Here is a 278,542-nt window from a genome sequence, read left to right on the forward strand (position 1 = left end):
CCCAATCTTCTGCTACTAAAAACTGTGGTATAGGATCTTTGTATCCTTGTGATCTATGGGATAAAATCCCAGACGTATAACTGCTGTGTCAGTCTTTTGTCATTCCATTACTTTTGTCGTAAGCTTCTAATGAGTATGAACTCCTTTCTGAATACACGATAGTGAATATTTTTTGGCTAACTCTTCAAATTCATTCCCTTTCTTCCCTCTTCCTAGTCATTCTAAGGTTTTCCTTTGGGAAAACCTCTCCTGTCCCACTGCATAGCCGTCATGCAATTCAGGTGGGATTAACTACCACCAGCTTATATCTGGTGCAACCAGGTCATATCAGGTCTGACCCAAGACCGACAGGTCATGGTGGAGAGTTCTAACAAAACGTGGTCCACTGGAGAAGCAAATGGGAAACCACTTCAGTATTCTTGCCTTGAGGATCCCATGAACAGTATGAAAAGGCAAAAAGATAGGACAGTGAAAGATGAACTCTCCAGGTCAGTAGGTGCGCAATATGCTACTGGATATCAGTGTAGAACTAACTCCAGAAAGAATGAAGAGATGGAACCAAAGCAAAAATAACACCCAGTTGTGGATGTGACTGGTAATGGAAGTATAGACCGATGCTGTAAAGAGCAATATTGCATAGGAACCTGGAATGTTAGGCCCATGAATCAAGGCAAACTGGAAGTGGTCAAACAGGAGATGGCAACAGTGAACATTGACATGTTAGGAATCAGCGAACTAAAATGGACTGGAGTGTGTGAATTTAACTCAGATGACTATTATATCTACTACTGTGGGCAAAAATCCCTTAGAATAAATGGAGTAGCCATTATAGTCAACAAAAGAGTCTGAAATGCAGTACTTGGATGCAATCTCAAAAACGACAGAATGATCTCTGTTCATTCCCAAGGCAAACCATTCAATATCACAGTAATCCAAGTCTATGCCCCGACCAGTAATGCTGAAGAAGCTGAAGTTGAACGGTTCTATGAAGACCTACAAGACCTTCTAGAACTAACACCCAAAAAAGATGTCCTTTTCATTATGGGGGACTGGGATGCAAAAGTCAGAAGTCAAGAAATACCTGGAGTAACAGGCAAATTTGGCCTTGGAGTACAGAATGAAGCAGGGCAAAGGCTAATAGAGTTTTGTGAAGAGAATGCACTGGTCATAGCAAACACCCTCTTCCAACAACACAAGAGAAGACTCTACACATGGACATCACCAGATGTTCAATACCAAAATCAGATTGACTATATTCTTTGAAGCCAAAGATGGAGAAGCTCTAAACAGTAAGCAAAAACAAGACTGGGAGCTGACTGTGGCTAGATCATGAACTCCTTATTGCCAAATTCAGACTTAAATTGAAGAAAGTGGGAAAAACCACTAGACCATTCAGGTATGACCTAAATCAGATCCTTTAGGGTTATACAGTGGGACTGACAACTAGATTCAAGGGATTCGATCTGGTAGACAGAGTGCCTGAAGAACTATAGATGGAGGTTGGTGACACTGTACAGGAGGCAGTGATCAAGACTAAGAAAAAGAAATGCAAAAACGCAGAATTGTTGTCTGAGGAGCCCTTACAAATAGCGGAGAATTGGAGAAGGAAATGGCAACCCATTCCAGTATTCTTTCCTGGAAAAGTCCATGGACAGAGGAGCCTGGCGGGCTGCAGTCCATGGGGTTACATGACTGAGCATGTGTGCACGAGGGTGGAGGGAGATGGGTTGGTAGCAATAAAGTGGTAGAACTAAAAAAAGAAAAAAAAAATAGCGGAGAAAAGAAAAGAAGCTAAAGGCAAAGGAGAAAAGGAAAGATATACTTATTTGAATGGAGAGTTCCAAAGAATAGCAAGGAGAGATTAGAAAGTCTTCCTCAGCGATAAATGCAAAGAAACAGAGGAAAACAATAGAATGGGAAAGACTAGATATCTCTTCAGGAAAGTTAGAGATACCAAGGGAACATTTCATGCAAAGATGGGTACAATAAAGGACAGAAATGGTATGGACCTAACAGAAGCAAAAGATATTAAGAAGAGGTGGCAAGAATACACAGAAGAATTGTACAAAAAGATCTTCACAACCCAGTTAATCACGATGGTGTGATCATTCACCTAGAGCCAGACATCCTGGAATGCAAAGTCAAGTGGGCCTTAGGAAGCATCCCTATGAAGAAAGCCAGTGGAGGTGATGGAATTCCAGCTGAGCTATTTCAAATTCTAAAAGAGGATGCTGTGAAAGTGGTGCACTCAATATGCCAGCAAATTTGGAAAACTCAGCAGTGGCCACAGGACTGGAAAAAGTCATTTTTCATTCCAATCCCAAAGAAAGGCAAGTCCAAAGAATGCCCAAACTACCGCACAGTTGCACTAATCTCACATGCTTTCAAAGTTCTCCAAGCTGAAAATTCTCCAAGCCAGGCTTCAGCAATACCTGAACCGTGAACTTCCAGATGTTCAAGCTGGTTTTAGAAAAGGCAGAGGAACCAGAGATCAAATTGCCAACATCTGCTGGATCATCAACAAAGCAAGAGAGTTCCAGAAAAACATCTACTTCTGCTTTATTGACTATACCAAAGCCTTTGACTGTGTGGACCACAACAAACTGTGGAAAATTCTTCAATAGATGGGAACACCAGACCACCTGACCTGTCTCCTGACAAACCTGTATGCAGGTCAGGAAGCAACAGTTAGAACTGGACATGGAACAACAGACTAGTTCCAAACCAGGAAGCAGTACGTCAAGGCTGTGTATTGTCACCCTGCTTATTTAACTTATATGCAGAGTACATCATGAGAAACGCTGGGCTGGATGAAGCACAAACTGGAATCAAGATTGCCAGGAGAAGTATCAATAACCTCAGATATGCAGATGACACCACCCTTATGGCAGAAAGTGAAGAACTAAAGAGTCTCTTGATGAAAGTGAAAGAGGAGAGTGAAAAAGTTTGCTTAAAACTCAACATTCAGAAAACTAAGATCATGGCATCGGGTCCCATCACTTCATGGCAAATAGATGGGGAAACAGTGGAAACCGTGACAAACTTTATTTTTTTGGCCTCCAAAATCATTGCAGATGGTGACTACAGCCATGAAATTAAAGACACTTGCTCCTTGGAAGAAAAGTTCTGACCAACCTAAATAGCATATTACAAAGCAGAAACATTACTTTGCCAACAAAGGTCCATCTAGTCAAAGCTATAGTTTTTCCAGTAATCACGTATGGACGTGAGAATTGGATTATAAAGAAAGCTGAGCGCTGAAGAATTGATGCTTTTGAACTGTGGTGTTGGAGAAGACTCTTGAGAGTCCCTTGGACTGCAAGGAGATCCAAGCAGTTCATCCTAAAGGCAATCAGTCCTGAATGTTCATTGGAAGGACTGATGCTGAAGCTGAAACTCCAATACTTTGGCCACCTGATGCGAAGAACTGACTCATTTTAAAAGACCCTGGTGCTAGGAAAGATTGAAGGCAGGAGAAGAAGGGGCGACAGAGGATGAGATGGTTGGATGGTTACCGACTCAATGGACACGAGTTTGAGTAAATTCTGGGATTTGGTGATGGACAAGGAAGCCTGGCGTGCTGCAGTCCATGGGGTCGCAAATAGTCGGACAGGACTGAGTGACTGAACTGAACTTATATTCTTTCCCGGCTTGTTGAGTTTCGGTCTGAGATTTTTTTCGTAAGAATTATTCAGCAAGTTTTTTGGTTCCGCGGAGAAGCGCTTCGGCAGATTTCAGGCAGCACCGAGGGATGGCCGGGCCGAACCCCTGACAGCTGGTCTATTCACTGGGTCTGCAGGTGGGGTGGCGGCTGCTCGGCGTAGGCAGGTCAAGGAACGATTGTTTCGCAGACTGCGGGTCACACCTTAGCCAGGACGCTGCTTATCGCAGACTGCACGTTACACTTACAAGCCCTCCCGGTCCTTCCTAGCTCGGGCCCGGCTGTGCAGTTCTGCGCAGGCGCGGCAGCCGTGCGACATCCGCCACTTACGGCGGAAGCGGTTTGTGCTGGGAGTTCGTGGCGCGGTGCAGGGCTCTTAGGAACGAGCGGCTTGGGCGCGGGTAATCAGCTCCCTTTCCCCTTCCCCCCACCTCTTCTAGGTTCTGGGGAGTACCGCGGAGCTACCGGACCTGATGCGGGCGCCCGGTCGTGGACTGTCCCATCCTGCTCCTCTGCAGCTCGTGGTGCTCCCGCGCCCAGGTGGGGGTGAGGGGCGGGGTCGGGACTGGGTTGGGCTCCATCCTGGCGTCTTCATTCTTCAAATCTCCCGGGTAACTCACGGTTTTTCTTGTTTTCCAAGACTGGTATCCGGGGAGTGTGACTTGCAGGGTCCGCCATGGAGCCAGAGCAGATGCTGGAGGGACAGACGCAGGTACTAGGAGGCCCTGGATTTAGGGTGGCAGTGTGCAGCAAGGAAGAGTGGGTGATGCCTCTGTGACTTGTGTTTTGTTTTCTAGGTCGCAGAAAATCCCCACTCTGAATATGGTCTCACAGACAACGTCGAGGTAACTTGCCCAGTTCCTATGCCATATCCTTTCGTCTCTTAAGAGCTGCAGAAACTTGGGATCCATTTTTGCTGGGTTGCTTTGCACAAGGGAAAACTTTTATCATCATGAACCAAGTAGTGTCACATTATGGGCAGCTAATTTTATTAGCAGCACTAATGCTTCGTGGTATGTAGACGTACATATTAGCTGAGTCCAGAGGTTGAACTTTGAAAATGATATAGAGAAAGAAACATATATTGCTAACGGAGATTGTCAGAATCGTTTTGCTTGGTGGCTGTTTATGTTCTGCTGGAATATTGCAGTGGAAAAACTGCACATTACAGTTAGGAAACCCATTGTTGTTGTAGCGGATAGTGTGCTGGTGAAGTCAACATTTAGTCAAGGTTGATATCTTTGCAGAGTTCATTAGCAGGAGACATTGGAAGCTATAACACAGGTGGTAGACACTGTTTTTGCCTTACATGGTTATCTGAATTCAGACAGTACATGTGCAAAACCATATACAAAAGGAGGTATGCTTTTATAAAGCTTTTCCTGCAGGTATTAAGAGGTTACTCTCTAAAAGAAGAGGTTACTTTGTAAGTGAAAGAATAAATGCTAGAACAGTTGAATTAACCAGAGCTAGGTGGGATTGGTTAGGAATATAGAGAAGGTGTGTGTGTTTTATGGGGGAAAGAAAAACATCAGTAATAAAGTTTGGATAAATGAGGGCAGGAGCATTTCCAAGTACAATAATAATAGTAATGGCTACTAGTATTAGCGCTAAGTAACTTTTGTGTATTTTCTGTCTTGCAAGGCTCAGAGAAGTTGACTTAACTTGTCTAAGTTCACCAGGAAGAAAGTGAACTGTGTTTTAAACCTAGGCAGGCTGACATTTTTGAGGTGGGATTAAATTATATTGCTGATCTTGAGCAACTCCAGAATTCCCTGTCATGTGGAGTGACTTCTCTGTGCCTGTAAATTGCCAGGATTATTTATTGGTTTGATATCAGGGTTAAGAGAATTTGGATCTTCATGATGCAGTTTTTAATTGAACTGCTACGCTGAATCAGATGAAGATACTCTATGCCACTTAGTGTTTTAGTCATTTAAGAGGATTGTTTTTAGGCATCAGTGCAGTCTTTTCCTGTTGGTGCTTGTATTTGGAGGTAGAGCCATGATACAGTGATACCAAATACATTTTTTCAAACCTTCAGACCAATTTCCATAGTACAGTGAGAAAAAAGGAAAGTGGAGTGAATGAATGATGATGCTACATTCTTTGGTGATTGGTTTTCTTGCTTCCATAATTTTAAAATGCCTGTTCTTTTATGAGTTAATGGTGATAGTAAAATAATAATTATGTTTGTTTATGAGGTTTTACTTGGTAAAATAGAGTTAACAACCTTATGTTAGTACCTTCTTTCAATATGTTATTGTTAATTTACTTGTTTGTGATATCTCAAAGTCTGGAAATCACTGTTCTACAGCTGCTGCTTTTCTTTCTAGAATTCCATTTTATTTCCATTATTAGCATATAATTTTTTTGGTGGTTGCTTTAGGACTTGTTTAACTTCCCACAGTTTACCTCCAAGTGGTATCTTTTCTTGGATGGTATAAGGACCTTACAACAGTATCCTTCTATTTTCTCTCTCCAGGCCTTTATACTATTGTTATCACATATTATATTTCTGCATATGTTATAAATCCTGCAATTGATTGTTTTTATTTTTTCTTTAAAAAATCAATTATCTTTTTCATTTTAAATTTTTTAAATTGTTTACTTAACATTATAGTTACTTTATTGCTCTAGAAAATTTAATTTTTAAAACCATCAGATTACATAATGATAATGAGTCTCTGCCCCCTCCACAGTCAACTGTATATTAATGGGCTTCTCTAACTTAGTAGATAAATATTTCAAAATTACAAAAATAGCTGGTTACAGTTGAGCTATCAAGTAACTATCATATTTCTGTGGATCAAAAAGTTGAATAAAAAGAAAACTGATGTTACTGATAAGTCACTGAGTGTATTTGAGAAATCCAGGTCACATACACAGAAGAAAACTGGTTACAAAAACCATTACATTACTCAGTATTAGCATTTTGCTATGGTTTAAGCAGTTCCGATCATGCAGCAGTAATAAAGATCAGAATGAATTTTATAAAGGAGTTGATGGAAGCTCAACAAATGTATTAAACATACAACTCAATTCACAGTTGGATTATACATCCAATTCCCCCAAACTTGTCTCTGCATTGCAGAATAGAAATCTATACTGTTTACCCCTTAATTCCTCCTCTGGCCCCATTCCCAATCAATAACCTTACATATAAACCTTTCTATTAAATCTTTTAAATCAGATTTGATGGGTGAGTATACATAATCTTCATTATTATTTTAAAACAGATACCAAGTTTAGTCATATGCTAAATCTTCAGTTGCATTCCTTTCAAAAGGCGTCTGCACTGCTGTAATTGTGAAAATTTAGGCCTAGGAAACTGAGAAAACTGTCAGTCAAGAATCTGATCTAAGTAATTCTGTAAACTACTAAAACCTGTGTGTGCACATTTCTAAAAAAAAGGAGGATTTCGTATTTGAGAAATGTTAACTCAATGGTCTCTGAAAGGAAAACTGTCTTGACTACTGCTCTCTAATGTAAAATGCTAGGTGACCACAGATATTTACCCAGTTGGCTAACAGACAAGCTTACAGTGGGACCTTTAAAAAAAAAATTCGAAGCCATAGAAGTAATTATGAAAATAAAAATTTGGAGGATCATAGCATAAGATACATATAGAATTCCTATTTTAATGATATATCCAAAATAAATCTGTCCTAACCAAGGAGCACTTGGTTGGTTCAGAAAAAATTTGAAATTAAACACAGTGGGAAGTGTTCTTAAAAATCACCTAAAATTACTGAATGGCAAAAGACTACTGTCTTAAAATATGCTGAATTTACACGTTAATATTACCGTAATCAACTCATGCCAGATACAAATTAAGGTTACCAATTAGATGAAAACAAATTTTATAGCTATTTTTACAAGAGAAATAGGTGTACTTCATGATTAAGGCACACCAGTCTAAAGAACTTTTGATGCATTTGTCACAAGATTTAAACTTACTTAACCGTTAACAACACAGTACAGTAAAGTTCCTCAGTATTTAAAAGTTTGATTTAGCATTCTGGGAAAAGGATTATTTTTCTTTTGAGATGCATTTCTGTAAATTGCATTGAGGTCAGTTTTACACCTGGAATTAACCATCTCTAACAGAAGTACCAGCTGCTAATAATACTCATTTAGATTACATATAACTTAGGTGGATGTTAAACTATGCAACTGTTCTTGCTAATCTGCTCATCAAGGCAATGCTCTGAAGACAGAGTCTTCTCACAAACCCTGGGCAAGCAGGTTTCATTATTAGATACTCAACAACAGCCCTCAATTCTTTGAGAGCGGTATTGAGGAGTCTATAGTATATAAAAAGCTGGAGCAAACTTTCTTGGTTACTAAAAAAGCGTAAAAACTGTAGCAGGCATCAAGATTATTTAATGACAAGCAATGAATTTCAGAATATTCTGTTGATTAGTGCTTAATTTATGGAAGAGAGGTCTCAGTAGAGAGAAACTATTTGAACCCTTTGCACTAAGTGCCTTTTTCCAGTACGTGGCAGCTTGAAGCCAAGAGAATAACAAGACGGGGAGCATATTCATTGTCACGGGAGGAATTGACAAAGATGAGTGAATACAACAGGTAGCGCCAGCAGTCCCCTAACAAAGCTCGGGCCAGGAATGCTCTGCGTAACTGGAAGCGAAGTCGTCTTTGGTGCAGCCTCAGAGCCCTGGTCAGAGCACTTGCCAGCAAAGCACGTTGGTAACAGCTTGCCGCTTCACGCAACCCAGCAAGAGGCAGAACAAGCAAACAGGACAGTAAACTGGACAAGCCAGAAAGCCACATTGTTGTCTTCAGTTCATTGGCCGTCAAGAATTGCACTGTGCCTGCCCCTTGGGGGCCGTTTGGGGAATTTATGCACTATTGGAGTCCCTCACACACGTCTGGGATGCTGTCTGGCACCAGCAAGATTTCCAGAAAGACCTAAGGCGGAACTGCAGAAAGAGGCCCAGCAGGGTCAACCTAACGCCACCTGCTCCAGGTGATTGTGGAGCCCAGAAGTGCTCCCTTCACTTCTGTCTAATTATCTCTTTTTAAAAGAGATTTAAACATTAAGAGGAAGGAGTCATGTTTATCCTTATAGTTATCGTTTCTGGGTTCTCCAGCCTTTTGTGTAGATCCAGCTTCCCATCTGGCATCATTTCCCATCCTCCTGAAGGGTTTTCTTGAACGTTTCTTGTAGTGGAGGTCTGCTGGGAAGGAATTCTTTAAGGTTCTGAATGTCTAAAAAGGTATAATTATTTTGCCTTTGTTTTGAGGTATATTTGCTGAGTGTAGATAGGCTTCACTGTCTTCTGGCTGATGTTGTTTCTGATGAAAAGTGTTCTATCACTCCTCTCTTTGCTCCTCCATATTTAAATGTCTTCTCTTTGTGCTTTTAAGATTTTATTTATTACTAGTTTTAGATACTTGATTTTGATGTGTCTTGGCATAATTTTTTGTTTTAATGTTTCTTGTGCTTAGGATTGAGTTTCTTGGATCTTTGCATTTAGAGTTTTAATGATATTTGAAAATTCAGACATTTCTTCAAATATTTTCAAGTATTTTGTTAGCTTGATTTACTCATTCTTTCCTCTTGTCTTCTTAAACATATGGAATATATTATAATAACTAACTTAATGGCATTGCCAATGCTATCTGTATCATTCCTGAGTCTGTTTCTGTGAATTGGTTTTTCTCTTCATCATGGGTAGTTTTTTCCTGCTTCTTTGTCTGTCTGGCAATTTTGACTGAAGGCTTTGCACTATGCACTTTGCTGGGTGCTGGTGCATTTTTTTTGCATTTCTTCAAACCTTCTTGAGCTTTGTTCTGGGACATGGTCAAGTTATTTGGAAACATTTTGATCCTTTTGAAGTTTGCCTTTAAGCTTTTTTAGATGGGACCAGATTAGCCTTTGGCAACCCACTCCAGTTTTCTTGCCTGGAGAATTCCATGAACAGAGGAGCCTACACTCCATGGGGTCACAAAGAGTCAGACAGGACTGAGTGGCTAACCGACTAGCCTTTAGTTCATGCTTAATTTCTCCCTTGTGTATTCTGCCCAATGCTTCATGTGTCATGAGGTTTTCATTCTGGGTCATGGGATGCTGAACTACTCCTGGCCTGTGTGAGCTCCGGGGATTGTGCCATGTGCTTCTTCCAAGTGGTTTTCTTCCGGCCTTGGGTAGTTCTCTCACACTCATGCTCTGACTAGTACTCACCTGAAGACTGGGAGACAGTCTCTTCCTCTCTTTCTGATCAACCCCCTTCTGTGAAATTGTCCTCTTAGCACTCTGCTCTGCGATTTCTAGTTCCCTTGGTCTCTCTAATTATTCAACTCTGTCTTCTCAGCTTGGGGAGACTGCAGGGCTCTGCTTGGTTCCTTCTTCTTGGGTATCATTGTAAGTTCTCCAGGCAGGATGCAGTAATCCTGGCAATCATAGGATTCACCTGACTTTTTCCCATTTTTGTGGTCACTGTTCTACACTCTTAAAAGCTTCATCTCTTATGAGTGTGTGTGTTAGTCTGGATATATGTTTGACCCACAGGTTTGAACTGCGTGGGTCTACTTAAATGTGGATTTTTTCCAATAGTAAATACTGTAGTACTGCATGATTTCCAGTTGGTTGAACCCAAGGATGTAGAACTGTAGATATAGAACTGCAGATATGGAGGAGCCAACTGTAAGTTATAGGTGGGTTTTTGGCTGGGCAGAACGGGTTGGTGCCCCAAACCTTCATGTTGTTCAGGGGTCAGCTGTAAATTTTTTTAGATTAATTTAGGATTTTTGACTTTACTAAAATTAAGCATTACAGTACATAATAAGTATTTAGTGAATGCTTAAATGATATAAATGAGAGAACTTGTCAAGGACCTTATTATAGGATCTATTAGAGTTGCTTAGGTATTGCTGTTTTTTGTTAAGGTATTGGGATGTCATGTAAATGACTAGTTTTTATCATATATTTGTTGCAATTTACTGATGAACAAGAAAGTTTCTTAATTCATGGGCAAATAAAATAGCTATTCCATTCATTAGTGTATATAATTATTTTTATTATGTCCAAAAATTAGACTGAAAAATCATAAGCAAAATTAGACAAGTTATCCAATAGTTCTGGCAAATGTTTTGAAAAGCACGGTATGTATGTTATATGCTTAAAGTTTTTTCTCAGTTTTTACAAAATAAAATTTTCTTTAAAAAAATTAAGTACAAAAAAAAAAATAAAAAAAAATAAAAAAAAATAAAAAAATTAAGTACAGAAAAATTGTTTTTATAATTATTGACTCATTTATATCCAGTTCTAGTATGATTGGAACAAAAGTTCTTTAAATAAAAGTGCTCTTAATAGTGTTTCGTCTTTTGAGATAGCCACTTATTTCTAAATTTCTGAAATGGTAGATTTTCAGAAGGCACAGCTTTTAATAAAGCCATTTTTGATACTCTGGATATCAGATGAATCTATATGAAAGACTCAAGTTTTCACATGGGGATTCTTAGGTGAAGGAAGTATAAGTCATCATTTTCTAAACATTATTTAAATATCACAGTAATGATCTTTCCCATATTAGTCATGTCTTCTGTTTTTTGGCTATTTTTACTTAATATTTTTCCTTAAATTTACTTAAAAAAAATCAGATGCATTTATTTTAAAAAGAAACATAAATGGAAAAGCATTCTCATTGTGGTAGAGGTAACTATAAAAATGAAAACAGGAAATACAAAACAGAGACTACAAAACAGGTAATAAATTTTAGCTAGACTCTGTTGCCTGTTGAAGCCTCTGAGCCTTAAACCTGTTCCCTGTCTTAAGAAGGGAGGTTAGCAAGTGTTACAGAAGTGTTAGAGACATGTTAGTATCAAACTGAGACTTTGTCCTTGATATTATCTGTGATGAAAAAATTGAAACAGGACTAGTTTTCTCACTGTGATTCTGTGCTACTTAGTGTCATGTCCAGATTTTTTTTGAAGCACACTGTAAGAAGGTATTCTCAAAGAAAAAGTACTTATTTTTGCTCCTAAAAAAGGCAAAGAGAGAAAGTAAGTGTAGGATATGGAGATACGATGTTAAAAGGATGAGATATAATGGTGCCTTCAGAAAATTCTTGAGTGACATTTAGAAATGGGTCTGATTTTATTTTGGCAGAGAGATTTGCAGTTTTAATATTTATGCATGTTTTTTTGAATTCTCTAGAGGATAGTAGAAAATGAGAAAATTAACGCAGAAAAGTCATCAAAACAGAAAGTGGATCTCCAGTCTTTGCCAACTCGTGCCTATCTGGATCAGACAGTTGTGCCTATCTTATTACAAGGACTTGCTGTACTTGCAAAGGAAAGGTAAGATAATAGTGTCTGTCTGCAAATGGGCTTACCAGAGAAAGCAAAATAAAAACTTCCCTGGTTGAAATATCATTAGTTATGTGTAGTTATTTCTTTTACTGTATAAGAAACTTCTAGATACTAAAGATTCTTTAAAAAGAAGTCAGACATAACCTCAGTTCAGACATTGTATTTTTCTACTAGTCTTAGATCATGTGCATATTTGTAATCATGGTATACGTGTAATTTTATATCTCGTTTTTGAACATTTAGGTCCAATTTCCTTTATTACTGCTTTCATTTCTTTTTGTTTTTGTTTCATTACTTCCTTATGATAAACACCCAAGAGTTGGTTTACTATTTCAAATGAGATGACTATTTTTATGGTGTTTGACCCATAATAATATATTTCCATTGAAAAGTTTATCCTTGAGATTCTTCCAGTGTCATCATAGCCTTAACTACATGTGTGTTATGAAGTTTTTTTATGAAGTTGTTTTAATTTACATTTTTTTTGTTAGCAAGATTACAATTTTTTCTCTGTTACGTACATGTTTTTTTCCCTGGTAATTCTACCTAAATTATTTTTGTATAAGTAAATCAATAAGAAAGTTTTTTTGTAAGTTACATTAGTCAATATTTATTGGGTGTAACTGGCTTCCAGGTGGTGTAGTGGTAAAGAACCTTCCCTCCAATGCAGGAGAAATGGGAGATGTGGGTTCAGTCTCTGGGTGGGGAAGATCCCCTGGAGAAGGAAATGGCAACCCACTCCATTATTCTTGCCTGGATATTTTTCTCAACAGACTAATAATGAACACTGTAAAATTTCCAGTATATTGGAAATTCTAAATATTACTTTAAATTCTAGAAGCCTAAAATTTGAAAAAGTTTTAAAGTAATATTCTATTAATAAATGCAAGTTTTTGCATTTATTGTAAGGCATTTTAGCAAAATAATCCATCAAATTATTATGTAACAAGTATTGTCTCTGTCTAGTTAGCTCAAAAGGCTGTTTAAAGTGCTAAGAGAATGTTTAGAGATTGTTGTAAATCAGTTCTAAATATGCTTTTTTATAATGGAGTTTAAAATATATGGTCCCCCAACTTTTCATCTTTGGACCTGTTTTATCAGCAAAAAGTACATATGTAAAGGTGATAAATGTGAAATAACATTTTATTAAAATTTTTTTTGTTTTATTGAGAAAAATATACATCACTGTTTAAAGTATACAGCATGATGGTTTACCGCATAGGTTTAGTTAACATCCATTATCTCATACATAGATACAATGGAAAAAAAAGAAAACATCTTTTTGTTATGAGAGCTCTTAGGATCTACTCTTCTAACAACTTTCTTGTATATCATATAGCAGTGTCAGCTATGATCATGTTGTACATTACATCCTTTGTACTTACAATTGGAATTCTGTACCTTTTGACCGCATTCTTCCAGCTCCGCCTCCTACCCACTGCTTCATTTTAAAATATGTTTAAGGGACTTCCTGGCAATCCAGTGGGTTAAGACTCTGTGCTTCCAGTGCAGGGGGCACAGATTCAATGCCTAGTCCAGGAACTAAGATCTCATATCCCATATGGCGCAGCCAAAAGAAAAGAGATTTTATGGAACAATACATTTAACGCATCTAGAATGTAAATTTCTAAAATTTGGATTTCTTTTCCCTTACAGACCACCAAATCCCATTGAATTTCTAGCATCATATCTTTTAAAAAACAAGGCACAGTTTGAAGATCGAAACTGACTTATTGGGAAGAACAGAAAAATTTGGTTTCTACTGTAGATTTACATGATTAAGAGGCAGCTTTAATTGCCATGATTCCCCCCACCCCACCCCACCCCACCCTTTTTGGAAAAATAAGAACCTTCAGGACAACAGAACTTACTTCGGAGTTGCAGAAGAAGACATCATTTCCCTTATTGATTTAATCACAAACTTATTTAATGAGTGTGTTCCGTGCAATTTTTTTTTCAGAGTGTCTTTAACTTTGTTTTTAAAATGACCTTCAAAATAAACTGTTAAAACATCATTATTTTATAGTAGTTTTTGTTCTTATGGCAAATATTTTATGCGGTTCAATTGTTTTCATGTGTCTTGCTCCCATGTGTCTTAACATGCTGCAGAGTTTTACAACAGTGTGAAAATACACCAAAGTCAATTAGAATATAAAAAACTCTCAGCCAGTTTTTCTAGTGTTGTTCCTGGATCTCTCAGAGAATAGGATTTGGGCATCTTCAGTTTTTAAAAAATGTCATTGGTGATTCTAACGCACAATAAATTTGGAGTGCTGTTATAAGTACTGCAGAGGGTGTACAATATCCTTCAGTGCTATCAACCTTTATGGTATTAATATAATAGTAGATATCATTTATTATAGTTCTACTATGTGTTAGGCACAGAGCTATTTTATTTAAATTATCTCTAATGTAGCAACTCTGCAAAGTAGTAGATCTTGCTATTCCGATTTTGCAGATGAAACTGATTGGGAGAGGTTAAGTGACTTGCTCAAGGCTACACAGCTGGTAAGTGTTTGAATGGGCATTGAGACCCAGTTCTACCAATGTGTTGCTGATAGCTAAGTGAGAAGTTCTTGGACTAGTTAGCATACTGCTGCTTTTTGCAATTAAAAAGCTAGTCCTTTTTTTTCTTTCAGGTCTGCTCACTTTGTCCTGTATGAAGAAATTGAGATAATGCGCTAGCTCAGTAAAGAGAAAATTGTCTGCAGAGAGCCAGGCAGGAAGAACATTCACTAGAGCACTGGTTTCTTAACTGGGAGTGATTTCATACCTGTCTCCCCTCCTTTCCCAAGGGACACTAGGGGATGTCCAGAAACATTTTGGTGTCATAACTAGAGTAAGGTGAGATTCTACTGGCATCTAGTGGATAATTGCCAGGCACACTGCTAAATATCTTAATGCACAGACAACCTGGGTGTCCCACGCATCCCCCCCAAATCATCCAGCTCAAAATGTCAGTAGTGCTAAAGTTGAGAAATCCTGCTTTGGAAGCATGTTAGAGACATGCCTCCAAGCTAAACATGTGAAGGCAGAGTTAGAAGTGTAATGCTGCCATGGTATGTTTTCTAGTTCTCTTTATACAGCAAAAACTTATTAAAGTTCTCTTTAATATAGCAAAAAAGGAGTGACGCTTGGGGAGGTGATATGGTTTTGATGTATCTATGTGGGTTGATAGGTCTGAATGGGATAAACCTGGAAATACTGGACTCATACACTACTTATAGTTTTTGCAAGTGTTAATTTCACTAAATTTATTTTGGTGACTTGACTAATGTTAATCTGCCTTTTTTTTAAGTGCTATTTTCGTATTTGAGTAAGTACTAATTGGGTAGTCTTATTAAAATATAGTTTTAACAGTCCATCAGCGATTCACATCAGAGCCACTTGTGAAACTTTTCATATATAAATATATACATAAATATATTAAAAGTGTAAATAGAAATTAGATCTGTTATATATCTCTATGCATTCCTGGACCCTGGAGAGCCTGATGCAACTGGGATAGAGCCTGGGCTTCTCAATTTGAGAAAAACTCTATGGCATTCTCATAGCACCTTTGGTTAGCGACTGCTGCTGCTGCTGCTAAGTCGCTTCAGTCGTGTCCGACTCTGTGCGACCCCATGGACGGCAGCCCACCAGGCTCCGCCGTCCCTGGGATTCTCCAGGCAAGAACACGAGTGGGTTGCCATTTCCTTCTCCAATGCGTGAAAGTGAAAAGTAAAAGTGAAGTCGCTTAGTCCTGTCCGACTACTTAGAAGTAATTCAGTACTCCCCCTAGCACTGCATTACTTTTAGTGTTCTATTGAGTTATCTTCAAGATAGGGCTTAAATTATTCAATCTTAAAATTGATACCTTTTTCAGTAAGGGCTGAGAATAGGGGTGTCTTTTGCTGGCATTGCACATCCTGCTTATCACGTACCGTATGCCAAGCACCATTCTAAATGCATGAATTGTCATTTAATCCTCAAAACACTATGATGGAGGTTTAATAACTCACTTTTAGATGAGAAAAGTGAGATTGAATTAACTTGCTTAAAGTTACAGGGGAAGTAAGTTCAGGGCAGAGATTCAAACCGAGCTTAATGCTGTATTGGCTCCCTCCCCTTAATGCTGTATTGCCCTCAGGTGTGCTTAAAATTTTTCCTTGGGAAAAAAATCAGTTTGTCTTTATGTGTGTACAATAGAAGCCCTCTTATCTGGTTGGTAGATTAAAAGGGATCATAATAAGGAATCATAAAAGACACTGGATAGTTTTTTTTTTTTTAAATCTTAATCTATTATTGGTAATATTTTTGATTTCAGCCATTGCTCTGGGTATGGGTTCTTTGATTGGAATTCTGTATTTCTTCCACACACCACTCCTATAATATATGCAGTTTCAGATTTTTTGAAAGTAGAGTAAGATCTTAGACATAAGATCTTAACACCTTAAGGCATTAAGTGTATAATGATCCTTTCTTCATGAGTTTTTTCTCCTGCCTTTGGTCATCTTATCTGCCTCTTATTTGACAGTTGTTTTTATTGAGTCCAAAGCATTTCACCTAATTTTTGTACTAATACCTTTTGCATTATGTATTTCTATTTCATTGGCTTATGTAATATTTTATTAAATTATGTAATGGCAGTACCTTGTACATCTGGTATAAATAGGTTGGAGAACGTGATTAAGCCTTGTTAGTGATGCGCACACACCTGGGAGAAGAGTTGTAACACTCTGAATTTCCTAAGTGTAATCTACCAGTTTTAAGAATTCAGCTTGTGGTGGACATGGTTCAGTGTATTTTCTATGGAGATGGAGAACATCGCTTTACTCAAGTAAGCTGGTTAAATAGGAATCACTTAAGCAAGCTTCTGTTATACTTTGAGGAGGTATTTCATGTGTAGCTGACAATTTTACTATAGAAACAATTCCTACCCTTTGATTAGGAAGATAATGTTTAGGAAACATTTTACAATAATAGAGTAAAAGTACTATATCCTATAGAGTGAACTTCTTAAAAAAGGTGGATAAGTGAGAGGACCAGTATAGTAAATCAGGAATAGACTCCTGGAGGATACAGAGGCCTTAAATTGGAAAAACAGGGACTTCCCTGTTGGTCTAGTGGTTAGGACTCCATGCTTTCACTGCCGAGGGCACAGGTTTAATCCCGGTCAGGGAATTAAAGATTCCCACGTGCTGGGACCAAAAAAAATAAAAGTTTTAATAGAAGGAAACTAAACTGTCTTCCTAATTCTGATGAGCCTATGGGGAGAATATTGAACCTTTGTTTAAATAAATCTCATTTAGGAAAAGGTATAGGAGATTTTGGGCTTTCCAGGTGGCTCAGTGGGTCAAGAAGCCAACTGTAATGCAGGGGACACAGGTGACGCAGATTCAATCCCTGGGTCAGGAAGATCCCCTAGAGTAGGAATTGGCAACCCACTTCAGTATTCTTGCCTGGGAAATCCCATGGACAGAGGAGCCTGGTGGGCTACAGTCCAAGGGGTCACAAAGACTCAGACACAACTGAGCGCACACATACACCATAGGAGATTTTAAGATTGATAACCTCCCATTAGCAACATGATAGAATGGTTGTAGGGACTGCATTAAATATTGTAGCCAGGTATGTTCCTGGACTGGATTCCAAAAAGGTATTAACAAATAGGCCTGATACATATGTCTAACTATAACAACAAGGGGAAAAAGATGGATGGTGTAAATGACTACTTCTGAGAATCCGCTTGCTTAAAATCTCTGGATTTAAAGTAGGTGATCTAGGGAAATAGATCACCGAAGCTAAAGGAGGCAGTCAGTAATGAATAAGAATTTTCTTCATAAGAAAACTCGTCAGCCTTTAGACACTTTAAATCTTTTGACTCAGTTTCTCTGTTTGTTAATCCTAAATAACAGATTTGTAGAAAGCTCGATGTACAAAATTTACTCCAAAAAATTGGAAATGAACAAGTTTTCATCTTGTGGGAATCATTTAATATGTAAAGATTTAGCCTAGTGTCAGGTACATAGTAAGGGTTTAGTAAATATTCCTTATGAAGAATGGTTTCTAAAGAAGAAAAGGGCTAAGTCAACTGATACTAGGTTATAGTGTTAACTGAAATCAAAAGAGCATCCTTATGCTAAACTCTTCTCTCAAACTTCATTTTTTCAAAACCCTGTGGGATTCTAGAGTATTTTTCTGGTAAAGAACTTCAGTAATTAGAGGGCCCCTCAATCTAGCAGTTGTGTACAAAGTGAAAGTGAAAGTTGCTCAGTCCTGTCTGACTCTTTGCAACTCCATGGACTATACAGTTCATGGAATTCTCTAGGTCAGAATACTGGAATGGGTAGCTTTTCTCTTCTCCAGGGGATCTTCCCAACCCAGGGATCAAACCCGGGTCTCCTGCATTGCAGGTGGATTCTTTACCAGCTGAGCCACAAGGGAAGCCCAGTTGTGTATAAGATTTAAAAATGGTCAGTTTAATACTGCCATATGAGCTCCAAAAATCAAGCCTAATAAATTCCTTATTTTGGGGTATAGGTAGTATACATATATGGCACAAAGTTCAAAAGATACACAAAGATGTACACTGACTGTTAGCAGTTTGTTGTATCCTTCTAGAGGTATCCCACGTATATGCAAGTGTGTGAGAAGTATTTGGTTTTACACAAATGATATCATAACCTTACACATTGTTCTGCAATTTGCTTTTTGCATTTCTTTTTGGCACTCTTTCCATACCAGTATATGAGAGCACCTTATTGTTTTTAAAGGGTGCATACATATGGATATATCCTAAATTAACAAGTATCATTGACAGATACTGTGTTTGTTTCTACTTGTTAGTACAGACTGATGCAGTGACTCTCTGACATGCTATTTCAGAAGATAGTTATTGATGTTGGGCTCTAGGTGTCATATTTGTTGAAGTCTGTGCTTCATGAAGACTATTAACGAAGATTTCCTCCTTGCCCTTTACTTTGGATGATGTTTATGGAGTGTCAAACCCAAATCCTTGGTGGATATAATGGAATTGTTAATATGAAGTGTACAGTATTGCCAAACAGGCTTCTAGGATATCAAGTAGTTTCCATTTTATGGATCTTCCTTAATTTAGAGGCTGGGGCTAAGTGAGCAGTTTCAACATCTCTTTCAAGAGTTTATCCTTGAATAAAGTAGCCAGAATAAGATGGACAAGAGGAGTAATAATGGGATATATTGAGCATTCTAGAGATAATAGAAGATCCTCTAACATTTGACTTCACTTGGCATTGTGGTCTTTCCTGAGTTTGATCAGTAAGAAAAATCCTTTGAGGAAAGAAGCCTCCAACTGAGCATTTTAATAGGGAGGATGCTTAATTTTGGATTAGATTACTAGTTTGGAATGAGACCTAGGATTGTTATTAGGAGCAGAGGATAATGAGAACACAAACATTTACAAAGAACAGTTTATAAGTTGTTTTCAGGTGCCTTACTTAGTGATTCTCACAGGCAGTTAAATATGACTGCTGTTTGCATTTCACAGATAACAGGGTTGAAAAGGTTAAATTACTAGATATCCATAATCACACAGCTGATGAGTGACAGAGCAATCAATGTTCTCACACCATAGAAACCATATCAACTATTTCCTTTTCTTGGAATTTACAATGAAGTGTTTACAATTTCATCAGTTATCACCGCGTTTTGTCACTTCAGAAAGAGTACCAGGGAATCGGCTTCAGCCCTCCTTTTTCTGTTATCCCTAGATTGACTACTTGTTATGTGTACCCCCACCCTCCAATATTTAAGCAGGTTAGCGGTGAAGTGAGAGGGTTAAAAATTGAATACAGAACTATATAGAGTGGAGGTTTTTTTCTTTTTCTTTTTTCCAGCTTAAAAAGTGTATAAAAAGGTGTGAAAGTCAGAGATGTTCCAGTAATTGACCAGGACTGGGATCTCAAGCAAGATCCATGGAACTTAAAGTCAAAAAGGTGAGAATAGAAAGTGTAGTACCTGGAAAAAAAAATTCTATTACTATGACACTAGGAAAACTTGAAAATTAAGCACAGTCGTTTGCTTTGGCCTCTACCACGGATCTGTTTAGTGTGAATTTCAGATATAACAATGTTATAGTTTTAATTCCAAGTCTATCATTGAAGGCATGCGATTTGCTCTTACTCTCTTCCTAGTTTTGGAATGGTCTACTCCATAACATTTTCTTGGAGGTCCAAGATATTCTACTTTACTGTGATTATTATATAATTTTAATGTAATTCTTTCTGACACTTGCGGTGGGATTTAAAAGATAATTGAGGGTTAGAAATAATGTTTGGGGGGTTAGTCGCTAAGTCGTGTCTGACTCTTGCAACCCCATGGGCTGTAGCTGGCCTGCCAGGCTCCTCTGTCCATGGGATTCTCCAGTCAAGATTACTGGAGTGGGGGGCCATTTCCTTCTCCAGGGGATCCTCCCAACCCAGGAATCAAACCCGGGTCTCCTGCACTGCAGGCAAAGTCTTTACCAACTGAGTTATAAGGGAAGGCCATCTATTAGGCTCTTTATATTTATTAACTCATAACCCTAGGGACACACCTCGAGTATTGTTATGCCCATTTTATAGATGAGAATAACTGAGGCTAGCTATGTCACATTGTAGCCCAGGTACAGAGTTAAGATATGCACTTCCATAAACATAAATCGAAACAAGACAAATACCACGATTAGGTGGTAAGGGTGGCCCGGTGAAGCAACAGCACCGTTTGCCGCACCGCAGGCACACCTGCTTCTACAAATGAATTTCCCAACGTGGCCACAGACTTGCGTGCCTAGGAGTGAAACCTTGGAGGGTGAGCACCCACTAAGGGTTCCTGCGTGTGGCGGGGAAGACAGGGGACTTTCCTCGTGGAAAGCTGCACCGTAGAGCCCTCGGTGCTCCCGGTTTAAGGAAGTTGGTTGGGGGAGGGGGCTTGCCCTGCGGCTGCGTCCTGCTCCCCGCGCCCTCCCCCTCCCCCTCCCCGCCTCTGCTGCCGCTAAACCCCGGAGAGCGGAGCGCGCACGGTGAGATTCCTCGGCGGGCCTGGCAGCGGCTGCTGGGCATGCTCAGTGGGCAGGACCCGTTAGAGTGGCGAGTAAGGAAGCGTTGGCTCTGCTCGAGGCTGCCTTCCCCGGTTCAGGCCCCGGCCCTGGGCTTTTGTGTGCGCAGAGCCGCAGCCGCCGCCGCTTCCTCGCGGGGCCGCCCGACCCCAGATGCCGTCTGGCCTGTCCGGTGTCCGCCGTTAACCTCGCCGCGCGGCCGGAGGAGGAGCGGGGCGGGGCGGGGCCGGCGGGCCGGCAGCCGGGCGGGCAGGAGGGCCCGGCCGGGGGTGGGGGTGGGTGCGGGGAGTCCCGCTGGGGGTGGGGGGAGGGGGCGGGCGTGGAGTCACGGGGGTGGGGTCACCGGCGGTGGCTCGGGGAGGCCGACCGGGAAGGGAGGGGGCCGTGGGGGCGGCTCGGCGGAACCAGCCCCGGCTGGGGAGCAGCGGCGACTCCGGGGGCCGGGGCCACGGCTCTCCGAGCTTCGGCGTGAGGCCGCCGCGGGCCCCGTCTTCCGGCGGCCGCCCGAGTTTGTGGTGATTGTTGCCGCCGCCGCCGCCACCGCCCCGGCTGCCATCTCCTCCTCCTCCTCCGGGGCCGCCGCCTCCTCCTCTTCCTCCTCCTCCTGGGCCGGGCCGATCCCCTCCCCGCTGCCGCCTCCTCCTGGGCTGGGCCCGCGGTGTCTCGTCCCCTCGCGGAGCCGCTCCTGCCGCCGCCGCCGCCGCCGCCTCCTCATTCATCCTCGTGCACCATAGGCGGCACAGGCACCAAGATGTCCAACCGAGTGGTCTGCCGGGAAGCCAGTCACGCCGGGAGCTGGTACACAGCCTCAGGTAGGGCCCCAGGCCGGCCGGCCCGCCCGCCGCTGCCGCCGCCTGGCCCGGCGCCCGGCCGGCCGAGGTCGGCGGCCCGGCCCCGCGCGGCGGCGGGAGGGACGAGGGCGCGGACGGCCGCCGGCCGCGGACCGCGTGGGGAGGGAGCGGGCCGGAGGCCGGCCTCGCCGCCTCCCCCACCCGGGCGGCATCCTGCCGGGCAGCCCGGGGCCGGCCACCCTCACGCTCTGCCGGGAGTTGGGCGAGAGGGAGAGTTGCCTCCTCGGCAGCCTGCGCCCTCCCTTGGGACCCGGCTTGGGCAAAGAATGTGCTACCCGACCGAGCCTCCTCGTCGCCTCCTCCGGCTCCAGGGAAGCGGGTGGCCGGCCGCAGCCACCATGGGGAGGACTGCTCACCCGGCGCCCGAGCCCCGCTTCCTCCGCGCGACCCTCCGGCCGCGGGAGGGACGCGCCTTCCTCCTCTCCTCTCCCCTCCTCTCCCCTCCCCTCCCCTCCCCTCCCGTCTCCTCTCCTCTCCTCCCCGAACGGCGCCCGCGCGACCCGGGGAGTTCTCAGCCTCCGGGGTGCACCCGGGCTCTGCCCGCCCGCCTCCTGCCAGGCAGCCTTCGCCCTCTCCACCCCTCCTCCCCCGACAGTTGAGAACGGGAGGCCGCATTTCCCCGCACCTCTTCAGGTGCTTTGCCGTCTCGAGAGGAGTGAAGGGTAGTACTTTTTCACTTGCCAGACTGGAGGCAAGGTCTGGGCTTGGGAGATCTGGGAGAGGAGGCCCTTTTCTGGGATTTGCAGCTCAGCCCGTTGGGGGTAGGGTAGGAGTACTGGTAAGCAGGGGCTTGGGGTGGCCTCCCAGCTCTTTTGTCAGTGTTTTCATTGTTACTGTCATTCACGAAAGGGGCAGCTGGAGGTGGCATCAGCGCTTTTCCTGAGCAGCCTCTCAAGCCTCAACACCGAGCAGGTGCTGGAAATAACGAACGCGGTCGGTCAGGTTTTGAGTGAATTTAATCTTCTGTCGACTCTGTCCAAAAACATTTTAGAGCTCTTTATGTAAGAGAGTGTAAGGACTTTCCCTTTAGTAAAGCTCTGCTTGGAACGACTGTTTTGGGGGATTACTTTCTGGAGTGACATTTCTGTTAAGTTGACAAAGTTCCATTGTGATTCCTGAATTTTCAGTCATTTGGTATTGGCTTATCAATAAGGAGACCCAACTCTAACGTGAGGCAGATCATGTTTTCCTTTGCAAATAGTTGGGTTGGACAGTGACATGGTTTGTGAGAAGACAAAGATTTGCAAGATAATTCATTTCTCTGAGGTTGTTAAGCTCTCTCGTTAAATGCATGCACTTTACTGACTCACTGAAAATTTCCTGTGTTAAGAAGACACAAAGGATTTGCAGGCCTAACAGGTAGCTGTAGTTTTGCGTTAAGCAGATGACTTTTCATGGTTACAGTGGCTTCCCTCATGGTCCCAAAGTACTTCATAAATATTTCATCAGGTCTCACAACCTAGAATGTCAGCTAAGCTTTTCTTGTTCAGTTTATGCAGATGTGCCCATGATTCTGTACAGACCAGTGGCAGGACAGGAATGGGAGTCGCTGGCTCCTGGGTTTGCCATCCAATCACTGCACTATTACTATTACATTTATCAATGAATAATAGTCTTTTCAGGGTTGTAAGTCACTGAACGTTTTTTCTTCAGTGTATTCTGAAGCGCTACAGAGTCTCAGTTTTCACTTTCATGACCATCTTTTGGTTAATTTGTCTTCTGTACCTTTCAAAAGTGTTTTAAACTTCTTTTGTAGTTTGCATTGAAATGTGGGCAAATGATTCCAGAGCAATTTTTATAGGTTCTTGAACATTCTTTTCATAGTAAAATAAGGCATAGTTCACACTGCAGACTTGAAAAGACTACTTCAATAATCTTCTTAATGTAAGAATTCTTTAATCTAGCTCAAGACATTGTGTTCTTAAAACTATCAATAGTGAACTAAAATGGACAACTTAAAATGTTTTTTTAAACTATATTCTTATTTCTCTAAATCCTGAATGAAATCAATGTCATTTTGGTAATGTGAGTTGTCATGGAGAAGTTTATTGTTAAAAAAAATTCAGACCATGTGTCGCTTGTGTGTGTGTGACTTAAGTAATAATTAAGGGTGAATTTAAAGCAATTTAGTTTTAAAAGCTGATTTCATGTTTTAACAATGATTAAAAATATAAGTAAATTTTGACTTAATCTAGTGATCCCTAGACCCCAGTGTACCTAGATTGGTAACACTGACCATTGGAAAAATTTTACTTGTGTTATTGTTGTTCCCTTAAACTAGCCCTAAAAGCATATAATAGGAGACATGTGCTTTTGGATTGTCATTCTGTAGTTCCTACAGCATTCAAATGATTGTGTCTGTAGAATTAAAGTGTTCAATTATTGATAAAAGAGATAAATAAAATTTGCTTCATTTATATAGCTAGTTCAGAAAGAAAAGTGTGTACATACATATATGTGTTTTGTATATATAACACACATCTTCATTTTAATTTACACCTTGCTATATGCTAGATCCACTGATAGACGTATCAAGTATTCCCTGCCCTCCAGGAAGATCATTTGAAGTAAGTAGTAACTCAAGACAGCAAGTAAATATCAGATAAATTGAAGCAGTGCTTCTAGGAGCTAGGAGGAGGGTGGAATCACTTCAAAGGATTTGAATTATGCTTGGAAGGGAAGGGTGTTTGGGTAGCTTTGGAAAGGGGAAAGTACGTTGGGGAACACCACAAAGATACAGAGGCAGGTGAGTATAAGTAGGTCAGTTTAATAAGAATGGACGCTTCTCACAGGGGTGTGGTTCAGGGACCTGGTTGAAGCTAGGGTGTAGGTGCCTGTGCATTCATAGGAATTTCACTTACGCAATGGGCAGTCAGGACCAGTGCAGAAGTTTCTGAGTGGGGGACTGATACACAAGAAACATTTTAGGAAAATTAATCTCATAGGACGGTTAATCCTCACTTCTTTACTGATGTACAGCAGGGATCAGCAAACTCACAGTGCCTGCTGTCCAAATCCAGCCTGTGACCTTTTTTTTTTTTTTTGGTAAAGTCCACTGGTGAAGTATGGTTTTTAATTTTTAGAGGGTTTAAAAAAACAAAACCAAGAAGTGCAGTAGAGACTGTATGTGGCTTGTAAAGCCTAAAGTTTTTACTATTTATTGGCCTACAGAAAAAAAATCGTTGACACATAGTGTATGTTAGTGGTTCTCAATGTGACCTCTTGATCAGCAGCATGATGACTGTACTCTGTATTTGTTTCTGGGTGTGTTGTATCTTTCATTTGATTGTTTCAGGCCCTCCCTTATCTTCTGTCTGGACAGTTGTAACTCTCTCCTAACTGCCGTTCTTTCTGCCAGCTTGATTCCCCTTAAGTCTGTGTTCTGCATTGCTCCCTGGATAATCTCTCTGACCACATAATTTCTTTGCATAAACCTTACTGGCCCATCTTGCCTGTTGGATAAGGTCTAAGTCCTTTCATGACTTGGCATCTTTCTATCTCTTGCCACTTCCCCCAATCCCATCCTAGTTATCCCTTTTACTACTCTTAAGCAATGTCTAACAGCTGTTCATTGTTTCTTTAAATACACTATGCTGTTTCTTATCACTGTGTTTTTATTCAAGCTGTTTCCTCTGTTGGAATGCACTTCACCAGGATAACTTCTAATGTTTTAAGGACTCAGATGTTAGCATCTCTTAGCCTACCCTGATGCCTTTCCTCCCGCTGTCTGTTTTTGGTGTTCCTTTGCGTTGCTCTGTTTATCTCTGTACTTTTACCTTGTTATCTGTGTGTGTGGTCTTTTGTAAGATGATGAACTAGAAGCCAGGGATCACTTTCTACTAATTTTTTAATACCCTAAGTTCTCAGCTCTGGTTTTGTACAACTTAGTAGATATTCAGTAAGTATCTGAACAAGTGAACGTTAAAGAACTTGTCATATAGGAGACTTGGACAAAGATATTGATGTCTGAATCTCTAGGAGCATTGGGGGTGATATAGGACCATTGCTAGTTAAGTCTTTGAGCATGGTGTAGGTGAAGAATCTTGGTAGAAAAGGATTAGAAATCTTGATTCACTAGCTGGGGGGACTGTATTTAATATAAGATTTTTAAAGAACTATGACATACATAGACGTGTACAGCTAGTTAAAGTTTCACAAAATAGGCATATCATTGTAAGTAGCAGCCAGCTCAGCAAATGTCAGTATTGGAATTCTCAACCTGCACTGTGTTCCTTGTATTCTAACACCATAGGGAAGTTTTGTCTGTTTTTGAACTCTGTGTTAAAGGAATCATGTAATATATCTTGTTTGAGCTTCTTTTGTTCAACATTATGTTTATGAGATTAATTCATGTTTTACTGTGGTTTGTTTATTCTATTCTATGAGTAAACCACAGTTTTTCCATTCTACTGTTGATGGACATTTACATACAGTTTTGCTGCTTTGAAAATTTTTGTACTCTTATTTCCTGATGAACACATATATGCATTTTTGTTGGGTATATACCTTAAGTGGAATTATTAGGTCATAGTTATGGCTATGATATATTCATTTTTAGTAGATTTTGCTGAAGTTCTGCCAAGTGGTTTCATAAACTTACACTCCCCTCAGCAGTGTGTGAGAGAGTTCCAGTTGTTCTACATCTTTGCCAACACTTGGTATTTTTATTTTTAGTTATGTCTGGAAGGGTGTGTAGTGACATTGATTGTAGTTTTTATTTTCCTGATGACTGTTGAAATTGAGCATCTTTTTTTTATTAGGGACCCCATGTTTATTAGCCATTTGAACTTCTGCTTTTGTGAAGTGTCTGTTAAGTCTTTTGCCCCTTTTCTACTAGGGTATTTACTTTTTCCATACTGATGTAGTTCTTTATGTATATTGGATATAGTCTTTTTAGATAGGAGTATTGCAGATATCTTCTATTCTGTAGCTTTTTCAGAATCTTACTGTCTTTGTGACCCTAAAGTTCTTCATTGTAAAGAAGTCTGGTTAACAATTGGTTAGTGTTCTTTTGTTTCCGTTTATGAAATCTCTACCTACCTTAGTGTCATGAAATTAACTTTCCTATGTTTTCTTTTAAAAGCTTTCTTTTCACCTTTCTTAGTAAGATCAGTAATTCATCTGCTTGATAGCTGTATCTGTATGGTTTTGGTAGGTTACAGAGATTTATTTTGAAATGTACATATAGAAAAAGTATTAAAAAAATAAAGTATAAATGAGTGTGCAAAATGGGGGTATACTTTGATGAATAGCCAGAAATATCCAGAAATATAACATACTCTGTAACTATCCCCTAGCTCAAGGAATAGAACATTTTCAACATCTCTGAGGGATATATTACATTTTAATGTTTTCTGAAATTGGTATATTTTATATCTTAAGTGTATATATAATGTGGGAGTATTTCCCCCCTGGAAATTGGTTGTTATAGCTTATAATCACTAGTGTCATAGAAGTAAGGAAATATAATGATTTCATAAAGCATTCTTGAAAAGTTTGTTTGCTATATCTTAATAGCAGTTTGCTTTTTTAAGTTGTTTTAATTCTTTCTGTCGTATTTCAGGAATATATTTAATAGAATTATATCAGGGTTCTATTGTTGGAGAACCACAACCTTTTTTTATTGCTTGTATCTTGAGTTCTAGAGTGTCAAAATATATCTTGGTGTGTGAGAAACAAATACATTCTCCTTTGAAGAGAAAATACTATATAGTATTTAGTTTTGAAATGAGCTTTTTTAGATTATTAATATGGTTTTTCTGTATGATGGTCTTTCTTTCTTCTTCATCCTGTTATTTTATCTTGGAGAAGGGCAAGAAAGAGAACAAATTTCTTAGGTAAACTTGAGATTATTGCTTAACTACCTCTCACTTTCTCCATTGTCCTTTCACGTGCAGGTTCCAAGTCAAAAATCTCCCTACCTCCATAGTGTAGTTTATATTATCTACTTTTGGGTTTTTGTCCATTTTAAAGAAAATCAAGACACCAAGTAAAGATGTCATTTATTAAATGTATTCTGTAGTTGCATTTACATATATGTATATGTAACCTCTAATCTTCAAAAGGCTGCTACAAGTTTGGTATTATCTGCATTTATGGATGTGGAAACCATGACTCAGAGAGTGTGAGAAACTCGTTTAAGTTGTTTAAGGTATAGAAAGTAAGTGGAAGAGCCAGTCTGACCCCAAAGCTAGGAGCGAGGAGGTATGCTTTCCCAAACACTGAGCTTTTCTGTTGCAGTCAGGTTTTTCTTATACTACAATATTTGCATTTAACTGGCACTTATATATCATTTATGGTTTGTAAAGCATTGTCTCATACATTTTTTATGTTCACAATAATCTTATAATTAGATGTAGGACAGGTAGGGTGGGCGGGTCTTTGATCCACCCCCACTTTGCTATTTTATTCATGAGAAACTAAGACTTGAAGGAAACTAAATTGCCTGAGTCATCTACTGTTAAGTGGTAGAGCTAGAATTTGAACCTAGGACTTCTCGCTGAAGCCTAGTATTCTTTCTAATTATAGTAATGCTAGAGTAAGTAAGAAGTTGAGCTATTTGGAATCAGTAAGCACCTCTATAATTGTCAGGTAAATATAAAAGCATGAGTAAAAACAGGAATATTGAATATTATTGATATGGTATAAAAACTGACAAAAGAATTGGTAGAATTTAATTAACCTAGGATTAATCAAATCTAGGATTTGAATTTGGACCTAACAAAACTTGACACTTCTGTAGAGGCTTTATTTAACATATTTGTCAGTATTGGACAAACTCAGTTCTGTCTGAAAGGTACTCTAGGGACTAGGTGCATAGTGGAAAATGAAACAGACAGAATCTCTCTAGAGTTTATATTCTAGTTGGAGACAGGTTATAAATAAGGTAAGTAAAACATAAAGTATGTTAGATAGAGGAAAGTGCTTTGGAGAATTACAAAGCAAATAAAGCAGAGCTGACGCATGAGGAATGTTAAGGAATGGGAGAAATTTTAAATGGCAAGGAAAGGGTTGACTTCACTGGACCTACGTTTGAGTGAAGATGAAGTAGGTGAAAGAACAAGCCTTGCATTCTATATAATTTCAGGTCAGAGGTACAGCAGGTTCTAAGGTACTGTGGCTGGAGCAGGCCTGGAGTATTTGAGGAATGCAGGAAGGTCATTGCAACTAGAATGAAGTGACGGGGTGGTTTGATATGAGGTGAAGAGAGGAATAAGATAGCTGGAGTAGAGGCACAAAGGTGTTGTGGTCAGATGGCATTGGGTCTGGAGGGCCAGGGTGAGGACTGGAGTGAGAGGGCCACTGGAGAGTTTTGAGCAGTTGGTGACGGGGTCTAATTTAGGCTCACTCGAGCTGCTTGACTGCCGTGTTAAGAGTAGACTCGAGTTGGGGCGCGGTGAAAACAGTGGCACGGGCTGCACCAGCACTTAAGAGGGAAGCAGCCTCCATCTCACAGATGGTGATGGATTGAGTAATAGCTTGAAGGTGAATAGGAAGCGGTTGATGACTGGATATATTTTTTTTTTGTTTGTTTGATTACTGGATATATTTTGACGGTAGAGTCCAAAGGATTTGCTGACATACTCAAAGTGAGAGAAGAGAGGCAGAGGAGTCATGGATAGCTCTAAGGTTTATCCCTGAGATTGCAATAATGGAGTTGCTGTTATCTGAGATGAGGAAGAGAAACAGGTTTGGAGGGGGAAGGTTAGAAGCTTAATTTTGGTCTGTTAAGTTTGAGATGTTTATAGTTAAGTGAATATGTGAGTCTGGAGTGTAGGGGAGACGCCTAGTGTGGAGATATAAGATAGGGAATTATCATCACGTTAAATGGCTCAGCAGTCAAGAATTCGCCTAGTAATGCAGGAGATGGCGGGAGCATGGGTTCAGTCCCTGGGTTGAGAAGATTCAGTAGAGGAGGAAATGGCAACTCACTCTAGTATTCTTGCCTGGAAAGTTCCAGGGACAGAGGAGCCTGACCGGCTACAGTCGATGGGGTTGCAAAGAGTTGAACACGACTGAGCGTGTGAGCATGCATGCAGATAATATTTGAAGCCAAGTGTTTGGATGAGATTACTGTAGGAATCAAGGTGGTCAGAAAAAAAGAGGTTTGTGAGTGAGCCTTAGAACAATCGTCACTTGAAGAGGTTGAGAAGGTGAGGGTTATCATGGGAAGATAGATGGAGCTTCTGGTGAGGAGGAGGTGTCCTGGGAGCCAAATAGGGAAAATGCTTTAAGGCATCTCAACACAATTTATATAGTTTTTTTCTTAGACAAGCACATTTAATCTGGTTTAAGCGACTCTGGTCTTAGCCATCTCTTACCCTGCTCCCAGAGCTTCCTAACTGGTTGCCTAGTTCCCATTCTATTCTTCACACAACAGCCTGAGAGATCGTTTTAAAAATGTAAATAAGATAATATTCTTTTCTAAAAATCCTATCATATTAATATTTAAAATCATACTTAAAAATCCTTGCCAAGACTTAGAAGGTTTTACATGCTTTGACCTCTGCTCAACTTTCTCATTTTATCTTGCATTGCTTGTTGTTTACCTTATGCTGGTCCAGCCATTCAGGCCCCCTTCCTGTTTCCCAAATATGTCAAGCTTACACCTGCCTTAGGACCTTTGCATGTACTTCATGATGTACTCCGTGTATGGGTGTGAAAGCTGGGCAGTAAGAAAGGCTGAGCACCGAAGAATTGATGCCTTCAAACTGTGGTGCTGGAGAAGATTCTTGAGAGTCCCTTGGACTGCAAGGAGATCAAATCAGTCAGTCCTAAAGGAAATCAACCCTGAGTATTCATTGGAAGGACTGATGCTGAAACTCCAGTACTCTGGCCACCTGATGGGAAGAGCCGACTCATTGGAAAAGACCCTGCTGCTGGGAAAGATTGAAGGCAGGAGGAGAAGGGGACGACAGAGGAGGAGATGGTTGGATGGCATCACCGACTCCATGGACATGAGTTTGAGCAAGCTCCGGGAAATAGTGAGGGACAGGGAGGCCTGGCGAGCAGCAGTCCATGGGGTCGCAAAGAGTCGGACAGGACCGAGCAACTGAACAACAAAGTTGTTAACTAACAAAGTGGTTAGCAACAAAGTGTTAACTAATCCTGGCTTGGTAGTCAAGGAAAGTATGTTATTTATTGACTCTCTTATTAGTCACAGTTAGGAGGAGACTTAGGGGGAGACATTGAAAATGAATGGGCTAGGTTTTCCTAAAGTGTTCTGAGAAACAATAGTCCTTGGAGATGCCTTTGCAGAAAGGGTTTATGGTCAGATAAGTTTAGGAAATGATGCATCTGTTTTTCTCCCTTGGGCTCAGACATCTAACAATGGACTTGTTTTATGGCTCATTACATGGTCTGTCTTGGTGAGTGTTCTGTGTTTGTTTGAAAATAATGTATGTTTTCTGTAGTTGTGGGGTAGAATGCGCTCTAAATATTAATTAGGTTAAGTTAGGTTGTTGTATTTAAATCTTCTCACATTCCTATTGATTTTCCTTTTTTGTCTGTCCATTCCTGAGAGGAGTATTAAAATTCCAACTATTTTTTTCTTTTAGTTTTGTTGATTTGTTGTTTCAAGTTTTTTGAATCTCTGTTTTCTGATATACCTGTTAGGAGTTAGACTTTCTTGGTGAATTGAGCAGCACAGTATATGTTCCTCTTCTGTCTGGTAATATTTCTCACTTTGAAGTGTTCCTTGTTTTGTGTTAATGAAGCCGGTCCAGCTTCCTGTGGTTAATACATGTTATATGCTTTCCATGTGTGTCAAGGGTCACCAGGACCACCTTCAGGTTTGATGACTTGTTAGAAGCGTCAAAGCTGTTATACTTCAGAGAAAGAACACAGGTTAAAGTGAGGAAGAGTACATCCGGCGGAGTCCAGGAGAACCCAGGCATGAGTGTCCAGTTGTCCTCTCAGTGTTGCGTGACAGCAAGCGTGAAATACTGCCAACCAGGGAAGCTCAGCCGGCCTTGGTACCCAGGTTTTTATTGAGGGTCAGTCTGTAGGCATGGGGCACTTTTGTGACTAGCTACTCAGTCTCCAGCCCTCCTGTCTCCTGCAGAGGTCATACTGATACAATGTGGCCCAGGTTAGCAGGAGAACAAAAATAGGAGTTCACAGTAAGTCACATTGTTGGCATAAACTATCTGGCAAGGCCCCAGGTATACAAAGACACTTAAAAAAATTGTGGTAGAATATATGTAACAAAATAATTTCTAAGTGTATACTTTTCTGAAATCAGTACATTTGTGTTATTTACAACCATCTCCAGCATCCATTTCTAGAATGTCTTCATCTTTCCCAACTGGAAGTTTGTACGGATTAAGCAGTTAACTCCCTGTTGACTCCTTCCTTCAGCCTTGGCAACCACTCTTTTTTCTTTATCTATGATTTTGCCTTGGTGCATAACCTTGGTGCATTTAAGTGAATTCATACAGTATTTGTCCTTTTATGTCTGATTTATTTAACTTGGCATGTTTTCAGAGTTCATTTATGTTGTAGCATGTTATCAGAATTCGTTTTTAAAGCTGAGTACTATCCGTTGTATGATATACCATAGTTTACTTATTCATTTATCTGTTGACAGATATTTCGGTTATTTCTACCGGTTGACTTTTGTGAATGACACTGCTGTGAATGTTGGTGTACAAGTATCTGCTTGAGTCTTGCTGTTAGTTATTTTTTATATCTATCTAGAAGTAGAATTGCTGGGTCATGTAGTTTGATCCCTGGGTTGGGAAGATCCCCTGGAGAAGGAAATGGCAACCCACTCCAGTACTCATGGAAAATCCCATATGACAGAGGAGCCTTGTAGGCTACAGTCCATAGGGTCGCAAAGAGTCAGACATGACTGAGCAACTTCACTTTATAGTAATGCCGTGTTTAACTTTTTGAGAAAACACCAAACTGATTTCCACAGCAGTTGCACCATTTTACATTTCTACCAGCAGTGGGTGGGGGTTCCATTTTTTTCCACAACCTTGACAACACTTGTTATTTTCCTTTTTTTTTTTTTTTTTGGTAATGACCATCCTAAAGACTGAGTTTGTATCATTATGGTTTTGATTTGTATTTTTCTAATGACTAATTATGTTAAACACCTTTTCATGTGCTTATTGGCCATCTGTAATCATCTTTGGAGAAGTATCTTTTCAGGTCCTTTGCCCATTTTTGAATTGGGTTGTTTGCTTTTTTGTTGTTGTTGATCTGTAAGAGTTTGTAATATCTGTAATATTCTGGAAAGAAATCCTTTATCAGATATATGATTTGCTGGAATTTTCTCCCATCCTACAGATTGTCTTTTTAGTTTCTTGAAAATATTCTTTCACGTATAGTTTTTAATTTTGCAAAATTTAGTATTGTCTTTTTTTTTTGTTTGTTTGTTACTGATGCTTTGATATTATATCTAGAAAACCATTGGCAAATCCAAGGTTGTGAAGATTTGTCTCTGTATTCTGAGAGTTTTAGTTTTAACATTTAGGTTGTTGATCCATTTTGATATAAGTTTTATAAATGGAGTGGGTTACAATCAATTTCATTCTTTTGCTTGTGGATAGTCTAGCTGTCTCAACACTGTTTGTTGAAGAGATTATTCTTTACCTATTGAAAATTCAAATCAATAGTTCATAGATTTTTAGGTTTATTTCTGGATTCTTAGTTCTGTGCCATTGGTCTTTCTGTCTGTCCTATGTCACTACCGTAATCTTCTATTTTATTTATTTGTGTGTTTTTTTTTTTTTTTTTTACTGTCTCACGACTTGCAGGATGTTAGTTTTCCAACCAGGGATCGAATCTGCACCCTTGGCAGTGAAAGTGTGGGTTTCTAACCAGTGGACCACGAGGGAATATGCACAACCATACTGTTTTGATTTCTGTAGCTTTTTTTTTTTGTAATATTTATTGGGCTGTGGGGGGTCTTAGTTCTGGCATGTGGAATCTAATTCTCTGACCAGGGATTGAACCTGGGCCCCCTGCATTGGGAGCACAGAATCTTAGCTGCTGGACCACCAGGGAAGTCCCTGATTTCTGTAGCTTTTTTTTACTCTGTTTTTGAAAATTAGTTTGGTAGGTATTGAATTATGTTGATATTACTTCTTTTAGCATTTTATAAATGTTCTGTTGTATTTTGGCTTGCACAGATTCTGAGAATTCTGTGATTTTTAAATATTTGTTCCTCTGAATACAGGGTGTCTTTTTTTCATCTGGTTACTTTAAGATTTTAAAAGTTATTACCATTTTCCTGCTAGTCTGTTATCATGTGCCTTTGAATAATTTTCTTTGAATTTAGTCCTGTTTCGGATTTGTCAGGTTTCTCAAGATGTGTGGGCTGTAGTTTGCAGCAAATTTGGAAAAACAGTCATCATTATCATCTCAGATGTTTTTCTTTTTCACTTCCTTTGTTTTCTAGACTCCAAACAAAAGTATGTTAGATAGCTTAATATTGAACCACAGTTCACTGAGAATTCTTTTTTTTCTCTCTGCTTACTTTTGGATAAGTTCTTTTGCTTTATCTTCCAAGTTCACTGATTTTTTTTTTTCTTGTACAATATCTAATTTTGCTTTTAATTCTATCAGTGACATCTTTGAAGTATATAAGAATTAAAATAACTGCTGATTTCATGGTTTCACCTGAATATTTCTCTTTCTTTCTTCCTTTCTTTTCCACACTGTGCGACTTGTGGAATCTCAGTTCCCTGGCCAGGGTTTGAAGTGGAACCAAGGCAGTGAAAAGTCCTGAATCCTAACCACTAGATCACCAGGGAACTCCCAGTATTTTCTTAATAATTACTTTATTCTTTACTGTTTCTTTTAGGTGATGGATTAATTTATAGGTTTAAAAAATTCCCTTTTCATTCGAGAAATCAGATACTTATTCTTCTGGCATAAGTATTTATTAATAGTTGCTAGTGATGCTGTTTTGCTTCAGAGAGGTGGGAAAAAAGGTTAAATTTTTTTGTTTTCTGAGCAACCTAGAAATTGAAAAGGCATTTGAATTATGGCTTAATACTGGCTTTAGGATTATGTTCTTTAAATTAGACTATAAATTAAAAGTTTTAAAATACATTTTGTGTGTTTTAAAGATTAAAGATAATTCATTGAGAAGTCTCATTCTGGTGCCTTTTTGTGTACCCCATATTCAGCTTCCCTTTATCGGATTCTTGAGTTCCCAGTGTTCATGCATATACAGGCACATATGGACATGCAATCATTTTCTCCCCCTTTTCAGCGACTGGAAGCTAAAGTGTAAAATGCCAGTCTCTCATATTTTTGTCTTTACCTTTTTGTACTTACACTTTTAATAGTTGAAGATCTTTTTAGTGACCCAGACAGTAAAGAATCTGCCTGCAGTGCTGGAGATTCGGGTTCTATCCTTGGGTTGGGAAGATGCCCTGGAGAAGGAAATGGCAACCCCCTCCAGTATCCTCGCTGGAAAAATCCCCTGGACAGGGACTTCCCTGGTGGTTCAGTGGCTAAGATTCTGTGCTCCCAATGCAGGGGCTCCAGGTTTGACCCCTGGTCAGGGAACTAGATCCCACATGCCACAACTAAGACCCAGTGCAGCCAAATAAATAAAAATATTTAAAAGAAAATCCCATGGACTGAGCAGCCTGGTGAGCTACAGTCCACGAGGTCGCAAAGAGTTGGACATGACTGAGTGGCTAACACTTTCAGTACTTTCATATTACAACAGATATTTTTTTCAAAATTATTGATAACCTCACAGAACTTGTTTTTTTTGTGGATTATGTCTATTAATACCTATCACATTAGAAATTGAAACTGAGGAACTTATAGAAATATTTATTCATTTAAAATAACAACAATAAGTCCATTCCATGTTAACATAAGTAGCATTTTTAAGAAAATTTTATTGGAGCATAGTTGATTTACAGTGTTGTGTTAGTTTCAGGTATAAGGAGATTGACATTTATTAACATTTTTGCAAATATATTTAATGTCTAGCTTAATAGAAAACAGCTATATTCTCATATCTGTTACTGCATTCACTAATGTTATTTTACTTGAAGCACATGAGGAAATTCTGGTCTCCTACAGACATATAGTTAGAAAAGAACAGAGTATTTTAATAGACTGTTCAGATAATTGTGGCTATTCTTTGATGCTATACAAAAACTCAAGTGGTAGTTTATTACTTTTTAAACTTTTACAGACACATAGTTCACATACAATCAGTTACACATTTTTAACATACCTGTAAAACTGTCAGCAAAATCAAAACGGTGTGCTCCTTGATGGTGAACTCTAGTTTCAGAAAGATTTTATTGCAGTGTGAAATTTGAAATCATGGCAGTGAAATGATGTTTTCAAGATCAGTTGGTCTGTCCTCCACTTTGAATGTTTCCATCCACGCAGGATTTTTTAACCCCTTGCATTAATCATTTGGAAAATATTTGTTCCTTGGGTTATGCAGTTCTTACGAGTGTTTACACATTTCATTGTTAAAGAATCACGTTTGTTAATTTCATGTACTCATCAGAAAAGTGATAAAGTAGGAAGCTTTTAAATCTACAGTGGCAGAAACAAGTTTGCAAAATTCTGCTTTTCTCAAAGCTCGAATTTTGTAGTTAGCAATAGATATTGACAGTTGTTTTCCTTGATGTTATTTCAAGGAAATATCTGCTAAATACCCAAGATTAAGTAACCATTTGTCTATGAATTGTTCTTTCAAGAAAAATAATTTTCTATAAAAACATGGCTTGCAGTGCAGTTGTGTAAGTGCCCTGGGACAACCATTCAACACAGAGTATTGAAGTGTGTAGTCAAGGCTAGAGATTTTATAAAACGTGTATGTTTGTAGCTACGGTTCGATCAAAGGTTTTTTTGTTTTTTTATTAGTTGGAGGCTAATTACTTCACAACATTTCAGTGGGTTTTGTCATACATTGACATGAATCAGCCATAGAGTTACACGTATTCCCCATCCCGATCCCCCCTCCCACCTCCCTCTCCACCCGATTCCTCTGGGTCTTCCCAGTGCACCAGGCCCGAGCACTTGTCTCATGCATCCCACCTGGCCTGGTGATCTGTTTCACCATAGATAATATACATGCTGTTCTTTTGAAACATCCCACCCTCACCTTCTCCCACAGAGTTCAAAAGTCTGTTCTGTACCTCTGTGTCTCTTTTTCTGTTTTGCATATAGGGTTATCGTTACCATCTTTCTAAATTCCATATATATGTGTTAGTATGCTGTAATGTTCTTTATCTGTCTGGCTTACTTCACTCTATAATGGGCTCCAGTTTCGTCCATCTCATTAGAACTGATTCAAATGAATTCTTTTTAATGGCTGAGTAATATTCCATGGTGTATATGTACCACAGCTTCCTTATCCATTCATCTGCTGATGGGCATCTAAGTTGCTTCCATGTCCTGGCTATTATAAACAGTGCTGCGATGAACATTGGGGTTCACGTGTCTCTTTCAGATCTGGTTTCCTCAGTGTGTATGCCCAGAAGTGGGATTGCTGGGTCATATGGCAGTTCTATTTCCAGTTTCTTAAGAAATCTCCACACTGTTTTCCATAGTGGCTGTACTAGTTTGCATTCCCACCAACAGTGTAAGAGGGTTCCCTTTTCTCCAGACCCTCTCCAGCATTTATTGCTTGTAGACTTTTGGATAGCAGCCATCCTGACTGGCGTGTAATGGTACCTCATTGTGGTTTTGATTTGCATTTCTCTAATAATGAGTGATGTTGAGCATCTTTTCATGTGTTTGTTAGCCATCTGTATGTCTTCTTTGGAGAAATGTCTGTTTAGTTCTTTGGCCCATTTTTTGATTGGGTCATTTATTTTTCTGGAATTGAGTTTCAGGAGTTGCTTGTATATTTTTGAGATTAATCCTTTGTCTGTTTCTTCATTTGCTATTATTTTCTCCCAATCTGAGGGCTGTCTTTTCACCTTACTTATAGTTTCCTTTGTAGTGCAAAAGCTTTTAAGTTTCATTAGGTCCCATTTGTTTAGTTTTGCTTTTATTTCCAATATTCTGGGAGGTGGGTCATAGAGGATCTTGCTGTGATTTATGTCGGAGAGTGTTTTGCCTATGTTCTCCTCTAGGAGTTTTATAGTTTCTGGTCTTACATTTAGATCTTTAATCCATTTTGAGTTTATTTTTGTGTATGGTGTTAGAAAGTGTTCTAGTTTCATTCTTTTACAAGTGGTTGACCAGTTTTCCCAGCACCACTTGTTAAAGAGGTTGTCTTTTTTCCATTGTATATCCTTGCCTCCTTTGTCAAAAGATAAGGTGTCCATAGGTTCGTGGATTTATCTCTGGACTTTCTATTCTGTTCCATTGATCTATATTTCTGTCTTTGTGCCAGTACCATACTGTCTTGATGACTGTGGCTTTGTAGTAGAGTCTGAAGTCAGACAGGTTGATTCCTCCAGTTCCATTCTTCTTTCTCAAGATTGCTTTGGCTATTAGAGGTTTTTTGTATTTCCATACAAATTGTGAAATTATTTGTTCTAGTTCTGTGAAAAATACCATTGGTAGCTTGATAGGGATTGCATTGAATCTATAGATTGCTTTGGGTAGAATAGCCATTTTGACAATATTGATTCTTCCAATCCGTGAACACAGTATGTTTCTCCATCTGTTTGTGTCCTCTTTGATTTCTTTCATCAGTGTTTTATAGTTTTCTATGTATAGGTCTTTTGTTTCTTTAGGTAGATATACTCCTAAGGATTTTATTCTTTTTGTTGCAATGGTGAATGGTATTGTTTCCTTAATTTCTCTTTCTGTTTTTTCATTGTTAGTATATAGGAATGCAAGGGATTTCTGTGTGTTAATTTTATATCCTGCAACTTTACTATATTCATTGATTAGCTCTAGTAATTTTCTGGAAGAGTCTTTAGGGTTTTCTATGTAGAGGATCATGTCATCTGCAAACAGCGAGAGTTTCACTTCTTCTTTTCCTATCTGGACTCCTTTTACTTCTTTTTCTGCTCTGATTGCTGTGGCCAAAACTTCCAACACTATGTTGAACAGTAGTGGTGAGAGTGGGCACCCTTGTCTTGTTCCTGATTTTAGGGGAAATGCTTTCAATTTTTCACCATTGAGGGTGATGCTTGCTGTGGGTTTGTCATATATAGCTTTAATTATGTTGAGGTACATTCCTTCTATTCCTGCTTTCTGGAGAGTTTTAATCATAAATGAGTGTTGAATTTTGTCAAAGGCTTTCTCTGCATCTATTGAGATAATCATATGGTTTTTATCTTTCAATTTGCTAATGTGGTGTATTACATTGATTGATTTGCGGATATTAAAGAATCCTTGCATTCCTGGGATAAAGCCCACTTGGTCATGGTGTATGATTTTTTTAATATGTTGTTGGATTCTGTTTGCTAGAATTTTGTTAAGGATTTTTGCATCTATGTTCATCAGTGATATTGGCCTGTAGTTTTCTTTTTTTGTGGCATCTTTGTCTGGTTTTGGAATTAGGGTGATGGTGGCCTCATAGAATGAGTTTGGAAGTTTATCTTCATCTGCGATCAAAGGTATTTTTGAATGAAACTTTTTTTGAATAGTGGTTAGTGTGGGGTGGTGAAGAATGTAATGACTACTGGTATTCAGTTCAGTTCAGGTCAGTCGCTCAGTCGTGTCTGACTCTTTGCGACCCCATGAATCGCAGCACGCCAGGCCTCCCTGTCCATCACCAGCTCCCGGAGTTTACTCAAACTCGTGCCCATCGCGTCGGTGATGCCATCCAGCCATCTCAGCCTCTGTCTGATGCTAATGCTAAGGCGTCTACCGTTACTTTTGAACCATCGGTCATTGCCAGTAAGTGAACCCCAGTGAGTGCCAATACAGTGAAACAAACAAACAATGTTTTTAGTATTTTGAAATGGTTTTGACTTGATGGACCTTTTGAAAGGGTCTTGGACTTTGAGAATTGCTGGTTTGCAGAAATTCTTACTTCTTCCTTGGCAATTATGATTAAACCTCCCAACACACACACACACACACCCACACACACCCACCCACCCACCACACCCTATTACTATTACACCTTCTACTAGTCGCACACACACACACCCCAGCACACCCAATGCCATCTTACATACTCCTTCTACTAATTATAATGGCTCAAGGAAAATGGGGAGATGTAATTTATAGATTACATGTAATTTTGATAAACTTCCTCACTTCTGTTTTTCAAAGTGTGGTGAGGGATTACCATAAAACTTTTGAGTTAGATTTGCTGATATGTGGGACCCAGATGTTTGCTTTTTTTTTCTTCCTTGATGTCGGCATTTTTACCACACACCAGAGTTGGTTCTAATACAAGAAAACTGGGTTGCTCAAAGTAGAGGATGACATCACCATTATTAGTTTTGTATTTACTGCTCAGAGTGGAAGATGACATCACCACTATCATGTTTGTATTTCTAGCACCCAGAGAAGTGTCTGGCACAGAGCAGGAACTCGCTAAATGCTTTATGAGTGAGTGAATGACTAATCTGACTAGATTATTACTCTCATTTGTCTGACACCAACTTGCTAAATGTTAAATATATGATGACAGAGTTAGCCTTAAATTATGTCTTTCATTATATTTTGTAGTGTACTTAGTTAAGTATTTAGAACTTAAGAATATTTAAGTCAGATGATATGGCTGTACTGCTTAATGATTGCTGCTTTGGGGATTTCCTCTTGTTTCTAAGCTTCTGATTTTAGATAACCTGCATGATGTGGCTTATGCCTGGCTGTCCTCCTTATCTTTTGTCATTCTCTCCTTTGTTCACTATATTTTAGGATTCATGAAACCGATCCTTTTTCCTCCTGGTTCCTAACCTCAGGGCCTTTGTGCTTGTTGTTCGTTCTTCCTGGAAGTCTCTTCCTCCAGCTCTTTTCTTGCTGCTTTTCTTCTTCTTCTTCATTCAGGTTGCAATTCAGTTGTCACATGCTTGGGGTGCCTTTCCTGTCATTTTTACTTATCCTTCCTTTACTGCACATAAAGTGGCAATGAAATAGTCTGTTTCTTTCATAGCATTCCTCACAGTTTGAAGTTACTGTATTTGTTTACTTGTTTACTGTTTGCTTCCCTTCTCTAGAATATATGCTCCATGAGAACATAGACCCACCTGTCTTGTTTATTGTTGTCTTTACAGCACTAATACCAGAAATAGTATGGCATAGAGTAGACATTTTATAAGATTTATCAAACAAATAGGTGAATGAATGAATGAAAAGAATATATGGAAGAAAAGTATCTGATCATACAAGAAATGACTTTAACTTAATAAATAAAAGTAATGGTTATATTAATAAATTAAGGACTTTATGTGAATAACTTTGTTCTACTAGTTTTTAAGTTAAATATCACAGATTACGGTTTCTGGTTTATAAAATTGCCTGTGGATTAGACATTTCTCTTCATAAATGTGATTTAAACAGTTGTTAAAACTAATATAAGAGGGAACAACAGTGTTTTCTGATTTAAAATAAAGTGAAAGTGAAGTCGCTTAGTTGTGTCTGACTCTTTGTAACCCCGTGGACTGTAGACTACCAGGCTCCTCTGTCCATGGGATTTTCCAGGCAAGAGTACTGGAGTTGGGCACCATTTCCTTCTCCAGGAGATCTTCCCGACCCAGAGTTTGAACCTGGGTCTCCCGCATTGTAGGCAGATGCTTTACCATCTGAGCCACCAGGGAAATCGCTAATTTAAAATACATATGTAAATAAAAGAAAGCTTTTGCTCTTTATAACCATCCAATAAGTCATTTTAGATAATGTGGTGACCCAAGGACGAAAGAGCAGATAAAACCAAGGAGGGTCTTGGAATGCAGGAATGAAAAACCAGACCCTTATCATCCTTCCCTCCCCCATGTTGTAACTATTAATGGAACAGTATAACCTATCTCCCCTCCTACCCCATAGGGAGAAGGTATTTGCCCTACTCTTCCTCCTCCCCAGTATACATGCCTCATCCAGTCAACAAATGACCTGTGAGACCCCTGCCCCGTTCCTTACCCCCAGGGTATAAAAATGAATCACTGTCTTTCACTGTCGGCTCTCCCTGACTATCTGGAACCCGCCTTGCTGTGCTGGCAGTGACTCTCCCCTACCCACTCTAATAAACTTTATTCTTCTTTCATTCTGCCTCGTGTCTGGAAACTCTTTTCCAACCCGTGCTCGGACCACGACAGACACATTATGACTTTCAGCATTATAGCTTTTTTTTTTTAGGGTTTGGAAATAGAAAAGTACATGACATAGTTCCTTTTTTTCCTCCATCTTTATTGAATCATAATTGACATATAACATTGTGTAAGTTTAAGATGTACAACATGATGGTTTGATGCTCTTGTATGTTGTGAAATAATTTCCACAGAAGGGTAACACTCTGTCATCTCACATAATTACCACATCCTTTTTTGGTAAGAACATTTAAGATCTACTCTTTCAGCAATTTTCAAGTATACAATATAGTATTGTTAACTATAGCTGTATATTAGATCCCCAGAACTTATTTATAACTGATGGCCATTTTGACAGATGGGAGGTGATACCTCATTGTAGTTTTGATTTGCATTTCTCTGAGAATTAGCAGTGTTGAGCATCTTTTCATGTGCCTCTTGGTAATCTGTGTATCTTCATTAGAGAAATGTCTATTTAGGTCATCTGCCCATTTCATGATTTTTTTTTTCTTCTTGATATTGAGTTATATGAGCTGTTTGAATATTTTGGAAATTAAGCCCTTGTTGGGCCCTTCATTTCCAAATACTGTTTCTCATTTCATAGGTTGTCTTAATGTTTTGTTGATGTTTCCTTTGCTGTGCAAAAGCTTTTAAGTTTGATGAAGTTTTATTTGTTTATTTTTGCTTTTATTTCTTTTGCCTTGAGAGACTGATCTAATAAAGTGTTGCTGTGATTTATATCCAAGAATGTTTTGCCTATGATGTCTTCTAAGAGTTTTATGGTGTTAACTATAATTCAGAAAGATACATGCACCCTGGTGTTTATAGCAGCGCTAGTTATGGTGATTAAGATATGGAAACAACCCAAATGGCTGTGTGCAAAATGGAATATTACTTGGCCATGAAAAAGAATGAAACATTACTATTTGAGGCAACACTGTTGAACCTAAAAAATGTTATTCTTAAGTAAGTCATACAGAAAAAGACAAATTTATATGACATCACTTATATGTGCAATCTAAAAAGTAATACAAATAAATCTATATACAAAGCAAGCAGACTCACAGACATAGAAAACAAGCTTACTGTTAGCAAAGGAGAAGGGAGGGGGAGTGATAAATGAGGAGTATGGGATTGACAGATACAGATGACTGACTGTATGTAAAATAGAGAAGCAGCAAGAATTTACTGTAAAACACAGGGAACAATATTCAGTATCGTAGTAATCTATAATGGAAAATAACCTGAAAAAAAAAAAAAGACCTGAATCACTTTGCCGTATACCTGAAACTAACACAATATTGTAAATCAACTGTACCTCAGTTCTAAATAAATAAGCTGTAAGAGGTAGAAGGCACGGAGCTGACTGTTCAGTGACGTAGTCTCCATCTCCGCTTTGTGTAGAATTCTTTGTCTCCTGAGGCTGCTTTATCAGCTGTTGGCCAGCCTAAGAATGGCCTCTTGTTGGCTCTAGACGCCCATTCCTGTTCTGGTCAATTGTGACCAGATTGGAAAGGTTACTTGGCATTATGCCATTTGTAGCCATACTTGTTACTGTTTGTCTCTGCACTGGACTGTAGTGAAGAGGTACTGACGAAGTGAGTAGACGTGAAATAGCTACGCATGGGGATTAGAAGAGGTCTTTCTGCAGAGGTAAATAAGTTGAAATGTTGAATGCTGTGAAGTTCCTGAGGGGAGAGATTTCTAGTTAGACTATATATGGCTGAAATACAGTGAAGAGGGTCGGAGAGGGAGAGTAGGACCACATCATGTAGAGTCTTAGAGGGCTGGTAAATTGGTTTGCGTTTTATCCTAATTATAATGGGAATCCATGTGAAGGCAGATAGAACTCAAAAAATTTTGATCAAGCATTAAAATGTTTATAATAAAACAAATATTGAATGAAGAGCCATGATTTAAAAATAAAAAAAAGTCCTTAAAATATTTCAAGATTTCACTGGTAATTTACATTGGCATTGGAATGTTAATCTCAGTATAGTTTAATCACCAGCTTTCAATTTTCTTTAAATTTTAAAGTGCTGTTTTTAAGTAATTGGAGCTTCTCTGTTGTCCCAGGTGGTAAAGAATCTGCCTGTAATGCATTAGACCTGGGTTCGAAAGACCCCCTGGAGAAGGGAATGGCTATCAACTCTAGGACTCTTGCCTGGAGAATTCCATGGACAAAGGAACCTGGCAGGCTTTCGTCCATGGGGTCGTAAAAAGTCAGACACGACTGAGCAACTAACACTTTAAGTAACTGAGTTAAGGTATTTTGGGTTATGGACTTAGATACAGTCTGTCTACCAGTTTGCCCATCATCTAATATAGTAACAGTTGGGTTCTATATACCAGTTAATAAGGAAGTATTTATGAAATACATCGTAGCTTTATACTAAGAATTTTGGGGAATAGAAAATAAGTGCAAATGAACCCTCACCGAAGTTCAAATGAGCCAGCCTCTAATAAAAGTAGGGCTTCTGGATTTGGCTTAATGACTATTAATCAACATTTATTGAGTCCTTACTATATGTCAGGCATTTGCACTTGCACTTCTCTTTTAATATGACAAGCACATGAAGAAGCTGAGTGTTAGGTTCTTTGAGATTATGAAGTTTGTGATTGTGTTCTGACCCGTTAGCTCCACAGTTGGAGCTCTTATCCGCTGTTCCATATTGCTTCCTATACAAGGTTTTTTATAAATGAATATTCTAGATTATTAAACATATATTCATTTGAAAATAAAATATTAGGAAGTAATTACCTTTTAAAACAAGTTTTATTTTGTGGAGTTTCAGAGTGTAATATCAATAAAGATAAAAATAATCATTAAAAACTTCCAAATGTGTAAAGTGTTAGCCATGCATGGTGCATAAATTGTACAGTGACCATGGGTGACTCAGTGGTAAAGAATCTGCCTGCCAGTGCAGAAGATGCAGGAGACGCGTGTTTTATCCTTGGGTAGAGAAGATCCCCTGGAAAAGGAAAGGGCTGCCCACTCCAGTATTCTTGCCTGGAAAATTCCATGGACAGAGGAGCCTGGCAGGCTGCAGTTCATGGTGTCTCAGAGTTGGACACAACTGAGCACCCACACATGTACACATGTTTTGATATGTAGCTCTTTTAATTAAAACATATCTTTAAGCAGGAGAACTTTCAGTAGCTACCCATTTTCTGTCTATCTGGATAACAAGCTAACTCCTTTATGTAGGCCTTAAGGGGTCACCCATTCTAGCTCTCCCCTTTTCAACTGTGCAGGCTTTTGTTTGAAGCAGCTGGAATTGCCGTTTTCACTTCTGTGATTTTGTTCATAGTTTCCTTCTGCTTGGAGATACCCTGCTGTCTTCTCCTGTGGTTCTACGTTAACACTTAAGTCCATTTTCTTCCCAGCATTTTTTCTTCTTCAGAACTTTTTAATCCCTCCCTAGGCATTGTGTATATCCTACCTTGTTTGGTTTAGCTGTTTCCCCAACTAGATAAGCCATTTGATGGAAGTGGCTGTGACCGATACATTTATGTAGTTAGTGTTTTATACACATAAGAAGCTCAATAATTGTTTGCCTACTGAAAAAGAGGATAAAAAGTTATACATGGCAGTATTAGTAATGTTTTTTAATAAACATTTTCATTTTGTTTATCTTATCTCATTATATAGCTTAAGTTTATAATCTGAAATTTTATATTCTTTTGGATGATTTTGGTGTTTAATTTCATCAAGAAATGAGAGGTTGAAACTCTGAAAGAAAAACCAAATGTATTTTGTGTTGGTGTGTATAAATAGCAAGAATATGCTTATAGTAATTAATATTGTGAGTAGTTAGAATTGGGTATTCCCTTGACATTTGATATATTTAGTTATTGATATTTCAAAGCAGTTTTCTTGAATAACTTACATTGGTTTTAAAAATATAGTCTTTATAGCTTTGACTTATACTTTCTAAATTTGGAATATACATGAGGGAACTTTTGACTTCTTTAGTGTTTTTCTACTTTGAAGTATTTAAAATTTTTAAACTGAGAATTTGCTTCCTCAGTTGCCACTTTATCTTTCTCCTATAAAGTGTTCAATTGAGGAGCACTAATTTTAGGAGAAATATTTGTTAAAAGTAGTTGAAATTAGCTATATTATAGTCTAGATGGAGGGGGTTCCCTGACGGTCCAGTGGTTGGAACTCTGTACTTTTCACTGCTGTGGCCTCAGATTCAATCCTTGGTCAGGGAACTAAGATTAAGATGTATGGTGCAGCCAAAAAAAAAAAAAAAAAAAGTCCAGATGGACGTTAAACTTAACCCTCTTTTCATTTTATGGGCCATTTAAAGAGAAAGTGGTTTGCATGTATAATCCAACTTTTTGGACACTGGGTTGTTTTCTTCAGTTGTCTTTTCATAATCTTAGTATGTGAATATATATGTTTAGTAAGTTTTAGAAATGTGACCACTAATGCTAGGTTGTTACAGTGTGTATTTTTTTACATTATTTTCAGCATTTTTTATTTCTACCATATTTAAACATGTTTTGGAGTCTAGACTCCTTTCTCAGCTCATCATTGCAGTGTACTTGCTTCTTTTCCTTCTCCAGAGACAGTTTGTTTCTAGGCAAAACCAGTTTGTTTTTTTAGCACGCAGCCCACATAGGGGGTGGGGAAGAAATGGAACTAGGTCACTACTGCCCTTTTCTGGATAACCACTAAAGGATGTGTAAGCTAAGTGTTCTTTAAATATGGGTGGCATCTCCTCCATGGGTTTAGGTGTTTAGGCTTTCGCCTAACTGGCCTCAGTAAGACCCTGTCGTATATGCGTTGCCTGCTGACTCCTCTCTCTGTCACTCGGATCTGAAGTTGAGGATTTTCCTCAAATCCCAACTTGATCTGGTTAAAGGGAGTGTTGTCCCACGAGAATGCATAATTTAGTAGTCATTAAACTCACCAAATGTGCTGGTGTTTGTTTTTTACATTAGTTTTACTTTCCTGCTGCTGACTGTCTAAATGGGCAAAACTTTATTAAAATTTTTTTTTTTAGTGGTGTTCTTGTTCTGGTTTAAGAAAACTCAGTGTACCTCTTAGAACTTTTAATTTTTCACTATCCATTTCTATCACTCATGACCATTGTTTTGTTTTTCGTGGTGACATGTGGTTATGAACACAAGATTGAGTTAACTTAGATTTTGGTATTCTACATCTGTCCATAAATTTTTTTATCAGTTTATTGGTATTTTGTACTTTGAAATGCTGAATTTATAGAGATGTTGAAGCCATGAGAAAACAAATGTGTTCATATATTTTAATTTTTACTTAGAAGCCAATTTGAGTCATTAAAAAGGTGCATAATGGATTTGTAAGTATCTGTTACATAAATCATCTTGTTAGGTATATGTAATTTTTTAAAAGTTATGTCTTGAATATGAAAACAAAATATAGTTTTCCAACCAGTATCATGTTAATTGAAACTAATTTTCACATATTTAAATTGTTAGCTGCAAACGACGTGATATACTGACCTTGCTTCTTTGTTGAGTACCAGGCAAAAACGTAGTGAGTTGGAACTTCCCTGGTGGTCTAGGGGTTAAGACTCCGAACTTCCACTACAGGGAGCACAGATCCATCCTTGGTTAGGTAACAAAGATCCTGCATGCTGTGCGGTGCGGCAAAAACAAAAACCAAAAACAAAAAACTGCCTAAATGTAAAAAGTGCCCTTATTTAGTATTGCAGAGCAAGGTGTATATTTTATGGATGTCTGTGGCATTGAAAGTGAAAGTCACTCAGTCATGTCTGACTCTGCGACCCCGTGTACTATAGACTCCATGGAATTCTTCAGACCAGAATGCTGGAGTGGGTAGCCTTTCCCTTCTCCAGGGGATCTTCCCAACCCAGGGATCGAACCCAGATCTCCCTCATTGCAGCTGGATTCTTTCCTAACTGAGCCACTAGGGAATCCCAAGAATAATGGAGTGGGTAGCCTGTGCCTTCACCAGCAGGTCTTCCCAACCCAGGAGTTGAACCGGGATCTTCTGCATTGCGGGAGGATTCTTTACCAGCTGAGCTAGGAGGGAAGCCCTCTGTGACATTAAGCAGGTACAAAACATTGGAGTTAGAGGAGGAGGGGGAATCATTAGCACTTTCAGATCTACTGGCTTCATTTTTATCAGACTGTGAATGAAGATTTGTCTAAATTATCTTTGTTTTATTGAGGTAAATTTTATATAACATAAAATTAGCCGTTTTAAACTGTCACAAATTTTACAGTTTCATGTACATGAAATATCCCAATGAGGTGAACCCGCAGAGACAGAAAGCAGATTGGTGGCTGACAGTAGGTGGGGATGAGGAGTCATTGCTTAGTAGGTACAGGGTTTTCTTTGGGGATTCTGAGGATGTTCAGGAACTTGGTACAGGTGGTGGTTTCACAGAACTTTCTGCTGAAATATTGGGTATTGGGAATCCTCCCAGGAAGCTTCCTATGTAATTAATACAGTCTTAAATGGCTAACTGGATCTAATAACTAGCTTTTCCTATGTAAAAGGTAGATGGTATTGAATTATTTATAACATTTATCTAAAGTAGACATTATTAATAAATATTAGTGAAAATATGCATATAAGATCAAGTCAAATTGGTATTTTACATTTTTTAGTAGTTTACAAACCCATATTTTTCCAATTTTTTTTTAGTTTAAAATTTAAAATTTTATTATTATGAATATACTGTAAATTGAACCAGGACTCTCAGTTTTTCTAGATGATGAAAAAACGTTAAAAACCTGGAATAGAAATGTCCTGTTTAGAGAGAGAATGTATTTACTATCTAAAATTCTACTATGGACATTGACAGTAAAATTAGGATGAAAACAAAAAACACAAATAGAGATTAAATTGTGAAACAAAAGAGTTTGTCAAGAATTCTGGGGGAAGCATAGAGTTTGGAATGTAAGAATATGAAGTTGAAGGAAGTTTTGTAATCAATGAGATAAAAAGTGAAAGAGGAGGAGAAGGCCTCCTTTGTAATTAATCTGAGGCACTTGGAGGATTTATCACACTGCAGTTTGGTCTCTTAACAAAGCAGAGCCAAATAAATGGAAGGTTTGCTACCAGGAGAAGGCCATTACACCCCACTCCAGTATTCTTGCCTGGAGAATCCCATGGACGGAGGAGCCTTGCAGGTTACAGTCCATGGGGTCACAAAGAGTCAGACACCAGTGAGTGACTTCACTTTCACTTTCTTTGCTACCAGGAGATGGAAATCTGCCAATACTAATAGGGTAGCAGGCAGTGCAGTATTCAGACTTGCAGGTCAGGAGATCAGTAAGAGAGAGTTCTGAGCAGAATCAGTGGAACCAGGGTAGACGCTGTCTGCAGTCTGCCCTGCTGGGGTGTGGGTAGCCCTGGGCCCCCTGGTGTTAATGGAAGCCAGGAGAGCTCAGGTCTGCAGATGCACCCTGTGGCCAAGTGAGACAGAATCAGATACTCAAAAGGTGAGAGACCTAGAGCTGTTTGAATGAGGTAAGGTCGTTTCACGAGTTGGCCAGGGGAAAGATATTTAAGGATAATAGGAAGAAATAGAATAATCTGCAATGAAGTGCTTTCATCTGCTAGGTTTAGGCTTGATATTTTCCTATATACTCTGATTTAGTCTTTTTGAGTTAGGCTTTGGTGGGGGCGGGCGGTGTCTGAATTTTTATTAATTACATCAGCAGTTCTCTTGAATATGGCTCTTGGACCAGGGATTGAGACATAGAGGCAGGACCCTTGATACTTGGTTAGCATTCCTGAATTTGATTCCTATTAGCTAGTCCTCCTCGGCAGCCCCTCACTGTTCTGAGGCCTCAAGTGGCTCTCCAAGATAATATTTGAGAACAGAGGTCAGAGAGTGATTTCACAATAACTCTTTTCAGAACATACATAAACAACAAAGCAAAAATTTTATAACTCTGCTAAACACCAACACATTAAAAAAACCATAAAGTTTTACTTAGGAATTATGTTTTTATTAGAAGTAGTTACTGTTGATTACCAAATGATTGGGACCTGTTAACATTTCTACATGGCAGTTTCATTTAATGAAATTGGGCCGATAACTACAAAACAATTTAGTATTCATTATTTTTCATCTTCCTTTATAGAATGAAGTCCTGCATTATCCTGTATTTATACAAAGCTTATTGCCCATGAAGAGATGGTATTGTTAGAAAAGAGGAGCTAACTGCATGTGGAATTTGGAGATTTTTTTTTTCTCACTTTTTAAATGAGATTGGACCAGTTGAGCTAATGTTTGTTTAATACTTTAGGAAAGAAAGGGTTAAGAGAGTTGGCTTTAAGGAAACACATGTTTTTGTATATGTTATTCCATCTAATGTTAAACCACCTCTGGAAGGGCAAGTGTTTTATCCTCATCTCTATAGAAAAGGAAAGTCAGAAAGTTCAGGTCACATAAGTTCAGGTCTTTCTGGCTTTGTCTCCTTTTCTTTCACTCATGTTTATGGTGCTCTGATTTCTAAAGTTCTTTCTAGCTCTAAAAATCTTTGATTTTAATGAAGTGAACAATATAATGAATTTTCATTTACCTACAGCTCAGACAGTAAAGAATCTGCCCACAATGCAGGAGATATGGGTTCGATCCCTGGGTCAGGAAGATTCCCTGGAGGAGGAAATGGCAACCCACTCCAGTATTCTTGCCTGGAGAATTCCATGGACAGAGGACTGGCGGGCTACAGTCTATGGGGTCACAAAGAGTCAGACTTGACTGAATGATTAACAACACACAACATGGAACTACAAATTTATTAGCCCATTGCCTGTGTGTTTCATCCCCCATTTCTTTAACACACATCCCAGCATATCATTTCATCTGTAGACATTTCAGTATACATCTCTAAAAGACAGAAAGCTATTTTTAAAAAATTTAAAACATACCCGTACTAATACTATCACTGTTAGAAAGCCCTAATTCCGTCATGCCCAGTTTCTGCTCACATTGTCCTGTCCTCATTTCTTTTTAGTCTCTGTCTTGTTTGGGGAGGCTGTGGTGGTCTTCGTCGCTGTGCAGGCTTCTGCCCGGTTGCAGTGAGGGGCGCTGTCCGCTGTGGTGTGTGCTGCGCGGCGGCTTCTCTGCAGGGGCACGGGCTTGAGCGCGAGGGCTGCCGTGGGTGCAGCCCCGGGCTCTCGTGCGCGGCCTCCGTCGTCGTGATGCCTGGGCTTAGGTGCCCTGTGGCGTGTGGGATTTCCCTGGGTCAGGGACCAAATCCATGTCTCCTGCATTGGTAGGTGAATTGTTTACCGCTGAGCCACCAGGGAAGCCCCCATAATTTCTTTTATTTTAATTTTTTTTCCTTTATTTTTATTAGTTGGAGGCTAATTACTTTACAATATTGTGGTGGTTTTTGCCATACACTGACATGAATCAGCCATGGATTTACGTGTGTTCCCCATCCTGAGCCCCGCTCCCACCTCCCTCCCCATCCCATCCCTCTGGGTCATCCCAGTGCATCAGCCCCGAGCGCTTGTCTCATGCATCCAACCTGGGCTGGCGATCTGTTTCACACTTGATAATATACATGTTTCAATGCTATTCTTTCAGATCATCCCACCCTCGCCTTCTCCCATAGAATCCAAAAGTCTGTTCTATACATCTGTGTCTCTTTTTCTGTCTTGCATATAGGGTTATCGTTACCATCTTTCTAAATTCCAATTATATGTGTTAGTATACTGTATTGATGTTTACCTTTCTGGCTTACTTCACTCTGTATAATGGGCTCCAGTTTCATCCACCTCATTAGAACGGATTCAAATGTATTCTTTTTAATGGCTGAGTAATATTCCATTGTGTATATGTACCACAGCTTTCTTATTCATTCGTCTGCTCATGAGCATCTAGGTTGCTTCCATGTCCTGGCTGTTATAAACAGTGCTGCGATGAACATTGGGGTACACCTGTCTCTTTCAGATCTGGTTTCCTTGGTGTTTATGCCCAGGGGTGGGATTGCTCATAATTTCTTTTAAAACTGTTTTTAAGTTTGGATTTAAATAAGGGCCATACATTTCAATTAGCTGATATGTCTCTTATGTATTAAACATTTATTTTACTGTTTTCTTTAAAAATAGGGTTTGTTTTCAACACTTTTAGGTTCATAGCAAAATTGAACAGAAGGAACAGAGATTTACCGTATAACCCCTGGTTGTCCAGTTGTTCCACCACCATTTGTTAAAAATTCAGATTATCTTTTCTCTGTTGTATTGCCTCTGTTCCTTTGTCAAAGATCAGGTGACAGTATGCATGAGGGTCCTTTTCTGGGTTCTCCATTCTATTCCATTACTCAGTTTCTTCTTTGATCAATACTACACTGTTTTGATTATTGTGTCTATGTGTTAAGTCTTGGAATTGGGTAGTGTCAATCCTTAGCCCTCCAACTTTGTTCTTCTCCTTCAGTATCATGTTCCCTGAGTTCTTGTTTTGTCAGGAAGTAAGAAATGTCTGGTTGTCTTCTTTTTGGTGATTTTGGTAGTCATCTGTGATCATCGTTTAGATTTATTAATGTGTTAGGACTTGTAAAGTGGTGATATTTTTATCATTCTACCTTCATTTATTATCTCTAATACTTTAAAGGAATACTTTCTATCCTTGATTTTTTTGGCTATCCAAAGGAACAGTTCATATAGAAGTAGGATGAAAAATGCTTGATTATTTTTCTTTATTTACCAGTTATCAAAATAATGAATTGGTTCCCTAGCAATATCCAAAGGTAACTGGCAAATTTCTTCATGTGTCATTGGAAACGCACAGATTTAAAAGATACTCAGGTTGTCTCATCTTTAGCCAGTGGGAGCCTCTAGTTCTTGAATCCTTTTGACATGGCCTTAATAGTCTTTGATGACTTTCCTGCTTTCTGGTGTATTAGTCTGTATTCTTCAGAGAAACACAACCAATAGAATATATCAGGATATATCTCTATCTTTATCTCTATATCTGTAGAAAGAGACTTCTTATAATGAACTTGATCACACAGCTTTGGAGACTGACAAATCCCACGATCTACAGTAGGCAAGCTGGAGACCTAGGAAGGGTGATGGGTGTAGTTCCAGTTGAGAGTTCAGTAAACTCAAGACCCAGGGGGAGCCAGACCTGAAGGCTTGATGTAGAATTCCCTCTTCCTTTGGAAGGGTCAGCCTTCAACTGATTGGATGGGACTCACCCATAATTAGGCACGGTAATCTGCTTTACTCAGTCTGCAGATTCAGATGTTAATCTCTTCTAGAAACACCATCACAGATGTACCCAGAATAATGTTTGACCAAAGGTCTGGCACCCCATGATTCAGTCTAGGTGACATACTAAATTAACCATTACATCTGGTGTGAGATGTTCCAGGCTTAATTTTACATTTCCTGTCCCAGGTGTGAAATACACCGTTTTCCCAAGGAGCCCAGATCTTCTCCTAAACAAAATTGAAGTAAAGTAGCAAAGTCTTCTAAATAATGTTATCAATTAATAAGTGCCATCTGATGATTCTTTTAATGATGAAAATACATTGAGATTCATACTTCGCAAAGCTTTACTTTGAGAGGCTTTGTAGGGAATTCCTTGGCAGTTGAGTGGTTAGGTGCTTTCACTGTAGTCGCTTGGGTTCAATCCCTGGTTGGGGAACTAAAGCAGTTATCCTCCAATTAAAAATAAATAAAAAAAGAAAGGTATAATTTCTTAAGAGTAATTAAATTTTCTTCGGTGTTACTTAATTGTCTTCATTTTCTCACTTTTGGGAAAGAGTTGCTCGATGTCTGTCTGTCCTGTCATTCCTACCTTGATCTTCCTTAGTTTCTGATATAACATTTGAGGAAAGTACGGAATGAAAGCTGATGGCATGTAGTTATACCTAGTAAAATGCATACATAGAAATAATTGATAATTATCTTCCGTAAGCATCAACCTAAGTATCTACCTCTTAGTATATTTCAGTAACCTGGAACTACAGACATAATTGAGTTTACCCTTTTCATTTTACAGAAGAGGAAATTGAGGCTTAGCTCTGTAGGAAAGCTAGGGCTCACCTGGATCACTTGCATTCAGATTTGGCAGTATGCGGCGGCGTTCAGAGACAGACCAGTATGACTCAAAGTTCTTGACGTTGCCATTTATTAGCTGTATTAACTTGAGCAAACATATTTTTTTGATCATGCCATGTGGCACCTTGGATCTTAGTTCCCCAACCAGGGATTGAACCCATGCCCCTTGCAGTGGAAGCACAGAGTCTTAACCACTGGACTACCCAGAAAGTCCCAGGGAAACTTTGTTTTTTAAATTTACTTGTAAGCTAGAGATAATAACTATGTGATATGATTACTATGACAGTTAACCAAGAATAACATTCTAAGGAACCCAGTACTGTGCCTGTCACATTGTGGTGTTCAGTAGCTAAGTCGTGTCTGACTCTCTGGGACCACGTGGACTGCAGCATGCCAGGCTTCCCTGTCCTTCACTACCTTCTTGGAGTTTGCTCAGACTCATGTCCATTGAGTCGATGATGCCATCCAGCCATCTCTTCCTCTGTTGCTCCCTTCTTCTGCCCTCAATCTTTTCCAGCATCAGAGTCTTTTCCCATTGATGCCCTTCGCATCAGGTGGCCAAATTATTGGAGTTTCAGCTTCAGCATCAGTCCTTCCAATGAATATTCAGAGTTGATTTCCTTTAGGATTGACTGGTTTGATCTCTTTGTAGTCCAAGGGATTCTCAAGAGTCTTCTCCAGCACCACAGTTTAAAAGCATCAGTTCTTCGGTGCTCAGCCTTCTTTATGGTCCAACTCCCACATCTGTACGTAACTCCTGGAAAAACCATAGCTTTGACTATACAGACATTTGTTGACAAAGTGATGTCTTTACTTTTTAATACACTGTCTAGGTTTGTCATAGCATTTCTTCAAAGGAGCAAGTGTCTTTTAATTTTATGGCTGCAGTCACCATCTGCAGTGATTTTGGAGCCCAAGAACATGAAATCTGTCACTGTTTCTACTTTTACCCCGTCTGTTTGCCATGAGGTGATGGGACCAGATGCCGTAATCTTAGTTTTTTGAATGTTGAGTTTTAAGCCAGCTGTTTCATTCTTCTCTTTCGCCTTCATCAAGGGGCTTTTTATTAGAGTGGTATCATCCGCATGTCTGAGGTTGTTGATATTTCTCCCAGCAGTCTTGACTCCAGCTTGTGATTCATCCAGGCTGGCCTTTCGCATGATGTGCTCTGCGTATAAAATAAGCGGGGTGACAGTATACAGCCTTGACATACTCCTTTCTCAATTTGGAACCAGTCTGTTGTTCCATGTCCAGTTCTACCTGCTGCTTCCTGACTTGCATACAGGTTTCTCAGGAGATAGGTTAAGATGGTCTGGTGTTTCCATCTCTTTAAGAATGATCCATAGTGTGTTGTGATCCACACAGTCAAAGGCTTTAGTGTAGTCAGTGAAGCGGAGGTAGATGTTTTTCTGAAATTCCCTTGCTTTTTCTATCATCCAACAGATGTTGGCAATTTGATCTCTGGTTCCTCTGCCTTTTCTAAACCCAGTTTGTACATCTGGAAGTTCTTGGTTCACATACTGCTAAAGCCTAGCTTGAAGGATTTTAAGTATAACCTTACTATCATATGAAATGAGTGCAGTTGTATGGTAGCTTGAACATTCTTTGGCATTGGAAAGAAAACTGACCTTTTCCAGTCCTGTGGCCACTGCTGAATTTTCCAAATTTTCCGACACATTGAACGCAGCACTTTAACAGCTACTTAGGCTTTTAAATCGCTCAGCTGGAATTCCATCACCTCCACTAGCTTCTTTTGTAGTCATGCTTCCTAAGGCCCACTTGACTTCACACTCCAGGATGTCTGGCTATAGATGAGTGACCACACCACTGTGGTTATCTGGGTCATTAAGATGGTAACGATGACCCTATATTTGAGACAGCAGAAGAGACACAGATGTAAAGAACAGACTTTTGGACTCTGGGAGAAGGCGAGGGTGGGATGATTTGAGAGAATAGCATTGAAACATGTATATTATCACATGTGAAACAGATCGCCAGTCCAGGTTCGATGCATGAGACAGGGTGCTCAGGGCTGGTGCACTGGGATGACCCTGAGGGATGGGATGGGGAGGGAGGTGTGAAGGAGGGTCAGGATGGGGAACACATGTACACCCATGGCTGATTCATGTCAATGTATGGCAAAAACCACTACAATATTGTAAAGTAATTAGCCTCCAATTAAAATAATATAAAAAAAGACCTTTTTTGTATAGCTCTTCTGTGTATTCTGGCCACCTCTTCTTAATCTCTTATGCTTCTGTTAGGTCCTTACTGTTCCTGTCCTTTATCATGCCTATTTTGCATGAAATCCACTTGATATCTCCGGTACACTATAAGCTCTGGTTTTTCCTGTACTCCTCCTTTTTTAATCTTTAAAAAATATTCCTTTATTTATTTGGCTCTTCCAGGTCTTAGTTGAGGCATGTGGGGATCAGCTCCTAGACTAAGGATGGAACCCAGGTCCCCTGCTTTGGGAGTGCAAAGTCTGTCGGTCACTGGAGCACCAGGGAACTCCCTGTTTTTCCTGTCCTCCTCGTTTGCAGTTCTTTTCTTGTCTCTTTTTGAAGTGAACATCGAGTGTATCTAAAGTAAATGAAATTAATCCTTTGTCTGTTGCTTCGTTTGCTATTATTTTCTCCCAATCTGAGGGCTGTCTTTTCACCTTGCTTATAGTTTTCCTTTGTTGTGCAAAAGTTTTTAAGTTTCATTAGGTCCCATTTGTTTATTTTTGCTTTTATTTCCATTATTCTGGGAGGTGGGTCATAGAGGATCCTGCTGTGATTTATGTCGGAGAGTGTTTTGCCTATGTTCTCCTGTAGGAGTTTTATAGTTTCTGGTCTTACATTTAGATCTTTAATCCATTTTGAGTTTATTTTTGTGTATGGTGTTAGAAAGTGTTCTAGTTTCATTCTTTTACAAGTGGCTGATTCATGTCAATGTATGACAAAAACCACCACAATATTGTAAAGTAATTAGCCTCCAACTAATAAAAATAAATGAAAAAAAAAAAGTAAATGAAAACAGTATACTTTTGTTGCATTTGTTACCTTGTTCATGGTGTTTACTTAACAAATGTTTTCCTTTTTTTTTTTAAAAAGCCTTTTTTATTTATTTCTTTTGACTGCATGGGATCTTTGTTGCTTTGCTTGGGCTTTCTCCAGTTGCAGTAAGCAGGGGCTCCTTTTGGTTGCAGTGTGTGGGCTTCTGATTGTGGTGGCTTCTCGTCGCAGAGCACAGGCTCTAGGCACGCGAAGCTCTAGGCATGCGCGGGCTTCAGTAGTTGTGGTTCCCAGGCTCAGTAGTTGTGGTTTGCAGGCATGATTTACGTGGGCTTCATACTTGTGGCGCAAGGGCTTAGTTGCTCTGTGGCAACTTGATCCTCCCGGACCAAGGATCAAACCCATGTCTCCTACATTGGCAGGCAGATTTTGGTCTGGTCCTTTTCTTAACTTTCTGAATGACAGTTACTAAAGTTCACATTCAGAAGATTTACTTTTAGTCTGAAGTATTTTATCCAGAATAACTTCGGTTGTTATATTCCTATTTATTGTCATTATTGAATATTAATCACAAATGTTTTAAACTATTTTATGTGTCATTAGGGTAGATTTTAAACATGTTGATGCTTGTATGCTCCTGGAGCATGCAGGATTGTGTGGTCAGCATTAATGGATGTTTAAACGTTGCTTTTATGTTCTTAGATGAAAGCTATGTTACCTATATTAAATGTTAGTAATTTTAATTATCACTCTCCTTTTTAATATGAAATGTTGGCTTGAATTTCTATAGAACTAGCTACAGGATTGTAAACCTGTAATTCATGTTTAAATGTGAATATGTAGAAAAAAGTCTTAGAACTGTTTATCTTCCAAAAATTTTTGCTATCTATTTTGGATAATATTCCAAAAGCATACTCAAATGTTGACTTTCCCATGACATTAATAGATGGCTTTGTTTATTGAGACGTATAAAAATATGATTGCTAATGCCTATAGGTTAAGGTTATATTTCATAAAGTGGGTAAATTGATGTATTTGAAGTGTTGGAGACTTCAAATTAGGAGACCTAGAAGTGATGAAAAAGAAGGCAATGATAGTTGCTTTCAGATCTTCTTGGAGTGTTTTCATTTGATGACTCCATTTTCTTGTAATTCATCTTGTCTGTAACTACTTGTATATGCAGGTTTTACTCCCAAGCACTGGAAACTAATTGTTCTGAGATCACTGATTTCTCAGAGTCACCAAATATGTTGCTTGGCATTTTTTGGTTCCCATCATGCTTGTTCATTACAGACTATTGGATTAGATTCTGCTAGTCGTCCTGAAGGTTTGCTTTCTGCGTACTTTGTCTCCCCCAGTCTTGTGTTGATCTCCTTGCCCACCTTTGCTGGCTCAGCTGCGTACTCATGCCTCTGTCCTAAGACTCAGTTTTTTAACGTTTGTGTTGTCAGCATTGATATGTACACGTTCATACTTCACCACCGTAATGAGATGACTCCAAAATCTGTTCCTGTCCTTTTTTTCTGCAGTTAAGACTCTTATTCTTTACCAGTTGGATGTTTTTATCTGTTGCCTTATTGTCTCCAAAAACTCAGTGTGTCTGAGTCAAAGTCTTCATCTTGGAACAAACTTCATGGTCTTAATTCTGTCACTGATAGTGGTACTGTCGTTCATCTACCTCCCAAGTTTAGTCATGATCGATTCTTTCACTCACCCTTTCCAATTTATTTAGGCACAAAGGTCTGTATTCTAATTTTTCTGACAAAATTTGGGAAATGTTGGTTTATAGAATTGATTGGTTGAGTAGTTATCTGTATGTCTTTCAAATTGGCTAAGTGTAGAGGGGTTTGAAAGAGCGTTTTTTATTTCTTTAATAGAGTTTTTGTAGTGGCTATAATTTAAAAGAAAGTGCCAGGGACATTATCTAAGGCCTCTTAAAGGAGCTAATGCCTGAGCATGGCTGTGAGGCTCTCAGAACTTTTCTGGTTTGATCTGGGAATGGGAGAGGTTCCACTTTGGTTTAAACCAGGTATTCTTCAATATGGGTAGCTTTTAGATTAACAGGTTTGTTTCAGTATTAGGCAGTTAGATGAAAACAGTTCAAATGATATGGAAAGTGTTTGGCAGAGTGGATGCACACATGTACCTTAACTTTCTTGCTCAACCATGTCCATTCGTTTCCAAACTTAGTTTTAACCTAAATCATCAGTCTCAGAACTCCTTAGAAAGCCTTTTATTTTGATGGCTTTTCTGACCAATTATCTTTTTCTTTTCTTCTTATCTGATACGTGGCATGCCCATCTCTGTTCACATTAGGCATGTTTTCTTGGCTAGTTATCAAGGAAAAACTTACTGAGATTCTTTTTGTTTGCATCTTATGGTTGCAAAATAAGAAACAGTCTTTAGATTGATGAGCTGGCACATGCAGTACCAACAATTGTGAAAAAAGGAAAGAGGCCTCAAACATGTCACAGCAAAAGTACAAAAACAAAAATTGTGGTAGATTATCAATAATTACTTCAAAAAGTAATAATGACAAAAAAAAGTAATAATGACTTATCTAGATTGTCTGGTACATGATTGCTGAAGAAGTCAGAGTGGACAATAACTCAAGTACCTGATAGACAAAAAAAAGAAAAAAAGAAAAAACAAACTGTTGAAGGTGTTGCATTTTCAGGGAGAAAAATTATAAAAACAAAGATACTAAAATCAACTGTACTTCAATAAAAAACTGAAAAAAATACTACTAAAGTGCTTAATGTTCTCTTTTCTGGACCATTCTTTTCTAGATTGTTTCTCTATTCTTTGATTCTATCTACCAGAAATTTGATAATAGATATCAAGTCTAGGAAGACTTCCCTGGTGGCTCAGTGGTAAAGAATCCACTTGCCAATGCAGGAGACACAGGTTTGATCCCTGGGTCAGAAGATCCCCTGGAGAAGGAAATGGCAACCCACTCTAGTATTCTTGCCTGGGAAATCCCATGGACAGAGGCACCTGGCAGACTACAATCCGTGGGGTCACAAAAGATTCAAATATGATCTAGTGACTAAACAGCAACAGTCAAACGTAGGGAAGTAAAGTAAAAGGGGGAAATCCCTTCTTGGTAACAGGGAAGTATTGTCAGATTGGTCCACATATATGTATCCCAACCCTCTGATACATATTTTATTGGTCAAATAGCAGTTCTCAACAATTTGGGTTTATTTATTCTAACGTAGATTAGTAATGTAGATATTGTTTTAGGTTTAACAATGATTTGTTTGGTTTAGTGTTTATAAGCTTTTTTACATGTCGTTTTCATTTGGAATATGAAAACAGATCCGAGAACGTGGTGTATCTCATTGTCTGTATGCGTCATCTTTGATCTGTTTCATCACTGTCTTATACTGATAGTTTTCTGAGGACAGGTGTTTTGCCTCCTTGGGAACGTTTATTCCTAGGTATTTTATTCTCTTTGTTGCAATGGTAAATAAATGGGATTATTTCCTTAATTTCTCTTTCTGACCTTTCATTGCTAGTCTATAGGAGTGGAAAAGATTTCTGTGCATTAATTTTGTATCCTGCAACTTTACCAAATTCACTGATTAGCACCAGTAGTTTTCTAGTGGCATCTTTAAGATTTTCTTGGCGTGAATATCATGTCATCTGCAGACGGTGACAGTTTTAGTTTCTCTTTTCCATTTTGGATTCCTTTTATTTCTTTTTTTCCCTTGATTGGCATAGCTAGGACTTCCAAACTATGTTGAATAATAGTGATGAGAGTGGGCATCCTTGTCTTATTCCTGACCTTAGAGCAAATGCTTTTAGTTTTTCACCACTGAGAATGATGTTTGCTGTGGATTTTCTGTATATGGTACTTACTGTATTGGGGTAGGTTCATCAGAGAAAGTATCTGCATAAAACTCACAAAAATATTCTTCACTCAGAATTTTGTGATTTATCAGTTTTGAAAATTTTACAGTAATAAACTTGCGTTTATAGTGTACAAAAGGTTGGAACCAAAACCTAAGGGAATGAACAGAATGTGAATGATAATAACAATCACAAGTTGTATAATGAACTTTTGGTCAGTTTTAAGCTCTAATAGCTTGGCATGGTGATGTTAATTGTATCAATCACTAAAAATGTATTGATAACGTCTCTGGTCAATAACATTCGGGTAACAAAAGATGTATTAATGTGTCTCTGGTCAAGAATATGTTAATATGGAGTGTCATATTGATTGATTTGTGTATATTGAAGAATCCTTGTGTTCCTGTGATAAATTCCTCTTGATCATGGTATATGATCCTTTTTAATATGTTCTGGAATTCAATTTGTTAATATTTTGTTGAGAATTTTTCTGTGTTCATCAGTGATATTGGTCTGTAATTTTCTTTTTTTGTGATATCTTTTTCTGCTTTTGGTATTAGGGTAATGGTGGCCTTGTCCAATGAGTTTGGGAGTGTTCCTTCCTCTGCAATTTGTTTTAGAAGAGTTTGAGATGGATGGTGTTATTAGTTTTTCTCTAAATGTTTGATAGAATTTACCTGTGAAGCCATCTAGTCCAGGACTTTTGTTTATTGGAAGATTTAAAAAATTGTTTTATTTCTTTGTTTTACTTTTGACTGTGCTGGGTCTTTGTTGCTGCGAATGGTCTTTCCGTAGTTTTGGCGAGCAGGGCCCCTCTTCATTGTGGTGCACAGGCCTCATTGAGGAGGCTTCTCTTGTTGTGGGGCACAGGCTCTCGGCATGTGTGCTTGCGCACACGTAGTAGTTGCAGCATGCAGGCTCGGGAGCTCACGGGCTTCAGTAGTTGTCGTGTTTGGGCTCAGTAGTTGTGATGTATGGGTTCCATTTCTCCGAAGAATGTGGGATCTTCCTGGACTACGGATTAAACCTGTGTCCCTTGCATTGGCAGATAGATTCTTAATCGCTGAAACACCAGGGAAGTCCCTCTAGGTATTTTTTGATTTCCTCTTTGATTTCTTCAGTGATCTCTTGGGTATTTAGCAGCATGTTGTTCAGCCTGCTCGTTTTTGTGTTCTTACAGTTTTTTTTTTCCCCTATAATTTCCAATCTCATAGAATTGTGATTGGAAGAGGTATTTAATACTGTTTCAGTTTTCTCAAATTTACCAAGGCTTGATTTGTGACTGAAGATGTGATCTCCTGAAGAATGTTCCATGTGCACTTGAGAAGAAAGTATATTCTGCAGCTTTCAAATGGAATGTCCTATATATATTAATTATGTTTATCTGGTCTAATGTGTCACTTAAAGCTTATATTTTCTGATTAATTTTCTGTCTGGATGATCTGTCCTTTGGTATAAATGAGGGTGTTAAAGTTCCCTACTATTACTGTGTTACTGTTGATTTCCTCTTTTTGACTGTTAGCATTTGCCTTATGTATTGAAGTGCTCCTATGTTGGGTGCATAAATGTTTATAATTGTTACACCTTCTCCTTAGATTGATCCCTTGATCATTATGTAGTGTCGTTCCTTGCCTCTTGCATTACTAACGGTCTTTATTTTAAAGTTTTTTTGTCTGATTTGAGTGTTGCTACTCCAGCTTTCTTTTGACTTCCATTTGCATGGAATATATTTTTTCCACCCACTCACATTTAGTCTGTGTATGTCCCTAAATCTGAAGTGGGTGTCTTGTAGACATCACATAATGGGTCTTGTTTTTGTATCCATTCAGCCAGTCTGTGTTTTTTGTTTGAAGTATTTAATCCATTCACATTTAAGATAATTACCTATATGTATATTCTTATTACCATTTTCTTAATTGTTTTGGGTTTGTTTTTATAGGTCTTTTTTCTTCTCTTGTGTTTCCCACCCAGAGAAGTTCCTTTAGCATTTGCTGTAAAGCTGGTTTGGTGGCACTAAATTATTTTAACTTTTGCGTATCTGTAAAGTTTTTAGTTTCTTCATTGAATCTGAATGTTATCCTTGCTGGGTAGAGTAATCTTGATTGTAAGTTTTTCCCTTTCATCACTTTAAATATATCTTGCCAGTTCTTTCTGGCCTTTCTGATATCCTTTCCCATATTAAGAAAGTTTTCCCACCTATAATCTCTTCAAATATTTCCTCAGACTCTCTTTTTCTTCTGGAACCTGTATAATTCAAAGATTGGTGCATTTAATGTTGTCCCAGACGTCTCTGAGACTGTCCTCATTTCTTTTCATTGTTTTTTCTTTACTCTGCTCTTTGGCAGTTATTTCCACCATCCTGTCTTCCAGCTTACTTATTCGTTCTCCTGCCTCAGTTATTCTGCTGTTGATTCCTTCTAGTGTATTTTTCATTTTGGTTAGTGTTTTCATCACCATTTGTTTGTTCTTTATTCTTCTAGGCCCTTGTAAACATTTCTTATATTTTCTCAATCTGTACCTCCATATTCTATTTCTGAGTTTATGGATCATCTTTGTTAATATTACTCTGAATTCTTTTTCAGGTAGATTGCCTAGTCCTCTTCATTTATTTGTTCTTATAGGTTTTTAGCTTGCTCCTTCATTGGTAACATATTTCTCTGTCATCTCATTTTGGTTGGTGGGTGGGGCTGTGTTCCTGTCTTATTGATTGCTTGGCCTGAGGTGTCTAGCACTGGAGTTTGGAAGCAGTTGGTAGAACTGGGTCTTGGTGCTGAGATGGGGACCTTTGGAAGAGCTCACATGGATTCATATTTCTTAGGGTTGAAGTACTCTGTAAGTTCAGCAGCTTGGACTTGGTGCTCCTACCACAGGGGCTTGGACCGTAAAGGAGGCTGAGCACCAAAGAACAGATGCTTTTGAACTGTGGTGTTGGAGAAGACTCTTGAGAAACCCTTGGACAGCAAGGAGATCAAACCAGTCAGTCCTAAAGGAAATCAGTTCTGAATATTCATTGGGAGGACTGATGCTGAAGCTAAAGCTCAGATACTTTGACCTACCTGATGCAAAGAGCCAACTCATTAGAAAGGCCCTGATGCTGGGAAAGATTGATGGGAGGAGGAGAAGGGGACGACAGAAGACAAGATGGTTGGATGGCATCACTGACTCAATGGACATGAGTTTGAGCAAGCCCTGGGAGATGGTGAAGGACAGGGAAGCCTGGTGTGCTGCAGTCCATGGGGTGGCAGAGTCGGACATGACTGAGTGTGCAATAACCACCACCACCAGAGGGGCTTAGGCTCAAGCCCTGACCTGTTAGGAGATGAGAACTTCATGTCTTCCTATTTTGTTATCTTGACCATTGGTATCAGAAACTTATTTTGAGCAGTTACCTGAAAATTGTTTCCTTGTGTGGAAAGTCTTATCCTATTTCTGATTCTTTCCACTCAGACAGACTTGTTTTATTTTCCCATAAATTGTGTGTTTGCATTTGGTATCAAATTATCCAGATTGGGTAGTAGCAACTGGTTGGTTGTAACCCAAAGAAACATTTAAAAAAAATGTTAGTTGCAGTTGGGAGGAAATAACAAGTCCTGGTTAGATATGCATCAAAGAAGTATTGTGGACTCAACTTTAAGCATTTGTACCACTTTAGCTTCTTGCTTTTTATGATTCTGATTCATGTTTCCTAATTAGAGTACTGACCCTGGTGTTAGAGGGTAAATGTGGTGTATCTTCTTAGGGCCTCCATTTAAATCACAGGTATGAGCATGGGAGTTTGAAATTACTATGTATATTGTATTATCACTTAGTTTATTACATTCACATAAATTTTTGGACTAAGAAGATGTAAAAGAGTTTGTTTATCATCCAGTTTCTATGAATCTTGAGTTTATTTTCCTTTGTCATGAGGGTTGTTTGACTGGAAAAGCTGGTGAGGCATTGATTGAAGTGAAAGGTTAGAAACACTATTAAAAATAAACTTATGCATATTTTAAGGAATAGTGGATCACTTATGGATTCAAGTAGTTTAGAGACAAAAATTCATGCATTTTTATATTGTTAATTTATAGATTATGTGATTTATTTATGTAATGAAAACAGTTTATAACCAAGAGTCTGTTATGTTAGCTGTGTTCATTCATATACTCATTCATATAGCATGTTCTTGTGCACATGAATGCCTTTATGGCAGTGGCCCCCACATTTTAGTGTGTATCACAGTTACCTGAGAGTTTGTTAAAAGTTTGTTAAAAGCTGTAGGTACCATCCCCAGAGATTGTGGTGACATAGTGATCTCTTTTTTTAAAATAAACACATTGATATTCTGGTCTGTAGACCACTTTTTGACTATTATAGGAGAAGGAATTATTTTTACTAAAAGGTTAAAAAAACCCCATTATTTAAAAAGATTTAATGGTAGGAGAATATGAAAGTATTTATGATTGTGAGTGACTTAAAGTTTTAGCATAATACAACATAATAGGCCGGAGAAGGCAATGGCACCCCACTCCAGTACTCTCGCCTGGAAAATCCCATGGACGGAGGAGCCTGGTAGGCTGCAGTCCATGGGGTCGCGAAGAGTCAGACACGACTGAGCGACTTCACTTTCACTTTTCACCTTCATGCACTGGAGAAGGAAATGGCAACCCACTCCAGTGTTCCTGCCTGGAGAATCCCAGGCACGGTGGAGCCTGGTGGGCTGCCGTCTATGGGGTCTCACAGAATTGGACACGACTGAAGTGACTTCGCAGCAGCAGCAGCAGCAACATAATAGGCTTGGTTTTGAATTTGACCTGTCTCCTGTAAGGGCCAGTAGATGGTAGCTGTTTGCTAAACTTCAGTAATGGATAACTTGTGACTGGTATAATGGATAACTTGGACACAATAAAGGGTAAAAATGGTGGAGGCCTAGTATATGCTGAAGAGATCAAGAAGAGATAGAATGAATACATGGAAGAATTGTGTAAAAAAGATCTTAATGAACTGGATTACTATGATAGTGTGGTTAGTCACTCAGAGCTAGACATTCTGGAGTGCGAAGTCAGGTGGGCCTTAAGAAGCACTGCTGTTAATAAAGCTAGTGGGTGTGATGAAATTCCAGCAGAACTACTCAAATCCCTAAAGATGATGCCATCAAGGTTTTGCATTCATTATGTCAGCAAATCTGGAAACTTAGGAGTGGCCACAGAACTGGAAAAGGTCAATCCTTATCCCAATTCCCAAGAAGGGTAGTTACAAAGAATGTGCTAACCATCGGACAGTTGCACTCATCTCCCACGCTAGTAAATCTTGCATGCTAGGCTATTCATCATTACGTGAACCAAGAGCTTCCAGATGTCCAGATGGGTTTAGAGAAGGAAGAACAGCTAGAGATCAAATTGCCCACATTCCCTGAGTTAAAGAGAAAGCAGGGGAATTTCAGAAAAACATCTATCTCTGTTTCATCAACTTCGCTAAAGCCTTTGACTGTGTGGATCATGACAAACTGTGGAAAGCTGTTAGAGAGATGGGAATACAGACCATCTTACCTGTCTTCTGAGAAGCCTGTATGCGGGTCAAAAAACAACAGTTAGCACCCTGTGTGGAACAACTTATTGGTTCAAGATCAAGAAAGGAGTATGACAGGGCTGTCTGCTGTCACCCTGTTTGTTTAACCTATATGCTGAACATATCATTAGAAATGCCGGGCTGAATGAATTACAAGCCGGAATCAAGATAGGCAGGAGAAACATCAACAATCTAAGATATGCGGATTGTATTGCTGAAAGCAGAGGAGCTGAAGAGCCTCTTGATAAGGGTGAAGGAGCAGAGCGAAAGAGCTGGCTTAAGACTAAGTATTAAAAAAACTAAGATCCTGTCATCCAGCCCTGTTACTGGATGGCAGATGGAAGGGGAAAAGGTGGAAGTAGTGACAAATTTCCTCTTCCTGGGCTCTAAAATCTCTCTGGATGGTGACTGCAGCCTTGAAAACAGAAGATGATTGCTTCTTGGCAGGAAAGCAATGACAAACCCTAGACGGTATTTTTTTTGTTTTTTAAGAAGTTGAATATTTTATTATTAAATTGTTTATTCTCCTGCAAGGCTGTTGCTTCACTGTATAAAAATAGCACCAGCAAACACAGTATATTGCAAAATTAAGACAGTAATATTCTTCACTGGACACTATACAACTAACAAACTTTTCTCCACTGGCTGTTATTTCTAGTGGGAAGATCATTTTGACCCAAATCCAAGGATAGCTGTAAGCAAGTTACAATGCAAACCTAGACAGTATTTTGAAAAGCAGAGACATTACTTTGCTGACCAAGGTCCATATAGTCAAGGGTATGGTCTTCCCAGTAGTCCCGTACGGTTGTGAGAGCTGGACCATAAAGAAGGCGGAGCACAGAAGAATTGATGCCTTCGAGCTGTGGTGCTGGAGAAGATTCCTGAAAGTCCCTCGAACAGCAAGGAGATCAAACCAGTCGATCTTAAGGGAGAATCAACCCTGAATATTTACTGGAATGACTGATGCTGAAGCTGAAGCTGCAGTATTTTGGTCATCTGATGTGCACAGACAAATAATTGGAAAATTCCCTGATGCTGGGAAAGATCAAGGGCAAAAGGAGAAGAGGGCGTCAGAGGTTGAGATGGCTGGACGGCATCACCGATGCAGTGAACATGAACTTGGTCAAACTTTGGGAGATGGTGAGGGACAGGAAGGCCTGGCATGCTGCAGTCCGTGGGGTTGCAAAGAGTCGGACTCAACTGGGTGACTGAACAGCAGCAATGACTGTAAAGGCCAGCAGATAGTAATTGTTTGCTAAACCGCAAGTACTCCTGCCAGTCACAAGTTATCCGTTATTAACAATCATGTTGCTATTCCATGGTCTAAGTAGAAAATACATGTCTTAAGAGTCAGTATATATATATTTTAGTCATTTTAATTGCTTTGAAGAAATAGAATGATTTATTTTGAAATGCCAAATATAATTGAGGTCAGGCATTAAATTTTAATTTTTATCAGATGAGAGAAATGAGGTGAGGGTATGGTAAAACAGGTGTTGTTCATGCATGGTGCATAATTATGAAGGGATGCAATTTTGGATAACATTTTTAATACATGTTTTGAAATCTTAAAAAGATTCACATTAATTTACATAGTAATTCCATTCTGAGAATCTCCAAAGGAGATAATTTAAAATATGAAAATAGAGATTTGTGTTACAGAATTATTTATAACTGCACAAAAACTTGGAAAAAAATCTAAACATATTAGAGTAATATTTAAGGAAACCAGTGATCCATTTACTTATTTAACTATAAAATGTTTAAGTGTCTGTAATATAGGAAAATACCTATGTACTGTTATTTAAATAGAAGCAGTTTACAGAATTGTCTATCATTTTAAAGACTAGCAGAAAAGTTGGAAAATATTAATTTTGGTGTTTTTTATAATTATAGGATTATTGTTTTACCCTTGTCTTTATATGTGTTCCCCATATTTTTTTTTTATAATGAAGAAATAGCAGACATAAATCAAGATGTTGATGTTTAACAAGAGTTGAGGTGAGATACTATAACCATGCACTCTCAAGGAATTCAGTGGCAACATTTGATAGGGATAGGAAATTTGTTTATAAATAGATTCAGAATAGTGATTCCAAGTTAAGAGACTCTTAAAGGAATCAGTGCTGAACCCATTATTCAGATTATGGTTTTGTAAATCACCTCAAGAGAGGAGTACACTGTGATCCTTCAAATTTTGAATCCCTTTTAGGTATGAAATCCAGCAGAATTGGTATTAACTATATGAAAATTTTTGGAAGACTGTATGAGTGGGCAGGAATGTGATTGGCTAGATGTGAGTTGGATGGTATGCACTGAAGATTGTTCACTGGATAGTTATTTGCCCTGATGAATTGTATTCTGAACTACAGAATTTAGCAAAAATTATCAACAAATTCTTATGTTTGTAATTTTAGTGGGTAATAAAGAATCCAAGATATTTGGATTTGGTCTGACCCTTTGAGGTTTGTATAAAGGAGAAGATGTTTCTGTGTTTATGGTTTGCTATAGTACTGCTCTGGATGGGCTTGGGGTCAGATTCCCTGAGACAGTTCTTCTGTTCCTAAGGGCATGTTATTTTCTGTGTGAGGAGTCTTGTCGTAGATACATAAAAACAAATAGCACCCCTTGAGATGTATCTAAAAATAAGATACTTAGTTTTGTAAAAAGTATAGCAATAAATTCTAAGTATATGATCAAGGTAAGACAACAGTAGGGAGGGAAAGGATTTGGGGAGAACTGCTGAAATGTTACTTTTTAAATTAAATGAGATGATTATATTCAGTAAGCCTTTTGAGAAACAGTTTTGGTTACAGTGAGAAGCATTCCCAGATGCTAGTCTTAGATGATTTTTTTCACTGTTCTCCATTGAAATAAAAATACCAGAACATTGTGGAGAGTGTGGTTTTCACAGTGCTACTATATTTCACTGATTTAAAGATGTAGATTTCCCCAGATTTTAATATTTCTGAAATTGAAATGTGTTTTGCAATCAGTGGCATCTTTAAATCATTGTCAGTTGTGAAATGGTTATCACTGCCTACATATACCCAAACTCAATAATTAATCCTGTTGGTATGACTAGATAATGCAACCCATTGGTGTTTCAGGTAACATATCTTTTAAGGAAGAGATGAACATGCCTGTGTTGTCTTCCGAAACCTGTTAGTTGCACTTTCTGGTGATACCTTTTGGTTTGGTAACATCAGGAAAGGTGTAGCATCACAACTTGAACAATGTGTTTCAGTTGCTTGAAGGAGAATTCTGAGGCAGTAGAGGAGCATTTTAAAAAGAAATATCACATCACTACTTCCTTAAATGGTACAGAGGATGATATGGAAAAACAGGGTCATTGATGACTGAGTTAAAAAGAAATTTAGAAATCAGATTGTGAATATGAAAAAAATTTTAAGAATATTTTGAATTCATTTTGCTTTTGTTTTTACATAAACACGAGTGCTATGAAAATTCATATCTAAATTTAAGAACTTTTTCAATAAGTATAAAAATTCTGAGAAAGGAAACAATTTTATTTTTGACAAGTAGTAAGCTTGAATATGATGTACATCACCAGCTGTCTGCTAAGAGATTGCAAAGACCTAAAGAACACTTATCCTTTTATATAGTTAAGCAGGTAAAATCCATTACATGCATATTCTTAGGATAAATAATAAGTAGTGCTCAAGAAAGAGGACTTGACAGCAACTATTTGTCACACATAGTTCATTCTAAATTTGCTTGGTAATCAGGGTGACCATAATGGATTAGCTAGTTGCTTTATCCAAAGGAAAAATAAACTTATGTATTTTTATGATAGAAAGTAATTTAGCAACTTGGGGCTAGGTGACCCTCTGAAGTTAGGCTCCTATCCTTGATGATCACATTTCAAAGAGATGGCTACTGGGTCCTTGAGAAAGATGGTCCTGAGTTGCTGGTTAGAGGCTTGTTTAGTGTTTCTTTTTTCTTAATTAAAAAAATTTAAATTTGCATGCCGATTATAATGTTCTCATACAAAGGGACAAGTTAGGGCGGGAGAAAAGGATAGTTGGAAGAGCAGAGTCTTTGAATAAGGAAGACAAATTGGGACCCAGTGCAGAAGTAGTTTGTTTTTCTTTTGTTAGGAGCAGGAAAAGAGGAAGAGTAGTTCTCTTCTGAGTTTAGGGTAACTAGACATTCAGGTTTGCCTGGGACTTAGAGAGTTCCCAGGACACCAGACTTCCAATGCTAAAACTGGCGAAGTCCTGAGCAAACCGGGATGGTTGGGTATTCTGCTGCTGCTTGTTTTTCTTTAACAAAGTGAAAAGGTTGATCATCTGCTGGGAATGGGGAGGGGATGACAGTTTAAGATAAAAGGAAAAGCTATATGAAGTAATTCTTTATCTTAAAGATGGAGGAGCAAATTCACTAGGTTATTGTGGTATGATTTCTGAGCTTTGTCTCCTAAGGGTCTACTGAAATTTATGAAGATAATTTCAAAGTTCTTATGGTTGTATTTCTTTGCAGTCTTATTCAGCTATTCAGGTGGAGATGCCATGTTAGGTGGAATGCTGGTTTTAATTATGATTTGACTATGATGGAGGAAGAGGGGAACAAAGGAGGAGGCCGCAGGCAAGGAAATGATTATAGTGATGGATCATCAAATCTCAGGATAGGTATAAGAAGTGGAGAAGAGAGGATGAAGGACTGTTGGCAAAATGACTCCAACAGACTTTTAGAGTAAACTGGAATGATAGGAAGTAAAGAGAGTGGGATGCCTGAACCTGAGATTTTTGAGGTGGTATAGTTCCTGGTTATTGATATGATATGGGAATAGGGGCTGGCGTGGATGGCAGAAACAGTCATTGAGTATTGTAATGATCACACTATGGATGTGATTTTAGTGATTAAGGCAGGTTTTGGTGCTCCAGAAATATTCAGTTATTTTCTTTTCATATACTGTTGTTTTCTGTTTGTTGTTTTATTTTGTTTGATCAGTACCTTGGATTGAGGAAGAGGTGTTGTTCTCGAACGAAGATGGTTGTAAATAAATAAGTTGATGGATTAAAGCAAATTTTGTTTAATCAGTACTTGTCTTTGTCATATGGCTTGCTCCTGGAAACTTTATAATTGGTTAAGTTTCAGACATTAACATCTAAAATGATGATCCACTGCCCATTAAGCTGTTTTAGTCCCAGATAAGTTCAGTGAGGACTTTGTGTCCTGCATGGTTATTGGTGCTGTGTTGCTTTACTCACTGCAGTTTCCCTCTTTCTCTTTTTATAGGACCGCAGCTGAATGCCCAGCTAGAAGGTTGGCTTTCACAAGTACAGTCTACAAAAAGGCCTGCTAGAGCCATTATTGCACCGTAAGTTTTAAGGGTCTTTACCCAGAATCTTTCATGTGTTGATTATTAATAAAGGATGAATATCTATGGATTGAATTAAAAATTAAAAATCAAATGCTGTGTTGAAACGAAGACGTTATAGTCACTAAATTTCATGATTGCTGTGGCTTTCACTTTAACTCAAGGATAAAGGAATTGACTATTTTCTCAGATGCAGAAGTTTCAAATTTTATTTTTGGTAATAAAACTGGCTTTTAAAACAGTTAAACATTAGTTGAAACAGTTTAAACATTAGGTAAGCTTGGTGATTGCAATAGTATTTGGTACAAATGAGTAAGTTCTATTTTAAACATTAAGAAGATCTACTTTAATCACATAATTTTAAACTTACAAATAAAAGTGTATTAAACATAATGTTTAATGCAATATGGAATAGCAGCCAGGATTTTAGAGGATGGGTAGATTTTTTTTAAATGAAGGCAGTCTATTGCCTATTAGAAGGCAATCTATTGTCTTTGTTAGAGGACTTTTTGAGAATTACAAGCTAACAAACACAGTTAACTGTTTATATGGTATGAATTCAATTAATTTTGATTTGGTAAATGTTGGAGTTTCTGCTATTTCTCTCATAGCAGCATCTTTTATGTGGCTTCTCAAGTTCAGGTTGGTAACTTGATAAATAATAAATAGTGAAAATAATAATAGTAACCACTTATTAAACACTATGAGAATTAACAAGTAAATACACATACAGAACTTACATTAATGTTAGGCACATAATAAGTATTACATAAATGTTACGTATTTTGTGTGCCAAACATTTAGTTAAATGAGATCTAACTTGATCTCATTTAAAAGATTCAGAAGTTGACTACACTACTTACCAACTGTGTGACATACAAGTTATTTAATCTCTTGTGCCTTTGTCTTATTGGTAAAGTTAGAATCATGATATTACCTTCATATAGTTTTTCTAACGATTAAATGAGCTAATCTTTATAAAACTTTTAGCGTAGTGACTTGCTATTACTCATTTTGTCATTCAGCAGATGTTTATCAGGCTAAATGCTAGATGCTCTTCTTTGTGCTGCTCTTTGAATAAATTGAAATCACTACTCATAGTGCTTGCCTTTTAGTATTTGGGGAATGCAGACAGTAAATAATAATTCTGTGTCAAGTGCTGTTGGGCGCTAAGAAAAATAAAGCAGATAAGAGGATTGAGAGTGACTGCATGGGTTGGGAGTTGCTAGTTTATATAGAATAATAAGAAAAACTCTCCCTGTTAAGTAGCAATTGAGCCTAAATGATGTGAGAGAGGAGTTATGCAGATACCCAGGAAAGAGTTTAGGTTGAGAAGCAGCAAGGACAGAGGCTCTGGGACAGAATATGCTTAGTGTGTTTGAGGAAAAGCAAGGCCAGTGTAGCTGGAGAGGCATATGTGTGGGGAAGAGTAGTGGCTGAGATCGGCAGTGGGGGTTTGATTGTGAGGAGGCTTCGTGGGAGATCATAAAAGCTTTGGTTTTCATTCCAAGTTATATGGCAAGTAAGGAGAAGCTTTGAGCAGAAAAGTAATACCATCTGACTTAGGTTTGCAGAGGATTATTCTTGCTGTGGTCTGGACTTTTTGTTTTGTGGAGGAAAGGAATCTGTTTAGGAGGCTTATTACTCTAGTACCAAAAAGAGATGACATAATGGCTTTGGCTGGGAGCTAGTGGTGGAGGTGATGAGAAGCAGTATATTCTGGGTATTTTTGAAGGTAGGGCCAATAAAATAGAAGAAAAAGTCATGGATGACTTAAGTTTTGGCTTGTGAAATTGAAAGGATGGAATTGTGTTTGTATTAATTAAAGGAAAAAACAAGGGTGGAGGTGGGGAGTGGAATTTTAAGTGTTTGTATAGAATCTATCATTTTATTCTCCCTGTGTTAATGTTGAGATGCCTGCTAGGTATCCAGGTGGGGATTTCAAATGGGCAGCTAAATGTGTGAATCTGGAGTACAGGGAAGAAGGGCTAGGCTGTGTTGGTATATCACACTTAACACAGTTAAGTGTGTAACTTATTGCACTTAAAGTCTAATTGAACTTAGTTGCCTAGGGAGTAAAATAGGAGAAGTTCAAAGACTAAGCCCTTAGGCAAGCCAACTTTATTTAGAGGTGAGGATGAAGATGAATATTTGCAAAGGAGATTTTGAAGGAGGACCAGGGAAGAAGGAGGAAAACCAAGAGTGAGTGATGTTTCTGGGAAGTAAAAGGATGAAAATGTGTCAGGGAGGAGAAGATGATCAGGTGTGTCAAATTCTGCCAGTAGGTCAAATAAGATGCAGACTGATAATTGATAATTGGATACTGTGGAGATGGCTGGTTATTTTAGTAAGAACAATTTCTGTGGAGTGTTAGGGATGAAAGCACAGTTGGAGTGGGTTCAAGAAAGAATCAAGGAGGGAAATAAAGACAGTGAATATAGACAGTTTTTTTGGGAGAAATTTTGCTATAAATCAAGGAAATAGGGCAATGGGAATATGGTGCAGTTTAAAGTGAGAATTATTAAAGTGTTTATAATGTTGATGACACAGTCCAGTAGAGAAAAATTGATGCAAGGATAAGTTGGGAAGTTTGTATAAATGAGATCCTTGGTTGGGTGAGAAACGATGGATTAGTAATCATCTTTTTATATAGTATCTCATAATATATGTCCTATTGTCATTCCCATTTCTATGCTGATATTTGACTATTATGGTATACTAACTTCCTAGATAAAACCTGTTGTAAATGTGGGAACTGAACTGAGTCAACATAAAATTAGAGGTTAGTTATTCATGAAAAACTAGCTATGCTTGTTTCCTTCTTGTAGTTAGTTTTAAGTTGAAATCTTTGGAAGTGGCCTGGAAAATGAGATATTTGGGCCTGAGTTACAAATACTTTGATTTGTAAAAGATTTCTAAGTTACCTGAGGTTTCAAAATGAATGTTGAAAATAGTTTTGGCTTTGGTGTGCATGTTTCTGCCACATGGTGACTTTGTAGTTAATGCTTATATATAAATAATTTCTACTTTGTTAGTATATGAAAACTTTAAATATAGTTAAGTTCATCTTATTATATGGTTTCCAGAGGTAACCTTTCCAGAGTTACCTTTTTTTTTTTCAAGGTAGAAAAGCAATAACAAATATTTTATTGTTAAATAGGCACAAAGGGCTTTTCAGGTGGCTCAATTGCAAAGAATCTGCCTGCCAATGCAGGAGACACAGGAGACTTGGGTTTGATCCCTGGGTTGGGAAGATCCCCTGGAGGAGTAAATGGCAACCTGCTTCAGTATTCTTGCTGAAAAAAATCTCACGGATAGAAGAGCGTGGCTGTGGCTAAAGTCTATGGGGTCAGAGTCGGACATGACACAGGCACAAAAAGGTCTTTGTAAGAACATACTTATATAGTAGTTAGACAACTTAAAATTTTAAGATTTCTGTATTTATTTAAAATAAAAAACATATTTTTAAAATTTTAGAAATTCTAGCTCTCTGGGACCACCTTTTCTTAGACTGTGCCTTTATAAGAATAAATCATACAAGGGGAACCTTAAAAAAGCAAACCCAGAACCTAAGTAGCACACTTTCAAAAATGCCTTAACGTTTGGTCCTTTTTATATTGATGTAGATTAAATAGAATAATGTCATTTATTATTGACATTATTAGAAGAATATTGACATGTAAACTAACTGTTGATCAGTCTTAAAGAATTCTAATCTATGTGACATATAAGCAGGCACATTTGGGAGAAGGATTCAAAAGAATTTGACTAAAAAATATCCTTATCCTTTGATTGAAACAGAACTACAGGTTACTTAAGGCACAGGAGACAGTATGTGGCCCAGGGATATATATTGAAATGATCTCATGAACTAGGAGTTCCAAAAGCCTTCCTGCCATGACTGCCAGATACTTTGATGCCAGAATTGTTTATCTTGCAGTATTCTTGAATAACTCAGCAACCCTTAAAATGGAGCTGTACAGGTATGCATCACTTAAGAAACCTCTTACTGAATATAAAAATAAAAGCCGATGATTGTGGAAGGGGCTTAATTTACATGATGAAGCTGTATTTTGCTGTAAAGCATAGACCCTGCCTCCAGTGCAGGAGACATAAGAGACTCGGGTTCAATCCCTGAGTCGGAAAGATCCCCTGGAGGAGGGAATGGCAACCCACTCCAGTATTCTCTCCTGGGGAATCCCATGGACAGAGAGCCTGGTGGACTACAGTCCATAGCGTTGCAAAGAGTCTGGCACTACTGAAGTGACTTAGCATGCATGCACAGACAGTGGCTATTGAAGGCTCCCACCAGACATTTACAATAGAGTTGATTTTTTTTTTTTTTTTTAATTTTTTGGCTACACAACATGGCATATTCTACATTGACAGCATAGAGTCTTACCCACTAGACCACCAGAAAAGTCTGTTAGAGTTTGATTTCTTAGTGGCTAATCTAGTAGGAATAGTATGGAATAAAGGATACTTTTACTTTTCATTCTGTACCTTTTTTCATTGTTTGACTTTTTCTTTTTTCTTTTTTTTTTTCACTATGGACATGTATTACCTTTAGTGTAAAAACCAGTTTGAAAAATTTGAAAGCCAAGAAACATTTATATAGAAGACCAGGTTGTATATAGTGAAGCATACCTATATAGCGCTTTACCAGTGTATATCATGAGACAGTGAATCTTAATAAATTATCTAGTTAATTTAATTTCCTAGAGATATGCAGTCCTTGGTAATATTAAGTGGTAGACTATTCATGGCAGTGTCTCAAATCATATATACTCTAGCAGTAAAAGAAACTCAATATGCAACATTGTGGTTAGTTTATTCTTACTTGACTTTTTAGCTCTTAACACTGTTTACTTAATATTTGTGAAGTTCCAATTGTAAAAATAAAATATCCTGAATAGTGGCTGTTTTACCTGGATATTTTTTGGGTATAACAATCTACTGATATTTTTTATTGAAGCAGGACTCTTTAGGGCCATGGAGCCGTGCCTATGAAAGAAAAGAATACAAAGTTAGGTGCAGCAGAATAAAATTGAGAGGGCAGTATGGGGGTTGCTGCTTCTGTGAACTGTTTGGGGCTAGTTGTCCCTCAGCTTGATCCTGTATGCTCACCGGTGTTGGTTTTTTTTGTTTTGTTTTTTCAAATTTTTGTTGGCGTGTAGTTAATTTACAATGTTGTGTTAGTTTCGGGTGCACAGTAAAGTGAATCAGTTATGTATATACATATTCACTCTTTTTTATTAAAGATTCTTTTCCCATGAAGGTCATTATAGAGTATTGTGTAGAGTTCCCTGTGCTCTGCAACAGGTTGTTATTAGCTGTCTCTTTTATATATAGTAGTGTGTATGTTCACAGGGGTTTTTAACTTTAGATTCTAGGTTTGTAGATCATAACTTAAGGTTGCAAACTTTTCTTAAATCTCTTAAAAAGGAGGTCTCATTTTATCTGGTCCAGTCTTCTCATTTCATCTAGTGCGGTCTTTATTTTGCATTTTTTGCTGCTGTTGAGTAGAACTAGGACTACTAGATTCTGACTTTGTTGAAGTCAAATAAGTGTTCTTTTATGATTCCCTATATCCTCTTTGAATATTTGTAGATTTGAATATTCTATCCTCTCATAGAATACTTGTAGACTCTTGGCATTCATGGTTGATACAAGTGAAAGTCCATGTAGTGATTGGTAATTTTCCTGATGTAGGAATTTAAGTTATATCACACTGCAAGGTCGCTGTATGGAAAACTGTCACTTAACCAGTGAATGATCATGGACAGTGATGTTGCATCCTCATTTAATAGCAGCTCTGTAAGGGGCACAAATTCTGGTAGGTTAGGAACTGGACTCGCTGATAATAAAGGGTCTACTATGTAGGCGTAAAGGGAGAAACAGAAGTACTCTGCATTAAAAGAAGAATCAGTTTTTAGAGGCATAGCTTTAGCCTAATGACAGATCATAGATATTAGAGTATAATTCTGTATTTGTTTTCATGAGAGGTTACATTAAGAATCAGAGTGACCTGTAACTGCTAGCAGGATGTCTTTGTATTAAGGATTTTAAAAACTTTAAAAAGACTGACTTGGACACACTTTTATGATGCATAGTCAAATATCTGTAGAGTGTAAATTTTCATTACTTTTCTGGCTGTCATGCACAAAAGAAAATAGTCATTCCCTTAGCAAAGTCTTCTTTATTGTGTGTGTGATCTCTTAATGGAACCTCTTTCTACATACATGTAGAATTAGATTCTATTAGCAAGAGAAGGGTCTAGGGACAGAGAATCACTGGTGAGAATTGATGATAATTACTATGACTTTATTCTTTACCATATATCTGGGCCAGGATAAAGGAAAGTAATAGATATTCTCTTCTTTGACTGTGATCTTAGTCCTTTCATATAAGTAGAGTTCCTTACTATGGGGGATAAGAGGGATGGTATACTGCATGATTTTTAAAAAAAAGATACACTGCAATGTGTTCTTTATCCAGGTTAAGACTTCTCTTTCTTTGCCACTATTTTGTCTTTCAGTTCAAGCATAATTTCAAGCCTTCAGCTTCAGAAAGGACTAAAACCGTGAATTCTGAGTTCTTATTATGAAACAAGTTTACCTTAGTTAATCATGTTATCAAAGCTGTGATCTTTCCCTGTAGTCTTAAAGGATATATGATTCTGGAAGTATTCTTCAGTTGTTAGGACATTTACTTTTACGACTCCACGGACTCTTCCCCTTTTTCCTTCAAATATGTGAAGGTCTCCTTTGGTGGTTAAGAATGGGTTCTGGCGCTCTACTGCCTGGCTTTGAATTCTGGAGTACCACTTACTATCTGTATGACCTTGAGCAAGTTTCTTAACCTTTCTGCTTTAGTTTCTTCACCTATAGAAAGAGAAGAATAGTAACTCCTATCTCAGAAGTTGTTAGGATTAAAAGAAATGCTTTGACATAGAAGATTGCCTGACATGTGGTAAGCACTTAGTAGATGTTAGTTATCACCGTTAATCATAACTGTCCTCTTTTTCCTCCTCCTACTTGGTCCCTAAGACATGTCAGTTTTTCTTTTTAGACTCTAGTGCATTGATTTCTCATTTCCTACTGACACTGACACCATTCTAGACCATGACATTACTACCTCAAACCACAGTTTCCAAGAGAGCTTCATGTAACACTTCTGTCCCTAATGTCCTTTGTGGTTGTGTTTTTCAGTACACGATAACAGTTTCACATGGTCACTTCCCTGCTCAAGAGCATACATCAGTTTTTCAGAAACTTGTTTTATTAAGTCCAGACTTGATAATGAGTCAGAGTCTCATTCTGTCTTAGTACTACTCTCTTATTGCATAACACACAAAGGGATTCCCATAAGGATAACAGCTGACCTATCAATAGAAACCCTCCAGGCCAGAAGGGAATGGCAGGACGTCCTGAAAGTAATGAAAGAGAATAACCTACAACCTAGATTACTGTATCCAGCAAGGATCTCATTCAGATATGAAGGAGAACTCAAAAGCTTTACAGATAAGCAAAAGCTGAGAGAATTCAGCACCACCAAACCAGCTCTTCAACAAATGCTAAAGGATCTTCTCTAGACAGGAAATGCAGAAAGGTTGTATAAACGTGAACCCAAAACAACAAAGTAAATGGCAACGGGACCACACCTATCAATAATTACCTTAAATGTAAATGGGTTGAATGCCCCAACCAAAAGACAAAGATTGGCTGAATGGATACAAAAACAAGACCCCCATATATGCTGTCTACAAGAGACCCACCTCAAAACAAGAGACACATACAGACTAAAAGTGAAGGGCTGGAAAAAAATATTTCATGCAAATGGAGACCAAAAGAAAGCAGGAGTCGCAATACTCATATCAGATAAAATAGACTTTCAAATAAAAGCTGTGAAAAGAGACAAAGAAGGACACTACATAATGATCAAAGGATCAATCCAAGAAGAAGATATAACAATTATAAATATATATGCACCCAACATAGGAGCACCGCAATATGTACGGCAAACACTAACGAGTATGAAAGAGGAAATTAATAGTAACACAATAATAGTGGGAGACTTTAATACCCCACTCACAACTATGGATAGATCAACTAAACAGAAAATTAACAAGGAAACACAAACTTTAAATGACACAATGGACCAGCTAGACCTAATTGATATCTATAGGTCATTTCACCCCAAAACAAGCAACTTCACCTTTTTCTCAAGTGCACATGGAACCTTCTCCAGAATAGATCACATCCTGGGCCATAAATCTAGTCTTGGAAAATTCAAAAAAATTGAAATCATTCCAGTCATCTTTTCTGACCACAGTGCAGTAAGATTAGATCTCAATTACAGGAAAAAAATTGTTAAAAATTCAAACACATGGAGGCTAAATAACACGCTTCTTAATAACCAACAAATCATAGAAGAAATCAAAAAAGAAATCAGGCCAATTTCATGTTTTCTCATTTACATCATACATTCGGACATTTGCTCATGTTTTGCCTTCAGCCTTTATTCCCTTCCTGCATGCCCTTACACGTCTTCTCTTACTATTTCTGTCCTACCTGTTCTTCAAGAATCTAGTGTTTCTAAGAAGTCTGGCATTTAAAAACCCACACACTTAAAGCGAATTAACATATGACAAAGGAGGCAAGATTATACAATGGAGTAAAGACAAGCCTTTTTAATAAATAGTGCTGGGAAAACTGGACAGCTACATGTAAAAAAGTGAAACTATTCTTTAACTCTGTACATAAAAATAAGCTCAAAATGGATTAAAGGCCTAAATGTGAGACCAGACACTATAAAACTCCTAGAGGAAAACATAGACAGAATACTCTCTGACATAAATTGCAGCAATCTCTCTTTCAATCTATCTCCCACAATAATGGAAATAAAAGAAATAAATAAACAAATGGGACCTATTTAAATTCAAAAGCTTTTGCACCGCAAAGGAGACCATAAACAGTACGAAAAGACAGCCCACAGAATAGGAGAAAATATTTGCAAATGATTTGACTGACAAGGGATTAGTCTCCAAAATCTACAAGTAGTTTATGCGCCTCAATATCATCAAAACACACAGCCTAATCAAAAAAAGGGCAGAAGACCTAAATAGACATTTCTCCAAAGAATACATACAGATGGCCAAGAGGTACATGAAAAGATGTTCAGTTGGGAGAAGGGATAGTTAGGGAGTTTGGGATTAATATATACACACTGCTATATTTAAAATGGATAGCCAACAAGGACCTACTGTATAGCACATGCGATTCTGCTCAGTGTTATGTGGCAGCTTGGATAGGAGGGGAGTTTGGGGAAGAATGGGTACATGTATATGTATGGCTGAGTCATTTTCCTATGCATCTGAAACATCACAACATTGTTAATCGGCTATGTTGTTTAATCGCTGAGTTGTGATAAAAAGTTAAAATACATATATTTTAAAAAAAGAACTAAGCTTGAGTAGTAACAGCATTGGTAAAACTGGGAGAGACTCAGAAAGACAGGTTGATTTAGAGATTGGAGCATAGATTGGGGTTCAGGGCCTTTAAATTCACGAAGAGCAGGTAGTAACTTAAGGTCTGAAAAGCAGATCTAAGAAGAAAAGACCAGTTTAAGATATAAGAATTGAGAGGTGGAGGAATGTTAAGTGAGTGACAACTAAGAGCAAAGCAGTGTTGAAAATCTGAATGTCATTCACGTTTGAGACGGACCAGGACAGGTCCGGATGGATCAGATGAATTTTAAGGTCCACATGGCAGGGCAAGACAGTGTATTTCTGAATTGATTGGAAGGAACCAGTAGTGTTAAGATGAGGAACAGGTGTTAAGAATCTGAAGCAGTTGGTATTGGTGTCTTGGGCATTGAAAGATGGGGGTTATAATTGGATCAAATAGAGCCCCTGGTTAGTCTAGAGTGTCAAGATTAGTACAGGATGACAGCAAAACTGAGTTTGCTGAGCCGCAGGACAATTTATATTACCTTCTGGCTAAGATTAGAACTGGGTTGTGAGAATATTGGTATATGGAGGCAGCTTGATAGGCTCCCTTGACAGAGATGTGAGAATGGAGTGACCACCATTAATCTGATTAGTAAAGCCTTCAGTGAGTACAGCGTGCTTAGCATGTGTCCCATGTTACTTTAGTCCTAATTAAGCAAGCACATTGCTATCTTGTATGACTGTGACTGACTTATGTGACTCTCTTTTTCTGTGTTTAGTTAAGATGAGTACCATTTTTAAAACAGCTCTATTGGAGTATGATTAACATTCAGCTGCATATAAAGTGTATAGTTTTATATATAAGTTTGAAATATGTATATACCTGTGAAATCGTTACCACAATTAAGACAGTGAACATACTCCTCATCTTCAGAAGTTTCCTTGTGCCTTCTTTACCTCTCTGCCCCGTCCCCACCCTCCTACATCCACTAATTTCCTTTCTGTCACTGTAGTTTTTATTTTTTAGAATTATTTATTTTTATTTTTTAATTTCAGTATAGCTGATTTACAGTATTGTGTCAGTCTCTGCTCTACAGCAGAGTGACTCAGTTTTACACACACATATATGTGTATATTTTTTCAAAATTAAACATTTTTAATTATAGAATTATTTAAATGGAATGATATAGTATGAAGCTTTTGTCTGTCTTCTCTCACACAGCATATTTATTTTTCTTTATTTTGCCATTCCTTTTTTTAAGCATAATTATTTTGAGTGTGTTAATAGTTTGTTCCTTTTTACTGCTGAAAAGTTACTTTGTTGTATGGATATTTTTAAATTTGTTTATCAGTTCACCTTTTGAGGGATGGTTGACTGTTTCTGTTTTTGGCTATTGCAAATAAAAATGGGGTGCATATTGGAGTATAAATCTTTGTGTGCACATAATTTTTTTTTTTTTTTTTTTTTTAGGAGTGGAATAGCTGGCAGGAGTTATATGGCAGAAGTATGCTTAGCTGTTTTTGTTTTTTTTTAAAAGAAATTGCCAAACCATTTTTTCCAGAGTAGTTGTACCATTTTGCATTTCCACAAGTACAGACTGAGTTTCAGTTCTGCATCCTTGCCTCACTTGGTATGGTCACTCATTTTATTTTAGCTTATTCTAGTGGGTGTATAGTGGTAGCTCATTGTTTTAATTTGCCTCTCCTTAATGACTAACTGATGTAGAGCCTTCTCTTGTATGCTTTTTTGCCATCCCATGTGTTCTTTTTGAAATTATCTGTTCAGATATTTTTCTACTTAAAAATTAAAAAAAATCATAATAAAATATACGTAACATAAAATTTACCATTGTAAGGATTTTTAACCATTTGTATAGTAGTTTTAAGTGCATTCACATTATTGTGCAACCAGTCTTCAGAATTCTTTTTGTCTTGTAAAATAGTTACCTGTGTCTTTTTAAAGCATTATGTTATTTTGAAATTTCTTTGTATACCAGATACAAATCTTTTATCAGATATTTGCTTTTTCTTTATATATTTAGATATAAATCCATTATCAGATTTATGCTTTACAAATATTTTCTCCCAGTCTTGTGTTTTGTCTTTTCAGTTTACTGTGCATCTTGAAATTGGCCATGATGGGAATGATTTTTACTCCACATTAATAGGCAGATTGCTACAAATCAGGACTTTATTTTTTGTTGATTATATGTCTATACTCAAGAAATGGGGAAAGGTTAATAATGCAGGTTAAACTTTAAATTATGTTATGTCTATAAGCTTTACAATTGTGACTAGCACAAAGAAATGAGGAAGGAAATATGCTTTCCAGTATTTAAAAAACTACTGTCTAATAAACAAAGACATTTTTCAAGTTGTTGAATGAGTGAAATTCAGACATATGTCTTCATTGTTTCACTCTTGTCATTTGCAGTCATTATTTGGCTAATGATTAAAGAGGTCAGCTAAAATCAGGGAAAGCATTCTGGGACAGTCAATTGCCTGTGCGGAATTTGCAGTAAAGGATATTACATATTTTTTCATTGCTTGTAAATTGTGTGATATATATCTTTTTATTTCAATAAAATTTAGCTTCTGTACATATGTATACATTTTTTTTTCCCTGTAAGGCCATTTGTTAAACATTTACTGGCCACACACTAGAAGCATTAAAGAAAATATTTCTAGACTCACATAACTTGAGTCAAGAAAGAAAATTGAAGTTCTGAAACGAAGTCATTGTATGGGTGATCAGAGAACCAATGTAAAGCTAAGACCAGAGGGTGAGAAGGATAGAATGCGTAATAGTGAGAGAAAATGAAAAGGCATAATACATAAAAGGCCAGGTCAGTTCTCTTACCTCTACATATGCAGAGGGACATGAGCTGTTTCTTATAGGGTATTTGTTTTGCTCTGATTTGACTTGCTTTTGATCTTACTGTTTTTGTGTATGTAATAGTCTGTTGATGGTATTGAACAGGAATGTTAAAAACTCATGTATTATTATTAGTGTTACATTGCGTGTTAAGTCGCTTCAGTTGTGTCCAACTTTTTGTGACCTTGTGGACTATAGCCTGCCAGGCTCCTCTCTCGCTGGGATTCCCCAGGCAAGAATACTGGAGTGGGTTGCAGTGCCCTTCTCCAGGGGATCCCAACCCACGCATCGGACCTGAGTCTCTCTCATCTCCTGCGTTAGCAGTCGGATTCTTTACCACTGACCCCACCTGGGAAGCCCCTTAGTGTTACATTAGCAATTTCAGATAAGCCTAGAAAATTTCAAATCTAATTCTCCTTCAGATCAGAAAAAAAAAATTACAAAATACTTTTTAACATTTAAAATTGGAACACAGAACAATGATGTGTTCCCTGTGCTATTCTAGAAGTTGCATCATTCCCTACATTGCTTTTTAATCTATACACATAATTCTGTTATGTTTACCATAATTACTATATTTCTTTCAGAAGTTATTTTTCTCCCAGAATGATTTGCTTTTGAATCTGATCATTAAGTTAAACATTTTTTTGTTTTGTAGCCATGCAGGGTATACGTACTGTGGGTCTTGTGCTGCTCATGCTTACAAACAAGTGGATCCATCTATTACGTAAGTAATATAGCTAGATTCCATTTTGATTAGGTGATTGGAGATTATATCATACTTGCTTTGTCACTGAAGTAATTTGTTTTACATGTTTATTATATATTTGATTTCATTAAGAATTTGACTTTATCAATTTGATTATAACATATATAGGTTATAAAAAGCTTTAATACTGTTTTTCATTATCTGAACATTTGGTTATTACCTTCCCTTTGATGGTAAAATATTTAGTTCTGGAAATGTTAGATGGTTAGTACACTATTGTGATTTTGTAAGAAATATATATTTGGTCATTTAGATGATCAAAATATATTTCACATATGTATTTAGTCTTCTTCTATAGTTCTCCAAACCGTTGGACTTTCCTAAGTGGTGACATTGACAAAAAAGGTTTCTTGTATGTTAATGAAGTGACTTTTGGACCCCATCTAAGAATGGGGACTGGTTGCCAGAGTATTCAACCTGTGTTTAGAAGGTTGGAATTTTCTTTCCCACTTCCTGACCTCCTCTGGGGAGGGGAGAGAGCCTGGAGGTTGAATCAATCACTATCTTGATTAAACCCCCAAAGGTTAGGCTTTGGAGAGCTTCTGGCTTGGTGAACTTGTGGAGATTTAGGGAGAATGACCTGCCTGGAGAGGGCATGGAAATTCCTGGCTCTTTCCCCTTACCTTGCCCTTTGCATCTCTTCCATCTGGCTGTTACTGAGTTACATCTTTCTATAATAAACCAATGATCTAGTAAGTGAAATGTTTTTCTGAGTTTTGTAAGCCGCTCTGGCAAATAAATTGAACCCAAGGAGGGGGTCATGGGAACCTTTGACTTGTTATCAGTCTGTCAGAAGTACAGGTAATAACCTGGACTTAGGATTGGCATCTGAATTGAAATTCAGGGAGGTGGTTGTTGGAATCGCTAATCTGTAAAGCCTTAGTGACAGCCTGGGCTCGAGACTGGCATCTGAGGTAGGGGATGGCTGTGGGGACATTCTTGTCGGACTGAACCCTTAACCTGTGGAATCTGATGTTGTCTCAAGGTAGATACTGTCAGAACTGAGTGTGCCCCTCTGCTGCCCCCATGAATGCACTCAGTGGAAGTGGGTCCAGGAACATTACCAGTTAAATAGTTTGCTTTTTAAAATTTTCTTTGAAAACCTGAACACTTTTTAAAGAAAAATCCAAAGCCCTTTGTTCTGTTTTAATCACTTTATAATTGAAAATTTTTTATTGTACTTGTTAAATTCTGGTTAATGAATGAAGAATAATTTCTCATTGACAGGAAAAGGTACCTGAATTATTTTAGAATCTGACAGTGAATTTAATATGGTGTTTGAAGTATACTATCTCATAATAATTTAATGACAGCTCTGAAATTAGCTTAAAAAAATCTTCCTGGCAAATTGAGACTGAGTCATATAGTACTCTATAAAATGAAAAACTTGTGAACTTTAAAAAGCTTAGTATACCACTCTCTAAAATAAGAAACTTGTGAAATTTCAAAAATTTCTGCTGGAAACTTTTAATTCTGTCAGATGTTGATTGATTGGTTAGACCTGTACTAGCATAGATGAAGTATAATCACTTGTGGTGAGATGTAGAAGTAACTCACAGTAGCCATGAGTTTAAAAAGAGAATCTTGCCCTCGGCCTACTTCTTTGCCTTTGAGTAGTTTGTTCAAATTATTAAAAAAGCTGCTCTCTTTGGTTTTTATGTAGTATGTTTGTCCTGCACATTTTATCAGGCCTTTATTGAAAGTTATTTTTAGTAAATTTTTAATAATAAATAGACTATAATATTGCCAGGTGATTTGAGGAGCATCTTTAACAGATATTTCATAATACATATTTAATGTATAATTTTAACTTGTTTCATGAATAAGAGTGAAGTAGAAATTAGATTGTAAAGCTTTTTAGAAACATCCTTTATTTGACCCTGGTTTGTGAACCATTTATAATCAAGGCGAGTTCATATAACAGCTTTTTCCAAAACTTTTTCTGTTTGGCAGAATTTTTTTGATGATGTACCCTGGAATTTATTTGACCTAGGAGTACATAGAGAGTGTATATTGATATAAGTGGAAATTGTGTGTTAAATAAGTTGACAGTAAGAATGGAAGGGAAAAAATGGTAAAAGGGAAAGAGAGTCAAGGACTGAGAAGGTGATAATAAAGGCGATCAGTAAAAAGAAAGACAAATGATGGATGATGTGAGCGATCACCTTATTCTTGTAGTTAGTATATTGGAATTGAATTCTGAATAAATAAATTTGAAGGTCTGAGTGTTATAATCATTGACAGTTACAGTTGTATTCTCTTGAAAGTGGCCCTCCCTGAGATTTGCAGTGTCTTCAGAGTCCTTTGAGAAAGTAGAGAACACATGCTTTTGGGAATAATAAGTATAGAGAAAAAATAACAGTCCAAGAGAGAAGGTTGAACTTGATACCACTAGCTTCGATTCTTACTTTCCCATTCTCTACATGTCAACCAGGATCATCTTTTGTGTGTAGGATTTGAAGGCATGGTTTTTAGATATCTTACATGACGTTTAGAAAATAACTTGTTCATTGAGTTAGGCAGGTCTTTCAAAGGTTGACATTTCATCATACAATGTAAAAAAAAAATCACATTTGTTAATATCACCATCAATTTCATTAGAAATATTTTTAATTATTGGGAAGCTGTCAGTCTCACAGTGATATAAGTTTTGCAAAAGTCCTAACTTTCACCTAAAAGTTTTAGTTTTATCATTGGCAACAAATAAGTCAAATGTTTTCTATGAAGTGTCAGGCTCATTTTGTTTGTTTTCTAGAAAATTTCTGCCAGTTAGCTAAGTTGGAATAACCACAAAACTAAAAATTGTGTTCCATGGGGAAAGTGTCTACTTCAGCTCATAACTCAAAAGCACACAAATGCTCTTTCCTTGAGACATGCTTCTGTATGTTGTAGAGGTGCTGTGTGCATTTATCACCACAAGTTGAATGCATTTTGTCATACAGCATATTTTAATAAAACTGTATTCAGAGTTCAGCGTTTGATGAAATTAAATGAAACAGGCTTTAAAAAAAACATCATGGGTGAAGGTGAAGAATACATAACTACTAGTACATTTTGATTCCATTTTCTTTATTGTAGCCCGCAGTTTACACAGTCCCACTTTTGTACCACAAGTGCAAATATTAACACATTGCAAAGGCAGATAACTTCTTTGTATTATTATGAAAATAGTTGTGATTTTGTGAACTCTTTGAAAGGGTATTGAGGAATCCACAGTTCACACTTTGAGAACTGCTATAATTCAAGGTGATTGGATTTATATTGTGGATAAGGTATTAGAGACAGCATCTCTGGGGAGATGATCTTTAAGCCAGCAAAAAGCCAGCCATGTGAAAAAGCTTTGAAATAGGCAAAGGTATCCTTGTCATCAGGGCACTGCAAAGAAGACCAGTGTGCATAAAGTACTGTGATCTAAGTGGGGGAGAATCACACTGAAGGGACCGGTTCATTTGAGACTTTAGAACCTGTTTTAAGGATTTTGGGTTTTATCCTCTGACCATGAAAAACCTTTGAAAGATGTTTTAAGCAGGAGAGTGATATGATCTGATTCATGTTTTAGAAAGAGTACTCTGGCTGTTTAAGGAATTTTTAAAGTGATACATTAAGTTCTTTCCCATATTTATAGTTGCAAAGTTTTTTCCTATTAGTAAAACTTTTAAAAACTGAAACTCAGAATGTTACTTAGATAGTGATTTTGATTAGTATCTTTCAGAACACCTTGCAGGACAGAAAAAGAGAGCCAAAAGGAATCTTCTTTGGGGCCACATGACATTTTATTCTTCAGTTAAAATATCTCCACTTACTATGAAAAATTAAAAAAATTACTTGCGTTCCATTATTTAGTATAAATAGTTGACTGTGAGAACAGGCACTTAGGTAACTCTTGTGTTGAGTGCACAGACTACTCTACTCTCTTGGTAACTCCACAAATGTTGATTCTCTGGAGGTGTTATTATATGTAAACTACATTATTTCTGAAAGAATGCCTACTGATTTTTTCCTATTTTTTCCTATTAAAGATTTCCTTTATATGTATGGTAACAGTGATTGATTATATGCGGATATTTTAAAAGTAACCCCTTTACAACAAAGCACCATGTAATTAATTAAAGGGAGAGAAAGTGGCATTACTTCCAATGCCTGTATTATCCATTTCTCTCCAAAATATGTGTATGGCTTAGGTGTTTTATGGGCCTAGCAATCTAGGGGGGAAGAAAGAGAAAAGATGTTGTTTTTTACTTATGCTACTAATTGTCTTTTAGCATATAGGTAACACAGAAATTCAGTCTGAGGTTAGTGCTCATTGAGTGTGTACTTTGTTTTTCCTTCTTTTCAACAATACCTAGCCTTTTTTGGTTTGTTTTTTGGTATATCACTTTTAAGGGTTTTGTATTGATGGGACTTAAATCTCTTTTTTCTCCTGGTATCTCTCTTAACTAAATGTAGAACTTCATTCACTATGTTGCTTTTGGGTGAGTTTCAACCCTTGGGGTACCCAGCTGGATAATTCAGACTGATGGGAGCTCTTTTCCGCCCTAGGCTTTATCTTTTCATCTCGGTTGGGTCTGATGGAAACCCAAGCAAGGTGAATAGCCATGTATTAGATTAGAGGAAGCAGTTAGACTTTCTGACCTCGGGTCTTTATTTCTGAAATAATACTCAAATTTTAGTCTCTGTCAGAAGAACCTTGTTACACTTACCTATGAAATATATTTGTGCCTCAATTGATATTATAAAAGTCATTTCATGTTTTAATTATCCTGAATTTCCAGGAGTGCTCTGATTTTAAGTATTCTAGTCCTCTTTTCTTAGAAATACATTCCTCAATCATAAACATGCTTTTCTTTTCTTACTTAATTCTTAATTCATACTGGGTTGGCCAAAAAGTTTGTTAGAGTTTTCTGCTTACGTCCTGTGGAAAAACCCAAATGAATTTTTTTGCCACCCCAATATAGTACCTATCCTTAAGCAAGTTTCCTAAACACTCAGATATACCATTATTTATGTCCCACATTAGACTTTAATTTTAAAAAGTGTGGTGTTATTTATATGCCATTAAGGTATGAGAACATAGTGATATCTTTTTGTTCATTTAGGAATCTGTGGATATGATTTTTTTTTCCCTTAAATGTTACTGATTTGATCATAGAGATGATGACAGGAAGTGAGTATTAGCAGGGGAGGTGAGAAAAGGGATTATGTTTCTGACTAGAAATGCCTTGTGGTCTTAACATGTCTGCTGTGAGTGACATTTTGAGGATTGCAGTTTCTTGAGGAGATTTTGGGACTAAATTGAATCACCTTTTCCTTACCCACATCTTTCCTATCTCCCTCAACCCTCCCAACACCTCAGATAGCAAGTAAGACACACCCAACCATAGGTTAATTTTTTTTACCTGTAATAGAATTTTATAAAAATAAAGACTTTGCAATATAGCACACATTCCTTGTCCTGCAAGTTTTTGATGTGAAGCAGATAGAGCTCTGGTGTCTCAGTCTTTGAGTGTTTGTCCCTTAATTGAGCAATGAGTAGCTCTTAATTTTCTAGGTATATAGCTTACATATATATATTCTTTTTTCTTACAGTTTCCTGTCTGTGAGTGTGTGTGTGGTGGGGAAAGTTTTGTTCATATAAATCTGGGAGAATAGAGAAAATGGAGAGTTTTGGAATTCAGATCGTAGAGATGTTTGAGATAAAATGAGAATTCGTCCATTTTAATCTTGATGTTTAAGATAAAGGGATTGTAAAGATTTAGGCTACAAGTTAGCTCCATTCTTTTCTTTAGCCTATAGTGCAAAGAACACATAATTATGTTTCTTTGTTTTTGAGAATGACTTCTACTTGAATAGGAACAGAGAAAGCTTATTACACTGAATTCTTCTCAACAAGATGCCTTTCTTCTCTGACATGGAAGAAATATGGAAATAGCTTTATCTGAGTAATTCTTTGTAGTGATACCTTGGATTTTCAGACTTTATACTGTTATGTAGTTTTATTAAAGTTGTAAGTAAGTTTAGGATGTGTTATAGGTTTGAGATTTTATTTAATAGCTGGAATATTTAGAATGTAATTAATGTAGCTATTGAAAACCTGTGTTCTAGCCATTGTGAATACAGAGGCGATTTTAAGCATAGTCAGTTGGTTTACTGTGGATAATTAGTAACTGGTATTTCCAGGTATTGAACATGGTTCTTTTAAAGCCCTGTCAACAGAAAGACAGAGATAAGGAATTGAACTTAATTAATTGAGAAGCAAATCATCAGGTACACTAGTTTGCTAGTGCTGCCATAAAAAAACACCATAAACTAGGTGATTAGAACAACAGAAATTTATTTTCTCTTCGTTCTGGATGATGGAAGAGTCCAAGATGAAGGTGTTGACAGGGTTGGCTTCTTAGGCGGCCCCTTCCTTGGCTTGCAGATGGCTGTCTTCCTGACGTCTCTTCGTGTGGTCAGTCACCGTTTTACATGTGTGCGCCCTTGGTGTCTCTTCCTCTTCTTGTCAGGACACCAGTCATGTTGAATTCAGGCCTCACCGTAATGACTTTAAGTTACGCACCTCTTCAGAGACCTTATCTCCAAATAGATTCCATTTTAAGGTACAGGGGGGTGGACTTTATGTATGATATCAAGGGAACACAGTTTAACATGTAACAGTAGGTGATGAAATCAAGAAGGAAAACAGTATTACACGTAATTTTTAAAAATCACTATTTTTCTTTTTATTTAATAAAGTTTGTGTAGAAGTGCAATTGTCCTGTGTTTTTTGTTGTATATCTCCTAGCCGGAGAATTTTCATCCTTGGGCCTTCTCATCATGTGCCCCTTTCTCGATGTGCACTTTCCAGTGTGGATATATATAGAACACCTCTGTATGACCTTCGTATTGACCAAAAGAGTAAGTATATAGAACTCTTAAAGCTTGTAAACAAAGTTTTAAAAAATAGGAATTATGAATTTATTTTAAATTAAAAGTATTACTTTTGTAATATTTGAATTTTAAAAAGAAAATTTGTTGTAACTAATCTGCAAAAAACAAAAACTAAGAAAATCTTCCATATGCCTAAAAGACAACTGCAGTTTTTCTGCCAGCCACAAAAATCTGTAGATTCATTAGTCTCTGAACTGTAGTGGTTATATTTATAATCAGGGAAGTACCATGTACTCATTGTACCATCAGAAAATAAATTGGTACCCACAACAACTTGTTGAAAGATTTTGGGCATGTTAGTCTTCCTCTCTGTGTAACAATTCCCTCACTGTAAATGGATAATGAGGATAATGATTTTATTTCCTTGTTTATGGTTTTTATGGGGAAAAATGAGACTGTAGTTGTGAAACGCAGCAAGAAAAGTGCTACATAAATCTTAAGTGTATTTTATTTATAAAACATACCTGTTATTTTGATTTTTAAAATAAGATTCCAGGCACCACATTTTTTATTTAGTTGTGTCTCATTTTGTACATTGAATGTGTAAAGCAAAACTTTTTCTGACTTTTAATAGTATTTTTGGAGGAATGGGTAAACATAATTTTTAAAATGCCAAACAATATGGAAACTTCTATAACAAACACTCATGTACTTATCATTCACACTTGACTCAGACTTTCCTCTCAACTGAACTCACTTTACATTCCCACATTCCCAAAAGTAACCACATTCATGAACTTGGTGTATATCCTTCCAGTTCATCAAATTATATTTTAATTATGTTGAGTGTTTATTGTTTTAAGAAATTTTTCAGCAAATTCTTTTGTGGAATGAAAGAAGTTGTTTGCAAAGGAAATGGGCATCTCTTCTTAAACTTTAGGCTTAAATTTTGTTGTTAGGATATAGCTTATTAACAAAACTGGAATATTTCTAACCTTACTCCCTGGAATGGCTTTAGGGTATGTAACTTAAATTTTTAAAATGCTTTTAAAATTTTTATTTTTTTTTCCAGTTTTATTGAGATATAATTGACATACGGCACAATAAATTTTAAAGTATGATGCAGTAATTTGACTTCATATATCATGAAATGATAAGTTTAGTGAATGTCATCTCATATAGATACAAAATTAAAGAAACAAAAAAATATTTCTGCCTTGTGATGAGAACTCTTAGGATTTACTCTCAACAGCTTTAAGGTATAACATTCGGCAGTGTTCATTATATTTGTCATGTTGTACATAACATCCCCAGTACTTATTGATTTTATTACTGGAAGTTTGTACCTTTTTACTACCTTCATCCACCCTCTGGGTCACACTTAATGTGTAAAACCTTGTTAGAGCATTCAGAAAATTTTGGTTTTGGGTAGCCTAACAATGAGAATTTTTAATCAGATACAGTTTCATAGAAGAAAAGTCATACAGTTATTTGTTTCTTTCTTTGATATTGGTAAACCCATTTAAGGATGTAGTTTTAAAAATGCTGGTTCTGTTCAATGATAAAATAAAAATACTCTTGTGTCTTTTTTAACATATTAAATTTCATTATTTTCTTGCTATATAATATCTGGTTTTAAGTATAATCCATCAGAAGGGTCTGAATTGCTAAACCATTTTAAAAATTTAAGATTAAGGCATGGTACTGTGGTAAATTTATATTCCAGTCTACCTGACAAGTTTAATTCTTAATGTTGAGGACAATAGCATTTTCAATAGGAATTTTCTGTTCTTGGTATAACAAAACGTGAGGTGTAAAACAATAATCCTATACATTTTATTTAAAAATAAAACAGAACTCAAAAACTGTATTATTAAACCTCATGAGGAAGTAGACTGGGGGATTTTTCCATATTTCAGTAGGAGTTTTGATCAACCGTTCTTGTTATTATCTACTGGTTGATTAAGGTCAAGGAAAACCTTAAACTTAGAGGTGATTTTAGATATAATGAAAGGACCTGATGAAAATTTAAATTATTATTTTTTATGTAACTGTGTAACATACGAAAATCATTACGTGTCTGACTGTTTTGTCTTATATAAGAAGCTAGTTGTTTTTTCCTTTTTTTAAAACTAAAACCAAAGGAAAATATTACGTGGTACTTTTGTCTCTCGCCAAAGCATGTAGTTTTGTGTTACTGGGTAGTCTTACAGCTTAAGGATATACATTAATACATTTGTTTTACTATATTTTGAAACCTCTAGTTTACGGAGAACTATGGAAGACAGGAATGTTTGAACGCATGTCTCTGCAGACAGATGAAGATGAACACAGTATTGAAATGCATTTGCCTTATACAGCTAAAGCCATGGAAAGGTATACTAATTAATATAAGAAATCCCAGAGAAATCATGGATATTAATTTCTTTGGAATTATTTTAACTAGGGTAAGATGATCACTAGGATAAAGAGATTTAAAAATTCTTGTTACAGTGAAATAAAGAATTTGAGATTAGATTTTTCTGAATGTGGATTGAAGTTGGTTTTGAGTAGTTTGCCTATGAAGGTTAAATGTATGAAGTGGCATGGTTGTTTTATTAGGTAGAAATATTAAAAAGAAAACACATGTGTCTATCTGTGTGTTTGTATGTATTGGTTTGCCTGTTATCTTATTCATTATATATCTATTTATCTCAGAATAACAATTACATTCTTTCATGGTATAGTGCTCCAAGTAAGTAATCATAAAATTTTAGATTTGGGAGTAACTTTGGAGGTAATTTATTTCAGCCTTTATGAAGGTATGTGAATCTCTATTATAAAAGCAATTATTATATAGTAATATATAGTGAGATAATCTATATATAACATACATCTCTTATAAAAGAGATCTCTGTTATAAAAAATGCTGACATTACTACTTGGTACCTGCTAAAAGGTCTTTGAGGACAGCATGCTCACTAGACTGTCAGTCAAGTGAAGACAGGGGCATTCTGTTTTCCACTTACACCCCAGTACCTAGCACAGTGCCTGTCACATAGTAGTCATTATTTTGATAAAATGAAAGAATTGTTTTAAGAGCTTTCTTCTTTAGGGCAGTATTCAAATTAGAACATTTTTCTTTTGAAGGTCACATATCTGTAAGTTTTTCAGCCATTTCCGTCATATGGACTTAATACTACATATGTTTTTAGTTTGATTAGTTCTAAATATGGTGAGATTATTCCTTCTCTGGTCCTCATTACTGTATTCTCCTAGGAAAATAAGTGGTACGTCTTAGGTTTGCAGTAAATATTTGTTAATTAAATGTGTTAATGAAATATGAGATTAACAATTTTTATGCTGATATGGCTTACTTACCATTGTCTGATATATTTGCGGTCAGCTGAAACCCCAAGGATTTTTTACACTGTTAAACTAGATTATTTTCTCCTCTTGTACTTCAGTGGTTGATTTCTTTTTAACCCTAAAAAGTGAATGTCTCTTCAATTAATTTTAATTTTTTCATGTTGGTCTTATTCCATTATTGCAGTGTTGGGAGTCATTTCTGTTCTTAATTCTGTTATCAAAGTATTATTTATTTCTCTCAGTCTCATGTTGTCTGCATCTTTTCACAAAAATAGCTATAAGGGATTACATAAGCTGAAGAAGTTTTTAAAAATAGAGTGATATTAAATTATAAGCAGTGTAATTTTAGGTTGTGAAAGTGAAAGTCGCTCAGTCGTGTCCGACTCTTTGCGACCCCATATAATTCTCCAGGAATTCTCCAGGCCAGAGTGTTGAAGTGGGTAGCCATTTTCTTCTCCAGGGGATCTTCCCAACCCAGGGATTGAACACAGGTCTCTAGCATTGCAGGCGGATACTTTACCAGCTGAGCCACAAGGGAAGCCCAAGAATACTGGAGTGGGTAGCCTTTCCCTTCTTCAGCGGATCTTCCCCACCCAGGAATTGAACCGGGGTCTCCTGCATTGCAGGTGGATTCTTTACCAATTTTAGGTTAATTGTGTTTTAATACATTCTAATTATTCAGAAAATTTTAAAGGTGTATAGCCTGTTTACTTTTTGAAATGCTAGTGTCATCAGAGCATCCCATTCTTCAACTGCAACAGGACAGTAAAAGACGTTTGTTCCTGGCTAAAATGTTATTTCAAAAGTAAAGCAGGTGTAATGTGGAAGTGTAGGAAAATAGAAATTTGAAACCAGTGAACAAAATTTACGTTAGTAATTTCCTCCCTATTAAATAACATTAAATTACCACTTATAAGTATATCACTTCTCAGGAAAACCTTCCGTATCTCTCAGATTACATTAGGATCCCTCATACTGACTCTTTCAAAAGTACCTAGTACTTTTCCCTTGTAACCTTTGCTGCAGGCACTGCTTGTGTCACTTAGCCTACCATTACCTGTATCAGTTATCCTTGACTGAATAACAAATTGCCTCAAAACTTATGACTTAAAATCATAACTCTTTTATTGCTCACAATTTTGGGGTCAGGAATTTGAGTAGGGAACACCTTGCTGTGGTCCACAAGACACTGACTGAGATGATTGGAATAGGCCTTGAGGATTTAAGATGACTTTAGTGCTGACTGTTACTTGAGATACCTCACTTGTTCTCTATTGCCTGTTTCTTTCTTTTTTTTTTTTTTTTTTTATCAGCCAGGGCTTTTCTATCTTTTTGGCCTGTCTCTAGAAGGATGGTCTGGATTTCTTTACATCGTGATTCTGGGTAATACAACAAAACCAGAAATTTCTTGGCTTATTAAGGACTAGGCCTAAAACTGCATATCATCATTTCCACTGCATTTTGTTTCCCAAAGGAGAAATAGATACCACCTCTTGATGGGAGGAGTAGCATATGTATACAGGATTAGGAGGAAGTGTTGGCAGGCTTCTTTGTTGATGGACTACCACAGTTCTTTCTGTGGTGGACAATTCATGTTTCTCCAACATGGAGGACATCTCCTAAGATGCCCAGAAATCTCATCCAGTTATGACATCAGGTTCAGAGTTCATTATTTTATCATCTGAATTTGGTTAGATTGTGGATGAGGCTCCTTGGGTACAGCTCTTTTTGATTTGGATACCCCATTGTCCACCCCTCCCCCCCAGTATACTTAGTATACAGTTTTTGTTTTTTTTTTTTACCCCCTCTGTGACTTTATTTTTTTTTTTTTTGGCCACAAATTTTTTTTTTTTTTGTCATACATTGATATGAATCAGCCATAGATTTACACGTATTCCCCATCCCGATCCCCCCTCCCACCTCCCTCTCCACCCGATTCCTCCGGAACTTCCCAGTGCACCAGGCCCGAGCACTTGTCTCATGCATCCCACCTGGGCTGGTGATCTGTTTCACCATAGATAGTATACATGCTGTTCTTTTGAAATATCCCACCCTCACATTCTCCCACAGAGTTCAAAAGTCTGTTCTATATTTCTGTGTCTCTTTTTCTGTTTTGCATATAGGGTTATCGTTACCATCTTTCTAAATTCCATATATATGTGTTAGTATGCTGTAATGTTCTTTATCTTTCTGGCTTACTTTACTCTGTATAATGGGCTCCAGTTTCATCCATCTCATTAGGACTGATTCAAATGAATTCTTTTTAACGGCTGAGTAATATTCCATGGTGTATATGTACCACAGCTTCCTTATCCATTCATCTGCTGATGGGCATCTAGGTTGCTTCCATGTCCTGGCTATTATAAACAGTGCTGCGATGAACATTGGGGTGCACGTGTCTCTTTCAGATCTGGTTTCCTCAGTGTGTATGCCCAGAAGTGGGATTGCTGGGTCATATGGCAGTTCTATTTCCAGTTTTTTAAGAAATCTCCACACTGTTTTCCATAGCGGCTGTACTAGTTTGCATTCCCACCAACAGTGTAAGAGGGTTCCCTTTTCTCCACACCCTCTCCAGCATTTATTGCTTGTAGACTTTTGGATAGCAGCCATCCTGACTGGCGTGTAATGGTACCTCATTGTGATTTTGATTTGCATTTCTCTAATAATGAGTGATGTTGAGCATCTTTTAGTATACAGTTTTGAGACAAAGACAGTTAATCACATTCAGTTCAGTTCAGTCGCTCATTCATGTCTAACTCTTTGCGACCCAGTGCACCGCAGCATGCCAGGCCTCCCTGTCCATCACCAACTCCCAGAGTTTACCCAAACTCATGTCCATTGAGTCGGTGATGTCATCTAGCTATCTCATCCTCTGTCGTCCCCTTTTCCTCCTGCCCTCAATCTTTCCTAACATCAGGGGCTTTTCAGATGAGTCAGCTATTCGCATCAGGTGGCCAAAGTATTGGAGTTTCAGCTTCAACATCAGTCCTTCCAATGAACACCCAGGACTGATCTCCTTTAGGATGGGCTGGTTGTATTTCCTTGCAGTCCAAGGGACTCTCAAGAGTCTTCTCCAACACCACAGTTCAAAAGCATCAATTCTTCTGCACTCAGCTTTCTTTATAGTCCAACTGTCACATCCGTAAATGACTACTGGAAAAACCATAGCCTTGACTAGACGGACCTTTGTTGACAAAGGAATGTCTCTGCTTTTTAATATGCTATCTAGGTTGGTCATAACTTTCCTTCCAAGGAGTAAGCGTCTTTTAATTTCATGGCTGCAATCACCATCTGCAGTGATTTTGGAGCTCAGAAAGATAAAGTCTGACACTGTTTCCCCATCTATATGCCGTGAAGTGATGGAAGCAGATGCCATGATGTTAGTTTTCTGAATGTTGAGCTTTAAGCCAACTTTTTCACTCTCCTCTTTCACTTTCATCAAGAGGCTCTTTAGTTCTTCACTTTCTGCCATAAGGGTGGTGTCATCTGCATATCTGAGGTTATCGATACTTCTCCCAGCAATCTTGATTCTAGCTTGTGCTTCCTCCAGCCCAGCGTTTCTCATGATGTACACTGCAAATAAGTTAAATAAGTAGGGTGACAATATACAGCTTTGACAGCTTTGACATACTCCTTTTCCTATTTGGAACCAGTCTGTTGTTCCATATCCAGTTCTAACTGTTGCTTCCTGACCTGCATATAGGTTTCTCAAGAGGCAGATCAGGTGGTTGGGTATTCCCATCTCTTTCAGAATTTTCCACAGTTTATTGTGATCCACACAGTCAAAGGCGTTGGCATAGTCAACAAAGCAGAAATAGATGTTTTTCTGGAACTCTGTTGCTTTTTTGATGATACAGCGGATGTTGGCAATTTGATCTCTGGTTCCTCGGCCTTTTCTAAAACCAGCTTGAATGTCTGGAAGTTCACAGTTCACGTATTGCTGAAGACTGGCTTGGAGAATTTTGAGCATTACTTTACTAGCGTGTGAGATGAGTGCAATTGTGTGGTAGTTTGAGCATTCTTTGGCATTGCCTTTCTTAGGGATTGGAATGAAAATGAACCTTTTCCAGTCCTGTGGCCACTGCTGAGTTTTCCAAATTTGCTGTCATATTGAGTGCAGCCCTTTCACAGCATCATCTTTTAGAATTTGAAATAGCTCAACTGGAATTCCATCACATCCACTAGCTTTGTTCATAGTGATGCTTTCTAAGGCCCACTGGATTTCACATTCTAGGATGTCTGGCTCTAGGTGAGTGATCACACCATTGTGATGATCTGGGTCGTGAAGATCTTTTTTGTACAGTTCTTCTGTGTATTCTTGCCACCTCTTCTTAATATCTTCTGATTCTGTTAGGTCCATACTATTTCTGTCCTTTATTGAGCCCCTCTTTGCATGAAATGCTCCCTTGGTATCTCTCATTTTCTTGAAGAGATCTCTTGGAGGGTGGAAAAATGAAAAGCGTGTAGTGGTCTCTGTTCTAAAGCAGTTCTGAAATCTAACCAGGAAACAGAAAATGTCCTTGATTATGGCTTGGTTCTATCTTCTGATAGTGGTTTCGTAATTCATTACAGATGGTTCCAAATTTATGCTGGCTCCACTTTGGATTTTTTGGCTTTTTGATTGTGTGAAAGTGATACATATTAAGTAGAAACTGTACTTTGAATTTTGATCTTTTCCCAGGCTAGCAATATGTATGATACTCTCTCATGTTTCCAGGCAGTGGCAGGGAGTCGCAGCTCCCAGTCAGCCATGTGATCATGAGGATGAACACCCAATACACTTAAACATCCTTTTGTACTCAGACAACAATTCTGTTTTTCATTTTCAGTACAGTATTCAATAATTTGGGCTTCCTGGGTAGCTCAGCTGGTAAAGAATCCTCCTACAGTGCAGGAGACCTGAGTTTGATCCTTGGGTTGGGAAGATCTCCTGGAGGAGGGCATGGCAACCCTCTCCAGTATTCTTGCCTGGAGAATCCCATGGACGGAGAAGCCTGGTGGGCTGTAGTCCATGGGGTCGCAAAGAGTCAGACATGACTGATCGACTAAGTATAGCACATTCAATGAATTACATGAGAGATTCAGCACTTTATTATAAAATACACTTTGTTTTAGATAATTTTGCCCATTTGCAGGTTATTGAAAATGTTGTAAGCACACTTAAGGTAGGCTAGGCTAAGCTATGGTATTTAGTAGGTTAGGTGTAGTAAATATATTTTCAACTTATAATCGATTTATTTAGACTTAACCCCATTGTAAGTTGAGGAAGATCTGTATTATTCTTAGCTCTTGGCTGGGTCCTTCTGGCTCTTGGCTCTATTCTCTGAGTCCTTTTTACTTTTCCATAAGAAGTGAGCTTTGTTTGCATCTGAGTAGTAGTTTTATTCTGCATTATGTGACAGTTTAAAAACCTAAAGGCCTCTTTTCATTTGAGATAGTGTTTTGTTTTAGTACAAACTGATAGAACTCCATTAACCACTTTGTGGGTTTTCTATATATAAGATTAGAAGTGCATTCCATTAGACAAAAGTTACATCCACAGTTCTTAACTGAGACACGATTCTCTCCACTTTCTTACTGAGATAGGATTCTCTCCACCTTGGAGCCCACTAACGTGGGTTGTGTAATTTCTCAGAAGCCCTTTTACCTCTTTGAGAGAATATGCAAGCATGGTCTGAAGTCTTCCTGCGGTCCTAACACAGGCTTTTACAGGTGCGGTTTTGATTTGATGATTCTGAGCCCATGTTCTTGGTAGTACTCTGTATTTGGTCTTTGTCCTTAGGCTGTTTGCTTGACAGTGTTTGGCTGTCTATAGGAGCTAGTGATGAGAAATAGTTATTTTTTAACCAAGAAACTGCTAGTTAGAAACATTTCTTTTAAATTGTGCTTATAGTTCTTTGGCTCATGTTTTTCTTCTTACATCTCCTCATATTTGGCTGTGAAGAAGCCATTGGCACTGAGTATTTTGTTGGGTAATGTTAGTTAGAGTTATAGATTCTCTCATCTTCTAAGTCATGTCATGTGACAGTTACGTGCTAATTGTTTTCCGCCAGGAAGCAACACGGATAACCCTTCTAGCAGTGTCCTTCCTGCTCGTTTGCTTTTCAGGCTCCTTGTTGCCCTTTCACCTTCTACCTATCTCTTGTCCCCAAAGCCAATATTATCTTTTCTAGGTGTCTCTTTTAGTAATACACTTTTCCAGGCACCCATTTTTGGTCTCAGTTATCAGTTGTAGCATGGCATATCACCTTAAAGTACCTTTTTTTGTATTCCTTATGATTCTTTGGGCTAGAAATTTGTGGTCAGGGATGAGTGGTGACCAGTCATCTCTATTTCATTTGCTGTCAGTTAAGATAGGTTGACTTAGGCTAGAGGTTCCAGGGTGCTCTCACTTTCTGTCTGGGGCTGTAATGTAGGTTGTCTACTAGGCACCTTAGTTCTCATCTTGGTCCTATCTCCACTTGTTGTTACTTTTCTTCAGGGCCTTTCTTTACAATTGGTTTCCGTTTCCTGCTCATCTATCCTGAAGTACATGGCAAGTCAGGGTAGCAAGAAAGTAAGTAGAAGTTTTAGGCCCCTTAATCTTTAGGCTTGGGAGTGGCACAGTATCTGTCACTTGTGCCGTATTTTACTTGGCAACGCAAATTGGAAGACTGGATTCAAGGGGAGGAAGAATTGACTCTGTACCTGATGGGAGGAGTGGCATGAGCATTCGGAGGTGGGAGTAATCCTGTTGATTATGTTTGTAGGTAGCCCACCACGGTAGCCCTGCAGTTAAATAGCTCTTCGGGAGATTATTTGTATGTGTATATATGTCTGTTTCCCTTCTCTAGTACTTCCCTAACCCATTCCCTACTCTAGGGCAACTGGTCTACTCTATCTTCTGTACCCATCTCAGTACCTGGCAAACAACAGGCTCTCAGTAATTAATTGTTGAATAAATTAATAGCAATCTATCCGTAATACTTTCATTAAATATTTCCCAAAAATGAGATCAGATTTTTTTAATTAGCTGCTTTTTATGTCATGAACCTATTTACATGTTTTTTTTTTTAACTCCTTTTAATTGGGTATACATAGGACTTTACAGTATATGACTATGTAGTACTTCAGTTGACTAATTTTAAAACTTTTCCCTCATTTTTCACTATTATGAAAATTATTATGGGCTAAAAAAAATCTTAAGTGTATTGTTTATAATTCTCTTATATTAAGCAGATTTAGAAGTGATATTCATTAGAGCTTTCTTAAAAAAAAAACAATGAGTAATATAGAAGAGAAAATAAAATGACCCATAATGTCCTTGCTCAGTTAAATTTGTTGACTTTTAAAAAATGGGTGTACCTGATTTAAAAGCGTACACAATGAGCACTGAAAGCCTCTTTTATTCTCCTCAGCAGTGTTTACTGACAGTGAAGATTATTATGGAAATGCTAACATATATGTATGCATATATAAGTTTTTTTTTTGTGTGTGTGTGTGTATATATATATATATGACTTATACATACACATTTTTGTGTAATTAAAATGTAAACAGGAGGTCATATCTTAAGCATTTTATTCTGATCCTTTTTTCCATATATTATCTTTACTATTGAAGTTCATAATTTTTAATATTATATATAATTGCATTTGAGAGATATTGTTAAGTTGGGATATGTAGAAATCATCTCTCTTGAAAAAGCTATTTACTCCTAAAATTTGGAGAAGTAAATGGCAACCCACTCCGGTATTCTTGTCTGGAAAATCTCGTGGATGGAGGAGCCTGGTAGGCAACAGTGCATTGGGTCGCAAAAAGTTGGACATGACTGAGCGACTAACACACACTCCTAAAATTAACAACATGATCCCACTTCTTTTTCTTTGCATTTTACGCTGTTATCTTTCCCTCCTTTTATTCCTTTCTCTGTATTATTCCCATTTATTCTTTGTTTATAGTTAAAAATTTTAATTGATTTTTGGGTCACTGTAAGATGTATTCTTTATAACATAGAAAGCTATGAATATTGATAAATGTAGATTTCTAAATATCCAACACCGTCAAGATATAGAACAATTCCTTTGCTTCAGTTTTAATAATTTTTTGTTCAGAAAAATGTGCAAAGTAAGTAGTAGAATTCTTTAGTAACTTTTGAAGTGTTTGAGAAACACGGCTCTGTAAAAATACTTATGTTCGCTGTAAAAACATGATTATATTTTTAGCCATATGATACTTTTTGTTAACTGCTAATATTTTTGTAACGTGGATGGCTTAAAAGCACAGTACAGTGTATTTAAATCTTTCATCTTAGGTTTTAGGTTCAAGTCAATCTTAGAAATTCACTGTGGTTAAGATTTGACAACTTCAGTACTTATACCATTAAATATATTTTAAAAAATATTGATTTTGTATAGTTTATCCAGATTGTTAAGCCTAACTCTTGTAATTTCTTGTGTTTATTCTTATTAATTATATTTTTGAGTTCCCTGAGTGAGAAAGCTACTATCAAATGCCTTTTATGGTATTAATTACTAATAACTGAACAGTTTTTCCTGTACTTAATATCTTATATTAGTATAATACATTTGTTAAAATTGAGGAACCAATATTGATAGGTGATTATTAAATAAAGTTCATAGTTTAATTAAGATTCACTCTTTGTGTTAGTATAGTCTATGGCTTTGCCAAATGCTTCATTTCATGTCTGTCTACCTTTAATAGTCCCATGTAAAGTAGTTTTACTGTCCTAAAAATCCCCTGTGCTCTACCTATTTATCTTCTTTCTTCACTCCACATCCATCTAACCCCTGGTAACTACTGATCTTTTTATTGTTTTCATAGCCGTATAGTTTCTGGAATATCGTGTAGTTGGAATCATGTAGTATATAGCCTTTTCAGGTTGATTTCTTGAACTTAGTAATATATTATCAAAATTCCTCCAAGTCTTTTTATGGCTTGGTAACTTATTTTTCTTTGTTGTTTAATAATAGCCCATTTTATGGCTGTGTCAGTCTTTCCACTCACCTATTAAAAGATTATTGATATCGTTGGATTCAGTTCAGTTCAGTGGCTCGGTGATGTCCAACTCTTTGCAACCCCATGAACCGCAGCACGCCAGGCCTCCCTGTCCATCACCAACTCCCAGAGGTTACCCAAACTCATGTCCATTGAGTCGGCGATGCCATCTAGCCATCTCATCCTCTGTCATCCCCTTCTCCTCCTGCCCTCAGTCTTTCCTAACATCAGGGTCTTTTCAAATGAGTCAGCTTTTCATCAGGTGACCAAAATATTGGAGTTTCAGCTTCAACATCAGTCCTTCCAATGAACACCCAGGACTGATCTCCTTTAGGATGGGCTGGTTGGATCTCCTTGCAGTCCAAGGGATTCTCAAGAGTCTTCTCCAACACCACAGTTCAAAAGCATCAATTCTCCTGCACTCAGCTTTCTTTATAGTCTAACTCTCACATCCATACATGACTACTGGAAAAACCATAGCCTTGACTAGACGGACCTTTGTTGACAAAGGAATGTCTCTGCTTTTTAATATGCTATCTAGGTTGGTCATAACTTTCCTTCCAAGGAGTAAGCACCTTTTAATTTCATGGCTGCAGTCACCATCTGCAGTGATTTTGGGACCCCAAAAAATAAAGTCAGCCACTGTTTCCACTGTTTGCTCATCTATTTGCCATAAAGTGATGGGACCGGATGCCATGATGTTAGTTTTCTGAATGTTGAGCTTTAAGCCAACTTTTTCACTCTCCTCTTTCACTTTCATCAAGAGGCTCTTTAGTTCTTCACTTTCTGCAATAAGGGTGGTGTCATCTGCATATCTGAGGTTATTGATATTTCTCCCAGCAGTCTTGATTCCAGCTTGTGCTTCCTCCAGCCCAGCGTTTCTCATGATGTACTCTGCATATAAGTTAAATAAGCAGGGTGATAATACACAGCCTTGATGTACTCCTTTTCCTATTTGGTACTAGTCTGTTGTTCTATGTCCAGTTCTAACTGTTGCTTCCTGACCTGCAGACAGGTTTCTCAAGAGGCAGGTCAGGTGGTCTGTTATGTCCATCTCTTTCAGAATTTTCCAGCGTTTTATTGAGATCCACACAGTCAAAGGCTTTGGCATAGTCAACAGAGCAGAAATAGATGTCTTTCTGGAATTCTCTTGCTTTTTTGATGATCCAGCGGATGTTGGCAATTTGATCTCGGGTTCCTCTGCCTTTTCTAAATCCAGTTTGAACATCTGGAAGTTCACGGTTCATGTATTGCTGAAGCCTGACTTGGAGAATTTTGACCATTACTTACTAGCGGGTGAGATGAGTGCAATTGTGCGGTAGTTTGAGCGTTCTTTGGCATTGCCTTTCTTAGGGATTGAAATGAAAGCTTACCTTTCCACTCACCTATTAACAGATTATCGATATCGTTGGATTAATATCTGTTATATTTTTTACCATTTTCTATTCAGTGCTCTTGTTCTTTCTTGTCTTACTCTCTTTTTCTTTTTCCTCTGATTTTAATTGAACATTTAATATGAGTTCATTTTCTTTCCTCTCAGCATAGGTTACACTTCTTTTTACCTTTTTTAGTTGTTGCTGTAAAGTTTGCAACATACATTTGCAACTGATGCAAGTATACTTTCAAGTAACACTGTACTGATTCATGCAATGCAGGTGTGTTACAGTATTCACAATTTTTTTTCTTATCCCTTATAACATTGTTATCATTCATAGACTATAATTTTCATCACATTATTGCTGTAATTATTTTAAACAAATCATTATGTTAGATCAATTAAGAATAAGAAAAATAAAATGAAATAAACCAAAGATGATATTTTATATTCTTTTATTCCTTTCTAATGTGCTTCTTTTCTTTTGTGTCGATATAAGCTTATGAACTATGTCGTTTTCCTTCTCTCTGAAAGACTTTTTACCAGTTCATGGCTCTGATTTTATTATTTAAAACTTGTTATTTTGGGTTAGAGAAAGGATTTCTTTTATCTTTGCCACCTCCTCAAGAACACACAAGAGATGTTTCCTTTTCCAGTGTTTCTGTTAATCACAAATTAATAATAATGTATTTTATTATAGGGAGTAATTAAGTAGGCTGGTAAACAAAACTCATTTTGGCTCCATTGTGGTAATTCCTTCCTATCCAGTTTTACTAGTTATTGATGTAAAGATCTGATTGCTTTTAAGATATTTACCTTTATTTTTTTGGGCTCCAAAATCACTGCAAATGGTGATTGCAGCCATGAAATTAAAAGATCCTTACTCCTTAGAAGAAAAGTTATGACCAACCTAGACAGCATATTAAAAAGCAGAGAGATTCCTTTGTCAACAAAGGTCCATCTAGTCAAGGTTATGGTTTTTCCAGTAGTCATGTATGGATGTGAGAGTTGGACTATAAAGAAGGCTGAGTGCTGAAGAATTGATGCTTTTGAACTGTGGTGTTGGAGAAGACTCTTGAGAGTCCCTTGGACTGCAAGGAGATCCAACCAGTCCATCCTATAGGAAATCAGTCCTGGGTGTTCATTGGAAGGACTGATGTTGAAGCTGAAACTCCAGTACTTTGGCTGCCTGATGAAAAAGCTGACTCATTGTAAAAAACCCTGATGCTAGGAAAGATTGAAGGCAGGAAGAGAAGGGGACGACAGAGGGTGAATGGTTGGATGGCATCACTGACTCAGTGAATATGGGTTTGGGTAGACTTCGGCAGTTGGTGATAGATAGGGAGGCCTGGCATGCTGCAGTTCATGGGGTTGCAAAGAGTCAGACATGACTGAGTGACTGAACTGAATTTAACCTTCAAAATTAAAAAATTTGGTTAATCTGAATTTTTCAGATATGAGTAGAGTTGCTTAATTGTGCATGGAATAATGAGTGATGCACAAACAAGTAAATATTGTGTGTTTCCTCAGCATATAGTCCAGTGGGAGAGATAAGAACTGTATATTAATAAATGTAATTTAATTCAAAATGTAATAAATACAACTGAAGAGTTTATAGAAACAGAAAAAAGGGATGAAGGTGATTGCTGAATTAGGGGATTATGAAGAAGATGATGTTTGAGTGGACTTTGAGGATGGCTATAATTTTCACAGAATGAGGCAGATTTTTTTGTTGAAAACAGAGTACTGTAAATATAAAATGCATAAGTCAGAAAACCCAGGGCTAATTTTAAGAGCGGGAACCTATTTGACTTAGCTTGTGGAAATTACAGAAGTCTGGTTTAGTAACTGAGGTCTGTCTCTAGATGACTTTTGTTTGACCTTCATAGGTAGAAAAACTTTTTCACAGATATGAATGTTGTTAGTTTGATATTGATTCTGCCACTTGTTATCATATACCTTACCTGACCTTTCACACATATATGGTACCACCATGTGGCTGGAGACATTGAATAGGTAACCTTGTAGGGGCATAGAGAAAGAGGGCCAAGATTAGAAAGCTGGAACGATTGGTTGCGACAGGATTATGAAGGACCTTGAATGTCATTTTAAGATATTTGTATTTTATTCCATGATTGTTATAGAGCTAGTAAATGTTCTTCAGAAAAAGAGGGAGATGATTAGAACTTGAGTGTAAGAGTATTCCCCTTTGATGGCATGATGGTACTGTGAAGGATGGATTAGAGTTGGAGGAGGCTGATAGAAATAGTTTAGAAATCATGGAGGCTTTGAACTAAAGTAATGATGGATAGGATAGCAAACTGAGCAGATTATGGGAGAATGAAGAATACTTCGTAAATATTTCTGTGTGGGAGAGGAAGATAATTTTAAATACATTTAACGTCTAAGAGTGTACAGTTATCAGAGATGGTCAAGATGTTCTTTTTGATGTAAACCAGGTATAATTTTAGGAGAGCATAGGGCATGGAAATGTTGACTTGTTTCTATCAAAATACTGGAATGTTTCTATCAAAATACTGGAATGACCATAATTCTGAAAGCTAACTTGGGCCAGTTCATTGTAGTACTGTTTTGCTTCAAACAGTTGAGTTTCGATAATAGAGTTCAGTAAGATTCTCTGGTACCTGAAATATGCCTGCCCTTGTGAAATCTTTTTTACTATTTTTCCTATCGGGGTGGAAATTCAGAAAGGTATACCCTTTGAAATTAATTTTGATAATCTCATTGTATTCCCTTACCTGATCAAGCAGTAAAGATTTATAATGACTTAAATGTTAATTTTAGTTGTCATTGACAGTTTACCTTCTCTCTTTTCCCTCTCTTTTTCCCCAGTTTCTTTGGCTCTGCCTGATGTTTTCTGGGTCTTTCTAGTTTATTCTTTCTCACAGTGAGTCAGAGTATTCTGCATTTAATCTGTATGTGTGTCCCTGTCGTTGAAGGAGATTTTGATCAAGAGGAAAAGATTAGCCAAGTTCTTCAGAGTATTCTGCATTTAATCTGTATGTGTGTCCCTGTCGTTGAAGGAGATTTTGATCAAGAGGAAAAGATTAGCCAAGTTCTTCCACATAGGGCTCCGTGAAACTCCACATTATGATTTTTTTCTGTCTCTGTGCCTTTAACACCTTTTTTGAGGGTTCCATGACCAGCTTCACTTGAAGGACTCATAGATGTATCATGACTATGTTTTATTAGAAAAAATGTGATACACAGCAGGACCAGCAAGGGACAAAAGACATGTCACGCAGAATATGGAGGAATCCAAATGTAGGCTTCCAACATTCTCCCTCCCATAGGGATGGGCTGAACAGAACGTGGTCCCTCCAGCACTGTAACACATGTACAGTGTTTCTGGTCAGGGACGCCTGCTTTAAGATTCTAAATCCAGGATTTTTGTTAGGGGCTAGTCATATAGACACACTCTGCCTATGTAACTACTCACAGCTATACTGAAATTCCAGACTCCAAGAAGGAAAGTAGGTGTTTGTCATAATCACATAATTTATGAACAATGTAGGCAAGCTGGTACTGTGTCCCAAGTGGGTAAAAAGAGCTTTAATCCATCTAAATAACATTGCAGAAGCCAAGTTGCTAGGTACCCAAAGGCCAGTCTCCATAGACCTGTCTAAAGATTTCAGCAACAAATCTGCTGAATTTAACCCAGTTGCAGAATTCCCTTTCCACTTCCCCAGTTCCAGGCTGCCATATTGCCATTCCAACTTTGTGAATTTTTGACTCACCTGAATACCATTTTAACCCTTATTATAGTTTAGGTTTGTACTAAGTCTTAAGATTCTTCTTTCCTTTCTGATTTGGCCTCAGTCAAGGTCTTCAACTATTTAAAATGATCATCAGAGAAAAGTAAGGTATGCTCTTGTGTGGTTACTCTTTAACAGAGTGGAATGACTTGTCTGTGGACATGGAAAACAGCCTGAGATTTTCTACCCCCATCCAGCTTAAATAACAGCCACAAGAGTGGTGTGATTTTCACATGTGTTCTTACCCTATGACTTTCATACTCCTGGTTGTGTATTTCTGCATATATCTTGGTTTTTTTTTATTTTCATTTATTGAGATCTTAGAACAAACATGTTTTCTTTGTATATTGCTCAGTTTCTCTTTTTCATGAACATAGAAGATTCATTTGGGTTAGTACATGTATATCAGGAAGAGAGCATTTTTTAGAATTACAGAGCATGGAGTATCTCCGAAATAAATAAAATTTCATATTTGATTGTAATGGAACAGTTTTTGTTTCTGTGACCATGAAAAGGATGAGCAAGAGGTACCATAAGACATTTGAGAAGATTGTAATATATTTTATTTCTATCAGAGTAGACTTTTAGTATTTATCTATATATGCTCTGTCCTCTTTTTTCCCCCTGTGAATATTTTCTATCTAAAAGAGGAGAGGAGAATAAATTATATAGTGCTATTGTGGCAACAGCTTCAGCATCTTAGAGATAAGAATAGCTTTTCTTTTGACTGGCTTAGTTATGATTTTTAAAAAATTCTCACCTGAGATGCTCTAGACTGCTTCTAAAATCTTTGGGAAGTTGGAAGGATTTGTATAGAAAAGAAAATTCTCGTGTTCATCAATGTTGTTCAGAGGAAAAATATTCAAATAAATGCCATGGAAAGAATAAGCAAATAACTATTTGTATACAGTATTTGATCTAGTTTAAAATGTCATCACTTTTAAGATTTCAGTTATTTATATGCCACTAATTTAGTGAAAACTGCCATTGAAATGATTTTCTTATCACTTAGAATATTCATATTAGAATTCATATTTTTCTTCTGATGAGGACTTTTAAAATCTACACTTACCAAGTTTCAGATGTTCATATAGTATTATCAACTATAACATTAACTATAGAACTGTGTTAGCTACAGAATTCACATTTTTATGTTAGAATTTTTACATTAGAGTTTAGACTTTTTTGTACTCTGTACCAGTAAAAGCATTGGTGATAGAGTGATATTTTTTGTTTTTAAGGAAAGTACTTCACTGTTGGTTCTGTGATTTAAGTTTTTTTGTTTGTTACACATCTTGGATATAGCAATTTTCTGCAGCATGGGTTAAAGCGTACGGCAGAAAAAGAAGGGCTAAAACTTTAATCTGTATTACTAAAGTGCTCATAGGTATTTTGTAAGGTGGATTTTATTAACCTTGTTTTTATGGATGACAGATGTTATTTATAGAGTGCAGACATTTTCAAAATCTAGTTTTTTAAAAAAGGATATTTTGTTTACTTTTATTTATTTATTTGGCTGCACTGGATCTTAGTTATAGCATGTGGGATCTTTAGCTGCAGCATATGGGATCTAGTTCCTTAACCAGGGATCAAACCTGGGCTCCCTGCATTGGGGACATGGAGTCTTAGCCACTAGACCACTAGGGAAGTCCCTCACAGTCTAATTTTAACTTTTTTGTCACCCAAAAAAGAAACCTTGTGTTCATTTGAGGGCAGTTTGTGCTTCTGTTCTCAACCTCAGGTATCCATTTACCTTCTTTCTCGGTAGATTTGTATTTTTTGGAAATTTTAAATAAATGGAATCATACAACATGTGTCGGTCCTTTTTCACTTAGCATACTGTTTTTCAGATTCATCCAGGTTCCACTGTGTATTAATGGTTCATTCATTTTTTATTGCCAAATGGATATTCCATTGTATGAATATGCCCCATTTTGTTTAACCATTCACCAGTTGATGGACATTTGGATCATCTTCATTTTTGGCTATTAGGAATAATGTTATAAACATTCTTCTACAAGTCTTTATATGAATATATGTTTCCATTTCCCTTGAATAGGTGCTTGAATGGAATTGCTGAGTCATATGATAAGTCTGTGTTTTTCATGGTGATAGCAGCATTTTATATTCTAGGGAACAAAGCATGAGGGTTCTGTTTCTCCATATTCTGGCCAATAGCTGGTAATTTCAGTCTTTACATTACAACCCTTCTGACAGATGTGTAGTGTAACCTGACTGTGGTCTTAGTTTGCCATCTCCGCAGTGACTTGTGAGTTGAGCAACTTTTCATATGATAGTCATTTGTGTATCTTCTTTTGTGAATTGTCTGTTCATATATTTTGCCCTGGTTTTAATTTGAAAATTTATCTTTTTACTTAGTTATGAGAGATTTTTGTATTCTGGATATAAGTTTTTTATTGATATGCAAAGATTTCTTCCCATGGTATGTCTTGTTTGTTTTCTTAATGGTGTTTATCGAAGAGCAAATGTTCTTGATGAATTCAATTTCTTTTTTTTTTTCCTTATATGGATTCCACTTTTGGTATCAAGAAATCTTTGCCTAATCTAGGCTTACATAGATTTTCTCTTCTTGAACATGCTCAGCAAACACAACCTGCAGACCATATCTAGCCAACAGCTTGTTATTGTAATGTTCTATCGGAGCATAGACACACCCATTCATTTACCTATTGACTGTGGCTGCTTTCTCTTTACAGTAACAGTTGCGTAGTTGCTAAAGAGATTGTATAGCCCAGAAAATCTAAAGTATGGCCCATTTCAAAACATGTTTGCTGAACCCTGTTCTCTAAGTGTTACGATTTTAGCTTATAATATAGTTGTGTCTCCTGAAAGATGATGCTGTTAAAGTGCTGTACTCAACATGCCAGGAAATTTGGAAAACTCAGCAGTGGCCACAGGACTGGAAAAGGTCTGTTTTCATTCCAGTCCCTAAGAAAGGCAATGCCAAAGAATGCTCAAACTACTGCACAATTGCACTCATCTCACACGCTAGTAAAGTAATGCTCAAAATTCTCCAAGCCAGGCCTCAGCAGTACATGAACTGTGAACTTCCAGATGTTCAAGCTGGTTTTAGAAAAGGCAGAGGAACCAGAGATCAAATTGCCAACATCTGCTGGATCATCGAAAAAGCAAGAGAGTTCCAGAAAAACATCTGTTTCTGCTTTGTTGACTATGCCAACGCCTTTGACTGTGTGGATCACAAACTGTGGAAAATTCTGAAAGAGATGGGAACACCAGACCACCTGACCTGCCTCTTGAGAAACCTGTATGCAGGTCAGGAAGCAACAGTTAGAACTGGACATGGAACAACAGACTAGTTCCAAATAGGAAAAGGAGTATGTCAAGGCTGTATATTGTCAACCTGCTTATTTAACTTATGTGCAGAGTACATCATGAGAAACGCTGGGCTGGAAGAAGCACAAACTGGAATCAAGACTGCTAGGAGAAATATCAATAACCTCAGATATGCAGATGACACCACCCTTATGGCAGAAAGTGAAGAAGAACTAAAGAGCCTCTTGATGAAAGTGAAAGAGGAGAGTGAAAAAGTTGGCTTAAAGCTTAACATTCAGGAAACTTAAGATCATGGCATCTGGTTCCATCACCTCATGGGAAATAGATGGGGAGACAGTAGAAACTGTCAGACTTTATTTTTTTGGGCTCCAAAATCACTGCAGATGGTGACTGCAGGCATGAAATTAAAAGATGCTTACTCCTTGGAAGGAAATTATGACCAACCTAGACAGCATATTAAAAAGCAGAGACATTACTTTGCCAACGGAGGTCTGTCTGGTTAAGGCTATGGTTTTTCCAGTGGTCGTGTATGGATGTGAGAGTTGGACTGTGAAGAAAGCTGAGTGCTGAAGAATTGATGCTTTTGAACTGTGGTGTTGGAGAAGACTCTTGAGAGTCCCTTGGACTGCAGGGACTGCAGGAGATCAGTCCTGGGTGTTCATTGGAAGGACTGATGTTGAAGCTGAAACTCCAGTACTTTGGCCACCTGATGCGAAGAGTTGATTCATTGGAAAAGACCCTGATGCTGGGAGGGATTGGGGGCAGGAGGAGAAGGGGATGACCGAGGATGAAATGGCTGGATGGCATCACCGACTCGATGGGCATGAGTTTGAGTAAGCTCCAGGAGTTGGTCATGGATAGGGAGGCCTGGCGTGCTGTGATTCATGGGGTCTCAAAGAGTCAGACACGACTGAGCGACTGAACTGAACTGAATTGATGATCCAATTTGTGTATGGTACGAGGTAAAGGTCTGATTTCACTTTTTGTCCTGTGGATTATGCAATTATCCCAATACTATTTGTTGAAAAGACTGTTCTGTAGCTAACGAGTCATTTTCTTTTCGCTGCTTTCACGAGTTTCTCTTTGTCTTTGGTTTTCATCAGTTCATTATGCTATATCTAAGTTGGGAATCTTTTTATACTTAGCTAATTTGGGTTGTTGAGTGTTTTTGATCTTTAGATAAATGTTTCATGAAATTTGGGAAGTTTTCAGCCATTATTTTTTCTAACTTTTTTCCTGTAACTTTTGTGGGACCCGCATTGTGTGCATCCTCATGTATTTGATGTTGTGTACCCGTCTCCAGTGCTGTATTCATTTTTTTCCCTCTGTTCTTCAGATTGGATAACTTATTTTGTCTTCAATTTTATTGATTCTTTATGTAATATTGATTTTCCTCTTCAGACCATATAGTGAATTTTTCATTTCAGTTATAGTTTTCAATTCCAAAATTTTCCTTTGGTTCTTTTTAATGTTTTACATTTCTTTGTTGATATTTGCTGTAGTCATTGTATATATGTATACATTAAACTTTTAAAAGCATACTTTCCTTTATTTCTTTGAATATGTTTATAATAACTTTAGGGGCTTCCCAGGTGATGCTAGTGGTAAAGAATCTGCCTGCCAGTGTAGTAGATGTGGGTTTAATTCCTGGGCCAGGAAGATCCCCTGGAGTAGGAAAAGATACCCCACTCCAGTATTCTTTCCTGGAAAATTACATGGACAGAGAAGCCTGGCAGGCTACGGCCCATGGGGCTGCAAAGAGTCGGACACGACTGAGTGAGCACATAACTCTTAAAATCTGTCTGTCTGATTCCACTTGTACAACTTCTGCTAGCTCTCTCCTTGCCCCCAGGAATGGGTTACAGTTTCTTTGTTCTTTGACTCAGAATTTTTTTTTCCTTGAAACTGAACTTTTACATAGTACAGTATATTATAACAACTTTATTGTAATTTTATTAATGTTTTTCTTCAGATGATGGTGGTGGTGGTTTCATTCACTCATTTATTTATTTTTGGCTGCGCTGGGTCTTCGTGGCTTTACTAGTTGCAGCAGACAGGGGCTGCTGTTTGTTGTGGTGTGTGGGCTTCTCATTGCAGTGGTTTTGTCTTGTGGAGCATAGGCTCTGGGGTGTGCGGGCTTCAATAGTTGCAGCTCGCAGGCTTCCGGGCACAGGCTCAGTAGTTGTGGCACACAGACTTAGTTGCTCTGAGGCATGTAGGATCTTCCTGGACCAGCTATTGAACTGGCACCTCCTGCTCTGACAGGTGGATTCTTTACTGCTGAGCTACCAGGGAAGCCCTCATTTGTTAAAAACAGTACCTTTCATAGACTCTGTCTGCAGAATCTTTGTCACAGGGTTTGGCTACTGATGCATCTCCTCAGCTTTTAAAACATTCTTACTTGTTTTTACCTCGACTTTCTAGAGCTCACGCTGGTGTCTACACTGCTTAGTGCTAGCTACTGTTTGTTTGGAAGTCGAGCCTATATAGCTTTCACCATGAGCTGGTGGGCCGTGACTGTTTTGGGGAGAACACTAGAAGTCTTCACGTTTGCCTCCTCTGCTTTCTCTTGGGTCTTCTCTGGCCTCCCTGTGCTGGTGTACATCCTTGTTTGCAGGCAGCCAGGGACGTGGAAGAGCTTGCTGCCCGTGGTCTCCGCTGGCCTTTGTGCTTGCCCCCGCCCTCCCGACTCCCTGGCACTTGGGGGGCTTCAGCCTTCTGGACCTCCCCTGCGCGCGTGCTGCCTCCTGTTCAGCCAGGGCATCTTCTCAGAGCGTGGGGATTTATCCTGTCCCTGTATGGCTCTCTCCTTCCCAGGACCTCCCTGTTAGGTTTCTCGGTAGTCCTCAGGTTTGTGGCTTGCCTCAAATGGTGTGGTCATTTCAGGCTACAAAAGTGGCAGGATTTTCTGTTTCCTGCTGGGTGTGGGTATTCTGCTCTCTGCCCCAAGTCAAAGTCAACCTCTTTCAACAGCAAAGCTGCTGGTTTTTCATAGCGAGGCCAGCCTCACCTTGCGTTTACCGTAATGTTGGAGGAAGGAGGATAGAGGCAGTTCCTGGTAAGATGCCAGACTTGCACTGTTCTCAAAAACTCATTGTATTTTTCAGAAATTAACTCTTCTTATTGTATTTTTTGGTCTTTGCTTGATTTTCAGAGCACAAAATGGTTGTTTTTTGGACAGGTTTATTCAGTTTTGTAATTGTTTGAGGGCGAAATTTTATACTCCTTCGCTAGGGAAGACCAGCTTCACAACTTGGATTCTGGACTTTTTATAGGAATATCACATTTCAAAGCCAAATGCTGTCTTCTTAGATTTATGCTTTGTGGGGATAGAGAACAATAGTAACAATAATTTTTTGAAAAGCGAAATGGCAAAGAGGTGGATGGATGATCTTGATTCAGAGGTTGAATTTCTCAATAGTATGAGACTTTTACCCCTGTGTAGATAGCTCAAACTGAGGTTAGGTGGCTCTTACAGAGTAGACTTGTGATGTTTCTCCAGGGTAAACCAACATTGACGAAGTACTTTGCTTACAGTATTCCTCACTTTGTAACAGTTTTATGAATTAGGTATTGTAATTATGATCATTTTATAAATAAGATAAATTTTTAGGTTAGTAACTTACCTCTGCACTCAACATTTGTCTGTATGTGATAGAAATAGTACTTGAACCTGTTTCTTCTGACTTCTTGTTTTTATACTCTGCTTCCCTACTGTGTCATTTTAATGATCTTAGTGTTTTTATTTATGTAGGTAGTACTTGAAGTTAGAACAACTCATAATCTTCTTGAATTTTTTGCTAGAGTACAAATTCTTTTCTTTCATTTGATAATCATTCTTACCTTACTGAAAAGCCCCTATTCATTCACGCAGTTGTGAAGCACAGTGGTAAGAATCATAGAAAGAGATATCCCATGGCAGCTTCCTCTGCCAGCTTCCTGTTTTTTTCTTACTCCATAGATGCAGATTCTGCCCAAGAAGCCCCTGCATTGCAGAGGGACTGGAGATCTGTATGATCTGTTTATTTCGCAATTGACAAGGGTAAGGGGGCCTTTTTGGGGGAGGCGCTTGGGTGCCCTGAATTTAGCTTTATGAAGTTGAGCTAACATTTATTTTGGTAATACTTAAACCTAGTTTTTTTTTTTTTTTTTTTACAGACCCTTCAATAAGTTCTGTTTGTCCTACATCAATTAAGTGCCAAATGATCATATTAAAAACCATATATTATAAGATTCTTTTTTTGTTAAGTTCTGTTCAGAACAAGTCAGATAAGCATGAGTCATGTTTCTAAAATGTCAACTCTGGGGTCATTTAGAATATAAATAGTACTGAATATATGTAAGTTAAATTTCACCACATGAAAATGTTAAAGGTCTGTTTCTGTAGCCCATCAGGTTATTCTTAATTCGCTTTGTTCCTTTTCCATACTCTTTCAATCTCTAGAGTGAAAAAGTGTAAATATGCTGTAGACATTGTGGATGGGCGTGGTATCTTTTTCTTGCTGCCAGAAATTAATACCTATTTCCTTGAATTCTATGTCCATCCTAGATGCCAGTGAAATTTGAGTTGTATCTTCAGACTGTCCTGTATCTGTTTAATTAGTTTAGGTGTGAGGTGCAGCTGGTGAATCTTTTGGGAGCCAAGATAAGTTTTGTGGGTCTCACTTGGCAGGTTTATAGAGCTAGTGCCAGAAATGGTGGTGTTTACAATCAGAATTAAGTAAGGAAGAATTTAATGCTCTTTTAAACTGCAGAAGCATTGGGCAGAGATGATTGTAGCTTTTGTGGGTAGTTGAGAAGATTGATGATAGTGGTTTGATGAGCTTACTTTTATATTTGATGATATTGTTAGTAGTAAAATAGCTTTGTTTACCGAGCTCCTTTACCTAAAGAACTATTGTACATTTCTGTAATTTAAACAGATATTTTTAATATTCTGTACCTCATTTTTAAATGGTTTTCTTTAAATATTAATTTATAGATTTTAAGGATTCAACAACATTATATATATTATCCATACCACTGTTAATAAATGTTCTATTTTTTAGTGCCAAGCATTGGAAACCTATTTTTATTATATTTTTTAAATGACTTTTTTTTTTTCTTCTGTTTTCTTTAAGCCATAAGGATGAGTTTACCATTATTCCTGTATTGGTTGGAGCTCTGAGTGAGTCAAAAGAACAGGAATTCGGAAAACTCTTCAGTAAATACCTAGCGGATCCTAGTAATCTCTTTGTGGTTTCTTCTGATTTCTGCCATTGGGGTAAGTTCTAGATTTTAACATTTCATGGTAGAGATTATGTACTTGTGGTTAAAGGTATCTTTTCTTTCTAAGCTCTGATCTTCAGTTATTTATCACTTTCCTTGGCAAGTTACACTTTTAGCAATAATATATAAAGGTGAATGAAAAACTCTTGGTCATTTAAAAAGGATGAGGTTGTAATAGGGGATTATAGATACATTTCCAAAGGCGACTGGTATAATTGGATTCACACTGTGAGGGCATCCTTGCTTAGATACTTAGGTTAGTAGGAGTTAAGATCTTTTAATCTCATTTCTAGGTAGAGCTGTGTGATAGATTCTCTGAAGTTAGTTTTTTGGCAGATAAAACAAATGTTCTTTGGAACGAAGAAGAGCACTGTGTGCTATGCCAGTCTTGCTCCACATTTCTTTTCTTCTTCTTCTTTTTTTTTTTTTTTTTTTGTAATTAGTCCTTTCTTCTTTCTTTTTTTGCCTTTGGTGCTTAAGTTTTGCTCATAGTTGCCTCCAAAGATTATACCTCCAAAGTATCCTCCAGAGATTGTAACATGTTAGTTACTAGCGCTGTGGTTTTCACTGGTTCATAAGGAAAAGAACTTCGAAGAGATTTTTGTTATTATTATGAATTAAAAAAAATAAGGAAGCGTCACAGTGAATAGATCATAAAGGAAGTGAGATGTTTATGGATGCCTCTTTTAGTTAAATTTTTTTTTCTTGAATTCTTTGGATACAGTTTGTTCTGTTTATCCATTACTGTGATAGAATGTTTCTGAATCCTATTCCTTTTAGGACACTCTTTGACTCATTGATTTAATGGTTTAAGGATGTCAATATCTGTTCATTCTTCAGTTGTTTCTTTGATTATGGTGAAAACATAAGGCACAACACCATAAATTTTAAGCTACATAATGGCCAGAAAAACACCTTTAATGAGCTCTAGGGAGCCCTGGCCTTTACATGTGTTGTCATTGATTGCCAGAGTTGATTCACCATTTATCAGGCGTGGATAGGCTGGTTTCTTCTTCTCTTACGTCACGCTACACTGTGTGTGGCCTTGAGATTTCAGTTCAAGAGAACCATTCTCCCTAATGGTATAGATAAATATTTTATCACTGATTTCTCAGCTGGGGCTGATTATCTCCGCAGGAGACATTTGGAAAAGACTGGAGATAGTTTTGGTCCTCATAGCTGGAGTGGGAAGGAGGTGGGGATGCTATTGGCATCTAATGAGTAGAGTCCAGCAAAGCTGTTAGGTAAACATCCTATAATGTTCAAGATTATCTTGCCCACATGTCGATAGTGCTGAGGTTGAAAACCCTAGTTTAGGGTACTCAGGTAGCTCTGTCTGCTACCTTGCCAAATTCCTTAAAAGGCTCTCAGGGTTCTTTAATAACAAATTCTATTTGCTAGTTGGTTTGCTACCTTTGACAGAAGTTATTTTTTATGGATATAAGTGTATTACTTAGATCTGAAGGGGTTCTTTTCTTGGGGATTTTGAAGTTTAGTAATTAAAACAAGGGAGTATCATTATTGGGGGGAAAGCAATTTTCTCAGCATTATGAATAAAGCATGTTTTAGAAATTTAAAGTTCCTAAAGCATGTGTCCCTTCCTCTTCACTTTTAAGGCTCTTTGAATTGTTTAAAATCACTTCGTGACTTAAATAATTCACTTCCCTGATATGATAGTATTCTTCAGGGCCTAGACTCTCCTTCAAGGTTGGTATAGTACAATCACAGCATAAATCCACTTAAAAGACAAGTAGATGTTTTAATGTTGCTTTTGTTTGAACTCATCCTTTTTACCTCATTGATGATTATAAAGAAAATCCTAGTCCACTACTGTATTTAAGTAGAATGTTGAGAGAGAAAAACAAATTTTGTTTTATATCTATTTACATCTTCAGAAAATTGTTTAGGCCACTTAATCTACTGATTTCTTGAAAATTTTGGAATTTAAATTGCAGGATCGAATTTTCTGGTTATAATTACAAAAAAGAAGTCAAACTTTCCAAAGTCTGGTAAATGTTAGCTATTGAAATTGTCAAGAGACTAAAACATATTTATATTTACATTTAGTGGTTAAGTAATAGAACCTTTCCAAGTGTTTATTTTTTCAGTATAACTGTCGCTAATAATACTAATTAAATGCTTATTTTGTACTTATGGAAAGCACTGTACTAATTCTTGTTAAGAAATTTGATGGAGGTTTGGGTGTAGGTGGAAAGAGTTACATGGACACTATTCCAAAATTGGTAGACTCCTTTCTACACTGTAATGGTGACGGCCACTCTTGTAAAGTAAGCTTCCTTTTCTCCTTTACATGCCTACTGAAATAATATGAATCGTTGGCTAGTTATGGATTAAACTGTGTTTACTTAAATTAAATTTCATATTTTTCAAATTCATGCTCTAGTGGCATTGGTCCTCTTTCCTATATGAATGAACAGTAATTTCCAGCTCAAAAATCTAGCCTTTTCTCATGACTACAATACTTAGTTTCTTCTTATTTTAATGATACTATGCAGATTGATTTTATCATACTTAAGTAATGATAACACTGAATTCAAAATCATTTCACAGGAAAGATTTATTTTCTCAAGTACTCAGAGATCTTAAAAGTTTCATTGAGTTAGGCTTTTAACACACTTCACATTTCTGAATAGCTGTTTTTTTTTTTTTTTAAGAGGAGTCATTTGATTATGGTACAGTTGACCAATTGCTCAGATATATACAGTGGAATTTTTTTTCGTTTTTGTTGAATAATATGTTAGGGTACTGGTAGTTACGACATCTTTATTTCTAGTGGTTGTTTCTCTTTTTATACTGTGAAAAATAAAATGAAAAACTTGATGATAGAGACAGTTGAGAGACCTATATGTGTGTAACTAGAAGGATTTTGCCTTGTCAACCTTATTTGTTAGCCAATGTCCATTATAAAAATTATTTTTTTAAAGGGGTGGTTTGCTTTAAAGAGGTTCATCTTTCTGATTCCACTTAGCTCTTGTTTACACGTGAGAGAGACATTGGAGAAAGAAAAAAATAGATTAAAATACTCTCAATTTTTCTTTTTGAATGAGACAAGCAAAGGGACAGTTTGGAACCTAGATTCTATTGTGCCCTGTCTTTCTGTCCCCTCATTTGGATCTCCCTGCTTTTTAGGAGGCCAAAATGGTGTTTCTCTGATAACGTTTAAATATCAGGAAGAGTAACATAAGCGAAAGGACATTTGCTGCTAGTATTTGACTTTTATCATGGTTAAGTAATGCTGTCCCCATGCATTGTGCGCTTACCAAGTTCCACATCCTGTTGGATGGCTCCATCATAGAGAATTTTGTCTGTTGTCAGGACTTTTTAGTTTTTCTAGTTAGTAGAATTTATATTCTGTTTTCCTGAGTTTTATTTTTGCTCTTTTCCATATATTCTGTTAATACTTGCTTTTTCCTGATCATCCCGAACTTTATACTTTCAAATTTAGATTATTGACAGCTTTTGTTAACATAATTTTCAGTTAACTTCTGAGAAGTTTCTAAATGAAACTGGATCTAACAGAAGTTGATTCTTTAAAGTGGATTCACACTTCTATTTATTAAATAATTTTCCTTTTAAATGATAGTTTTAATTTCAAATCAGTTTCAGTAAATTTATTTGGTAAAAGTTAATGATAAATTATTTTGTTAAAATATGAATAAGGTTTATACTACAGTCACTTCAGCAGGTTTGGATTTTTATCTGTAAACTTGCATTTGTATATTTATGTAATTTTTAATAAATATATGCTACTTATTAAAATCGGCATTTCTAGTTTAATATGTATTAGTATATGATTATTCATACTCTTCTCCCTTTCTGTTGTTAGTCTCTTGGGCATGATGGTATTACTATATTCTAAATATTTAAATTGATTTAAGTTAGCTAATTCCTGAAACATTCAAGATATTCAAGATATCATATTTGTCTTCTCAAATATTGGTACATAGTGATTTCACATATTTAGGGTTTTGATCTTTTGTGGGTTTGAGATAAAGCCAATAATTTTACATTATAACTAAGACTTCAGAATGAAAGGATTATAGTATTTTGCTTATAAAAATGAATACCTTAGTTGATGCTACTTAGATAATATTTTCTTTATGAAACATTTTTTCTTTGGTAGTGATTTCAATTAAATGCCCCTAGTTTAGGTCCTTAGTGTAGAATGATCTAATAGTTTTATCTCACAGGTGTTGTGAGGTTGAACTCAAATATTTAAACATATAAAGTGATTAAGTAAATGTATAACAGTACAGTTTTTCCTGGACATACGTCTGGAAGTCTGTCTTACTCACTGATCTTTTGGGGGCTTTATAGAACAACTTTCCAAGCTCATTGTTTATTTCTGCAATCTAGTGTATAGCTTAATGTTGAGATAGTTAATACTTTTTTTAAATTTTTTGTTTTGAGGTATTTCAAAAGTAGTGTTGGTTCTTGTACCATTCATTGTTATGTTTGTCCTCATTAGTTGATTGTTGTGTGTTAAACAGACATCCCTGGAGCTTATTCTCCACACTCTGTGAATCCACTCATTAATCACCAGTCACCTTTGGAGATGGGAAAATTACTTACCTGTATTTCTTTTTCTCAGAAAGCGTGCTCTGGAATGGATTCACAAATGAGCTACCCTCCTTCCCTCAAAGAGTAAGGTTTCTGCTTTACAGGATTTTTTTCTTGGGTTATTTTTCCTCTCATCTTTTGAATTTGAAAAGAACTGAGGGAAGGCACCTGAAGAAACTACTGACATACTCACTAGGGGAGTTCCAAAGCTTGTGCTGCCCCTAGGGGCAGGGTCAATGGCTCTTAAAGCTAGAAAGCTCATACTTGGAGTTGAAACAGGGGCTCAAAGAATCCATTTTCCCAGTGTACCTTCTGAAAGGATAAGTTTCAGGTAAGTAATTTTCTCTTACTATGTGATATGCTTAATTCATACTTATATAAAAGTTCACATGTCCAGTTCTCCAGGCGCATAGGCAACCGTGTTTGTTCACTTTAGATGCATAAGCTTTACTGAATGTTAGAAATACTGTAAAACAAAACTCATGAGGTACATGAAATCATAATATTTTTAAATGAATAATATTTGAAGGTGCATTAATGAGCAGTGTATTGTGTTAGTGTTGTTTCTTTCATTTCTTAGTAAATAAAATCTTGATAAACTTTATTTTTATAATTAGAAGCAAAAAAATCTTTTGAATTCAAATTCCAAAGGGTGTTTAAGTAAACTTGTTATGTGTGTGTACTCATGTGCATTCACATGTATATGCATACATACATATGTACATATTAATTCATTTAGGCTAGGATAATGGCAACTATTTACTTTAAATTTGATGCTTTAAGTATGTTGACCAGAATGAATTACTGAAGTAATTTTGAAATGTTTGTATAATTAAATTATCATGAGACAGTTTGAGCTGTTACAAGTAAGATACTTTTTTCAATGTAGTAGCTATAGCAGTGTGAATTTAGCTTCTTAACGGAAATTCTTTAGTGCTTATCAAATATTTCTACTCAGTTCTTCAGCTACTAAATTCGAGATGGCTACTAAAACATAGCAAAAAGTAGATAGCAAAATATTAAAACATTTGCTCATTGATTTTCTTTGTATTTTGTCATTCTTATTAAATCACATGTTGATTTAGTATTTTAACTTATTTTAAACATTCTGTGTACTTCTGTCCTCAGAAGTAATTTTTAAGTGAAAGTTACATTGAAAATGGTCCATATGAATAAGATAGCATTTTAAAAAATAGTTACACTTTTGACATATGGTTAGGGCAGGTTTAACCAACTTCAGCAATTTGAAACAGCAGCTCTAAAGTTGAAAATAAGTAGAAAAGACTTTTGAATAGCAAATGTCACAAAGTACACACATTTTTCTCTGCACTTGAGAGTGGCCATCTTGAGATAAGACAGTAATGTCCCAGTAACAGGGATTCTTGACAACTAAAACTAACAGTTATCATCAGAAGTAAGAAAAAGAGAATGTATTAGTATAAACCTGAAGCAGCTCAGGTTCAAAGAATATTCATCTTGATTTCATCCAAGAATATTACTCTAATTACAGTGACAGTGAGTTAGAATTTTCTTGTCCAGGATTGTTTATTTGATTGTTTATTCATTTCACAGAAGATGTGGGGCAGCTTTATCAAAAGAACTTTGAAATAAAAGTAGAAATTTAGTACCAGTGAATTGAATCAGTAAGTTATTACGATAGACTTTAGATTTGGCTTTGAACCTTCTGAGAGCAACCTGGCAAATAGGAAAAATAGGGTAAATTATATAATGCGTGTTAGGTAGGAGTAAGTACATATATTCTTTAAAGAAAAACAAAGCTGTACCTAACTCTCAGTTTTGAAGGAAATGTCTGATGAATTGTTTAATATAGAGATGCTGAGTGATAGAGTTGTCACTGTTTAAGAATTTTTTTAGTTCAAGGACTGTAATAGATCTGATAGTTATAGCAACATACAGTAATCTCCAGTGTTTACCAGAAAAGGTTGTTAATATTCAAAATGCAGGTAATTGTCTCATAACCCTATTACTTGATTCTAGGATATCATGAATTGTAAGATGCAATATTGATTTAATAATGGTGCTCAGTGGGGGAGTGGGGGGATAAGAACTGCCACATTGAGTAGTTGTACATGTTAACGTATGTGAAAAGTGAATATGTGAAAGCTAAGGAAATATGGTATATTGTAGAAAGGTGACTATCAGAGATGATTAGCATCAACAGTTAATGAAATGTTAAAAATTGTGATGTGTGGTTTCTCTGAAAAACTATATCCAAAGGGTTTTATAATTTTACATAGCTCGTGATCTATAAGATGATATTTTTTAGTGAGATAAATAGAGAACTTAAAAATCATAATTATCCAGTCAAAGAAACCCATCTTCTCAGATGCGAGGATAATAATTGGCTATGTGAACTTTGCTGTAAAATTTCAGTACAAGACGCATAGCCTGTGTGAGCATGGTTAGTGCACTCTAATGCCTTCAGAATTGCACTCTGGTGCATCTTTGAAAATAAGGAATATAAAAATAATGAGTTCTTGAAAATAAAGGCATTGCTGAAAAACAAGTTTTGATATATCTGAAATACAACATAATCAGTTGAATAATAATCTGTAATTAATTATGAATATGTTTAACTTTTGGCTTTTATATGACTATAGTAGGAAGCAAAATTCACTTCCTGAGACTTTTGTTTCTCTCTTTTTAAACTTCTTCCATTTACCCTCTCTGTTCTTTGGAGAATAACTAAACATTGACTGTTCTGTGCTTGTATCCTTACTGAGATTTTATTGTCAGAGTAGAACTACTTGTTAAATTTATACTTTGGTGTATCCTACTTAAAGGCACTTGTATTAATCGTTTTCTAACATTTGCAACAGTGACATAAATTTTTAAAATTTAGATCATAAAAATTATACAAGCCACATATATCTCTGACTGACTTTTTTTTTTTTTCTGTAGTAGAGATTAAATCTTTGCATTTGTACAACAAAAGCCAAGCTTTCGTTGGTTTGTTATATTGAGATAGTTTCTTAAGCCAGATTTTCTTGAATCATATTCTTTGGGTTTACTTTCCATTATAGACCGATATGATATGTTTAACAAATGCTTCTAACTTTTAAACTGTTTTTCCTTAGTCTTTTGTATTGATTGTGACTTTAAGGTTTTACAGTTTGAAATAGTTTTTAACCTTGTAAAACACTGATGATATATCATTTCTTTATTACCTTCCCAAATATGCCTTTTATTTTTCGTACAAGGGCTCTTGGGAATCATTCTCTCAGAGGCTTAAGCTGTGCTTTGCCTTCCATGAGAACTGAAATTATTTGGTAAGCGCTTGCTTTCTTTTTAGCTTCTAATTTTTCCCTATTTTATTTTGTACATGATATTTGTTTCAAGGTCAAAGGTTCCGTTACAGTTACTATGATGAATCCCAGGGGGAGATTTATAGATCCATTGAACATCTAGATAAAATGGTAAGTCCTTCAGGTGTGGGGTTTTACTGCTGTAAGATTTTTTTCTTTAATTTCAGATTAGTGACTCAAGATTTATTATGTTAAGGTATACAGTGGGCTGATAATTCTTTCCCTATCTTTAAATGTGCAAAATATATATTGTAATCATGTAATATTGATTATAAAATAATCCCTGTTCTATTAGTAGAGATTTCCTTCATCTTAATTTTGATTAATTATACTTTGAATAATTAGATACAGATTTTAGATACTATTTGGGGAATGTCTTGGTTTTAGGGATAATAGGATACTATTGCCATTACTTACTGTTAAGCAGAGACAACATAGTAAATTCTAAGTTTATTTTATTACTTAATTCTATTTTTTGGCCATTTGGGTTTTTCTTAAATGGAATTTGGATTTGTTTTAAATTAGAATTTTAAAACATTATTGTATTCTTTACTAGCCCAGGAATACAGTAGACATTGATCCTGCAGTCAAAACTGCAGATATTGTCAAAATCTGCAGTCAAAATATCCTGCAGATTATTGAGTCAAAACCTCAAGTTTTCCTTGAGGTAGGGTGGTCAGAGTACTTGCTTTACTATTTAGTATTTAATATTTTAGGTAATATTTAATGTTTTAGAGACATGCAGATCATTTTGGTATTGACTCATAATGGAATATTAGATCTAGCAAATATATCACTAATTTTCTCTGATCTTCAACAGATTGTTTCAATTTTCTAGTCCTCAATTTGTCATCTCTTAAGATGAGAGACTTGGAGAGACTTAGTCTCTAAATTATCTTTAAACTCTTATCAACCTTTAACTCTGTAGTCTGTTTGTGATAAGCTTTATGGATATGTTTTAATATAAGAATATTTAGTCTAAAGTAGAAAGACATTTTAGTAAGGATTTTGGATCTGAAGCTATAAGTAGATTATATTGAGTAATATTATTTTATTAAAAGCCAAATGGAATAAATGCAGTTACTCAGGAGATTTTATCATATTTAAATTTATCATGTTACTTTAAATCCGATTATAGCCTAATACTTTTGCCTTTGAAATTTTGTTTGAATTTTAATTCACTGACTTTTTTTTTTGCTTTATTATATTGTCATGTCGGTCAATTAATTCTTTTCTGGCTACTATTCTAATCTTGCTATTCTGAGGTTTAGTTCTCAGTTGCCTCAGAAAACTTTTCTGGTTCTATGTCATTTATTTTCTTCATAAAGCAAATGGTTATTGAGTGTCTACTATATTCTAATACTATATGAAGTATTGAAGATACTAAGAAGAGGAAGCATGATCTCTGATTTAATCGATCTTACAGTCTCATCATCAAGTAGACTTAGAAAAGAAACCATTACAATATAGAGACATAAGATGTTTAGGAGGCATTATGGACACACCGGTCTCCTTACTGTTGCCCAGTAATGCCATATATGTGCCCTAGCTTAGAGCTTGTGCCCTTTGCACTGGACTGTCTCTCTTACTTTATGACTGCTCAGTTTTCACCCTCCCACTGAGGCCTACTGGCACATCTTACACTCCACCCTTTCAGCATCCACAGTCCACCTTACTTTTCCTCTAAGAAACTATTTCACTTATTTATTATGTAAGGATATATGTTTTGTTTACTAATGTATCCAAAGTGCTCAGACTAGCTGTTGAAATGTAGGTAGGGGCCCAGCAAATATTTTTCAAATGATTTGAGTTGGTGAATATATTCTTTCTGTGTACATAATTAAACAAATACCCTAATTGTAATCTGAGAAAGAAATAAAAATAAAAGTAATTTATAGTAAATTAATATATGTTTATTTGATAATGTACATGCCCAGGTAGCTGTATTAGAGGAGGAGACAGTGGAGTAGTTAGATGCTTACAGAGTATTATTAATTCAACAGCTACACACAAACGTCTGTTTAAAGATGTTTATATTTGTGACTTACATCACCAAGTTGCATTGGTGAGTGAATAATTCACCAATTCTAAAATGGTGAATAACTCTTAGGAAAACTGTAAATTAAACAAGGTATAGTTTTCCCTTACTTTATATGATAGTTTATTTTTGGGAAATCTATTGTATATTAAAATCATGCAAAACTTCTTTGTGTTTGTATGTAAATGGTATTAAGAGTGTAGATAATTATAAATAGGTTTTTCTCGTATGTGGACATACGAAAGTATTAAGGGATAAGAACAGTTCTTTGTGTGTGGGACTGTCCTGTATTGCAGGACAGTCAGCATCCCTGGTTGCCACCCACTAAACCCCCCAGTAGCATCTTCTGATTATTGACACAACCCAGAAATATGCCCTGGATTGGGAAGATATCCTAAAATAGGAAATGGCAACCCACTCCAGTATTCTTGCCTGGAGAATTCCTTGGACAGAGGAGCCTGGCGGGCTATAGGCTATAGGATTGCAAAGAGTTGGACATGACGGAGCATCTGAGCACCTAGGAATATGCCCACAATTTCCCACTTGGCCCCTGAGGTAAACAGTTATTCTAAGACCTTTCTATGATGTGCTCAATCATGTCTGACTCTTTGCAGCCCTATGGACTCTAGCCTGCTAGGTTTCTCTGTCCGTGGGATTTTTCCAGGCAAGACTACTGGAATGGGTTGCCATTTCCTCCTCCAGGGGATCTTCCCTTCTAGGGAAGATCTTTCCAACCCAGGGATCGAACCTGCATTGGCAGACAGATTCCTTACTACTGAGCGATCTGGGAATCTACCATTCTAAGACCTTTTATTGTTCAGTCACTCAGTGTAAAACCTTACCCTGTTCTATTTTTCTTTTTAGTACTTATTACTGTGTGACTTTTTATTTGTTGGTGAAAACCTCCTCTATTAGATTGTAAGCTTCATGAGATCAAGATCTTTATTTTGTATCAGCCTGTTTGTGGTACTCAGTATGTATATCTGTCAGATCAATGGCTGAGTAGATGAGAGAGAGTGAGAAATTAGACTAGAGAATCTAGAACAGGCTGTTTAAAGGATATCAAATAGGAAAGTGATCAAGCAGATTGTATGTGAATAGATCGTATAGCTGTACTGCAGCAAATGGGTTGGATGGAGGCTGGAAGAGAAATGAGTAGACTAGTTTGATAATCCAAGTGAGACATGGTAATTTGGTTGGGTTGGTGATGGGGAAGAGAGGGACAGAGTGGATGTGTCCAGTGTATTTTAGAGACAAACTGATGATAAAACTTGGGGGAGAAGGAAGTGTCAAGGGTAATTCCTTCCAGAAAATACAGCAAATTAGTGAATACAACAAAAAAGAGGCAGACTCACAGATATAGGGAACAAGCTAGTGGTTACCAGTGGGGAGGAGGTGAGAGGCAACATAGGTCAGGGAGTGGGAGGTATAAACTATAGGGTGTAAGATAGGCTTATAAGGATGTATTGTACAACATGGGGAATAGAGTTAGTATTTTGTAATAATTGTATATGGGATGTAATTTATAAAAAAATCTTTTAAAAATTAAAAAGAAAAGGATGTTTCTTAATTATGTGGCTTATGCTGCTGATTATGTCTTCGTTCTGTTCACTTAGGTCAGAATCACGAGAAGATAGGACTAGTTTTTTTACAAGGTAGGGTGATCATAAATTCAAATATTATGAATATGTTATATTTGCTATAACAAATAGCAAGGCATCCAAGTGGAGATGTCAGGCAAGTAGGCATTTGGATTTTCTTTTCACCAATTATTTTTGAGTGCATTTAAAGTTCTAGGCACTGGTGAAAATAAGTCAATAAATAAGCTCATTTGATCTCACAGAAAATTTATTCTATCTGGAGGAGACACATATATATATATATTTTTTAAAGAGTTAAGGATATGGTATATAAGTTAGTTTCCAAAAGTGATGTGTGCTATGCAGAGAATACTAACAGGGTTTTGAAAAAGTGTATAAATCTAGGCTGCTTTAGATTGAATGCTTGGAAAAAGACTTCCTGAGGAGGAACATTAAATTGAGGTATAAATGATAAGAAGGAACAAACTTAAGTAGATCAGAGGGAAGAACATTCTAGACAGAACTGCCATTGTGACAGCCTTAGGGTGGGAAGAGGCTCATGTGTTAGAAGAAAGGGAAAAATGTCAGGGTTGTAGGAGTATAGGAGAGAGGGATAAGAATGATACAGCTCAGGTAAGAGAGGTGGGCAGGGAATCAGATAATGTAGGGCTTTAACTTCCAGGATAGGAAATTTATGTGAATACAGTGGCAAGTGAAATGATGGAATAATAAAAATAATTATTTTAAAGGTTGCTTTGTGGTTGTATAGAGAATGGATTCTACAAAAGAATCAGAAGTAGTAACAGTAGGCATTGGCAGGAGTTTGGGGGAGAGATGTGCTAATAATTTGAACCAGGGTGGTATTAGTGAAGATGGAAAGAAGTTCATAGATTTAAGTTCTTGTATTCAACAGGGCTTTGCTAATGGATTAACGGTATTGGTTTGGAGCTCAGAGGAGAGATCTGGAGTAAGTTTGGGAGTTTTCAACATGTAGTTGTTAATCAAAGCCAAGGCAGAGATAGGATTGTCTACTGTAGTAGTTCTCAACCCCATCTTTACAACTGAAATCTCTTGTGGAACTTTCTCAAAATAGACTTGCCCATACCTGCCCCTGGGGATCCCCTTTTAATAGTATGGAGAAAGTCCCAACAACTTAATTCCAAAACCAGCTTTGAAGGTGAGTTGGAACTAGCCTATTATGGATCCTGATCTGTTGAAATAGAACAGAATTTCCTATTCATTTTCTTTCCCTTTGTTTTCTACTCAGCTATGTAAATAATTTGTGGACTCTTACTCTGACAACATTTAATTTTGCAAATGTAAGAAGTCATCAATCAGTGAATTGATGCTTTTAGCACAAGGGAAATGTTTTCCCTAAAACATTGCTTTACCTGGTGCTCTGAAGTTACTGAACATAATAGCATCCTTTGGAATTTTCTAGAATAGAGGACATATTTAAATATTATTATTTGTTGTTCTGTGTGTATGTTGCATATTACAAACATCTATACTTAACATTTCTTTTAGCCTGCCTTCTAACTTTGTTGATTTTTAGGTTATATTAAAAGGACTAGCTTTGTTTGTCTTTCTTGATGTGTATGATTAGTTGGATAACTAGACCCTAGTTTCTTACTTTGAAGAAGAGCGAAAAGAGTCACATTTACCCATTGGCATGATTCTTGTAACTTCTGAAAATTTTTGCCTCTCCTGCTCACTTCTTAAGCTTTGAAAGTTTTAGAAATTTTTGTTCAGTAGAACCAATAAGCTTTTAGGTTGAATTCCGAATCTACCTTACTTTACATGTCCAAAATTATTGGAGGTTAGCTTTAAAAATTTTATTTAAATAGCCTGGAATAGAATTTTGGAATAAAATTGAGTATTTGCTTCATTTTAATATGCTTGAATTTAATAGTTGATATAACATTTGACTTGAACTTGATTTTTGTGGTCCATTTGTTGAAACACTTCTGTAATATATGTCTATATAATTTTTAAAGGGCTCTTAAGTGATCTTTTTTTTTATTTGCATGCTGTTAATTCAAGTTATAAATCCATTCTGGGAGTTAGAATAAATGGATGAAAATAATAAGAATGGTTAGCTCTATATATATACTCATGTATATACGATTTTATACATGTATGTATATCAATACACTCACTATTACACAGTGTGTAATAGCCAGCTCTTACACAGTGTGTTTTCCTAATTGGTTTATGTGACCAAATGGTGAATATCCTAGTATATTCCTTTTTATGAGTATCATTTTATATTGTAAATAATTTCTTTCATTTAAGAATTAATACCATAATTTCTATAAATCAATCTTTTCAGAGCAGAATATAGTAGAATACTTCTACACAAGTATTGCAAAAATGTTAGCAATTCTGAATTGTAATTATACCTTTGGAAAGTTTGATAGAGTGAAAAGATTATTTTTAAGTAAGAAATTATAAAATTATAGGTTTTTTTTTTTGAAAGTTATGTTAAGTTTTGGTGGCTTTTTTGTTATCAGAAAAGTCTTTTTAAATGTAGTTAATAAAGTGTTAGAAAATAAAGTTTTTAGGCTCCAAAATCAAAAGAAAAATTGCTGATTTTTGATGGGAGAAATTTTATGTCTAGCATTTGGATATCTTGGAAATTAATTATGTGAAGAAAACACATAAGGAAAGAAAAATATATAGGAAAACAAGCTGAATCTTTCAAATGTTGTAGTTTGGAAGAAAAAACTAACTAGTTGTAACATGTAGATTCTGAAAGCCTTACAATATTACTAACTACTGGCCATGTTTTTTGGTAATTAGTATGTTGCAATTTCAGTTTGTATAGTGACCAAAGCAGAGCACATTTTAAGATGTTGATTTCTGTGAACCTTTTAGATTACATACATGAAACAGCAGCCACATTTATACATATTTTATATATATTTGATTGTAGGTTCTTTTTCCGTACTGCTTTTGATGTAGACCAGTGTTTCCTTATGACTATTGGCATTTATGATTTGGCAAAGAGAATCTGAACGTGTCATTGTAGTCATCTTTTTATCTTCTTTTCCTTCCAGATTTATAATAGTCACTTTATTTATTTATTTTGAACTTCTAACTTCTTTTCTTCTTGTTAGTCTTTTGAAAGTGAAATTGTTCATATTTGTCCCCTCACACTTCTTTCTCTTGAACTTAGCCTGATCATTTCTTTAGTAGTTGCTTCTAGTTTTACAATATCTTCCTTAAGGTAGCTATTTATTAGTACATTTGTTCTTAGCACTGCTGTGTTTAGAGTGTTTTTTTCCCCCTCTAAAATTTCTTTCATTATAAGATTTTATCTTGGTACATCTTAAAGAAACGAAAATATTTCCTTTTCCTACCTCATCTTCCTAAATGTGTACCCATCTCTCCAACATAAATATGTATCCTTATTTTAAAAAATAAGGCCACAGGCTTAATGATATGATAATATAGTTTTAGTTATGTGTTAATAATTGAAAGATACGGTTCAGTTCTTATTTCTCAAAGACTTCTAAAAATGTTTTGCTACTCTTTTTGGTGTTTGTTTCTTTAGAGGGAGATTATTTATAGGTAATAGTATTTAAAATTAAGTAAAATTTAAGTAATTTATTATATATAGGTAGACTTTTAAAAAGGGGAAGGCCTCTTAGAGTCCTGAAATTGCAGCTCTGCTAGGTAGCTGCCTGTTGAGTTTAGGATGACCATGTAGGCTTTGACATTACAAACTTTCACTGATTCCTGGGAAAGTCAGCACAACGATAGATTCCCTTCGCTTTTCTTCCCTTCAAGGTAAGAAGTTAGCTTTCAGTCGGAGGATTTCTTGCCAAAACTGCTAAATTCCTCAGAAACCCGTATGGTCATTGTGATGGATAGGCTATTGGTGTTTATAATGTCTTTTTGTATCTTAGAGCTGAATGGGTAGTGACCCACTTCACTACTTCCTATTAGATTAAGTTCTTAATCACATTAGATTAAGTTCAAATTCTCAATATACCAGGCCCTAACAAGCTTTCCATCACCTGGACATTAGATTTACTGATCATCTCTTCCAGTATTTTAAGAAATAGAAGAGTTCTTTAGGCATATTTGGGGAGCACTTTTATTTTTCATCTTTTTGGAATTTGGGCAGTAGCATCAAACTAGCATTTTTTATCTTTGAATTTTGGTAATAGTAATTTTAAAATTGTTAGAATCAAAACATAAATATATACAGAAGCGTATTTGTCACTGTTCTGTGTTAATTAGTGGGTGTTCCATTTTGCAGTTTTACTGATCATTTTTGTTGTTTTTGCATACTTTATGAATTTTCTAATTGGAGAGGTTCACTCATGAGCAATGCCTTAATTTTTCTCTCTATCCCTTACTTGTAAAAAGGCATACCTCTTAACTGTTGTATTTGTCAGAGAATTGAATATAATAAAATTGATTCTTGCCCTGGTAGGTATATAACGCACTTCAGGGAATTAAAATTTTAAATTTAATCTCTTAACTTCCATTACCTCAATTTTTTGCTTTCTGTTTTGTAATTTAACTATTGTATCTTCATTTTGAACACTTTATTTAGTAGTGTCTTCTTTACATTATAATTTTATATTTTCTCTGTGAAATTTCTTGGCCACTTTGAATTCTTTGTCTTCTACAAATATGATCATTAGTTTTCTCTTTTAATTATTCATGTTAATATATATAAATGTGATATATTTATTCACAGTGTGCTTTGAGATTTTAATATTAAGGTACACATTGTACCTTTAATGTTACATAATTTATTACAAAGTGGAATTTGATTTAGGGTAAGCTGTCCTTGACTTCATCCAGGAGCTTTGAAAATTCTAAGATGTATACAACTTGTAGCTATGTGCAAGTATTAAAGATTTATTGATATTTCTCATTATTCTGTATGAAGCAGAGTAAGTAAATGAGAAGGAGCCTAGGATTAGAAATTTAGAGACAAACTTTTAACCTTTTTAATGTATAGTTTCTTCATCTTTAGGGAGTTATACCTTGATTATTCGTATTTATGGAAGAGATTTATAACTCCATCTCTCTATTATTATTTGGTTTAGAAACATATTGAGTGATTTTCTGTGTACAAAAATCATAATACTAATCATTTATCTTAGGTTTAACTTTTAAATTAGTTCATATTTCTCTCTAGGAGGATGTTGACCTGGAAGCCTCCTAGTTGACAGGAGAAAACCAACTTAGCATTAAACACTGGTTGTGGATAAATTTGAGAGTGGCTAATTGATGTGCAAGAAGTTGGAAGTTGACTACACACACATAGGCTTATCTTTCAGATATATTTGTAGAAAAATATGATAATGTTTATGAAAAACTTGGATATTCTCAAGAAAGATTCTTTATAAAATTAAATTTTGATTTAAATGTTGCCACTGCAATATTTGTACTATGTCACTTGCTAATTGCTATCATTTTCCAGATGAGTGTTCATCTGATTATCATAGATCCTTTTACATTGTGCTTGTTAAAATATGTTGAAATACAATTAAAAAACACACAGTTTATGTCACTTGATTCATTAGTTAAACCACAATTTACATTTCTCCCAGAGGATATTAATCCAGTTATTGAACATAAGTATAAAGTATTTTACCTGGGTAAGAAAATAAGGTCAGGTAGTCAGTAAATGGATGAGTTTAGAATCATTGGTTTATTTGCTTGATTCAGATGAGTTAAAGTTGCTCTATGTCAATGTATTATGAACACATTTGAAGGCATTTGCAGAATACAGAATTAAGTGTAAACAAATTTCCAAATCATAGTGATTGTTTCAATAGTAGTCTAAAAAATTTTGATTCTCAGTTAAAAATTTGAAAACAAAGCATTCTAGTTAATAAGAGAGAGAGGACTTTTATTTTTTCAGCTTGTTTATAAAAACCTATTTTGCTTAAGCTTTTATCAGTCTGTTATGAGCTTTAAATTGATTAAAAATATATTAACTCTTTTCTTAGTTTGTGGTCTCATTTATCACATACCTAAATAATTACTGATAATTAAAATGCCTTACACACTGTTGATATTTAAGTATATGTAATGGAAATAGTAAAATTATAATCGGCTCTTGATTATTTATGTCAGTGGTATGAGTAATATAATGGACATGAGAAAAATAACCATATATCAAATCTAATTTTAGATTTTGTATGAAAATTTTCACAACAGGTTTACTTGTATAAATCTTGTGTGTACACACACACATATGAAAAATATAAAATCCTGAAATGTTTGAGGATTTGTGAGCTGAGTGACAACTGGGGAAGGTGGTGTAGAAACATCCCAGGAGGTTAGAGAAAACTAAACTGGGGATTAAATGTTTTTGTTAATAAAATGTGTATATTGTTGAGAGTTGACTATAATAAGATTACCTTGGGTGAATGAGTGAAGTATTAACTTCACTAAGTAATGTGTTTTCTTTATTGAAAAATTATGATCATTAGCTTTAAGTAGCTGTTTTGAAATGTAATTAAATTTAATTAGGAAATAATAAGTTGTCCTTTTTTCTTTCATTCTTTTTTTTTTTTTTTTTTAGGGTATGAGTATTATAGAACAATTAGATCCTGTATCTTTTAGCAATTACTTGAAGAAATACCATAATACTATATGTGGAAGACATCCCATTGGGGTGTTATTAAATGTGAGTATCCTTAGGAAGCCTTGGTTTTTTTTTTTTTTTTTTTAAAGAAAACATTTAATCTTACTAGGTTTCAGAATATCTTAATTGATACCATCTGTGACAGCTTATTAGCTTTAGTTTTAGGTATATGTAGTCAGTTTTCTTTCTAGTACCTTTAAGATAATTTAAATTTTATTGTTTTGGTTATTTGAGGTTATTTATCACTGTATGACTGGCCAAGATTTTCTTTTAAATACAGAGTTTTTTAGAGTTGAAACCCATTTTTTTCTCCTTGACTCTTAGCCAGTTCCAGTATGCTTTTTACAAATATAAACCAAAGTAAGCTTTCAAGAGATATGGTCTTTCTAATTTTGGGGTTTTGCTTAGTGTTCTTGACTCCATAAAAAGTAAATGGAAGATTCTGTGCTTGAGTTTTAGATATTGATAATTTAATAAAGCAAGACAAATGGTTTGTTTTTTCTTCTTATAATGGAGACAGTAGTATTTCATTTAAAGACTGGTAAAGAGGCAGAAGTTTTTGGTTAGCTGGATTTTCTAAAGAGATAATAACATTAATTTTTTCCCTAATAAGACTGGACTTGGAAGAAAATGTGAGACTCAAAAAGAAGAAAATGTGTACTCAGGAATGGGAAGAGGAAGGAATAATGGGTTCATTGTTTGGAGAGGCAGAGAAATAATGGAATTGGTAATGTAGTCTAGAATAGTCTAGACTACTTAGGAACCTAAAGGTCTAGTGTTACTGTACTGTAATTTGAAAGATAGTACATTGTGGATTTTTAGGAAAGGCCTCCTCTTAAGCAGTATTGACTCTTAAGAGCCTGTTAAGGGCTTAAATTGATCTCTGAAATTTAAACAAGACTAATCTATACTAATTTACTAAAGTTTGAATTGGGTCAAATAAAACTTCAAAGTAAAAATTTTTTTTTTTTTCAAAGTAAAATTTTAGTAAAATAAATGATGAACCAATTTACAGTTAGATTAAATTCCTGGTATACCTCTTAGATTTGGTACTTAATTTATATACGTTTAAAATTTAATCAATGTCAGACAAAGAAAAGAGTCTTTAACATTTCAAGACAAAAGTGGCCAAGGTTTGGTTTAGCGAATGGAGAGAAAGATACTATGCTTTAAAATTTTTTTATTTTTTAAGTGGCTTTATTAAATACAGGGAGAGAGAGAGTGGAAGATGACTGGTATTTATCAAGAAGCTAGATTAGGATATGTTCTTTGAGAGAATGAAATAAAGAATTCTTTCTTTTTCCTATTTAAATGAGGTGATGAGAAATCCAAGAAACGTAGAATGGGAGGGATCTAGGCTTCGTTTGTAAAGTGAACAAAGTTAAGCTACCAGTGTGTTTAGAGAGTGCTCACTTTTTTATGTGATGTCTGTCATAACCAGTTTTTTTCTTTTCCTAGGCTATCACAGAGCTGCAGAAGAATGGAATGAATATGAGTTTTTCCTTTTTGAATTATGCCCAGTCCAGCCAGTGTAGAAACTGGCAAGACAGTTCAGTGAGTTATGCAGCTGGAGCACTCACGGTTCACTGAAGCTCTGAATCCTCAGGAATGCCATCTGCACATACTCACACTCTGTCCAGGGTCCCAGCCTAACCCTTACCAAGATACTGGTCCTGGTTTGGGGGGATTCTGAAACCTCAAACTAATAGAACTTTCTTCTCTTCTTTTCTAGTAGGTGTAGTCCTTCCTTAATTTCAACTCATTAAAAAAAATGCTTTATAGTTTAGAGCAGTGGAAGGAACGCTGGCATCAAAATATTTTGATCAAAAAAAAAACAGGCAATGTAAAGGCACAGTTGTGGCAGTCAGTTTTTTGAAAGTAACTTGTAAAGCATTTACCATATCCTAATTTGCACTCTTTGCAGACTTGTGCACATATACTCTGCTTTCAGAATAGTTTTGCAAATTGTACACAAACAAACAAAAAGGGTGGAAGCTTTTTAATAAAGAAGTTGCATTTATAAATGATCTGTAATAGAATATAAAATTCTCCAGTTATAGTCAATTACTACCCATATTGTACAACAGATACCTTCTATTTTAGTTGCTAATAAAGGGCTACACAACTCGAAATAGTCTGATTTAAACTTATTGCTCTGTGGTACATATAAAAATTGTTTTTTATTAGTTCATTTCTGAATTTTTATGTTAAAAGTGGTAAACTTTAGTTCTTATGTAAAAGTATGTTAGGATGTATTTTTATATTTTACATATTTATGTGATTTTTTTATCACAGATAATAGAGTCATATTTTAAAGTTTTTAAAATTACATACAGTTTGCATTTTTATGTGTGACATCACTTTGTGTCATTACTATATTATAATACAATATAAATTCAAGATTGGTAAAGAACACAGATGTAGTTCCGTAATTCTCAGATAGTGTTTGATAGGCAGTAGTCTGCAAATGAGGAAACAGTGAAGAATGTTCTTAGTGTTTCTCAAATCATTGCAGACCATACACTGCTGCTATGCTTTTTTAGTGCTCCAAGCAATTTGACTGTCTTACTTGAATTTTTAGCAAGAAGTCATTAATAATAACAGAAAACCACTGGATTTTCTTATAGTTCTGCAGTGTTTTTTGTCATGATTTTTGGTGCGGCTCTTCCAACTAAAATAATGGTATGGTGTTGTATTTCTTTAGCCTAGATCAATCCTAGTCACTTTGGCAAAAAAAAAATGTAACTCAATTAGTTAATTATTGGCCATGATGTATGTACTAGATTATACCTATTTTAATATAACACTGGGTATTTATATCACATTGGAGAGCATTTATATCTTCAATGTTATGCCAGAATAGCACAATTTTTAGATGCCTTGCACCAATTTTATTTAAAGATTTGCATTTCTTACTTACTAAATACCAACTTTCTATACTCAAGAACTGAGATGAAATACTGTAATCTTTTGGATTCAAAATTACCCACCTATACATGTATGGAAATTATATTCTTACATGTTATTGATTTATTTCCCATCACTCAGATATACTTTTGAGTATTGTAAATATTTATTCCTTATTTATTATATAGACCATAAAAATTTCAAAATTGACTACAGAGTAAATTTTTAATGTTTTCTGGATATAAGACTAATACATGATTATTACAGAAAATTTAGAAAATATTGATAAGTATAAAGAAGAGAAAAAAATTATCTGCAATCTCACTATCCAGAGATAACACTGTTAATATTTTTTGTATTTCCTTTCAATCTTTGTCTATGCTATTTATATGTATGGGTGTGTATTGTGTTTGTGTGTGTGCATAATAACAAAATTGAGATTTTGCTGACCATATAGTTGTATACCCTGCTTTTTATAACCTACCATCATAAGTACTTCCCCATGTTTTGAAAATGTGATTTTTAAAAATGGCTGCCTATTATTCTATTGTATGAATATAACATAACTGAACCGGTTCTCTCTTTGGATATTAGGTTGTTTCTAATATTTCACAGTTATAAATAGTGGGATGGACATCTTTGTATGTGAAATTTGAATTCTATATTAGACTAGTTCTATTTAGGTGAGAACTTTCAAAGCCCTTTAAAATATGACCAAGTTACTCTTCAGAAAGATTGTACCAAATTAGCAATATATAAGTCCTCATCATACTGCCCCTACTCCACTATTACTATTTTTTCTAATCATTGACAATTTGTTAAGCAAATAGTTGGTTGTTCTTTTGATCTTTCTTTTAGGAGTGGCTTTATAAATGAATTATTTTTTTCCCTTCTGTAATTTTATAGTTGATTGATTAATAAAAAAACACAAGAGGGTTTTTAGGTTGAGTGGGCTATAGCCCTCTGAATATGTTTACTGTACATTTAAATATCCAAAGTACTTCAATATTACTTTTTTCTGGAATGAGCTTATCTTTCTTACTTAGTCACAAAATAGAAAGAGTTCCAAGCTGATAGCAAAGTGTTGGTTTCTGGCTCTGCCTCTGCCACTAATTGTTTGTCACACCATAAATATTTCATATTGTACTGAAACTTTAACTGTAAAATACTGAGGTAGTCTGTTAAACACTTTACAGTTTCAAAGTTCTTTGATGTTGTGACTTTGCTCTTTAGAGATTCCGATGTCACTTAACGTTTAAAAAACTACATGATTGAATTGGATTGGAGGTATTATCTTTTGATTTCAACTCTGCATACATGAAAATCTTTTTTTAATACAAAAGGAAATTAATTTGCATTACTTAATGCAGTTAATATTACCTAAATTATTGAACTTTCCTACTTTAAGTGCCTTTAAAAGTGTTTTTATTTGAAATACAAAATGTAAAGGAAATTTTATGTAGTTCTATAGTTTCTTTTTTATAATATACTTTTGAGTTATTTGCAGCAACTTTTTTTTAACCTTAGATTGCACAGAGCAGTATATTTATGGATTCTTCACTATTCTCATAGTGAGTCCTTGAGAAATGTATGTTAGAGTTTAGCTCAGTGAGCAGGTAAGTAAGTGCTTTCTGTCTTGGGTGGGCAACAAATCTTTATGGCAACAGAGTAGGAATAAAGGATCATTCAGATTCCAACTTTTAGATATTCCAATAGAGAAAGTAGATGTCCTGAGTTAGTTAACGGTTATTGTTGGAAATCTCATATTGTTCTTTGGTAGCAAACACTTTAATCCTAGATTAAAATTAGTCTTTTAGGGCCAACTGTACATTGCTATGCTAAGTCACTTCAGTCGTGTCCAACTCTTTGCGACCCTGTGGACCGTAGCTGGCCAGGCTCCTCTGTCCGTGGGATTTTCCAGGCAAGAATACTGGAGTGGGTTGAACATTTCCTTCTCCAGAGGATTTTGCCAACCCAGGGATTGAAGCCAGGTCTCCTGTGCTGCAGGTAGCTTTCTATGTTGCAGGCAGATTCTTTACCGACTGCGCCCACCAGGTAAGCCCTATCCTAGATTAAAGGTTGGTAAATGTTTTTGTGTAAAGGGCCACACAATAAATATTTTGGGGTTTTTCAGGCCATATAGTTACTTCCCAGCTATTCACTTTTGCCACTGTGGAAATATGTCTATGCCACAGCCATAGGCAATGTGGAAATAAGTCATTGTGTCTGTGCCTCACTGACACATTCTTTTCACAGAAAAGATAGTGAGCTGAATTTGGTCCACTGGTCATAGTTTTCTGTCCTAGATGGTTAGTAATTTTAAGCTGCAACAGATGGTTGTGAGTTTCTGTCATCCCAACCCTCTCTTAATTTTCCATATATGGTCCGGTTGCTGAGTTTGAATGTTGTTATAGGATTATAAACAGAAGTGGGAAGTAGGTAAGGGAAACTTAGAAACTCTTAGGAACTAGTGTTAAAGCATTTTGAAGTCCTTTTATTTGCTAGAGCTGATTAGGAACTTTCCTTTCTGCCATAATTAATCAAAAGAGTGAAGAATAGAGGTTGTAATTGGTTGTTGAAAATTATATAAATTATTCTAAGCACTTGGCTACCTAGATGGTAGTTTTTTACCTGATAAGATAAACCTTTTACAGATAAACCTTTTTACCTTCATATTCTAGGACACTAGACCAGAGTTAAGAGAAATTGTGAAAGGGTTTTGGAAAAATAACTACCATCTTCCATCACTATCATTTTAAAACCCCCTCAGACTCCCTCCATATTTAGGAAAAACATAAACTTAGAATAAAAGAGAGTTAAACTTAAGTTGAATGACTGATGAAAAAATTACTCCACTACTCTTTTCTCATCTACTCTGGATCACTGAAAACTTCATCAAGGGGTAGTATCAGTCTACAGACTTTTCAGTTGAAAAGTGCTGTGATACAGTTGCTGAAAGGTCTACTGTAATTATAAAATTATTATTGACTAGAGGATGTAATAAACCACATGCACTCTGATACTAAGACTAAAGCTTTTATATTATTGTGTTAAATTGTAAGTGCCACATATAAAGAGTGACATGAACTGTAGTGTTCATAGGAAGGCAGACAGAATGTAGAAAGGCTTGAGTGGAATGCAAAGATATTGGTGATATTTATTTTGGAGAAAATAGAGGGGTTTTTCTTCAGACATTTGAGTGACTGCCATGTAGAAGAAGGAATAGAATTGTTCTGTCTTATTTTAGGTAGACAAATTAATTATAAGAAATGAAAGTTTCTGGTTCCACATTTAAGGTTCCATATGAGAACTTCTAAATGAAAATCGGCCCTGTCCTCATAAAATCATTGAAAGTATTCAAACAGAAGCCAAATCAGTGGTTTTCAAAGTAGAATCCCTATACTATCAGCATCACTGGGGCATATTACCTGTGTAGACCTGAAATTATGGATCACCAAGCTGAAAAACAGGTAACGGAATTAGTACAAATATGAAACTTAATTCATTTGTGTAAAACTGTTAAGGGAACTGTTAAGGGAAATCATTTTTAAGTAAACACTGATTTTGATTTTTAACACTGACTTTCAGAGATTATAAACTGATGTTATTTATTAGTAAAAGTGACTTAGCTTTTCCTAAGCAGAGGTTCTGCTTTAATCCAAAACAGAGCTGTATCAGTAGCAGAAAAGGGTATTGAAATAGCTTGCCCCTTTTATGTTATATTATTTTAATGTCAAAATATTACTGAGTGACATGTCACAGTATCACATTGACCGTGCTGTATACCTTTGATGAAAGTAATGCTAGTAACTGGAACCTCTGCTTTTTTAAAGTCACTGTTGTGGATGGAGTTTGTTTGCCTGCCATGAGTTTATTAACATGTTCTGTTTGCTGGGTCCTGAGTGAAGAACCTTAAGAGTTTTAGATTTATTTGTCATTTGTTCAAGGGTTCTCTAGTGGTCCCAGATGGTTTGTACCTAGGGTGTATCACATTTGCAGTATTTGTTTGTATGTGTTTAATTCTAATACAAGATTTTGACCATCACCCTATAAAAATAATGAGAAAAAAGTTTAAAGCCAGTTGTCCTGATTTTGAAAGCCATAATACAATGCAGTTGGTTTTTCATTATAAATTACACATTATATTTAAATGCATATCTCATACTGTATAAATTGAGGTTTGTAACTTTACTAGATGTAGTCCTATTTTTTTTCCTATCAGCCTAATAAGGAAACCAAAGAGAAAGCAAGTACCATGAAGAACCTATTGAAGGCCATGTATATCAGTTTTGGTCTTTAAACCTACCAGTGTAAACTTTGGAAAATATTTTAATTTTTTCACCAGAATATTCTCTGAATTACTGAATGTGATATTATATGCACTTAAGGAAAAAGTATTAAAGCAAGATGAAAACCAAGAAAATTAGAGTGATATATGAATGACGTCATATACATGACAAGGCTGAGTTTTGTAAGTTTTAAAATTAAATACTAGATTTAATAAAATATTCTTACCTTAACAGTTTTTTAAATGGCAGTTTTTTCTGAGAAGTCTTTTTTCCCATTTAAGATTTATCCATTTGAATCTAGTACCTAAGAGGCTTCAATTGATATTTGTTCAGTTCTGATGAATTTTTAAAGCAAGGAGAACAAAAACTTCATTCTCTATATGAAGTGTTTTTTAAAGCACTGGAAATCATAAGCCTTTTAATTGGAAACAATTTTAACTGGCTTTTTCCATTTTCAGGTTTTGATGTGGGAACCAGCTTTCTTACTAATTTTTAAAAGATGATAGAATTTTATATTCCTGAATTCTGTGTAATGCCAATGAAGTGAATGGTAATATAAGTGATCTGATAAATTTGAAACCACTGGCCTACGATTCTTGGCTCATGTTTTACAATATCCTATGGTGTTTACTGTTACTTATGTGTTATTTACCTGTTTGCCCAATAACATGTCCAGCCAGCTCTCAATTGAAAGATGCTATGGGGTGCTAGAAGCTTTGAACGGGAATCCATTTTCAGCTTTGCCAGTCAGTTGGTACTGATTTGCTGGAACATACCACAGTCTTTCCTAGAGCAGAGGTTATCTCTTTATTAATGTGTGCTAGGAGTGAATAGTATGACTCCTAAGGGCCTTTCCACCTTTGACTTTTTATGACAATAATAAAGATACCCTATTATTTAACATATTATACTTTTAATTTAAAAAATATGTTCACGGCTTTTTCTTTTAATCTCAACTTTAAGAAGGCCATACATTGCTGTATTTTTACTGAGAGAATCCTAAGCCCATATAAATAGCATGACATATAAATTTGTTTGGCTAGTTAGTATCAAGAGCTAGTGTAAGAATTCAGTTCTAATTTTTAGTCCTGTGTGTTACAAATGTTATACTATATAATATTACTCTATGTTTTGTTTTTGGTGCTCACTTTTTGAGATATCACATTGAATTCAAATAGTAATGTGGATGTGTGGCTTCAGTAAAAATGGGAATCATTTATGTAAAGGTCTATTTTGATTAATTCTGGCAAAAATAGATTTCTTTTGGTGGATTAAAATATTCCTAATAACTGCAGACTTCTCTTTCCTGGGAGGTTTACTTTTAGACCTCAAAATTCTGATCCATTGCTTTCATCATTAAAAATGCACTCCTTCTTTGTAATGAGATCATGACAGAAAATGAAATTTATTTGTATGTGAGGCTTTCTGATGGTGAGACTTTGCAGCAGACACTTGACTCCCACCGTTCCAGTTCACACATGAAAGTGTCCTGCAAGTACCTGCGACTCTGGGATTTTCTCACCCACATGCAGGGCAGATCGGATGGGAATTGGAGAATAATTTTTCCAGCTTCCTTACCCTTCTGGTAATACTTCGAGGCATGTTTCCTAGAGTTTCCAGTGGGGCTAGACCTCACTGTCCTCAGCAGCAGGAAGACTGGACTGTTAAATAAGTATTCTTTATTTTCTTCCTCCTCTGTCTCACTTCCTATTCATTTATCAGTGTTTTCTGACATTACCTCCCAAATGAGATTCTTGCCTTTGAATCCTGTCTCAGAGTCAGTTTCTGGGGTCATCTAAAAAACATGTTTGATATGAAAAGTAAGTCATTACCAATATTCATTAGATATGAAAGATTTTTTTAAAGGCAGTTACTTTGAATAAAATTAAAAACAAGTATTAAATATTCTGACTTTTTTAGTCTCACAATCATGTCCATGTTCAAATGTGTTTCCTTAGCTTTCTTTCATAACAAAGGAAAGATTCAAGGTAAAAAACTCTTTAAGTAGAAATTCAAGGTAAATGTCTTATGTGGAAAGCTTTCTACTAGATCTGTTTGTTCTTTTCTTCTAAAAAAAAAATTATAGCCTGATTTTCCAGATGCTTTATAAGGACACAGTGGGTTATCTATTTTGGTAGAAATTGGATTAACATGGAATTTGGTTCAGCCAAAATTACAGATTATAGTCTACTTGAATCCAACTTTCTTATCTCTTACTTGGTTTATTCTCCAGCAGGGACCACGGTTAGCCTTGCCAAACATTGATTGTAAGGATAAATTTAGTCCCTGGCTAATTTCCCCAAAGGTTGTTCTTTGGTACTTGTTCAGTAAAAAACTTTTTGATTTATTAAGGATTAAGGAATAGGGCATTTTTAAATTGAACAAGCCCTACATTAAGTCCAGTGTATTGTTTAAGTACATCTTTGTAGTTCTTTGATACCTTTTAAAAAATTAGAAATAATGATTTTTATATGATTTTTGAAAATTGATTTGAGAGATTTGTATTCATTTTAGGCACATATTATCAATCTTTTTTTCTCCCCATGTAAAAGTTATGTTTGTGTGTCTGAAATGTATTATCTATTTGATTTATGTGATGGAACATGCATGAATTTAACAAAGTTTATAGTTCTGTTTATAGGCGCATCCTAATATTAGCATGCACAATATTTTTCCATAGGAAAAACAAAATATTTAAAGAATATATTTTAGATATCCTTACTGTAAAGTAACATCTTTAAACATTTATATTTTTTTTAAGCAAAAATACTAGTGTATACAGAGTATTTTCCTTCAATGTAGATGCTTGTGATACCTTCACATTCTGCCATGTTCTTTTTAATATAGGACAGGGCATTTATTGACCTGTGAGGTTGCATTTTTCTGTTACAAATGATCGAAGGTCAGTTGGGTGATTAAATTGGGTAGTATGGTTTAGGGGGAAAATATGTTCAGGGGAAAATAAGCCTGACTTTCTCCTGGGATACCTCAAGCTGGTCTAAAGTGGAAATTGCTCAAAATCTCTGCAGTGGCATACTAGAATAGCTTGTGCATGTGTGGTAAGTTGCTAAGTGTCTGACTCTTAGCAACCCTGTGGACCATAGCCCACTAGGCTCCTCTGTCCTTGGTATTCTCCAGGCAAGAATACAAGTAACTATTCATTTATAATTATAAACTCGACTGTTTAAAAAAAAATCAATCTTACTCATTTTATAAGTATAAGCTCAATTATGTAAAAAAAAATGTTACTTTTTAGTCATGTTATATCCCAACAACTACCTGGTTTATCAAATCCAGTTAAGGCTTTTGACATTTGAAATATCTCAGTATGATAGGTTGAAAATCTGGAATAAGAACCAGAGATGGTTTTAAAATGTATCAAGAAGGCATTCTCATTTCCTAAAGACCAAATATTTTCTATAAGGAATGTTAGATAAAAAATGTGGAATATCTTTTTACAGTCTTTACTGGAAGCTGATTCCTTGTGCTAAATGTGAACAGTCTCATGACAACTTGATGTAAAACAAGCTTGAAAAATTTCTCTCCTCAGAGTTTACATATTTTCCATCACCAGTAGGCCACTTATACAGTACCTCTATACTGAGCCTTTAAGTACAGCCTGACTTTTTTAAGGTTTAAAAATTGCTCCCTGCCTACATTAATGTTAAGTACTTGTATTTAGCAATGTTATATTTCTGGATGTTAGTTAATTTGATGAACCTTACAGCGTTATTCTGTTCTTCAAAGTTTTACTTGGTACAGTGTCTGAGAAAATTAGCTTGGATAAAATAATGATGCATATTTTACAGTTAAAATATTTTAAAATTTCTGTTTAATGAGTAGATCTCCATAATTGCCACAGATAATTTTGTGATTCTGATTCTGGTAGTTGCTTTTGTGTTAGGAAAATATTGTACCTCGCAGTACTTGATTTGTATTTTTTACTGTTTTTAAAAAATCTTCACATTTATTATCTCTTAACAGAAGTAATTTTTAGCTAAATGTTCACATTATTGAATGAGGAAAGTCGAACCAATTGTTAGGACTAAAACAGGCTGAAATTTAGATTTGGTGTTCTGCATGGAGTTTTGTTATTGAATATCTAAAGGATGTCAGTTTCCACTCAGGTATTTATGCATTAGAATTAATCATGGATTCCAAATCACTTGATTTTAATTTGCATTTTAAGTGTAATGTATAGATTCTACTTTATTAGTAAGTGTTGTTTTAAATTTCTGCCTTCATTTAAGCTTGTTTTTAAAATGAAGATTAAAAAATTTTTTTTAGCTAATAGAAATTTAGGTAAATATGTAGTATTTAAACTATTGCTAGTTTATTACTTGAACTTTGGTTCAGTGTGCAATAATAGCTTTTATGTGGTAAAACTACATGTTCCTTTTTTTTTTTCTCTCACTTGAAATACCTCTTTAACTGAAGTGATGTTTGTCCATAATAGCTTCAGGTTTCTGTGACCAATTCATATATGATTGAAGTGACTCTTGATATAAAATGAGTTAGAAAAATTATTTTTTAGCAAACTGAGTATTAACTTTAATACTATATGATAACAAAAAGCTATCTGGCTTGAATTTTTAGCCTTTCTTGTTATTTCTATCCTATTATTTCCCCTCCTTAAAAAAAAAAAGTCTACATTGCCAGTGCCTTCTCTACAACTTTAGGAAAACTGGATATTTGGCAGTAGAGTTATTTTCACTGAATTTTAGTCTTTGTGCCTGAAATAAGCAGTACTGACAGGAAGATATAATTAACTTCCCTCTCTTGTAACAGAGTTTATAGCACTTAATATTCTTAAAGAATAAACCTTTACCAAATTTTGTACTTATTTGCAGATCAGCCTAGGAACACCCTCAAGAAAGCAGTAGGTGGATTGTGTAGAAAATAGAGACACAGAGATTATTGATCATGGGGATTTTATCATGTTCACTGAAAAATAATAATCTTTCAAATAAAGATAATGAAGTTTATAAGTGGAAAATAATATGGTTAGTCAAAATATTAAAAAAAAAAAACTAAACTCTTGAAGACAAACTAAATTTTGTCTTCAATTTAGGAAAAGGGTATCTTTCATGTATTTGGCAACAAAACAGTAAATGCCAAGATTTATCTGTTTCTCTTCCCCTTTTAGTTGGTTGACCCAACCAAGGAGTTCAATAGTAGTATTACTGGTTTAATTCTATAATGCTTATTATCTCCTAACATTTAAAAAGACATTGCCTCCAAGATAAAAGATGCTGGTAAAAAGAGAAAAGATACTGGATCTATATCCATCCTTCTTTTTTCTCTATTGTATTCCCCCTCCACCCCCCACCAAATATTAAAAAACAACAACAATGACAACAGCCTACTTCTGTAGACCTGAAGAGGCTGCTTTTACCCAGGAGAAACTTTTTCAAGATAGCTCAAAACCTGTGACTTCTGTTCATAGGTAATATATTCATCCTCTTGTATCCTTAGCCGTGACTTTTTAATGAAGACTGAAACTCAGGAGATAATATCCAGCAGCCCATGTTTGTGTGCAAGAATGGTGTTAGGCATTTTCTTCCATTGTAGGGGATGTCTCAGATGCTTTTTTTATGGTTCCCTCCAAGGAGCTTTCCAGCCCCCCAAAATAGCATCCTGCCAGCATGACCCTCTTCTTCCCCCTTTTCCCTCTCTCTCCTTTTCTGTTTCTCCTCCTTCCTTCAGTGAAATACAGCAAGGAAAATAGGACCCTGTAAGTATGCAATTACTGTGTTTCATGTTCTTAATTAGCAGTCATAACTTCAGCATTATCTCCTAACAAGGCAGTTTTACCATGAGTCATATTCCTGTAGTTCATTGTCCTCTAAATATCAGTGTCAGTTTGGGTCACCTTTAAGTGTATTGAACATAGGGAAAAGGATAAAGGGAAGAAACAATAACTTATAACGTCACTGGGTTTCGTTGCTTATGGTATTTAATGTTTTAATCTTTTGCCAAATGAAAAACAGTCTTTTAAACAATAAGGGAAAAAATCATTTTATGCAAATGTTTGTAAACATGTATGTAAATATGTTGTTTTACCTCCAAAAATCATTAATAAAAATGGATTTTTAGTTTCTTCTTGAATGGGGTTCCTTTGTGTATAGTAGGGCAAATTTTGCAAGCCTAAAACAACATTTAAATAGGAGTTTCTTGTATCACATGATATCAGAAGGGACACAGCTTTTTCTGTTTTATCATTTTTCATCTTTTGTCTCTGTTTTCCCTTTATCTTAGAAAGAATGTCATTTTTCTTTTTTTGATTGAGGTATAACTGACAAATTATATTAGTATACATTGCAAAATGATCTCCATAATAAGTCTAGTTAACGTGTCACCATACAGTAATACAATTTTTTTCCTTGTGATTAGGTCATTTGAGATCTTGCTTTTAGCAGCTTTCAAATATGTAGTACATTTTTATTAACTATCGTAACTATACTGTACATTACCACCTCTATTATTTATGTTTTATAGCTTAAATTTTTGTTTCTTTTTTTTTTTAGATTCCACCTTTAAGTTAGATCTTACATTATATACCTTTCTCTGACTTATTTCACTTAGAATAATGTCCTCAAGGTCCATCCACATTGTTGCAGTTGGCAAGATTTTATACTTTAAAAATGACTGAATAATAATACTCTTATGTCATTATGTCATATCCATACATCGGTGGATTCTTAGATTGTTTTCCTATCTTGGCTACTGTAAATAATGCTGCAGTGAACAGAGGTGCATATATCTTTTTCAGTTAGTGTTTCCATTTTTTAAATGGAATAAATACCCAGAAGTGAAATTACTAGATCATATGGGAGTTCTATTTTTAATTTTTTGAGGAAACTCCATACAGTAGTTGGCCTCTTTCTCAGAAAGATGGAGACCTGTTTCATAGTAACTACACCAGTTAAATCCCCTCCAATAGTGTACGAGTGTTACCTTTTCTCCAAGTCCTTTCCAACACTTTTTATTTATTGACTTTTTTGATAATGGCCATTCCGCTAGGTGTGAGGTGGTTTCACTGTAGTTCTGATTTGCATCACCCCGATGATTAGTGATGTTGAGCATCTTTTCACATACCTGTTGGCCATGAGCATGTATTCTTTGGAAAAATGTCTGTTCACATTCTCTGTCCATTTTTGAATTGGGTTTTTTTCTCTTGTGGTGTGTGAGCTCTTTATGTATTCTGGGTACTAGCCCCTTACCCGTTACGTGGTTCTCAGGTGTTTTCTCCCGCTCTGGGTGCTGTCGTTTCATTTTGTTAATTGCTGCTCAGAAGCTTCTCAGTGTGATAGAGTCCCACTTGTTTATTTCTGCTCTTGTTGTCTTTGCTTTTTGAATCAGATCCAAAACGTCATTGCTAAGATTGATGTTAAGGAGGTTACCATGTATGTTTTCTTCTAGGAGTTTTATGGTTTGAGGTCTTGCATTTGCATTTTTAATCCATTGTGAGTTAGTTTCTGTGTATGGTGTTAGACAGTGGTGCAGTTCCATCTGTGCTCATTGCTGTGCATTAGATAAACCGGCCATCTCTTCCAAGTCTTGAAGGAATAGCCTTGTGTCAGAGATAAACCTTTTCATTCAGCCCTGCCCTAACTCTTACATCTCAAGCCTTTGTAACTGTTCATGTAGCCTATTTTATTTTTAATAACCTCCAATAGTTGAGGGTGTGCCAAGACCTGTCAGTGTCCCAAAGCAGAGTATTTTAGCACCTAGATTCAGGCTGGTTGGGAGCCAAACCCTCAGGCTGCAGCTTTTGAAGCATGTAAACATACACAACCCCATGGGACTGCAAGCATAAGCCCTGTTGGAGACCAGAGCTGGGCAATCTGGAGGTGTTCCCTAGGCAACAGTTGCACAAATGTGTGCTCCAGACGAGTGTATAAGCTCCTTTCTAGAAAATACCCGAAAGCTCTAGCAAGCAGATGGAGAATGCAGAGATGACACCCTGTTCCCGGAGGACCTCTGTAGTCTAGATGCGTGGCAGGCAGAAGCCTGCCCCTCAGGCTGAAGTTACAGGACAAGCAAATAGGCCTCTTTCTCTGGAAGGTGGATGTGTGTTTCAGCCGACTGTCCTTGAAGTGCCCTGAGGGTGGCAGGCTACTTAAAACTGCCTCTTGGAAAAAAAAAAAAAACAAAAAACTGCCTCTTGGACAGTTTCAGTTTCAAGGGACCCAAGAATGCAAGCCCCGCCCCACCCCCCCACTGGGTTTTCAAAAAGAAACAAAAAATAATTCTGGAAGTTGAAACTGCTTATTGCCATCCACTTACAGGACGACATCATACGTACAATGAGAGAAGAATGGCTATCCTACCCGTTTTGCAGAGTCCTTACACATGGTTTAAACATTTTTAAGAGTTTTGTGCTTGATTTTGGACTCCACCCATGGAAAAAGGAGAGAAAAATTAAGAGTAAGGAGTCACATATAATTGAAATAAAAATTGGAGTAAGATATAAGAAAACTTAAATAGGAGGGTGAAGAAGTCAGGCTTGACTAGTAGCATGTGGATGAGTGACTCTCTCTAGTATCTAACCATCTCTAGGAGGAGGATGATGTGCGTTTGTTTCAGTCAGTAGCTAGTTCTAAACAGTCATGAGTCAGACCAGACCCAGGGAAAAAGTTGGGTGCTTCTGGAGCATAACAGAACACACAGTCACGGGAAGGTTTGGTGAAGAAAACAGGATTCGTCAAGAATGGTTGTAGGTAAGGTTCTGCCCAGGAAAAATTAAAAAGATTAGGGAAGTTCCTTTAGAAATTTCTCTTAGTTCAAAGTGAGATTGTAGAATGAATTGTTAAGGGTAATGCCACAAGGCCTTTTGTGTGGTGTATGTTGTGGGTGTTTCTGACTCTGTGACCCTGTGAACTGTAGCCCACCAGGCTCCTCTGTCCGTGGAGTTCTCCAGGCAAGAATGCTAGAGTGGGTTGTCATTCCCTTCTCAGGAGATCTTCCCACCTAGGAATTGAACCTGGGTCTCCTGCATTGCAGGCAGACTCTTTACCATCTGAGCTACCAGGGAAGCTGTAGAATTCATTATTAAGGGTAATGCCACAAGGCCTTTTGTGTGGTATATATTGGGAGTGTGTTGGAGGGAGGGAAGCAAAAGAGAATATACCTCAAAACAAAAGTTTTTGAGTAATTGTTGTTTAGTCCGTTAACTGTGTAAACTGTAGCCCCCATGGCTCCTGTGTCCACAGAATTCTGGCAAGAATGCTAGAGTGGGTTGCCATTTCCTTCTCCAGGGAATCTTCCCGATCCAGGGATTGAAGCTGCGTCTCGTGCATTGGCAGGTGGATTCTTTACCACTGAGCCACGAGGGATTGCTTTACCCTAAACTTACTTCTCTGAGCAGGATAGTCAAAATATTAACTTGATGGATGGCCTACAGATAATGTAACAGTTTATTTGCTAACTCACGTCTGACTGTTTTGCCATCCCATGACTGTAGCCCTTCAGGTTTCTTTGTCCATAGGATTTCCCAGGCAAGAATACTGGGAGTGGGTTACCATTTCCTCCTCCAGGGGATCTTCCCAACCAGAGATCTAACCTGCGTCTCCTGCATTGGCAGGTGGATTCTTGACCACTGAGCCACCAGGGAAGCCCATATAACACAATACAGATTACTTAAATCATTAGAGAATTATGTGTGTGAAAACTCCTAGACCAGTGAAAATTGATAACTGGTATAAAAATGCAGTTTTTGAAAATGCAGAAACTTCCAAGTTTTTTCAGCTGAATTTCTTAGAACCACTGTGAAAGTTGGGGAAATATGAATTAGTAATTTTAATATAGAAAAATCTTTTACTTCATTAAAATTTATGAGATAGCTGTTTTGAAGTCCTTAAATTTTTTTTTTTAATTGATGTTCTTTAATCTGGCACAGGAATCAAGGCATCTGCAGCTGTGATTCTCAGGGACGTAATGTCATTTTAAAACTTAGCTGTGCTTTTAAAATAACAGTGTTCTTAAACAGTTCTTTCTTGGCAACACTCTTAAAATGCCTTTTTCCATCTTTTAAAATGTCACATAGCATTTAAATAATTTTTTTTTTTTCGGTAAAAGCATTCGATGAGCCTTATGAGTGTATTATATACCTAGTAATGGAAAATGATAACATAACCTTGTAATATTCAGCCAGTTTGAAGCTATATTATAGATCAGATCTCAACATAGAAAGTACTGAATAACAATGGAAACAGTATACAAAAGTAGGCTTTGAGTCAGAATGAATTTGGATACAATGTGATGATCCCCTAGAATAAGGTATGCCAGTCAACTGAGAAGACCTTTGTCTTCTACAAGCTGAGCAGAATTCATGTACACAGACAGCTGCTGTCCTTGTGCTAATATCTGGGTAGCGACTGCTTACCAGCACTTTGGCACTTGCTGTAACTGTTTCACGACTTGTGAGACACTGATTTTTATTCTCCTCAGTGATCACCTTAAGCCTTAAGAAGGATATGAAGCATGTTGGAGTAGTTAATAAATTAGGTTTTTGTCAGATCACGTGTACCTTTGAAATTTAAGTTGATTCATTTTTTTTTTTAAAATAGACTTTCAGAGCAGTTTTAGGTTCACAGAAAGATGGAGGAGAAAGTACAGACTTCCCGTATACCGCATTTCCTGACATGTGCACAACCATTCCCACTATCATGGCCTGAGTCAGAGCGGTATATTTGTTAAAATCCATGAACCAGCACGGACACATTTCACTCAAAGCCCACAGTTTACAGCATTGCAGTGTACCTTCAGTGGGTTTTGATAGACGTGTAATGACACATGTCCACCATTATAGTATCATATAGAATAGTTTCATTGCTCTAAAAAGTCTTGTATGCCTCTCCCTTCATTCCACCATCCTGCATACTCCTGACCATCACTGATCTTTTTACTGTCGTCATAGTTTTGCCTTTTCCAAAATGTCATACATTGGGATCATAAGCTATGATAACATTTTCAAATTTGCGCCTTTCACTTACTAATGTGCATTTAAGTTTCCTTCAGGTCATTTTATGGCTTTATAGCTCACTACTTTTTTGTGCTAATATTCCATTGCCTGGATGTACCACAGTTCATTCATCCATTCACCAACTGAAAGACATTTTGATTGTTTCCAAGTTTCAGCAATTTTGAATAAAGCTACTATACACATCTTTGTGAAGGTTCTTGTGTGAATGTAAGGTTTCAGCTCATTTGGATAAGTACCAAGTAGTGTGATTGCTGAATTGTTTGGTAAGGGTGTGTTTAGTTTTGTAAGAAATTGCCAAACTGTTTTCCAAAGTGACTGTACTATTATTTAATTTTTTTTATTGTGGTAAAAATCACATAAAACATACTACTTTAACCACATTTAACTACAGTTCAGTAGTACTAAGTACATTCACATTTTTGTGCAATTTCCACTATCATCCATTTCCCATATTTTTCACTTTTCTAAACAAATTCTGTCCCCATTAAACACTTAAGTTCCCAGCCCCTGCCCTCACCCTGGCCCCTGGCATCTAGCAGGGTACTTTCTGACTCTACGAATTTGACTATTCTAGGTACCTCGTATAAGTGGAATCAAGTAGTACTTGTCTGCACCTACTGTATATTGGAATGAATTTTTAAGGTTAGCTTAATATATGTGACTTTACTGTTCCTATTGCATTTTCAGCAGCAGTGAATAAGAGTTATTGTTGCTCCTTTCCTCCCCAGTGTTTGGTTTTGGATTTTTGCTGCTTGTTTCTAAATTTGTCACAAGGGGGATTTATCCATAAATTGTTCAATTGGTGTGTTTGTTGGGGAAGGCTTCCTATTTTGTCATCTCGCTGATACCATTGCTATATGGTGCTTCTATGTTAAGACCTTAACCAAAGCGATGACTGGCCAAGAAAAAAATTTTTTTAAAAACCTTGTAAAGTAATTTTTTTTTTTTGTTTACTTAGAACTCTGAAGAGTTAAACTCCTCTCTGTGAGACTTACCTGGAATACGACTGTTACCTGGAATTAGACTATGTAAAAAAACTAAAGAACCCACTCAGGCTATCTATAGTATTTTTTCCTGTATTTTCTTTTTATGTTCTTAAAGCTTCTCTTAAAAAGTGAAACAAGTTCTGGTTCTTCAAGACTGTGGTTGCAGTGGTTTGATTTGAGAAAAGCTGAGTCTTCTAAAGGTCCTTGGGGGATTTAGTACATTTATGTGGTTAATGTAGTAACAACCTGTTGGTATTCTAGCACAGTATATTTCATGCTATACAGTAAAGGGTTGAGTGGTGACCATTTATTCACTCACTTGTTTTCCTTAGTACCTTCCTGGCAGAGTTAACTTGTGGGTGAAATGGAAGATTTTCTTGTGATATTTAAATTTATGTTAAATCTGTATACAGTATTTGTTGAGTCAAGATACTACAGCTGTCTGAACAACCAAAGATTATAGCAGCAGTAATCGAAGTAGTTAATACTCCTTTGGATAGTCTTGACTGCATTTGCTACCCCATACTCTCTCCATTATGGAGTATCAGGACACGTGGCCGTGCTTGTTCAGTGCTACTTCTCATATTTTTGCCAAGTGAGAGTGTTCAAACTTGTGACATCACTGTTTTGTGGTGTTTTGAATTGGTATGTAGATTCTGGAAGCATCGAGCTTAGCTGGGTTGTGGAGAATAACCTGTTCTTTATTTCTGTAAGATCTCCAGGGGAAGCTTTATAACTTTACCTAACAATACGTATGTATTCATTTTTCTCTGTGTACTTGAAATCATTTTCAACTTCCTTACCTATCAACCCCAACTACTCTTCCTTGGCTTAATTCATTCTTATCCTTGCATATTTCTTCACTGACTGCTTCCATTTCATCATCTTCTCGGTTGTTTTGTTTACCTGAGGTGTTTCTTTATCATCTTTTGATAATGGAAACATATTATAATGAAGTCCTAGGCTAGGTTACTTTCATCTTTTACCTCCTAAAATAAGGCCACTTTATCAGTTTGCCATGACAATACTGTTGTCTTCTCGAGAATGCTAGAGTATTCTGGCTTATAGTTACTTGCTTCTTGGCGGGGGAAACATTGACTCAATTGAATGTTCTACACCCATGATGTTTGTCCAAGGTAATCCTACTAGGATGTATTGTTACTTATGACTGCATAACTGACTACTACAAAAGTAATAATTTAAAGCTAAACCTATTTATCATCTCACAGTTTCTGTGGGGTAGGAGTCTGAGCACAGCTTCAGTGGTTGGTCATCTGCCTCATAGGTGGTATCTCATATGGATTCAAAGTGTCATTCAGGGTTGGAGTCTCATCTGAAAGCTTGACTGAAGAAGGTCTGTTTCCAAGCTCATGTGTGTGGTTTTGGCAGGATTGAGTCTTTTAGGGTTGTTGGACTAAGAGTTTAGATCTGTAGCTTCCTGCCAGGCCAGAAGTTCCTTGTTGTCTAGGCTTCCCGAACATGGCAACTTCATCAGAGCCAGCAAGAGAATAAAACTGAAATGTATTTGGGGCCAATAGCATACATAGAAGTAAAATGTCTAAAAATAATATCAGTGTGAAAATGGGGAATGGGCAGTATGCATTTGTAAGATTCTTACAGTATGTGTGAAGTGGTATAATGTTATTTGAAGATTGGCTATATGTTGTAAACTCCAGCAACTACTAAGACAAAATAACAAAACGAAGAGTTATAGCTGATTAACCAATAATGCAAACAAAGTTGAATTATTAAAATGAAATAAAAGAACCAGGTGAACCCAGAAGAAGTTAGGGAAAGAGGAAAGGAACAAAGACCACGTAAGACAAAACAACTATGAAAAACGTAGATTAAAGGTAGTCATTAAAAAATCTTTTTTCTGATCACAGTAGAATTAGACTAAAATTAATGATAAAGTTTCTGGACCAACTTCAAATATTTTAAAATTTTAAAACATGCTTTTAAATATTGAGTCAAGAAATATTTTGGACTGAATGATAGCTAAAGCAATGCTTAGAGAAAAATTTGAATGCTTTTTTAGAAAATAGAAAAGGTTGCAAGTTTATAATCTAAACTACTTTTCAAAACTAGAAAAGAAACAGCAAAGTAACACAAAGTATAGATACATTGTACTTTATACTATTTAACCCAAAGTATAAAGATCTTATCTGCAAAGATAAGAGCAGACTCAGTGATACAGAAAACAAACAAAAATAAATGGAATCAAAATGGATTTTGTGAAAAAGCAATATAGATATATTTCTATCCAAGTAGGTCAGAGTGTGAAGACATGAATAACTTGTAAGAATGACAGAGGGGACATCACTACAGACCATTTAGATATCAAAATAATTAAAGAAACTTGTAATTTTATGCCAATAAATTTGACAACTTAGGTGAAATGGGTAGACACACCTACCAGAGCTCATTCAAGAAACTAGATAACTGGGAAAGTAGTGACATCTTTTAAAGGAAGTAAAGTTAAATACCTTCCACAAAGGAAACTTCTGTCTTAATTAGATGACTTCACTAGTAAATTCTAACAAGCATTTAAGAAGGAAACAATACTAATTTCATACAAACTCATAAAATATAGAACAGTTATAAAATATATGAACAAAAATAAATGAATATAAATAAATCTATATAAAATATAGAACATAAAATAAGGAACATTCCCCAGGTTTTGAGTCCAGCATTATCCTGATACCAAACCAAGACGAAATACAACTGAAAAAATTTCAGAAAAACCCAGTAATAGAAAAATGGCAAACCAATATTCCTGATAAACACTGATACAAGAATTCTTGAGAAAATTTTAACAAATTGAGTTTGACAACATGAAAATATTATTATGGTGACTGACTGTATTTTATCTCAGGAATGCAGGCTTAGTTAACATTTAAGAATCAGTCAGAGAAAAATAAATACTGTGTGATTTCATTTGTATGTGGAATCTAAAAAACAAATGAACAAACAAAACTAAACAGAAAAAGACTCGGATACAGAGAACCGTGGTTGCCAGAGAGGAAGGTGGTGTGGGGAATGAATGAAACAGATGAGAGGGATTAAATGCAAACTTCAGTTATAAGAGAAGTGTCACAGTGATTAACACGTGGAGAATACAGTCAGTAAGACTGTAACAACTTTGCATGGTGACAGATTACCATTGTAAATTTTTATACTATATAAAATATTGAATTACTATGTTGTATACCTAAAATCAATATATGTGTAAACTATACCAACAATAAAAAAAGAATTTAACTCATGGCATAATAAAGAAGAAAATCATATAAACACTTTAATAGATGTGGAAAACACATTTGATACCCATGTAAGATAAAAAGTCTTCTATGAGCAAAGAATAGATTAAGAACTTCCTCAGCTTAATAAAGGATGTCTACAGTAAACTTACAGCTAATGTCATACCTGATGGTGAAAGATTGAATACTTTACCCCCAAGATTGAGAATAACACAAGGATGTCTGCTTTAATTATTTTTATTCATCTTTGTACTGGAGGTTTTCAACAGTGCAGTAAGGTACAAAGAGCATTCAGATCTCAAAGGAAAGAATGAAGTTGTTTTCTATGTTAATTGTATGATTGTCTAGAAAATCCTTAAAAATATTTTTAAAAATTCATTGAGAATAATAAATTCAGCAAGCTTACAGTATTCAAAGTTAATATACAATATTCAATTTTATTTCTACATACTTGTAATTAATGATTGGAAATTGAAGTTGATGATACCACCCAAAGCAGTATTAAAACATAAACCATGGACTTCCCTGGTGGTCCAATGGTTAAGAATCTGCCCCTGCTCATCACAACTAGAGAAAGCCTGTGTGAGACAATGAAGACACCACAGCCAAAAAATAGATCTTAAAAAAATAAAGAAAACATAAACTACTTAGAAGTAAACTGTAAAAATCTTACATTATTGGTATACTCAAAATTCCAAACTTATGCTTAGTGAAACTAATGCCAGTTAATGGAGTTATATGCCGTATTACTGAGTTAAAAACCTCAATATTATTAAGATTAATTATAACCAAATTTATGTTTTGCATCAATGAATTTTCAATCAGTATCCAAGAAGAGTTTGTTTTTTCTTGTTCAGTCTCTCAGTCACGTCTGACTCTTTGGGACGCCATGGACTGCAACACACCAGGCTTCCCTGTCCTTCACCATCTCCAGGTGCTTGCTCAAACTCATGGCCATTGAGTCAGTGACGCCATCCAACCATCTCATCCTCTGTTGTCCCCTTCTCCTGCCTTCAATCTTTCCCTGCCTCAGGGTCTTTTCCAGTGAGTCAGCTCTTTGCATCAGGAGGCCAGAGTATTGGCGCTTCAGCATCAGTCCTTCCAATGAGTATTCAGGACTGATTTCCTTTAGGATGGACTGGTTTGATCTCCTTGCTATCCAGGGGACTCTCAAGTGTTTTCTCCAACACCACAGTTTGAAAGTGTCAATTCTTCAGCGCTCAGCCTTCTCTATGGTCCAATTCTCACATCCATACATGACTACTGGGAAAACCATAGTTTTGACTATACAGATCTTTGTCAGCAAAATAATATCTCTTGTTTTTTTCCCCTAGCTTTCTCTCTATATAGTTGACATTACATTCTGTAAGTTTAAGGTGTACAACATGATGATTTGATACATGTATATATTGCAAAATGATACCACAGGTTAGTTAATACATTCATTACTTCATGCAGTTACCTTTTTTGTCTGTAGTGAGAACACTTAGGATCTAATTCTATAGCAATTTTCAAGTATACAATACACTTATTAACTATAGTCACCATGTTATATTGATACATTAAAGCCCTAGAATTTAATCATCTTACTGTTGGAAGTTTTACCATTTGACCAATATATTACTTATAAATAATTATACCAATTTTTCTACCAAGCTTTCAGGAAAGAACAAACTCTTGGCTACCTGGCTGGGCAAAAAAAAAAGGGGGCAAGTCTTTCAAAAATTTGAATAAGGTGACTAAAGACCTCCATCTCAGAGGGCAGTAATGCATAAAGTTTTCATAAATATTTATATCTCCATTATATATTTTTTTCACTTACTACTGTATAACATTTTTCAAATATTTACTTGAATTTTTAATTTCAAGCATTTAATTGAAAGTTTTGAAATGTGGTTAAGGACCATTTGCATTAGAATTACCTTAGATGTTCATCCCATACACAAAATAAACTCAAAATGGATTAAAGACCTAAATATAAGACTGGATACTATAAAACTCTTAGAGGAAAACATAGGCAGCACACTCTTTGACATAAATCACAACAATATAGAGTAATGGAAATACAAGCAAAACTAAACAGGGCATAATTAAAAGCTTTTGTACAGCAAAGGAAACCATAAAATAAGCCCACAGAATGGGAGAAATTTGCAAATGATGTGACTGACAAGGGGTTAATCTCCAAATTTTGCAAAGAGCTCATGTGGCTCAATACCAGGAAAACAACCTAATTAAAAATGGGCAGAAAACCTGAATAGACATTTCTCCAAAGAAGACATACAGGTGGCTAAGACGCACATGAAAAGATGCTCAGCATCACTAATTTAGAGAAATGCAAATCCAAACTACAATGAGATATCATCTTACACCAGTCAGAATGCCTGTCTGTGGTATGTCAGTCCATGAAATTCTCCAGGCAGGAGTACTGGAGTGGGTAGCCCTTCCCTTTTCTAGGGGATTGAACTTGGATCTCCTGCATTGCAGGCAGATTCTTTACCATATGAACCACCAGGGAAGCCTCAGTTAGAATGGTCATCATCAAAAAGTCCACAAACAATAAATGCTGGAGAGGGTGTGGAGAAAAGGGAGCCCTCTTACACTGTTGGTGGAACTGTAAAGTGGTATAGCCACTATGGGAAATAGTATGGAGGTTCCTTAAGAAGCTAGAAATTGAGCTACCATATGACCCAGCAATCCTACTCTGGGACATATTTCAAGAGAATTACATGGTTCAAAAGGATATGTATACCTCAGTGGTCATTGCAGCATTATTCACAGTAGCCAAGACACAGAAGCAACCTAAATGTCCATCGACAGAGGAATGGATAAAGAAACTGTGGTGCTCATGTACAGTGGAATATTACTCAGTCATTAAAAAGAATGATCGTGTCCTTTGCAGCAATGTGGATGGACTTGGAGATTATCATAATAAGTGAAGGAAGTCAGAGAAAGAGGAGTATCATGTCACTTATATGTGCTGCGCTTAGTCCCTCAGTCATGTCCGACTCTTTAGGACCCCATGGACTGTAGCCAAACAGGCTTGTCTGTTCATGGGGATTCTCCAGGCAAGAATACTGGAGTGGGTTGCCATTCCGTCCTCCAGGGGATCTTCCCAACCCAGGGATTGAACCCAGTTCTCTCACATTGCAGATGGATTCTTTACCATCTGAGCCACCAGGGAAATATATGTTGTTGTTCAGTCAATCAGTTGTGTCCGAATCTGTGACCCAATGGACTGCAGCATGCCAGGCTTCCCTGTCCTTCACCATATCCTAGAGCTTTCTCAAACTCATGTCCATTGAGTTGGTGATGCCATCCAACCATCTCATCCTCTGTTGTCCCCTCTCCTCCTGTCTTCAATCTTTCCCCACATCAGGGTCTTTTCCAATGAGTTGGCTCTTTGCATCAGGTGGCCAAAGTATTGGAGCTTCAGCTTCAGTATCAGTCCTTCCAATGAATATTCAAGATCGATTTCCTTTAGGGTTGAAACTGGCTTGATCTTGCTATCCAAGGACTCTGAAAGAGTCTTCTCCAGCACCACAGTTCAAAGGCATCATTCTTTAGCACTCAACATTTTTTTACTGTTCAACTCACAACTGTACATGATTACTGGAAAAACCATAGCTTTGACTATATGGACCTTTCTTGGCAAAATAATGTCTCTGCTTTTTAATATGTCATCTAGGTTTTTCATTGCTTATCTTTCAAGAAGCAACTGTCTTTTTTTAAATTTTTTATTTATTTATTTTTTTTGCACTTTATTTTTTTTAAATTAATTAATTAATTTATTTTTTCAGTGGGTTTTGTCATACATTAACACGAACCAGCAATAGATTTACACGTATTCCTCATCCCGATCCCCCCTCCCACCTCCCTCTCCACCCGACTCCTCTGGGTCTTCCCAGTGTACCAGGCTCGAGCACTGAGCAACTGTCTTTTAATTTCATGGCTGCAGTCACCATCCACAGTGATTTTGGAGCCCAAGAAAATAAAATCTGTCACTGTTTCCATTGTTTCCCCATCTATTTACAATGAAGTGATGTGATCACATTCCATGATTTTAGTTTTTTGAATGTTGAGGTTTAAGCCAGCTTTTCATTTTCTTCTTTCAACTTCATCAGGAGGCTCTTTAATTCCTCTTTGCTTTCTGCCATAAGGGTGGTGTCATCTGCATACCCGAGGCTATTGATATTTCTCCCAGCAATCTTGATTCCAGCTTGTGCTTCATCCATCCCAGCATTTCACATGATGTACTCTGCATATAAGTTAAACAAGCAGGGTGACAATATATAGCCTTGATGTACTTCTTTCCCAGTTTTAAAGCAGTCTGTTGTTCCATGTCCGGTTCTAACTTGCTCCTTGACCCACATACAGATTTCTCAGGAGGCAGGTAAGGTGGTCTGGTATTCCCATCTCTTGAAGCATTTCCCACAGTTTGTTGTGATCCACACAGTCAAAGGCTTTAGTGTAGTCAATGAAGCAGAAGTAGATGTTTTTCTCGAATTCTGTTGCTTTTTCTATGACCCAACAGATGTTGACACTTTGGTCTCTGGTTCCTCTGCCTTTTCTAAATCCAGCTTGTCATCTGGAAGTTCTTGATTCACATACTGTTGAAGCTTAGCTTGAAGGATTTTAACTATTGCTTTGCTAGCATGTGAAATGAATGCAGTTGTGCCATAGTTTGAACATTCTTTGGCGTTGCCTTTCTTTAGAATTGGAATGAAAACTGACCTTTTCCAGTCCGTTTGCCACTGCTGAGTTTTCCAAATTGCTGGCATAATGAGTGTAGCACTTTAACAGTATCCTTTTTTTAGGATTTGAAATAGCTCAGCTGGAATTCTATCACCTCCATTAGCTTTGTTCATAGTGATGCTTCCTAAGGTCCACATGACTTCACAGTCCAGGATTTCTGGCTCTAGGTGAACGATCACACCATCATGGTTATCCGGATCATTAACATCTTTTTTATATAGTTCTTCTGTGTATTCTTGCCACCTCTTCTTAATATCTTCTGCTTCTCTTAGCTCCATGCCTTTTCTGTCCTATATTGTGCCCATCTTTGTATGAAATGTTCCCTTGGTATCTCTAATTTTCTTGAAAAGATCTCTAGTCTTTCCCATTCTATTGTTTTCCTCTATTTCTTTGCCTTGTTCACATAAAAAAGGCTTTCTTATCTCTCCTTGCTATTCTCTGGAACTCTGCATCCAGATATTTTATTTACAAAACAGAAACAGATTAACAGACTTGGGAATGAATTAATGGTTACCATAAGGGAAGGGTGTGGGGTGGGGACAGACTTGGAGTTTGGGATTGACATGTCCACACTGCTGTATTTAAAACAGACAACCAACAAAGGCTGTGCAGCTCAGGGAATTGTGCTCCATATTCTGTAATAACCTAAATGGGAAAAGAATTTTGAAAACGAGTAGAAACATGTATGTGTAACTGAATTACATTGCTGTACACCTAAAACTAACTCAACATAGTTAGTCAACTACAAGATAAAATAAATATTTAATGTGTACTATCTTGTAAATGTAAAATATATACCATATCTCAAAGACTTGGTGCAAAATGTAAAGTAACTCAATAGTTCTAATATTGATTACATGATGAAATGATAATACTGTTGATATACTGGTATAATTAAATGTCGTGAAATTCTTAAAAGAGAATTCCCTTCGGTGTTTAAAGGCTTCAAACCTGAGCCATTAATTAGAATTCTTTGAGGATAGTCTAGGAAACCCAACTCTTAGCCATCTTCCTGTCAGAATTACTCACTGAATTTTGAAAACTACTGAAATGATTATAAAATGTGTATAACTGGGAGCCTGTGGGAAGTGAGGGGGTTCCCAGGTGGTGCTAGTGGTAAGGAACCCGCCTATCAATGCAGGAGACATAAGAGATGCAGGTTCGATCCCTGGGTCGGGAATACCCCTTGGAGAAGGAAATGGCAAATCCCTCCAGTATTCTTGCCTGGAAAACCTCATGGACAGAGGAGCCTGGTGGGCTACAGTCCATGGAGTCGCAAAGAGTCAGATATGAGTGAAGTAGCTTAGCACATTGAAGGAAGTAATGTTACTCTATCAGCTGTTAAATACCGTCTTTTAAAAAAAATTATTTATTTGACTGCATTGGGTCTTACTTTTGACTCATGGGCTCTCTAGTTGTGACACATGGGCTCAGTAGTCGTCGCATGTGGGCTTAGTTGCCCATCTAGGGTTCGAATCTGCATCACCTTCATTAGAAAGCAGATTTTTAACTACTGGACCACTAGGAAAGTCTGAGTACCTTTAATATCTACAGTTTTTAGACAGTGGCATTTACTTTACTGAAACAGACTGTAAGTTACTGATACAAATGAATTTGATTTTCTGGAAAACGAGATAAAACTGTTGAATATGGACTTGTCCAACTTTGTGTTAATAGAAATAACATGGTATTAAATCAGGTCTAAATTTCTACTTCATCTAAAGGTCCTTACATCAAGTAAACAATAGTCATTAATCTCACACATTTTAATTTGGATGAATTTATTACAGAGTTTCCCAGAAAGAGGATTATGGGATATTCTGCATCCAGAGTATTTGAGATATTCTGTATCAAAAGGTAATTTTTAGTAAAGTAAAAGGTCAGCACTGCTGTTTTCAGATGGGTGTTTGGATAACTGTTTCAAACTGAAGTCCAGGCCTGACAGGAAAGACTTGGTTTTTTTCATGCAAAAGGAACAAAAGGAACACTGAGTTTTGGACTTGGGATTCGTAGTTGTAAAGTGTTGGATTTTGAGTCAGATATTACTCTGGAGCCTGACCTTGGATGAATTACTTAATTTCTCTTATTGTGTTTCCTAATCTGTAAAATTGAAGCAATAATGACAGTTTTTTTCCCTAGTATTGTGAAATGATATAATGTATGTGCTTTGTTAAGCAAGGAACTTGTATGTGCCAAGTATTTGATCAATGGTAGCTTTATTTCCTCTAGTACTAAACTTTCATCAAGAATGCATTGTATGCTAGACACCTGAGGGGAGAGATAAAAACTAGTCTAGAAGAAATAGGCTAGAAGTATTTTGACAGATTCTTTTCAAGTTTAATTACGGAGATTTAAACAAAAAGATTTAGTGACAGACTCATCAAAGAAAGTTGAAAGGGAAACCCTAGAAGGAGCAAAGTTATGCTTGATCAGATTAACTGGAGAGCCTGACACTGCACATGTTAACAGTTACTTCTCTAACCATCTTATTCCCACTGCTTTAGAACAGTTGATGCATGTTAGTTTCAGAACTGTGAGGAGAGGAGACGGCAAAGGGAAATAAACTCTTGAATTAGTCTTTGGTTGGAGACATTTCGAGTCCTGGGGACCTTGTTTTCTTGAGACAAGTTAAGCAGCTCACTTGGAGATTGTACTTAGAACCATTGTTGTAGCACCAGGCACCTGAACTCAGAGAAATGGATACTCTAAATAAAAGGCGCAAAGAAAATAACTTGAAATAAGAAATAACAGAATCTCAACCTTTCATTAATATTATTTAGCACATTATTACCAAGTACCCACTATATGCCAAGTTTTATGCCTTTGAAAATGAGAAAGCATATGTTCTGGCCTCTTGTGGTACTCAGTCTAGAAGAAATGAGTTAACCTGAGGAAATGTAGGCTCTCCCTATCAGGAACTATACTACAGTGTATATTGCTCATGGCATAAAGTGTTGTCCTTTCTGAAAAACCAGAGGTAACCAGAACTTACATGGAGGCCTCCATGAGTCTTCTTACGCCCTCAAAGGGAGAATGAAAGGGCAACAGACCTGGGTGATTCTAGGCTTGACTTCCTGTTATAGAAGAACTAAGATTTGTCATATTTTCTGCCTCAACTCTTATGAATAGTCTTTAATGAAGTCTGTTGTAAATTTGTACTCCAAGTGAATAACATATGAAGTAAATTAACCATCCAATGAAACAATCTATTTTAAAAACTCATTTTAAGAATAGTTATTGAGTGCTTCAGCTCCAGAGTCAGACATCTGCATTTGAATCCTAACATGTGCAGTCATAAAATTGAAACTAAAAAAAAAAAAACTTATTTATGTCTCATTGAAGGATAATTGTTTTACAGAATTTTGTTGTTTTCTGTCAAACCTCAATATGAATCAGCCATAGGTATACATATATTCCCTCCCTTTTGAAACTCCCTCCCCAACAACCCCTCTAGGTTGATACAGAGCCCCTGTTTGAGTTTACTGAGCCATACAGAAAATTCCCATTGGCTATCTATTTTACACATGGTAATGCAAGTTTCCATGTTACTCTTTCCACACATCTCACCCTCTCCTCCTCTCTCTGCATGTCCATAAGTCTATTCTCTATGTCTGTTTCTCCATTGTTGCCCCATAAATAAATTCTTCAGTACCATTTTTCTAGATTCTGTATATATGTGTTGGAATATGATATTTATCTTTCTCTTTCTGACTTCACTCTGTATAATAGGTTCTAGGTTCGTCCACCTCATTAGAACTGACTCAAATGCATTCCTTTTTATGGCTGAGTAATATTCCATTGTGTATATGTACCACAACTTCTTTATCCATTCATCTGTCAATGGACATCTATGTTGCTTCCGTGTTCTAGATATTGTAAATAGTGCTGCAGTGAACAATGGGATCCATGTGTCTTTTTCAATTTTGTTTTCCTCAGGTTATATGCCTAGGAGTGGGGTTGCTGGGTCATATGGTGGTTTTATTCCTAGTGTTTTAAGGAATTTCTATACCATCTTCCATAGTGGCTGTATCAATTTACATTCCCACTAACAGTGCAAGAATGTTCCCTTTTCTCCACTCCTTCTCCAGCATTTATTGTTTGCAGACTTTTTGATGAGGGCCATTCTGACCGGTGTGAGGTGATATCTCATTGTAGTTTTGATTTGCAGTTTCTAATAAAGAGCAGTGTTGAGCTTCTTTTCATGTGTTTGTGAGTCATCTGTATGTCTTCTTTGGAGAAATGTCTGTTTAGGTCTTTTTCCCACTTTTTGATTGGGTTGTTTGTTTTTCTGGTATTGAGTTGTATGAGCTGCTTGTATATTTTGGAAATTAATTCTTTATCAGTTTTGTCATTTGCTATTATTTTCTTCCATTCTGAGGGTTGTCCTTTCACCTTGCTTATAGTTTCCTTTGCTGTGCAAAAGCTTTTAAGTTTAATCAGGTCCCACTTGTTTACTTTTGTTTTTATTTCCATTACTCTAGGAGGTGGGTCATAGAGGATCTTGCTTTGATTTATGTCAACGAGTGTTCTGCCTATGTTTTCCTCTAAGAGTTTTATAGTTTCTGGTCTTACATTTAGGTCTTTAATCCATTTTGAGCTATCTTTGTGTATGGTGTTAGGAAGAGTTCTAATTTCATTCTTTTACATGTAGCTGTCCAGTTTTCCCAGCACCATTCATTGAAGAGACTGTCTTTGCCCCATTGTATATTCTTGCCTCCTTTGTAAAAAATAAGGTACCCATGGGTGCATAGGTTTATTTCTGGGCTTTCTATCTTGTTCCATTGGTCTATATTCCTGTTTTTGTGCCAGTACCACACTGTCTTGATGACTGTAGCTTTGTAGTGTAGTGTGAAGTCAGGACAGTTGATTTTTCCAGCTCCATTCTTCTTTCTCAAGACTGCTTTGGCTGTTGGGGTCTTTTGTGTTTCCACATGAATTGTGAAATTTTTTTGTTCTAGTTCTGTGAAAAATGCCATTGGTAATTTGATAGGGATTGCATTGAATCTATAGACTGCATTCGGTAGTATAGTCATTTTTACAGTATTGATTCTTCCTATCCAGGAACATGGAATATCTCTCCATCTGTTTATGTCATTTTTTATTTCTTTCATTAGTGTCTTATAATTTTTTGTGTACAGTTCTTTTGTCTCCTTAGGTAGGTTTGTTCCTAGATATTTAATTCTTTTTGTTGCAATGGTGAATGGGATTGATTCCTTAATTTCTCTTTCTGATTTTTCATTGTTAGTATATAGAAATGCTAGTGATTTCTGTGTATTGATTTTGTATCCTGCAACTTTGCTAAATTCACTGATTAGCTCTAGTAATTTTCTGATACTATCTTTAGGGTTTTCTATGTACAGTATCATGTCATCTGCAAACAGTGAGAGATTTACTTCTTCTTTTCTAATCTGGATTCCTTTTATTTCTTTTTCTTCTCTGATTGCTGTAGCTAGGACTTCCAGAACTATGTTGAATAATAGTTGGAAAAGCGGACACCCTTGTCTTGTTCCTAATCTTAGAGGGGATGCATTAAGTTTTTCACCATTGAGAATGTTTGCTGTAGGCTAATCATATATGGCCTTTACTATGTTGAGGTAGGTTCCTTCTGTGCCCATTTTTAGAAGAGTTTTAATCATAAACGGGTGCTGAATTTCGTCAAAAGGCTTTTTCTGCATCTATTGAGATTATCATATAGTTTTTATCTTTCAATTTGTTAATATGGTGTATCACATTGATTGATTTGTGTATACTGAAGAATCCTTGCATCCCTGGAATAAACCCAGCTTGATCATGGTGTATGAGCTTTTTGATGTGTTGCCAAATTCTGTTTGCTAAAATTTTGTTTAGGATTTTTGCTTCCATGTTCACCAGTGATATTGGCCTGTAGTTTTCTTTTTTTGTGTTGTCTTTGTCTGGTTTTAGTATTAGGGTGATGGTGGCCTCATAGAATGAGTTTGGAAGTGTTCCTTCCTCTGCAATTTTTTGAAAGAATTTTAGAAGGATAGGCATTAGCTCTTCTCTAAATTTTGATAGAATTCTCCTGTGAAGCCTTCTGGTCTTGGGCTTTTGTTTTTTGGGAGATTTCTGATCACAGCTTCAATTTCAGTGCTTGTAATTAGGTTTTTCATAATTTCTAACTCTTCCTGGTTCAGTCTCAGAAGATTGAACTTTTCTAAGAATCTGTCCATTTCTTCCAGGTTATCTATTTTATTGCCATATAGTTGTTCATAATAGTCTCTTATTATCCTTTCTATTTCTGCATTGTCTGTTGTAACCTCTCCTTTTTCATTTCTGATTTTGTTGATTTGATTCTTCTCTCTTTTTTCTTGATGAGTCTGGTTAAAAGTTTGTCAATTTTGTTTATCTTCTTAAAGAACCAGCTTTTAATTTTTTTTAATCTTTACTATTGTTCCTTTCATTTCTTTTTCATTTATTTCTGCTCAAATCTTTATGATTTCTTGCCTTCTACTAATTTTGGGATTTTTTTTTGTTCTTCTTTTTCCAGTTGTTTTAGGTGTAAAGTTAGGTTGTCTATTTGATGTTTTTCTTGTTTCTTGAAATAGGATTGTATAGCTATAAAGTTTCCTCTTAGAACTGCTTTTGCTGCATCCCAGAGGTTTTGGGTTGTGTTTTCATTATCATTTGTTTCTAGAAGTTTTTTGATTTCCCTTTTGATTTCTTCAGTAACCCGTTGGTTATTTAGAAGTGTGTTGTTTAATCTCCATGTGTTTGTGTTTTTTACAGTTTTTTTCTTGTAATTGATATCTAATCTCATAGCATTGTGGTCAGAGAAGATGTTTGATACAATTTCAATTTTCTTAAATTTAAGAAAGGTTAAATTTAAGAGTTTTGATTTATGACCCAAGATGTGGTCTATCCTGGAGAATGTTCCATGTGCACTTGAGAAGAAGGTGTATTCTTCTGCATTTGGATGGAATTTCCTAAAGATATCGAGATCCATCTCATCTAATATATCATTTAAGACTTGTGTTTCCTTATTAATTTTCTGTTTTGATGATCTGTCCATTGGTGTGAGTGGGGTCTTAAAGTCTCCTACTATTATTGTGTTACTGTCAGTTTCTCCTTTTTTGTCTTTTAGTGTTTGTCTTGTTATTGAGATGCTCCTGTGTTGGGTGCATAGATATTTACAATTGTTATGTCTTCTTCTTAAATTGATCCCTTGATCATTATGTAGTGTCCTTCCTTATCTTGTAATATTCTTTATTTTAAGGTCTGTTTTGTCTGATATGAAGACTGCTACTCCAGCTTTCTTTTGCTTCCCACTTGCATGGAATATATTTTTCCATCCTCTCACTTTCAGTCTATATGTGTCTTGAGGTCTGAAGTGGGTTTCTTATAGACAGCATATATATGGGTCTTGTTTTTGTATCCATTCAGCCAGTCTGTGTCTTTTGTTTGGAGCATTTAATCCATTTACATTTAAAGTAATTATTGGTATATATGTTCTTATTGCCATTTTCTTAATTGTTCAGGGTTGATTTTGTAGGTCTTTTTCCTTCTCTTGTATTTCTTGACTATATAAGTCCCTTTAACATTTGTTGTAAAACTGGTCTGGTGGTACTGAATTCTCTTAACTTTTGCTTGTCTGAAAAGCTTTTAATTTTTCCATCGATTTTGAATAAGAACCTTGCTGGGTTCAGTTATCTTGGTTGTAGATTTATCCCTTTCAGTATACTAAATATATCCTGTAGTTCCCTTCTGGCCTGCAGAGTTTCTGCTGAGAGATCAGCTGTTAGGCATATGGGGTTTCCCTTGTGTGCTACTTGTTGCTTCTCCCTTGCTGCTTTTAATATTCTTTCTTTGTGTTTAGTCTTTGTGAGCTTGATTAGTATGTGTCTTGGCATGTTTATTCTGTATGGGACTCTTTGTGCCTCTTGGACTTGATTGACTATTTCCTTTTCCATGTTGGGGAAATTTTCAACTATAATCTCTTCAAAAATTTTCTCATACCCTTTCTTTTCCTCCTCTTCTTCTGGGACCCCTGTAATTTGAATGTTGGTGTGTTTGTTATTGTCCCAGAGGTCTCTGAGACTATCTTCAGTTCTTTTCATCCTTTTTACTTTATTCTGCTCTTCAGAAGTTATTTCTACCATTTTATCTTCCAGCTCACTGATTCATTCTTCTGTTTCAGATATTCTGCTATTGATTCCTTCTAGAGTATTTTTAATTTCATTAACTGTGTTGTTTGTCTCTGTATGTTTATTCTTTAATTCTTCTAGGTCTTTGTTAATTGATTCTTGCATTTTTCTCCATTTTGTTCTCAAGGCTTTTGATCCTCTTTACTGTCATTATTCTGAATTCTTTTTCAGGTAGTTTGCCCATTTTCTCTTCATTTATTTGGACTTCTGTGTTTCTAGTTTGTTCCTTCTTTTGTGTAGTATTTCTCTACCTTTTCATTATTTATTTTAAAGTTACTGTGTTTGAGGTCTCCTTTTCCCAGGCTTCAAGGAAAGTTGAATTCTTTCCTTGAAGAAGGTTGAATTATTTCTTCCTTTTGGTTTCCACCCTCCTAAGGTTGGTCCAGTGGTTTGTGTAAGCTTTGTGTAGGGTGAGATTTGTGCTGAGTTTTTGGTTGTTGGTTTGTTTATTTGTTTTTCCTCTGATGGGCAAGTCTGAGTGAGGTGGTCTGCTGATGACTGGGTTTGTATTTTTGCTTTGTTTGTTGTTTAGATGAGGTGTCCTGCAGAGGGTGCAGAGGACAATGGTTGGGTGATGCTGGGTCTTGTATTCAAGTGGTTTCGTTTGTGTGAGTTCTCACTATTTGATACTCCCTAGGGTTAGTTCTCTGGTAGTCTAGGGTCTTGGAGTCAGTGCTCCCACTCCAAAGGCTCAGGGCTTGATCTCCTTATCCTGATTATCTGACAAAAAAGGTGCATCTGATGTGAAAGAATGGCCGTGAGTTCCACTGTGATTACCATTGGAGCTGTCCTGTCCAAGGTAATTTTCAGGTTGGTCTCCCCTGGATGGGAAATTAACTAATTAGAACTAAGAAACTAACTAACTAGAACTAATTAAGAAACTAACTAGAACTGAGAAACTGTTAGTTAAAGTGAGGAGACCTTTTGTCACCAGAAAGAAATTTCCCCATCAAATTTAAACTCTCTTAACTTCTCCCACTTGCCGCCTTTTGTTTTAATGAAATAAGGATGATGGTAAAGAATTATTTGTAGCTGATTAAGATAAATATGTTGTAAATTCTCAATAAATGTTTGTTTTTATTAAACTCTACCCTAGAGAATTCCCTGGCATTCCAGTGGTTGGGACTCCAGGCTTCCACTGCCAGGGGGCAGGGTTCAATCACTGGTTAGGGAACTAGGATCCCACAGGCTGCGTGGTGCAGCTAAAAAAACCCACAAGCAAAAGCCTATATCCTCGTAGCCATTCTTGGAGGAAGGGAGGGAGGGAGGAAGGAAAGAAGGAAGGAAGGAGGGAAAGAAGGAAGGATGGGAGAGAGGAATGAAGGAATGAAGTAGAAAATAATGAAAGAAAAAATCAGGTAATACACTAGGTGTCAGCATTGTGCTTCAAATAGTTGAAGGATGGGAGAGAGGAATGAAGGAATGAAGTAGAAAATAATGAAAGAAAAAATCAGGTAATACACTAGGTGTCAGCATTGTGCTTCAAATAGTCATGTATACAAAATGCCTACTGGTTTTATTTGGAGGCTATCTAAGCCTAACTGGCTTGGAATAGAAAGATACATAGGCAGATCTGGGAAATTCAGATCTAAAACTGGAAAAGGATATAAGAATGTACTCGCTAAGGCCACTATACACCAATTATCTTTCAGACTGGCAGCCTGTTGAAAATGAGAGATCTGCCTATCTTATTTGACTCCTGCTCTCTCCATAAACTCAGCATATCAGAAATTTAAACAATCTTCTCTTTGTCTAAGATCTTAACATTTTCTCATATCTAGGCTTTAAGTGTTGGAGTCATTTTTCAGGAAGAACTGTGTTTGAATCCTGCCTTTACTACTTACTAGCTATGTAGATAATGATAATCTCTACCTTACCTACTACACAGGGTCATCAGAGTGACATTTGAAACAAATATTTTCAAAAAAGCTTTACTGAAATGTAAGAAACTCTTTCTTTTAAATTAATTAATTAGTTGACTGTGCTGGGTCTTAGTTGCAGCACACAGGATCTTCAGTCTTCATTGTGGTGTGTGGAATCTTTAGTTGTGGCATGCAAACTCTTGGTTGTGGCGTGTGGGATCTAGTTTCCTGACCAGGGATTGAACCTGGGCCCGCTGCATTTGGGAGCATGGAGTCTTAGCCACTGGACCGCCAGGGAAGTCCCAGGAAATCCTTATTATTCTGTACATTTTTTACCTGTTAAAAGTAAATGGAAGTAGACATGGTGGAAGACGTGACCCAGAATTCTTCTTTTAAAAACTGAGATATAACTGAAATATAACATTGTATAAGTTTAAGGTGTACAACATGTTGAGTTGATACATTTACATATTGCATTTGATTGTCACTGTAGTGTTAGTTTATACTTCCGTCACATTACATAATTCTCACTTGGAAGACTATACTAAATATAGGAATGGTGAGTTAGCAGCTTTGTATCTCAGAACTAAAATTGGAGAGCTGTTCCGGCTTCTCTGCAGAGGTATGGTTCTAGGGCTACCTCACTGTACAGTTATTTCTGCCTTTTCAATATGCTCTTACTCTCCTTTCAGCTCAGCCATGAATAATGTATATTCCAGCTTTTTAAAAAAAATGTTCAGTACAAAAGGAATTTTTCTGACCTTTATTGATTCCATAGGGCTGGAAACAGAATTCAACTGATATGTATTTAACATTTCATCATTAGTTTTATTCAGTTTATTTCTAACTTTTCCAGGTTACTCATATTCACCTAACTTTACAGTTTGTACAAGAACACAGTTGGATATCTATCATCTATCTATCATAAACTCTTGATTGTCTTCTATTAATAAATAAAAATTTATTAAAAATTGCATTCACAGACTCATAAACTTACATATATTATCTTTTAGTTTTAGTAGACCTAGAGACTTTGCTGTAAATTAAAGGGTTGTACTTCATATTCTCTTAGCTAATCCTATTTTCTTTTCAACACAAATGACACAGTCATATTCTCTTGTTAGCAATTTTTCTAAGTAAGTTTTTAGACAAAGCCAAAGTTTAACAGCTGGATACTGATGGACATAGAGCAATAATTCTTTTTTTTTTTCCATTTATTTTTATTAGTTGGAGGCTAATTACTTTACGATATTGTAGTGGTTTTTGTCATACATTGACATGAATCAGCCATGGATTTACATGGCTAATAATTCTGTGTTGCTCACTGGAATATTTATAGTAAGATTTCATCTTATACCTGACTTGCTTTGTTCCATTTGCTATGAAATAAATTAATTTTAAAAGCTCACACACACAAAAAGAAAATAAAGCTGTTCATTCAGCTGTTCTTAATCTTTAATATTCAGATAACAGATTCTGGTAGCAGAAGAAATAGGAAGGACTTCCATCTCATTATTAATTCTTTTCCTTTCTTAGCCAATGATCTCAATACTCCAGAGGAAATGAAAACTAATTCCTGTTCTCACAAAGGCAGGGTATCCTTAAATCATCAAATTACTTGGCACATGGCTGAAATCAATAAGTACTGAAATAAATCAAGAGGTAAGGTTTTAACCCCTGTAATAGAAAATTATGTTGTCCAGAGTTTTCATGCTTGTATAAATCTTTTAAAGTGAGAACAGGAGTGGTAGAGATTACACACTAATACAAGAAGTTTAATTGGCATGAGTTCTGGCTCTACAAATTTAGTAATTAGTTAAACAATTTTATTCTCAATACTTTGAGTTATAATTGACTTGAATGTTATTTTGATTTGTAGTTGCTCTGGAATAGGAAATAGATAATTTTGAAACATTTAACTTCCTAAGAACTAAAAGCTGACTAGTTGACTGACTAGTTCTTAATATTGGGAAAAATGTTCTTAAAAGACTAGATGTGATTGACTTTTATATTTCCTAACTGGTTCTTCTATATTAGGGCATATATATGAGAGGTATGGCTAATTTCATCTTGATCTTTTGAGTTGGCATTTATTTGGCTATTGAAAATACTCCTTGGCTATGAAAATATCATTTAATAATCTCTTCACTGTAGGAAGAGCACCTCTTTTGTGCAGCCCTCTGCAGAGAGCTTTTACATAGCCATTTGGTTTTTACAATTTTATGACGTAGATAGGAAATTTATTATTAATTAATTTAATATGTTCATTCAACATGTGTTTATTAATGCCTTGCTCTGCAACAGGCATTGAGGATATGTAATGAACTAAACAAAATCCTCATTCTCATAGAGCTTATGTATTAGTGGGCAAGACAGACAATAAACAAATAAATATAGGTTTATGTCAGTTCTACAGAGAAAGTTAAGCAGGGTAAAAGGAACAGGGAAATATGGGGGTTGTATATGAATATTATTTTATATAGAGTAGTCAGGAAAATTCCCTCTGATAAGGTGACATTTGAGCAAAGGATTCCAGAGGAAGAATACCCCTGGCAGAAGAAACAGTAAGAAGTCCTGGAGAAGAGGATGTTCCTCAATGTGTTCAAGAGCTGTAATAAATAGAATTATAGGAGACGCAATGTGACTGGAATGAAGTGAGCAATGGAAGAATGGTAAAAGACAGAGAAAATAAGTAAAAGACTCTAAGTAAGATTAACTGTATTGCTCTTGATCATTCAGTATGTGACAGAATTGAATTCAAACACAGGTCCCATGACTTCAAATCCCATTTGTAATAGTAGCTGCTTTATTAATTGTTATTGGGTGGATTCAGTACATCTAGGGAGCTGAAGAGACTCAGAAAAATAAGGTTAACTTTTATGATCTCTCCTTGGCAGTTATAATTTGGCTGCATTTATGAAAATCTCTTAGCCGAGGACAAGAACAGACCCTAACTGGTCAGCTAAATGGGCAACTGAAACTATCTCCCACTACTTCTCTCCTCGTTTAAAATTTCCCCCTTGAAAGATTTCATTCAGCTATCCCTAAACTTTAATATTGAGACAAGTTCTAACAGCAGAGAAAATGGGAAATAAATGTTAAAAACTTGAAAGAAACTTTATGACATTATTCCCTGTGTGTGTTGCATGTCCCGATGTGTGATATATATGTATATAAACATCTCCAGGGTGGTAAAGAACCCGCTTGCTAATGCAGGAGACATAAGAGACACAGGTTCAATCCCTGAGTCAGTAAGGTCCCCTGGAGGAGAGCAGGGCAACCCACGCTGCTATTCTTGCCTGGGAAATTCCATGGACAGAGGAGTCTGGCAGGCTACAGTCCATGGGGTCGCAAAGAGTCAGACCTGACTGAAGTGACTTAGCAGCAGCAGCAGTTGCATGTGTACAAGTATATATATACGTATATATATAGTATATATATCCAGAGAAACATATATGTATATATACATACATATACTTACATATGCATACATACTTGTAAAGATACACATACATCACTCCCCATGGGAAACGTTTATAGCTAATATTAGTGGTAGTTGTAGATATAAATGATGATATAGACCGAACATCAAAAGATGTCTATTGCAATACAGTGAACTCAAGTTTATACTGTAATCATAGGTTAAATCATACTATTATGTATTGTAAGTTTTCAATAATATAATACCACAATGAAATGCAAATATTAAAAATAAGGGTATTATATGAACAATGGAAATAGGTATTAAGTGATAATACATTCTTTGGACTGAGCATTGAACTAACTCTCCCTTAGCATACTTTCAGAAGACCTAGCATTACTTAATCAATTTTTGTAGAATATTATAATTGCTTTGGAGATTGCCAACTAGTACCCAGCACAATAACTTAAACATTGAGTGGGAGACAGTGGAAAGTGGTGCCTAAGAGGAGACGGTCTGGATTCTGGCTAAGCTGAAAAACCCAGTTCCACAGTTATTTTCTGTGTGATCTAGTTTCCAACTGCTTGCCAAATTTTTCTCTCTTGATATCAAAAAGGCATTGCTAAATGACATGTTCAAAGCTAAACTTATTGTCTTCACTATGAAGTGAAGTGAATCTCCTTGTTTTAACCATCTCAATTAACAAGGTCGCTGCCATCTAAGTCATCTCAATTAGAAATCTCAGTTATCTTTTGTTACTGACCCTTTGTTCTCCTGAACATACTCCAAACACATATGATCCATTTAATTTATTATTAGACCTTGTTGATACTTATAAAAACACTTTTATATTTCTTGCTATATGCCATACTTTTAATAATTTTATTATATGAATATTTAACATACTTTGAATCCTCACAAGAGGAAATTGTGCTTCCATATACCAAGCAACAAACAACTGAAAATTGAAATTAAAACAAAATACCATTTATAATAGCATAAAAATATGAAAACTTAAGGACACATCTGATCAAAGATGTACAGATCCTGTGCACTGAAAACTACTAAATATTGCTTACAGACATGAAAAAGGTCAATAAATGGACAGAGATACCTTGTGCCTGGGTGGGAAGACCCAGTATTGTTGAGAAGTTAGTTCCCCCGGATTGATTTATAGATTCAATTTAATCCCAATCAAAGTCTCAGCAAAAATTGGCAAGCTGATTCACATGGAAACGCCAAAGATTAGAATAACTGAAACAGCTTAAAAATAGTAAAAGTTAGAAGGCTACACCAACAGATGTTAAGCACTGTTACTAAGCTATATTAATAAAAATTAGGTATTGGCATGAAGAAAGATAATTATATCTAAAGAACAGAATAGAGAGTTCTGAAATAGACACACACATATATGAATAATTGATCTATATTTTTACATCAGTGTAAAGGCAATGAATTGGAGAGAGTTTTTTCAACAAATGGTGTGGAGATAGTTGTATCTCTCTCTATATATACATATTTAGAAAAGAATTTGTGTCCATACCGTGCATATACACAATAACTAACTCAAAATAGATCATTTACCTAAATGTAAAACCTACAACCATAGAAATTATGGAAGAAAATGGGAAAACCTTTGTGACTTTGAGTTAGGCAATATTTCTTAGAAAAGACACCAAAGTGATAATCAATAAAAGGACAAATTGGCAAATTAGACTTCATCAACATTTAAAATTTCTGTTCTTTAGTAGACACTGTTAGGCAAGGATAAAAAGCCACAGACTAGGAGAAAATCTTTGGAAAGCATTTTATAAAGGACTTTATTTCAGAATTTATAAAGAATACTGGAAACAATAATAAGGAAACTACCCAATAAAAATGGGAAAAGATTTGAATAGACACTTTGCCAAAGAAGATACATAGCTGGAAAATAATTAAGTGAAAATATGCCTAATATCATTATTTATTGGGAAAATGCAAATTAAAAACTTTAGAATGACTAACATTTAAAAGATTGACCAAGGCAAGTATTGGACAGGATGTGGAGAAACTGGAACTCTCAAATACTACTGAGACTGTTAAAGGTACATTCACTTTGGAAAACAGTTTGTCAGTTACTTAATATGTTAACTATAGATCTAGATAGCATGGTCCAGCCATTCCACCCCAAGATACTAACCCCCCCCCAAAAAAGAAAATACTTGTCCACATATTATAGATTTGTGCACAAATGTTCATAGCAGCTTTATTTACAGTCCCAAATAGTAAGCTACCCAAATTCCCATCAGTAGGTGAATAAACAAATTATTGTATATCTATACAGTGTAATACTCCTCAACTATAAAAAGGAATGACCTGTAGATAGAGTCAGCAACAAGGGTGACTCCCTACTGAGTAAAATAAGTCAATCTAAAAGGAGTATCTACTGGATGATTACATTCGTGTAAAACTCTAGAAAATGAAAACAAATTTATAGTGATAGAAAGCAAATCAGTTTGGGGAGGCAGGGAGGGATGCAAGAGCAGAGTAGAGTGGAAAGGAAGGGATTAGAAAGAGACATGAGGAAACTTTAGGTGATGACGCATGTGTTTACTCCCTTGATTGCAGCGATGGCTTCATGAGTATATACGTATGTCAAAGCTTATCAAATTGTATTCTTAAAATATGTGTAATTTATTTTATATCAATTATATCTCAATAAAACTTTTTTAAAGGCGATTCCAACATCCATTTGAGTGTTTGAGGTGCGGGTGGTTTATTTGGGTGCTCATGTCCAACTTGGGGTTGGAAAAGGGGATCTGGAACTTGAGGGATAAGTTGGGGAGAAAGATTTTAGGAGTAAATGTCCCTCTTTCTTCCTCCATTCATCTGTCTACCATAAAGATTTGATATGGTAAATACTATTAATATAGAGTTGGCAGTTGAAGGTATGAGAAAGGCTGGTTGTATCAAGGAATGGATACAAAGAAAAGTTATTAGGGAAATAAAACTTGAGAAACACTTGGAGAATGTTGGAAGAGGACATTGAAGAATAAGAGAAATTGGTATGACCAGAAGACTGATGGGCACATAGGAAAATAATAGTAGAAGGGAATGGATGGACTACATTGTTTTTCATTTAGCATTGTCTATTTCTGTGAATGTTGATCTATCTTTCCAGGATGCAAGAATACCACCACTGGGATAAAGAACAAACAAACCATAGGGACTATGCTAGTTAATGTTCTATCATTTCTGGTCAAGTGGTATGTAGTTAAAAAGCATTAAAGGCACAAAGCTAAAATTCAATAAAACTGATATCCTTACCAGCTGGGAGTCTTTTCACATGTCACCCTTCAGCTCGCTCAACAAAGCAAACAATCTTTGATCATATATCTCCTGTTTTTATAAGTCAGAATACATGAAATGTTGAGTCTTTAAAGAAGCATAGCAATTTATTCCCCAATGTTTGGCAATAGGTGAGAATTTTTAAATTTCATAGAACAAGAATAGAAAAAAAGTAAACTATATAGAAACATATATAGTGACTTTTTGAGATGCTTTTCTGCCTTTCCTGCTGCTCCTGCCTGCAAAGTCCTGAGGATAATTTATAGACACTGCTTGGTTCTTGAATTCATATTGTACATATTTGCCAAGGAAAAATTAGTCAATTATTTCAGAGAAACAACAGGCACTTGTAGAAAAGCATTCAACAGGGTTAGCATTTCTACTTTGTTGCGTTCTTTAACTTTCCTCCTGTAGTAAAGCAATGATTATTGAAATCTAAAGACTTTCCAGGGAAGATTTAGTATTAAGGTCAATTAAAGTATCTTGTCCAAAGTCTTTAGAGAAAAGTGCCCAGGGAGGAACAACAACTAAAGAAAAGAAACCAGTTGACCAAACAAACAAAACCCCAAACTAACAAAAATGAAAACACTTGTAAACCTAATACAGCATGTTGACCTGATTGTAAGATGTCAGACAGCCCTGAGCTCCAGCCTCTGGTGTGACTGATTGGCTGTGTGATTTTGGACAGATTGGCAGTCTCTCTGAACTTCCATTCTTTGTAAGTGGCCTCACACTACCTACCTTGTCTATAAAGGTGTGGTGAGGATAAACAGAAGGGATCTATGGGAGAGGGCCTGGCCCAAATTATCCAGATATGTTTTATTTAAAAGCTATTAAATACTTTATCTCTCATATTTACCTGCTTCTCCACTCACCTCACCTTAGCCTAACCCCTGAAAGGCGCCTTGGCCTGGGGAAGTACTAATCTAAAGGATTTATTTGCTGTGTAAATCCTGATATGTGATCTCTCTAATTGTTTCATCCCTAGGATGTCGTTACAGAGAATGTCAGCTGGGAAAATTTGCAAAGACCCCCATAGCATCCATGAATACAGTGTGTCCTCATAAAACCAGTGCTTTAAAAACAGCTACGTTTTACTGAGAGAATAAAGTAACCAAAAACTGAGGCTAATTTTTGCAACTGAAGGAATGGAGCTGTGTTAATTATTTGCAACTGAAGGAATGGAGCTCAGTTGTGTCCAACTCTTTGCGACCCCAGGGACTGTAGCCCGCCAGGCTCCTCTGTCCATGGGGATTCTCCAGGCCAGAATACTGGAGTGGGTTGCCATGCCATCCTCCAGGAGATGTTCCCAATTCAGTTTTCGAACCCAGGTCTCCCACATGGCAGGCAGATTCTTTACCATCTGAGCCACCAGGGAAGCCCTCTGTTGTTCCTACCTGTCTCAATAGCTTGTTCAACTCTCAAGTTTCCTCAGCCCCAGTTTTCACTGGGTTCACTTCCATATTTGTGTTGCTTAATCAGGTTCATGGCAGAAAGGTATGTATAAATAACTAAGAATCCTCCTCTGTCCTCTTTCTCCAAGTCAGTGTTTTACATGACATCCAATATAGCATGAAAAATCTCTGCCAAATACAAATGCTCAGAATTGACATGCAATTTGTTCAAACTGGCTTTCAACCTTTACCATTAATAAAAAATAGCTGTTTGGATCACAAAACAAAACCCAATTATGTTGGTATAAGACACAGTTTTAAACTGGTTTAAAAATGGTTAAAAATAAAAGAATGGGCAAATTTCCTAGGTATATAAATTGCCAACATCTGTTGGATCATTGAAAAAGCAAGAGTTCCAGAAAAACATCTACTTCTGCTTTATTGACTATGCTAAAGCCTTTGACTGTGTGGATCACAACAAACTGTGGAAAATTCTTAAGAGATGGGAATACCAGACCACGTGACCTGCCTCCTGAGAAATCTGTATGCAGGTCAAGAAGTGGTAACATGGATCTGTAACACTGTCTGAGAGTTGTGACACGCTGAGGGCTTTAATGTCCATCGCTTCAAATTTTTGTTGTGATGAGACAGAACCAAGGAAATTATACACTCCTCTGACAGAAGGACTGATATTGAAGCTGCAGCTCCAATACTTTGGCCACATGATGCAAAGAACCGACTCATTGAAAAAGACCCTGATGCTGGGAAAGATTGAAGGCAGGAGGAGAAGGGGATGACAGAGGATGAGATGGTTGGATGGCATCACTGACTCAGTGGACATGAGTTTGAGCAAACTCTGGGAGATGATGAAGAACAGGGAGGCCTGGCGTGCTGCAGTCCGTGGGGTCACAAAGAATCGGACACAACTGAGTGACTGAACGACAGCAATAACAACATGGACTGAAGCCCACCAAGCTCCTCTGTCCATGGGATTCTCCAGGCAAGAATACTGCAGTGGGTTGCCATTTTTTCTCCAAGACATTATGGCACTGCCATAAAAATAAACATACAAATCAATGAAATAGAATTTGGAGTCCAGAACTAAATTCTAACTTATATGGTCAGTTGACTTTTAAAAAAGACACAAAGACAATTAAATGGGCGAAGTAATAGCCTTACAACAAATGGTATTGGAGAAACTAGACCTACATGCATAAATGTCCACCAGAATGAAGGAGAGAAGCATGGAATGAATTCTCCTTTAGAATCTAAAAAGAACCAATGCTGCTGAGACCTTGGTTTTAGACTACTAGACTCCAGAGCTATGAAAGAATGCATTTCTATTGTTTTAAGCCAACAAGTTTGTGGTAACTTGTTTTGGCAGTCCTAAGAAACTAACACAGATTTTGGTACTGGAAAGTGTAGTGTTGGAATACATGCCTGAATATGTGGAGTTGGGTTTGGAATTGAGGATGTGTAGAGGTTGGAAGAATTTTGAGGTGCATGGTAGAAAAGTTCTGCATTGAATATTAAAGGTGATTCTGTTGTGAGTTCAGAAGAAAGTGAAAAGCATAGTAGAGAAAAGGTTCTCTCATCTTAGCAAGTACATATATCATAGTGAATAGAATGTCAATAGAAACACAGATGTTAAAGGTGCTTCTGATGAGATCTCAGAAGAAAACGAGGAGCATATTTTGAAAACTGAAGGGAAAGCAGTCTTCATTACAGAGTGGCAGAAAACTTGGCTGAATTGTGTTCTACTATTGGGTAGAGGGCAGAACATATAAGCAATGAACTTGGATATTGAACTGAGGAGATTTTAGCACAGTATTGAAGGTGTAGCCTTGTTTCTCCTTGCTCTTTATAGAAAAACTAGAAAAATAAAATAAATTGAGGATTTATTAAGCAAAGTGGAACCAGCACTTGATGATTTTAGATGTTCGTGGCCTATCTAGATTGCAAAGGATGCTGAAATTAGAAAAATTATTGTTGGAAAAGCATGCTCTGGAGAGAAGGCCAAGGATGTGACTGGGCAACATTTTGTAAAAGAAAATAAGTGTGTGACTCATGGATCCTAATCCATCATACCAGCTGAAACTAGGAGTAGAGGTGAGGTTATCCAGGAAGGATCTGTAGAGACCCTCTTATCTAATGGTGTCGATCCCCATGACATACACAGGAGGCCCACAAGGCTTTTGAGGATGTTGTTCTGGAAGAAAACACTACCAACTTGATTGAAGGGACCATAGACAGGAAAAAATGAGAGAAGGCTGTAGGTCTTCAAAAACTCTATAGGTGGAAACAGGCTAATAGGACTACTCCACTGCAAATGTTACTCATCAAGGAAAAGGAAAAACTACTCTGAAGCTGGTGAGGTCACTGAAGGCAGCACAGAGGCCAGCAGGGCTGCTGCTGTGTGTCCACAGGCCAACAGAGCCAGAGCTGGACCTAGAAGGTGGAGCTGCTGGCCCAGAAGTTAGCTGATTGATCTGAGATTGTTCTTCTTTAATATAGGTATTAGCAGCTATAAATTTTTCTTTGAGCACTGCCTTTACTGTGTCTCATATGTTTTCAGATATTGGATTTTTCATCTTCATTCATCTCAAGGTATTTCTAATTTCTCTTGTGATATCTTCTTTGACTTAAATTGGTTATTTTGGAGTATGTTATTTAATTACCACATATTTGTCAGTTCCCCAAATTTCCTGGTGTGTTGATGTCTAACTTAATTTCATTGTGGTCAGAAAACATACTTGATATTATTTCAATCTCTATAAATTTTTGAGGCTTGTTTTGTGACATACATGCATACCTCAAAATATTGTAGATTTGGTTTCAGATGACTGCAATAAGGTAAGTATCACAAAAGGTGAGTCACACAAATATTTTGGTTTCTCAATGCACAATCTTCACACTATTCTGTAATCTGTTAAGTGTTCAATAACATTGTGTCTTAAAAAAAATCAAGGTTCATACCTTAATTGTAAAATACTTTATTGAGAAAAAAAATGTTGACCATTATTTGAGCCATTGGAATGTTATCTTTTTGCTAAGTGGATGGTCTTGCCTCAGTGTTGATGATTGCTGTGTGATCAGGGTGGTGATTGCTGAAGACTGGGGTGCCTATGGTAATTTCTTAAAATAAGAAATTTTGAAGCTTGCTGTATCAGTTGACTCTTCCTTTCATGAATGACTCCTCTGTAGCATGCAATGCTATTTGATAACATTTTACCAACGGTGGAACTTCTTTCAAAGTGAAGTCGCTTAGTCGTGTCAGACTCTTTGCAACCCCATGGACTGTAGCTCACCAGGCTCCTCCATCCATGGGATTTTCCAGGCAAGAGTACTGGAGTGGGTTGCCATTTCTTTCAAAATTGGAATCAATCTTCTCAAACTCTGCCACACCAGTAGTAGTCTCCATCTCAGAAAACCACTTTGTTTATTCGTAAGAAGCAACTCTGTATCTATTAAAATTTTATCTTGATTGCAGCAATTCAGTTCCATTTTCAGGTTCCACTTCTAATTTTCACTCTTTTGCTCTTTCTACCTCATTTGCAGTTACAATAGTAACATCAAAGATCACTGATTATATATCACGGTAGCAAATGTAACAACAGTGAAAAATTTGAAATATTGTGAGAATTACAGAAATGTAATACAGAGACACTAAGTGATCAAATGCTGTTGGAAAAATGATGCTGATAAACTTGCTCAATGCAGGGTTACCACAAGCCTTCAATTTGTTAAAAACTTGGTATCTATGAAGTGCAATAAAATGAGACATAATAAAATGAGGTATGCCCGCAATATATCCTATTGTAGGAATGTTTTGTGTGCACTTGGGTGACTGTGTATTGTGCTGTTGTTGAGTGGAATGCTTTATAGGCATCTGCTTTATTTAGTTGGCTTATAATGTTGTTTGAGGTCTCTGTTTCCTTGTTGATCTTCGGACAAGTTGGACACATCCTGCCTGCCTTTGTTTATGTGGGGCTTAAAGCCACACCAGTTTATACTGAAAATGTGTTTTATGGTGGGTGTGTTGGGTCAAGTAGTATCAATGGGACTGGAAATTGAGTAACCAAGGCCAGCTATATGACCTTTGCTGATTTTAATCTCTATCCTTAGCTATAATAAATTGTAATCATGGGCATAACAGTCTAGAGATAAATTTCCAATGAATAATGAACTCACACAAATCATTAAACACACACGAGAACCAGTCTCTGAATAAGAGTAATCAAAATGTAAGATCAGATCAACATATTGAAAACATCAGATGCAGAATATAGAAACAAGAATGTTTAGTATTTTCAGGGAAATGAAAGAAAAATTTAAAAATGTGAATGAAGAGGAGACTATTAAAAAATGACCAGACTTAAAGAGGAATCTAATTATATATTTTTCTTTAAAGAAGATGCAATTGAAATGGAATGCTAAATGTAAATGAAAAGAAGTTTAGACACAGATGTAGAAAATTACTGAATTGGAAAAAAGACTTAAAGAAATTACCCCAAAATCTGCAGAGAAGTGAAGATATGGACAGTATGAAAGAGTTTAAGATAAAAGGGGTAAGTATATCGTGCATCTAACTGGAGTCCCAGCAAAAGAAAATAGAGATAATGGAAGTTAAGAGAGAATGGATTTTCCAGAATTAAAGATATACATTCACAGATTCAGGAATTATAACCAATCTTAAACAGAATAAGAAAATTAAGTCTATAATACCTAGACATGTTCTAGTAAAACTGAGAACACCAACCACAAACACCAACACCAACACCTTAAAAACAGCCAGATATAAAAGACACATTACATACAAGGAAATGACAGATTGTAACATGACATCAACGGAAGCCAGAGATGACAGAGTATCTTTAAAGTGATGAAAGCAAATCACTATCCACTTTGAATTGTATGTCCAGGAAAATAGTCTTTCAAAATTAAAGGTGAAGTAGGTGAAATAAAAGACATTTTCAGACACTCAAAAACTGAGTACTTAACATCAATAGGTTTTCACCAAAGAAACTTCCCAGGGGTATACTCAGGAAAAAGAAAATAGCCTGAAAAGGAAGTTCCACAAGAACGAATTTTGAGCCAAGAAAGTCAGATAGGTTGTTCTAAACGGACATCAGTTATATAAAACAATAAAATTGTTTAGTATTTGGAGTTAAAGAAATGCAAAAAGGAAAATGCCAGACTATAATAGCAACTGAAGTGTAAGGAGTGATTGGAATTAAAGTATTCTAATATCCTGTTCAGAAAAAGGATGGAGACATTGGTTTTGTTAAGGAGCATATAAAAAATTTAAATGTAATTACTAAAGAAATGAAATAGGGTACACTCTTTCAAAATCAGTAGAGGGAAAAAAAGAAATGAGGGGAAAAAAATCTTCTCAAACCGATGAAACACAGACAAACTGAAACAAGTGCATAAAATAAAATAATGGAATTAATTACAAATGTATCAGATTCTCAACAAATTTAAGTTAGAAGCACATTCTGTTAAAATATGTATAGGCATCCTGAAAGGTCTTCAAATAGGATGCATCCGGCTATAGATCTCAGACAAAAACTGTTTTCCAGGGTAGCTGGGACACATGAGAGGCAAAAGCCAACCATGCTAGTTTGGGACAATGGAAATAGGGGGACAGTTGGAGAAAGGTACCTCCCAGGACCTTGTTGGTACCACAGTGTGAATGTCTGCAGCTGTGGTGGGAAAGAAGGGAGAGGAGATGGCATTGAATAAGAAACATACAGACAGTGCATTCTTGTGGGAAATACACAAGTGCGTGCATGCACACACACACACACACACACACATTGTGTTGTAGGAAGCTACACTAAGATTCAGGGAAAATACCTGTTAGCTCTGCCTGGAACCTCCCCAGCTAAACTTCCCTGGAAGTTACTAGGCCAGGAAGAACTCACATCATTCAAAATGAATAATCACAAAAAAGGAACCAGTGCGTGCATACTAAGTTGCTTCAGTCATGTCCAGCTCTTTGTGATCCTAGGGACTATAGCCCGCCAGGCTCCTCTGGCCATGGGACTCTCCAGGCAAGAATACTGGAGTGGGTTACCATGCTTTTCTCCAGGGGATCTTCCTGACCCAGGGGTCAAACTCGTGTCTCTTACGTCTCCTGCACTGACAGATGGGTTCTTTATCACTGGTGCCACTTGGGAAGCCTCTTGAACAGCTTCTAGTGTATCATTTTGGAATATTCATACCATTCACCTAGAAAACTAGCATGATACTCATTCAGATATTTTTTTGCATATGTAATAGACATAGAAACATAAATGTAAATATTAAACTTCATCTCAATTTTTTAGAAAAGACAGGAAAAGTCATCATTTTGTGGATGTCATTGCATGTGAAGTCAGAATAATTAATAATTTCCTGGTTGAATCTAATGTGAGATGAAGTTGAACAGACAAGAGGGTGATTCAGCAATTTACTTCAACCGAACTGTGATATTTATTGAGCTCTAAGCTTCATGACCCAGATAATCACAATGGTGTGATCACTCATCTAGAGCCAGACATCCTGGAATGTGAAGTCAAGTGGGCCTTAGAAAGCATCACTATGAACAAAGCTAGTGGATGTGATGGAATTCCAGTTGAGCTATTTCAAATCCTGAAAGATGATGCTGTGAAAGTGCTGCACTCAATTTGTCAGCAAATTTGGAAAACTCAGCAGTGGCCACAGGACTGGAAAAGGTCAGTTTTCATTCCAATCCCTAAGAAAGGCAATGCCAAAGAATGCTCAAACTACCGCACAATTGCACTCATCTCACACGCTAGTAAAGTAATGCTCAAAATTCTCCAAGCCAGTCTTCAGTAATACGTGAACTGTGAACTTCCAGATGTTCAAGCTGGTTTTAGAAAAGGCAGAGGAACCAGAGATCAAATTGCCAACATCCGCTGGATCATCAAAAAAGCAAGAGAGTTCCCAAAAAACATCTATTTCTGCTTTATTGACTATGCCAAAACCTTCAACTGTGTGGATCACAATAAACTGTGGAAAATTCTGAAAGAGATGGGCATACCAGACCACCTGACCTGCCTCTTGAGAAACCTCTATGCAGGTCAGGAAGCAACAGTTAGAACTGGACATGGAACAACAGACTGGTTCCAAATAGGAAAAGGAGTATGTCAAGGCTGTATATTGTCACCCTGCTTATTTAACTTATATGCAGAGTACATCATGAGAAATACTGGTCTGGAGGAAGCACAAGCTGGAATCAAGATTGCTGGGAGAAATATCAATAACCTCAGATATGCAGATGACACCACCCTTATGGCAGAAAGTGAAGAGGAACTAAAAAGCCTCTTGATGAAAGTGAAAGAGGAGAGTGAAAAAGTTGGCTTAAAGCTTAACATTCAGAAAACTAAGATCATGGCATCTGGTCCCATCACCTCATGGGAAATAGATGGGGAGACAGTGGAAACAGTGTCAGACTTTATTTTTCTGGGCTCCAAAATCACTGCAGATGGTGATTGCAGCCATGAAATTAAAAGACACTTACTCCTTGGAAGGAAGGTTATGACCAACCAGGGAAGCCCACCACAATATAAAAGTGAATACTAAAAGGACTAAGCAAATAATATGAATTTTTTTGGTTGGAAAAAGGAAAACAGGGCTAGAAAGTGAGAGGAAGTAGAAGCAGGAGTGATACTAGAGATGTTATTTAACAACCAGTAAGGCTCTGGTGAAGTAAGGGAAGAGCTTCCCTGGTGGCTCAGGTGGTGAAGAATCCGCCTGCAGGGCAGGAAACCTGGGTTCGATCCCTCGGTTAGGACGATCCCCTGGAAAAGAGAATGGCTACCCACTCCAGTATTCTTGCCTGGAGAATTCCATGGACAGAGGAGCCTGGCAGGTTACAGTCCATGGGTTTGCAAAGAGCCGAACACGACTGAGTGACTAACACACACACACAAACACATACACCAGGCACTGGCAAAGAAAAAAACTGAAAAGGTGGCTTAGATGGCAAAGAATCTGCCTGCAACGCAGAAGACCCAGGCTTGATCCCTGGGTCAGGAAGATCCTCTGGAGAAGGAAATGGCTACCCACTCCAGTATTCTTGCCTTGAGAAGTCCATGGACAAAGGAGCCTGGCAGGCTGCAGTCCATGGGGTTGCAAAGAGTCAGACACAATTGAGGGACTAACATTAAGGCACTGGCACCCACCAATCAGAACTGACATTGGCTACTATAGGAGTAGGATCTTGGTGGTCATCAGCTGTGTCAGACATTGATCCTTTTGGTGCACGGGGAGTTCTGAGGTACAGAAGAGTGGTAGGGTGGGCAAATTGGAGCTTATTTTGGAAGTACATCCATATTTGAGCTGCTTTTTCAGCTGTAGCAGTGAGAGACTGAACATGCAAACACACAGTGACCAGATTATATATAAAAATAGAACTCTGACCCACAGTCTGCAACAACCACCGCAGGGAACTAGCACATTATTCACAGTAATGCCACCTGAGACAGCTATAGGAGGCCGCATACTCACCCCTAAATAATCATATAAGGTGTCCTCCTGCTGGTTAGTCTACCTACAACTTTCCCACCAATAGCCTCCAATGAGAGCATATTTGAAGGCTTCCCCCTTTTCCCCCTTATAAACCTTTTCCATTCCTCTGCCTGCTTATGAGTCTCTGTCAAAACACAAGTGATGGCAGCTAGCTCCTTTGCTACAGGAGCTCTGAATAAATAGCTTTTGTCTTTTCTCATTTGACTAATCTCCATTTATTTCCATGGCAGAGTGTATGTCTTAATACTAAACCTGAATGCAAACGTACTGATGTTATCACTGCTTGTTATGCAGAGCTTATAGATTCTGTGTTAAGAAATAAAGGGTTAAGTGTAGATAAAGAGATAAAGGATATGGTTTATTGCATACAATCATAGTTATTTATCAGACAAGATACTTTCAGTTGCATATTTTAAAATACAAAAAATTTATTTTAAAAAAAAGGAGTTTCCCCCCCATCACGAGAGGACCTGCTTTCCATGTGCTTTTTTCAGATAAATGAGATCAATGAAGAACACCCTTCACCTGATATCTCCTTCTCCTGTCTGGTGGACCAGAAGAATATGGGCTGGGAAGATAAATGGGACCATCCTGCTTGGCTTAAACCAACTAATGAATCACACCTCTGGGACTGGAAGAAAAGGTCCCATTTACAGTAGGAGCAAAAGCAATAAAATGCCAAACAATAAGCTTAACAAGAAATGTAGAAGCCCATGCTTAAAAAAAACCTGAAACTTGTTATCTTATTCAATAAGAAAGAAGTCACTAGGTACTGTAGTTCCTGACCTTCAACATACACTGAAAGAGTTTAGGCTGGGGATGAGAAATGAGGCATCTGTGCTCTGGGAAAACTGGCAGAACAGGCCTTCAGAAAGTTATTCCCAGGAGAGGGTTTTATGAGCCCAGATTCTTACATTTTCTCATATCTAGGAAAGGACCAAAATCATTAACAGAGGCATCTTCTCCTTGTGACTAGAATTAACCTTCTGCCAAAATGTGTGCTTGATTGGATGTATCCCACTTCACTAAAACCATATATATACTAACTTCCACCCCACCTCTTCAAAGCAGTTCCTCAGAGCAGTCTGAGATGCTGTCTCCCAGGCTATAGTCCTTATTTTGCTCCAAATAAAACTTAACTCACGATTCTCATATTGTGCTTTTTTTTTTTCCAGTCAACACTTCCTAAAAAGAAAATTTTAAATAGATTCAGGGACACTAAAAGAGATTTGAATAAATGGGAATCTAGTAGAGTTTCTTGAACATTAAAACTCAACTTGACAAAAATATATTTATAAATTAATCTATAAACTTAGTGCAACCCCAGTGAAAAATGCCAAAATTATTTTTAAAGGGAGACATACAAAAGTAGCCAGAAAAAAAGTATAAAATTGTAATGTTATTTTTCAGTTATGCTATAATTTAAAAGATTCTAAAATTTGAAAATTGCCTTTTTCTGCAAGGATAGGGGAGAACGTGCTGGGAATCAATAGATTCTTCACTAGATGTACTTGCATTACTATGGAAAAGGATCATTTATGTTGCTATTAGTTATCTACAATGTCCAGAGTTGTGAAATAGCTCAAAGACATGGAAAGGCTGAGATAACCTGGTGAACTAGGCAAAATACTCGTTAATCTTTTCCTGTTCATTCCCAAGTTTTAACAAAATTTTCTGGTAGTTCCCCCACCTTGTAATCATAATAATCTTGAAAAAAAAAAAAACTTTCACAAAATAAATCTGACTCATTGGATTTGACTTTTTAATTTATTATAAGTGAAGCAAGCATGTTAATTTACTATACAGGCCTCCTTAAGTTTGCTTTGCCAAATGAAGAGTCATACAAAATTAATTTTTATTTGGAAATTTTCAAAAGGAAACTTAGATTGGACTTTTTAAGGCCTTTGTTATTGGGAATCCTGCTTTTGAACTGTGGTGTTGAAGAAGACTCTTGAGAATCCCTTGGACTGCAAGGATATCCAGCTAGTCCATCCTAAAGGAAATCAGTCCTGAATATTCATTGGAAGGACAGATGCTGAAGCTGAAACTCCAATACTTTGGCCACCTGATGCGAAGAACTGACTTATTTGAAAAGACCCTGCTGCTGGGAAAGATTGAAGGCAGGAGGAGAAGGGGACGACAGAGAATGAGATGGTTGGATGGCATCACCAACTCAATGGACATGAGTTTGAGTAGGCTCTGGGAATTGGTGATGGACAGGGAGGCCTGATATGCTGCAGTCCGTGGGATCGCAAAGAGTTGGACACGACTGAGTGACTGAACTGAAGCTAACAAAGCCAATAAACTCCATCAGATTTCACCTGCAGAGTCTATAAATTTGGATTAATTCCTCTCTTCTTGAGGTGCCTCAACTGATGTGAGACTACTGGCCTTATTTATCTATTGTGTAATTAATCAGAACAGAACTCCTTTAAGAGACTTCATGATGTTAATACCCTTGTAGGTTAGAAAAAGAATGTGTGTGTGTGTGCATGCTCAGTATTGTCTGACTCTTTTCAACTCTGTCGACTGTAGGCTGCCAAGCTCCCCTGTCCATGGAGTTTTCCAGGCAAGAATACTGGAGTGGGTTGCCATTTCCTTCTCCAGGGTATCTTCCTGACCTGGGGATTGAACCTGAGTTTCTTGAGTCTCCTGCACTGGCAGGCGGATTCTTTTACCTCTGTGCCACCTGGAAACATTATACATTCACAAAAATAAGTAGAAGCCTTTCTGAATTACAGACACATAGACATATGGATGGAGAGCTTAGTGCTTCAATTCCAAAATTTCAGCCACCAGTCAAGAGTTGACACAAAAATACCAAAGCACTCTGATCTAGACATAAAAAAACTGTTCTCCTTCCCAGTGAGTACAACTTCTTTGCTGGCTTGAGCTCAAAATAGACAAATGACAAGCCAAACAAACAAATTTTCTGTCTTCTCTATCTCAACAGTAGCAACAACAACAACAACAAAAAGATTTCCATAATCTGTTAATGCAGTTTTGGAGATTATCAAAATGGTCATACATTCAAACCCAAATCCTAATTTTGCTGAAACCAGTGGGGAATGATTGATCAGTCATAAATGAAACATATCCACACACAATTAGTGGAAATTAGACACAAACAAACAAACTAGAGAAGTGGAAAGTCAGGAAAGTTCAAGACCTATTGCCATTTGGCATTCATCCCTAGGAGCAACAATAGTATGTGCCAGGCCTCAAGCCATTTACTTAGTTGTTTCAGATGAATTCAGTGAGGATCTTGGTGGAGGACCTCCAGAAAGATCATTTACTGAAAAAAAGAAAAGTAAAATCATGACTCCAATACAAATGTAAAATGAACATGTGTTGAGATTTTATTTAACTCATTTATTGAGAGAACCAATAAAGAAGATATCACGATTAGTTCCTCATTCCCAGTAATTAAAAAAACAAAACAAAACAAAACACCCCAAACTCAGAATGGAGTCTCATTGTCTGACTTAAATCATTTATGCCCATAGTTGAACTGATTGTGTGGATCACAACAAACTGTGGAAAATTTTTAAGAGATGAGAATACCAAACCACCTTACCTGCCTCCTGGAAAACCTGTATGCAAGTCAAGAAGAAGCAACAGTTAGACCCTTACATGGAAAAACAGACTGGTTCAAAATTGGGAAAGGAGTTCATCAAGGCTGCATGTTGTCACGCTGCTTATTTAACTTCTATGCAGAGGGCTGCATGAGAAATGCCAGGCTGGGCAAGCACAAGCTGTAATCAAGATTGCCAGGAGAAAATATCAATAGCCTCAGATATGCAGATGACATCACCCTTGTGAGCAGAAAACGAAGAGTAACTAAAGAGCCTCTTGATGAAAGTGGAAGAGGAGAGTGAAAAAGCTGGCTTAAAACTCAACATTCAAAAATTAAGATCATGGCATCTGGTCCTATCACTTCATGGCAAATAGTTGGGGAAACAACGGAAACAGTGACAGACTTTATTTTCTTGGGCTCCAAAATCACTGCAATGACTGCAGCCATGAAATTAAAAGATGTTTGCTTCTTGGAAGAAAAGCAATGACAAACCTAGACAGTGTATTAAAAAGCAGAGATGTTACTTTGCCAACAAAGGTCCATATAGTCAAAGCTGTGGTTTTACCAGTAGTCATGTGAGAACTGGACAATAAAAAAGGCGCCAAAGAATTGATGCCTTAGGACTGTAGTGCTGGAGAAGACTCTTGAGAGTTGCTTGGACAACAAGGAGATCAAACCAGTCAATCCTAAAGGATATCAACCCTGAATATCATTGGAAGGACTGATGCTGAAGCAGAAACTCCAATACTTTGACCACCTGATGCAAAGAGCCGACTCATTGGAAAGGACTCATGCTGGGAAAGATTGAAGGCAGAAGGAGAAGGGGATGGCAGAGGATGAAATGGTTGGATGGCATCACTGACTCAATGGACATGAGTTTAAGCAAGCTCTGGGAAATAGTGAAGGACAGGGAAGCCTGGCGTGCTTCAGTCCACGGGGTCACAAAGAGTTAGACATGACTGAGCAACCAAACAACAAAAACTACTACGTTCCAGGGAATGGAATTCTCTGTCCATGTTTAGGTCTGTGCCCAGAGATGGACTGAGAATGGGGGATTGGTGACTCCTCAACAAAAAATTAGGGCATTGTTATTCACAGTAAGAAAGGAGGATGGATGCTGGGCATACTGCAGACTTAGGAACCTAGTTTGTTTACTGTATGTAGGCCATATAAAAATGGAAGGTCTGATTAAGAAAAATTGTGGTTGTACATTTGACCAAACTTGGCAAAAGGATACATATGAGTGTAAAATATGTCAGTCTTGTAGCCTGTGGATCTAGAATGATGATGGAAGTCATAATAAAAATGGAGAACACAAAGAGCAGATATAGGGATAAGGTGAACAGCACAGTATAAACACATTAAGATGAACTGGGACTTTGGTATATTTCCAGGCTTAGTTAAAGAAACTAATAGAGCAGGGAAGGGTCACATAAAAAAGGAAGGATAATTGATGGGGCAAGAGCTCAGCAGAGATGAGGGTTAAATGGAAGGTGTTGCAAACAGGTCAGTATGCTTTTTCTCCAGAAACAAAAGGGAATGGTCAGAGGATAGCTAAAGATATGGAAACCTTTTGAAAAGGAAGGGAGAGGAGTTGAGGAAGTTCACATAGGATGACTTCAAATTCCATAGGAGACAGAGGTGGATTTACCTTGAATCTAATGAAACTTAACACTTCAGAACCCCTAAGTTTCATGGGTTCCTCCCTTTTCTAGCAATGTGTTGACATGTTTTTGTAAGATTTGCAAAAGTACAATATTTAACTGTATTTGGTTAAGATTGCTATCTCTTTCCATTTAAGATTTCTGTTTGTCACATTTTTGTCTCATGTGGATTGGCATTGGAGAGTGGAGAGCATTTTGAAGGTCTGGCTACAGGGAAGTTAGTTGGGGATATATTTAATTTGGTTTAGTGGTGTATATTCCTTTGTTCTCAGTCACTTCTGTGTATAGGTAAGTCCCATTTGTAGCAAACCTAGTGTACAAATGACATCCAGGAATACTCCACAGCCCACTGAGCTGAACTAACCCTTCATCATGACATGAATGTATGGAGCCAAAAGTCACAACGTTAAATGAACATTTTCAACAGTGCTTGGCATCAGAAGTGTGTGGATAGTGGAGGTGAAACAAAGTTTGAAAAGTAAGGAGTCGTAATCTATAGAAATTTCTTCCATACCCCATAGCTTATATATGAAAGAAACTTTAAGTAGAGGTTTTCCTCAATTTGACAGTGATCCTAAAAATTTTCTTCATATCACCAGTAACAGAATCAGGAAAATGAAAGAAATTTTTCTAAAATATCAATTTAAAAAACCTACAAATTTTGATTAACTCTGCTAAGGGAAAGATAATGATCTTTCTGTTCTCTCTATAAAAAGTGATATTATGAAGTCATCGCCATATGAAGAGATGATCACAGAGTATGCAGGCAAAAAAATTGTAAGAAAAATATAGAGATATGTCAGGCAGTTAATTACTAAAAATGTTGTGTAATTTTCCTGTATATTATGATGATTTATTTTCCCCTTAAAATTTTATGCTTTATGGTTTTTTAAATGAATACAAAATATTATATTCATGATTTTGTATTCTTTTCCTTAAAAAATCCTTCTCCCCAAATTGTATAAACTTCAGACTTCACAAAATCTCTTGGGAAATTAGGTCATCTGTGCATTTGGGGGTGGGATGTGAGTTTCCATCTGATTTCTTAAAGACAGTGGGAAAAGTCTGGAGTGATGATTGTAAAATGAGCTGAGAGTCAGCTGAGGAAGAGAGTAGCTCTGGGGCACCAGCTGAGGCTATATATCCCATGTTCATTTTTTGATATGGTTAATACTGGACAGGGATCCCTGGTAAAACAGCATATCACCAATTACAGGTTTTGAGTGAGCAGTGATCAGTGTCAGATTTAAGATTTTAAAAATGGATTTGACAGCTGATAGAATAGCTATAGCTAACTCCTCTGGCTGAATCTCATGAATCCTTTGATGATTCACTAACATATGCTCCTGAGATGGTCTCACCTTTCATTGTGCTTTTGCTCATCTGTTACTGACTTATCTCTTGTTGTCATACCTTCACTTACGGTGTTTGGATTCAGTTTGGGAGTCATTCACCCTTGTGGTTCCTCTGACACACCTCTCTGCATAGCCTTCTCCATGGGGACAGGTCTCTTTCCTCTCTTGGTGTTATCTGAAAGCAGGCCTGTGGTCTGAGCTTAATTACTGAAAGTGAGTGTGTGGTTGTAAATAGGAAACAGTAGTAGACTGAAAAATAATAAGTGGTTATCACAAGGATGGAACTGGTGTCATTTCTGGTGACAGTTTGAAACTACATCACAAGTAACTGATATTACTAATAATTTGTTTTTACTAACTATGGAATGTTTGTGAATGACTTACATGATGATAAATTAGAGCTGATTTAATATCATTCTTACCTGGATTTTGCTGTACTTCTCTTTAAGTGAGAGAGAAAGTAGTAGAATTATAGTTGGATGGGCTTCCCTGGTGCCTCAGCAATGAAGGAGATGTGGGTTTGATCCCTAGGTCAGGAAGATCCCCTGGAGAAGGAAATGGCAACCCACTCCATTTTTCTTGCCTGGGAAATCCTGTGGAGAGAGGAGCCTGGTGGGCTACAGTCTGTGGGGTTGCAAAGAGTCAGACATGACTAAGCGTGTACCCACTTACACGATCCTGCACTGGTGAAGTGACCTCAGGTGTACATCAACTATCGTGGGAGTGAGATAGAAAGGCGGTAAGGATTGCTAGACTGAAGATGCTATACACAGAAAGATGCTGCAGCTCTTGTGTATGTCACTCTCAAATTTGCCCTCCTTTGGCTCCAAGGCTCTCTGAATGAAAGAGGGGGGATATTTATCTCAGGGAGTAATCTTCTGTGCAGAAGGCAATTTGGTCCACACACAGGGCAGAAACCAAAGTAGCTGTATGGCCCTGAACAAGTCATTTAGCTTTTCCCAACTTTAGTTCCCCACCTGAAAAGTTGAGTTGTGTCCTGTGAAATACCTAATTCACAGGCTTTTTGTGAGAACCAAAGGAGATTGTGACTTTTGCTGTGAATACTATTTGTAGAGATTTGGTAGCAAGTCCATTGAAACTAAAGGTCTCAGAAAAAGACAACCTGTTAAGCCCTTAACTCCTAAGTCTTTTCCTCCACTCCTCCCACACATAGGCACACATGCTCAGTGAATCATTCACCCCTCTCCTGCTCAAGTCTCTGCTTCCCAAGTTCTCCAACACACCACATTCTAAACAAAAACCATTAGGAAATTTTAGATGGGTTGAGACCCCCAGCAGGGCTGGGCCCCATTTTTGGTAACATGTTGATATGATGCTATTTGAGAATTAGTTCTGAAACTCATTACTTTTCCCCTAAATGGAATTTTTCCTAGAAGGCCATAAAAATAGAAGGGATTAAACTTTTTACTAGGTTGATCAGGTTACATGCATCCTCTGGCCTGATACATCACAAACAAGAAAATAATAAAAGGCATTTAAACAGAGACTTTCTGCCAGAGGTCTTCTCAACACATCATAAAACATTAGAAGATGACAAGTAAGAGATTGGAATCAGCCGTGCCTATAAACTAGCACTCACTCACAGCCTGTACATTCAGGGTGGGAGAAAACTTGAAGGGTATGAGGGATTGCATAAACAGGCCTTGTGAGCCAGCGGGAATGGCTGTTTGGCTGTTCTAGTGCCCTCCTACCAAGGAAAATCAGACCCTGTTTTGCTCGTGGCTGCTCTGACCAGCAGCTTCAGGCTTCATCTGGTCCTGATACTAAGGGCATTCCAAATGCTGGGCATGACATATTATCTAGCGCCTAAAGCTTTGAAAATTCAATCTTTGAGAAGACAAGGCTGGAAGAATGATTTTTATCATTTTATCAGTAAAAGTGGTGATTTCCTTTGGAGGGAGTTGAAAAGTTCAGATTGTGACAATATCTCAGCCGTCATTCAGTGTACATTTGTGGAGCTAGAATAGAGAGTGATCCTGCCTCCCATTGCAACTTAGCACTCTACGTTGCCTGTATTTTATCATAGACTTTACCACTGACTTGTCTCCCCAGTCTAGATGCAAATCTGTTGAGTGCCTGATTTATTAGGGTTCAATAAATGTTTTCCTTTTTTTTTTTTTTTTAACAGTGAAGCACTCAAGTTTATTTGATAATTTTATTTTAACCTTCCATTCGGGACTTGACCCCATGGACATGTCCTCTCTAAGGCATATGGGTTTGATCTCCTTTTTCCTATTACATCCTCCTATCGTGTCTCTTATTTTCTGAATGCTCAGCTCTCTGGTACTAATAGAATTATCCTTTCTAAAACTGTAAATTCTTGTTTTCTTTCTGTGTTTCCCTTTGGATAGTTTCTCCTCCTATGTCTTCAAGTTCATTAACCTTTTCTTCTTTTTTTTTCATTTATTTTTATTAGTTGGAGGCTAATTACTTTACAATATTGTGGTGGCTTTTGCCATACATTGACATGAATCAGCCATGGATTTACATGTGTTCCCCATCCCAATCACCCCTCCCGCCTCCCTCCCCATCCCATCCCTCTGGGTCTTCCCAGTGCACCAGCCCTGAGCACTTGTCTCATGCATCCAACCTGGGCTGGTGACCTGTTTCACCCTTGATAGTATACTTGTTTCAATGCTATTCTCTCAGAACATCTCACCCTCGCCTTCTCCCACAGAGTCCAAAAGTCTGTTCTGTACATCTGTGTCTCCTTTTCTGTTTCGCATATAGGGTCATCATTATCATCTTTTTAAATTCCATATATATGTGTTAGTATACTGTATTGGTCTTTATTTTTCTGGCTTACTTCACTCTGTATAATGGGCTCCAGTTTCATCCATCTCATTAGAACTGATTCAAATGAATTCTTTTTAATGGCTGAGTAATATTCCATGGTGTATATGTACCACAGCTTCCTTATCCATTTGTCTGCTGATGGGTATCTAGGTTGCTTCCATGTCCTGGCTATTATAAACAGTGCTGTGATGAATATTGGGGTGCACATTGTCTCTTTCAGATCTGGTTTCCTCAGTGTGTATGTCCAGGAGTGGGATTGCTGGGTCATATGGCAGTTCTATTTCCAGTTTTTAAAGGAATCTCCACACTGCTAACAAGAATGAAAGGGGAAATTAACAATAACACAATAATAGTGGGAGACTTTAATACCCCACTTACACGTAAGGATAGATCAACTAAACAGAAAATTAACAAGGAAACACAAACTTTAAATGACACAATGGACCAGCTAGACCTAATTGATATCTATAGGACATTTCACCCCAAAACAATCAATTTCACCTTTTTCTCAAGTGCACACGGAACCTTCTCCAGAATAGATCACATCCTGGGCCATAAATCCACCCTTGGTAAGTTCAAAAAAATTGAAATCATTCCAGTCATCTTTTCTGACCACAATGCAGTAAGATTAGATCTCAATTACAGGAAAAAAAACGATTAAAAACTCCAACATATGGAGGCTAAATAACATGCTTCTGAATAACCAACAAATCATAGAAGAAATAAAAAAATAAATAAAAATATGCATAGAAATAAATGAAAATGAAAACACAACAACCCAAAACCTATGGGACACTGTAAAAGCAGTGTTAAGGGGCAGGTTCATAGCAATACAGGCTTACCTCAAGAAATAAGAAAAAAGTCAAATAAATAACCTAACTCTACACCTAAAGCAACTAGAGAAGGAAGAAATGAAGAACCCCAGGATTAGTAGAAGGAAAGAAATCTTAAAAATTAGGGCAGAAATAAATGCAAAAGAGACCATAGCAAAAATCAACAAAGCTAAAAGCTGGTTTTTTTAAAAGGTAAATAAAATTGACAAGCTGTTAGCCAGACTCATCAAGAAACAAAGGGAGAAGAACCAAATTAACAAAATTAGAAATGAAAATGGAAAGATCACAACAGACAACTCTAAAATACAAAGGATCATAAGAGACTACTACTAGCAGCTATATGCCAATAAAATGGACAACTTGGAAGAAATGGACAAATTCTTAGAAAAGTATGACTTTCTGAAACTGAACCAGGAAGAAATAGAGGCTCTTCACAGACCCATCACAAGCATGGAAATCAAAACTGTAATCAGAAATCTTCCAGCAAACAAAAGCCCAGGACCAGATGGCTTCACAGCTGAATTCTACCAAAAATTTAGAGAAGAGCTAACACCTATCTTACTCAAACTCTTCCAGAAAATTGCAGAAGGCGAACTTCCAAACTCATTCTATGAGGCCACCATCACCCTAATACCAAAACCAGACAAAGATGCCACAAAAAAGGAAGATTACAGGCCAGTATCACTGATGAACATAGATGCAAAAATCCTTAACAAAATTCTAGCAAACAGAATCCAACAATATATTAAAAAGATCATACATCATGACCAAGTGCGCTTTACCCCAGGAATGCAAGGATTCTTTAATATCTGCAAATCAATCAATGTAATACACTACGTTAACAAATTGAAAGATAAAAACCATATGATTATCTCAATAGATGCAGAAAAAACCTTTGACAAAATTCAACATCCATTGATAATAAAAACTCTCCAGAAATCAGGAATAGAAGGAACATACCTCAACATAATAAAAGCTATATATGACAAACCCACAGCAAGCATCACCCTCAATGGTGAAAAATTGAAAGCATTTCCCTTAAAGTCAGGAACAAGACAAGGGTGCCCACTCCCACCACTACTATTCAACATAGTTTTGGAAGTGTTGACCACAGCAATCAGAGCAGAAAAAGAAATAAAAGGAATCCAGATAGGAAAAGAAGAAGTAACACTCTCACTGTTTGCAGATGACATGATCCTGTACATAGAAAACCCTAAAGACTCTACCAGAAAATTACTAGAGCTAATCAATGAATACAGTAATGTTGCAGGATATAAAATTAACACACAGAAATCCCTTGCATTCCTATGCACTAACAATGAAAAAACAGAAAGAGAAATTAAGGAAACAATACCATTCACCATTGCAACAAAAAGAATAAAATACTTAGGAGTATATCTACCTAAAGAAAGGAAAGACCTATATATAGAAAACTATAAAACACTGATGAAAGAAATCAAAGAGGACACAAATAGATGGAGAAATATACCATGCTCATGGATTGGAAGAATCAATATTGTGAAAATGAGTATACTACCCAAAGTAATCTATAGATTCAATGCAATCCCTATCAAGCTATCAACAGTATTTTTCACAGAACTAGAACAAATAATATCACAATTTGTATGGAAATACAAAAAAACCTCGAATAGCCAAAGCAATCTTGAGAAAGAAGAATGGAACTGGAGGAATCAACCTGTCTGACTTCAGACTCTACTGCAAAGCCACAGTCATCAAGACAGTATGGTACTGGCACAAAGACAGAAATATAGATCAATGGAACAGAATAGAAAGCACAGAGATAAATCCACGAACCTATGGACACCTTATCTTTTGACAAAGGAGGCAAGGATATACAATGGAAAAAAGACAACCTCTTTAACAAGTGGTGCTGGGAAAACTGGTCAACCACTTGTAAAAGAACGAAACTAGAACACTTTCTAACACCATACACAAAAATAAACTCAAAATGGATTAAAGGGCTAAATGTAAGACAAGAAACTATAAAACTCCTAGAGGAGAACATAGGCAAAACACTCTCTGAAATAAATCACAGCAGGATCCTCTATGACCCGCCTCCCAAAATATTGGAAATAAAAGGAAAAATAAACAAATGGGACCTAATTAAACTTAAAAGCGTTTGCACAATGAAGGAAACTATAAGCAAGGTGAAAAGACAGCCTTCAGAATGGGAGAAAATAATAGCAAAGGAAGAAACAGACACAGGATTAATCTCAAAAATATACAAGCAACTCCTGCAGCTCAATTCCAGAAAAATACATGACCCAATCAAAAAATGGGCCAAAGAACTAAACAGACATTTCTCCAAAGAAGACATACAGATGGCTAACAAACACATGAAAAAATGCTCAACATCACTCATTATCAGAGAAATGCAAATCAAAACCACAATGAGGTACCATTACACGCCAGTCAGGATGGCTGCTATCCAAAAGTCTACAAGCAATAAATGCTGGAGAGGGTGTGGAGAAAAGGGAACCCTCTTACACTGTTGGTGGGAATGCAAACTAGTACAGCCACTATGGAGAACAGTTTGGAGATTCCTTAAGAAACTGGAAATGGAACTGCCATATGACCCAGCAATCCCACTTCTGGGCATACACAGCGAGGAAACCAGATCTGAAAGAGACACGTGTACCCCAATGTTCATCACAGCACTGTTTATAATAGCCAGGACATGGAAACAACCTAGATGCCCATCAGCAGACAAATGGATAAGGAAGCTGTGGTACATATACACACTGGAATATTACTCAGCCATTAAAAAGAATTCATTTGAATCAGTTCTAATGAGATGGATGAAACTGGAGCCCATTATACAGAGCGAAGTAAGGCAGAAAGATAAAGACCAATACAGTATACTAACGCATATATATGGAATTTAAAAAGATGGTAACGATAACACTATATGCAAAACAGAAAAGGAGACACAGATGTACAGAACAGACTTTTGGACTCTGTGGGAGAAGGCGAGGGTGAGATGTTCTGAGAGAATAGCATTGAAATGTTTGCCTTTATATTTTCCACCTGACTAGGCTTATCAAATCATCTAGATTTTAAAGTCATCTTTTATTGACATAATTTTATTCCAAATGATATGATTTCTCCTTGGCAACTCTCTTCTTGACATATTCATGGGTTTCTCATAGAAATATCAAAGTCAGAATATAAGAAATGTCAACAGAAGTTTGTTTCCCACCCACCTGCCCTTCCTCACACCCATGCTCAAGTTTTCTGTGTCTTTGTTACCACATCTACTCAGTTGTGCAAACTAGAACCTGAGAAGTCACCTTCTTTTTTTTGGCTGCTAGGTGTATTTTTATTATTAAATTTATTTTTTATTGAGGTAACATTGATTTATATGTTTCATAACATGTTTCACATGTGCAAAATTATATTTTTTACCTCTGTAGATGTTAATACTACAGTGTGCTCAATACCACAAATTTAATTTCCACCCATCCCATCACCACACATTTGATTCCCTTTACCCAGTTCACTCTCCCTCTCCCCCTTATCCTCTGTTAACCATTATTCTATTCTCTGTATTGGTGTGTTTGTTTTTGTTTGGTTTATTCATTTTTTTTGTTTTTTATTACACATGTGAGTGAAATAATGCAGTGTCTGTTTCCCCATCTGACTTATTTCACTTAGCGTGATACCCTTGAGTTTATCTATGCTGTTGCAAATGGCATGGTTTCATCTTTTTTAATGCCTGAGTAGTATTCCATTTTAATATATATAATATCATTCCATATATATAAAAATCATTTATTTATAATGAAATTTATTTGTTGAGGAAACCAAGCTGTTTTTCAGGAGTGTCTCACAGTCTGGATTTTGCTTACTGCATCTTTATGGTGCATTTTGACATACCACTTTATCCTTAGTATTTCTTGTAGGTAGATTGGTAGATGGATCAGAGGCTTGATTGAATTCAGGCCTGATTTTTTCCCAAGATGACTACTTCATAGTGGCATTGTGTTTTTCTATTAGAAGGCTTGCAATATCTGGTTGTCCATCAGCAGCTATTAATTCAATACTTAGATTCATTACTTCACTAGGTTTGTAAAATAATGATATTCAAAATTTGTTATTCTTTCTTCATTAATTATATGGGTCTCATCTATAAAGAGAAATATCCTCTTATCCACTATTTGGAGAGCAATGTTATGAAGACAAAAGGAAATTCTCTGGATTTGGTAGTAACATTCCCTCTGAAGACAACTGAAAGAAACTGAACCAAAAAAACACTTTAAAAGTAAATAGTGAGGAAAAGTGATGGTGAATAGTTATGGGGTTTTGATCAGCAGAAGTTCAGAGAGATAGGCTTCAGCTGCTGCTTCCCTGGAGGTGTTCATTTTTGGGAACACAGCTACATTTTTGGCAGGTCAGTGTAGGAAGTATTTGGCATGAGGAGGTGGAGACTCCTGTGCCATTCAAAAATGTTTTTATTCTGGGTGCATATGCTCCTTTCAGGGAAAAGAATGAAAGGTAGAACTATACCTTATCTTGACAGAGACAAGAATTAGAGTCCAGCACAATCCAAGTTAGGGAAAAGAATTGAAATGCTCCCTGCTCATGACTGAGATCTCAATGGGCTGTGTCTTGGGAATAGGGAATAGGGGTACAACTACGCTTTGGTAATTCATCTTGGCAACTCAGAAAAACCTTGGCTTCCAACAGTGAGGGCCCTCAGCTACCTGATAGAAGGGGGAAGAAAATCTCTGAAGGAAGTTAAGACTGTTTCAGACTTCAAATTACTTCTAAAGTGATTACAAGTGAAAATGGCCTCAAAACGATGAGATACACCAAGAGGTAAAACAATACAAGCCAGAACTAGCAGAGAAAGTAGATCCACAGAGACATCAGATGCTGGAATTATCAGATAAGAATTGTAGAACTACTATGCTTACTAAATTCATAGAGATAAATTTGGGGCTTAAAAATATCAGCAGGGAGCTAGACATATAAAGAGTGATACGATGTTTTTCCCTTAATGTCAGGAACAAGAAAAGGATATTTGCTCTTGTCACTTCTATTGATCATTGTACTGAAGCTTCTAGCAAGGACAACTGGGAAAAATAAATAAAAGACATACAGATTGGAAAGGAAGAAATAAAACCTCTCTATTCACAGATGACATGATCTTGTATCTAGAGAACATCCTAAAGAATCCACATCCACTAAAAAACTATTAGGATTAATTAACTCAGGAAGTTTCAGGATATAAGATCAAAACACAAAGAGACATTGCATTTTCCTACACTAGCAATGAAACTTTTGAAAATGAAATTAAGAAAACAATTCAATTTACAATGGCATAAAAAAGAAAAAATACTTGGATAGAAATTTAACAGACGAAATACAAGACTTATACACTGAAAACTACAAAATGCTGGTGGAAGAAATGAAAGAAAATCTAAATAAATGGAAAAATATACACGTTCATGGACTGGAATACTTAGGCAATATTTGATCTTCCCGACCCAGGGATCGAACTCAGGTCCCATGCATTGCAGGCAGACGCTTTACCGTCTGAGCCACCAGGGAAGTCATAGGTGACAATATTCTCTCAATTTATCCACAAATTCAACATAATTTATATCAAAAGCCTAGCTGATATTTTTCCAGAAAGGGACAAGTTAATATTAAAATTAATATGAGAATGCAAGGAAATCAGAATAGCCAGAAAAATCTTAAAAACCAAAAAAGTTGTAGGACTCACTTTTTTTATTTCAAAATTTACTGCAAGACATAGTAACCAACCAAGACAGTGTGGTACTGGGAAAAGGATATGTATATAGTTAAATAAAATGGAGTTGAAAAGTACAGAAATAATACCTTATATTGTGGTAAACTGACTTTTGATAAAAGTGTCAAGACAACTTCAACAGTAAAAGAATAGTCTTTTCAAAAAGTATTGCTGGGACAATTGGATAGCCACATGCAAAAGAATAAATTTGAACCCTCATCTCACAGTATACACAAAAATTAACTCAATATTGATCATAAGCCTCACTGTAAGAGCTAAAACTATAAAACTGTTAGAAATAATATGAGTAAATCTTAATTGCCCTGGATTAAGCAATGTTTTCTTAGCGGTGACACCAAAAGCACAAGCAACAAAAGAGAAAAAAACAGATAAATTTGACCTCATCAAAAAACTTTTTATGCTAAAAACAACCCCAGCACAAAAGTGAAAAGGTAATCCACAGAATGGGAGAAAACATATGCAATTTGATATCTGATAAGGGATTGGTATCCAGAATATATAAAGAACTCATTCAACTCAATAATAAAAATGCAAATAATCCAATTTGAAAATGGGCCAAGATTTTGAGTAGACATTTCTCTGAAGAAGATGTATAGATGACCAATAAACACATGAAAAGATGCCTACCATGATTAGTCATTCAGTTCAGTTCAGTTCAGTTCAGTCGCTCAGTCATGTCCGACTCTTTGTGACCCCATGAATTGCAGCACGCCAGGCCTCCCTGTCCATCACCAACTCCCGGAGTTTACTCAAACTCATATGCATCTAGTCGGTGATGCCATCCAGCCATCTCATCCTCTGTCGTCCCCTTCTCCTCCTGCCCCCAATCCCTCCCAGCATCGGGGTCTTTTCCAATGAGTCAACTCTTCGCATCAGGTGGCCAAAGTATTGGAGTTTCAGCTTCAACATCAGTCCTTCCAATGATCACCCAGGACTGATCTCCTTAGAATGGACTGGTTGGATCTCCTTGCAGTCCAAGGGACTCACAAGAGTCTTCTCCAACACCACAGTTCAAAAGCATCAATTCTCCGGCGCTCAGCTTTCTTCACAGTCCAACTCACATCCATACATGACCACTGGAAAAACCATAGCCTTGACTGGACAGACCTTTGTTGGCAAAGTAATGTCTCTGCTTTTTAATATGTTATCTAGGTTGGTCTTTACTTTCCTTCCAAGGAGTAAGCATCTTTTAATTTCATGGCTGCAATCACCATCTGCAGTGATTTTGGAGCCCCCAAAAAATAAAGTCTGACACTGTTTCCACTGTTTCCCCATCTATTTCCCATGAAGTGATGGGACCAGATGGCTTGATCTTAGTTTTCTGAATGTTGAGCTTTAAGCCAACTTTTTCATTCTCCTCTTGCACTTTCATCAAGAGGTTTTTCAGTTTCTCTTCACTTTCTGTAATAAGGGTGGTGTCATCTGCATATCTGAGGTTATTGATATTTCTCCCAGCAACCTTAATTCCAACTTGTGATTCTTCCAGCCCAGCGTTTCTCATGATGTATTCTGCATGTGAGTTAAATAAGCAGGGTGACAATATACAGCCTTGACGTACTCCCTTTCCTATTTGGAACCAGTCTGTTGTTCCATGTCCAGTTCTAACTGTTGCTTCCTGACCTGCATGTAGGTTTCTCAAGAGGCAGGTCAGGTGGTCTGGTATTCCCATCTCTTTCAGAATTTTCCACAGTTTATTGTGATCCACACAGTCAAAAGCTTTGGCGTAGTCAGTAAAGCAGAAATAGATGTTTTCCTGAACTCTCTTGCTTTTTTTATGATCCAATGGATGTTGGCAATTTGATCTTAGGGAAATGCAAATCACAAATACAATGCGATTTCATTTCACACCTGCTAGGGTGGTTATAATTAAAAAGATGGGTGATAAGTCTTGGAGACGATGTGGAGAAATTGGACCCCTTATACACTGCTGATGGAAATACAAGATTCCTTCCGACAGACACACACTAGAGAAAAATTTAAAGACTATTATTCAAGGAGACAAGAATATTCAATGGAGAAAAAACAATCTCTTTAACAAGTGGTGCTGGGAAAACTGGTCAACCACTTGTAAAAGAATGAAACTAGAACACTTTCTAACACCATACACAAAAATAAACTCAAAATGGATTAAAGGTCTAAATGTAAGACCAGAAACTATAAAACTCCTAGAGGAGAACATAGGCAAAACACTCTCCGACATAAATCACAGCAGGATCCTCTATGACCCACCTCCCAGAGTAATGGAAATAAAAGGAAAAATAAACAAATGGGACCTAATTAAACTTAAAAGCGTTTGCACAATGAAGGAAACTATAAACAAGATGAAAAGACAGCCTTCAGAATAGGAGAAAATAATAGCAAATGAAGCAACAGACACAGGATTAATCTCAAAAATATACAAGCAACTCCTGCAGCTCAGTTCTAGAAAAATAAATGGCCCAATCAAAAAATGGGCCAAAGAACTAAACAGACATTTCTCCAAAGAAGAAATACAGATGACTAACAAACACATGAAAAGATGCTCAACATCATTCATTATCAGAAAATGCAAATCAAAATCACAATGAGGTACCATTTCACACCAGTCAGAATGGCTGCTATCCAAGAGTCTACAAACAATAAATGCTGGAGAGGGTGTGGAGAAAAGGGAACCCTCTTACACTGTTGGTGGGAATGCAAACTAGTACCACCACTATGGAGAACAGTGTGGGGATTCCTTAAAAAACTGGAAATAGAACTGCCATATGACCCAGCAATCCCACTGCTGGGCATACACACTGAGGAAACCAGAGTTGATAGAGACATGTGTACCCCAATGTTCATCGCAGCACTGTTTACAATAGCCAGGACAGGGAAGCAACCTAGATGTCCATCAGCAGACGAATGGATAAGAAAGCTGTGGTACATATACATACTGTAATATTACTCAGCCATTAAAAAGAAATACATTTGGATCAGTTCTAATGAGGTGGATGAAACTGGAGCCTATTATACAGAGTGAAGTATGCCAGAAAGAAAAACATCAATAGAGTATACTAATGCATATATATGGAATTTAGAAAGATGGTAATGATAACCCTATACGTGAGACAGCAAGAGAGACACAGATGTATAGAACAGTCTTTTGGACTCTGTGGGAGAGGGCGAGGGTAGGATGATTTGGGAGAATGGCATTGAAACATGTATATTATCATATGTGAAGTGGATCACCAGTCCAGGTTCAATGCATGGGACAGGGAGCTTGGGGCTGGTGCACTGGGATGACCCAGAGGGATGGGATGGGGAGGGAGAGGGAGGAGGAGGGGGGTTCAGGATGGGGAACACATGTACACCTGTGGCTAATTCATAGCTATGTATGGCAAAACCACTACAGCATTGTGAAGTAATTAGCCTCCAATTAAAATGAATAAATTTATTTTAAAAAATGTAAAAAAAAAAAAGACTATTGTTCATTAAAGGGGAAAATGATGCCAGATGACATCATCTGTGATGTAGCAAGGAAAGGAGAGCAAAGAAAGTGGTAAATATGTGGGTGAATCTAAATGACCATTAACTATATAAAGCAGCTGCACTCAATATGACAGCAAATTTGGAAAACTCAGCAGTGGCCACAGGATTGGAAAACATCAGTTTTCATTCCAATCCCAAAGAAAGGAAATCCCAAAGAGTGCTCAAAGTACCACACAATTGTACTCATCTAACACGCTAGTAAAGTAATGCTCAAAATTCTCCAAGCCAGGCTTCAGCAATACATGAACCATGAACTTCCAGATGTTCAAGATGGTTTTAGAAAAGGCAAAGGAACCAGAGATCAAATTGCCAACATCCACTGGATCATTGAAAAAGCAAGAGAATTCCAGAAAAACATCTACTTCTGCTTTATGGACTATGCCAAAACCTTTGACTGTGTGGATCATGATAAACTGTGAAAAACTCTGAAAGAGATGGGAATACCAGACCACCTGACCTGCCTCTTGAGAAATCTATATGCAGGTCAGGAAGCAACAGTTAGAACTGGACATGGAACAACAGACCAGTTCCAAACTGGGAAAGGGGTATGGCAAGGCTGTATATTGTCACCCTGCTTTTTAACATATATACAGAGTACATCATGAGAAACACTGGGCTGCAGGAAGCACAAGTTGGAATCAAGGTTGCTGGGAGAAATATCAATAACCTCAGATATGCAGAGGACACCACCCTTATGGCAGAAAGTGAAGAAGAACTAAAGAGCCTCTTGATGAAAGTGAAAGAGGAGAATGAAAAATTTGGATTAAAGCTCAACATTCAGAAAACTAAGATCATGGCATCTGGTCCCATCACTTCATGGCAAATAGATGGGGAAACAGTGAAAATAGTGGCTGACTTTATTTTTTTGGGCTCCAAAATCACTGCAGATGGTGATTTCAGCCATGAAATTAAAAGACACTTACTCCTTGGAAGGAAAGTTATGACCAACCTAGACAGCATATTACAAAGCAGAGACATTACTTTGCCAACAAAGGTCTGTCTAGTCAAGGCTATGGTTTTTCCAGTAGTCATGTATGGATGTAAGAGTTGGACTATAAAGGAAGCTGAGCGCTGAAAAATTGATGCTTTTGAACTGTGGTGTTGGAGAAGACTCTTGAGAGTCCCTTGGACTGCAAGGAGATCCAACCAGTCCATTCTAAAGGAGATCAGTCCTGGGTGATCATTGGAAGGACTGATGTTGAAGCTGAAACTCCAATACTTTGGCCACCTGATGCGAAGAGCTGACTCATTTGAAAAGACCCTGATGCTGGGAAAGATTGAGGGCAGGAGGAGAAAGGGACAACAGAGGATGAGTTGTTTGGATGGCATCACCAACTCAATGGACATGAGTTTGGGTAAGCTCTGGGAGTTGGTGATGGATAGGGAGGTCTGGTGTGCTGCAGTTCATGGGGTTGCAAAGAGTTGGACATGACTGAGTGACTGAACTGAACTGAACTGAATATAAAGCAGCAATAATAATAATATCTTGTGGGGTTTTGAAACTATATGCCATCAAAATACATAACAATACTACATACAATTTTTTTGAGGGGGAAAGAGCTAGTTAAGGTGTTCCAAGTTTCTTGCACTTTTTCAATGGGAGGATTAAAAGTGAAGATTAACATTAGACTTTGGTATTTCAAAAATCTATGGGGTAATCATGAAAAAAGTGGAGAAAGTATGTGCTTTCCCCACCATTCTGTCTTTTCCAATTATATGAAAAACACAGAATGATAAAAAACAGTCCATTTAAAGGAAGTATGAAAGGAGAAGAAAAGGAAAGCAAAACAGTGACTCAAATATAAGAAAATAATAAGATGATAAATTTAAATTTGCCTGTAGTTTTATTAAATGTAAATGAACAAAATACTTTAGTTAAAAGATAAGATTTTTAAGGTGGAATTTAATAAATACTCATTATAGGCTGTTTACTAGAGAAAGATAAAAAATAATAAGGCTTCAAAAAGGTTGAAAGTAAAAGAATGAAAAAAGGTATCATGGAAAAAACTAAGTAAAAGAAAGCTGGTATGATTATTGTCAGACATAATAATGCTTTCTTACTTAAAGTCTACTTAAGTAATACTTTAGAGTGGGTCAGTTCATGATAAAAGGTTCTAGCAAGTAGAAAGATTTAATAATTCTAAACTTTTAGTTCCAATAAGCTTTACAAATTTGAAATTTATGTGGTATCTTTTCCTATTCTAAGTAAGCTTAGTTTAGTACCTAATATTGTATTCAAAATTCTGTGTTATTTTTCTTAAAGAATTCTCCTCACTGCCTAGTTCCCTGGTTGTATGTATGCCCCTTAGTAACTGTGCTTCAGTCTCTCTGGACTCCTTTCAATTGCTTGAATGCGCCAAGTTCAGGGCCTTTGGGTATAACTGGTATTCTGACTTTTCCACATCCCTTGGATCTCTACTCAAGTGACATTTCCCAAGAGCACCTTCTCTGACTACTCTGATTCCCCACATAGATTGCACACCCCCATTATTGTACACCTCAACCCTGGTTTTCTTGCTGGTACTTATTGTGATTTTAAATTACTTTGTTTTAATTATTTGTTTACTTGATTTGAATGGCTGGGGCAAGAGCCTGCCTTCCATTCTAAAAAGTAAGCCCTGTGAGGGCACTAACTATGTCTTGCTCACCATTGTATTTCCAGGACTTACAAAATGTGGAATGAATAAATGTGAAGAAGGGATTGAAGGAGAATAGAGAAAGGGAGGTTGTGGAGCTAGCATGCATCTGCTCAGAGTAGGTTGAAGCAGAGGGGGTGAGACTGGGGCCAGAATAAAAGGCCTGGATTTAGGTAAGAGGTTACTCCCAGCAGGGGAACCAGGAAACTGAAGAAGATGACTCATCATGCCCAGAGCAGATCCTGGGCTGCACAGCCAGAAGAGAAAGAGACACAGGATGAGCCCCACCCAGAGGCCTGATGTGACTGCCTAAGGCTGTCGCTGTTTTCCATCATGGGTGTTCCCATTACTGGCCTTTAAAGTGAGGAGAGCCCCGTCCTAAGAACTCAGACTAAAAACAGTCTTCCATTTTCTCCAGCACCAGTGTTCACCTGGTCATCATCTGTAAAACACGCTACTTGGATGAGATAGTCTGGAGGAATTTTGCAGGTCTAAGAGTTTATATTCTCTGCCTTCCTTTCCCCATCCTTTTAGATCCTCACTCTCCCAGTCACGTAAGCTGGAAACCTTTAACTCACTCTTGACGTTTACCTCTCTCCCATCATCTTTCTCAGGAGTTAGTGACGAATCAGTCTGCTTACTCTTTTTTATTTCCTTTGTAGTCTCCTAGCCCGGGCATTATCACTCCCTACTTTCTATCTACTCTATCTGGTTCCATTGTAGTCCCCTGACCTTACTTGGTGTCTGGTTTATCTTTCAAAATCACCATCTTTTTCAAGTCATCCCAATATTAAAACAGTTTTAAGAGCATCCTGATGTTACTGGATAGAGTCTGAACTCTGATCTTTAAGGGTTTTTGAGCCCAACCTACTATTGGAGCCTTGTCTCCCTCTACTTCCCTGAAAGAAACTTTTGCTCCCTCCAAACTGGTTTGGTTACTATTTTCTGCAACATATCATGCTCCTTTTGATTGCCATACATTTGCTGATTCCCTCTTTACTCTGTAAGGCTCTATTCATACTCTTCCCTTGGTTCAGTTCAGTTCAGATGCTCAGTTGTGTCCGACTCTTTGCGACCCCATGAACCACAGCATGCCAGGCCTCCCTGTCCATCACCAACTCCCAGAGTCCACACTGACCCATGTCCATCGAGTTGATGATGCCATCCAACCATCTCATCCTCTGTCGTCCCTTTCTCCTCCTTCCCTCAATCTTTCCCAGCATCAGGGTCTTTTCCAATGAGTCAGCTCTTGGCATGAGGTGGCCAAAGTGTTGGAGTTTCAGCTTCAACATCAGTCCTTGCAATGAACACCCAGCACTGATCTCCTTTAGAATGAACTGGTTGGATCTCCTTGCAGTCCAAGGGACTCTCAAGAGTCTTCTCCAACACCACAGTTCAAAAGCATCAATTCTTCGATGCTCAGCTTCCTTTATAGTCCAACTCTTACATCCATACATGACTATTGGAAAAACCATAGCCTTGACTGGACGGACCTTTGTTGGCAAAGTAGTCTCTGCTTTTTATTTATTTTATTTATTATTTTTTAAATTAAAAAAAATTTTTGTCTCTGCTTTTTAATATGCTGTCTAGGTTGGTCATAACTTTCCTTCCAAGGAGTAAGCACCTTTAAATTTCATGGCTGAAATCACCATCTGCAGTGATTTTGGAGCCCCAGAAATAAAGTCAGCCACTGTTTCCACTGTTTCCCCATCTATTTGCCATGAAGTGATGGGACCAGATGCCATGATCTTAGTTTTCTGAATGTTGAGCTTTAATCCAACTTTTTCACTCTCCTCTTTCACTTTCATCAAGAGGCTTTTTAGTTCCTCTTCACTTTCTGCCATAAGGGTGGTGTCCTCTGCATATCTGAGGTTATTGATATTTCTCCTGGCAATCTTGATTCCAACTTGTGCTTCCTCCAGCCCAGCGTTTCTCATGATGTACTCTGTATATAAGTTAAATAAGTAGGGTGACAATATACAGCCTTGACGTAGTCCTTTTCCTATTTGGAACTGGTCTGTTGTTCCATGTCCAGTTCTAATTGTTGCTTCCTGATCTGTATATAAGTTTCTCAAGAGGCAGGTCAGGTGTTCTGGTATGCCCATCTCTTTCAGAATTTTCCACAGTTTATTGTGATCCACACAGTTGAAGGCTTTGGCATAGTCAATAAAGCAGAAGTAGATGTGTTTCTGGAACTCTCTTGCTTTTTCAATGATCCAGTGGATGTTGGCAATTTGATCTCTGGTTCCTCTGCCTTTTCTAAAACCATCTTGAACATCTGGAAGTTCATGGTTCATGTATTGCTGAAGCCTGGCTTGGAGAATTTTAAGCATTACATTATTAGCATGTGAGATGAGTGCAATTGTGCAGTAGTTTGAGCATTCTTAGTGATTGGAATGAAAACTGACGTTTTCCAGTCCTGTGGCCACTGCTGAGTTTTCCATATTTGCTGGCATATTGAGTGCAGCACTTTCAGAGCATCATATGATTAAATCCTATTTTCTTCAATAATACTTATTTTACTCCATACTTATAGAACACTGATTATTTATATGGTCCTTGATAAAGGTTGCTGTGTGTGCCTAGTCGCTCAGTCATGTCTGACTCTTTGCGACCCCATGGACTGTAGCCCGCCAGGGTCTTCTCTCCATAGGGATTCTCCAGGCAAGAATACTGGAGTGGGTTGCCATGCCCTCCTCCAAGGGATCTTCCCAACCCAGGGGTCCAACCCAGGTCTCCCACATTGCAGGCAGATTCTTTACTGTCTGAGCCACCGGGGAAGCCCTTCCTGCATTTTCACATCTCTAACTGTGTTCCTCTTCTGTAAAATAAAACAATTAAAGGAGATGATCTTTAAGTATCCTCCAAACAGTAATAGTTCATAGCTTGCTAATTTCTTTGTGTATATGCCTTTTTCTTCATATTGAATGCAGCACCTTTCGACTTACCAAATATTCTTGAGACTCTGACATGGTCCAAATCTGTGTTAGGCCCTGTTAGCAGTGCAAAGATGAATAACAGACAGTCCCAGGGACTCATAATTATGTGTGAGTGTGTATGTGTGATTGATGGGGGAGGAAGCAAATGGGGAACAAAGACAGATCTACTCACAAGAAATGATATAAGGCAAATTAAGAGAGGTGCTATTGAAGAATCATAAAATGGGTTGGGAGAAGGGATAAGGAGAAATTAATTTTGACTGGGAGCATCTGGAGAAACCCCATCAAGAAAGGTGATGAAGCTGGACTTTGGCTGATGAATCAAGCTTTAAGCTTACATGGAATTTTGAGGAGGGAGGGTAAAGAAGAGGCTTGAGGGCATGAAAATCTATGGACTTCAGTGTGGCCAAACCATAGGTCACAGGGAGCATTCTTCCTCAAGACAAGGCTGTGGAAAGCCCTACACCACAGGCTAAGACATTTGGATTTTATTCTTTGTGATATTATTGAAGATGTATCAAGCAGGGCCATGATGTGATTATTAACATCTGTTGGTAAAGTGAAGCAAAAAAAGATTAAACAGAATTTGGGAAAGAAGACAGAGCCAAGACAGAAATTTTCTTTTAGCCTAGAGGAGTCTCGCCACCAAAAATCAGTAAATAACTATCGATGACAGTACATAAGAAGACAGAGCAGCATGTTTGAGAGACAAGAGAACTGCTCATAATAAATTGTTTAGGCCTACTGTGTGCCCAGAGCCCAACGAATCTCTCTTTAGGGAGAATCTAGGCTACGGCAAACTTTCACTTTAACATCTTATTCATTGTTCCTGGGGGGTTGTCTTCCTGGTACTGTGAGTAAGAGTGGGACAGGCTGGGTGGAAGAACATCCTGGTAGAGAACTGTGTGGAGTACCACCCTCTATGTGCTGGAACAATGTATCGAGGTGTTCAGCTCATCCCTTCTTCTGCCAGGATGCTCTGGTGCAGAAGTGTTTGTGGATTGTCTGCCTTTGTTAACTTCTCCAGTAATTCAGGACTCTCAGGAACCCAACAATTTCAGAACAAATAAAAAGGAGCTGAGATTTAAAGCAATCCTTAGATTGGTATGTGTGTGTATGTGTGTGTGTGTCTGTATTATATAGAGAAACTCAGTTACAAGACTGCCAAGAGCTGAAAAGGGCTCATCTTTTGTCTTCTGTGTGTTCCTACTAGGTGCCTTTCTCTTGGATCATTTGTCTCAATTCTCTGTTTCTTGTCTTTTCTGTCTACATTCTAAGTGTCCTACCATCAACATCTTCTCTTCCTCCTTCAGACTTTTTCTGGTGGCCCCCATGGCTCCAAATTCGATCTACAGACTAAGGAATCTTGGATATTTATCTTCAGGTAAGAACCAGAGCTAGAGGCTTTCAGACATAAAGGATTTCTTCTGAGATTTCAATGAATCAATTAAGAATAGTAAAAAATTTCCTCCAGCCATGGGGGTTGATAGGGTTAAGTGGGAATGAAGTGTTGGGAGACTCTTCCAGCCAAGACAAAAAATCTAGATATGCTGCAACAACTTAACTTTAGAAAACGAAGTCAACTTCTTAGTCAGGTAAAGAAACATATAGCTCCAATTGCTAGCTACTAATAATATGAAATGCCCCAGAGAAATAAACAGGTTAGCAAGGTTGTTTTATGCTTGTTTTTCATATGAAAAATTGGTAATATGATTAATACAATCAGCCTCTTAAAGAAGGGCATGCTGTGCTGTGGAATGTCTGTTGGGTGGGCTTGTTGGTTACCCAGGCTGTGTTAAAACATCATTTCAACCCTCACACTTCTTGAAACTGACCCCTTTCCATCTTGACTTCCGAGGCTCTGTTTGGAGTTCCCTATGTTTCTCACCTGGACTAATGCAACAGTTCTCTGTTTTCTGTCTCCATACTTCTGCAGATTGATGTGCCTATGCTATAAACTGGCTTGTCATACTCCTGCCTAAAGTCCTCTAGTGACTCTACCATCATCCTTGGAATGAAGCTTGATCTCCTTCACAAGGCCCTAGAGTCCTTCAGGGTCTGGCTCTGCCCTGTCTTCGACCTCATCTCATACTCTCCTCCTTTGCTTCACCATATTTCTTGCAGCTCTCCATGCTCTCTGACTGTGTTCCTGCTGCCCTGTGCTCTGCTCTTGTTGACTGCTTTGTCTCAGGGCCCTCCCAGGCCCCTTGCCAGCTCTTTATTCCCACCCCGGCTAACTCATTTTTCATCCCTGACTGCTCAGGCTTCGTCTCCTCCAGGAGTTCAAGATGGGCTTTGCAGCTTACCTCCAGGGCCCTCCTAGCATCCTCTCATAGCATTCACCACTTTAAAGTGATCTCCTTGCATGTATTTTCCCTGCTAATCTGTGAGGGTTTCTCTCTCTCTCTCTTTTTTTTTTTTTTAATACCCACATGTGTTAATACATGGAAAGGTAGTGTGTTGTAGTGGAGAGAACACCAATCCAGGAGTTAAGAGACTTTGAGTCTTAATCTCGAGTACCAGCTGTGTGTCAACATTCTGGATGACTTCGTGGTTTTGATAACCATGAGAGATAATACGTGAGAAATCTTTTGAAAAGCCAAGTACTAAACAGGTAGACAAACACTAGCTACTTCCTAGGTCTTACATTTAATAGCCTTTCTTGACGTCCCAGCATATAAGCATTTGGCAGACATATAATCACAATCTCTTCTTTTGTCTTTTACATGTTCCTATTGATTGGATGGACTGGAAAAGGTCAGTTTTCATTCCAATCCCTAAGAAAGGCAATCCCAAAGAATGCTCAAACTATTGCACAATTTCACTCATCTCACACGCTAGTAAAGTAATGCTCAAAATTCTCCAAGCCAGGCTTCAGTAATACATGACTGAGAACTTCCAGATGTTCAAGCTGGTTTTAGAAAAGGCAGAGGAACCAGAGATCAAATTGCCAACATCTGCTGGATCATCAAAAAAGCAAGAGAGTTCAGAAAAACATCTATTTCTGTTTTATTGACTACGCCAAAGCTTCGGCTGTGTGGATCACAATAAACTGTGGAAAATTCTGAAAGAGATGGGCATAACAGACCATCTGACCTGCCTCTTGAGAAACCTGTATGCAGGTCAGGAAGCAACAGTTAGAACTGGACATGGAACAACAGACTGGTTCCAAATATGGAAAGGCGTATGTCAAGGCTGTATATTGTCACCCTGCTTATTTAACTCATATGCAGAGTACATCATGAGAAACGCTGGGTTGGAAGAAGCACAAGCTGGAATCAAGACTGCTGGGAGAAATATCAATAACCTCAGATATGCAGATGACACCACCCTTATTACAGAAAGTGAAGAGGAACTAAAAAGCCTCTTGACGAAAGTGAAAGAGGAGAGTGAAAAAGTTGGCTTAAAGCTTAACATTCAGAAAACTAAGATCATGGCATCTGGTCCCATCACCTCATGAGAAATAGATGGGGAGACAGCGGAAACAGTGTCAGACTTTATTTGTTTGGGCTCCAAAATCACTGCAGATGGTGATTGCAGCCATGAAATTAAAAGACGCTTACTCCTTGGAAGGAAAGTAAAGACCAACCTAGATAACATATTAAAAAGCAGAGACATTATTTTGCCAACAAAAGTCTGTCTAGTCAAGGCTATGGTTTTTCCAGTGGCCATGTATAGATGTGAGAGTTGGACTGTGAAGAAAGCTGAGCGCTGAAAAGTTGATGCTTTTGAACTATGGTGTTGGAGAAGACTCTTGAGAGTCCCTTGGACTGCAAGGAGATCCAACCAGTCCATTCTAAAGGAGATCAGTCCTGGGTGATCATTGGAAGGACTGATGTTGAAGCTGAAACTCCAATACTTTGGCCACCTGATGCGAAGAGCTGACTCATTGGAAAAGACCCTGATGCTGGGAGGGATTGGGGGTAGGAGGAGAAGGGGACAACAGAAGATGAGATGGCTGGATGGCATCACTGACTCAATGGGCATGAGTTTGAGTAAACTCCGGGAGTTTGTGATGGACAGTGAGGCCTGGCGTGCTGCGATTCACGGGGTCACACAGAGTCGGATACGACTGAGCGACTGAACTGAACTGATTGATTGGATGATTTTTCTCAGTTCTCTGGTTCTTGTTTTTCTGCCCACATCCCAAGTTTTCTGCCATTAGCATAATCTCTTCCTGCTTCCAACTTTTCCTGGTGGCCTCCTTGGCTTCAATTTTCATATCTTTTATCTTCAGCCCTGACCTCTCTTCCTCATCTTCACACTTTCCTTTCTAACCCTATGCTTAGCATCTCCACCTATGATTTATGCCTTAGGCACATTGAAGCAAAGATGTCTCAAAACCACATGCCCTCCTTCTGCATCTTCTCCTGTTTCCATGAATAGCACCATCCACTCTGTGAGTCAAGCTAGAAACCTTGAACACAGCCTTCCCTGTGTCTTCCTCAACATCGTAGCAATGTGAGGAAAGGAAGTGGGAAGAAATAGAGATGAAGAGTTTTGGAGGCAAATCCTTCAGTGACACAAAGAGTACAAACAGAAGCAGGGAGGTGCTGAGCAGTGAAAGAAGGTAGGCAGGGACCAAACCTCGAGGAGCCACATAAGTCTTCCTAAGGAATTTGGACTAATGCTGGAGAAAACTAAGATTCATCCATCGCAGAGCTTTGAGAAGGGGGCATTCATAATGAGCTCAATCTGACTGCACTATGAAGAATGGATTATAGTGACTTGGATTTGAGTCAGGAAGACTGTCAGGACCTGGATGCAGAAGGGGAGATGATGAGATAATAAAGAGGAGAAGATGAGGTCTTGAACAAAACCAAAGTATGAAGGTGGCAAGATAAAGCTGAATTCTCAGTAGAAGTCAAAACACTGGGGGACCAGTCCTACTTCAGCTGGGGAGACTGAAAGGGATGAGGAGGAGAAGGCTGTGTGAGTGAGGGCAGGTCTGGGTTCTGACCCACCTTTCCCCCTTACTAGGGTTGGAGTTTATTTTGTCTGGTGAGAATACAAGAGAACTAATCAGGAGATGATGAATAGAAGTAATATTGGAGTAAATCACAAAGAACACAACTCAAGAACAAGAATTGGTGCATAACCATTGAGATAGGAACTGAAAGGAAAGGCTTACTTTCTCACAGATTATAGTTGTTGATGGTTTACAAGTCCTTAATGTCTTCTTTGAGAAAGTGGATGAGTTTTGACTTCCAGCTGGCCGCAATTACACTGGCAATTACACTGGTTCCAGGGGAAAGTAAAGAAAGTAGCAGGTTGCTTTGCGTTGCCCAAATGCCTATCTGCATCATTCCCCAAAGATCAAGGATTCTTCCAAAGAGGTAATATTTATACATGAACATTGCTTCTCTCCTTGTTAAAAAAAAAAAAAAAAGTGAGAGGAGAAACCGAGAAGTCAGGAAAGAGGAGTTACTTGGATATAGTGCCTCTGCTCACAGAGACTTAAAATTGTAACAGTCAGGTAGTGTTTGTTATTTTGTTGGGATTCATTACAATAAGGGATGATAGAAAAGCTGACTTCTTTTTCATATGACCTTGGGACTGATAAAGGGAGGTGTGATGTAGCTCATGTATTAAGGGTAAGTTAAATTTCCTTTAGGCTTTTTCATGTTCAGAAAATGTTACCATAGGTGGGACTCAGGTGACTGGGGAAGAGTGGAGACACCACCCTCACACCTGTGGAGTAAAGTGAAGGCTTTCCCATTACCTTGGTTAAGTAACTTAATAAGTCTTTCCTTAAAAAGTCAGTGTTGTTGTTGTTGAGTCACTCAGTCATGTTCGACTCTTTGCAACCCCATGGACTGCAGCATGCCAGGTTTCCCTGTCCTTCACCATCTCCCGAAGTTTGCTCAAATTCATGTCCGTTGAGACAGTGATGCCATCCAACCATTTCGTCCTCTGTCGCCCCCTTTTCCTGCCCTCAATCTTTCCCAGTATCACGGTCTTTTCCAATAAGCCAGCTCTTTGCATCAGGTGGCTGAAGTATTGGAGCTTCAGCTTCAGCATTAGTCCTTCCAATGGATATTCAGGATCGTTTTCCTTTAGGATTGACTGGTTTGATTTCCTTGCAGTCCAAGGGACTCTCAACAGTCTCTAACACCACAGTTTGAAAGCATCAAGTCTTCAACAGTTTTTTTTCCCCCTCATAAAACAGAGTTCAGTGAGGATTAAACTTCATTTGAAAACTTTCAAGTTCACATATGATCCTTGTTAGTGCACATCCAGACACACTTGTATTGTTGCATAGTTTCATGCCCTGGGCTTTAAGGATCATTCAGACACTGAGCTCTTTATGGCTGCATCTGCCTTGCAGGTGCACCATAAGAAGTAGATCCTAAGTCTTAGGTGGTCACGTCATTTCAGCAGCTGGGATTTTACTGCTTAAATCACCCATAGATAGAAGCATTTAAAGACAGCATTTTCATGCTTGTATATTTGATACAATAGTTCAGAACTAATCTTATTAAGCAACTAAACTTTCTGTTTATTGACATGCCCTCCACAAATGCTTCTAAGCAAACAGAGAAATAAATCTCAGGGTAAGAAAAGAACACAAAGATTTCCTAAGAGGCAGAGGACCTAGGCCATAACTAAGTTTTAAAATAGGATGTAATGACATTTAAAATGAGATCTTGATGGCATTGTTGAAGTACAAAATGCTCACTTTTAACAGAAGATTCATTTTACAGTATTAATGTTACAGATGTAGACAAAATGTTCTAAAGATCTAACCATCAAGAATGGCGAGGTTCTAAATCCTAATGAATTGACCCTAAATTTCAGTTTAAAAAATCAATGGTTGTCATTAACATTGGGAGAACGGGTCCTCAAATGTTTCTCTTCTAGCTCCTGAAATTCTATTGATGTCTCATCCTGACATCAGAATCACCCTTCATACATTTTTGTTCCTGTCTTTCCTAGTATACTAAAATTAATTAAAAAAAAGGAAAACTGAAGAAATGACATTGAGTCAATAGGTCTGCTACATCTCATCACTTTGTTAATTGAGAAACCAGCAGCTGGTACCTCTGCCTTCCATGAGACGATTAGGAGGCTCAGGTCCAGATTTAGATTCAAATATAATCTTCTGAAATAAAAGTATGATCATTTTTAACTTAATAAAATGTATATTATCTGAATAAAAGGAATATTGATAGATAGTGAATACTTCAAATCATGCCAGTACTATGAAAAAGTTGAAGAAAGAATGTGAATTTAAGAAAAGCAAATTTTAACTTATGGTTTATTCCTGGAAGGATGGCAATTGCTGCTGTGTTTCTGAAATAAAGGAAAGAGGAATTCTCTCCCTATTTTTGAAAGATGTGGTGGCTCCATTTTGCAAGTAGTTGCAAGTAGTGTAGACTGTCTGGTGGGTGTCAAGTGTGGTACTGCTTTGTTCCAGATGCTCATAGTGTTGTTCAGACTGTGTCAGAAAGTCAGACCCACGAAATCCTTTTGATCATTGTATTATTTTTGCATGGTCACTGTAAAAATACCACCAACTTGCTTAAAACAATATACATTTATTCTCCTACTTTTCTGGATGCCAGAAGTCTGAAATCATCTTCACTAGCCCCAAACTGAGGTATTGGCAGGGCTGCCAACTCCAGAGGCTGATGGAATCAGTTTCCTTGACTTTTCCAGCTTCAGTAGTGGCACAGCTTGTGTTCTTTGGCTCATGGTCCTTTCTTCTATCTTCAAAGCCCACAGAGTACTGTCTTTTTTTTTTTTTTCATTTATTTTTATTAGTTGGAGGCTAATTACTTTACAATATTGAAGTGGGACAGAGTATTGTCTTTAAATCATCTCTTTGTTAAAGTTGTCACATTGCTTCCTCTCACAGTAGAATTTCCTTCTGCCTGTCTCTTGCAAGGATGCACATGATTACATTTAATGCCCACCTGGATAACAAGACAATCTCCCCATCTCAAGGTTCTTAATTATATCTGCAAACTTCTTGTTACCATATAAGGTAACATTCATAGGTTCAAGGGATTAGGACATGGATGTCTTTGGGTGCCTATATTCAGCCGATTATAGTCACAACTCAACATTCAAAAAACTAAGATCATGGCATCAGTCCCATCACTTCATGGCAAATAGATGTGGAAACAATGAAAACAGTGACAGACTTTATTTCCTTGGGCTCCAAAATCACTGCAGATGGTGACTGCAGCCATGAAATTAAAAGACATTGGCTCCTTGGAAGAAAAGCTATGAACAACCTAGACAGCATGTTAAAAAGCAGAGACATTACTTTGTTGACAAAGGTCTGTCTAGTCAAAGCTATGGTTTTTCCAATTCAGTTCAGTTCAGTCACTCAGTCATGTCCAATTCTTTGCCACTTCATGAACCACAGCATGCCAGGCCTCCCTGTCCATCACCAAATCCCGGAGTCCACCCAGACCCATGTCCATCGAGTCAATGATGCCATCCAACTGTCTCATCCTCTGTCGTCCCTTTCTTCTTCTGTCCTCAATCTTTCCCAGCATCTGGGTCTTTTCAAATGAGTCAGCTCTTTGCATCAGGTGGCCAAAGTATTGGAGTTTCAGCTTCAACATCAGTCCTTCCAATGAACACCCAGCACTGATCTCCTTTAGGATGGACTGGTTGGATCTCCTTGCAGTCCAAGGGACTCTCAAGAGTCTTCTCCAACACCACAGTTCAAAAGCATTAATTCTTTGGTGCTCAGCCTTCTTTATAGTCCAACTCTCACATCCATACATGACTACTGGAAAAACCATAGCCTTGACTAGAGGGACCTTTGTTGACAAAGTAATGTCTCTGCTTTTTAATATGCTATCTAGGTTGGTCATAACTTTTCTTCTAAGGAGTAAGCATCTTTTAATTTCATGGCTGCAGTCACCATCTGCAGTGATTTTGGAGCCCCCCAAAATAAAGTCAGCCACTGTTTCCACTGTTTCCCCATCTATTTGCCAGGAAGTGGTGGGACCGGATGCCATGATCTTAGCTTTCTGAATGTTGAGCTTTAATCCAAATTTTTCACTCTCCTCTTTCACTTTCATCAAGAGGCTCTTTGGTTCTTCACTTTCTGTCAAAAGGGTGGTGTCATCTGCATATCTGAGGTTATTGATATTTCTCCTGGCAATCTTGAGTCCAGCTTGTGCTTCCTCCAGCCCAGTGTTTCTCATGATGTACTCTGTATATAAGTTAAATAAGCAGGGTGACAATATACAGCCTTGACGTACTCCTTTTCCTATTTGGAACCAGTCTGTTGTTCCATGTCCAGTTCTAACTGTTGCTTTCTGACCTGCATATAGGTTTCTCAGGAGGCAGGTGAGGTGGTCTGGTATTCCTATCTCTTGAAGAATTTTCCACAGTTTGTTGTGGTCCACACAGTCAAAGTTTTGTCATAGTCAATAAAGCAGAAATAGATGTTTTTTTTTGGAACTCTCTTGCTTTTTTGATGATCCAGTGGATATTGGCAATTTGATCTCTGGTTCCTCTGCCTTTTCTAAAACCAGCTTGAACATGTGGAAGTTCACGGTTCGCATATTGCTGAAGCCTGGCTTGAAGAATTTTGAGCATTACTTTACTAGCATGTGAGATGAGTGCAATTGTGTGGTAGTTTGAATATTCTTTGGGATTGCCTTTCTTAGGGATTGGAATGAAAACTGGCCTTTTCCAGTCCTGTGGCCACTGCTGAGTTTTCCAAATTTGCTGTTATATTGAGTGCAACACTTTCACAGCATCATCTTTTAGGATTTGAAATAGCTCAACTGGAATTCCATCACCTCCACTAACTTTGTTCATAGTAATGCTTTCTAAGGCCCACTTGACTTAACATTCCAGGATGTCTGGCTCTAGGTAAGTGATCACACCATCGTGATTATCTGGGTCATGAAGATCTTTTTTTGCACAGTTCTTCTGTGTATTCTTGCCACCTCTTCTTAATATCTTCTTCTGTTAGATCCATACCATTTATGTCCTTTACTGAGCCCATCTTTGCATGAAATGTTCCCTTGGTTTCTCTAATTTTCTCGAAGGGATCTCTAGTCTTTCCCATTCTATTGTTTTCCTCTATTTCTTTGCATGATCGCTGAGGAAGGCTTTCTATCTCTCCTTGCTATTCTCTGGAACTCCGCGTGCAAATGAGCATATCTTTCCTATTCTCCGTTGTTTTTCGCTTCTCTTCTTTTCACAGCTATTTGTAAAGCCTCCTCAGACAGTCATTTTGCTTTTTTCCATTTCTTTTTCATGGGGATGGTCTTGATCCCTGCTTCTTGTATAGTGTCACAAACCTCTGTCCATAGTTCATCAGGCACTCTATCAGATCTAGTCCCTTAAATCTACTTGTCACTTCCACTGTATAATCATAAGGGATTTGATTTAGGTCATACCAGAATGGTCTAGTGGTTTCCCCCACTTTCTTCTATTTCAGTCTGAATTTGGCAATAAGGAGTTCATGATCTGAGCCACAGTCAGCTCCTGGCCTTACTTTTGCTGACTGTATAGAGCTTCTCCATCTTTGGCTGCAAAGAATATAATCAATACGATTTCTGTGTTGGCCATCTGGTGATGTCCACGTGTAGAGTCTTCTCTTGTGTTCCTGGAAGAGGGTATTTTCTATGACCAGTATGTTCTATTGGCAAAACTCTATTAGCCTTTGCCCTGCTTCACTGTGTACTCCGAGGCCAAATTTGCTTGTTACTCCAGGTATTTCTTGACTTCCTACTTTTGCATTCCAGTACCCTATAATGAAAAGGACATCTTTTTTGGGTGTTAGTTCTAGAAGGTCTTGTACGTCTTCATAGAACCGTTCAACTTCAGCTTCTTCAGTGTTACTGGTTGGGGCATAGACTTGGATTACCATGATATTGAATGGTTTGCCTTGGAAACAAACAGAGATCATTCTGTTGTTTCAGTGACTGCCTCTAAGTACTGCATTTTGGATTCTTTTGTTGACTATGATGCCTACTCCATTTCTTCTAAGGGATTCCTGCCCACAGTAGTAGATATAATGGTCATCTGAGTTAAGCTCATCCATTCCAGTCCATTTTAGTTTGCTGATTCCTAGAATGTTGACATCCACTCTTTCCATCTCCTGTCTGACCACTTCCAATTTGCCTCGATTCATGGACCTAACATTCCAGGTTCCTATGCAATATTGCTCTTTACAGCATCAGACCTTGCTTCTGTCACCAGTCCCATCCACAACTGGGTGTTGTTTTGCTTTGGCTCCATCCCTTCATTCTTTCTGGAGTTATTTCTCCACTGATCTTGAATAGCATATTGGGCACCTCCCGACCTGGGGAGTTCATATTTCAGTGTCCTATCTTTTTGCCTTTTCATACTGTTTGTGGGTTTCTCAAGCCAAGAATACTGAAGTGGTTTGCCATTCCCTTCTCCAGTGGACCACATTCTGTCAGACCTCTCCACCATGACCCTGCCATCTTGGGTGGCCCCACATGGCATGGCTTAGTTTCATTGAGTTAGACAAGGCGGTGGTCCTTTTGATCAGACTGGCTAGTTTTCTGTGATTGTGCTTTCAGTCTATCTGCCCTGTGATGCTCTCTCTTAGTGCCTACCATCTTACTTGGGTTTCTCTTACCTTGGACGTGGGGTACCTCCTCTCAGTTGCTGCTCCTGACCTTGGGTGTTGGGTACCTCTTCTTGGCTGCTCTGCTGCACAGCCGCTGCTATGTATAGATGTTAGAGTTGGACTATAAAGAAAGCTGAGCGCTGAAGAATTGATGCTTTTGAGCTGTGATGTTGGAGAAGACTCTTGAGAGTCCTTGTACTGCAAGGAGATCCAACCAGTCCATCCTAGAGGAAATCCGTCCTGAATATTCATTGGAAGGACTGATGCTGAGGCTGAAACTCTAATACTTTGGCCACGTAATATAAAGAACTGACTCCTTGGAAAAAACCCTGCTGCTGGGAAATATTGAAGGCAGGAGGAGAAGGGGATGACAGAGGATGAGATGGTTGGATGGCTTAACTGACTTGATGGACGTGAGTTTGAGCAAGCTCCAAGAGTTGGTGATGGACAGGGAGGCCTTGGTGTGCTGCAGTCCATGAGGTCGCAAAGAGTCAGACATGACTGAGCAACTAAACTGAACGGATAGTCACAAATCCCACTTTGTTCTTCCTTTCTTTGAGTGCTTTTCACATGTCTAATGTTGTGATGGTCCCTAAAGATATGTAGATCAATGAGAGCTTACCTCTCCCCTCAAGAAACTCAGTTTAGGCAGGGAGATGTATATGCATATAATAATGACTGTAATGTATAAACACCCTGAGGGAGGTTGACAAATAGGATTTTCACATTATTCAGGAGAGGTGGTTAATTCTTACTGAGAAACTGAGAAAGCTTAGAGATTTGTCTTATGATAATATTTTAAGTGGAACTTTAGCACTGCTATCAAGAGAAGGGTGATGAAGATGGTAAGGAATCTAGAAACTGCCATATAAGGAACCATTAAATAGCCCAGAGAGAAGAAAACTTCCTAGAGGGTATTTATGGTAAAAGAATGGTTCTTAGTTGCATAGGTGAGAAGAACTAAGATTACGAGGTAGAGATAATAAGGAAGCAGATTTGCCTCACAACATTTCTTCACAAGATAGTGCATGCCCACCACTGAGTGTGGATAGGCAGGACAGGATGGTTGTCTGCTGGGGCTGGGGCAGAGAGCATTTCTGTGTTTTAAGGGAGTCTGGGATGCATATTTTCCAAAGAGGGACTCCCCTGGTGGCTCAGATGGTAAAGAGTCTGCCTGCAAGGTAGGAGACATGGGTTCGACCCTTGACTTACACAAATCAGGAAGATTTCAAAATAACTTGAAGAAGTGATAGGAACGCTAAATCAGTCATCATATACTGTGCAATGCTTTGATAACAAAATTACCACTAAATAGGTTTATTTCTTGCCTACTTTCCAGACACTAAATATTTGGTTCATTCTTCTTCCCTCCACATAGGATGCCTCCATCCCCTCCATAAGGGAGATGACTCCCAAACCAAGGATCTCTAGGTAAAGACTAGAGTCTTTACATGTAGTCCATATGTGGCTCTTGATTGTGAGATTTATGAGCTCAAAAGACAAACTGTCTCCCACCACTCTTTGGAACTCAGCCTGTGTCAGTGGTGGCACAGGAATAAAATAACCATAACAAACATTTCCATGCTGACAGGGTAAAAATGCAACAGTAGATACTGATCTGTAGCAATTCTGAAATCCACATAAGTAGATATTTTTGAAAGCCCTTTACCCAATGGTGGTCCCTAAAGACATGTAAATGAATGAGTTTCCATCTACCCTCAAGAAGCTCAGTTTAGATGAGGACATCCATGCATATAGATGAGTATAATGCAGGAGAGGTTCAAAAATCGTGTTTTCGCAGCATCCCAGGAGGATGGTTAATTCTTAATGAGAAACTTGGGAAAGCCTTAGAGACCAGTTGTAAGTGGAATATTTTTAGATTAGGCCCCCACTGAACTCTCTGTGATGTGTAATCCAGTCACTGTAGTTCTTTGCCTCACCTTCAGGAAAGGTTCTTCCCTTGACATCAGTCTCATTGGCCACAAATGAAATGACCATGGGAAAAATGTATGAACAGTCTTCTTGGAGTATTTTGAAGGTAAGGCTTTGTGGAATCAAGTGCTGCTTCAATTAAATATTTTAACAGATAAGAGGAGTGTAAGGACTATGGGGTGGGGTAACTTTACAACTGACTTCATTGGAGAAGATTCACAAAGAAAAAAAAAAGACAAATTTTTTGGATCAGGGTATAGTCAGAAAACTAGAGAGCTTTTATGACTGCCTTAAAGAGGACCCTTTTATGCTGTGTGGCCATAGTTGATGCATCAAAAAAATTCAGACCCAAAATTTAATGCTGTGGGTTGCAGAATTTGAGCAAATTTGGATTCACGGCTCACCAGGTCTTTTTGTGAAAGTTGAGACATTAACTGGAAAGAATGGGATGCTAATAACTGGCATGGAGACATCTAGGTTCAGTGTCTGGATTTTTGTAATGACTTGCCTTGCTTGAAGTCTCTGTAATGACCTCAACTAAGGTAATTTCAAAGGGATTACTAAGGGATGCAACTGAACAGCAACAACACGTTATACTACATTGTAATATATACATTATGATATAACATATAATAGAATTATAATTATATTTATAAATAGAATTATACATATATAATTAGGTTTGAGCAAGCACTAAAAGTACAAGTAAATTGTGCAAATAAGTAGCTCAGACTCTTGGGGAGTTCCCTCTGATGAATTAATGATGGAGACAAAAATGGTTTAAAATCCACATGATATGCTGGCACCAGCTACAGCATTATAGACTGACTCACTGGTGGTTCTGAAAGCAGCATGGAAAGAATGGTCTATTGATTACTTACTTAGGTACCCACTGGAAGAAAACCCCTGGTAGGTTGAGATGCAGTCCTATGAGGTGTGGTACATGCTTTGAGCCAGTAGGCTATGTAAGGTGCTCCCTTCCATTTTCTCCCATCATCCTATTCTCCACCAGGGGGAAAAGTGGCCTGGCTTCTCTTTCTGTTGTACCTAGTAACCCACTCATATATGTTTTGTTTCTCATTTCTACAACTTTGAGCTTTGTTGATTTAGAATTATTAGTTTCCTATGAAGGCTTACTTTCACAGGTGGTCACAAAATGGTTCAACTAACCTGAAAGTTGAAAATGCCACTTGAACCCTTCGGATATCTCATGTAACTGGAAAAACAGCCAAAGAAGAGGCTTACTGTATTGTATGGAGTTACCAATCCTGGTTTTTAGGGGTGTCTCCTCATGTCTCAATGTTGTTGTTGTTGTTCAGTTGCTCAGTTGTGTCTGACTCTTTGCAACCCCATGACCAGTTTTACCACTGGTCATCATGACCCAATGTCTTGATGACCAGTGATAAAACTTACTAGCATACTATAGCAATCCAATACAGGCTATTGATTCAGACTCTTTGGGAATGAAATCTTGAATTACCTGTTAGATCAAGAAATATTTCTGGATGAGGATTGACTGAAGGCAATGGAACACGGAAAGGGTAGCTAAAGAAGGAAGTTATACACACCTATGGTGGACTGGTATTAGAAGCAAGGCTCTAGAAGCTGTGGATATTTTTCTGAAGAACCTTCAAAGTAGTTTCTGTATTAGTTTCATTTTACAGATAAAGAAACTAATGTAAATAGAAGTTAAAGTAACAGTAACTTGCTTAAATCCACACAGCTGTCAAGTGGCAGGGCCAAGTTCCAACTAGTACTGTCAGACTCCAAAGTCCATGTTTCTTTAATTATACTCCAAAGAAGACAAAGCAGGAATGTAATTTAAAATAAGATAGATAAATGATTGGTATGAGGAAATGATGATATAAGAAATTTGTTCAGGTACTTTCAGTTACCTAAAAAAATAAAAAAGAAAACTCGATAGGATAATTTCACCATTATTTAAAACCTGTGGTGGGGACCATGGAAAGGAGACTTTTAGCCAAACAGCCTTCTAGTGTAAAGGCCAAATGTACCCACCCCTACCCCCAGCAAAACATTTCTGTGCTTGTGGATATTAAGGAGATAATGCCAGCATTGAGTCCAGAACTAAATGCACAGAACAATAAAGTCATGTATCTTTCATGCACTTTGCAATTCTCAAGTGCCACGCCATTGCTAAGTGAGCAGGAGGCTAAGTGCTTACTTAGGACATTGTGGGGCAGGACTTCAAGAGAATCTGTTAGGCATAATTCTGAATTCTCTTCAATCTGGGATGGTGCTTGAAAGCATCCAAGACCACAAAGAGCATTTTTGGGTCTCAGCCTGCTATTGTTTGGAATCTGGGGCTGTTCCTGGCATCTTGAAAGAGCTGGAGGGCATATCTGAAGGGTTGCCTAGACTGTTCAAAGAGCCCAAGAAAGCTCTTCCGTTTCATCTCATTGTGGTGCAGAAGAATTTCCCAAGATTGTGTGTGTGTGAATGGAGTGTTAATTCCAACCTTTATCCCTTTAGGACAGCCCTTTAGGACAGCATTTTGAAGCCCTCTTTAAAAGTACAACATTCAGAGTGGAGGAAAAGAAAAGTTTAGAAAAGGGGTGAGGGAAGTCCTCATTCTTTCAGAATGGGAGATGCTGCATATTAATAGTAATGAGAAAGTGAAAGAAAGTGAAAGTTAAGTCGCTCAGTCCTGTCCAACTCTTTGTGACCCCATGGACTGTAGCCCACCAGGCTCCTCCATCCATGGGATTCTCCAGGCAAGAGTACTGGAGTGGGATGACATTTCCTTTTCCAGGGGATCTTCCGGACCCAGGGATCAAACCCAGGTCTCCAGCATTGTAGGCAGACGCTTTACTGTCTGAGCCACCAGGGAAATCCAATAGTAGTGAGATGACCTCATCAAACTCCTGTTGCTCTGTGTCTTAGTAGGTGCTCAGAGAACTGGACAGATGTAAGACAAAGCGTGAAAGGGAAAGCTCTGAGTTGGAAGGGAGCTGTCTCCAGCTCTTCTGGGGGTGTGCCTTATAAATTGCTCCTGGGTTTTCAACTGGGCAAGGGAAATGCCACCTCTACCTATAGCCATCATCAGGGCAGAGTTTCTTCAGGATTTTCTTGGACCAACTGCATCAATGTCACTTGGAGTGCCACTACAAATGATGATTCCTCATTTCTTATGCAGACTTCTCTGACATCTATATCTAGAGACGCTTCCCTTGGTGATTCTTAGAGACTGAAGTTGAGACCCTCTTCTGCAGCAGCTTCCTCTTCTTACCCAGTGGAAACATCTCCTGAATGTTAGCTGTGTACCAGGCATTATTCTAAGAACTTCATCTCTACTGTTTCATTTAATCTTGACACTATTCCCAGAAGTAAGAGCTATTATTATCTCCAGCATTTTTACAGGGTCACAGAGTCGCAGAGTAGAGGTAAGTAGAGTTAAGATTTGAACTCAGCTAGTTGAACTACAGAAAGCATGTTCTTAGTCACTATGTTTTACCCTATGAATTTGTCTTTCTTTTTCTTACTTCAGCCAAGACAAAAGAGTTTTTCCTAAGAGATGAAGGGAAATTGCGTTTTCAGAGAAGAATTTATTTATCCCTACATCACAAGATGTCTGGGCATGGTTGGCATAGCTTACCCTGCACAAAGTCCTTATCCTCGTCCTGTCTCTAACTCGTGAGGAGTCACATTGCCCCAACTCTGCTCCAGTCTGCATTCCAACGCTACCTTCTGTTCCCTGGCAGGAACCCAGCTCCTGGTTGGCAGGTCTCTGTACTTCCCCATACCTCCATTTTGGCCCAGTGTGGATGTTCTGGTTCCCCGCCTGGGGAAGGACAGTTGTATTCTCATACAACCTTAAAGACCGGCCAGCTCAAATCCTCCTGTCTCAGAAGCTACCAGGAACCCACCAAGAAGCTTCTCCTGCAGGGTCTCAGGCTTACTGTTCAGCCCTGGGTCAGCTTTCTTGACTTTTTTCTTCCTGTGCTGTGCAGTGCTAAGCGGCTTCAGTTGTGTCCGACTCTTTGACCCCAGGGTCTGTAGCCCATCAGTCTCCTCTGTCCATGGGATTCTCCAGGCAAGAATACTGGAGTGGGTTCCCATGCCCTCCTGCCGGGGATCTTCCCAATCCCAGGGTTTGAATTTACATCTCTTATGTCTCCTGCATCACCAGGCAAATTCTTTACCCCTAGCACCACTTTGGAAGCCCTTTCTTTCCTATAGCAGGCGGCAGTCCTGAGCTACTTTTCTTACAGCTTCTCTAACTGTTTATGACAGATGGAACCCGAGGCCAGTTTTCTCATTGTTCTGAAGGGAGACACGCAACCCTTTTCTTCTGAAGGGCTTTGATGCCGTTCATTATACAAACATGGCAAATCATGCAATTTAAGGAACTTTACTTCTGTTGTTGTCCCTGGTGCGCAGCTTTGAATTCTCTTTCTGAGGTGGCAAGTGGAAGGGACTTTCTGCTCCTGTGTTTCCCTGGAGGAAGATGTTTCATCAGCCCCTCTCCTCCTTTGATCAACACCAGCAAGTAAATCCGCCAGTGTGGTGCTCCATGTCCTGAAAGGGGCTCTTGTGTTTCAACTGCTTAAATCCGGATTTCTGAGCCTGTGTCCTGCTCAGGAAGGATTGTTTGTGATGTTTCCTCTCAAAAGTCTTTCCTGCCTGTTTCTTCCTGGGATGAACTCCTCAACTTTTAGGTCAAAGACCAAACCTACACTTACTTTATAACCACTGTTACTCTAAGGTTAAGTGCTTCACTTTAAAATTATGACACTATAACAAATTAAAATTGTGTAACAGTAAATAAGTAAAAGGGAAATTTAAACAAATTAATTGAAAAGAAATAAAATTAAATTCTGTAAAATTAAAATCCTGACTATTTCCCTGAACAGAAGAGAAGTAGAGGAAAGGTTTAATGAAGCCACATCAGGGCTCATGGTCAAGCCATTGTGTCCTCTTTCTCCACAAGAGATGGACAATAGATATCTCTCAAGGCAGGAAAAGGAGGAAACCTACTACTGTTCTGCTGTGGAGGTTAGTCAGTGATGTGAGGCAGGGAAATCCTGGGGAAGATGGAGAGGGCTGTGGTAGGCACTATGGTATTTGGAATCAAAATGGGCCTGGTTTGAGTCCAGCTGTCCCACTTACCAGCTGTGGAAACTAAGTGTGAGCAAGTTAATGAGCTGCTGTGTGTCAGGGCTCTTTTCTGTCAAAGGATAATAATACCTTCTTTGTAGGGTTGTTGTGAAGACAAAGACAGTGCCTGGAATATAGGAAGTGCAATATATGTTTTAGCTATCTAAAGGCCACATGACCACACACGCATATGTGTGTGCGCACGTGTACAAACACACACACACACACACATACACACACACAGAGTGTGCATTTGACGTTTACCAAAAAGTTTGGGAAACAGCTCTCTCTTAGTGCTTCACTAGTCAGGGGACAGATAAATTATCCATGGATCTTGTTAAAGTGAAGATTCTGAAGGACTGAGGTGGGCCTGAGATTCTGCTTTTCTAATAAGCTTCCAGGTGAAGCTGCTGCACCTCACCAGGGTCTGAGGACCACATTTTGAATAGCAAGATTGAGACAAGACACCAAAGTCCAGGGAAAATGCAGGGAAGTTCTGGAACAGTTGCAAGAGGAGATGAGGAGTGGGAGAGTTTTAAAGCGCTGTATCTGCTGCTTTGCTCTGTCTTACCTGCAGGCAACTTAACTTAATGCAGAATCACCAGAGACACACAGACAGTTATGAAGTTTTGGGTTCCACCCTAGAGTTACTGAATCAGAATCTCCAATGGAGGGTTTTGGGTGTCTGCATTTTTTCAACAAGCACCCTAAGTGCTTGTCTGTTGTCATAAGGCAAGCTTAGGAAACACTGACAAGAGTGTCAAGAACAAAGTCAGTTTAAAACTAAAATCTAAAAGCCAGATGAAGACTTTGATGTGCAATGGAAAACTGAAAGTTACATGTGATATCAGTGAGGTTTTCCCAGTCATCTGTTACTGTTTCATTGATTGCTTGGAGAAATTTTCCATTTTACTGAGTATTTAGGTAAGGGCTTACAAGCTAATTTTACAATATTATGTTTTATGGCTTCAAGTTCAGAAGACAATAGGAAAACTTTGGAGATGAGAGATAGTGGCAACAAAAAACTGGAACCAGATACCTAGAAAAATGTGAGTTCCTGAAAAGTGAGAGTTCCAGAAAGAAGAGTGCCATTAGCAAAGGAAACATTAAATGCCCGCTGCATATATTGTGAAATTACTGAAACCTGGGCAAGCTCTGGGTCTTTGTTGTGGTCTTTGAAAGTCAACGTTAAACTTTCAACACCAAAAATGTCTCCAGACATGCTTTGCAAAGTTAAAAATTGTGATTAATAGGGTAACCAGTTTTATTGGGCCCATTTAGGGCCCACAGAAATGTTTTTCAGTGTGATCCTGAGAACAACAGTAAGGTGAAAAGCGTTTTCTACTTCAGAGCTTGGAGAAGGGAGCTTGGAGCTCTTCTCCAAGCTCAGAATGGAGAGTTGGTCTCATAAGGAAACTCGTCTTTGGATCTTCTGAGGATATTTGGTTTAAGCTCATTAAAGCTCAGCAGGTGGTGTAGATTCAACCTTAAGGTTTCCAAACATAGTTGTCATCTTCTGCTTTTCCCTAATTTTTTTTACTGGGTAAAATACATAGCAAAATTTACAGTCTTAACCATTTTAAAACATGCAGTTTATCAGTATTAAATACATACATATTGTTGTGCAACCATTACCACCATCTGTTACCAGACCTCTTTTCATATTGCAAAACTGAAACTTTGACCCAGTAAACAATATCTTCCCCTTCCCTCCTCCTCCCAGCCCCTGGCAGCCATCTCTGATCTTCTGTCTCTGTGATTTTGACTACTCTTAAGTAACTCATATAAGTGGAATCATACAGTATTTGTCTTTGTGTGCCATCTTCTGCTTTTAAAGCAGGGAAAATTAATCTTGTACTTTGTCTCTATCGAGCTTTGCCCTTTTCTTCTCCCTCTCTTATCTATATCTATATCAATATATAATATATCATGCCCTCCAGAACCCTTTCCCTTGTCACTCTTTTCTCTTTCCCCATATGTAAAACCTTTCAGACTGTTGATGCAAAAGACAGATTAATCATATATTTGCTTTCACAAAACTGTCAGGGACTGCAAACCTTAGTGTATATTTTCTTAGTGGGGTGTTAATATTTTAAGAGAAGCATATTCTTAGCAAAGAGGTAAATCTCAGACATCAGTGAATAAATGAAAGATACTTATGTTGAGTGGATAGGGAGGGGTAGAGGTGAAAATTCCAATGCCCATGTCACAGCCTAGACAAACTAAGTTAGAAATTTAGGGGGTAGGCTTTAGGCATCAGTGTTTTTTATAACTGAATCCAAAGTGTGTCTAGGGTTGAGAGTCACTGTCTGAATTAGGCAATAAGACAGTAACTCTAAGTTATGCCTGCCCATTAGAATCAACTGGGGGAGCTTTAAAAAATGCCAGCGCTGTTTGCAGAAGATATGATCCTCTACATAGAAAACCCTAAAGACTCCACCAGAAAATTACTAGAGCTAATCAATGAATATAGTAAAGTTGCAGGATATAAAATTAACACACAGAAATCCCTTGCATTCCTATGCATTAACAATGAGAAAACAGAAAGAGAAATTAAGGAAACAATACCATTCACCATTGCAATGAAAAGAATAAAATACTTTGGAATAAATCTACCCAAGGAAACAAAAAACCTATATATAGAAAACTATGAAAAACTGATGAAAGAAATCAAAGATGACACAAAGAGATGGAGAAATATACCATGTTCATGGATCAGAAGAATCAATAGAGTGAATGAGTATACTACCCAAAGCAATCTATAGATTCAATGCAATCCCTATCAAGCTACCAATGGTATTTTTCAAGAACTAGAACAAATAATTTCACAATGTGTATGGAAATACAAAAAACCTCTAATAGTCAAAGCAATCTTGAGAAAGAAGAATGGAACTGGAGGAATCAACCTGTCTGACTTCAGACTATACTACAAAGCCACAGTCATCAAGACAGTATGGTACTGGCACAAAGACAGAAATATAGATCAATGGAACAAAATAGAAAGCCCAGAGATAAATCCACGAACCTATGGACACCTTATCTTCGACAAAGGAGGCAAGAATATACAATGGAAAAAAGACAACCCCTTTGACAAGTGGTGCTGGGAAAACTGGCCAACCACTTGTAAAAGAATGAAACTAGAACACTTTCTAACACCATACACAAAAATAAACTCAAAATGGATTAAAGATCTAAATGTAAGACCAGACATAAATCACAGCAGGATCCCCTATGACCCACCTCCCAGAATATTGGAAACAAAAGCAAAAATAAACAAATGGGACCTAATGAAACTTAAAATCTTTTGCACAACAAAGGAAACTAAAAGCAAGGTGAAAAGACAGCCCTCAGATTGGGAGAAAATAATAGCAAATGAAGCAACAGACAAAGGACTAATCTCAAAAATATACAAGCAACTCCTGCAGCTCAATTCCAGAAAAATAAATGACCCAATCAAAAAATGGGCCAAAGAATTAAACAGACATTTCTCCAGAGAAGACATACAGATGGCTAACAAACATGAAAAGATGCTCAACATCACTCATTATCAGAGAAATGCAAATCAAAACCACAATGAGGTACCATTACATGCCAGTCAGGATGGCTGCTATCCAAAAGTCTACAAGCAATAAATGTTGGAGAGGGTGTGGAGAAAAGGGAACCCCCTTACACTGTTGGTGAGAATGCAAACTAGTACAGCCACTATGGAGAACAGTGTGGAGATTTCTTAAAAAACTGGAATTAGAACTGCCATATGACCCAGCAATCCCACTTCTGGGCATACACACTGAGGAAACCAGATCTGAAAGAGACACATGCACCCCAATGTTCATCATAGCACTATTTATAATAGCTAGGACGTGGAAGCGACATAGATGCCCATCAGCAGACAAATGGATAAGGAAGCTGTGGTACATATACACCATGGAATATTACTCAGCCATTAAAAAGAATTCATTTGAATCAGTTCTAATGAGATGGATGAAACTGGAGCCCATTATACAGAGTGAAGTAAGCCAGAAAGATAAAGATCATTACAGCATACTAACACATATATATGGAATTTAGAAAGATGGTAACGATAACCCTATATGCAAAACAGAAAAAGAGACACAGATGTACAGGACAGACTTTTGGACTCTGTGGGAGAAGGTGAGGGTGGGATGTTTCGAGAGAACAGCATCAAAACATCTATATTATCTAGGGTGAAACAGTTCACCAGCCCAGGCTGGATGCATGAGACAAGTGCTCGGGCCTGGTGCACTGGGAAGACCCAGAAGAATCGGGTGGAGAGGGAGGTGGGAGGGGGGATCGGGATGGGGAATACATGTAAATCCATGGCTCATTCATGTCAATGTATGGCAAAAACCACTACAATATTGTAAAATAATTAGCTTCCAACTAATAAAAATAAATGAAAAAAAAAACTTGTTATAAAATAAATGTCCATGTGATCATCACATGTATCAAGAAACAGAATATTGGAAGAACCTCAGAAGGCTTTCTGGGGCCCTCATTTTTGGTCTCATGTTTGGATATTACATAAAATGTGCTAAGAAGCACATGGGAGACATGGGTAGAAATTTCTTTAGCATATGTGTGAAGCTTGACTAGCTTCATGAACATAGTAAACATAGTCATTTTACAGTCTATGGTGATATTTATTTGGAATTTCTGTTGTCTCTATATTTGGTCCATTATTTCTTATTTCAAAACCAAGTTGGATTTATTCCAGGAAGCAAGTATGGTTTAACATTAGAAAAATCACTTAATCTACTACATCATCTCAATAGCTGTAGCATAAGCATTTGCTTAAGTTTGACATGCATTCATGATAAAAAAAAAAAAACTTTCATCAAATTAAGAAAAAAAAAGGAACTTTAAAAATCTGATAAATGTTATCTACATAAAACCTTCCTCTAAACTTAAGAAGATGGCATCGATGTTCATGACTTTCCAGCATAGGTGTGGCCTATTATTTCTACTGGTTCCATCTCATAACATCTTTTGACTATCTGATTATCTTTTATTCTGTGACTTATCCTACAATTAAAAAATACTTGTAGAAATAATTTGGGACCCAGGAAGATGCTGTCTTACCCTAAAGAGGATTTTGAAAGACTGATTTAGTTAGATTGTGTTGGTATGGAGGAGAAGTAGCAATTTGGACACACCTTAAACCTATAGGATTCAGAGTTTGAGACTGTATTACCCAGGACATTTAAAGTTGGTTTGCAGTCCATGTAAGGGCTTATCTATTTCTAGTTTATTCTTTCTCCTGAGATGAGGACTTCCAAGATTCCATTCCAAGATAGGGGGTTGTTTCCTAAAGTTCCCACTCTTTGCATTCTTGGATTCTGACATCTGTACTTGATTCTTTCTTTTTTTTTTTTTGGCTGCACCGTGTGGCACGCAGGATCTTAGTTCCCCACCAGGGATGGAAGCCATGCTTCCTACAGTGAAAGTGCAGAATCTAAACCTTTGGACTGTCAGGAAAGTCCCTGTAGTCTGCTCTTTAAAGGCTTCTCCAAACATGACCAGGTCTTTCACTTATCACTTCCAGACTGATAAATGTTCCCAGGACAAAAGCAGCCCCAACTGGAGGCCTCAATTTTCTGGGTTTCTATTTTCTTCCTAGATCTTGGTCCAGTAATTTTTTTGCTATCTTGTTAGCTCTCTAAATGGAGAAAGAAATGGCAGCCCACTCCAGTATTCTTGCCTGGAGAATCCTGTGGATGGAGGAGCCTGGAGGGCTACTGTCCATAGGGTTGCACAGAGTCGGACATGACTGAGGCGACTTAGCATGCACACATGCATTGGAGAAGGAAATGGCAACCCACTCCAGTGTTCTTGCCTGGTGAATCCCAGGGACGGAGGAGCCTGGTGGGCTGCCGTCTATGGGGTCGCACGGAGTCGGACACAACTGAAGCGACTTAGTGGCAGCAGCAGTAGCTCTCTAAAAAAGTTTTAAAAATACTTCACCACTTCTTTTTATCTGTCTTCAGTAGGAGGGATGGTCTGAATAACCCAGTCCATAATTCAAAAGCTGAAGTCCTAGTTTGCCTTTCTTTTTATTGTACCAGACAGGTTTGTATTTCTAAACAATGTAAGTTTCTTTTAAAGTTCCATATAAAAACTTTTCTTGTGGTATATATTATTCTAAAATGTGATTTTACACTCAATGTTTCTTCTTGGTGTCATCCATGTTGATGTGCATAGTTCTAGTTTATTCGTTTCCACCCTGACATAGAATTTTATTGTGTAATATATCATTCTTTATTGGTTCTCCTATCAATGAATACTTGAGGCTTTTACAACTTTTGCTATTATGAACAATGTTGTTATTAAATTTATATTTAATGAAACTATTTAAAAGAATATGTAAGTAAGTTGAGAGATATGGCATGTTCTCCTATGGATAAGGAGACTCTATATTGCAAATGTATCAGTTTTCCCCAAAATGATTTATAGAATCAATTTATTTCTTAAAAAAAACCTCTCTAATGAAGTTATTTTTGCATTAGGTCAAAGATTATTGGGGGATATAAAACCACTAGGTGAAAGTTTGTTGTTTAGTCACTAAGTTGTGTCTGACTCTTTGCAACCCCAGGAATGGCAGCCCTCCATGCTCCTCTGTCCATGGGATTTCCCAGGCAAGAATACTGGAGTGGGTTGCCATTTCTTTCTTCAGAGTATCTTCTTGGCCCAAAGATTGAATTCAAGTCTCCTGCAGTGGCAGGTGAATTCTTTACCACTGAGCCACTAGTGATGCCCAGAAAGTTGTTCAGTAATGGGATATTTACACAGTGTCAAGGTATCATGCCACAGCTTACTTGCTAATTGCAAACAATGGAGAGAACTGGCAGTCACTCTCTTAACCAGGAGAAAACTCATATTCATAACGATGGGATGATTTGTCATGATGTGACTTGTGATGGGATGTAGTGTAAAGTACCCACCATTAACTGCAAAGTGTTTGTGCCAAAATTTTTAACCTAAATTTTAGCCAAATTTTAAACCAAACCAAGTTTTTAACCAAATTTTTGAGCCAAATTTCCTATTTGTAGGAAATACAGGAGACTGGGGAAAATGTGAAGTAACATTCTCCAGAAGTAATCAGATAAATCCCGAATTTGTGGGACAGTCTATTGGACAGCTAACCTGATAGCTATAAGAAGTCAGTGTCATGGAAAAAAAAATTGGTGAGGAATTTGGTGCTCTTCTGGAATATAAAAGACTTAAGAGATCTAACAGTCAAATAGGATGTGTATAGCTTAACTGGACCCTGGTCCAAAAAAATAATAAAGTATAAACACATTTTTGGATAATGGTGGAAATTTAAATGTGGACCAAATATGAGATGACTGCAGGGAATTGTTAATTTTTCTAAATATTTATGGAGGAGGAGGCTCTTGTTTCTAGAAAATTAACACAAATATTTAAAACACATAATGCCTGTTATTTTCAAATGTTTTGAAATGCAAATAATCTCTAAGAATATATCCACATATATAAGGAAGCAAATATGGCCTATGTTAAAAGTCATTGAAATGAAATTGAATCCCTACATCCTATTACTCGTACAAATCAGTTCCAAATAGATTGAAAGTTTAAATGTGAAGGGCAAACTTATAGCAGGGTACGGGAGGATATATGACTTCAGGATAGGAAAGGTTTTCTTTGAAAAGATACAAAATCATTAACAAACAAAAGACTGAAATAATATATGTGCTGCCGAAGCAAGTGCCAAAAGACTGAAATAAAACGATGCTATTTAGGAATCCTCGTACATAAAAAATCATTTAAAAATGAAGAGACAAAACATTAACTGGGTAAACTTATTTCCATATATATACCAAAATTAAAGGATAACAAAAACAAAATTTAAAAAATTCTAAAAATCGGTTCAACAATCAACCAAAAAAAGCAGCTGAAAGATGTGACTATTTGATAGATAGAGAGATGGAAAGAAGTTGAATGAACACGTACTTATTCCACAAATTTTTATTGACTGTCTCTGCTCTGAGCCAAGTATGAGGTTATAGTAGTAAATAAAACAGATGAATAGCCTTGCCCTTGAGTGACTAATGTTTTAGTGGGTAGTTCTGTAAAGAGAAATAAGAATTCAAAACTGAAAAAGAAACTATGAGTCAATACAGTTTGGTAGAATGAGTGTGGGCTCTGTAGTCAACCCCCTGAATAGGATACCAGATTTTCCTCCAACCAGCTTTTCCTCTGGCACCTTGGACACGTTCCTTTGATTCTCTAACTTCTGTTACCTCTTCTGGAAAATGGGATAACAATAGTACCCACCCTATCTATTTGGTTGTTGAGAAAACTTAAGGAGATGATGATACACGTAAAGCACTTAGCATGAAGCCTGGTTGTAAAACAACGAGCAACTCAGTTTTTTTCTTTCTAGGACAGGACAAACCCAGCTCTTCCCAACTGTGATTCTCTCCTGTGTGTCTCCTTTATTTTTACATAGAACACTTTATTTTTGGTCACCGAGTGTGTGGAAGTTTGTGGGAGATATGGAAGTTTGTCTCCACATCAAGTAAATCTCTGTGACACCAGCTGGGAGTCCTTCTGCTGCTGCTGCTAAGTCGCTTTGGTCGTGTCCGACTGTGTGCGACCCATAGACAGCAGCCCACCAGGCTCCCCAGTCCCGGGGATTTTCCAGGCAAGAACACTGAAGTGGGTTGCCATTTCCTTCTCCAATGCATGAAAGTGAAAGTGAAAGTGAAGTCGCTCAGTCGTGTCCAACTCTTAGCGACTCCATGGACCGCAGCCTACCAGGCTCCTCCGTCCATGGGATTTTCCAGGCAAGAGTACTGGAGTGGTGTGCCATTGCCTTCTCTGGGAAGTCCTGCAATTTAGCTCAATTCTGACACTATCTACCTGGAGGCAGCCTCAGATCCCACAGGTTAAGGGCTCATTCAAGACTACCCCTCACTGTCCACCACCATTCACCCGGAATCCTTCTTCAGACATCAGTTATCACCTGAGCTGATTTATTACCTATAGAACTTTGCTTGGCTTTGATTAATTTGCTAGAGTGGCTCACAGAACTCAGGGATATGCTTACATTTACCAGTTTATAAAGAATATGATAATCCAGATAAAGAGATACTTAGGGTGAGGTCTGGGAGGGTCCTGAGTGCCGAGTTTCTGTCCTCGAGGAGTTCAGGAGCATCTCCCTCCTGGTGTGGCTGTGTGCCCAGCATGGAAGGTCTCTGATACCCCTACTATTGTGATTTTATAGAGGCTTCCTCAAGTGGGCATGATCAATCATTAACTCCCATTTCCAGTCCCTTTGCCATTCTCTGGAGGAGGCAGTGTGGAGTTCAAAATTCCAAGCTTCTAATTGTGGCTTGGTCTCTCTGGTGACCAGCCCACATCCAGGAGCATCCAAGAGCCCACCCAGGTCACTTCATAAGCACCAAAGATGCTCCTACTGCTCTTAACATTTTGGAATTTACAAGGGTTTTGGGAGCCCTGTGTCAGGGATGGGATGAAAGATGGGTATTAGAACTATAGATGTTCCTAGTGTTTTTATCATTTAGGAAATTTCAAAGATTTTTAGGAGCTCTGTGCAGCAATGGGGCGTAAGACCAAGATATATATATATATATTCGTTGTTGTTGTTGTTTTTCTATTATTTCACACCTGGTATATAATAATCACTCAATACATATTAGATCTTCTCTTAATCTTCTGATATTATTAATAATCCACCTAGAGATTATAACTCAGTGAAGTTCTGAAACCACCCCTTCAGAACACTGGATCACACTTTGTACCACCAATGCTGGCTACTCTGAACCCTGGATCCCACAGTTGCTCTGACTGTCCCTGGGAACTCAACTGGTGCAATGCCAACTTCAGCTACTTGGGAAAAAAACCAAACCTCCACTGATAGGGAAGGACATTGATGAGCTCACTAAGGAGGATATATAGAATGAGAAGAAAATGTAGAGGAAAAAATATCTCCAAGAATGTCAACCTTTAAAGTGTGAGCATAGGCAGTGAACCTCACAAAAGACAAGAAAAGCAGCAGCAAAGAGCTGGAGAGACGACTCACAGTATACTGATCGGGAACGTGAGAGACGAAAGAGCTTCAAGGAGGGGGCGGGTAACAGTATCTGAGGACACACACATCTTCTGGTGGTTTAGCAAGAAGGAGGTTGTTGGCAACCCTGCTGAAAATAGTTTGCAAGGTCGAGATGTGGAGAAGAAGGGGAAGAAAAGCCAGATGACCATGGGCTGTGGAATCAGTGGGAGGCAGGATGGAGGCAGTGAGTGTAGACAACTCTCTCTACAGTGTTGGCAGGGAGGGGAAGGTGAGAACCAGAAGGACACAAACTCAACATGCCCAGGAAGTTTGTTCTGTTTTGCTTGAAGATGGGAGACACTGGATGATATTTAAATGCAGATGTGAAAGAACCTGAAGTAATGGAAAATACGAGAAATGGGAACAAGAGAGAACTTACTGAGAAAGAGGATGGAATGTTTATGGAGAGTCTTCTGTGCTTTAGACACCTAGCTGCTACTGCTAAGTCACTTCAGTCGTGTCCAACTCTGTGCGACCCCATCCTTGGGATTCTCCACCTAGAGACATGCCTAAAAAGGAAAGATAGTCCCCGATGTCCACAAAACATCGAGTCAAAGCAAGTTATTTTCTCTCTCTCTCCTTTATCATCCACTCTCTCCTCTTTGCCCAAAGTAATAAATTTTTGTAATTGGGAAAAATAGGAACAAATTTAATATTTTCAACTTGAAGCAAGTGTTACATATGAAGTATAATGTATTAAGAATGTTCTTTTGAAAATATTTATTTTAATTAATCTATTTGGTTGCGCTGAGTCTCAGCTGTAGCACTTGGGATCCTTTATCCTCACTGTGGTGTATGCAATCATTTTTTCAGTTTCGGCATGTGAGATCTAGTTCCCTGACCAACGATCGAACCCAGGCTCAGAGCACCAGAAGAGTGATGTCCTAGCCACTGGACCACCTTGTAAGTCCCTAAAGTATTAAGAATGCTTTACATGTTCTAAATCCTGAATACTTTTACTGGGGACAAATTCTGAAAATTACACCCCCAGTGGTAGCAAATAGTTGTGAACAGAATTAGGGAGGGGCATACAGGACTACGTGGTGCAATGGTAAAGAATCAGTCTGCCAATGTAGGAGATACACGAGGCTAGGGTTCAATCCCTGGGTGGGAAAGTTCCTTGAAGGCAGAAATGGTAACCCGCTCCAGTATTCTTGCCTGGAGAATTCCATGGACAGAGGAGCCTGGTGGGTTATATCCAGGGAGTCACAAAGAGTCATGACTGAGCACACAGTCACTCACACAGGCGACTGCCAACGTAGTAAGAATGCTCTTTTTCTGAGTGGGTGGTAGGCACAGAGAAGCTAATTGTATTGTTTTTCATCCTAGTTATTCTACTGTATGTGCTAGTTATTTAAGGAAAGTGGTTTCAAAAACTACTTTACAATAGAGCAGAAGATACATCTAGCAGATTATGCTGCAGTTCTTAGGTTGAATGGCGGGCTCATGACTGTTTGTTTCATATGCATACACATTCTACACATTTTACGTGTATCAAGTCTTACAAAATGCATCATTTAAAAGGTCAAGAACAGAGAGGAGCATGTCTTCTGTAAACCTGGTGAAGATTTTCAATCTGGAAATCCTAATTAGGAAATTCCTGGTCCTGTGTGGGGGTGGGTTTAAAGAGATCAAGAGGAATGAGTGGGAGGTTTTTGCTTGTGAGTCAGAGTTAAGCAGCCTTTGCGTTGGCCTTTGTGCTTCACCTTTGGTTGCAGTGTCAGTCCCCAAATACACAGAACTGGCTGAGAAGCAGAAGAATTGATGGAAGAACCGAGCAAATTTCAGGCAGCACACAGGTGCCAGAGGCAGGCAGCACAGCCAGCAGTCACATCAGGGCCAGAATGAAGTAGGTGGTTGGGAATTCAAGAGGAACCGTATCAAGTGCTCTTTCTCACTCTTGCCTGTTTGGGATAACTACTTGCCCAGGGTGTGGGGATGTAGGTGCTAGTTAAATATTCAGATTCCCAGGTCTCCAGACTTTCCACTTCATAATCACCTGATGACTTGGGTGTTTGAATAAGCACGTTTAGGAAACATTGGCAAAGAAGAAAGTACATCCTAAATCAGGGGATTTGGCCTGTTCACCTAATCCTTTACTGACCCTCTGCTGAAATTGTTCAGTTTGATTTGTGTCTGGTGATTTCCATCCATGCTATGATTGCAGACTCTTTGGTAACATGTGGAGACCTTACTTTGGGTGGAAACATAGACTGTTATAACACAAAAGAACCCTTTCAAGAGTCAGGGAACAGGACATCAAGTACCAACTATTTTCTAGATAGTGTGCTGGGCATTTTTACATGTATTATCTGACTGATTTTCTCACAGCAACCTTAGGTAGATACTTTTTATTCCTTTGCTACAGGAGAAAACTAAGCTCACACAGGTTAAGTAATTTATCCCAAATTATGCATTAAAAAGGGACAAAGCTAAGATTAACTTGAACACTCTTGTTGACCTAATCTTTCCTTGGGAAAAGGAAGGTCACATTGCCTTTGAGATCAGCAAAACACTTCATTTTGGGGAGGAGGACAGTGAAACACAGAAGCATGAGATAACTTGCTCAAAGTCACAAGGAGAGTTACGGTAGATCCAGGATGGTATTCCATGACCCCTTGGTCCTGGTCTGGGACCCTTTCTCTGAAGCCAGGCACGTGCCTGACTGTGGTCAGAGACCTGAATCAGGTGAGACCCACTAATGTCTCCAGCACACAGTTCAAACCAGTGGAAGTGGTCCCCACGCCACCCCGTCTCCCCCACCCACAAGGAGGCTTGCACTTTGGACTGTATTATGCACTTCTGGGTCTGGTTCACTGGCCAAACTCAAGCCTGTGTCTCTCTCTGCCAAGATCTCAGACCTTTGTATTATCTCTCTCTCATTTGCTATTTCCCTTTTATGAGAATAACTAAGAAAATGACATCAAAGCACATGTTTGTAAGAGTCAGATCTTTCAGATGAGTTTTTTTAAAAAAGTTTCCCTTGAAATAGAAGGCAGACTTTTTGTTTTAATGGTTGCCTGTGAAAACTTACCTTGTACTCATTACTAAAGCAGAAGAGGGAAGTTGCCAGGTGGGGACAGAGAATGTGGAGCGGTGACCACAGGTGACAAAGGACTCAGTGGGCAGCAGGCTGTGTTCTTTGACCTGCTAAACAAAGGCCACTCCCTCCGGGCCACAGTTGGTGCCCAGCAGCCTCAGGACATGGGCTTGGGGGCTGGGTAGCACGGACCTGTATAATCCCTGCCCCCCTCCTCCTCGCTTCCGTTTCACAACCTCTCAGTGTTCTGGGAATAATGTGCTCTGAGCTTTCTTCTTTCCCCATCTTCTGTCATGAAGTCCCCTCTACCCAGGATGCTCTTGATTTTCTCTCTGATCAATTTCTATCCCTTCTTTAGAGCCAAATTCAAATTCTGTCTCCTCATGAATAGTTTTGCATTCCTCACATGAAGATAACTGCTCTGCCACTTCAGACCTTCAGTTCTTGCTGTCTCATACTGTTCTCTAAATGTTGCCTGTTTTGCACGACTTCCATTTCTGTCTTAGCTGCAGGATCTGTAAGGACAGGGAATCCTGTCTTTCTCATCTTGTCCTCCTTCAGTGCCTTGCACAGTGCCTTTCTTGGCAACATCAATGATTAAAGAACACTGTACAGAACGTCAAACATGGGGCCAGCATTATAAACACCTGGATGGGCTTCCACTACCTAATTTCTGAGTGCCTTCTATCAGAAGAATCCCACTGTTAATTTTCTCACAGCCCTCAACTTCTTCCCTTCTTTCTGTGCCTCTGCTTGGTGGGGGGTGGGGGGAACCCTTTCAGCTAGTGGTCATTTTAGAGCACATGCTGGGTGTTGGGGCATAGTGAACTTATATTTCTTTCTTGGTAAAGATCCATCTGGAACCCTGGAAGTGTATTTTCTGTCCTCTGCTGATGTCAGGGTTCTTGGACTTGGATTTCAATGGGGTTGAAAGATATCAGAGCAGTTATCTTCATGTGAGGAATGCAAAACTATTTATGTGTATTTCTGTGCCTGAAGTTGGGGAACTGGTGAGTTTGAAGGGGAAGCAAAGGTAGTACAAGGGAGCCCCAGGGAGATGGGGAGGGAGGGACCCTGGGAAGAGGGCTAGGGGCTTCCCCAGCTTTCCTCCCCTGAGAGCATCAGAGCTCTCATGGGGTCTTTGGAGAGATGGTGGCAATGGGCTGTGAAGAATCTGGAAGGACTTTAAGAGACATCTCAGGGCAAGCTAGGATAAAGGGACTGATACTGTAGTGGTTTTCAGAGAAGGGATAGTTCAGAGCAACTGAAACTAGAGGCTTGAAATCAGAGATTTGCTAATTTTTAGAGTGGAAAATGGCTCAACCCCTGAGTTTATCTTCCAAGAGAGTCTCTAGGCCCCAGGCAGAAAAGGCTTGACTTTCCAAGAGACTGAGAGGACTAGTGAGAACATAATGGCTGTAGACGGGAGGCTGACCTGGAAAAGAGAAATGCCATATAATGGTTATAACCCTGAACTCTCAATTTGCCTAATTTAAAGTAGTTTTTGCACCTGATAATCTCTTAGCAAAGCCATCAAGTAGCTTGCAGACTGCACAGTTGATTGCTGGAAAGAGCATGGTGAAGGGAGAACTGAGAGAGACAAACTCACTGATGCAGGCAGAATATCACCCACACGGGAAATGGAGTGACTTCACGATTGTCGGCATCTTGTCTCGGGATAGGCAGCCGTGCTGGAATGAGATGGGCCTTCGAGGACTTGAATGGGAACTGCCACTGACCTTCCCCAACAAGGGTCCTTCTACCCAGTGTCATCAGAGCCAACAGAAGGAGACACATTTGATTTGGAAGCAAAGGAGTTTTATTCTTTGATCAAAGAATTGAGAGGTGCAAGCACATGCTCTAGAGAGGCATGTCTCTAACCTTTCTGGCACTAGGAACTGGCTTTGTGGAAGACAATTTTTCCACGGACCAGGAGTGGGGGTAGAGAGAGTGGTTTTGGGTTGATTCAAGTGCATCACATTTATTGCACACTTTATTTCTAATATTACTACATCAGCTCCGCCTCAGATCATCAGGCATTAGATCCTGGAGTTTGAGCACCCCTGCTCTTTGTGTGGGGAGGGGGCAGAGCTCTCCTGGGGTGGGCGCAGCTGCAGTGCTCAAGGTTCCAAATCCCAGAGCTGATGCAGCATCTCGGCACCTGCCCCCCGCCCCCAACCATCTTGCAGGGAGGTGTAGTTCACGGTGCTTCTGCCCCTTGGAGCTGAGGTTTCAGCACAGCCATTTAGTACTAGCAGTGTTGGTCTGAAGTGTCAGTGCCAGGCCTTTGCACACAGTTCCCTGTAAGCAAATGATGCCAGACTAAGCATGAAGGAAAAAAAAAAATAGGTTAGACTTTATTATCCAGATTCTATTTTTACTTCCCATTAGCCATTGAGGTGCTTTGCTGGTGACAGGACTGTTTGTGTTGTGGCCGCCCCATATTCTTTCCCACCTCTGTACCTGCAAATCACCTGAAATTGTCAGTGGAGTGTGCAGATCAGGATTAAGGTCTCTGTTAGAGCTTTTCCCGTGATTTTCAGTGGTTGGACCTGGCCTATGCTTTCTTTCCCAGCAGTGCCTGACAGAGCTCTGCACTTGTCTTGGACCCCATGGTGCTCGGTGACAGTCCCCTCAGCTCAGATTAATGTCAGATTAGATCGTGGCCTTCCACAGGCTTCTGGAAGGAGGAAAGTGGGAAGCCCAGCTATCCCTGTGAGTGGGGAGTGAAACCTAGAGGTAATGGTGGAGGTGGGGCATCGATGAGATTGTCTTATTAATTTTCTAGATCTGAGACAGGTGTGCTGATGAAAAGTGAGCCCTAAAGCAAACTTTTGGATTTAGAAATATTTTCCTGTTAATTTGAACAATTAAAAGGAAAATGCTTTTTTTTTTCCCAACAGGGAATTCTAATCCTAAAATGGTACAAGTTGCATTTTCTAAAGTGTTAGTCAGGCTTCCCAGGTGGCATTAGTGGTAAAGAACCTGCCTGCCAACGCAGGAGATAGAAGAGTTATGGGTTCAATCCCTGGGTTGGAATATCCCTTGGAGGAGGGAATGGCAAAAATCAGACATAAGGAGGGAAAATATGTCTTGATAAGCTAGCAATGATAACTGGAAGTCACAGCCTGTGCATTTGATGATGAATGGAACAAACGCATAGTGTTAGAAACTGGTGGCCCGACACTGCAGTGCTCCCATGGTGCCTTTCTTGGCCTCCTGGAGAATGCAGTGAAAAGAAGGAATAATTGGACCTGCATACCTAAGGAAAGGCTTCCTTAGTGGCTCAGCAGTAAAGAATCAGCCTGCCAGTGCAGGAGACACGGGTTTGATCCCTGGGTGGGGAAGATCCCTGGAGAAGGAAATGGCAACCCACTCCAGTGTTCTTGTCTGGAAAATTCCACGGGCAGAGGAGCCTTGCAGGCTACAGTCCCTAGCATAGCAAAAAAGTAGGATATCACTTAGCGACTAAACAACAACCACAAATGTAAGGAAACTAACTGATGCGGTGTGCCAGTATAGCATGGACCCTCCTTGGAGTTTTCTTTCTCCATTTCTATCAGATGTGCAGAATCAGTACAATATTATACAGGCACTCCTCACCGTGCATGGCTCTGGGAGGCACAAATTTCCATGAACGTGATTTAGTTAAAAAACAGCAACTTCCAAACAAGAGTTCCAATTTTAGTACAGTATAGTAACTGAGAGTAATTACATAAAATACAAACTTCTGGGCTAAGTCGACAATCCTGAAATCATTACATAAATAACAAATGCCTGTCAGGAGCATGGACCAGTCACATCACTTTTTAAAAGTCTGTCAATGATTGATCACTGGGCACCTGTCACTCAGGTTGTGCAAAGACAGGGGAGCCTTCTGTAGTTGTTCTCAGTAACAAAGCCCTGCGACATTAAATTTTTTTTTAAATTGAAAAATATTAACAATTGAAATGGACTTGAATGAAAATTGAAAGACACAATTGTCCAACAAAGAGGAATATGCCAAAAAGAAGCAAGAAGCGTTACCACTGGAAGTGAAATTTGCATCGAATATAAACAGAGTTCTGGAAGGAATAGCTGACTGGGGCTGTTGACACTACCACCATTCTTTCTGGATGTGAGTTATGTCTTCACCAAGGCACAGAAAAGAATCTTGCTCTGTGTCAAAGTCATACAACAAGAAGGCAAGCATTATGTGAATTACTCTTGATAACTTATTTTTTAAAACACACCGAACATTTATTTTACTTTTGCAGAACAAGAGTTCTAGTTAGTTACTAGAATGCTTAATTTAGACAAAAATAACCACATGTATTCACATGTGACATGAGGCACATGAGGCATCCACATGTATCCATGCCTAGATGTCCAGACTGAATTGGAAACTATTCTAATTGGCAGGTTTTTTTTTCTTTTTTTTTGTCCGTTTTCACTTGAGCAAAACGGACATTCATGTGCTATTTCTAGATGTGTGAGTTGAGTCTGAACCTGTGCAGGGGGATGTTGTGTGTACCACATTGCAGAGGACCACAGTGAGGGTGACGTTCTCACACTGATAACCTTTTTTAAACAAAGAGTTTTACCTCTCAAAATTTATAATGTGTTAAAGTGTACTAAATAAATATTAGTGTTACTATATTTCATTTTCTTATACAGTTATAACCAGCAGTAAAGAATTTTTAATATTTTGACATTGTTTAAAGCTTGTGGAACAATTTTAATTTTCCCATTGATTATTAAAATCATGTTGCTTGGTTTCAGCTTGCATAGGAATTTTTAACAGCCTATACTATCGGGCAAAATGAGCATTGTTTATTCTCTCTCTCTCTCTCTCTCACACACACACACACACACACACACACACACACACACACACGGTTGTTTTTGATTTGCTAACATTTTAAAGGGGATTTTTTGCATTTATGTACATGAGAGATTGGCTTATAGGTTTCATTGTTGTTATTGTAGTGACCTTATTAGATTTCATAACTCACAAGTTGGAAAATACCTCCCTCTTTTTTCTGGAACTGATTGTGTCTAAGATTGGTATTATTTCTGAAATATTTGTAAGAATTTACCAGCAAGGCTATCTTGTCCTAGAGATTTCTTTGTGGGGAGGTTTGGAATTAACAGTTAAATTTCTTTAAGAGATACCAGATTTTGTTTTTCTCCCTGTTTCAACTGTAGAAAAAATTTTCAATTGGATTTTCTAGGAGTTTTTCTTTTTTAAATATTTATTTATTTGGCTGTGCCAGATCTTAGTTGTGACATGTGGGATCTAGCTCACTGACCAGGGATCAAACCCAGGACCCTTCCATTGGGAGCACAAGAAAAACCACCCCCTAGGAGTTTTTCGTGTCATCTAAAAATTTAAACTTATTGATATAAGCTTATTTATAATATCATCTTACTATTATTTTGATATTTGTAGGAACTTCAGTGGTATCTCCTTTTATAGTCATGATATTGGTAATTTGTGTCTTTTTTCCCCAAGTTGCTAGAGGTCTGTAAATTTTATTAAATATCTTCAAAAATGTTTTGGCTTTGTTCTTTTTCCTTTGTAGGATTGTGTTTTATTATTGTCTAGTCTTATTTTTAGAAATTTCTTTTTATTCTTTTGGTTTAAGTTTGCTCTGCTTTAGCTATGTTTGCAAGTTTTGATGGTACTGTGAAACTCAAAATACTTTCTAATTTCATTTGTGGTTTCGCCTTTCACCCATGGATCATTCAAAGTATTGCTGCTTAAATTTCAAGCATTTGGAGATTTTCTAGTTTAATTTTACTTTGATTAGAGTGCCAAGTAATTTCTCCCCTTTCAAATTTGTTAAAGTTTGCTGTTATGCGTTGAATTGTGCAACCCCAAAGATTTTGAAGTCGTAATCCTCAGTACCTATGAATGTGACCTTATTTGGAAATACCATCTTAGCAGATTGCCAAGTTTGTATGAAGTCACTGGGGGGCCCTAATCCAATATGACTGTGTCCTTATAAAAAGGGGAAATTTGGACACAGACACAGAAACGTACCAGCACAATGCCATGTGGAGATGAAGGCAGAGATTGGGGTAATGCGTCTACAAGCCAAGAGACACCAAAGATGGCCAGCAACCACCAAAGCTCGGGGAGGGGGGTGGAACAAATTCTCCCTCACAGACCACATAGGGAATCAGTCCTGCCAACACCTTGTTCTGGCCTCAGACTTCTAGCCTCCACAACTGTGAGATAATAAATTTCCGTTGTTTAAGTCATCCAGTTTGTGATACTTTGTTATAGCAGCCCTAGAAAAATAATATACTTGCTTCACAGTTCAGCAAATGTTCAATTTTGCCAAGTGTTCCATGTATACTTGAAAAAATTGTGTTTAACGCCATTGTTGGGTGTAATGTCCTGTATATTAGTGAGGTTAAATTTGTTAATTATGTTATATGAGTTTTCTATAACCTTACTGATTTCTTGTATGCTTGTTCTGTCAGTTAGCAAGAGAGGTATGTTGAAGTATCTCTTTATGATTTTAAATCTGTGGGCTTCTGTATTTAATTCTGCAAATTTTTGCCTCATATATTTTATGCTATATTATTGCATACATATATATTTAAGATTGTTCTATCTTCTTGGTGAATTGCTCTCCTTTCATTGTTAAGTGTTCCTTTTTCTCTCTACTTATATTTTTTTGCCTTCCAGTATATTGCATCTGATATAAGTATAGTGAGTTCTTGCATATGTATCTTTTTCCAACCTTCCACTTTCAATCTTTCTGTCACCCTATATTTAAGAAATGTCTCCTATAAGTAGCATATAGATTTTTAAAAAATCCAATGTGATCTTTTTTTTGTCTTTTAATTGGAGATTTAGTCAATTTTCAGATAATGGAATTATGGGCAAATTTGGGTTTATGTTTATCATTTCACTATTTGTTTTATATTTGATCTACTTGTTTGTATGTTCTTTATTTCCTTTCTTATCTTCCAGATTAATAAAAAATTATTATTTCACCCCATCATCTTTATTAATTTGTTATGAGTTCTCTTACTATTCTTTTAGTAGTTACCATAGAAATTATAATACACATCTTTGACTTATTGCACTCTAATGTAAGTGATTACTTTTACCACTTCCTCAAAAAAATAGCCTTGGAATACTTACTTTGTTATAACCCCTTCCTGCTTTTGCATTGTTGTTGTCACATGCTTTATTTCTCTCTAAATTTTAAACCCTACAAATTCAAATCTTAATTAGTAAGGAAGTGTTAGTTTTATGAACTGATATGAGTCTTTTCTAAGCTTCACCTAGACTGACCTTAGAAAACTCATTGGTAAGTTGGTTCTTTTCCATTTACACCTGAAAACTTATCCTATCCACATATGTTTTATTTTTTAAATTTTAATTTGAATTTTTAAATATTTATTTATTAATTTGGTTGCCCTGGGTCTTAGTTGTAGCATCTGGGATCTTTAGTTGAAGCATGCAAACTCTTAGATGTGGGTCTAGTTCCCTGACCAGGAGTTGAGCTTGGGCCCCCTGCATTGGGAGCATGAAATCTTGGCCACTGGACCACCAGAGAGTCCTTGGACTTTATTCACTTTAGCTCCAGAAATTCTAATTTGAGAATTAAAAGATATAGCTGCCATTTCCCTCGTTTCATATACCTTCATTGTCCTGAAAACTGGCATATAACTTTAAAACAAAGCTTATCAGAGCTTATCAGAGGCAGGAATTGCTGGCATAGAAATGCAATATAAGCAGTCCAATGCTGTGAGTGCTTCTTTGCACTTCTCCTTACTGGTCTTCACGAAGTTAGAAAGTTGTGAGGCCTGGGCCACTATTTTGTTCTTGGGCCACTTGAACTGCTGGCCTTTCCTAAGAAATGTCCTCTTTTCTGCCTATATCACAGAAGGGCCCATATCATTGAAGGAGTTTACTATTCTGAAATACCAAGAATTTCTCTAATCTTCTAAAATTGGGGAGAATTAGCCAGTTTACACAAGTAAAGATTTTTTTCAAGATCTGTGCATATCCTCTATTACAATATTGTCCATTTAGTATGTTTTACCGAGGATTTAGGTAATTGCCTTTTGTTAGGAAAGAGTTTCTGGCTTGTGTTTTCTGAATGATCCCCAAATTTAAGAAGCTCTTATTTGGGCTTATTCAAGGTCTTCCATGATACAACTCTGTCATCCAGATAAACTAGTACCTTTAGGTAATTTGTGTCTCTGTCATTTCTTTCATTAGCCTCTTGAATGTTATGTGCTCACAAAATGCCTATATACATTTGTTCACATTGGTACAACCACGCTGGACAGATAAAATACATTTTCTGTTTCAGCCAAAGGAATATGATTGTGTGCTCTCTCAAATTCAGAGTTAAAGACACCTGATGCTCCACTAGGCATCCTGTACGCAAACATGTAGTGTTGGTTTAATTTAGCCCATCTATTTAGAGTCAAGAATTCCATGAATTTCTATTTTTTAGATTTTCATTATAAAAAAGGGGAATTATGTGGGCTGTGGGATTCAGAGATCATGCCACTGACAACCAGTTATTTGATGAAAGTTGAAAGTGAAAGTCACTCAGTCGTGTCCCACTCTTTGTGACCCCATGGACTATATACAGTCCATGGAATTCTCCAGGCCAGAATACTGGAGTGGGCAGCCATTCACTTCTTCAGGGGATCTTCCCAACCCAGGGATTGAACTCAGGTCTCCCACACTGCAGGTGGATTCTTTACCAGATGAGCCACCAGGGAAACCCATGTTCTTTGATGTCTCCTATTAAATCATTACTCTTGTTCAGGGAAGTCTTAGACTACTTTCTCAGTGGCTTGGGGCCCATGGATGTTTCTGACACTGACCTCCACTCCTGGAGGGTAAAGACTTTACAACTTCAGCTGCCTCTCCAACCTCCTCTCCCACTCTTTTGGAGAATCTCCAAAATGAAACTTTAAAGTTAGATTCTCCCACAGCACTCTCTTATGGAGGGAATGGGGCTCAGGATTTTTCCCCTTTCCTCCGACTCTGTCTTCTTAAGACATTATGATATACATAGAGTTACTGTGTGATCTGTCATCAGAACCAATTTTGAGAGTTATAAAAGTCCTCTCAATCATTATTGCAGGACAATATATGTGACTTGGGGATTTGTTAGCATTTGGCCTCTCTAGGCACAAGGCACATGCTAAGCGCATAGCTTGAGGAACCATCTCAAGCTTCTGGGTCAAAACTTGAAAGGGGCCAGACTTAGTTCTAAAATAACATGAATATTCCTGACATGCCTATTCAATGAAGAAAGGCCCCATGTGGTGCCTGCTTCCTTCCTATATTCCTCAGCAACCACATAGACCCCAAGTCTATCATACCAAACCAAAGTATGGCTAGAGCAAACTTTGTTATCAAAGCCATGGAGATTCAATCCTTTTATCATTCAGGAGATTTATATGAGATTTTAGAAAAATTTGAAAATTATAGTAATTTGATATCTACTGTTCAGAACTATAGAATATGATATTATTTTGATTACACATTTTTATTGAGGCTCTATTCATCACCAGATAAGGAATTTTAAGATGACGTTTAATTCTTTTTTTAAAATTTAAATTGGAGGCTAATTACTTTACAATACTGTGGTAGTTTTTTGCCATACATTCACATGAATCAGCCATGGGTATACATGTGTTCCCAATCCTGAACCTCCCTCCAACTTCTCTCCCCATCCCATCCCTCAGGGTCCTCCCAGTGCACCAGCCCTGAGCACCCTGTCCCATGCATTGAACCTGGACTGGCGATCTATTTCACATATGATAATATACATGTTTCAATGCCATTCTCTCAAATCATCCCACCCTCGCCTTCTCCCACAGAGTCCAAAAGTCTGTTCTTTACATCTGTGTCTCTTTTGCTGTCTCGCATATAGGGTCATTGTTACCATCTTTCTAATTTCCATATGTATGCATTAATATACTGTATTGGTGTTTTTCTTTCAAACTTACTTCACTCTATATAATAGGTTCCAGTTTCATCCACCTCATTAGAACAGATTCAAATGCACTTTTTTAATAGCTGTGTATATGTATTGTGTATATGTACCACAGCTTTCTTATCCATTCATCTGCCAATGGACATCAGGTTGCTTCCATGTCCTGGCTATTGTAAACAGTGCTGCGATAAACATTGGGGTGCACGTGTCTCTTTCAGTTCTGGTTTCCTCAGTGTGTATGCCCAGCAGTGGGATTGCTGGATTGTATGGCAGTTCTATTTCCAGTTTTTTAAGGACTCTCCACACTGTTCTCCATAGTGGTGGTACTAGTTTGCATTCCCACCAACAGTGTAAGAGGGTTCCCTTTTCTCCACACCCTCTCTAGCATTTATTGCTTATAGACTTTTGGATAGCAGCCATTCTGACCAGCATGAGATGGTACCTCATCGTGGTTTTTATTTGCATTTCTCTGATAATGAGTGATGTTAAGCATCTTTTCATGTGTTTGTTAGCCACCTGTATGTCTTCTTTGGAGAAATGTCTGTTTAGTTCTTTGGCCCATTTTTTGATTGGGTCATGTATTTTTCTGGAATTGAGCTGCAGGAGTTGCTTGTATATTTTTGAGATTAATCCTGTGTCTGTTGCTTCATTTGCTATTATTTTCTCCCATTCTGAAGACTGTCTTTTCACCTTGTTTATAATTTCCTTCATTGTGCAAAAGCTTTTAAGTTTAACTAGGTTCCATTTGTTTATTTTTGCTTTTATTTCCATTACTCTGGGAGGTGGGTCATAGAGGATCCTGCTGTGATTTATGTCAGAAAATGTTTTTCCTATGTTTTCCTTTAGGAGTTGTATAGTTTCTTGTCTTACATTTAGATTTTTAATCCATTATGAGTTTATTTTTGTTTATGGTGTTACAAAGTGTTCTAGTTTCATTCTTTTACAAGTGGTTGGCCAGTTTTCCCAGTACCACTTGTTAAAGAGATTGTCTTTTCTCCATCATATATTCTTGCCTCCTTTGTCAAAGATAAGTGTCCACAGGTGTGTGGATTTATCTCTGGGCTTTCTATTTTGTTCCATTGATCTATATTTCTGTCTTTGTGCCAGTACCATACTGTCTTGATGACTGTGGCTTTGTAGTATAGTCTGAAGTCAGGCAGGTTGATTCCTCCAGTTCCATTCTTCTTTCTCAAGATTGCTTTGGCTATTCAAGGTTTTTTTGTGTTTCCATACAAATTGTGAAATTATTTGTTCTAGTTTTTGAAAAATACCATTGGTAGCTTGATAGGGATTGCATTGAACCTATAGATTACTTTGGATAGTATACTCATATTCACTCTATTGATTCCTCTGATCCATGAACATGGTATATTTCTCCATCTATTTGGGTCATCATTGATTTCTTTCATCAGTGTTTTATAGTTTTTTTTATATATAGGTCTTTTGTTTCTTTAGGTAGATATACTCCTAAGTATTTTATTATTTTCGTTGCAATGGTGAATGGAATTCTTTCCTTAATTTCTCTTTCTGTTTTCTCATTGTTAGTGTATAGGAATGCAAGGGATTTCTGTGTGTTAATTTTATATCCTGCAACTTTGCTATATTCATTGATTAGCTCTAGTAATTTTCTGGTGGAGTCTTTAGGGTTTTCTATGTAGAGGATCATGTCATCTGGGTTACACCTACTTCATCTGTCTTCACTAATCAAAGTTGTTTTAAGACTTGCATGTCCTCTAAGTGTGACATAGCCTAAACAATGTTTACCCAAGTTGTTTTTTGGAAACTTGGAGTCAGCTGTGTCTAGTTCAGCTGAGCTGGTTAAGACTGTATGGGACCACCAACTCTTCAACTGGGTGAGTGTGAGTGTCTGATTGATGACCCTTTGAATGTTCAGAGGCCTGCAGCTTAGTTACACCTGCAAAGAATGTTGATTATGTCACCTTTTCCCAATCACCTTTCCCACACTCCCCACACCTCAGACCACCCCACTTATCCTATTATCCCATAAATACCCCAACTGGTCTGTCTTTAGAAGTGGACTTGAGATTCATTGTCCTGTGTACCCTGTTAGCTACCTTGCAAATAAATCCTTTTTTTTTCTGATGCAAACCTTGCTATATCAGTCTTTTGGCTTGCTGTGCATTGGGCAAAATGAACCTGGTTAGGTAACAAATCTTGGGAGATTGGCTGGTTTCAAGTCTGGACAACAGAATATGTAAGATGATTCCAGAATAACTTGTTTTGTAGAAAGCAAGTAAGCACCCAAAGAGGAGTGGGATCATGTCTAAAGGACTCATGAACAAGCTTGAAAGGCTTCCACTGGTCAAAGTTGGGATAACCTGAGGATCAAAAAGAATAACTGTAAATGATTAAAACATATAAACATGTAAAAGTCAATTAATCTCTAATCACATTGAGCAAAATCCTAAACAATCCAAACCTTGTTTACTAATTATTGAGGGTCACTGCTACAGCAACTTCTTACTCTCGGTATTAGTAATTACTCTCAATATGAATAATTAAAGGAAAAGAGTCAAGTACACAGGTGGAACTTAACTACATTGTTTTGGTTTTTAAGCAAATGCTCTACTGAATAATGCCAGCTAAAAACAAAAAGAGCTGAAAACTGGATAGTCACGTATATCACTGCCCAGGCCCAGTGTTGGTCCCCAGGGGAAAAATAAGAATTTATAGTGGAGGGATCTGGTAATCACCACCTTACCCCAATAATCGAATCAATATCCCAGTGGTAGGATAACTGGATGTCATGTTCTATCTCTGGATGCAGGGTGACACATAGAGCATCACCTATGAAATATTCTTGCTTAAAATGTTTAATTAGAATCTGATTAAGCCATTTGGTCTAACTAAGAAATACAGAGGACACAGGAAAAAAAATTAAAACAGCAACTAGACATACCCAGAATGCGGCTATTCTCACTTAAACAAGACTTCAGAGACACATTTGCCAAATGCAGGGTAGGAGTCTCAACTGTAGATTGATTTGAATTGACCAACTATAAAAGGTATTTTGGGGGAGGGGGTAACTAGGAAATTCAAATACAGATTAGATATTCAGTCATTCTAGAAATTTATCATGAATTTTGTTAGGTGTGAAAAAGACTATTAAGATCACATAGAAGAAACAGGTCCTTACTTTTCAGAAAGTGAAAGTATTAGTCTCTTAGTCATGTCTGACTCTTTGCTACCCCATGGACTGTAGCCCACAGGGTCCTCTGTCAATGGGATTTTCCAGGCAAGAATACTGGAGTGGGTTGCCATTCCCTCCTCCAAGGGATCTTCCCGACCCAGGGATCAAATCCAGGTCTCCTGCACTGCAGGTAGATTCTTTACCATCTGAGCCCCCAGGGAAGCCCTACTTTTCAGAAGTACATCCTAAAACATATAGGGGTGAGATATTATAATGTCTGGTATTTACTTTGGAATACTTTAGCATAAGAAAACTGAAGCAAGTATGGCAAAATATTAGCAATTTAAAAATCTATGTAGTGGATATGAGTGTTCATGATACTATTTTTTTTCTGCTCTTCCATGTGTTTGAAATTTTCAATAATAAAAAACTTTCTAAAGATGTCTGACAAATGAAACATCTGGCTGTCTATGTGTGCTGCTGGTTTGTTTTTGAGATGAGTGGGGAGGAAACTGGAAGTTACTGGCTAGAGTGATGGGATTGTTCCATCAGTGAGGTGTGCTTTGAGGCCCTTAATCACACGGTTGGAAAGTGACCAACAGGACAACTGGCCAGGATGCAGATCACAGGGTGTGACACATAGTCTGAGGACTTCTTCCTCAATTCTATCCTGCCCCGAGGCTTTGAGTTCTGTCTTACGAGGGGTCAGACTGTCCTGGATAGTCCTTTAAGCAGTGGAGCAGTCATTCAGATTGACTTACTATGATCTTGGGGCTCCGCTATGACCCAATAGGGAGGTTTAGTTGGGATCAAGTATTGGTCCACTACCTCTGTCTCTAGAATCATTTATCCTCATGTACTTGTGCCTCTGGCCCACTAGAAACTTGGGGCTAAGGAGAAAGCATGAAGCTCCTTCCAGACCTGAATCATTCTGTCTCTCCTTGAAGACAGCAATTTCAGGGAAATAGAGAAACAGGTATTTAAATAGTTGATATTCTAGTTTTTAACTTCAGTTTTTTAAAATACAGATTCACTATAGAGTCTAGGTCTCATCACTCTGAGCTCATACTCTTCTTTTTTGCTTTTGAATGTATTTTAATTGGATAAATTTGACGTGTTATAGCTTATACATTTAAGATATACAGTGTGCTACTTTGACACATTCAGATATTGTAATATGATTGCCACTGAAGCAGTATTTATCACATCATTATAACACAGTATTACTGTCTATATTCATTATACTGTGCTATGGTTTATTTACTATTTATTACTAGTTTGTACCCTTAAACACCATCAATCTTATCTCCCACGCTTCCATCCCTGGGTAACCACCACTGTCTGTTTTTTAACAGGTTTGATTTTTTTGGAGCCACACATAAGTGATGTCTATAGTACTTGTCTTTTTCTGTCTGACTTATCTCACCTACATAACATGTTCAAGTTCATCTATGTTGCTGCAAATGGCAGGATATTTTCTTTTCCCATGACAGAATAATATTCTATCATGTATGTATGTATCTCTATCACATCGTTTTAATCTATTCATCCATTGATGGACATTCGGGTTGTTTCCATATCATGGTTATTGTGAATAAAGCTACAATGAACATGGATGTACATATATCTTGTTGAAATCCTGTTTTTATTTCCTTAGGGCATATACCCAGAAGTGGAATTTCTATATTGTGAGTTAAACCTATTTTTAATTTTTTGAGGAATCTCTGTATTGTTTTCCATAGTGGTGAACTAATTTATATTCCCATCAACAGTGTATAAAGATTTCCTTTGCACAACATCCTCACCAGCACTTGTTGTCTCTTATCTTCTTGCTGATACCCATGCTAATAGGTGTGAGGTGATACCTCATTGTGGTTTTGACTTGCATTTCCATGATGATTAGAGATGTTGAGAATCTTTTCATGTGTCTCTTGGCACATGATTTTTGCTTTTGTCTGTACCTTTAGTGTCTTGTCCAAAAAATTCTTGCCAAGACCAATATCAATAGGCTTCTTGTCTATGTTTTTTTTCTAGGAATCTTAGGGTATCAAGTCTTTTATTTTTTTAAGGAATTATTTATTTGGCTGCATTGGAACTTAGTTGAGGCATGTTGCTCTGAGGCATGTGGGATCTTAGTTCCCTGACCAGGGATCAAACCTATGCCCCTTGCATTGCAAGGTGGATTCTTAACCACTGGATCACCAGGGAAGTCCGGGTATCAGGTCTTATGTTTAAGTCAGTGATCCATTTTGTAAATTCTTTTTAACTTATCATACATTCTATTCAGTTGCTACAAATTCTTTGCCTCCATCCAGATCCTTCCCTGGTGCTCCAAGAAATTTTTTAGATGTTTTCACACTATGCACTTTGCAACCTGCTTCAAAAAACATTTAAAGGACAAGATTGTGTTTTACTTGGAAAGTGGGGGTTGTTACAGCATTAAACAGTTACATGGGGCAGCATATGCATAGAGCAAATGGTCATGACTGCTGATATGAGAGGATGCTTCTGAGAAAAGCTGAGGCTGGCTGAGCCTTCAGGTAGTTTCTTGGTGGGATCCTCACATTGTAGTCAGTATCCTGGTGCAAGAAACTGGTTTTGTCTGTGTTTCCAGAGAGCACAAGACTTTCCAGGTCCAATTCAGCCAAGTGAAATTTACAAGAGACTTCTGGGAAACCAGGATGCATTTTTTTTTTTTTAACTTTCAGAGGAGGACATGCTTGTCCAGACCCAAATATTTATGTCTGTATTGAGGGACATGCTCTCCCTGAAGGACAGAGAATCAAAGCCATCCCAGCATTTTGTCTGGTGAATTTTGAATCAGAAAAAAGGATGGGCATGGGAGGGAAGATTACCTTAGTGGGACCGAAGCATCCACCCACCCAGCCAGTTCAGTGTCTTCACTTATCTCCTTTGGATCAGGTGCGATTCTCTCTCTCTCTTTAGTTGCTAAGTCGTGACCGACTCTTGCAACCCCATGGACTGTAGCCTGCCAGGCTTCTTGGTCCATGGGATTCTCCAGGCAAGAATACTGGAGTAGGTTACCATTTCCTTCTCCACAAGTGGGATTAACATTTTCCAAAGCTTGTTCTTCAGTTCCTTTTGTTCACATATGTTATTACAATCAATTAGGTAACAGGTTTTCTTTCCCCCTTAAGTTTATTCTTACCTTGATTGGACTTCTAAGTCATTCTTCCTTCTTTGATCAAGTATTCATCATACCCCTGTAGGTAAAGACATCATTCATTTCATGAGACTTTCCCTAGTTCAACTTCTAGATGGTAACTTAGTTCAAAGGCCTTCCACTGGTTACCAGCTGGCAACCAAGCAGATGGAAAGGGCTCTAGGCCAGCGGCTCCTAGACAGGAAACTCAATGGGAGCTTTGAGTGTAAGAAAGTTTTCCCTGTCAGAAGTCACATCTGATGCTCTCCTTAAGGTTATGATGGCTCTGTTAGTCCTTTCCTCATAGCATTGCCAGAGCCTCAGTCTCTGAAAGACCATTTTGAATAGGACTCTCATATCACCCATCATCTTGGCAGAGTTGTCTTCTTTCTAGGCGACTATGTGGAGAAGCATGTGCAAGCATGTCCTCCTCCAGGACATCCTGGAGAACGAAGTCAAGTGGGCCTTAGGAAGCATCACTATGAACAATGGTAGTGAAGATGATGGAATTCTAGCTGAGTTATTTCAAGTCCTAAAAGATGATGCTATGAAAGTGCTGCACTCAATATGCCAGCAAATTTGGAAAACTCAGCAGTGGCCACAGGACTGGAAAAAGTCAGTTTTCATTCCAATCTCAAAGAAAGGCCATGCCAAAGAATGTTCAAACTACCACACAGTTCCACTCATCTCACATGCTAGCAAAGTAATGCTCAAAATTCTCCAAACAAGGCTCCAACAGAACATAAACTGAGAACTTCCTGATGTTCAAGCTGGATTTAGAAAAGGCAGAGGAACCAGAGATCAAATTGCCAACACCCGTTGGATCATCGAAAAAACAAGAGTTCCAGAAAAACATCTACTTCTGCTTCATTGACTATGTCAAAGACTTTGACTGTGTGGATCACAAAAAACTGTGGAAAATTTTGAAAGAGATGGGAATACCAGACCACTTTCCCTGCCTTCTGAGAAATCTGTATGCAGGTCAAGAAGCAACAGTTAGAACTGGGCATGGAACAGTGGACTGGTTCCAAATAGGGAAAGAAGTACATCAAGGCTGTATATTGTCACCCTGCTTATTTAATTTATATGCAGAGTACCTCATGTGAAATGTCAGGCTGGACAAGGCACAAACTGGAATCAAGATTGCCGGGAGAAATATCAATAAACTTAGATATGCAGATGACACAACCCTTATGGCAGAAAGCAAATAGGAACTAAAGAGCCTCTTGATGAAAGTGAAAGAGGAGAGTGAAAAAGCTGACTTAAAACTCAACAATCAAAAAATGAAGGTCATGGCATCTGGTCCCATCATGTCACAGCAAGTAGATGGGGAAACAGTAGAAACAGTGAGAGACTTTATTTTCTTGGGTTCCAAAATCACTGCAGATGGTGACTGAAACCGTGACATTAAAAGATGTTTGCTGCTTGGAAGAAAAGCTACAACCAACCTAGACAGCATATTAAAAAGCAGAGACATTACTTTGCTGACAAAGGTCCATCTATGGACCTTCAAAGCTATGATTTTTCCAGTAATCATGTATGGATGTGAGAGTTGGACCATAAAGAAGGCTGAGCACCAAAGAATTGATGCTTTTGAACTGTGGTGTTGGAGAAGACTCTTGAGAGTCCCTTGGACTGCAAGGAGATCAAACTAGTCAATCCTAAAGGAAATCAACCCTAAATATTCATTGGCAGGACTGATGCTAAAGCTGAAGCTCCAATACTTTGGCCACCTGATGCAAAGAGTCAACTCACTGGAAAAGGCCCTGATGCTGGGAGAGATTGAGGGCAGGAGAAGAAGGGGTGAGAGAAGATGAGATGGTTGGATGGCATCATCAACTCAATGGACATGAGTTTGAGCAAACACTGAAAATTAGTGAAGGACAGGGAAGCCTGGCGTGCTGCAGTCCATGGGGTTGCAAAGAGTCAGACATGACTGAGTGACTGAACTGACTGATGTGGAGTAAGGCTATCCATAGGAAGCACATATAATGGCATATGCCCTTGGAGCAATAGCTGAGCTGCAAGTGGGCTTCAAGGATCATTACTTCTACCTCCCAGACAGTAAACTTGAGGCACATTGATGTGAAGTGTGGTGAGATGGTAGAAGGTGATAATACCCAATATATCATAAATTGGTGGAGGAAATGACACTAGAATTTGGAAATGTATTCTAGCATTGTTTTGGCTCCAAATTACATTCCCAGAAGCTGGAAATAGGTTAGGATTGCTCATGGTTAATTAATAGTCAAAGAAACCAAGATGAGGGCTAAAGGAGACCCATGTAAACTTAACTAAGCATGTGAAGAAAGAGGTAAAACATCTTGACTATGGCTCTACAATGGGTCCCCCCAGCATCCTGGTGCTCAGTACTATGGTCCACCTGGCCTCTCAGGTGTGCTGAAATCTCCATTGGCCTGACTGCCTCTCAATCAGGTACAATGAGATGCCAAAGGGTGTTTGAAACCCAGCATCAGCTTGTGGCCTCCATATATGCTCTTCCTGACTTATCTCTCCCACCAGTCTACTGGCTTTGGTTAGAAATCTTGTTTCCTGAAAGAAAGACCCACATTATGAAACAGTAGTTGCCTTTGTGCTTGGAAGATGCATTTTCCCTGGATCCAAGCTAGGCTCTGTCTTTGGAGACAGGAGAAGAGCGTGAGTTACTTTCTAGACAAGAACCATCTGACATCAAGCCCTTCTCTGTCAAGTTCTGCTTGAGGTTTGAACTCAGCATCACAAGTTCTGATCAACATCAAAGGTAGAAAGGAGGTTCAAGGAAAGGTTTATTGGAGAAACAACAAGGCCCACTATCAAGGCCCAAAATAGCCACAGGCTTTTGTTGAAGAATTCATAAAGACCTTTTCTGATGAGAAAGCTTGTCCAGATTTCTGATGTCTGACATGGGCCTGGGGCTATGAGCCCAGAGCTTGAACCTGATTTGGCTCAAGTCACTTACTTCCAGGATTCTGCCAGCCTACAACAACGTTTTCACTGGGGTTCATGAGGTGTCAGTGTCGGGTCATTAACTGTTCTTTGTAGATGGGAAAGACTTGCTTTTATTTTGTAATTATATCTTTCTATTATTTTTATTTCATAATATTTTTCTTGTACAAAAATATTGTAACAGCAAATATTAGTTTAAAAATACTGTATTCATATTTTGATGCTGTTCTCTCAGATCATCCCACTCTCACTTTCTCCCATGGAGTCCAAAAGTCTGTTCTATACATCTGTGTCTCTTTTTCTGTCTTGCATATAGGGTTAACAGATCACCAGTCCAGGTTGGATGCATGAGACAAGTGCTCGGGGCTGGTGCACTGGGATGACCCAGAGGGATGGGATGGGGAGGGAGGTGGGAGGGGGGTTCAGAATGGGGAACACATGTAAATCCATGGTTGATTCATGTCAATGTATGGCAAAAACCACTACAACATTGTAAAGTAATTAGCCTCCAACTAATAAAAATAGTTGGGAAAAAAATAAAAATACTGTATTCAATCAGCAAAGTAAAAAGCAATTCTTGGGTCTTGATTTTCAAAAATTAAGTATAACTAGTGAAATTTCAAAGTGTAGGAATCACTTTTTTTGGTGTTCCAAGGAAAGATAGGTTTCCCAGAAGCATGGGACTGGGAAGAAATGTTATTTAGAAGAGTTGTGTTTAAAGCTCCTTGCTTCTAGATTCATTCATCTCCTACTTCCCACATGCACTTTTTCTCTTTAGACCTCATCTGCCCTTAGATTGACCCAGTTTCCTTCTTGTGTGGACCTACTTCTCCAAGAACACAGTGAACTTGGCTAAGCAGAGCTGTGGTCTGTGTCCACCCTCATAGCTTATGTCCTTTGATGTTTGCACTTTCGCCTGACTAATGGCCTGTCCATTCTCCTTCAAGACACAGAAGGGCTGTCTCCTGTTCTTCCTAATGACATTTCTGGCTGAGTACTAGGGAGAAGGATCACATTAATACTTAAATTGTCCCATGGAACAGATTCTAACTTGGTGATACGATTCAATAGCACTGTGCAATACTCAGATATCTTCCAGAAGGATCTATAACCATCCTCTAAAAATCCTAAGTTATTATTCAAGGGTTTTCCAGAAAAAAAAATTTAGTTGAGGCTTGATATCCCCTGGGAATGGTAGTACATTCGCATAGTTTAACAGAGTCGAATAGCCTCCTATCATAAAAGAATTTATTTGATCATCTTTATTATCTCATCAATCATATTACAAGATCCTGAGGGGATGAGATAGTGGCAGGTGGTTTTTCGTGTAGGAATGAGATACAATTTACATTAGAGTGTTCCCTTCTTGGTAGCTTTGATTTCCATTCTGGGTACAGGAAGCTGCTGAAAAAAATCATGGGGGGTGTGTGTGTGTGTGTGTGTGTGTGTGTGTGTCTAAACACAAGGAGGCAATGTAATTTCTGAATCTAAAATAAGATATTACATGTGCCAAAATGTATGTATTAAAGGCATGAGCCACAAAATCTGGCCTTCTTCACATTCTGTCCAGGGCTAGCTCTTATGGTGTGGAGGCTGTGAGGCTGGGTAAGAGTCAAACTGAAGTCCCAATACCATATATCTAATTATTTAAAAGTTATAAATCAAGCCAGTGAACTATTAAATAAGATATATTCTGTCTTTCTAGCTCGACAAATATAGAGTTGATCTTTATTGTTTGTGGATTCTGTGTTTTCAAATTTTGCCTCCTCACTAAAATTTATTTGTAACCCCCAAATCGGTATTTGTAGCACTGTCATGGTCATTCACATATATAGAGTTGTGAAACTTTAAAGTTGCCCAAAGTGCATATTTCCAACTGAGGTTGACTAAGGCAACACTCTGCCTTCTTTTTAAAAAAACTGAGATATAACTGATATGGAACAAATTTGTTTATATGATACAACTTCAGGCATACAACATAAGGATGCAATATATTTGTATGTATTGTGAAATTATCACAATAAGTCAAGTTAATATCCATCTCAAATACAGCTACAATTTTTTTCCTGAGAGGCTGAAAAATCTACTCTCCTAGCAACTTTTGAATATATAATATAGTATTATATAGTATATATATATATTATATATATATATATATAGTATTATTAACTATAGTCACTATGCTGAACTCTACGTTCTCAGGAATTATCTATAACTGAAAGTTTGCACCTTTTGACACTTTCACCCATTTTGCCAATCCCACACCCATAGCTTCTGGCACCCACCGATCTATTCCCTGAATCTATGAACTCCTTTTTGGAAAAAAATTCCATATATAAGTAAGATTAAATGTCATTTCTCTTTCTCTGACTTATTTCACTTAGCATTATGCTTTGAAGGTCCATCCATGTTATTGCAAGGTTTCCTTCTTTTTATGGCTGAATAATACTTCATGTATATGTGTACCACATTTTCTTTACCCATCCATCCTTCAGTGGACACTTAGGATATTTCCATATCTTGGCTATTGTAAATAATGCTGAAATGAACATATCTATCTTTTCAAACTGGTGTTTTTGTGTTCTTTAGATAAATAACCACAGATGGAACAACTTGGTTATATAGCAGTTCAATTCTTAATTTTTTGAAGAATTTTCATACTGTTTTCCATAGTGGCTGCATCAGTTTACATTGCTATCAATAGTGTACAAGGATTCCCTTTTCTCAAACATTTGCTATTCTCTCGAACATTTGTTATTTCTTATGTTTTTGATAATAACCATTCAAACAGGTATGAAATGAAATCTCATTGTGGTTTTATCCTGCATTTCCTTGATGGATAATAATGCTGAACTTCCTTTCATGTGCTTGTTGGCCACTTCGTATGTTTTCTTTGAAAAAGTGACCATTCAGATTCTCTGCCCATTTTTTAATTGGCTAATTTTTGTTGTTGTTATTTAGTTGTACAAGGTCTTTATATATTTTGGATTTTAACTGCTATTGGATATACGGTTTGCAAATATCTTCTCCCAGTCAGTAGGTTGCTTTCTTTGTTTTTTGCTTTTTTCCTTAAAAATTTTTTATTGGAGTATATTTGCTTTAAAAGGTTGTGTTAGTTTCGGCTGTACAGCAAAGTGAATCAGTTACACATACATCCATCCTTTCTTAGATTCCTTTTCCATATAGGTCATTACAAAGCATTAAGTAGAGTTCCTGTGCTGGCCAGTAGGTGCTTGCCTACATGCTAAGTCATTTCAGTCATGTCTGACTCTGCAACCCTACGGACTGTAGCCCACCAGGTTCCTCTGTCCCTGTGGATTCTCCAGGCAAGAATACCAGAGTGGGTTGCCTTTTCCTTCTCCAGGGGATCTTCCTGATCCTAGGATCGAACCCATGTCTCCCTCTCTCTTTTTTTAAAAAAATATTTATTTGGCTGCACCAGGTTTTAGTTGCATCATGCAAATTCTTAGTTGGGGCATGTGAGACCTAGTTCCCTGACCAGGGATCAAACCCAAGTTCCCTGTAATGGGAATGAGAAGTTTTAGCTACTGGACCACCAGGAAGTCCCAAATCCATGTCTCTTATGTCACCTGCATTGGCAGGGGGAAGCCTTATTACTTATCTATTTCATATACAGTAATGTGCATATATAAATCCCAATCACTCAATTTATCCCTTCCCCTCTTCCCCTGCTGGTGACTATATGTTTGTTTTCTACATGTATGACTATTTCTATTTTGTAAATAAGTTAATCTGTTTCATTTTTTTTAGGTTCCAAATATAAGCAGTATCATATGATATTTGTCTTTCTCTGTCTGACTTCATTTAGTATGATAATCTCTAGGTCCATCCATGTTGCTACAAATGGCATTATTTTATTCTTTTTTATGGCTGTGTAATATTCCATTGTACATAAGTACCACATCTTTGTTATCCATTCATTTGTCAATGGACATGTTTCCTTTTTCATTTTTATTATTGTCTGCTTTGCTGTGTAGGAACCTTTTACTTTATATGGTTCTAATTTTTTTATTGTTGCTTTTGTTTCCCTTGCCTATAAGTCAGATCTAAACTATATTGCTAAGAATGATGTAATTGAAGTTATCACCGATGTTTTCTTCTAAGAATTTTATGGTTTCAAGTCTTTCATTCTAGCCTTTTATTCATTTTGAGTTTGTTTTTGTTTGGTGTAAGATGTTGGTCTAGTTTCATTCTTTTGCATGCGACTATTCAGTTTTCTAAACTCCATTTTTTTGGGAGAAACTATCCTTTCTCCATTGTATATTTTTTGCTCATTTGTTGCAAATTGTTGTTGTTGTTCAGTTGCTAAGTCATTTCTGACTCTTTGTGACCCTATCAACTGCAGCACACCAAATTTCCTTGTCCTTCACTATCTCCCAGAGTTTTCTAAAACTCATGTCCATTGATTAGATGGTGCCATCCAACCATTTCATCCTTTGTGGCCCTCTTCGCCTCCTGCCTTCACTCTTTCCCAGCGCATCAGGGTCTTTTTCAATGAGTCGGCTCCTTGCATCAGGTAGCCAAAGTATTGGAGCTTCAGCTTCAGCATCAGCCCTTCCAATGAATATTCAGAGTTGATTTCTTTTAGGATTGACTGGTTTGGTTTCCTTGCAGTTCAAGGGACTCTCAAGAGTCTTCTCCCATACCACAGTTCAAAAGCATCAATTCTTTGGTGCTCAGCTTTCTTTATGGTCAAACTCTCACATCCATACATGATTACTGGAAAAACCATGGCCTTGACTATATGGACCTTTGTCAGCAAAGTGACGTCTAATATGCTGTCAAGATTTGTCATACCTTTTCTTCCAAAGAGCAAGCATCTTTTAATTTCATGTCTGTAGTCACTATCTGCAGTGATTTTGGAGCCCAAGAAAATATATTCTGCCACTGTTCCCATTCTTTGTCCATCTATTTGTGATGAAGTGATGAGACTGGATGCCATGATCTTCATTTTTGAATGTTGAGTTTTAAGCCAACTTTTTCACTCTCCTCTTTCACCTTCATCAATAGGCTCTTTAGTTGTAAATTAATTGTCCATATATATTTGGGTTCATTTCTGGATTATAAAATTCTGTTCCATTGATCTGTGGTTTCTTTCTTTCTTTTTTGATATTCCAGTACCATACTGGGCTTCTCTGGTAGCTCAGCTGGTAAAGAATATGCCTGCAATGCAGGAGACCCAGTTCAATCCCTGGGTTGGGAAGATCCCCTAGAGAAGGGATAGGCTACCCACTCCAGTTTTATTGGACTTCCCTGGTGGCTCAATTGGTAGAGAATCCACCTGCAATATGGGAGATCTGGGTTCAGTCCCTGGGTTGGAAAGATCCACTGGAGGTGAGAACAGCTATCCACTCCAGTATTCTTGACTGGAGAATTCCACGGACTGAGAAGTCTGGCAGGCTACACTCCATGGGGTCACAAAGAGTTGGACATGACTGAGTGACTTTCACCTTCATAGTACCATACTGCTTTAATTACTTTAGCTTTGTAGTAAAGTTTGAAATCAGGAAGCATGATACCTCCAGCTTTGTTCCTCTTTCTTAAGATTGTTTTGACTATTCAAAATCTTTTGTGGTTCTGTATAAATTTTAGAATTCTTTGTTGAAATAAATTACTTGTTGGAAATTTGATAGGGACTGCATAGAATGCACAGATTTCTTTGGGTAGTATGGATGTTTTAATAATATGTGAATTCCTCTAATACATGTATATAGCATCTTTCCATTTATTTGAGTCTTATTAAATTTCTTTCATCAGTGTCTTATTGTTTTCAATGTACAGGTCTTTTACCTCCTTGGTTAACTTTATTCCTAGGTATTTTACTTTTTTGATGCCAAAGAATGCTCAAACTACCACACAATTGCACTCATCTCACATGCTAGCAAAGTGATGCTTAAAATTCTCCAAGCCAGGCTTCAGCAATACATGAACTGTGAACTTCCAGATGTTCAAGCTGGTTTTAGAAAAGGCAGAGGAACCAGAGATCAAATTGCTAACATCCACTGGATCATTGAAAAAGCAAGAGAGTTCCAGAAAAACATCTATTTCTACTTTATTGACTATACCTAAGCCATTGACTGTGTGGATCACAATAAACTGTGGAAAATTCTTAAAGAGATGGGAATACCAGACCACCTGACCTGTCTCTTGAGAAATCTGTGTGCAGGTAAAGAAGCAACAGTTAGAACTGGACATGGAACAACAGACTGGTTCCAAATAGGAAAAGGAGTATGTCAAGGCTGTATATTGTCACCCTACTTATTTAACTTATATGCAGAAAGCACATCATGAGAAACACTGGGCTGGAGGAAGCACAAGCTGGAATCAAGATTGCCAGAAGAAATATCAATAACCTCAGATATGCAGATCACACCACCCTTATGGCAGGAAGTGAAGAAGAACTAAAGAGCCTCTTGATGAAAGTAAAAGAGGAGAATGAAAAAGTTGGCTTAAAGCTCAACATTCAGAAAACTAAGATCATGGCATCTGGTCCCATCACTTCATGGGAAATAGATGGGGAAATGGTGGAAACAGTGGCTGACTTTATTTTTCTGGGCTCCAAAATCACTGCAGATGGTGATTGTAGCCATGAAATGAAAAGACGCTTACTCCTTGGAAGGAAAGTTATGACCAACCTAGATAGCATATTAAAAAGCAGAGACATTACTTTGCCAACAAAGGTCCATCTAGTCAAGGCTATGGTTTTTTCAGTGGTCATGTATGGATGTGAGAGTTGGACTGTGAAGAAAGCTGAGTGCTGAAGAATTGATGCTTTTGAACTGTGGTGTTGGAGAAGACTCTTGAGAGTCCCTTGGCCTGCAAGGAGATCCAACCAGTCCATCCTAAAGGAGATCAGTCCTGGATGATCACTGGAAGGTGATCATTGGAAGGACTGATGTTGAAACTGAAACTCCAGTACTTTGGCCACCTGATGGGAAGAGCTGACTCATTTGAAAATACCTTGATGCTGGGAGGGATTGGGGGCAGGAGGAGAAGGGGACGACAGAGGATGAGATGGCTGGTTGGCATCACCAACTCAATGGACATGGGTTTGGGTGGACTCCGGGAGTTGGTGATGGACCGGGAGGCCTGGGGTTCATGGGGTTGCAAAGAGTTGGACATGACTGAGCGACTGAACTGAACTGTCATGGGATTATTTACCTAATTTTTCTTTCTGATAGTTCTTTATAACAGTATAGAAATTGCACAGATTCAGTATATGGATTTTGGATCCTGTGACTTTACTGAATATCTTGACTAGTTATAATAGGTTTTTGAATCTTTGGTGTTTTCTATGTATAGTATTATGTTATGAAGATGGTCATATTTCTCCCAATTTGGTACCTTTTATTTCTTAATCATAATCTTGCTTGATTGCAGTGGCTAGGTCTTCAAATATTATGTTGAGTGAAAGTGGCAAGAGTGGGCTTCCTTATCTTGTTCCTGATTTTGTAGAGGAAATGCTTTTAGGGTTTCACCATTGAGAATAAGCTGTTAGCTGTGTGTTTGTCATGTATGGCCTTTAATATGCTGAGGTATATTTGTCTACATTCGCTTTCTTGACAATTTTTTCATAAATAGATGTTGAATTTTTTCTGCATTTATTAAGATAATAATATGATTTTTATCCTTCATTTTGTTACTGTGATGTGTTGTGTTGATAATATTTCAGATTTTGAACGATTTTTGCATCCCTGGGATAAATCCCACTTGACCATGGTGTATAATCCTTTCAATATGATGTTGGATTTGTCTTGCTAATATTTAATTGAGGATTTTCATGACTTTCTTTTTTGGTGGTGTCCTTGTCTAGTTTTGGTATCAGGGTAATGTTGATTTGTAAAATGTGTTTGGAAGGTTTCCCTCCTCTTCTGTATTTTTGTAAGAGTTTTATAAGGATAGTGTTAAAATTTTGAAGGGCTTACAGAATTTGCTTGTGAAGCTGTCTGGTCCTAGCCTTTGTTTTTCTTCTAATCCAAGCGCATGTGTTTGTGCTCAGTCTGACTCTTTGCGACCCCATGGTCTGTAGCCCACCAGGCTCCTCCATCCATGGGATTTTCCAGGCAAGAATACTGTAATGGGTTGCCACTTCCTCCTTCAGGGGATCTTCCAGGCCCAGGGATCGAACTCATGTCTTCTGCATTGGCAAATGGATTCTTTATCACTGAGCCACCTGGGAATCCAAGAAATTCCATTTCTTTGAAGCATCTTCAGTTTCCTTCACCAATGTTTTATAGTTTTCAGAGTACAGATCTTTTACCTCTGGTTAAATTTATCCCGAGGTATGTTGTTTACTTGTTGATGATTTTAAATGGGATTTTTTTGAACTTTCTTTGATATTTCATTATTAGTGTATAGAAATGCAACAGATTTCTATATATTATCTTGTATTCTGCAACTTTGTTTAATTCATTTATTAGATATAATAGTTTTTGGGTGGAGATTTTAGGGTATCTATATAAAATATCATGTCATTTGTGTATAGTGATAGTTTTACCTCTTCTCTTCCAACTTGGATACAATTTATTCCTCTTTCTTGTCTGATGGCTGTGGCTATAACTTTATGATGTCAAATAGAAGGGGCAATTAGGACATCCTGTCTATTTTATGTTTTTGATTTGTGATTACCATGGGGTTCATATATGTTGACCTATAATTATATCTACTTTAAACTGATAATCAGTTAACTTCAAACACATTTTATAAGATCTACATTTTTTATTATCTTCCCCCACATTTTGTGTTTTTTATGTTACATTTTACATTTTCATGCTTATCCCTTTATTGTTTATTGTAGTTATAGTTGCTTTTACACATAGATTAATAAATATATTTACCTTTTCTATTGGAATTTTCCCTTTCTTGCAGATTACTTTTTTTTTTCATTTAGAGAAGACCCTTCAACATTTCTTTTAGTTTGGTATTGCTTAATTCTTTCAGTTTTTGCTTGTCTGAAAAATTCTTTATTTCTTCTATTCTGACTGATAATTTTTCTGGGTAGAGTGTTCTACCCCTTCATGGATCCAGCTTTATCATGGCGAAGGGGCTTGCAGAACTCAGTGAAGCTATGAGCTATACTGTGCAGGGCCACCCGAGATGGACAGGCCATAGATGAGTTTTGACAAAACATGGCATTTGGAAGGAAAGCCATGACAAATGTAGACAGACATCTCTTTGCCAACAAAGGTCCATACACTCAGCTGTTAAAAAGAATTCATTTGAATCAGTTCTAATGAGATGGATGAAACTGGAGCCCATTATACAGAGTGAAGTAAGCCAGAAAGATAAAGAACATTACAGTATACTAACACATATATATGGAATTTAGAAAGATGGTAATGATAACCCTATATGCAAAACAGAAAAAGAGACACAGAAGTACAGAACAGACTTTTGAACTCTGTGGGAGAAGGTGAGGGTGGGATGTTTCGAAAGAACAGCATGTATATTATCTAAAGTGAAACAGATCACCAGCCCAGGCTGGATGCATGAGACAAGTGCTCGGGCCTGGTGCACTGGGAAGACCCAGAGGAATCGGGTGGAGAGGGAGGTGAGAGGGGGGATCGGGATGGGGAATACATGTAACTCCACGGCTGATTCATGTCAATGTATGACAAAACCCACTGCAATGTTGTGAAGTAATTAGCCTCCAACTAATAAAAAAAAAAAAAAAGAAAAGAAAAGAAAAAAAAAAAAAAAAAAAAGTCCATACAGTCAAAGCTATGGTTTTTCCAGTAGTCATGTATGGATATGAGAGGTGGACCATAAAGTAGGCTGAGCACTGAAGAATTGATACTTCCAAATTATGGTTCTGGAAAAGACTTTTGAGAGTCCCTTGGACTGCAAGGATATCAAACCAGTCAATCCTAAAGGAAATCAACCCTGAATATTCTTTGGAAGGACTGGTGCTGAAGCTCCAATACTTTGGCTACCATCTCTTTGGCAAAGAGCTGACTCATTGGAAAAGACCCTGATGCTGGGAAAGGAGAAGAGGGCGGCAGAGGATGAGGTGGTTAGATAGCATCACTGACTCAATAGACATGAATTTGAGCAAGCTCTAGGAGATAGTTTGCTCAAACTCATTTGGAAGCCTGGTGTGTTGCAGTCCATGGGGTCACAAAGAGTTGGACACAACTTAGCAACTGAACAACAGAATTGTCCTAGTTTGCAGGTTTTTCCCTGTCAGGACTTTGAATGTATCATGCTGCTCCTTTCTTGCCTGCAAAGTTTCTGCAAGTAATCAGCTGAAAGCCTTATGGAGGTTCCCTTGTATGTAACTCTTTGTTTTACTCTTGCTGCCTTTAGAATTCTCTTTAACTTTTGCCATTTTAATTATGATATGGCTTGACATGGGTCTGTTTTGGTTCATCTCGCTTGGGACCCTCTGAGCTTCCTGTTTTTGGATATCTGTTTCCTTCTTTAGGTTCCAGACGTTTTCAGCCACAATTTCTTCAAATACATTTCGATATTCTGTTTCTTTTCACCTTCTAGAACCCCAGTACAATGTGTCTTGATGTGTGTCTTTTTGAGTTCAACTTTTTCTGAACTCTCTGGGCTTCCTGGATGTGGATTTTTTGTTTCCTTTCCTAGATTAGGGAGATTTCAGCCACTATTTCTTCAAGAAAATTTTCTGGTTCTCCTTCTTTATCATTTCCTGCTGGGATCCCCATAATGTGAATATTATTCCTCTTGATGATGTCCCCAAAGTCCCTTAAAATATCTCCATAAAAAAATTTTTTTTTTCATGTTTTTGCTCTGTCTGGGTGAGCTCCTTTGTTTTGTTTTGCAGCTCACGGATTCATTCTTCTACCACATCTGGTCTGCTGTTAAACCCTTCTGTAGTATTTTTCAGTTCAGTTGCAACTTCTGTTTAGCCTTTTCTTGTGTTTTGTCTCATTATTGAAATTATCACTATGTTCACTAACTCTTTTTTTGTTGTTGTTCATCAATTCTTTAGAATAAGATGAGTGGTTTATGACACACTCTTTGGCAGGTAGATTTCTTATCTCCATTTTATTTAGCCCTTTTTCTGAGGTTTTGTCTTAATCTTTTGAATTGAACATATGTCTCTGTATTCTCATTTTGCCAGATTCTCTGTTTCGATATATTAGGTATATCAGCTTTTCTCTCAGCCTTGAAGCAGTAGCCTTATTTAGGAGATGTATTGTGGGGGTCAGAGGCGCAATCTTGCCTGGCCACCATAGCCAGGTGCTCAGAGTGTCCCCCACATGTGCTGCATGTGACTTTGTGCTGTTTTGGGGCTGTGGCTGCTGCTGTGGTGCACTGGGGTGTGGGGCTGATCCCGGAATGGCTGTGGGGCCCAGTCACAGCTGTTGGGATGTACTGGTGGGTGGAGCTCTCCCCAGGACCAGTTGCAGGCCTCAATCACAGCTACTGCATTGTGCTGGTGGGTGGGGCTGGCCCCTGAATTGACTGTGGGGCCTGCACTTGACTGCTGTGTATGCTGGTGGGCCTATCAATTGAGCTGCTGTAACATATATCCAAAGATCCATCTGGTCAAGGCTGTGGTTTTTCCAGTGGTCATGTATGGATGTGAGAATTGGACTGTGAAGAAAGCTGAGTGCTGAAGAATTGATGCTTTTGAACTGTGGTGTTGGAGAAGACTCTTGAGAGTCCCTTGGACTGCAAGGAGATCCAACCAGTCCATCCTAAAGGAGATCAGTTCTGGGTGATCATTGGAAGGACTGATGCTGAAGCTGAAACTCCAGTACTTTGGCCACCTCATGCGAAGAGTTGACTCATTGGAAAAGACCCTGATGCTGGGAGGGATTGGGGGCAGGAGGAGAAGGGGACGACAGAAGATGAGATGGCTGGATGGCATCACCGACTTGATGGACATGAGTCTGAGTAAACTCCGGGAGCCAGTGATGGACAGGGAGGCCTGGCGTGCTGCGATTCATCGGGTCGCAAAGAGTCGGACACGACTGAGCAACTGAACTGAACTGAACATATAACCAGGGCCCAGATGTGGGCAGGACTGTCAGTGGGGTACACCCACTCACACTAAGAGATTAAAGGGAGAATTTCAAAATGATATATGATGGTTCTATTTTTAGCAAGGTAGCCTGAGATGGCAAAAATGGTCCTGCCAGTGTCTCAGTCTCCAGGAATCATTTCAACTTGTTTCTACTCTCTCTGGCTGATGTTTCAAGATTACTAAGTGGGTAATCTTTTTTTTTGTTGTTGTTATATAACCAGTAACATTTTTATTTTTAATTAATTAATTAATTTATTTTACTTTACAGCATTGTATTGGTTTTGCCATACATTGACTTGAATCCTCCATGGGTGTACATGTGTTCCCCATCCTGAACCGCTCTCCCACCTCCCTCCCCATCCCATCCCCCTGGGTCATCCCAGTGCACCAGCCCCGAGCATCCTGTATCATGCATCGGACCTGGACTGGTGATTCATTTCACACATTTCACATAATTT

At 37.6% G+C, this 278,542-nt stretch overlaps 2 protein-coding genes across 9 annotated transcripts; both read left to right on the forward strand.

Moving 5' to 3' along the window:
- Positions 1–3,963: 3,963 nt before the first annotated feature.
- Positions 3,964–14,013, forward strand: DPY30 (dpy-30 histone methyltransferase complex regulatory subunit). Of its 3 annotated transcripts, none has more exons than XM_043918306.1 (5): positions 3,964–4,062; positions 4,302–4,373; positions 4,459–4,506; positions 11,844–11,986; positions 13,655–14,013. In XM_043918306.1, exons 2-5 carry the CDS (start codon positions 4,338–4,340, stop codon positions 13,725–13,727), a joined length of 300 nt encoding a protein of 99 aa, XP_043774241.1. In that variant the 5' UTR covers positions 3,964–4,062; positions 4,302–4,337; the 3' UTR covers positions 13,728–14,013. The 3 variants fall into 3 exon arrangements, with proteins under 3 accessions (XP_043774241.1, XP_043774240.1, XP_043774239.1); XM_043918305.1 differs by lacking the exon at positions 3,964–4,062 and adding an exon at positions 4,125–4,201; XM_043918304.1 differs by lacking the exons at positions 3,964–4,062; positions 4,302–4,373; positions 4,459–4,506; positions 13,655–14,013 and adding an exon at positions 8,262–8,651 and having other exon boundaries at positions 11,844–11,883.
- A 6,986-nt stretch (positions 14,014–20,999) lies between these two features.
- Positions 21,000–138,174, forward strand: MEMO1 (mediator of cell motility 1). 6 transcript variants are annotated; one of them, XM_043918310.1, is made up of 10 exons: positions 21,000–21,017; positions 21,788–21,865; positions 71,773–71,854; positions 84,839–84,907; positions 91,734–91,846; positions 94,084–94,195; positions 117,751–117,893; positions 125,840–125,916; positions 135,980–136,084; positions 137,501–138,174. In XM_043918310.1, the coding sequence occupies exons 2-10, from the start codon at positions 21,805–21,807 to the stop codon at positions 137,630–137,632; spliced, it is 894 nt and encodes a 297-aa protein (XP_043774245.1). In that variant the 5' UTR covers positions 21,000–21,017; positions 21,788–21,804; the 3' UTR covers positions 137,633–138,174. The 6 variants fall into 6 exon arrangements, 5 of the variants coding, with proteins under 5 accessions (XP_043774245.1, XP_043774242.1, XP_043774244.1 ...); XM_043918311.1 differs by lacking the exon at positions 21,000–21,017 and adding an exon at positions 21,026–21,088; XM_043918307.1 differs by lacking the exons at positions 21,000–21,017; positions 84,839–84,907 and having other exon boundaries at positions 21,020–21,865.
- The last annotated feature ends 140,368 nt before the right edge of the window (positions 138,175–278,542 follow it).

The sequence above is a fragment of the Cervus elaphus genome, chromosome 11, assembly GCF_910594005.1.
Source record: "Cervus elaphus chromosome 11, mCerEla1.1, whole genome shotgun sequence".
In the NCBI taxonomy this organism is placed as follows: domain Eukaryota; kingdom Metazoa; phylum Chordata; class Mammalia; order Artiodactyla; family Cervidae; genus Cervus; species Cervus elaphus.

Bases quoted from the DNA above. Each gene is read 5' to 3' on its own strand.
- MEMO1 (XM_043918310.1), top strand. From the start codon at position 21,805: ATGTCCAACCGAGTGGTCTGCCGGGAAGCCAGTCACGCCGGGAGCTGG. The intron at 21,866-71,772 runs GTAGGGCCCCAG...CTCTTTTTATAG, and splicing joins GAGCTGGTACACAGCCTCAG to GACCGCAGCTGAATGCCCAG. The intron at 84,908-91,733 runs GTAAGTAATATA...TATATCTCCTAG, and splicing joins CAAGTGGATCCATCTATTAC to CCGGAGAATTTTCATCCTTG.
- DPY30 (XM_043918304.1), top strand. From the start codon at position 8,290: ATGCTCTGCGTAACTGGAAGCGAAGTCGTCTTTGGTGCAGCCTCAGAG.